Source organism: Homarus americanus, unplaced genomic scaffold, assembly GCF_018991925.1.
Source record: "Homarus americanus isolate GMGI-L3 unplaced genomic scaffold, GMGI_Hamer_2.0 scaffold10188, whole genome shotgun sequence".
Taxonomy (NCBI): domain Eukaryota; kingdom Metazoa; phylum Arthropoda; class Malacostraca; order Decapoda; family Nephropidae; genus Homarus; species Homarus americanus.
The window spans coordinates 1-255,000 of NW_024741309.1; the positions used below are offsets into that span (position 1 = coordinate 1).

The window sequence follows — 255,000 nt, forward strand, 5'->3', positions numbered from 1 at the left end:
CTCTCTCTCTCTCTCTCTCTCTCTCTCTCTCTCCCCCCTCTCTCTCTCTCCCTCTCTCTCTCTCTCTCTCTCTCTCTCTCTCTCTCTCTCTCTCTCTCTCTCTCTCCTCCCTCTCTCTCTCTCTCTCTCTCTCTCTCTCTCTCTCTCTCTCTCTCTCTCTCTCTCTCTCTCTCTCTCTCTCTCTCTCTCTCTCTCTCTCTCTCTCTCTCTCTCTCTCTCTCTCTCTCTCTCTCTCTCTCTCTCCTCTCTCCCTCTCTCTCTCTCTCTCTCTCTCTCTCTCTCTCTCTCTCTCTCTCTCTCTCTCTCTCTCTCTCTCTCTCTCTCTCTCTCTCTCTCTCTCTCTCTCTCTCTCTCTCTCTCTCTCTCTCTCTCTCTCTCTCTCTCTCTCCTCTGCTTGTCTATACGGAGTACAACATTTAACCCTTCAATATATATGAGCAGTAAATAAGTGTTGCTTTCATATTCTTGTAGAAATGTGTGATATGTTTTTCACATGTTGCACTTACATAGAGTGAGTCCTCGTCTCACTTTTTTTACCATTAATGGTTAAGTACTTATATTGTTCCATTTATTAACATTACAGGTACTTCAAACAACCATATTCATTCTTTATTAATTTACTACAGCTAAACTCAGGGTCTTATTTTCTTCAGTTGTTTATATGTAGAATCAATCAGTCACTGGTTTCGTGTAAGCTTTAACATAAACAATGCGGCAACCGTCTTGTCTCCTCTAATATTCCACGTATTATTAATAAATTGCATTGTTAATTTGCACACACACATTAATTAAATAAAACAATTTCAGAAACATTAATTAAAATATATGAACAGTAAATAAGTGTTGCTTTCATATTCTTATGTAAATGTGACGATATGTTTTCCATATGTAGCATCTTGCAACATCTGTGATCTCTCTTTTTTCTTTACCATTATCGTTAGCTACTTCTATTGTTCCATTTATTAACATTAAATAACATTACTTAAAACAACCATATTAATTTTTACTACAGCTACAACCAAGGTCTTATTTCTTCAGTTTTATGTAGAACCAGTCAGTCACTGGCTTTGTAATCACTGAAAACAATGCAATTTCACCGTGTGTTTAATTTTCTCACATATTATTAATGAATTGTATTGCTCATTTGCACACATAAACATTAATTCAATAAAAAGACATTCAGTAATAAACAATAATGAATCTTTTGTACATAAAAATAGCGCTGTTTACGATTATGCACGCCGTCTGCATGTTGGCAGGCACGTTCAAACCCGTCCGAAATTCAAGTTTCCGCCGTCAAAATTTTTTTATTTATTTTTTGTGTGTTCCAATAAAATCGTTAAATTAAAAACTTCATGAAATTTGAGAAGCTACTATCTGACATATTAACCCTTCAATATGTCTTCAAAGAGACCATGATGCAGAGAAAGTGGTGCTAGTGCTTCCAAGCATAAACACATATCACTATCTATCCAGGAAAAGGGTGAATTTCCATGGTCCGGCACCGGTCAGGTCCCGAGGTTGCCGGACTAGAGAGGTACAACCTGTATTACCTCCAGGACCTTAAGCTAAAATGCTGGTCCACCCACTGCTGGGATAAAACACCAGCGTCTTTTTGGTCAAATGTCACATCTCCACCACTAGTGTGGGGGGATGCAATTACAGCTTCAGACATGAAAAATATTTACCATTACTGCCAGTAAACAATGGAAACGGAAAATTTGTACCAATTTGTAATGAAAAGTTGTGCAGTTCCTTCAGCAAATGAAGCTCACCAACTTACAATAAGGCTAAATCAACACAACGTGTTTTCAGTAGTCTATGTTGAAGTTCTTAGCACAGGCTAACTTATCATATCATATACGGTATCACAGTTCTCATTGATCTACAAAAAATACATTAATAAAAACCTTTTCGATATTTCACACTTAATATAATACCCGGTAATCTACTTCAACCTCCTATTGTTTACAACGACACGCAGCGCACCACCAGCTGTTGAGTATCAGCTACGGTACCGCGTGTTTTTGAATCGTTTTCAGTTAAAAACTGTTACATCACATGTATATTTTACCTAAACTGTGCCTGAATGAATATGTTCTCGGAAAATAAATAGTAGTTTTGCTGGCGTGATGTATTTTAATGTAAAATAGGATAAAATACATGACAAAAACAAAAGACTTTACCTAACCTTCCGATGTTCTAGAAGTTACTCGTTTTTATAGTTTTTGGTTAAAATACTGTTATATTACAATAGTATTCTATTCATACTGTGCTTGATATAATGTATTCACGAAATGTAATATTTTTGCTGAAATAGCGTGAGTATTAGTGGAAAGTGGGATAAAATCGTGACGAAAACAATGACTTTCGCTTTCTTTCGTTCAAAAGATGTTTCCGTAATCGCTTTTCGATATGTTTTCAGTTAAAAACTGTTGTATTACAATAATATTCTATCTAATTGACTGAATTAATACTATGATACCGTATTTGAATATTTTCATTAAATTCATCAAATCATTTTCCTTGTCATCGTTTGCAGCACCAAACAGCTTCTCCCAGCCTCTCCTTGAACAGGGCTAGGAGTGCAATCTTTTTCGAATCGTTTTCAGTTAAAAAAGGTTACATCACCGCCGTATATTTTACCTAAACTGTAATGAATATATTCTTGGAAATAAATAGTAGTTTTGCTGAAACGTGATGTATTTCAATGTAAAATAGGATAAAATACATGAAAACAAAAGACTTTACCTAAGCTTCCGATGTTCTTGAGATGTTATTCATTTTTTTAGTAGTTTTCGGTTAAAATACTGTTATATTACAATGGTATTCTATTCATACTGTGCTTGATATAATACATTCCATTAAATGTAATATTTTTGCTGAAATTCGTCGTATTACAGTGATGGGATAAAATCGTGTGAAAACAATGACTGAAATATAATGCAATATTAACCCTAAATCGGTTAATTCGGACAATCGGCTAAAGGACACCTTCCCCTATTAGTCCGTTACCGAGAGTCGACTATAATAGTAATGTAAAACGTAAAATAGTTTATGTTCAGAAGAGTCTCAAGCAAAGCTTCCTCCACTGAGCAGGGACACACACTGACGCCATTTTGGTTGAGTCAAGTGGCTGTTTTCTTTGCTAAAACTAGTTCCTGTACTTCAATTATGTTAAATAATTGTTAAAATGACTAAAAATTTAATATAAGACTTGGAAAATTATTGAATAGTACAACCTTCTTGATATTTACTCAAATGGTAACAAATTTAAGCCTTAAAATCGATTACTATATTGGCGGACTAATACTACAGGTGGTGAGAGCAAACAAGCATGGCGAAAACATATTGGAGAAAATTAAATAGGAATTAGTTAACACGAAATTTTTAAATCTGAAGTGAAGAATCTTATGGAAGGTAATTCGTTAACCGAGGCGTTCGATTCGAGGGATCACTGTGTGTATATATATATATACAGTCATGCCCAGTTAACGTCCTAGATACATTCTTTTTCATGGAGGTAACATCTTGCTTGAGACCCTCTTGAACTAAATGCTTTTTTCTGTGTTTCCAAGCAAATTATTGGTCATTTTGAAATATATTTTACATATTGACAATATATAATGCAGTGCAGTGTTGATTTAAAGAAAATAATCTTGAAATACACCAAGAGAAATAAAATTTTATGGGTGAAATGGTGCCATGGGGTGACTTCTCTTCCACCCCAATGCCTTCTTCTTCCTTCTCCTCCACCCCCATTCTAATTCCCATCATCATCATCCAGGAGCCTTCTACATACACACCACAAAGTAAGTGAACTTTTCTACCATTTTCTTGAATTTAGAAATTTTCGGTGAGCTGGAACCAATTACCAAAACCCATTGATACAATGGTTTGGTTAATGAACTTTTAGAGTTAGCAACGACCTTCTGGACCAGATTGAGTTAGATTAACTGAGAATCTCTATATATATATATATATATATATATATATATATATATATATATATATATATATATATATATATATATATATATATATATATATATATATATATATATATATATATATATATATATATATATATATATATATAAATAAATAAATAAATAAATAAAATAAATAAATAAATAAAATAAATAAAATAAATAAATAAATAAAATAAATAAATAAATAAATAAATAAATAAATAAATAAATAAATAAATAAATAAATAAATAAATAAATAAATAAATAAATAAATAAATAAATAAATAAATAAATAAATAAATAAATAAATAAATAAATAAATAAATAAATATATAATAATAATAATAATATAAATAATAAATAAATAATAAATAATAATATAAATAAAAAAAATAATATATTTTTTTTTATATATATATATATATATATATATATATATATATATATATATATATATATATATATATATATATATATATATATATATATATATATATATATATATATATATATATATATATATATATATATATATATATATATATATATATATATATATAGATTTCACAAGACAACTTTCTCGAAGCCGGAAAACAATCCCTCATCCCTGGAATTTTCTCGGTAACGGAAAAATTTTCTCAGAAGTTCCAGAAAGATGCATTATTTCATCTCTCAAAGCCAGAAAAAATTCCCTCATCCCCGGAATTTTCCAGGTAACTGAGAAATATTCTCTGAAGTTCCAGAAATTGCTCATTACATTATCTCTCGAACCTTAGAAAAATATCCCCCATCCACAGAATTTTCTTGGCACCGTACTGGAAACTTTTTCTCGGAATTTCGTGAAAATGACCCTGATTTTCATCTCTCTAACCCGGAATAATAATCCCCCATCCCCAGAATTTTCCGGGTACTGAGAAAATTTTCTCTGAATTTTCCAAAAAATGTGCCCCTCGGAAAAATTTTCGCATGGCCAGAATTCCCTGGAAAATTCCAGCTTTGGGAATGATTTTCTGAGCAAATTTCAGTTCCGGTTTGAAGGATTCTGGCTCACTGATATATTACTGTATATCATGTAATGTACTGTATGCTATACAGTATACTGTACAGTCGGAAACCATATTCTCTAGCCCACCTGGGTCGGTGCTGGAGGTTAGAACAGTGTCCTTTCTGGACGTGGGCCCACTCTAGCTATGACGAGGCAACACGCGCACGAACACACACACAGTCATAGTACGGCTGTATAGATGATAATGTGTATAAATATTGTATATGGCATTTTATACTCTGCATTATCTTCATTTTACATATAATGAACACGAAGAAAAATTACCATAGGTTGTAGTTATGAAAGTATGAATGGAATGAAAGTATGAATGGAAATACAGTAAACACTTCCAAACCAACCATGTGACTCCACACAACGTTTACAGCGCTTGTGGCCAGACCACGATGATTCCACCACACCCCATCTATATCTTTTATTTCCCATCATTCGGGTAACTATATGAAAAATCGTGTTTAATTTAACTACATATTTCAAAAACCTTAAATTACATGTGGATCAGTCACTCCTCATTTGACACACTTATAGTGTAATACTTTGACCATCCCACCTGGGCACATGGAGGCCCACGGTAACTCTCACGGGGTAACATCCTTGCATTTGTTGAGAAGAGTTAAATATATGTTATAATATAGTTAAATATATGTTATAATATATATATATATATATATACAGTGAACCCTCACTTTACGCGGTCAATTGAACCCACGGCGGCCCTCATAAAGTGAGAAACGCGTTAAGTGAACAACATAACATACGGGATTAATTGAAATAGAGACCAGGCCGACCCCCAAACTCCACTTTTTCAGACACAATACCTACGTAGTAGTAAAAATAACTTCTTAAGAGAAATATCAATAATATTAGGTTTTTTAACACTTACATTAGTAGAAAAGATGGCTGGGCACACGGGGAAGGGGTGTTGGTTCCGAGGCAGAGGGCAGATTATTGGCCCTCACCTGTATCACTTGTATCAATTGTATCACTATCCACCACAGAGGCTCACAGGGCCTCTTTGTCAAACCCCTCAAAGTCCATATAAGTCCATATCCTCACTATCATTATCACTATCACTGACTTGGGCTGGCTGTGGTGGGTGGTGGGTGAAGAACTAGGTAATGTTTTGATGACTGGGGGACCTTGTGCGCACCCTGCTCGCGCCGCTCTCCGCGTAAAAGGGTACACACACCGCGGAAAGTGAGCATTCCGTGTTCGGCAGGGTACCGCGTAAACATGGAAATGCGTAAAGTGGGACCGCGTAAAGCGAGGGTTGACTGTATATATATATATATATATATATATATATATATATATATATATATATATATATATATATATATATATATATATATATATATATATATATACATACACAGTTGTACCCCACTTAACGCGGTCAATAGAACCCAGAGGGTCCCGTGTTAAGTGAAATCCGCGTTAAGTGAACAACAGAACATATGGATTAATTCCAATAGAAACCAGCCCGACCCCCAAACTCCACTTTTTGAAGACGCATAACTATGTTGTAGTAAAAATAACATCTTAATTTTATGATGGTACATGCACACAATTAATACTTAAGAGAAATAGAGAAATACAGTCGCCAAGTTAATGTCCATTCAAATAATGGACTCAACTCCCTCCCCCTCTCACACTACACTCCCTGGCTTTTCCCTCTGAGAAATTTTGGGGGGAAAACCAGGTATAGTAATAAATAATTCCTCAAACTAAAGTTAGGATAATATAATTGACATTGCTGGATTCCTTGTAAGACCAGGAATATTTTGAATACAAATGTCATATATTTTTCACAAAAGATAACATATTTACTCAGAATAAACTTTACATCTAACATTTGTATGTCTAATGCAAAATCTATGATGTTTATATTCAAAATGATCACCAAATTGTAAGAATTCCAGCAATGTAAATTATATTCTGGCCGGATAATTTTTATGAATTTTATGAGCTAAAACAAATATCTTCAGTTCATAAAAAAAAAAAAAATATTCTTCACGACACTATCTGTCAATCAAAGTACCCCACCTTGCCTTCCCCCCCTCTTCCAACCGCGCGGTCAGTCCCAACCCTCCCCCCCCACCCCCCACCAATCCTCCGTTCAAGAGTTTTTAACATTTAGTATTAAATAATACCTCAGATTAAAGTTAGGATAATATAATTGACATTGCTGGATTCCTTGTAAGACCAGGAATATTTTGAATATAAATGTCATATATTTTTCACAAAAGATAACATATTTACTCAGAATAAACTTTACATCTAAAATTTGTATGTCTAATGCAAAATCTATGATGTTTATATTCAAAATGATCACCAAATTATAAGAATTCCAGCAATGTAAATAATATTCTGACCGGGTAATTTGTATGAATTTTATGAGCTAAAACAAATACCTTCAGTTAATAAAAAAAATAAATATTCTTCACTGTAACCGATGGTCGGTAGGTCCCTCCCTCCCCCCCACCCCCCACCAACCGTCTCACCAGATGTGTGGGAAAACCAGAATATTTACCTTTTAGTAATAAATAATACCTCAAACTAAAGTTAGGATAATATAATTGACATTGCTGGATTCCTAGTAAGACCAGGAATATTTTGAATATAAATGTCATATATTTTTCACAAAAGATAACATACTTACTCAGAATAAACTTTACATCTAAAATTTGTATGTCTAATGCAAAATCTATGATGTTTATACTCAAAATGATCACCAAATTATAAGAATTCCAGCAATGTAAATTATATTCTGGCTGGGTAATTTGTATGAATTTTATGAGCTAAAACAGGCAGTCAGGCAGGGTGGCGGGTGGGGGGTGGGGCGAATCTAAAAATAGCTCTCGAGCCGGACACTCACCGCTTATATGTGGAAAAAACCCGCGTTAAGTGAAAGTTCAGCTCTGGCGAGGCACCGCGTATATGGTAAAACGCGCTAAGTGAAACCGCGTTAGGCGGGGTAATACTGTATACACACACACACACACACACTTGCCCCCACCCTAGCAAACTAGTTAGCATAGCATAACCAAACAGCCTCGCAAGGACCAATAGGTCTGTATATAATGCGTGTGCACGCACTAAAGTGACCTAGTATATTTTACTACTGGCTCATTGTCCATGGGTTTTCTCACAGTTTGGCTGTGACTTTTCTATTTTGTCTACCTGCCAGTTCAACAGGACTGCTAACCACCCTCCCAGCAACTCATATGCCATCCCAGACTCACAGCCTGGTTTGAGGCGCACCCGCAGATTATTCTATTGGACTGGCCCCCTAAAGGAGCCGATTGTAATCCAATAGAAAATCTATGGGCGCATATGGTTGTTGAATGGGATGTTGAGGAGGAAACGAGGGAGGCAGTGAGGAGACACGCACATAATGTGTGGGAGGGAATAAGGAGGAGGCCGAACATCTGCAGCAATCTGGTAGATTCCATGCCCACCAGATTGCATGAAGCTATAGCAGCAGATGGAGGTTGGACACGATATTAACCTATGGGCACGAGGTGTCTCAGTGGTAGTAGCCATGCTCCAGGATCCTGTGGTCAAGAATTAAATCTCCGCCCACGACGGTGCCTTGTAGGGGGTAGCGGGGGAGTTAGCTCTCTGGTGGAACCTCGTTGGGGCCACATAGACTTCGTTTCCTAACTCTCGGGAATTTGTCCAGGTATTTTACAATGTGGTTTTACGTCACTTCACATAAATATGCCTATAAAATCTATGCATTAATATGCATAACTCTTGGGAATCTGTCCAGACATTAATTATATGTTATATACTACAATAATCACATAGATATGTTTACAATGTTTATGCATAATAATGTGAAAAATATTTTTTGGGTTTCAATTAACCAATAGTCATGGCTACAAAACAATCTTGATGCTCTAAGTGCATGTATGTGTTAAATAATGAGTAACTGATCCGCATTATTTTGGTAAAAAAAGAAATGAAAAGCAAGCATTTAGCCATATGGATATAGTTACACGGAAGAAGGGAAATAAGGATGAACCATGGTTTTGATGGAAACAATATGTTCTGGGACGATGCTCACAATGACGAATGGGAGAAACCTCTTTATGAAACATCTTACCTACTAAGGATGAAGCTTAATGTTACAGAACACACACACACACACACACACACAGTGTAACTTTATGTGACGCGCTCTCTGACTTGGGGTGGCTTTGAGCGAACCATACACTTGATATTACAATCTATGTATCCTTCCTGTCCATGATTTACAATAACTGTAGGGCAAAAGTTACAATATTATACTAATAACACTCATGTATTGATACTATGACTAGTTACCAAGATACAGAGCACGATGAACATAACATGGTAATGATAGTGAAGCCTGTAAGGGTTCATATCATAACTTGTGTGTTCGTGCGTATGTTGCCCCTTGAGAGTTACTGTGGGCCTCCATGTGCCCAGGTGGGATGGTCAAAGTATTACACTATAAGTGTGTCATAAGAGGAGTGACTGATCCACATGTAATTTAAGGTTTTTGAAATATGTAGTTAAATTAAACACGATTTTTCATATAGTTACGCGAATGATGGGAAATAAAAGATATAGATGGGGTGTGGTGGAATCATCGTGGTCTGGCCACAAGCGCTGTAAACGTTGTGTGGAGTCACTGGGTGGTTTGGAAGTGTTTATTTCCATTCATACTTTCGTAACTACAACCTATGGTAATTTTTCTTCGTGTTCATATATAATGAAGATAATGCAGAGTATAAAATGCCATACACAATATTTATACATAATATCATCTATACAGCCGTACTATGACTGTGTGTGTTCGTGCGTGTGTTGCCTCGTCATAGTTAGAGTGGGCTAGAGAATATGGTTTCCGAGTGTACATATATATATAATAATACCATTATGGTATATATAAATAAATACATGTAGGATGTGAGGAGTATTGTACAACAGAGTGAGAAAGAGAGTGGTCGTTCATCTGTTGACCTCATAGTTGACAGTTTAGCGTTGCAGTCTCTGTCTACCTTTAATGCCACTTTTGACAGCTTTTGGCTTTAAGCCAAGTTATAGTCAACAATTATTCTTTTTTTTATATAATGTCTTACATGTACCGGTATTTCTCCAGATTTTTTTTATGTATTTCGCAATTTTGTAGCAATTCTAGGGATGAATCTAGTGACATTCACGAACAAGTGTTGGCAACACTGGCCGAGCTACGGCAGGCCAGCCAGCTGTTCCCAGGTGCCTGCCTTTCTTTCAACACTACAGAACATTTGTGTAAACGTTTACAAAATCCACGTGCATTACATGAATACAGTAGACCCTTGCCATTTGCGGGTTTGCAATTGATGATTTTGATGATTCGCGGAAGCAGCTGGTGGCTATGGTGGCTAGCTTGTGAGCCTTTTCCTGCAGCACAACGAGTCACCCCACACGCCCACAGCCTCTCCTCTCCCTCTTTTTGCGCTCAACCTTTGCCTGTAATGCACCATCTTGTGTTGTACTCTCAAAACTTTAGTTTTTGTGTGAAATGGCCTCGAAAAGACTGCCAAGTGTCTTTGCAAGTGATGCTAGTGGAGTGAAATGTAAAAGGCAGAAGTCAGTGATGATCCTGACAAAGAAAGTTGAATTATTAGATAAGTTAAAAAAGGGGATGAGTGCTGCCACGACTGGTCGATTGTTTAGTATAGGTATACTGTACAATAGTGCACTAAGGTAGTATAAGCTGCTGTTTGCAGTTTTGCCTATTTGCACCATTCCTTGAAACCTAACTCTTGCATTTTTAGACAATTTAACATCAGATATTACAAGTAACTGCCCTAATAACATTTGTTTGTAAGAAACCGTAGTTAACACCGAAAGATATTTTAACGTTTTGAAAGGTGTCGGTATGACTAGTGTAAACACTGACCTTAGGCCGAGTTCAGTAACAGTCACCCTTCTGGAAAAATGGTACAGTTAAGTAAAACTTGTTTGTGAGTGCAAGAAATTAAGTGACTAAGACCTACCAGTAAGGTAAAATGAAAATCTGATGCTAGTGGTGGAGTTTACCTAGATGTTGACATTGTATACCTGTTGCGTAAGACGACCCCTAGTTTTGAACAAAAAAATTGGAGCTTCAAAAGTCGACTTATTGGCCATAATAGACAGTATTATTATTATTATTATTATTATTATTATTATTATTATTATTATTATTATTATTATTATTATTATTATTATTTGTATTATAAATCTTTTCTTTCATTGCAGTCTACAAATAATAAATTTTTTCCATTTATGTCAAACTTGACAATCCAAAAATATAATAAAAAAGACATAATGTTTAACCTTTACTTTAATACCCATATACAGTACAGTACTCCTTGTCAAGGTGTCTGAGGTGTGGTGGGAGGATGGCTGTTTGTAGAATTGAATAATGTGAATCATGGTGACACAGTCAGTACTGAGGTTCTAAGGGAATAGCCAAACTGTACAGGGAGTGGCCATTATTATGGCTGAGAGCAGCGCATAAAAGTGGGCATTGCTAGTGAGCCAAGACCTTGCCCCTGATTTTTGGCACCACAGTTTGAATTCTTCAAAGATGATGGTTGCTCCCTCAGAGCTTCAGGACTTGAGTTTGTAACTTTGAAGATGCACATACTTATAACCCCCTGGATCACTCCATCCTCCCACACCACATCTAAAGGTAGTAAGGACTATTAACCCTTAAGCCCAGGGTTAGGGTGCTGCTGACAGTACCCCCCACTCGGGGTTAAATTGAGACAAAAAATCAACATTTCCAAAAATAATAAAAAATAAATAAATAAATAAAATGGCAGGAAAACAGGCGGACGTTCTGGAACGTCACCCGGGGCGTGCTAGTCGGACGTTCTGGAATGTCACCCGGGCCTAAGGGTTAAGACAATTTTAGATTGAACTTGATTTTTCCTGGATATCTTTAATTACTACAGTTAAAAACCAAGTACTTGATGAGTGCAAGTGAATATAGAAATATGTGGATGACAGTTATTTACGTGTGTGCATAAAGACACATTGAGACATTGGCTGCTGGCAGCAGACTTGACCTGTGTTTGTTTATGCTGTTGCATTATGATGCAACTGCTATGTATTTCATTGCTGTGTGTGTGTATAGTTACACTTATTTTGCCCTCAATATTGTGCAATGTCTGCATAGTAGCCTTAGAAAGGTCAAAATTCCAGGAAGCTACATTCAGTAGGAATTGAACATGCCAGGTTTATTACCTCACCATACTGATTCCCTTCCCCCCATATGTGGATGGTTAATCGAGGTTTTATTGTATATATGTATATATATATATATATATATATATATATATATATATATATATATATATATATATATATATATATATATATATATATATATATATATATATATATATATATATATATATATATAATTTTTGTTTGTTTTTTGTTTTTACACATGTTTGTTTTATTTGTGCAAGGTGCCATACATGACTTAGAAAAGAGGGTCTCCATATACCCTGTATTGCATTTGCAGACAACTTACAGTTAAGGTGAAAAGTATAGTATATACTGCCAGTATTGTACATAGCTTGCCTGAATGAGTGATGAATTTAGTGCTTAAATTTGGTTCTCGAAATGGGAGTAAAAAATTAAATTGTAAGTGGTATGTGTGCATTAGAATTTTGTGAATGTGGGTGCTTGGAGGCATTCTACCATGTTCTGTGGTGTCACTACCAAGTGCAGCTAAAACAGTAATTGTACAGTAACACTGGTCCTGTTGCTCCTTCCTCCTGCCTTCCCCATCCCTCCTGTGTGGGTCATCAACATCAATAGACTGGAAGTGAGCCCAGCTGAACCCTCCCGTGTTCGAGCCTTCTCTGTGGGGTCACGTGTCAGTCTCAGGCTTGCAGGTGGGAGAGCTGGCCAAGTGACAGGTGGCACCATTGCAGCCACATCTGCCTCTGTCACCGAATTCTCTCCCTCTATTAAGGAGAAGGGCAAACAAGTGAAAAGCAAATCAACAAGGTAGGGATGCTATCACTGCACACCAAAGATTGATTGACATCAGGAAATCTCGGCAGCTTTTAAGGGGATAGGATCAGTGTGGTTATTTAGGATGTATTTTGCAGGATCAGGTAAGGGTTTTGGTGTCATTTTCATCCCTGAAGATTTGTACAGTACAAGGTTTAATGTTTTACTCTATGATGGTGCATATTTTGAGCTGCCCATTTTCCATCCCTAATACCAGCATTAACACTTTTAATTCTTGATTGACCAAAGATATTAAACATAAATTGGTGTAAAAATGTAAACTTCCAAGTAATTATGTTATATACACTTTTATGGGTGTAGTTTTGTTTAGTTTTTAAATTTTGTTTCCAATATTCATACACTAGTTTATGGTTATATCATTATACCTTAAGAGATGTACAGTAGTTTGCCTGCTTTAATAGTAAAACTTTCTAGCTGCATGGGACCATTAATAGCATGAACTATCATATTACACTTTAATTCTCTTTACATCTAACACATACATGTATCTTGTTTTATGTAAAAACTAAAAACAATTGGATTATTTTAAAAACAGTTTTAATAGGTTTTCTCCAGTAAGTTTTCTACTGAGTTTTATGTTATATATCATGAAAGCAGAGTGTGTGTCTGTAATCATTAAAAAGTTAATTACCACTATAGAATTGGATTTTTGCATCATAATATTTTACATCAGTTCAGTTTAAAGTTTATTGGTTTTAAGGAGAGACTTTGTATTCCTAAAGCTGCAAATGGATAGTAATTGAGGTTTTTTGTCGTCAACTCTAAGTTCTGGCTCTGGTCAGGAAATATGATAATTATGGTAGTTCCTACTCGGTATGCCAATGTTTAGTTTATGAAATTGTTAGAAAATATGCATAATCTAGTCTGATCCATACCCTCTGATGTATGGTACTTTAGAAAATGCTCAAAATATTTCCAAAAGTAGTCTTAAACAATATTTACAGGGCTGTTATGACCTCAGTAAAGTTTATTTTTTCATTTTAGTATTATTACCTCAGCAGCTTTGCATCTTGATTTTTGCATAAGAAATGTGTCTTTATTTGTACTGAAAGGTATCTATGCTTCAAGAATACACTACTGTATACTACAGTATATTGCATGAAATTTATTTTTAGTAGGTGATTGGTGAGCAAATAAGGAAATTTTACATTATTACAACTACAGTACAGTATAGGGAAATTTCCAACACTTGAATGCACCATTTTGGCTAATCTTTCTAGAAGACAGATACAGAAGTATGTATGCACTTTGCACATCAAAACATTGTTAGACCAGATTTGAGAATCTTCGATAGTTATTTTCTGGTTAATTTTTCACAGTACACTACACCCTCGTTAATTAAAAAAAAATAGGTCTGGGAAACTTAAATTACTGAAAAGTCCATATTAACCAAGTTCAGAATATTTTGACATTACAGTATTCGACAATTTCCGAACTTTTGCGTTCCATTATTCGTTCATTTTCTGTTAAATTTTTGCACCTTGCTTTAGTTGCCACATAAAATAATTTATTTATAACTATTGTGCAAACATAAATATTTTCTAAATGTACAGTCAATCAAAAAATTATTTTAAATCGTATGACATAACCGACAAAGAACTTTGACAACCCTATCGAGACAACAAGAGTCGAATTGCTACTTCTGAAATTCATTGATCCCCCAGTAAAAATAGTTTTTTTTAGGGTTTTTAGCAACTGTACATACAGTAATAATAAAGGAAATAATACAGTAATAAATAAATGTAACACTGTGAGGTGAGCTGACAATTTAAGGGGTGAGGTAACATGACAAGGCACTTACACAGCAAACACATAACAACACTACTAAAGGTATACAGTATTACCCCGCTTTACACGGTTTCACTTTCCGCGATTTCTCATTTACGCGGTGCCTCGCCAGAACCGGACTTTCACTTTCTGCGGTGCATCTACTCATATACGCGTGAAGTATAATTTTTTTTTTTTTTATTTAGCTCATAAAATTCATACAAATTACCCGGCCAGAATATAATTTACATTGCTGGAATTCTTACAATATGATGATCATTTTGAATATAAACATCATGGATTTTGCATTAGACATACACATTTTAGATCTAATGTAATAATTTGGTTTACACAAAGCAAGTATTTTATCTTTTCTGCAAAATATATGAAGTTTACATTCAAAATATTCCCTGACCTGCATGGAATCCAGAAATGTCAATTATATTATCCTAACTTTAGTCTGAGGTATTATTTATTACTAAAAGTTAAAATCTATTTTTTTCACCCAACATTTCTCTGGTAGGGAGGGAAGGTGGGGGGTGGGGGGGAGGGAGGGAGGGACCGACCCAGCTAGGGCCAGAATATAATTTACATTGCTGGAATTCTTACAATATGATGATCATTTTGAATATAAACATCATGGATTTTGCATTAGACATACACATTTTAGATCTAATGTAATAATTTGGTTTACACAAAGCAAGTATTTTATCTTTTGTGCAAAATATATGAAGTTTACATTCAAAATATTCCCTGACCTGCAAGGAATCCAGAAATGTCAGTTATAGCCTATTATCCTAACTTTAGTCTGAGGTATTATTTATTACTAAAAGTTAAAATCTATTTTTTTCACCCAACATTTCTCTGGTAGGGAGGGAAGGTGGGGGGTGGGGGAGAGCTTTGGGACTGACCGACCATCTGGCACGGTTGGAAGAGGGGGGGAGGCAAGTTGGGGTACTTTGATTGACAGATAGCTGGCACGGTTGGAAGAGGGGGGGAGGCAAGTTGGGGTACTTTGATTGACAGATAGTGTTGTGAAGAATATTTTTTTTTTTATTAACTGAAGATATTTGTTTTAGCTCATAAAATTCATACAAATTACTCGACCAGAATATAATTTACATTGCTGGAATTCTTACAATATGATGATCATTTTGATTATAAACATCATGGATTTTGCATTAGACATACAAATTTTAGATCTAATGTAATAATTTGGTTTACACAATGCAAGTATTTTATCTTTTGTGCAAAATATATGAAGTTTACATTCAAAATATTCCCTGACCTGCAAGGAATCCAGAAATGTCAATTATATTATCCTAACTTTAGTCTGAGGTATTATTTATCACTAAACGTTAAAATCTAGTGTTTCACGCAATCATTTCTCAGAGAGGTAGGGGCCAGTGAGCTGGGAAGAGGGGATTTGAGTCCATTATTTGAATGGACATTAACCTGGTGACTGTATTTCTCTTAAATATTAGTTGTGTGATCATACCATCATAAAATTTAGATGTTATTTTTACTACAACATACGTATTATGTTGGAAAAAGTGGAGTTTGGGGGTCGGGCCAGTCTCTATTGGAATTAATCCCATATGTTCTGTTGTTCACTTTACGCGGTTTTCACTTTCCGCGGTAGCCTGTGGGTTCAATTGACCGCGTAAATCAGGGTACTACTGTAGTAGGTATTACGGAGCTATCAAACAGGGAGGCACTACCGCCTGGGAAGATATTGGAAGCATAATGTATTGTCTAATGGTAGACCCTGCTGCCATATGGCATTGTGAAAATTGTGACCAAGTCCCAGGTTGCTGATCTGACTTTCTGCCTCATTTACACACAATTGCAGGGTCTCAATTGTTTTTCTTAATATTGACAACACAACATACATACAGTATATTGTTTCTTACTTTTGATCTTTTTTCATTTTTGCATTTCTTTATTATTATTATTATTATTATTATTATTATTACTATTATTATTATTATTATTATTATTATTATTATTATTATTATTATTATTATTATTATTAATATTATTATTACATTTTTGCCCCCCAGGCCTCAATGTGGGTTTGTGATCTGTGCCCAGGTGGGCTAATCCCCATAAAAAAAAAAATTGTCTTATAACATTTTGATTTCTAATTTCTATTTTAATATTTTAAAATTAATTGATACTGATGACTCGATTTGACTACTTTTGCACTTAGACAACTGATAAGTGAATAAACCAAGGCATTTGGAGATGCATTATACAGTGGTCCCTCGGTTAACGAACACAATCCGTTCCAGCAGGTTGTTCGTTAACCGAAAAATTCGTTAACCGAAACCATTGTTTCAATGGGTTTTTGGGTAATTGGTTCCAGCTCACCGAAAATTGCCTAAATTCACCAAAAATGGTAGAAAAGTTCACTTACTTTGGGGTGTGTATGTAGAAGGCTCCTGGATGATGATGATGATGGGAATTAGAATGGGGGTGGAGGAGAAGGAAGAAGAGAAGGCATTGGGGTGGAAGAGAAGTCACCCCATGGCACCATTTCACCCATAAAATTTTAGTTCTCTTGGTGTATTTCAAGATTATTTTCTTTAAATCAACACTGCACTGCATTATATATTGTCAATATGTAAAATATATTTCAAAATGGCCAATAATTTGCTTGTAAACACAGAAAAAAGCGTTTAGTTGAAGAGAGTCTTAAGCAAGATGTTACCTCCAGTGAAAACAGAGAGAGACTAACGCCTGTTTGCTGTGTTAAGAGGCTGGATGCCGCGCATTAAACTAGTCACTTTACCTTCAATTATGTTCAGTAATTGTTAAAATGACTAAAAAATTGAATATTAAACTTTTAAAATTATTGAATAGTATAAACTTCTTGATATTTACTAAAATAGTAAGGAATTTAAGCCCTAGAACCGATTAATGTATTGGCGGACTAATACTAAAGCTGGTTGACCGGCCAGTGCAAGCGAAAACATGTTGAGGTCGGTTCGTAAGAAATTTGTTAACCGAATTTAAGAATCTTATGGGAGGCAGTTCGTTAACCGAGGCGTTCGTTAACCGAGGGACCACTGTACACTACAACAATATTTACAGTAATATCTCCTTTAGTTGGAATCCCTCAAACTCTAAGGCCCAAATTCAGAACGGTGGTTTGAGCCTGGGATTTGAGCTCGGCTCAGGCATGCGGATCGGGATTCCTGGATCTGAGATTTCCTGCAGTGGATTACCCATATTCAGAACATCGGCTTGAACCCGGGAACGGGTAATCTGTTTCATTTTCTTCAATTACGAGCAAGGATTCGAACACTGAAATTCCAGCCAATCATGTTTCAGTTACACCATTATGACAACCAATCACTATCGAGAATAATGTTTACAAGATTATGGCAGCAACTGTGACTCAACGAGTTTTTACACAGAATTCTCTCTTTGCACATCATAAGTTACTTTTGATACTATAATTGCAATCAAATTATAATGATTAATGGTACTATGTTACAATGTGGCTGTGTTGTTATATGATAAAAAAAAATTATTGTGGAAGAACAATTACATACAAATTGTAGATGTAATCCAGGACAGGTGTCAATATTCATTACCAAAGCAAGATGAATCAATGCAGGGCGTAATAACCTGGCTAGGTTTGGTTCAGTTAGGTTAGGTTTCTTTCTGTTCTTTTAACCCCCACATTTCCCCTGATTAGTAATATTAAGAAAAGTCTCACCTTTATTAATAAATTAAAGTCAAAATACACTCGGCCTTGATTCAATTATATTGAAAATACATCAAAATAGATTTCCTAAAGAAAAACACTCAAAATAAAGAAGCGTCGGCATTCTTCACATTTACCCGCTTGATCTTCATGGACCCTAAACACGAAATTGTTGTAACACATTACCATAACTCATTCATTAACCAGAATATTTCTTACCTGGAAACTTTTCATTGCGAAGAATCTCAAAGCAATCATCAGCTGATGAATGGAAGGTAGAGGTGAACCATAACCAACAGGTCTGTCAAGTAGATGCTCCATATCACGGAAAATATCAAGGAAATCTCCCTTGCCGAACCTATATCATTGTCTAAATTGTGTGTCATCATAAAAATTGATAGGATTCTGCCTATCTACCATCAGTCTTCTCTACAAAATTTCCAATTTGACGATATCGATGAAAAGCGCGCTCTCTTTTGAAATTTATGTTGACTTACTGTCTTGAATGATGGATCGACCCCCAAACCTGCCTCCAGGCTGGATTAACGCGAGAATCGTCAATTCCAACCTCAAACCCAGTTTGAATCTTTGTGTTGGTTAGCGTTTTGAATAGCAGCAATCTTCAATGTTCCCCCAATCCTTGGTTTAAACCTTGATGCGGTTTCTAACCAGCGTTCTGAATTCGGACCTAAAATATCGGATAACCTGAATTGAAATTTACTCAGAAAATCATTCCCAAAGATGAAATTTTTCAAAAATTTCTGGCTTTAGGAACAAAATTTCCAAGGTTGAAAATAGAGAAATTTTCTGAAAATATCTTGAGTAAAGACGAAAGTTAAAGTATTTTTGGAGGAAACTAAACTGACCTGACCTGACCTGACTCGACTCGACTCGACTCATTGTCAGGTGGGGGATTAGTGATCTTATATTACTGACCTGATGGAATGTTAGGTCACCCTTTTTTGGGTGGGGGATTAGTGGGTCTCATGACCTGAAGATGTCTTGAAAAAACACAAAAGCTAAAGTATTTTTAGGGAGATAGTGATAAGAATAAGTGTAAATGAGCAAAGTTGTATCCCTTCAATATTACATTATATAACATTTTAAAATATGGATGAGATAGCAGAAAGGTGTGGGTGATTAGAGAGATGGAGTGGAAAAGAGTGTAACATGCACCAGTGGTGCCAAGCGATAAGCTACTTAACAGCTGATCTGTTAATTTGCCTCTGTGCAGTCATACAACAAGGCCCTCACTGGATGCTTGTTGTCTTAATTCCCGTGTGTGTGTGTGTGGTGTGTGTGTGTGTTGAGCTTGCCAATCATAATGTAGTATTTGAAGAAGTTGATGAGGAGTTTGTTCAGGAGTCAGTTGGTGAGGTGACATGCCAAGACACTTACACAGCACACACATTAACAGCTCTACTAAACCATTGTCTTATAACATTTTATATTATAATTTCTATTTTAAAATTAATTGATGCATGATGGCTCGACTGTGCTACTTTTGCACTCAGATAACTGATCAGTGAATAAACCAGGACATATGGAGACGCATTATACACTAGTGATGTCCCGATGCTTCGAAACTGCAACCACAACTTCTGAGCAACTATATAAATTATCACAACCTGTGCTTAAATGTATTAGATAACTACTTAAAAAATTTTGTCTAGTGCAAACTATGGGTTGTTTATCCTCAAATTAATTGCTATATTGCAAGAATTTCAGCGAAAAACTTAACTCCCTGCCATTTATAATCCTTGAGTAAGCATTAATCTTCCCTCCTGGCTGTCAACACCCCACCACCCCCTCTCCTCACAGCCAGCGGTAGTGATAATGATTAATGGGATGAATTTTGTTTTAGGCTTAAAGTTTTCTCATATGAAATGTCACAGACTTGATTTAAGAGAATATAACTTGCATTGCTGGAATCCTTGCAAGATAGCAATTAATTTGAGGATAAACATCTCATAGTTTGCACAAGAGATAAAAATTTTAGTCCTTTAGCATAGTGCATTGCATACAAAATGAGTACAGTAATATGCTGCTCAAAATCATGGCTTTTTCACAGGGAAAAGTGACAAGGATATAATGGTAGTGAATGTTATGGAGTACAGTGGTCCCTCGGTTAATTGAGTTCCAGAGGGTCATTCGTTAACCGAATCCTTTGTTTCAATGGTTTCGGTTTACATGTTTGGTCATTTACGCGGCACCTTGCCAGAATGAAATTTTTTAATTCCGCGGTTAATTTCATCATTTACGCGGGTGAAGTATAATTTGTTTATTTACTGAAAATATATATGTTTTTAGCTCATGAAATATATAATTTACATTACTGGAATCCTTACAAGATGGTGATCATTTTAAATATAAACATCTTAAAATTTGCATTAGACATACAAATTTTAGATGTAATTTATGGAGATGATGAAAATTAGCAAACATTTTATCTTTTGCGCAAAATTTATGACGTTTACATTCAAAATATTCCTTGTCCTGCAAGGAATCCAGTAATGTCAATTATATTATCCTAACTTTAGTCTGAGGTATTATTTATTACTAAAGATATAAATATACTGTTTTAACCTGAACATTTCTCTGGTAGGGAGGGAAGGTGGGGGGTAGGGAGGGAGGGAACGTGGGAAGAGGGGGTGGAGCGGGAGGTGGGTATTTTGATTGACAGATAGTGTCTGGGTAAAGTATAATTTGTTTATTTACTGAAGAAATTTGTTTTTGGCTCATAAAATTCATACAAATTACCCGGCGAGAATATTATTTACATTGCTGGAATTCTTACAAGATGGTGATCATTTTAAATATAAAAATCTTAAAATTTGCATTAGACATACAAGTTTTAGATGTAATTAAAGGAGATGATGAAAATTAGCAAAAATTTTATCTTTTGTACAAAATATATGACCTTTACATTCAAAATATTCCCTGTCTTGCAAGGAATCCAGCAATGTCAATTATATTATCCTAACTTTAGTCTGGGGTACAGTAAGTTCTGCTATAACGCGTGTTTTGACAACGCGAATTGGCTCTTAACGCGATTTATGAATAGAGGAACGATATTTGTATAACGCGAACGCTTGTTTGCTGTAACGTGATTTTGGCTTATTATTACTCCAATTTTGTGGTATTAACTGTGAATATGGTAAAGAAGAATATCTCCAAGAAGCGTTCTGGTGATCGAATTCTCGGTGATGATCGTAAAAGAAAGGATATAACAATTGAAGAGAAGCTCGATGTTATCAACCTCAAAATCACCCTTCTCCCCCCATCAAGTTATATTCATATTTTTTCAAGGTAAAGTGTTACATTTACTGTATGATTTCATTATTAGATATGAATGTAACTTTTATTTAGACTGTGCTATCCTTTGTGTTAGGCTAACTACTAAATTTTTTTCGATTTCGAGTAGTAATCTACACCTAACCCTATTTTCTCCAGAAGCCCTGTTATTTCTATTACGCGAATTTCTATAACACGATGTTTTACAAGAACACAACTATCGCGTTATAGCAGAACTGACTGTATTATTTATTACTATACCTTAAAATCTAGTGTTTTCACCCAAACATTTCTCAGAGAGGGCGGAGCCAGCGAGCGTGGGAAGAGGGGGGGGGGGTGGGCGTTGAGTCCATTATTTGAATGGACATTTACCGGGCGACTGTATTTCTCTTAAATATTAATTGTGTGTGCATACCATCATAAAATTAAGATGTTATGTTTTCTACAATGTAGGTATTGTGTCGGAAAAAGTGGAGTTTGGGGGTCGGCCCAGTCTCTATTTCAATTAATCCCATATGTTCTGTTATTTCATTTACGCGTTTCTCATTTTACGCAGGCCTCCACGGGTTCAATTGACTGCGTAAATGCAGACTCAACTGTACAAAAATGCATAAAGTCAGAAACACTCCTAAAATTCCCCTAAATCACCCTTAAATCAATATATATATATATACAGTTTTACCCCGCCTAACGCGGTTTCACTTAACGCGTTTTCGCATATACGCGGTGCCTTGCCAAAGCTGAACTTTCACTTAACGCGGATTTTTTCCACATATACGCGGTGAGTGTCCGAGACGCTATTTTTAGATTTGCCCCACCCGCCACCCTGCCTGACTGCCTGTTTTAGCTCATAAAATTCATACAAATTACCAGGCCAGAATATAATTTACATTGATGGAATTCTTATAATTTGGTGATCATTTTGAATATAAACATCATATATTTTGCTTTAAACTTACAATTTTTAGATAAAAATTTTTCTCTAGGTAACTATGGTATCTTTTGTGCAAAATATATGACATTTATATTCAAAATATTCCTGGTCTTACAAGGAATCCAGCAATGTCAATTATATTATCCTAACTTTAGTTTGAGGTATTATTTATTAAAATTTAGTGGTTATCCCACACATCTCCTTGGGACGGTTGGTGGGGGGTGGGGGGGAGGGAGGGACCGACCGACCATCTGTTACCCTGTGAAGAATTATTATTTTTTTTTATTAACTGAAGATATTTGTTTTAGCTCATAAAATTCATACAAATTACCCGGTCAGAATATAATTTACATTGCTGGAATTCTTATAATTTGGTGATCATTTTGAATATAAACATCATAGATTTTGCTTTAAACTTACAATTTTTAGATAAAAATTTTTCTCTAGGTAACTATGGTATCTTTTGTGCAAAATATATGACATTTATATTCAAAATATTCCTGGTCTTACAAGGAATCCAGCAATGTCAATTATATTATCCTAACTTTAATCTGAGGTATTATTTAATACTAAATGTTAAAAACTCTGGAAGGGAGGATTGGTGGGGGGTGGGGGGGAGGGTTGGGACTGACCGCGCGGTTGGAAGAGGGGGGGAGGCAAGGTGGGGTACTTTGATTGACAGATAGTGTTGTGAAGATTATTTTTTTTTTTATTAACTGAAGATATTTGTTTTAGCTCATAAAATTCATACAAATTACCCGGTCAGAATATAATTTACATTGCTGGAATTCTTATAATTTGGTGATCATTTTGAATATAAACATCATATATTTTGCTTTAAACTTACAATTTTTAGATAAAATTTTTTCTCTAGGTAACTATGTTATCTTTTGTGCAAAATATATGACATTTATATTCAAAATATTCCTGGTCTTACAAGGAATCCAGCAATGTCAATTATATTTTCCTAACTTTAGTTTGAGGTTATCCCACACATCTCCTTGGGACGGTTGGTGGGGGGTGGGGGGGGGAGGGAGGGACCGACCGACCATCTGTTAGCCGGCTGTGTAGTGTGAGAGGGGGAGGGAGTTGAGTCCATTATTTGAATGGACATTAACTTGGCGACTGTATTTCTCTATTTCTCTTAAGTATTAATTGTGTGCATGTACCATCATAAAATTAAGATGTTATTTTTACTACAACATAGGTATGTGCCTTCAAAAAGTGGAGTTTGGGGGTCGGGCCGGTTTCTATTGGAATTAATCCCATATGTTCTGTTGTTCACTTAACGGGATTTCACTTAACGAGACCCTCTGGGTTCAATTGACCGCAAGTGGGCACAATGTGTGTATATATATATATATATATATATATATATATATATATATATATATATATATATATATATATATATATATATATATATATATATATATATATATATATATATATATATATATATATATATATATATATATATATATATATATATATATTTCATAAGCCCAATAAAGCACGCAGACTTCTACATACAATCAACACCTCATCCCGCCAGGATTCAAACCCACGGCCCACAAGCCTATGACTGTGACCGGGGAACGCTAACCACTGGACCACCAGGATACTAGAAGCAGTCCTAGACTTTGTTATATTTCACACGGGTGGTCCCCATTAGAGGTTTACGGTGCCATAAGGTCGTTGAACAGGCTTTGTGTGAAATATAACAAAGTCTAGGACTGCTTTTACTAGCCTAAAAGGCTGAGGTGGGGGGGAGGGACTGACGGAGCCAGCCAGTCAGCGAGGGGTTGGGGTGGTGGGGGGTTGAGGTGATAAGTTTGAGCCGAAGGTCTCTGTGTGTTTATTTAACAGTCCTACTAAGCTTCTCTCATTTTAAAATGCTAGTGATATGACCTAGGAGAATTTAATTAACATTGCTGGGATTCTTGTAAGATACTGATTTATTTGAATATAAACATGTTGTAATTCGCACTACAGTGGTCCCTCGGTTAACGAACGCCTCGGTTAACGAAATTTCGGTTAACGAACTGCTTCCCATAAGATTTTTAAATTCGGTTAACGAACAAAAATTCGGTTAACGAATTTCTTACGAACTGACCTCAACGTGTTTTCGCTTGCACTGGCCGGTCAACCAGCTTTAGTATTAGTCCTCCAATATATTAATCGGTTCTAGGGCTTAAATTCCTTACTATTCTAGTAAATATCAAGAAGTTTATACTATTCAATAATTTTAAAAGTTTAATATTCAATTTTTTAGTCATTTTAACAATTATTGAACATAATTGAAGGTAAAGTGACTAGTTTAATGCGCGGCATCCAGCCTCTTAACACGGCAAACAGGTTGAGATTCTCTTCAACTAAACGCTTTTTTCTGTGTTTCCAAGCAAATTATTGGTCATTTGGAAATATATTTTACATATTGACAATATATAATGCAGTGCAGTGTTGATTTAAAGAAAATAATCTTGAAATACACCAAGAGAACTAAAATTTTATGGGTGAAATGGTGCCATGGGGTGACTTCTCTTCCACCCAATGCCTTCTCTTCTTCGTTCTCCTCCACCCCCATTCTAATTCCCATCATCATCATCATCATCCAGGAGCCTTCTACATACACATCCTCAAAGTAAGTGAACTTTTCTACCATTTTTGGTGAATTTAGGCAATTTTCGGTGAGCTGGAACCAATTACCCAAAAACCCATTGAAACAATGGTTTCGGTTAACGAATTTTTCAGTTAACGAACAACCTGCTGGAACGGATTGTGTTCGTTAACCGAGGGACCACTGTTGACAACAATTTTAGTACCATAATCAAATTAGTACATGTTCACTCCAGCTTTGCACTAAGGTAATTTATTTCTTTTACGTTTCTTTTAGTATGGTGTGTGCATGTAAATGGATGAAAATAAATGAAGAAATATATGTAAATCTACCCAAAAATACAGTTGAAAAACTTTTTATAAAATGTACTACACTATTGTACACTAATGTACTACATTTTTTATATCTTGAGCAAAATATATGATGCTTATATTCAAATTAATCTCTGTCTTGCAAGGATTTCAGCAATGCAAATTATATTATCCTAACTTTAGTCTGAGATATTATATAAAATAAACATAAAGAAATCACCAATCTTTTGTCTGGGAACACAAGGAGGGTGGGAAGGGGGGGGGAGGGGGCAGGAGGTGAGGTGAGGTGACAGAATGTCTAGCGTTTGTTTGTTTATTTATTTGAGATAAGATTTGACAGTTGCCTGCGTGTTTATTTATCATTACTTAAGAGTGACTAAGCTCTTCTCATAATTTGCCACCCAAACGACCTGGGTGAATATAACTTACATTGGAGGGATTCTTGTAAGATAGTAATTTATTTGAATACCTGTATAAACAAGCTGTATTTGCAATAGATATAACAATTTTAGTACCGTAATCATTTAGTACATGTACAATACAGGTTTGCACTAAGGTCCATTGTTACTGTACAATATTGACTGAATTCACTAGATAACGTACGCCTGGCAGCACAATCTATAAGAATACGCGATGCATACGTGACTGTGCCCGCTGTAGGGCCATTTAGGTTCGCTAGGTCCCATTATTTGAATGTTTTTTTTCTATTTAAATTTTAGTTGTTTATTCCTTGATAGAGGAAGCGGGATCCTAGTGCTGTCACTTGGTACCCCTGTATCATAACACCAGAAGCAACTGGCCAGTGTCACAAGTATATACAGTACAGTACAGTCATCCTTGGTTATCGCTCCTAATTGGGACCCCGCCAATAACGAAAGTACAGAACCAATAGGATTTTTTCTAATTGGTTCATTTACCCAAGACCCAACCCCAAGTTTCCCATTTTATGACCATTTAAACCCACTAGATATATATATAATGTTATGGTAAATATCATAAACACACATAGGCATGGCTAGGTTTATTACAAAGTAATGAAAAGGGTACGCTTAATACTGTAGTCCACAAAACATGTACGTGTGCTTTTTTTATTTGGTCCCCCATCATGTGAGTCCGTTTTCTCTCACATCAGGACGCCTGAGTCCTCCGTTTTCTCTCTTAATCTTAGAGTGCATCAGAGACTTCGTTATTCTTAGTAATGCCACAGAATTTGAAATTGCAACCCCAATTGCAACTGGGGTTGCAATTGTAGAGGCAACTAGATATGTCTGATTACAGCAAATGTGTTATTGTCAATTTGTAGGTGAAAGATTTTATCCTCAATAGATGTAGGTTAACATTTCACCTGTAGGCAAATGCTTAAAAAAAGCCTAAGTAAGGAAGCATATTCTTTTAACACATAATATCTGACCAGTATGGGGAGGATCATCGTGTCTCCGTCAGGGGGTCGTGGAGTGCTGGTCCAGCAGGCATACAGTTTATTTTATTTTTTATTTTTTATTTTTGGTGGTGGGGGCAGACGTATATACGATCAGACGTTTTCGGTCAGACGCTAACCGGCTCGTGACATATATATATATATATATATATATATATATATATATATATATATATATATATATATATATATATATATATATATATATATATATATATATATATATATATATATATATATATATATAATATATATATATATATATATATATATATATATATATATATATATATATATATATACATATATATATACACCTAGACCCCGACTTACGACTACGTGGACTTACGACCGTCGGGACTTACGACCGCCTCAGATATAGATAAAAAATAAATAAATAAAATAAAATAAATTTAAATGACACACGCATTTTCTATACCGAAACGTTTCCAGTTAATGTAGTCTCCATGTATAATTAGAAAATTATGGGGGCCCCATGTGCATTCAGCTGACTACATTAAAGGTTAAGTGCTCAGTCATACTGTATCCATTCCTTATTATTTATTACTTTCACTGTACTGTATCCATTCATCATTATTCATTACTTTTACTGTACTGTATTTCATAAAGTGAATAACATAACATATGGGATTAATTGAAATGGAGTCCGGGCCGATCCCCAAACTCCACTTTTTGACGACACACAACTATGTTGTAGTAAAAATATTATCTTAACTTTATGATGGTATGCACACACAATTAATAATTAAGAGAAATATCAATAATATTAGGTTTTTTAACACTTACATTAGTAGAAAAAATGGCTGGGCACACGGGGATGGGCGGTTGGTTCCTAGGCAGAGGGCAGATTATTGGCCCTCACCTGTGTCACTTGTATCACTATCCACCACAGAGGCTTGCAGGGCCTCTTTGTCAAACTCCCCAAAGTCCATATAAGTCCATATCCTCACCATAATTATCACTATCACTATCTCACCATAATTATCACTATCACTGACTTGGGCCGGCTGTGGTGGGTGGCGGGTGAAGAACTGGTAATGTTTTGATGACTGGGCGACCTTGTGCGCACCATGTTCGCGCAGCTTACACAACATGGCGGATGGTGGGAGGTTTGGATCCAAAAATGGCGCGGCTCGCCAGCCGCTCCCGCGTAAAGGGGTACACGCACTGCGGAATGTGAGCATCCTGGGTTCCGGCAGGGCACCGCGTAAACGTGGAAACGCGGAATGTGGGACCGCGTAAAGTGAGGGTTAACTGTATATATATACAGTGACCCCTCCATTAACGAACTCAATCCGTTCCAGAAGGTCGTTCATTAACCGAAAAGTTCGTTAACCGAAACCATTGTTTCAATGGGTTTTTGGGTAATTGGTTCCAGCTCACCGAAAATTTCCTAAATTCAACAAAAATGGTAGAAAAGTTCACTTACTCTGGGGTGTGTATGTAGAAGGCTCCTGGATGATGATGATGATGATGATGGGATTTAGAATGGGGGTGGAGGAGAAGGAAGAAGAGAAGGCATTGGGGTGGAAGAGAATTCACCCCATGGCGCCATTTCACCCATAAAATTTTAGCTCTCTTAGTGTAATTCAAGATTATTTTCTTTAAATCAACACTGCACTGCATTATATATTGTCAATATGTAAAATATATTTCCAAATGACCAATAATTTGCTTGGAAACACAGGGAAAAAGCGTTTAGTTGAAGAGAGTCTCAAGCAAGATGTTACCTCCAGTGAAAACAGAGAGAGACTAACTCCTGTTTGCTGTGTTAAGAGGCAGGATGCCGCGCATTAAACTAGTCACTTTACCTTCAATTATATTCAATAATTGTTAAAATGACTAAAAAATTGAATATTAAACTTTTAAAATTATTGAATAGTATAAACTTCTTGATATTTACTAAAATAGTAAGGAATTTAAGCCCTAGAACCGATTAATGTATTGGCGGACTGATACTAAAGCTGGTTGCCCAGTCAGTGCAAGCGAAAACATGTTGAGGTCGGTTCGTAAGAACGTTATTTTTTTCGTTAACCGAATTGAAGATCCTTATGGAAGGCAGTTCGTTAATCGAAGGCGTTTTCGAGTGTTAGTTAAGCGGTCATAATAATAATATATATATATATATATATATATATATATATATATATATATATATATATATATATATATATATATATATATATATATATATATATATATTACAGTGAGTTCTGCTATAACGCGTGTTTTGATAACACGAATTTGCTCTAACGCGATTTATGAATTAGGTCCGATATTTGTATAACGCGAACGCTTGTTTGATATAACGCGATTTTCTCTTACTATTTCTCCAATTTTCTGGTATTAACTGTGAATATAGTAAAGAAGAATATCAACAAGAAGCGTTCTGGTGATAGAATTCCCGGTGATGATCGTAAAAGAAAGGATATAACACTTGAAGAAAAGCTCGATTTTATCAACCTCAAAATCACCCTTCTCCCCCATCAAGTAAAGTGTTACATTTACTGTATGATTTCATTATTAGATATGAATGTAACATTTATTTAGACTGTGCTATCCTTTGTGTTAGGCTAACTGCTAAATTTTTTCGATTTTGAGTAATCTGCACCTAACCCTATTTTCTCCATAAGCCCTGTTATTTCTATTACGCGATTTTCTATAACACGATATTTTACAAGAACACAATTATCGCGTTATAGCAGAACTACCTGTACTAGGTGCATCACCATCACTCTCAGTTATAGTTGTCAGGGCTTCCCTGACAAATCCCTCAAAGTCACTATCACTGGCTCTGGCTGGCTGTGGTGGGTTGCGGGCGAAGAACTCGGTAATGCTTTTTTGCCAGCTAGTGTTGATGTTGTCTTGATACACCTTGATGTACGGCTCCATAGCCTGCACCAGCCGGATATGGAAGACTTCATTGCGGTCATCGTCATGGTCGTTGGAAAGGAAGAGCTTCAATTTCTCTGCACACTCGATGGCACCCTTAATATTACTATGCGTTAACTTGTGTTCTTCTGAGATTGACGCACCATCTTCCTCTTCAGTGGCGTGATCATCTTCTAACATCTCGTCGGCAGTCATTTCAGGATCTCTGATCACCTCCAGGATGTCTTCGTTGGTGCTTTCGGAGAAGCCTTCAGCTGTAATACTGTGCGCAGCTTCTCTTGCAAGGTCCAATGCCACTGTCACAGACTGAACCTCACCAGTCACAGGTTGACTCCGCCTCTCACCTGGTATGCCATGCAACACATGCCTCCATGCGTGACGAATCGTAGCTATAGACAGCTGATCCCATGCCTCCACCAAGAAGTCTACAGCTTGTTTGACGTTAAATTTCTTCCAAAACTGTTTGACGAGAACTTCTTGAGTCACCACCTCTTGTTCCTTGTCCTCGTCGCTTTTACTCTCGCTGTCGGTGTCACCCAGCTTACGCAACTCATCCTTGGTGTTGGTACAGTCGTTCAGGAGCTTGAATTTCTTTGCCGAGTATTGTATGCAGCTTTAACATTGCAGATCAACTCCTGGTCCATGGGCTTGATTAATGACGTAGTGTTGGGAGGAAGGAAGACCACTTTTACGTTGGGATGACGATCCATAACTAGGGGCGAGTGTCCTGGTGCGTTGTCAAGGAGCAACAAAATCATGAATGGAACATTTTTTTGCTCGCAGAATTTCTTCACGTCTGGAATGAAACAGTCATCAAACCAGGAGAGTGACAGAGCAGAGAACATCCACGCCTTGCGTGCGGTCAGCCAGTAGACATTAATCTTGCTCATGTCCACGTTCTTGTAGGCGTGCGGCTTGCGTGCTGTGTGGATCACCGATAACTTGAGCTTACAGGTACCGGAGGCATTGGTGGTAAACAGGACGGTGATGTGCTCCTTCTGCAAATTCCGGCCTCGAATCTTGCTGCCATTCTTCACAACGAAGGTCTTGGAAGGTAGCTTTTTCCAAAAAAGACCAGATTCGTCCATGTTAAACACCTGGTCGTCGGTGTACTGTCCTTCCTCCATAATCTCACGTAAAAGCATAGGAAATTCCCTAGCCGCAACACGGTCAGCACTAGCTTCTTCACCACCAATGTTCATATTGGTGATCTTGTTCCTCTTCTTAAACCTCTGTAACCACCCAGAGGAAGCATTAAAGGGTTTGGGCTCTGTAATTCCCATCTTTCGTGACACAGCAGCATACAGTTCACGTGCGTACTCCTTAACAGAGCGCGTGTCCACCGCCATGTTTCGTCGCGCCTGACGCACCAAGTAGCTCACAAGTAATTTTTCCGTCTTGAAAAGCACCTGGTTGTGGAAATACTTGATCATAGAAGCATCTGTTGACTTTGTGATGTTCATGTGCTCCTTTATCTTGGCTGCATCCTTCTTTATAGTCCGGATCGTAGATTCGTTCACACCATGCTGGCGCGCCAAATCAACCTGTCTTGTTCCTTTTTCCAACTCTTGGATGATCTTGTACTTCACCTCGTAGCTTAAGGAACGTCGTTTCTTCTTTGGCATAGGGCGGCTGGGTCCAGGTAAGGAAAGGTTTCTCTCTGGGGGCGGTGGTCCGGCGGAAGCCATTTTACAGAACAATGGATGCACGATTACACGGTGTGGCCTGGAGGGATGAAACTGCCGCGGCTAGGTCAAGCGTCGTCTTTCCCCCCTCCCTCCCTCCCCCGGGTGGACACATCATATTACTTTAAACCAATTACAGCTAGCAGCGGAGGGAGGTAGGGATGCATGGCCAATCACAGTCCGATACGTCATATGACGTCACTGATAACGCAACAGAGACATGCACTGCGCAACCTTACCGCGCGGCTTGCCCAGGCGGAGGCAGGAGCAGGCGGGAGGGGCGAATCTAAAAATCTGCGTCGAGCCAGACACTCTCCGCGTAAAGGGGTGCGGAATGTGAGCATCCCGGTTTCGGCAGGGTACCGCGTAAACATGGAAACGCGGAATGTGGGACCGCGTAAAGCGAGGGTTGACTGTATATATATATGTGTGTGTATATATATATATATATATATATATATATATACAGCTAGACCTCGACTTACATCAAGTGGATTTCATTTAATCGCCGGGACTTACGATCACGAGATTTTTATTAAAATTTTTTTTTTTTCAAATGACACGATTTTCTATACCAACGTTTCCAGATAATGTAGCCTCCATGTATAATTAGAAAATTATGCCCCATGTGCATTCAGCTGACTACATTAAAGGTTAAGTGCTCAATCACACTGTATCCATTCCTTATTATTTATTACTTTCACTGTACAGGTAGTTCTTGCTATAACGCGATAATTGTGTTCTTGTAAATTATCGTGTTATAGAAAAATCGCTAATAGAAATAACAGGGCTTATGGAGAAAATAGGGTTAGGAGCGAGGATTGACTGTACTTTTAAATCCTAAAATACTCACACCCGTATATATATCCCCACATTGGGGACTTCATACAGTTGGTAGTTATTGAATTTCGTTATATCATTGTGTTATATCATGTTTTCAAAAGTTCAATTTCTTGAGAAAGATAATTAAAGTAAAGTTCTGATGTATTCTTTATTTTAAATTCATGTGCATATTGTAAATGATGGCTGTCAGCTCAGTTAAAATTAATGAATGCCTTTTGATCTGTATAATCTTGTACAAATAATGAAAAGTATATACTGTACAGGTTTTCAAAATTACCATGGGAGTATTGTAAAATAAACAAATTAAATAGGAAAGGTTCAATATATTCACAAGAGTCCCAGTAAATGCACATGGTGTGCCTCACTATTAGATGCATAAGTTAGAAAAGAACTTACCATTAACACTCATAATACAAAGGCTTTGATATTTCTAAAGTATAAAATGACTGTTTAGCTAATGATATAAAGAGCATACGAGAGAGGAGAGGGCAGCAGCATTCATTGGTTTGCACTAAAAATATCTTACAAGTGGATTCTTCCAATGACCTTGTGTTCACCATTAAAAGGATAAAAATGACCTGCTTCATTGTGGAGATTGGGTTCTTAACCAAGTTATGCTCTTCTACAAGGAGCCAAGCTAGCATCCTGAATGGGATTTGATGCATTAGATTTCTTTTCATCCATGCACCAGAACATTTTTTGTAGTCTATTAATATATTATACTAGTTTCAATCTTTAATTCTCAACTTTCGTAAGTATTTAATACAGAATTCTGCAAAAAGATTCACATTCTTTAAAACATACACTAGCTTTACAATATTCATTTCTGTTCATTTTTTGTGTCTGCTTAGTTCACCTATATTTCCAACGCTTCAAAAGGTGTTACCAAATGCAATGTCTAAAATATTTTGAAAGTTTTTTCACATGGCATTTTTGATTCTGAAGCTAAAAGTAATCACTCAAGACACAATTGCAAATAAGCAAAACATATGCCAGATGTACCGCAGCACTTGAAATGTAGAATTGGAATTAGGAGGGACATGCTACACTGTATGGTCGGGATCACTTGAATTATTTCTTCAATCTTGTGATGTCAATAGACTTAGTACAGTACTGTATGACACTTTGAATACCTGATGAATGGAATAATATTTGTGGTCACTGAATAGCAAATATTAAAGGAGCCATTCACAGAAGCAAACCTTCCTCTGCTGCCCCATGACCCAACAAGTTCTCATTCTGTTAATACACACTACTGCTTTGGATGTTGAAAGAGCACCATAAGAATAGATTTTTACACCTATATTGCATATTTCACTTTACCTATTGGTTACAGGATAAGGAAGAATAGCTTCTTTGCTAGCAAAAAACCTTCACACTTTGGCTTCATTTAAAAGCTCATTTACACTGTACAACCTATAACAGGAATGCAGTTCCTTGATGTACATTTGCATCATGTATATTAAAAATGGAATGACAAATGAATGACGTGATAATACCATCAGTCCCTAACATAAGTATGTAAGATTCTCAACGGGTACACAAACTGCACATACAGTAACTTTTAAATATCCTTTTGGGTATTCTGAAATGGCAAACCTTTCAGCGTCTGCACATCCAAAAGGCACTGGCCCATATAAGAATGTAAGACATAGAAAAAGGTACACTTTAGAAAACCTATAAAAAAAAATAATAAAGATCAAAAAGAGTTTACACTGGGTAGGTTGTAGGAATATTTGCTGGGCAGTTAAGATGTTATTTTGGACCTGCACTTTGAGATATTGGCCCAATAGGCTAAGATGTTGAGGAGACTGTCTTATACAAATAAGCAAATGAAAATTAACACTTATATAAATGGTCAACAGAACACAAAGAAAAGCTCGGGGATAAAAAAAAGTAGAAGCAGAAGAGATATAACCAAATGGTGTATAAATGAATCTGACAATCACCCAGTGTGCTCTAACCAGCTATGATGCTCCATCCTCATTCTCAAAAGCAGCTCCATCAAGCCCAGGCCCGACAATATTTTCCTACACACTTTCATACTGCAGGGAGACATCTGATGATCTTGGTTACTACACTAACAAATCATATGTATATTAGTATCAGTATATCTTGCATGTATTTCCTTAGTTCAGATTCAATTTGCAGTTTAACAGCCCAACAAATTTGGATAGTAATTTTGTGGTGCACTGTTGACAAAGTTTTGTTCCTCATTAAAACCTTATTTATTTCCAATCCTAATTTCAAATTCCTTGTAAACAAATAAAGAATAATTATAGATCTGAATTGAGCAAGTATACTGAGTTGCAAGACCTTGCTATAAAGTTTCAACAATTTCTCCTAAACTTTGTTCAAATCAATCAATAGTTAACATACCCTTATGATTTCCAATCGTCACTATTAAAAAAATTTCACATTATTGAATTGAAATTGTCAAATCAAGTGAAAAGTTCCTTGATACCACAACACACTTTGGCCCAACAGTAAAGCACAGGAAGCTTCACCACCCTAATAACTGAACAATAACAGAAAGAGTGGTTCTGAATGGCTGTGGTGGCTAAGCATTTAGTCTCTGTACACAGCCTTTAACTACAAGTCCAGGGCAGCCTCTCCCATACCAGTCACTTACTAGTGACAATCAGTTGGCAAGGTGTCCATTCTTCTAAATTGTTTAACCTTAGTACAAACAACTTGGTGATGCTGATCAGACAAGAACTCTTTTTCTTAGTACTCCTGTAACAGTTTACCGTGGCAGTTGTTCCTTAGATGTTCAACTACTGAGTAGCCAAGGAAGACTTTCCTTTGGTGATGAGATACCAGATATTAATTGACATTGACATACTGGTCATTTGCTCTACCAGTTTGCCATGCCAGGTTTATTGAGCGTCATAAAGTAGATTTGGCACGAAGATCCGCCTTTAGCCGATGAAAAGAATACCTAGAAGAGAAGATGGTTTTATTAAGAACAATGAAAGACCCAAATTAAGCACATGTGCACTCAATCTACTGTTACTGCAATAAGTTCAAATTACAAAGTCTCAGTATACATTATGTCTTCCACAAGAGTATTTTATTTTTAACACTGTCAGTTTACCTGAGTGAGACAAAACAAATGGTATAGCAGAAGTCAGTGTTGGAAGAAAGCAAATAATAGTTCCTTCACATGGTATGAACATATTGAAAGAATGGTAAAGTGTATATACTGTATATTCCAAGATGGATGGTTAGAAGGAAAGGGGGGAAATAAAAAACAGGATGGAGGGTGTGGTGAATGATGCACTAAAAGTGATGGGTATTGATATCAAGAGAGTATGTCATAATAGTGATTTGTGGGGATGGACATTCTGCTGATGGGTGATGATGGATTGTATGGAACAATTGTTTAAAAAAAATGGAGACTTGCAGAAGGAGAAAACCATAGCAGAACAACTTTTATAGCTGTTAGAATGAATGAATTTCAAGAAATGAAGGGAAAATGTAAGTGTGTATTTACTCTCTATTTCTTACTGCTCAACATTAAGCAGGAAAAAGTTTGAATATACAATGAAGGTCTTTCCAAGAATCATTTGTAATTTGTCAGCTCTATTCAAACCTTTTTAAAGCAGTAGGCACTGGACATACAATGAAATGATGTAGAACCATCAACACTAATGGTGATAAACAGTACAGTAGACATACCTTGTCATTTCGCTCACAGAGAAACTTAAGTTTCTGTGCTTTTTTGTGCATGAATACTCCATCCAAGTGGCCCGTTTCCACTGAACGTATCTCAATAGCCTTGTTGCCCCAACCCATTATCTGCCCTGTGCCTATGAATGCTACAGATGTTGGCATTTCTCCCCACTGCAACATCATATTCTTGGTTACCTGCAATTAAAAGTTGGGTATTATAATCTTCATTAAACAGTTTCAAAATATTGTCTTTTCAAATGAGATTACCTAGCTCAGGTCTAATAAAGACTATAATGTACATGGAATAAGCATTCTCAAGATGGAAGAATTCATGTCCTTAAAATTTTTTTTTTAAGTCTTCAAATATTTCTTACAGATACCTGTACTGTATACCCCGAGGACTAGTAACCCATAAAAAAGTATAAATATATAACAAATTCAATTAAAAACAGATAAAAAGTAAAATTTCTATAACCATTTTACATATTTTGAGTAGGATGAAATCTCCCAACATATGATGGTTAATGCAGGTTCAAGAAACTTGTATATATCCATCTGTATGACTCTTGAGGCAATGACCTCCTCGGCTCAAAATATGAGAACAGTAATTTTCACTGTTTCCTTTTTATACAAAACACACATTACACAACCCTTCACACTGTCACAGGATGCTTCCACTCTTCCACTCACCAAAAATATTTCTCTTGTACAATATTCTGTTTCTTCAACCTCCACACACTCCTCAGAACATACAGTAAACCTTCTTCCGTGTTCTGCACCTTTTAAACATGTCACACACACAAGAAATCTGTGCTGCAAGGCACACTCTTCCCCTTTACATCACTAACAAACTTTCCATCTGATTTCCTAATCAGAAAGTAATCAATCTGTGTTTTTGTTCCATCTGATTCAAATATAATCAACGACTAATCCTTTTCTTAAACAATGTGTTGCATACAACTACGTTTATTGCATCCCTGAACTCAAGTATTCCTTTTCCTTCCACATTTCTTGTGCTGTAACCTCTTCCATCATACACACCTTCATGCATGCCCCAACATGACCATTAAGGTCATCACAAAGTACTACTATGATCTCTCTTTCACCGAGTCCTGACACTACATACAAATTTTTATCCCAGAAATCATCCTTCATTTCTTCATTTAGCCCAACTTAAGAGGCATATAAATGATCGTCATAACAGTTCCTATCCTACTAGCAGTATCAAACCAAAATTCTTGCAATGACCCATTTCACCTCTAGTACTTTCTCCTCTCACTTTTGGTGATCAAGATCCTTACACCACCTGTCCTGGATTCACTCCCTTCCAGAATACATGTATATTGTAGCTATCAATCTTACCAATGATCATCCTTAGTGAGCTACCTTTCCACCCCGTTTCTTGCAGGCAGCAGACATGAGATTTTTACAGCTCACTGTCTCCACAACATACCCTGCTCTGCCATGCATCATACCTACATTTAGACTACTGGCTCTGAGCCTAACCTAACTTTGTTAGGATCCTTCATTTTAATCACACAGTTTCTTGTGTCTTTTATTCATGAAGTGTGTGGGTGGTCTTAGTGTGGCAGGTTTATTCATTCCAGTACATTACATATTATTTGTAATGGGTGGTGTTAAGATTTGGATGACAACCAGAAAAGTACTTCCCCCTACCACTGCAAACCCAGGTACTGGCATGCTTGCAACCCTGATGCCATAGCAAGTGCAGTCCAGTGGACTCAGGGTGAGTCACCACGACCAGCTTCAGGAACACCCTTCCATGTGCAATATGGCAATAAAGCTGCTTGCAACATTATGCACTTGATGATGGAGCAGCCTCACAGGACACTACCCCGTACCCTCAGTGCAGCAGCCCAGAAAATGCAGCAGAGGCTAAGGGACGGCCACAGCTCTGGTTGACCCGGCTACCATCAGGCATGTTGTAGCCGAGTTTTTGGCTGGATGCTCTTCCTAAAGACAACCCACAGGGTGGGAACAGCTGGCTAGGCAGGGTCACAACTCCCTGAGGTAATCTTATTTAATTGTTTTTATTCCTCTTCACAGATAAAATTCAGTATAACGCTCCCTTTCATTACACAGAACCCTGATGTTTTTCTCGCCAGCCTCTCTAACACACAACACCCAAGAAATATTACCTCCCATCGTTTTCTAATACTTGAAGCTCAGCAAGCAACCATTCACCTCACAATTCTGAACATATGCTAAAGAAGATATTATCATTCTAAAACTGATGATTACGATAAGCATTACCTTTCCATATGTGTTGACATAAACACCCTCATTGTCATAGCAGATAAGCAGCTGAAGACCATTGCTATTAGGCAACGTCACTATTGTGTGTGGGGTGATGTTGCCTTGGATCTGAAAATAAAAAGTACACATGAAGCAACAAATCTGTCAGTGTGCATATATGAAGTGAGACACAAGAGGCAGAACAATGAGAAATTCTCCCCCTGTTATCTTTATTCCACTCCCTCTTCTGCATGGAGTGGAGCTGAAGGTACAGATGCCCCACAAAAAAGGGAAAATAATAAGAGGGCCAACAAAATAAGCTAAAATCCTCCAATTACATATGAAGTATAAAAAAATAATCTTAATAACCACTTAAATTCACACTGCATACTGAGTCAGGTTTATTTCGTTTGTTTGATCACCATAATGGAGGAATGGGAGTTGGAGGTTAAACGAATAATGTTTTCCCCGACAATTGATAGCAGTCTTATATCCACTGTATTTGATTAATGTCATCAACCATACACCATTCTTAGGTAGAAAGGATGGTAATGTATACTCATCTAATGTACAGTATACTCACTCATCTTCTGTATACTCACTCATCTTCAGTTTATCTAGAGTGTGACAAAGTGAATAACAATTTCTTCAATGTTTTCTAGTTATTCAGTTCTCTTGAAAAGCTAATTCATCAACGTGACTTTTTCTTTTCTCCATTCACTATTTCAATTTTCCAAAGTTCCTCGCCAGTAAAACTTCCTTCATTCCCCTGCCTCACAACAATGACTCACCCCACCTCAATACACAGCTGTACCTCACCCCACCTCGCTACACAGCTGTACCTCACCCCACCTCACTACACAGCTGTACCTTACTCACCCCACAGATGTACTTCACCCCAATTTCCACTATAATATAAGAACCTTCAAGTTCATTAACTCATCCTTCATTCCCATAAATTACTGGAGAATTATAAAGTATATTCAGTGTGTCTTTCTTCCTACACTCTTTATAGTTTCCCCCTATTGATAAGATTTCTGTTCCTCTTGGTCCAGAACTAATACACCTTATATATAACTAAAAACCTAATCACATATCAATAACATCTTAAAAGTGCTCCAGATACTTGTTTTTCTGTTTGCAGTATTTTTATTTATTTTTTAATGAGTTTATTACACAAAATAGGAACTCAAATTTGTGGGCCTACAATGAAAGTGATAAAACAGAATAACCTGTCTACAGTATCTTAAGTATTACCCAAGAAACCTGTAACAGTGAGGTGAATTTCAATTGATCATACATGAGAAATTAGGTGAATTTCTATTGGTCATGCATGAGAAACTGGAAGTTGAAAGGATCATGAAAAGAATGTGCGTACAGTAGGTCGTAATAGAATAACCTCAATTTTAAACTCTCATCCCAATTTCTTTGACATTACTCACATGTTTCGGAAGGTAAATATCATAGACCTGTCCCGAGTCGACATCTACTGCGTGGAATCCCTGGTTGGAGCCATACACCACCTTAAGGCGTGACCCTTCCTCTACTGTCAGGTCGACCAAACACGGCTTCTGTACTAACTCTCCAAAACTCTGTAACGGTAAACAATAAATACAGAAAATTATGTCATTACTGTATTAAAAAATATAAAGTTTTCTTTTGCCAACTTATAAATACACATTTGAGAGGTGTGGCACAACAAAGACTGGATGTAGGTGTAAGTTTGGCAGGCCAGTTATATGAGCTAAACTCTGACTGTGGTGTAGGAAAGAGACCCAAGTATGAAAGATGTGTTGCCTTCTTCTTACTTTTAACAATTCTTATCAGTTGGGAAAAGAAGGAACACTCCTATGTCAGAAATACGTGTTACAACCACAGTAGAGTACCTACGTCACAGGTATCCCTCCCTCGCTTAACACGGCTTCACTCTACAAAGTGAAGCCGTTCTGGGAGCATTTGTGTAACATATCCCATTGCAATACTCCCTGTTATGTAATTAGGAGTTTGCAATCACATGAGAATTGGAAAAATAATAATAATTGTAGTCCTCTGCTCCTCTCAGCTATGTAAGAGGGTCCATGGCCTGGAATGTACCTCAATCTGCTCCTTCACTTGGTACATCCCAGCAGTCATTCTACATGTTTTATAGAACACATATCATATCAACAGATACAGGAGCAATGTTTCAGTATTACCAGACTGTGTGTAGTACATCATGCTCGCCGTACCTTAAATGCCATAAACTTGTGGTATGGTTTGGGTGCCCAGGCATAGATCTCAATTGAGTCACGCAAGGCAATGACCAGGAACTTAATTCGCTCATACTTCACGATCTTGAAGTGGACCGCCCCATGAAGGTCTCCAACGTTAATCCAACCATTCCGCCGTTCAACTTGTTGCTGCAAAGAATTGATCTTTACAAACACATTAGTTTTCTGAAGCATTGCTAACAATTGTGGATTATTTTTTCATAACACTTTTATATCAATTATGCTCAGTTAATTGTAAATGGTTGTTGTAAAAATAAATAAAATAGAGAAGCTTCCAATCAACTTATTTTTCAATGCAACATAAAACTGAACTTTGATTTTAATGAAACAAAAATAATAATGACCCACTTATCTACCTCAACCAGTCAGTGACCCATCATGCAGGAGTATCTTGATGTTAAGGCACTGACCTAAAAGATCTTCACTCCTAAGCACTGGATTCCTTTTATAAGTGTTCAAAATGTCCACTATATATGATGAGTTGATCCTTACAACCAGCTAAGTCTATAGTGTTATAATCCAGCATTGGAATAATTGTCATAAAATCAAGAGTTACTATTTAAGGTCTTGCTTAAATTCCTCTAACAATACAACTTTAAACATCATGGATAACCTAATTTATAAAACTGAAGTAAATTTGTTAAGTGTGTTCTCCCCAACAGCAAATACTCACAGCATCTGTTCGAAGGATTTTGGACTTGAGCCAAGAGAGATAATAAACCCGAACACGATTCTTCTTGCCAGATATGGTCACCAATATATTTTGGTCAGAGAGCACTTCCATTTGTTGAAATCGTCGCCGAGAGATCAGCTGGTACACCTTCCCCACGCCCGACCGATCCAAGAGCATCAGTCCAGTCTCCGTCCCAATCAAAAGATTAACCCCTGGAAAATATAACGTTTCATCTGTTACACAATAATCCTCAAAATTTTGCGCAATTTCTTCTCATTTACAACAAATTACTGAGATGCACTGAAATTCATTAATCCACTAAGGTATGACAAGAGAAAAAGTGTTTAACAGAACTTCAACAACTGAGAAGGTGAAGCAACAATAGCATGGTCCTGTTGACAGAAGTGCTAAAGTGGGACAAGGTAACTGAGACATACAGGGTACTCTTTAAACATAGGAAACCACTAGGGGACACCTGAATATCAAGAACATCTTAAACTTTACACTACATTTGAGATATGCTTCATTATATCACTCTAAGGCAGGGGTACTCTATTAGTTTTGGCCATTACCTTGAAATATATGACTTGTTAACTGTATATTTCCATAACCCTAAGTCAAGACTCCTCTCTCTCACTCTCTCTCTCTTTCGATTGGATTCCAATTTTTTTTTTATAATCATGGTTTCAAATATGTTTACCCCTGAAAAACATCATATTACCCCTGTGCCCCTAATTGAGCACCTGGGCTCTTAGGTATACTCGTTTGTTTTGCTATTTTTCTGTGAATGTGAGAGGCAGAAAGAAATATGAATGACATCCAATGAGCACCTGGGCTCTTAGGTATACTCGTTTGTTTTGCTATTTCTCTGTGAATGTGAGAGGCAGAAAGAAATATGAATGACATCCAATGAGTGAAAGTCATGTTACTCCTATATCTGAACTTGCTCAGAATTCAAATAAAATTATCAATGTGGTTGGTATCAAGATCAAATTGAAAACTTAGAGAACAGTTTTCTACAATAAGAGAACAAAACTCACCCCATAATGAGGCACAGAGAATTTCTGAGTTGAACCTTTTCTTGTACTTCCTAATTTCTGGTGTATCGTTGACTTCGTGAGATGTCGGTGCAACATTGATGCTGATGTGTGATTCTCGCCGCGGCGGTTCCGTTCCACCAGCGCCAAAGCCGAATGCCATAAACGACCGCTGTTTATTCTGAAGATGAGGAGGGGTACCCTTACCAACTGCTTGTCGGTACTGTGAAAAAGAGATAAATGAGTTATATTCTATTTTTTCATTCTTGAAAGCCCTTTTCTAGCACTGTGTAATGTGACAAGGTTGTTGGGTCAGAGTCCAGAAAAATGTATATTGTACACCATAAATTAATAATAAAAAATAAATATAAATCCTACTTCTATTAAATATCTAACTGCAAAATTAATACAAAAAACAATCCATTTTATCCTGTCTGATATGTATCTATGTAAATGTAATCTTTGTATTGTACCAGTCAAAGTAGGATGACACATGCACAGTCCTCAACAATTATCCCTGTTGTACATCTTCACACTTTAATGAGATGAAAACTCAAGACTGATATTAAATTACAAAATCTTTATAAAATATTACCCTGGTTTGACTTGAGAGATTTTATGCCCAACTCGGATGGTGGTGGAGACATTACTACTGCATAATATATAAATTCTGTAAATTAGTCTTCTAACACAGAGTGAGGATTTCTGTTCAGTATTAAATATAAAAACAGAAACAAGTAAATAAAATGAGGATTGACACAATAATAATAATACACATGGCAAATTGTGACAGCCACAAAGCATAAGTATATACTAGTGTAAGTATAGCAAAATATATACTGTATGGACAGGAAAACAGAAATACAGTATGTAAAAAGAAGAGCTGAAGAACCTGCAGTAAATTACTCCCTGTTTTGTCCAAGTGAGTACTGCACAGGCTTAAAGTTTACACCAACAATGACAGATGTATTTTGTGATCTTTAAGCACCTTATATTGCTATCTACCTGGTGAGTGATAATTAAAGATGAAACCTAACTTTAAATTAAATCACACTCATATGTGAAAAACAAAACATTTCTATCTTAAATAAGTAAGTCTGTCAACTATTGTCTAGGTTCTCAGTTAATTAATCCCAACACAAATGACGTTAAGAAAACTTGAAAACTGGACAATGCCTCGTAAGATTAAAGCACTGAAACAGTTACTGGTATCCATATCTATTTACCTACTATGTACAATATTATTACACTGATACACGAGGTGGGGGTTGTCCTGTAAGGAACACTGTCTGTTGGATAATTTGTTGTCTGATTTCTGGGCCTCCAATATAGTATAAACACCAAGTACTATTCATCTCATACAATAAATGGTGACTGGATCAGACAGTTGAATCATTACTAAAGAGAGTAACTCTGTGAACACATATAAATGGCATGGAGATGCTTTGTCACAAGGACAGTCAGCTTGTCTTTTATATTACTGTACTGAACTGTACTGTCATTAAGATAGAAACTTTTTCCTCCATCATATAATAGCAAACTAATGTACTATCTGCTTCTATCTTCATAAACCACCCTACTTGAAAACGAGATACAGCTTACTATATGCGTCCAGAAACTAAATGGAACAGATGCGTGTGATAGTGGTGTCGGTGACAATGGTAGAATTCTCATGTACAGTCTGCCATTCTCTTTCTAGGACACCAGAGAACCGATGTATTGTACTGTATAAACATTTGATATCATATACTGCACTGTACCGTACTCACTCTCTATCTGAACACGAGAGTAATACATGCAAAATGAATATAAGTTGGAGGAGAATGTTGAATGTTGGCAGATGTGAAGCACAGAGGAAGAACACAAGGAGAATGTTGACTGTACAGAGTCCCAGCAGCTTAGTGGTGACAAGAATTGGAATAGTAACTAGACTGTCCCAAGTCAAATAGGTACAAGAATAATGATGGATTCAATGTCAGTGATGTAATGACCATTAAAATATGGAAGAATAAGTTAACAGCAGGAGACTACTACATAAACATGGTAAAGTTGGTTACTGGAAGTGAAAATCCAAGATGTTGAAGGAGGTACAGTTCTGGTTGAACAAGACCTTAGACAGACAGAGTTGAGAGATAATAGTTGAAATCATAAGTCAGAAAGTTTTTGTCTTAGTTCTAGAGGAGGTTTATCTACAAGCTTTCAAATAAATGTGGAAATAATAAAATTTACATATTTATTCAAATATACTGTACATACATAAATTTCTACACATAAAAAAAAAAGAGGAAATATTGAGATATTATGAAATGAGAGCAACATAGTTCAACATATGACAGCAAATAAGGGAGAGTCTGCATTGCTCTTGACTACAGCCAACCTGCACCAAGGCAGGAAAGGTCTTAAAGAGAGAAGAAAATGTTCAAACAAGCAAGAATAACGTCTTAATTGGAGAGACGTTCACATCTAATTTCTTTTACACGAAGCATCAAATATCAGAACAATGCCGACTCACAAGAACAAAGCAGAAGCATTAATTGGTTACTAAGAAATAATAATTGATACACCAAAAGCAGCATCAAGAGAACAGGCTGGTGTTACACATTACCTTAAGGTTTTACAAAGAACTGTTGTATAGGGTGGACAAGAAATTATGGACACACAGGCAGGTCTCTACAGCCTTGTGAGTGTATCACTTTACTTCTGGCCCACCCTTTACAGCACACTATTATCATAAACTGAATGTCAAGAAGAAGTCAAGACCTTAAAACATTTGGTCTTTTTTAATATAAATTGAAGCAGTTGATGCAAGAACAGTATTAACTTGTTAAACAACCCTGGACAAGAAAAAATGGGAAGACCCTTAACAAGACACAAGCTTCCCTCTCTTGGCTAGGCCACTACAGTACTACAATAGATGTGGTGGCTGTAAGGTAAACCAGGTAAATATAGTTACAAAATACACTACAGTACTATAATAAGGTTTTTTAAAAAGGCAGAAAAACAAAAAACATTAGTTGTTATAGATGATTAATAATAAGCCAAGAGGTATTACATGCTCACCTCCTCAACTCTAGTCCACAGAGGTATACACTTGGCAACCAGATACTTACTTGTTAGTGGCGATGAGACGTCTTCTCGGGTTAGTTACTCAGCACGACATTCAACAGTTAGTCCGCATGCAAGACAAATGGATCACATCACCATGTATCTTACACTTGGCCTTCACTTTATACATTACAAGTATTAACAATATTTATGGATAATCTTACAGTATACATCATCAAAAATAATACAAAATATGATATAAACTACAGAGATTAAAAGTGAAAATAGACTCAAATAGACTCTACAAAAACCTAGGTATCTCAGAGCTCTGCCCTTGATACACACACACACACTTGGTACACTACCTCAACAAATAAAAGATACTTCATACTTAGGTGTACATGCAAAATAAGGTTTGTGGGAGTGCAGACCGAAAGCCTTAAGAAAATCTATTTATATATATTTACAGTGCCCTAGAATTTACTTTGATACAACTAAATATGGAAAATGAGAACAACTGTAAGATCTAATAGTACAAGGGGAGTAAAAGTGAACTATTTAACTCATATCCTAATAAATAGCTGCAAAACTCAGATGATAATACATTACTTGGCAAATGATAGAAATCTGTACACTGACCTACCTAACTTTCCCCCATTAAGTTCCTTTACCTAATGATCTTAAAATCTTGACCAATACTACATGGGTATATATGGTATGTATAGTATATATATTTTGAATACTTGAAGTGTTTGCCGGAATGATTGTTTTTACACAGTAATTATAACATCTCCAATAGTTAGCCTCAACCCATTCTTACTTTAGCATTCATACCACTAAACACTGCCACTGTTCTGTTGTTTTCAGTCAGAATTAGTCAACTAATCTTTAAGTTTTCTCAATTTTTACTTTTCCTCTATTTGTTGTTCTATTTTTCTGGGACCAATGCACATATAACTACAGGGAGTCTTCATAAAAACAAAATGAAAATACATGAAAAAGTTTTTTATCTTTTCACCTTTCATTGCAAATCTCTCTCTCTCTCCATTCACTAAATTATCATTAGTCATGCTCCTTGTGATTTACTCCACTCTAGCCCAATACTATTCCTATTGTGCTCTTAACACTCTACTGTCCGTCACACATCTTGTAAGTCTCCCTTCATTCATACATTATCAAAATTAATTTATCCCCAAAATATATCACTGAACTACAATTCACACAAGTCCAACATTATTCACCCATGCCTCCCCTACCCTACAGTACTACCCTCCCTGCTATCCTTTTATATGTCATCCATCACTACAGTACAGTAATTTTACCCTTTCTTTTGAATCATTGTTTTTCTCCACATTTGGCAGCCTTTTCCTGCCATAACTCACGGCAGCTCCAAACAAGAGTAATCACATCACCCAGCATTCACTCTAACTACTGTATTAGGGATATCTCTGCACTAGTATTCCCTTCCATAACAAGACCCCAAGCTGTCCATTTGGTTCATCCATCACTTTGCACATGCCAGCATCTAAGTAATAAGCTTTACCTAAACCAATCTAAAAGCTCCTAGTCATCTCCTCCTGCTAGTTACATGTTGCTACATATGATCCAACTTTGTGCTCTACTTCACTTTAGTCCCCAAGAGTCTACAATGCCTGATTTAATAGTTGATCCTCCAAATACTACAGTACAGTACTACCATCACTTGGCTTACTATAAATACACAGGGGAACATCTGCCATTGTTCTCTACATACTCCATAAGTAACTAGTCAAATGAACTCCAACTCTAATAGATCCCAACATAACCTAGCCAACTCAACCTACAGGATTGGGGCCCAGTCATAATGGGCCCCAATTCTGATGGTTAGGTGTGACTTGTTTGAATTAGAACCCCTCCCACTGATCTGTAGTCGTCTTCATCACACACTGTATCTCCTAAAGACATTAAATCCTCAGTGTTCACAAATTTTCATCATTAAAAGACAGAACTAGACAGATGTCCTTTAAGCTGCACTGAAGTGTTACTATTAATTGAGTGTTACATGCTTGCTTGTTACTTCACTACTTTACATTACTCACACTACAATGCACAACATTTGGCTTCAGATTATGAAAAAAATTATATAGTAAAAAAAAATTTTCATGAGGGATTACTGTTCCTATACATCAATGCACTTGAAATAATCCTCACTGGGGTGTGTGACCAGGACTCACATCTTGTAATCCTGGCTCTACACTCTAACAAGGAATATTTTGTTTGCAAGGAGTGAAAAATATGAGGCATTCGTTCTTCACTGTAGAGTTGTCATAACAAATGTTATCTCTTCAAGAAACATTCAGATACAATGAAGCAAAGTCAACTGCAAGGATGGCCTAAATTCACTGTCCTTAAGAACCAAATTGTTTAGCCCTTAAAAGGTAAGCAATCACAAGGTAGCATTTTCAAGGCAAGCAATTAACCGTCCTTAATCAGCAAAGCACTGCAAGATAATTTTTTTTCGAGCAGTTTGTATATAAGCACAAAGTAAACAGAACACTGACCTCTTCACTGGTTGATTTGTCGTGGCGGGATCCATTGGGACTGTTGGATGCCTGTCAGATAAAACTTGACTATTATATGTGAAATTCGGAGATTATTATATATATATTTTTTTAAAGATCTGGAACTTGAGAAAGGTACAGTAGGTTAATTCATTTCCTGAGTAATGCATAGCTCAGGAAGACACACCTTCTCATAATGACACAAACTGACTGCAATAAACCGAAGATGTTTGTTTCACACCGTATAGCCTAGACATACAATCCTCACCCATTTAGACACCTACAAATCCAGATTATCACAAGGAAACAAGGCATCAATAGAATATACAGTACAGTGTATATAGTACGTCACCTGATGTAATTAAAAGATCACAGACATATAACAAGGCACTAACAGCAGACCCACATGTTAAAATATGATTAAATAAAATAAAAATAAAATAAATAAATTGTGAATGTGATCAGAGAATGGGCATACAGTATGTAGGTTTTTATATAATTCATTTGCTTAATTTTACTTGTACGGGATATCTCAGAGGTCGTGCACCGAAGGAAAATTATCGCTCTTCTCTTTTTTATTTCCTTTTCAAGTGAGGGAATTATAACAAATCAACGAAGATGACGGAGAAATTAGCACAAGAGGAAAGAGTTGGTTTAATGTTCTTTTCCAGGTGATCAGCAACTAGGTTACCATACATGAATACTAAATTGACTATTCCCTCTAGTATTAATTTCTTTGCCATCTTCCCATCTTTGTTGATTTGTTTGTTATGATTCCCTCACCCGAAAAGAGAGAAAGAGAGCGAGAGAAAAACAATAATCTTCCCTGGTGTATGATCTATGAGACACCCTGTATATCTTTCTTGGCTTCAATTATGTTCCTAACTCAACACAGAACAGTACTTTATTACCCTTTGTGTTCCTTTCTTCGATCGAGTAATATATGTCAGACACAAAGAGAATATACAGTAAAGAACAATAGCTTCACTAACAGGTTAACAATTTGTCAGTCAGTTAGTACTATGAGGTGACACAACCGGTCGACAGCTGCCACGGTAATATTTCACGACAGTCTTTACTAAACCAAACACATTAATTTTGTATAACCTAATGAAATAAAAATAAATTCTAATACAAATAACTCAAACACTTGTAACTATATTCACAATAAAGTGTTATAACCTGCAATGTTATTATCAAAACAATTTAATAAGGTTGTATTACACACCAACATAGGTCCACCTAATGGCTTTTGCCAATGTCCATTTTATATCTAAACCAATAAACGTTCAATGTGTAGATGGTATTATTGTTTTATAACATTATCAATTACCTTCTCAAGTTGTACCAAATATGAGGAAAAAATAATAATGGGCTATGTATAGTGGTAACACACATACAGACAGATAAAGAGCAATCGTATAGCCTCCCTCCAGTTTTACCAACACAATAAGATAAACTACATGTGTGTTGAGTGTCACAAGGAGCTCTGTATCAGGGCATGTAAAGCACTACCACCACATCTGGTTTTCTCCTCCATCCTTTCTCTCTCTCATGTTCCTTCTAGTCCAGTCTCCCTCACACAACCACTCCGTAATGTGCCGAGCGGTGTCAAACTTGCCAATAAAATACCTTAACCCTATTTTCTTCCCACTGTCCTACCCTGAGGCATTTGGATACTGTATTCCCCCCCACCACAATGATGCTGTTTACCTCATGTAACTCAATGAATACATCAAGAAATATCAATGGTACTTTAACCTCCTCAAATACTGTTTATGCAATTGCCTCAACATCAGGAATTATTGATAAAGTGAAGATGTGAGAGAAAGAGAGCGAGTAAAGTTACAGCTTTATCAGAGAAAATAAAAACAAAAGAAGATTGGAAATTTAGCTACACAAGAGGTGCTCCCCTCCCCCCACCCCCGAAGGTCCAAGTTTTGACAACTCTGGTAGTACTCGTTAAAAGTCCCTGCTCAGTGTACTGTACAGTATATTGTAAACAAACCTAACAAAATAAATATAATAAATAATCGTGTGCTGTTAAATCATGTAGTGTAGTGTATATCTTTGTTAATGGCAAAACTGTAAGTAAAGTCAGTGCTGCGCGGATGAGGTCTATTCTCTCATCACCAGGTTCACTCTGACGATGTATTGTGACGCTTTCTTACTCACGTGACGGCATATGATTCACACAGAAACAATAAACAAAGAAACGGTAACACACCCAATAATTAAGCTTTACTATTAACAAGGACAGTTCTAGGTATAATTATCCTACCAGTTTTATATATTGTATAATTATGTCCTGTGAAAAATGAGACAGACTGGAGCAGTTCACAACTCCATGACTCAGGTTCCATCACTGCAATGCTATCTTTAGGTATGTACAGTACAGAATATACCGGTAAGTCTTCTAAACTGGTTATGTCTTTTATCTTAAGAGGAATAACTTGTACAGTACTTCATACAGCACTTGACTGGTCATCTGAAGTACTTCAAAGTTGGTAACTCTGCCAATCTTGCCTTACCAGTAGGAACAATACCAGAAATTTCAGAACAGTTAATTCTGCACCTGGCCTATACATGCTAGTATTCCCCTGGAAAATAAAAGTAGTAACAAATAAACATTGTGAAAAAAATAAAATAATAAACCAACCTGTGGTAGGAGATCAGGAAGAACAGAAGAAGTGCGTGAACCGGGGGTGCTCATCCCTGATGAGGGCTCTGCACCACGAGAACGGTCCTGTTGCTGGAGAGTACCGTACATTGTCACACTCTTAAAGTTCACTTTAAAAATAATTTATCATTGCTATTCGATGTAAGGGGATAGCAAAAACTAACAGTTGAGTTAAAGTCAAAAACTTTATCTTCTCAGCTAAAACTCTCACATTTTGTAATCTGCAAAATAAGAGTCCTCCTCAGCTTTAGCCAAGCTGTGTCTCACACACACAAGAAAAAGGAAATAAATAAAAAAAATTATAACTGAAAAATATTCCCAATCTTAATGATCTTTTATGAATTAAAAAAATAATTTCACTTGGGTTGTGGGAAACATCAGAACATTTCCTTATATTTACTTTAATTATCATTTACTGGAGTGTTATAGCACATCAAACTTTTGTTTTTTCCTTCAAATTTCAGAATGGGTGAGATAAGGTTTAAGGTATTTGTAATGATCTGTAATGAATAATACTGTAATGGGTATGGAGATGCAATATAGCTGACAACATAAACATAAGAAGGAGCTTTAGAGTATGCAGAGAGATGGCTCCTGGCTGGTGAGTAGCAGTGAAGTGACTTACTTGAGAAAATTAACAAGTTTTAAAGGTAACAAAAAGGAGCATGAAGTTAAGAATCCCAGGTCAATAGTCATAGTTTTCATGATATCTAGAGTAGTTACCAAACATACAGTCAGATGTTAAGTTTTGTGTCCGGAAAGTTATAACACAAAGATAAAAACAAGTGCAAGAGGTCATTAGAAGGAAGAATGTACAGGTACCATGTGTATAAAAAAGGCAATTGATATTTAAACAAAAGAGAGCTATGTTTTCTTTTTTACAACATGTGAAGAGTTAAAACTAGGAGTTAGATCTATATCCAGTAAAGGCAATGTAATTTAGCCACATTGTTTATCGTGATTTTTGTGTTCTTCCAATAAGTTCCAGAGTTCACTTCAGTTCTTGGATTAATTTTTCTCCTTTTGTCCTCACATCTGAATAAATCTAATTTGTATCTCGATGGAAATTTTTACGTAGATGTCAAGACAGTGTTAGGAGTAGATAGAAGAGAGTGAGTGATGCCATTAATACCCTCCTGTGATACGCACGCACACACACACACGCACGCACGCACAGCTAACTTGAATTTTCCTCAAGAACAGTTCTGGTCATGTAACAATATTCTATATCATTATGTTTTGTTTAAGAATATAATGGGCAAGGAGCCACTCAACAAAAGATTAAACAAATTCTATATAGACAAAATGAAAAAATAAATAAATAAGTAAAAAATAACCAATAAAATGTACATGAACACTTAGATCAGTGAAGTATCAGTGAAATCACAAATGAAATGTGTTCACTAAGTCATGTAATAAATACTAACACAAATTTACACATATATACAATTCAAAATCTAAAGAAATAGACTTATAAGCAATTTTCTGTACAACCAAATATGTAATGGTGTGTACCTAACATCAATGTACTTATCACATGCCTAAGGTACCTGAACATTCTTAACAAAAAATAATGAATTTGCTACACCAGTAAGACATTTAGTGAGAACAAGTGACAATGATGAGGGGAAATTTTTTATTTTTTTTTCCTCCTGAGTTAGGTCACCCTTGTCCTATACTGAGGTAAGTATTAGACGACACAACAAAACCCAATATAATGATGATGACAATGAAGAAACTGAAGATTATGTGAAGGTAAAAGGATAATAGGGTAATGGGAAGTAAGGATAAGTGTATTAATGTTCTGAGCTTAGTATGTGATGTACTACAGAATGGGGGTACAATGCAGTACAGTGGTATATCACCTCTGGTAGAATACAGTAAGCAGGAGATTAATTTTTTTCCTGGAGTTATTTCATAGATTATCAAACTACTGTACAATTTCTCAAAAGCGCCTAGATACTCTATAAAATAGCTCATAAATACAGTACAGTACACACTTAAAATTAATTTATCATTCGTCAAGCAATCTATTAAAAACCAGCAAAGTAAGTGAAGTTATTTTACAGCAAAAAACACTGATGTAAGCTAAAAGAAATTTACAGTGTTCAGCTTCACAGTTCATGAGGTGAAAATACAGCTGTATGAGAAATATACACTATGTAGTTTTCTGCTGCTTCACTGAAGTTGATATACTCTTTCTGATCATGTAGTTAAAGATCTCAATTTAATATTTCCGTGCACACCATTGCCAAGTGCATAAAGATATGTGTCCAAAGAGAAAACCAAGTCCTCCACTTGAGCCAGGAGATGAACCCAGGATCCTTCACTTACTGAGGATATGCTCTACCACTGAGCTTCTGTGACAAACTCTACAAATTATGGAAGCCACTTCAGAGATAATCAGTGTATGAAGCTCAACAAAGAAACTCTCAGGTCAGAGCAGAAAGTAAATGAGAGCTCCCAGCTTGATTCCCTCTGTACTGCCCTCCACGACACACAGAGTTTGTCAGAGAACCATACGTACATCATTCATCCTCCAGTATCTCATGACCTATTCCTTTTATGGCTGATTCATCAGCTACACTGAGGAGACCAAGCATCAAAGGGAGAGGTGGGGGACACACTGACTTTACTGGGTCAAAGAAGCAAACTGTTAGTCAATTACTGACATTATTTGTTAAAAAGCATGATATACCCAAACCATAAATCAATTTTATTGAAGAAAACAATGAACACTGGTGAGGCATCCAGTAAGACAGATTCAGTCATCAAAATGACACAAAACATGAATTCTGGCCACTTAACTTGAAAGAACATATCAACTTCAGGTAGGTACCATAAAACTGTAGTATTTCCATAAACTTTTGTTGTATCACCTGAGGAATGAACTGTGGCTCACTACTTGGACACAACACACTCATCAGCAACCTCACATAGTGTTTTCTTTATGAGTTTTATTGTGGACTTTATCTGAACTAATAATTTTGCCAGAACACTGCCTACTCTTGGAAGACATTTCAATAATTTTCTTAATGTTCTTAAAAAAAAATCAACATGAAATAAAAATGTAATGGATCATAATTATGAAATAATTGTCACTAAGGATACAGGCCAAGTCCAGATTGGCCAAGTGTTGTTTTATTCCCTTTGTTAGTTTGACTGGTGTGAGAAGCTTCAACATCACACCCACACCACCGAGAATTTTTTAGAGTCTAACCTTCGCTGTTTAAGCTTAATCGAGTTCCGTGAACTATATTATCAAAAGACCCTAAGGTCAACCCTTGGAAACCTAGTTAGCAGCTCTCTAAATTCCTCTATTAGTCTGAGCTCCTCACTCATGTGATGTCCTCACCAAATATTAAAAAGTGTAGAAGTTGATTGATTGCTGAATGCTGTGAGTCACACTGCTGCATTGGTATATTTACTGCTACTTGTATTTCTTTTCTTTGCAACGCTTAAAATTACACCATTTTTTTTTCAAATAAAACTATACAATTGTTTACACATTGGTATGAATTTGCAAATTTGGCAATGCAACACAGTTAATATCCAGCAGCCAGTAATCTGTTATGAATGAAGGTGAGTTGGTGAGGAAGTCACATGTTGATAAAGCTTAGCTGAAACATCAATTACCTGATCTTTGCTAAAGTAATCCAAACCATATTTGTCTGAGCTTAACAATACAAAATGATTATAGTATACAGGCATAAACTTTAAAATCTCATTAAATTAAATCAAATGAATATCTACCTTAGAAAGTTTGTACCGTTTAAAAAAAATAGTTTTTAATGCATGAAAATGCAAAATACTGTACACACCATTATTTTTATGAAATGTTTGAGAAACTGATGAGCATTATATTTATACATAAGCGGCTTTTTTATTTTAAGGTGTATCAATGTACAATTCCATGATGGTCATGCACATGAATTTTCAAAGACAGTAAAGGAAAGAGAAAAGATGCAAACTGAAAAATAACTACATCATGCACAATGTACTAATTCAGTATACTGAAGATTGGTTAGTTGTTTATTATTAGTTTCAAAACCACATCAACATAACTGCGACCCAGGGGTTAAGAATATCCGATAAAGGATATTCGTCGTCTGGATGCTTACATTTCCAGTATGGCTGTTAGTAAGTAACACTCAAGGTCTGACAATTGTTGAAGTTAAAACGCTTAACTATTGTGTCACTGTCTGAGAGAGGCCCATGCTTGTGATCTTGCTAGATGGCAGCAGTTTGTCATGCAGGATGTTTGTGGTGATGTGTGTCCACACCAGCTGACCTGGTGGACTGGCCCTTGCTGCTGACTGGTCACGCTGTCACGGCCACGTCCCACCTGGGGAGCCACGCGCCACTGCTCCAACTCATTACGCAGCTCGGCCCGTCGTAGATCCACATCTGTCTTTTCCCGTCTTTGGTTCCACTCGTGCCTGGCCGGCTCTCGACTGGCACCTCCAGTAGAGCCGACTGCGTGCAGGTCTCCATCCAGAGACACCTGACGACGTAATTCACTACGCCCACTATCACCCAGTGCTCGCTGGTGTTCGTCTCCTATCATTGCCATAAAATCTGTAAGAACGGGCTCACCGGCCACACTGGCCGTCATCTCTGAACGTGGAGTGGGAAAGGATAGCTCCACTTTGCTGCTGCGGTAAACGTCAGATCTACGGGCGAGCGCCACGTCCGTGTGCTGTCTCCGCAACAGTCCCAATCTTGAATCGGATTCATTTCTTCTGTGAGCTCGTTGACTTAAATCACCATCACTAGACTGATGTATAAGCTGATGAGAGTTTCGCTGTGCTGGTTTGGGATCTTGAACTGACCTACTGTCATGGCCATTGGCAATGTCTCTACCTGCTCTGCGCTGTTCATGATTTACATCACTTCGGGACGGACTCTTGTCTTCTTTTTTATCCACATTTTTTAAACCAGTACTCCGTCCAGCACGATTTTCTACATTGGTCTGTGTCTGTTGATAATCATGGTTACTGTTGACATTGTTATCTATGTTCTCCACTTGTGCTGGCTGCACTTGTTCATCTACATCAGCCTGATGCTGAAATTTGCAAGTTGTTGCAGCACTTACACACACAGGGAACAGCATTTAACAATGAAGCATGCAAAAAATATCCTCCACCTTAAATTAAAGTTATCCCATCACCTGTGCAACATGGCTTTAAAACAGTACAGTACATAAAACATACTGAGGGATAATTTCTTAACTATACTAACCAAGTTCGGAACACAATCAAATAATGGCAATCATGAATGACAGAAACATTATCAGTAATACTGTATAATGAACAGCAAAATTCAGACATTCACCTTGGGAAAATAGCTGAACCTATAAAATAGTTTCAAGAACTGATATGCAAGCAGTGCACTACACAAGGGTAGATAAGGTGCCTGTATACATCAAGTAGTTGCTCGAGAGAAATAATTGAGGCATGTGAGCAGCTCCCTCAGGTTTTCTCCACATTCTGGAACTGGTCATCAAGTACTGTACTGTTCCCTCGTCCCTTCCACTTCCATCAGTGTTAGATCATCCACCACTATCTGTCTCTCCTACCTAAAGAGCCATCAACACTCTTCTTTCTTATCAAAATCTAAACAAAATTAATCGTTTTTCAACAATAAAACAAAACAAAAAACCTTTTAATACATGTAACTCATCTTTCAAAAATCTAAATGTCATTCTTCTCCTGAACAATGTGGATTATCCCAAGGGGATTTTACTTTAAGGTTTAACTGATGTTTCGTTTTTAACCAACGTACACATCTGCCACCTAGGACCACTGGACCTACAGGAGTGAGACATTGCAAACAATAAAAAAGAAAAAAGTAAAAAAAATCTACACTAATGAGTATAGCTTAAGCATCCCCTCCAAGAAGAGACACCCAGTGGTTACTTTACCTGGGGTCTGTATCTTAGTACAGTAGTACAGTGCTGGGCTCAACCCATAATATCTGGGGTAGTTTAGATTAAAAATTTATAAAATATGAAGAGTAGTCGGAATAAGTTGAATATGAAGTATAAAATTTATATTCAGTGACTAAATAATACTCAAACCAGCATAAAACTATTAATAATACTGTAGTCAAGTTGCTAAGACTCGGGATAACAGATGCTTGTCTTCAGAGGTATACACCATCAAACCACCAACACCCGTAAGACAGGTAGCAGGACCAGGAGTCTCACTCATTATGGAAACAGTACTATGGAAGGACTGGTCATTTTTTTTTTTTAGATGTAATAAAAGTTACCACCTGGCAGTGTTGACAGTACCAACCTCCTCATCATCCCTCAAGGCTTGCCATTACTGTACAACGTCCCCCACACTCCCTTCTGTGTCTCTTCATGATTGCCATTTTGTCAATTTCACTGTTATGTACACTGGTATAGGTAACACTCATTGTTCTGAGGAATAGTTCCAATCTTCCTAAGACCATAACACCATGAGATGTTTGATATTTCAGAGGTTTCAATATGAATTAGGTGAAAAATAATAAGAAACCAAAAAATACACCAATCTGAAGGCCGACCATGCATCTTCGGTAATACCAATTTGTGATACACCTACTTAACTGACTAATCCATCTAACTGCTACACCAACTTTAGGCAAAATACTAATTCATAGTAAATCATGTACTGATATTATTCGCATTGCTTAACTCCATAAGCTAACAATATCTCAAGTTGTTATGGTAAATAATACTAGGGGAAGGGCAGCTACTATTCACTAGACACCAGTAATATGTATTAATAACACTTATATGTTTTGAATTTACCCAATTATTTTTTCTTACTATATATCACCACCTGACACCTGTAATTCACAAAGGTCAAACAACCTACGAAACTCTACCACAAACTTTACAGCTAACAAAGCAGATCCCTGTTGCTCACTAACTAAACACACATAAAAAAATAAAAGATTTTCTTCTGGGCAGCAACTGTCCCAATTAAGAGTCTGATCTGACTTTTTACCGCATAAAAATTCTAACACAAGTCGTAGATCACCAAAGAGATGACCCACAAATGATAAATACCTCCAGTAATATATTCCAATGAGGTGAACAGAATGAATAACTTACTCTGCGCATGATGAGTGTGCGGTCACCAGACTCATCGTCATCGGGGGTTGGAGGAAGAGGCCGGTTGGGAGGTGGTCCTACGAAACCAAACACCATTTCATCATTTTCCAAATTTTCTTGAAGTGAATAACAAATATAAGACTACTGTAACTGATAGGGGAGAAAAACACCTAAAATGTTTATCTTAAAAATTACATTGCAAAAAGTTATAAAATAGGACTTTGGTTATGTCATTCTCATTATAGATTTTAGTGTGGTAAAAAATTAAGGAGATAAGAATGTGTTAATAAGAGAGGATAAAGACAAGAACTCATTGTGCAGCTTATTAATTCTTTCTGTTTCATATCATTTATTCTTTCTACAACTGTCTCTAAATATTTTCCTCTATCCACATCCTTCTGATCACTGATGCCCTGCCCTGCCCTGCCCTGCCCTGCCCTGCCCTGCCCTGCACTCACTCCAGGCTCACGTGTAGGACTGTGTTAAGACCCTCATATACCACTACATCCTCTCCTCTTAATAGTACTGTACTACACTTATTGAATCATCTCCTTCACACCATTCTCAATCCCTCTCATTCTCTAAATCTTTCAATCAATGTTTTTTAAGTTCCAAATTATTATATTATGTCTTCCTTTCCATTTTCAACATTCACTAACCCTTCAAAATATTGCCTTAGACCTTTGTATTTACCATAAATTAACTTCTTCATTATGGGGATGCCACTTTTAATATTCTATTTGGCCAACCCCAGACAATTTTATTCAGCTTATAGGAGACCAAACACATAAGGGGTTAATGCAATCAGTGAGAAATTAGTCTTATCAAAATATCCCAGAGGAAGATGTCAGGGATTTAGTTAACAACAGAGACACTAGTAGTACAGAAGAGCTGATCACCTATACTTTTTGACACTCAACAGATACCTAGGTACCCCGCCACCTAGTGAAGGGTTGCTCTACCTTCAGCAAGCACACCCAACAGTGAATTCGTTGTTGAGTGAAGAAGAGTTAGTGCACAAAGAGGTATCTAATCCTCCACTCTGTGCAGGAATTGAACTCATGACCAACTGTCTACTGAGGCACCAGTATAGAGCCACACTAACACATTATCTGCTTTCTATATTAACTGCTTTTCATGCCATTTGTAACTCTTACAGTCTACAGTAATTATGTTTTGGGTACTGTATCTACCACGAGTTTCTGGTATATCAACATAACAAAAATGAGTGTAAACCTCAGGACAAAATGTTAGTTTACATATACTCAGCAAAGGAGGAAAGCCAGGCAATCATCTGTGAGACTGAGCTCACCCTTGTATTTCAGGTGATCAAAAGCATACGTTTGCCTGTTATGAATTCAGCATATGAACAACATACCCTTGCCTCAAGATATAATTAGTCTTATAAGTGCAAACAAAGCACTGGCAATAGTTTTTCTATTTAAACAGCTAGTATTTTTTTCCCAGTATTCACCATTCTTGCTTATTCACCCTTTTCTCGGTCCCAATTAGTTAAGATATACAGGTTTTTTCCTATTATGATGTGGGTGCCTTTAAAGGTGCTCATCTCCTGACTTTTAGCATCTAGCTGCTACTGGGTCACCATACACCTAGTGTACTCATTTTACTGCTGACTGCACACACGCTACTGTATATACATAGGGATTACCTCGTCCTCTTCCTCACCTGGGAACTGAGCCTGGGACCCTTTGTGTACATGGTTAATGTTCTAACCCTTGAGCTAATAATGTTTCCCTAGTTGGGGGTAACACTAAATACTTTCAACATATACAGTACAAGTTATTTCTATACAAAACCAAAGCCAAAAGTATCCATCAACTTAGCTGATTTTCTTTGGAGTTGAGCTTCTAGATCAGAAACACTGAATGGTTCGTCTTTAACTCACCTTGTAGTGCGGTGTGTGGAAGGGCGCCCTCTGCAGGCCTGAAAGTGGAATAGTCGAACCTGTTTAGCAGGGGAAGAGTGGAAATTTGGCCCGTTAGTGCGTTAGTGGGTTATTGGCATCCACACCAAACACCAGAGGGCATGCACAGCTACAAGTTAAAGCTACTTTATGCACATTTAAATTCTTATTTAGAATTTAGAATTATCTCCGAAAACTTGTGGATGCTAATAGTAAATAAATAAAATGCATTAACCAATCAGAGTGAAGTAAACAACTTTTAATGACAAGCCAAAATAAGTTAGGGCAGAAACGATCCAAATTATATTATGAAAAATCGAAAGTAATAATAAGAATGAATTTTACAACTGGACCTTTAACATCTAACCTGCTGGCACTTTAAAAGGATCCAATGGAGATGCAAATCATTGCTCTATTCCGTAAGTCACTAACAACAATGCTATGACTCTTAAGATGTATAGTACTAGCTGCCTGTTATTACTCACAATCACAGCTCTTTACCTCAAGAATGATGATCTGGTTTAGAATATCTCCTTATTGTGTGACTTCCTGGCGTACAATCTGTATCTTGGTTGTTGTAAATACACTTCATTACTCCTTTTCTATACTAGTAATTCACAAGATATAGTATCCTAACATGAAGCTCTGTGAATCAATGTTAAGGCTATGATTCACTTCATGTACTGTCCTTGGGGATGTTGGTGAAGGGACACATATGGATACTTGTACTGTGTCTTAGCCCATTACTATCAAGTTATACCCTCGTCTCACAACACTTTCTCCTCTTTAGGGTTGCAGTGTAGTAAACTCCCTTGATCCACCTCAAATAAGAGTGGGAGAGCATTAAAGATAACAGACAAACAATAATCCCACGGCCTCTTTCAGCTCAATGCAATCCATAGATTCTGATACGCTGATACAAAATGCGTTCTTGGCAGCACCACCAACGACAGAAATCGATATCATATTACCAAGACCGATAATTTCATAATTAAACTAGAGCCCACGTGTCAGCACATACTTGAAGTAGTGACACATCTCCAAACACCCAGAGTCCCCGGTTAAAATAATTAGATAAGATTTTGTTTATCATCATTCACATCCAGTTTCCTGAGAGAACTACTGTCCCTCCTCAAGAGTCATCGCGTCCAGACAACAGACAGCAGGGGTATTTGCATAAGGCGGCCTACTACATGTTATTCCATGATATCCTCCAAACTGATGTTCAATATAATTAGCTCCTTTAGTGTTTCTTTCAGTTTTTAAGTGCCTATGCATTATAAGGAAACTAAAAGGACAACAAACGTTTAACTTCTTGCTACAGAACAAAATTTTAAGTTTGCTAAATTCTAAGACCAAAAACAGCAAGACAAGGACAGAAGGTTTCATGCAATATCAAAGCTACAGTTAAAACTTCCTTAAGATGGCTACTGAAAAGACGGTGTGAAGCATTTACGCCCCAAAAAATTATGAAATGGAGTGATGATGCAGGAATGCAGTTTTAGAGTACAGGCCATTGTTTTTCTCTTACACACACAGAAAGCATTTGATGTGACTGAAGCCAACTATGTCTATCCAAACCCAGTTTTATATATATACAGGTACAGGTATCTAATTAAGACAAAAAAATCAGCAGGGAAAACTTACAGAAAGGTCAAGAACACTGGTGCCAAGCATCTATGCATAAGAAAATCCCATTCCCTGCCCACTTAATCCCAACACTGCCCAATAGTTTCATTGTCGAGAAATAAAACAAAGTGACAATACAGGGGTGGCAAGGAGGGTATTATACTTAGGTGCACATGGCTGACCCTGTTTTCTTATGTCTTTTGTTAGTTCCCAAATGTTAAAACACACATAATATGCATTAGTCAGAGCCCAAGCTGCTGGAAGGTATAGTAGATACTAAGTTAACTACAACACTTAGGGATTTAAATACAGAAAGAAATAAGGATCTCTACAATATTAATTACCAATCATAGTTTTAGTTATATTTCAAAGTCTGATATTCCGCAAAAAGCACAAATATTTCAACAATTACACAAAACGATATACGTCAATCTACGTTCCCAAGCTGTATATATTCAAATTAGTAAAATCTAAGACAGATGACTTACAGTGGCTTTGGTGGGTCAGATGCAAGAAGGGTCCCGTCATTTCTCATACGGCCTTCGTCATCCTCGTCACTGGAATCTTCTTCTATGAGTGCTGGCGGAGCTGGCGACTCGTGCTTGCTGCCTCCACCGTTCTGACGACTCTTTTCTTGTTCTCGTCGCTCCCGTTCCCTCTCTCGTTCGCGTTCCCGTTCCCTCTCTCGTTCTCGTTCCCGTTCCCGCTCGCGCTCTCTCTCTCGTTCGCGCTCCCTCTCACGGTCTCTCTCTGCTCTCTCACGCTCCCTGTCTCTCTCGGCTCGGTCTCGGTCTGCTCTCTCCCGATCATTTCTCTCTGCACGCTCTCTTTCGTTTCTTTCTCTTTCTCGTTCTCTTTCTCGTTCTCGTTCTCTTTCTCTTTCTCTTTCTCTGTCTCGATCTCTGTTGTCATTAGCGACTGCCCCAAGCTCATTGAGGTGTTGAGCAAGCATGTCCAAGTCCTGCAGTCCAATTAAAAATTAATTATATACAAAATTTCAGTTGCACAAACAAAATAATATTCAAAATGTATTCAAACTAAACTACAATATATTGTGGAGTATTTTTTCATGCCACAGCTCAATTGTATGAACCAAAAGAATTTCCCTTTATCCCTTAACAGACTATAGTGCAAATAAACGAAGGTAAACTTTTGTAAGTATAGACTGAAGGTCACAAGCATAGGGATGCAAAGTGTGTGCTCGAGTTATCACTAACCTCCAACCTCCGAGGGTGAGGCTGCCCACAACAAAGGACACCAAGCATTATGAAACATAAGAAAAACAAACCAGTTAGTAGCTTCTCATGCATAACTCAACTAAACATAACGAGTAACACACTGAATCAGTTGAAGGTATTAAATACATTCAAAAGCCATGCTCCAAGTTGGCACATCTAACGTCCACCCTGAAGAGAACTTTAAAAATGTATAAAAAAAATTGACGATGCCTTTAGAAGCACGCATAAACAACAGTTAATGTGAAAATTTTATCTATGAAAAAAAAAATAATAATTATAATAATTTTAACAATGCTACCAGTTGTCCCTCCCTCTACAAAATTTTGGGATGACACTTGAGATATTTTGTTAAACTAACTAACAAGAGTCAGGGTAAACTGTGGCATAAAGCCCCCACAGGCATGCGTATAGGGGAAGACTGGTGGGCCACTTACAAACAGTACAGAGATATCACACTGTGGACAAACATGGGGACCTCATCAAAAACTGTACATCATTCATCCCACACATAATATCCTAATGTTTATTTCACACATAATAAAAATATAATGAAAAATGAGATAATCCAATTGAGATGATATGTGTACAGTATAGTATAACAAAACACAGCTTGATTGTATTACACCTTCCACCATTTACACAACTTAACTTAAAACCCCAATAACTGTTGTGGCCTTTAACTAGGAAGATTCACACCAAGTACTACAGTCTTACCTAAGTCTAATGTTTATATCATAACCAGTAATAAGTATTAGTGTGAGTAGCTCTAAAAAGCATAGCAATAGCATTCTAAGTAGCTAACTTCCCCATTAGTTAATTTATTTCCAAAACATTTATTAGTAAGAAAAACTATTCAAATAAAATGGGTAGAGAGGACAATAAGCCGACCACATACCTCAGGTTTTCTGGCTTGTGCTTGGGTTGGCTGTGGCGGCTTTACCATGTGAGGGTTACGCTGCTCCCTCTGGTCTCTATGCTCCCTGCGGTACAGTATGTCAACTAATCAGTAATGCTCAACTACCTACAAACATAATGTGTGAACAAATGGGCAGGATGGTGAAAACAATGATGCCATGACTGGATGTTGTGGTAAAAATCAAAACAGGTACAGCATCTGCCAGGGTCACATAGCCCTCCTGAGTGTCTTCATTTCTTTACAAAACTTTTATCCAATTAAGGCAGGGAGGCTGGAGACATCACACACGCATGCACACACAAAATAGTTACTGATCTGGAAACCCCTCAATCCTACAGTGTATTTATAGGACCTTTGTCAAAGTTCACTTCCACAACTTATTCTGACACACTGAAAAAAAGATTGTCAAGATCTGTAATGAATTTAAACATGTCTGTGAAACTCCCAACTCTGACCATCAACCAACTGCTCAAACTTTCATCCCAACCAAAACACTGATTTAGCCTTTATTCACTGAGTGCACTGACATACCTAAAAAACACACCATAAACTTTTATTCTACATACAGTACCACAATTCACAATGATAAGGTCAAATGCAGCCTATTTTCCTGTGACTCAAACTCTTACAGATATTTACATAAAGAATCCACTCTATTTATTCACCTTATTACAAGTAAAACTACAGTTACCTAATTCTTCTACAGCCTATTCACAATAAACAAACCCTATGCTGTAGTTTGAATACTTCTGTACTGTTGCTGTTAATTACATTATAACAAGAATGAAACTAGCTAGATAAACCAATCTCACAAACTCCAAACTCATAGTCATCTTGAGACAATATATCAGAGTTAACCATACCTTTGAACTCTTATGCCCTTATGCTGTTTGTCCTAATCATCGATGGGAGTGATGGTCTAGCTTGGTTTTATATAAATTTGTTTGCTGAAGGACAACTCACTCTACATTATGTTATGTCTGATTTATAAGACCCCATCAAGACAAAAACCGGCAATGACCTCTGACCTGTGTTCCCGGTGGTCACGATGTTCACGATGGTCCCTAGGATGGTGCTGTGGAGGTGTGGCTGGTTTGTGTGCTGCTGGCTGGTGGTGTTCTCGTGCTTGTGGTGGAGGAGGAAGAGGGCGTTGAGGAGGAGGTTGCTCTTGGCCGAGCAATCGAGATGGAAGAGCCGGTCTTGCCGGAGGACCGGGTTCAGGGATTTCTTCCTTATCCTTCTTTCCGCCGTTTCGCTGGTGTTCCTGATGATGGCGTTAAAAATTCAGTACAGTGACGAATTACACTACTTCTCTACCTATCCATATCCTTATGCAGCTCTATGGTTCATGAACAAACTCCAGTGGTTCAAAAACAATCTCATTCACATCCCATAAGATTCTTCTAGACAAAAACCCAATAGCACTGAGGGTGATTATGTTCTGTTGACATTTGTGAAAGATAACTCAGCACTCACCTAGGGCATCATCCATTAAGGTTTAATTCTGACTACCCCACTGGTTTACTAATTAAATTCCTTGCTAAAACTTCCTGATTCCCTTGAAGTATGCAAGAACAAACCCATACATGCATACATACACACATGAATACATACACATACACACAAGAAGCTTACCTGGATTTGCATGAAATTCCGTCTAAGAGTATCACCCGCAGGAGCCTGAATGATGGAAGAGGGTTCACCAGCTTGTGTTGTCTCTTCTTCCTCATTGTCTGAGCCACTGTAGCTGAAGGTCTCTTGTCTGTCTGCTGTTAGTGGGCAAGTGACATTTTGTGCACATTAATACGAGGGAAACAAAATCTACTATAAAATCACAGCCAAAATACAGTTTCCATTTACGGGGAAAAGTCATGAGCTGCCAACCTCTTGTGATACAGAATACAATCAGATAAAATGACAAGAGTATTTCATAATGACTGTAACATCTGGAGTTCAAAACCAGCCTAACATAGTCTTTTGGAACCTATGATTACTGTGTGGCTATGGTCTTAAACATCAGAGTTGTGCTTACTTAAACCCGTGAACTTGGGTTAGGTTAGGTTAGGTTTCCAAAACATTATTGTGTCAACTTTGACCTTAACACTAGGTATGGACCAAAAAGAAATCACTTTAGGCAAGATCATAATACAGTATAATTTAAAATCTCCAACCACTTTTGATCACCTCAGCAGCTACTACAAATAGCAGCACTTGATTTCTCTTGCTTGTTGTTATCCAAGTCACGATGACCAGAGTGTAAGGAGCTAAGGAGATGTACTGAAGAAGTTATGAAGGATGACCATAAACAGAAGACTAGACAAGACTATTCAATAATATAAATCTTGGTCAGTGTCACTCTGGTTCAAGGGGTTATGTTTAATGACCACTGGTTAATGAAGGATGTGAGGGATGATATGGCAGCTACACCAAAAGATCAACATTACAGTAAGTTAATCCATTATTAAATTGTTTTTTTATTACAATACTTGAATGTGGTCGAGAGGAGAATGATGGTAGTGATAACATATGTTTAAGACTTTGGACACACGAGGTCAAAACGTGGACTTTATTCAAATTCATAAAAAACTTGTTGAGTTACGTATCTCTCTCCTTCACTGGGTGGAATACTATCACCAAATAACCTGATCAAAAAATATGCTAATGATTCTTTTATAAGACTATAATATAATATTTATGATTTTAAAATTACTGTTTTACCTTTTTGCTTGTGCTTCTTGCATCTGTCTATGTGATCCTTTAGTTGAATTCGTACTTGTCGTTCTGTAGGCTGGTCCCGAATAAATGGATGTTTCAAGAGTTGGTCTGTATACGTTCTCTGTGGACCAAAAAACAATGTACTGTATCAGTTATTATTTATGGGACAAACACTCATCAATGTTTTCATATACCCATTTCCCTTTCCATCTTTCCATTTTCACTCAGCTGTAAATCCAAAAATGACTGTACTATCTATGGAAAGTTCTACATCAGTCGTAGAGAAAACAAGCCATCCTAAACAGACAGAGATGGATGGATAAAGTGTTAACTTAATTATGGTGAGGAACGGTTAATATGAAGAGCCATGACCTAGTACACAAACAGAAGTCCTTTACCTGATGATAATCTTTGACCAGGACGCTGTCAATGAAGGAGTGGAACTTCTTACTCCACTTTTTACCATTCTTGAAACGTGGGGGAGGGTTACGAGGGATTAGGAACAGAGCACGCATGGGGTGCATATCACACAGTGGAGGTTGGGATTCTGCCATTTCTAAAGCTGTAATACCTGTAACAGAAGACGAACCGTAAGTTTAAATTTCACCAATGCTTCCTACAGACACACACTCTTTCTAACTGAACACACACACACTCTGCTACTCATTATTAGATCACCATACTGTAATGTGTCCTTAAAACTTTTGGTAAATTACTATCTATGTTCTAAGAAAAATAAAAAAAGAGGATTTAAACTGCAATAAAACTTGGTTCATTTCAAAACAATAAGATATTTTAAAAGAGAAAAAGTTAGCCAATGGATTGTGTTATGTTGTTATTCTACACATAATATTCCAGCACACACTTAGACCACTGCAATTGTAAACATTATAAATTAAGGTAACTTCACAATCTAAAAACATATATCAGCAGGATTGGGTCATTGCAAGTGAGAGTTTGAAATTAAATTACTTTCACAGCGTTTACCGATACTAAGAATCCTTGGCCATGGTTCGTGACAAAAACTTGACCATGCTTCGTGACAGAACATGACGTGCCTTACCTAAACTCCACAGGTCACTACGGTTGTCATACGTAGCTTCAGGGTTTTCATCACAGGCAATAACTTCAGGGGCCATCCAATATGGAGTACCAATAAATGTATTCCGTCTTCCTATAGTCCTGTCCAATTGGGCACTAACACCAAAATCAACTGCAAAGAAACAATAAAATGATGAAGTGTGGACAATGGCAGGAAAACAATGATGATTATGACGATGAAGATAAAGTTTTTATTCTCTCGTTTCACTTAAAAAAAAACGGATACAAAAATCAATTATGCAAGAGACACTAATTCAAGTTACCTAATGTGAACAAATTGAAATTGTAGCAAGAATGTGTGTTTTTAGACTGTGTGGACAGTATTGAAAGCTGCCAAAAGAAGAGTGCAGTCCGTGACCTAACAGTGGCAGGTGGTTGGGGGACATTACTGAAGGTTAAGGTAAAGTCATTAAAGGAGACAGTGAAACTTATATTTAACGGCCTATATGGAGATGAAAGTCTATTATGTCGAGGTTTCACTATATTCCTTCACTACTTGTGTTGAGAGTTTGGTGAATTAAATTTATACCACATGCCTGGGTGAGTTACTTCGTAAAGCAATACAGAAGGTTAATGAATGGTAGGAATGTAAAGGTACAGTATACTTGAGAAGTTACATAAAAGTTGGAGGTACCGTTTTGTAAGTCTGTAAGATAAACTCCGATTCCTAAGTGTGAGTAACAGCTTGGAGGCTCAGGATTCACTGTTAACATACTGCCCATGATTGTACATACTGCCCATGACTGTACATACTGCCCATTACTGTACATACTGCCCATGACTGTACATAATACCCATAACTGTACATACTACCCATGACTGCTGAGGATGTGAATAAAATAGTGTGGATATAATTTTCTACTTCTTGTCTTGCCCCTTTCCCATCACTTTCTACACTCGTCTTTCACTACATTATCCACAATTACTTCCCATCACTGAGATTCCGTACAAAACAAGTGAAAGAGTGACCATCTCCCACGTGTAAATCCCTCGAGTATTCATGCAGGCACAACATCATCTCTTGACAGTTCCTTAATATAGATATATTTTCCAAACAGAACAACAGAACACTGACATAAGAGCCGAGCTGAGCCTCCCTCATGACCTATAGTAACAAGTCACAATTCCATTTATGTCTTGTTGTCCATTATTAGTTTCTTGGTTTTTCAATTGTGTGTGTGATGACAGCTGAAGGGTGAACAACATGAAAAAGAGAAGGGATTATACCAGACAGTGAACTCTCTACAGTAGTGATAAAGACTTTCTACAATCACGAAAAAAAAAAACAGAATTCACAGTTGTTAAAATAAATTAGAAACACGAATTCTAATTACACAAGACACATGTAGGTATATTATGTATTGTGTATATCCTGTATTTGTTACCTGGTCATACACATTACATACATAGAAATGAATATAGTGATTTTAGGAGACTATGGGTGTACATAATACACTCCAATGTTAAGTTGTTGTTCATTCACCTGTGCCAAATTCAAAAATGTTTATTACACTTTTGTAAGATGATATGACACAGATGAACGAATAAAGCTAAGGAATATACTGAACTTTCATTATTATTTAGTGAAGAAAGGGAGTAATTTCTCTACCATATGAGGTTTGTGATTTACATTTCAATACAGACATGCCAGTCAGGTGGTGGAATACAACACTTACCGGGTACTACAGTATTCACGTTAATCCTTACTGTTTATCTTTATGTACATGTAAATATGTTGTTTTATATTTGAGTTATAAGCAATGCAATGGTGCTTTTTTTTTATCACAGTACCATCAGTTTATGTTAAGGACAGATAGAATGACAGCTTACAACTACACTGTGCTGTACAATAATTAAGATCCTCATTTATCATGTTTAATTAAGACCATTTATCATGTAAGTGTTTGATAATTAACATATCTTACACACACACACTAACTACCCGTAAAGTGGAGTCAAGTGGGAGTCTATTTACTTATTTTTTTTTAATCAAGAGAAAACTAACACCTTCAGGAGTTCAAATGACCGTCAGAATTGTACTCATCATCAGCTCTTATGCTTCTATATGACGAACACACAGGGAGAACAGTCTGGCTTCAACACCTACAAATAACAGTACAGTATATTACAGAAGCTGAGGCACCACTACACTACACAACACTACACTACACTACACTATACTACACACTACACTACTGTATCCCTCTCTGTCAACTTTAACTCGTGGACAACTTACCTAATTTAACTTCTGCATTATCTGTGAGGAGTACATTTTGGCCTTTTATGTCCCTATGGATGACTTTACTTGCATGTAGATGAGACAGACCACGAAGGATCTCCCGGGAAATGTATGCAATCCATTCTTCTTTTAAACTCTGGCCCTTGGTGGCTGTGAAAATAATGAGAAATATGATAAAACACAAACCAGGAAATAACACACAAGAGTGGGAAAAAAAGGTGAACACATTATCATTACACATTAAAGATTATATAGCTACTGTAGTAATAAATGTAATACCTGTACAGTACAGTACTATAATAATTACAGCACATAGCAATAAAATTCAAGGACGACAATTATCATATCCACTCTTGTTGTGCTACACTGTACATGGGGTAAACAAGAGACAAATACTATGCACTAAAACACCTCACATCGTCTTGTTGCTAAATACAGAGTGTCTCAGAAAAAAAATGCATACACACCCCACCCCCGCCTTACAGATTTCCATGGGTAGTGCATGACTGCTTACATTACAACAGGAACATTGTCCTCACTTGATGTGCGAGGTCACCCACGAGCGAAGGACAATGTCGCCGTTGTAATACGGGCATTCAAGCGATCGCTACAAATATCTGTAAGGCAGTGAGTATACATTCTTCTTTATTTTTCTATTTCTTTTATTTTTTTGAGACAGTCTGGATAATGGCAAATAAAAACACAAAATACACTGGGGAATATAATACCACCTAGCTCCTGCCTTGAATATAGTACACTAACTTCTATGTTTTGCACCTGACTCCCTTGGGTCATTGCCCCACTTCTATGATGGATATTGTACCCCATGATCCACCTCACATAACAGCAGGAGAGGATTAATGAAACAGAAGATACCAAAAGAGAGAGAAGATAAAAAGAGTTCATGAGAAAAAAAGAAAAGATAAAGGTGTGCATGAGAAAGGAGAGAGAATGAATGCAGTGGTGATGAAAGATGAGGCGAGCAAGTGGCTAAGAACATAAATAACACCGCCAGGGTTAAGCTTACATTTGACGAGGTCGGTGACAGAACCTGCCCCACAATATTCCATCACCAGCCACAGCTGATCATCTTTCCCAGGAGGGGATTTCTTGATGAAGGCACCATAGTATGTAGCGATGTTGCGGTGGTGAGAGAACTGAAACAAAACGGCAATGTGAGTATTATGTCAAGCAACGTGAAATAGAGTAGTGGGGAATATTTGAATAAGACGAGTACTGTAGCCTATATATGTACAATATTTTGAAGATTTTATGATTATATGTAGTACACTCACCAACAAAAGTCCTCTAGTCTCGCCTGTGAAACCTAAACAGGTCTCTCTGGATTCACGAGGATATAAATGAGACGACGGGATTTTTACTAGCAAGTGTACAGTACTGTCATAATTTTTGCGGAGACATGTAGCTAATAACTAGACCAAAATAACATGTCGTGGGAACCAAGCCCTTGTATTGCACCTCAAGTTAAGACAAATTCCATCTTTACTCCAGGTAAATAACAAATCTGATGTAAATTTTTTTTTTTCCAGAAGGCTTCCAATGGCATGTAACAATACTATATATAACAACAAAGTGAGGAATACATATTGGTCTCAGGATGACTTTCATAATATCAACTTGTAAAATATACACAATACCCCTATAAAAGTTTTGGGCTAAACCTGAACTAGACACCGGTTGTGACTGGGCCTCGGGGGCCTGGACTGGGCCACCGGTGGCCTGGGCTGGGTTTCCGGGGGCCTGGGCTGAACCTCTCGAGGGGGCCTGGGCTGGAGCCTCGGTGGCCTGGATTGAGCCTCGGGGGGCCTGGGCTGGGCCGCCGGGGAACTCTGCGCACCCCAGACCTCGAGGGGCCTGCACTTGCCCCCTGACCTCGGGGGCCTGGACGGCTGGGCCAGCGGGGGCCTGGAGGCTGGCCTGGAGCCTCGGGGGCCTGGGCTAGACCTCGGGGGCCTGGGCTAGACCTCGGGGGCCTGGGCTAGACCTCGGGGGCCTGGGCTAGACCGCGGGGGCCTGGGCTAGACCTCGGTGGCCTGAGCTAAATCTCGATGGTCTCAGTCATTGTTTACCCACTCCTCACCTTTTTAAGGACGTTTATCTCCAGTTTGATTTCTTCCTCTTCGTCCTGGAAAGAGAAAATTTAAACCATTAGTGACAAAAGTTTTTAACATTATTGACGGTCATTGGTAATGTTGAACACGTCCATGTTGTGGAAATTATGGCCGAATGAACGATGCATTATTACCATGCACACACACACACACACGACTAAAGCTTTAAAATACTGTTAGTAGTGTTTGAAGCCCCCCCCCCTCTCATTTAACTCCCTTTCCACCCTTGTATACATAATGGACTATTCCCTTGCAGGTGTACCCAGAGAGTCTATGGCAGTCTTTAAAATCCACGTGTCTGTCTGGTTAAATTGAAACATATTGAATAAAAAACAAAAAAGTTAAGATTTACAAGAGAGATCTATGTATATATATATCTCTCTAAACCCCCCCCCCCCCAACACCTAATTTTTTATATATATATATATTTTTATCAGTATTTTAGGGGGTGTAAGGGGCAGGGGATGAGGGGATAAGGGATGAGGGGGTTGGGAGGAGGGTAGGGGGAGGGATGAGGGAGTTATATGTTTTTAAAGTTCAGGGATTGGTAGATTCGCTGCTTCTACCCACCACCACACCCCACCCACCCACCCCACACACCCCACCCACACACACACACGGATATCTGCACTGTCTATCTGTATTGTGAACTTTTAATGAATATCTATCTACCTATCTATCTACAATACCAATAATCTATCCATTTAATCAATCCATCCATCCATCCATCTAAGCCCCCGTCAGCCTCAGCAATCACTCCCACGGTGGACAAGGACGTCGGGTTCCTCACTAACACCAAGACCAGGATCTCTCTCTCTCTCTCTCTCTCTCTCTCTCTCTCTCTCACGACTCAGCATTTTTAAACGGTGGACCGGACCAACACAATGGACCATATTCTACCTGGTGAGGGAGAGAAGAAAAACACCACGATCACGAGACAGCACACACACACCTCAAGTATCCACACACGTACAACGAGATGGTGTTTGGCATTTCCAGGGTCAGTCTCTCTCTCTCTCTCTCTCTCTCTCTCTCTCAATGAATCTTGTATATTATCACCTTTAAATCGCTATTTTTCTTTCGTGTATCTTTTAATCCACACACACACACACACACACACACACACACACACACACACACACACACACACACACACACACACACACACACACACACACACTTCGTCAAAAACAATAATAATAAGATACAGGTGAAGGTGTACAGGTATTATGCAAACTCTCCATTAGTGAGGGCAGGTGAGAGCTGCACACACGCTTGTTATGAATACATCTGTACTGTTATTTCTTCAGGGCCAGCGGCGGGCGAGCTTCCCACGCTCCCACCACGCCTCCGTCAGCACCGCCACCCACACCACCATCGTCAGCGCTGCCACCCACCAACCACCGTCAGCGCCGCCACCCACACCACGCCTCCGTCAGCACCGCCAACCACACCACCACCGTCAGCGCCGCCACACCACCACCGTCAGCGCCGCCACACCACCACCGTCAGCGCCGCCACCCACACCACCACCGTCAGCGCCGCCACCCACCACCACCGTCAGCGCCGCCACCCACACCACCACCGTCAGCGCCGCCTTCATGGACTGTCGGTATATGGGAGTACTCTCTCTCTCTCTCTCTCTCTCTCTCTCTCTCTCTCTCTCTCTCTCTCTCTCTCTCTCTCTCATACTTCAACAATGACATAATAAAGAGAATGATTTAAATGGCAGCAAAAGATCACCGGAAGACGAGAGAGAGAGAGAGAGAGAGATGATGACGTTAGGTTAGGTTAGGTTAGGTTAGGTTAGGTTAGGTTAGGTTGCCTTACCTCTGTGACGTCCATAACCTTGATGGCGGCCAGCTGACCCGTCTTGGTGTGTCGTCCCTGTTGAGAGAAACAAACAAACATATTAGCCTTGTTTACTTGTTTTACTTATCACTATACGAGTAAAAACAAACAAACAAACACATTAGTCATTCCTCGTCTTGTTTACTTGTCACTATGGAACAAAAACAAACAAACAAACAAACACATTAGTCATTCCTCGTCTTGTTTACTTGTCACTATGGAAGAGAAAAACAAACAAACAAACACATTAGTCATTCCTCGTCTTGTTTACTTGTCACTATGGAACAAAAACAAACAAACAAACAAACACATTAGTCATTCCTCGTCTTGTTTACTTGTCACTATGGAAGAGAAAAACAAACAAACATCATTACTCATCTCTTGCCTTGTTTACTTGTTTATCTACCACAACATTTCCCCACCGTCTTCTGGCCCCACACGATGGCACTGTACACACACACACACGCACACACACACACACACGCACACGCACACACACACACACACACACACACACGGGGTCTGGGTGCCAACTGACCTTCCGACCGGCAGTGCCACCTAATATTGGAACTGTTTGACCTTCTGACCCTAACCTAAACACGTTAAGATTAGGCACCCCAGCAAGGAGGAGGGGGGGGGGGCCAAGGAGGGGGTGTGTGGGAGGGGGAGTGGGGGGAAGAGAGGGAGGGTGGGGGTGATAAGGTGTCGTGAGGGCGTGGGCGAAGTCATCTCCCTCCTTCAGGATGTTTGCCATTATCTCCCCTCAATCTCTCCTTACCTCTCTCTCTCTCTCTCTCTCACCCACCCATAGACAACAAACTAAATTGGAAACCACACGTCAGTGAAGTTGTCAAATACTCCAGTTTCCGTCTCCACCTCCTCCGCCGACTCAAGTCCCTCGGAGTTCCTGCACCCGAGCTCCTCAGTGTTTACACAACATTCATACTTCCCAAGCTCACCTATGCCTCCCCCACCTGGTCTTCCTCCCTAAATGCCACACAACGTAAACACCTAGAAAAAGTTCAAAAGAGGGCATGCAAGATTATTCTCTCCCCTTCCTACTCCACATATCAAGAAGCGCTCAACACACTGACCCTTTCGACTCTCACTGACCATCACCACGACCTCATCTGCAAATTTGGTAAGAAGCTTCTACACCATCCTCGACACCGGCTCCTACTACCACCTGAGATCCCTAGCCCGAGAATTGCTGTTCGACACCACAACCGCATCCAGCCCATTGTGCACGAACTGATCGCTATAAGAACAGCCCAGTCCCAACCATTGTAAATATTATCAATAACTTGTAATAAACCAGTGTATTCACTCCCAGTAAATACTACTTCTTGCACTGTCACTATGTTGAAATGCACTGTAGTTTGAGCTTTTCCCCACCTAGTTATTATATATCTTATTTGTATCACTTATGTTACTTGTATATTATTTGTAATTCGAAACCCATTCCCCAAATATGTAATTGTATATTTTCAGCCTTCTGACTGCCAAGCTCTTTCAATAAACAGTTAATTATTATTATTATTATTATTATTATTATTATTATTATTATTATTATTATTACACACACACACCCATACACATGCACGCACACACACACCAACGAGTTACGCATCTGTGGTTCACCTGGGGAAGAGAGAGAGAGAGAGAGCCAACAGGACATTCCAGCATTACCTGCCCTATCTAATGAGGCCCACACCTTCCTAGCACACCACAGTACTATCCCCAACTACTGTCAACAAGAGCAGTGTGTTGTGTTGACTGTGCGAACAAAAACAAAACAATAACAAGAGATTAAAATGACAGTAATAATAATAATAATAATAATAATAATAATAATAATAATAATAATAATAATAATAATAACACATCCTTTTCCTCCCTCTCCTTCTCCCCCTCTTTCTCTCCTCCTCCTGCCGCTAACCCCCCTCTTCCTCCCGCCGCTCCCCCCTCTTCCTCCCGCCGCTCCCCCCTCTTCCTGCACAGCCTCGCGCCACCAAGACAGGCACTGTGTGATAGGGGAACACCGTGGAAGACAAGGTAGATAAAACAAGTGATAAGCTGAAGGCCAGATAACAGCTGATGACGTGCACCGAGAGAGGAGAGAGAGACTGTGAGAAGGAGGGAGAGAGAGACACTGTGAGAAGGAAGGGAGGGAGAGAAGGAGGGAGAGAGAGAGAGACACTGTGAGAAGGAGGGAGAGGGGGAGAGAGAGACTGTGGGGAGAAAAAAAGAAAGGGGGAGGAGAGGGAGACGGGGTGAGGAGGAGACAGAAGGGTCAGGAAATAGGAAATGAAAGTGTAGAGAGAAGTTACCACACGACCGGGAGTCCACTACAACTGACTCACTCGCTCTCAAGGACTGGCCTACACCTGACTGACTGACTGACTCATTCACTCACCTCACCTTACCTCACCATCACCTAATTCATCCACCTAACCTCACCCACCTACATCCACCTAACCTCACCCACTGGTTATTATGATACAGGTACAGGTCACGATTCAGTTACAGGTACAGGTCACGATATAGTTACAGGTACAGGTCAAGGTACAGTTACAGGTCAAGGTACAGTTACAGGTCACGATACAGTTACAGGTAGAGGTCAAGATACAGTTACAGGTAGAGGTCACGATACAGTTACAGGTCACGATACAGTTACAGGTCAGGTCTGGATGCCTCTGCCCCTTCCTATCTTCCGTTCTGGAGTTATGTGAAGGATATGAGGAAACTAATGAAGGCTGTTGTGTGACCTTTGTGATGTAGACGTTTTGTATAAGTTTAAGGCCAATACGCTGTAGTTGTGTGGGAGGGGGTATACAGCACACGTATACATAGTTATTTACGGGCAGGTATACATGGATGCTCTTGAATTATAAACAAACTTCCGAATTACGATAACCATCCGAATTATGAAAATCTTTCTGGATTACGAAAATTTCCACAAGAAATAATGGAAAGCATCGTGTGTAGGTAGTCTCTCTCTCTCTCTCTCTCTCTCTCTCTCTCTCTCTCTCTCTCTCTCTCTCTCTCTCTCTCTCTCAGTGCAGGTTTTCTCGACCTTGATGAGTTAGGGAGGGAGGGAGGGAGGGTCCTGAAGAGCTCTGACCCACAACAAAAGGCTTCATCTAACCTAACCTACCTCCACCTAACTTAACTCCCTTCCCAATAAATCAGAGTTTCTCATCAACCTTAGCTCCGGTACGCGCCAGTTCTAACAGAGCCTGGGTGGGTTAGGTTAGGTATGCCAGTACTGAATAGAACATCAAGTCCCAAGACATCAGTTCAAACACAGCCTTAGTCCTAATGGGTCCTTATGTTAACAGACCCCACTTCTAACAGGCCCTAAATATACAGTATGTACCCTTCTACCGTCTGTACAGCCCTCCATTGTCTGTACACCCGTCTACAGACTGCAGGGCTCCGTACCGACACACCCAGCAGTGCGGGGCTGTGTAAAGTGACTGGACAGGTACCTACCCTGCCAGGGGGCCAGACTCACCTGTGTGTGTGTGTGAACCACCACTCACACGACCCCTTATACTGGTGTAGTGTAGCCGTCTGGCCATCACTGAGAGAGAGAGAGAGAGAGAGAGAGAGAGAGAGAGAGAGAGAAAGAGAGAAAGAAAAGAGAGAGAGAGAAAGAAAGAGAGAGAGAGAGAAAGAGAGAGAGAGAGAGAGAGAGAGAGAGAGAGAGAGAGAGAGAGAGAGAGAGAGAGAGAGAGAGAGAGAGAGAGAGAGAGAGACTCCATAACACCTGTACCAGCAATCACTCAACAACAAAAAGACAAAACAACACCACACACAATACACACGAGGCCCACCACACCTTCCCCGTCCGTCTGTCTATCCATCTATCTGTCCGTCCGTCCGCCGTCCGTCTGTCTGTCTGTCTGTCTGTCTATCCGTCCGTCTGTCTGTCTATCCGTCAATCTATCCATCCGTCTGTCTGTCTGTCTATCCGTCCGTCTGTCTGTCTATCCGTCAATCTATCCATCCGTCTGTTCGTCTGTCTATCCGTCCGTCCGTCTGTCTATCCATCTATCTATCTGTCCGTCCTTCCGTCCGTCTGTCTGTCTGTCTGTCTATCCGTCCGTCCGTCTGTCTATCCGTCCATCTGTCAGTCTATCCGTCAATCTATCCATCCGTCCGTCTGTCTGTCTGTCTATCCGTCCGTCTGTCTGTCTGCCTATCCGTCTATCTCTCCGTCCATCTGTCAGTCTATCCGTCAATCTATCCATCCGTCCGTCTGTCTCTCAGTACACTTCCCACATGTCTCCTGATCCTCCCAGACTCAAGTACAGTAAACCCTCCCAATACCGGACTAATTGCGGCAAGTCCTGTCCATCATTGGGAGGAGTCTGTTAATGAGAATATCCACTATTGAGAAGTCCGCTATTGAGAGGAAAGGGGGGGGGTTTACTGTACTGTATTTATTACTTTATGAGAAGTATAGTGTGTACAAGTGGACAGTTTACGGACACACACACAGACAGACAGACACACACACACACACACACACAGACAGACAGACAGACAGACAGACACACACAGACAGACAGACAGACACACACACACACACACACAGACAGACAGACAGACAGACAGACAGACACACACAGACAGGCAGAGAGACAGACAGAGAGATAGACGGACACACACACAGACAGGCAGAGAGACAGACACACACACAGACAGACAGAGAGATAGACAGACACCAGGGCCACAGGTGGAGGGGAGGAAGAGCCAGCTTTAACCATACGACAACCTGTATTGACCCAAGACGGTGCAGTAAAGGAGGCAGCCTCTTGTATGGTGCTCACCTGGCCTCCTGTAAACCTCCAGACCGGCCTCCACTACCTCCAGCTCTGGTCTACTGTACCTACAGACCGAACCTACTGTATCTCCAACCTCGGCCTCCACTACCTCCAACCCGGTATCCTCTACCTCCAACCCGGCCTCCACTACCTCCAACCCGCCCTCTCCCTCCCTCCAGTCCGGCCTCCACTAGCTCCAACCCGGCCTCCACTACCTCCAACCCGGCCTCCTCCTCCAGTCCGGCCTCCACTCAGCTCCAACCCGCCCTCTCATCCCTCCAGACCGGCCTCCACTACCTCCAGCTCTGGGTCTACTGTACCTACAGACCGACCTACTGCATTCCCTCCAACCCGGCCTCCACTGCCTCCAACTCCGCCCCTCTCCTCCCTCCTCCAGTCCGGCCTCCACTACCTCCAACCCGGTATCCTCTACCTCCAACCCGGCCTCCACTACTCCCTCCAAGAACCCGCCCTCTCCTCCCTCCAGTCCGGCCTCCACTACCTCCAACCCGGTATCCTCTACCTCCAGTCCGGCCTCCACTACCTCCAACCCGGGATCCTCTACCTCCAGTCCGGCCTCCACTACCTCCAACCCGGTATCCTCTACCTCCAGTCCGGCCTCCACTACCTCCAACTCGACCTTCCTCCCTCCAACCCGCTCCTACCCTCCCTCCAACTCGACCTTCCCTCCCTCCAACCCGGCCTCTATTACCTTCAGCCCTCCTCCACCAACTCAATATTCTCACTTGCCCTCCCCCCCCTCTTCCTTACTCACTTGACCTACGACACAGAGATGACCTGATCTGATCTAATACCACCCACCCTCAGTTAAGGTAAAAATAAGCTCGGTGTATGGGTGGTGCTAATCTTCATGTGTCGGTTTAATTAACATGATATACTGTGTAAATATGATGATGATGATGATGATGATGATGATGATGATGATGATGATGACAAAACCAAGTTAGTACGGTATCTATTCATCAAGTCACCACTCCCAATTCATCATCTTTGTCAGTGGACACAGTGTCATAAGTGGCTGGCTGGCTGGCTCACACGCTAGCTATGTCCGGGGCAGTGAGGGTGGGGGAGGGGGGGTTACTCTGTGTGGAGGGGAGGGGGAGGAAGGAACATCCAAGGACCTAGACTACTACCATTACTACTACTACTAACTACTACTACACCCTCCACTACCACCACTACTACTACTACTACTACTACCACCACCACCACCAGTACTACTATCACCATCATTACCTCCACTACTGCTTCTACCACCACTACTACACTACTACCACACAGTACTACATCACCATCATTACCCACTACTGCTTCTACCACCACTACTGCCCACCACCCCAGAGCCCCTGACTCACAGCGACTTATCAGTAACAGATAAACACAATAGGTCGTCTACAGCACAAAACCCTCAGAACCCGGTTAGTAGGATCCCAGAACCCGGCTAGTAGAACCCTCAGAACCCGGTGTAAACCTCAGAACCCGGCTGTAGGATTCCGACCGGCTAGTGATCCCCAGAACTAGTAGGATCCCAGAACCCGGCTAGATCCCCAGAACCGGCTAGTAGGATCCCCAGAACCCGGCTAGTAGGATCCCCAGAACCCGGCTAGTAGAAACTCAGAACCCGTAGGCACCCCAGAACCCGGCTAGTATGATTCTCAGAACCCGCTAGTGATCCCCAGAACCCGTTGATCCCAGAACGGCTAGATCCCCAGAACCCGGTTATAGATCCCAGAACCCTAGAGATCCCAGAACCCGGCATAGAACCCCAGAACCGGTAGTAGCACCTCAGAACCCGGCTAGTATGATTCTCAGAACCCGGCTAGTAGGATCCCCAGAACCCGGTTAGTAGGATCCCCAGAACCCGGTGGATCCCAGAACCCGGCTATAGATCCCAGAACCCGGCTAGTAAAACCTCAGAACCCGGGTAGTAGCACCCTCAGAACCCGGCTATAAAACCTCAGAACCCGGGTAGTAGCACCCCAGAACCCGGCTAGTAGAACCCCAGAACCCGGCTAGTAGGGCCCCTCGCCTCCCTGCTGGTGTACCTGTAACGGCGGGAAGTCATGAGGCTCTGTCAGCTGACGTCATAGGTCATTCGGAGGGAGGGGGGAAGAAGGAAGGAAAAGGGGTGGGGGGGAGGAGAATCAGCTGATAGGTAAACACTGGCATCAGCTGTTGTGATGTTTACCCAACTTCTCTCCAGACTGGGGAGGACGGGTGGAGGTGAAAGGTAGGAAGGGAGGAGGGATGTGGGTGGGGGGTGGGGGAAGATACAACCTCCACCTCTTTCAGTTTGTTGTGTGATTAGGATTGTTAGGTCAGGTCAGGTGAGAATTGAAGACTTGAGTTTAATACAGCTGGACCAATTATAAAACAAAGATTTAATGATGCCAGCAGCTGAACCATACATCACAACAGAGAGAAGAGAAGAACAAATTAACTTACGAAGCTTTAAGTGAGAATCTTGACCCTGAACCCAGAGCCGAGGAGGGGAGGGAGGGGTAGGAGGGGGGGAAGGGGTAGGAGGGGGGGGAAGGGTAGGAGAGAGCAACGAGCTAAACTGGTTCCCTGTTGATACACACACACACACACACACACACACACACACACAAGTATGTATCCCAGGTGCAACGCTTGCATCTGATTGGCTAAATTCCCAAACCAATCAAAAATAAACAAGGACATCAAAACAAACAAAGCAAAATTAAAGAAAAACAAAACAAAAAACAACTTGAGATCCAAACAAAACACCGCCTTTAACTGGTCAAGGAAATCGACCAATCAGACGCCGTGGTTCCACCAATGGGTTCATACCTGTTGTGTTAGCGAGTTGACGACAGCGGGGGACCAGTTTAGAGGTGAGCCAGACAGCGGCAACACCTGGTAGGGTCTAGGCTGGTGTGTGAGGTGAGACCTGCGTCATGCTGCCTCCTAACCTTACTCTATGTATGTATGTATGTATGTATGTATGTATGTATGTATGTATGTATGTATGTATGTATGTATGTATGTATGTATGTGTGTGTGTGTGTGTTAATTATCCCTCCAGCAACGTCCCTGTTATGTGTGTGTACGAGAGAGAGAGAGAGTCAACAAATACCAATTACATTAACAAATTAACTCAAAGTGTGACAGGTATGGTATGTCTCAGCAGGTGTGGAAGGAGTAAACAGGCAGGTGTGATCATTTAACTCCCTCAGCAGCTGTCAGGTCAAGAGTGGCACACCTGTACACACCTACACCTGTGCAATTTTCAACCCACCTGCAGCGCCTATCTATCTATCTATCTATCTATCTATCTATCTATCTATCTACAGTATATGTGAACCCCTTTAAAGTGACTCATAAACACTTGATCCATAGAGGTGAGTCAAATCCCTTTAAAAGACAGACAGACAGACACAACAAACACACAGACAACACACAACAAACACACAGAAGACAGACACAGACAAACACACAGACAGACAGACAAACAAACAAACAGACAGACAGACAGACACAGACAAACACACAGACAGACACACAGACAAACACACAGACAGACAGACAAACAAACAAACAGACAGACAGACAAACAAACACAGACAGACAGACAGACAGACAGACAGACAAACAAACACAGACAAACAGATACAATAACCACTACTACTACAACTACTACACAACTACTACTACTACTACTACTACCAGGACGGCAGCAACCACCAGTAACTGTACCACCACTACCATCATCATCAGTACCACAACTACCACCACTTGTCCTAATACAACCACCCCCTACCAGTACCCCTACCAGTACCACCACCAGTACCACCACCAGTACTAAAACTATGAGAAGACAGGGGGCAGAGTAGGAGATCGATAGGAGGATGTTAGTAGTCCTCTCTCTCTCTCTCTCCTCTCTCTCTCTCTCTCTCTCTACTAATCTAACTATCCATGTATGTAAGTACGTATGTATGTATGTAAGTATGTACGTATGTCAAAACTCACGGCCCGTGTATAATCCGAACAACGTCACACACACAAAACATCCCTACCCAGCATCACACACTGGCAGGGAGGGAAGGTGGAGAGGAAAGATAGGAGGAGGAAGGAAGATGAGGGAGAAGGGACCAAAAGAGATTCAGCCAGCCAATCATTTGGATCTGTGGTCAAGTCCACGGGCGGGGAGCCGGAAGGTCATCGCCGCCTCCAGGCTCTGAACTCTTCAAAGCCGAGTGCCAGGTGGAATAACCAAAGATGAGTGACCCCAGGGGCCGACGGCACTCTCCGGGTGCACTCTCCTGGGTTGGCACTCATCGGGGCTGGCACTCTCACCATCCAGGGCTGGCACTCTCCTGGCTGACACTCTCCGGGGCTGGCACTCTCAAGTGGCACTCTGGGGTATACAGGATGTGTGACGCACCTGACCTTTAATCTGACCTACAGCTGACTACCTAACCCCTACGCTGTTACTTTGCTGTTTTTTTTTTTTTTTTTTTTTTTGAAGACTGCGAACCGGTGGATTCGCTCCATATAAACCTTTCGCCAACACGAGCCATAGAGTGCATGCCTGGGTAGTTTCGTTCACCTCCATCCCGAACCGACATGGTGGTGGGCTACTCACTGCAGAGACTTTGAAAATGCCTCTCTAACTTCACCTGATGAGAGTTGACAGCAGGTAGGTTAGGTTAATACACAGGAGGAGAAGAATGGAGAGGAAGATGGAGAGAAGAATTGAAGAGGGGGAAAGGAAGGGGGAGGAGGAGGAGCGTGTCTGCACCATCATATAAGGGATTTGTCCCACTGACCTCATTGCTAACAGGCATTCTCCTCCTCTTCCTCCGTCTCTGTTCCTTCTCCTCTCTAGTCAGGCCGCACCTCGATTATGCTGTTCAGTTCTGGTGCCCTTATTATAGAGTGGATATCAACACACTGGAGTCGGTGTAGCGAAGAATGACAATGAGTCCGGGTCTTGAAAACCTTCCATATCAAGATAGATTAAATAAACTTAACTTGCATTCCTAGGACGAAGAGTGGGAGATATGATAGAAGTTATTGGGTAGAATCAATAAAGGTGATAGGTAAAGTTCTTATAATATCCGAGCAGGATAGGACCTGTAGCAACGGATTTGTTGCATAAGTTTAGGTTTAGGAGGGAGATAGGAAGGAACTGGTTCACAAACAAGGTGGTGGACGAGTGGAACAAGCTTACCAACTTTGTAGTAAGTGCTGGAACGCTGGAAAGTTTTAAAAGGAGGCTAGATAGATTCATGGATGATAGAGAGTGGTTGTAACTCTCGACAGGAGCTGCCATGCACAGCCCAACCGGCCTATTGCAGACTCCTAATGTTCTTGTGTTCTTCAACTTCCGCATTTCCAAAACAGAAACATCAAACATCATTTCCAACACTTAACTACCTAACAATCAAACTACACATGAGGGCCGACGGGTATTGTAGTGGTTGGCAGCGTCCAGGGGGAAACATTCTTAATCACGCCTGGCTGGTCATTACACAGTCAATGGACGTCCAGTCCAGGTGAGGGCTACGGCAGGTCACCTGAGTACCGTACACACACACACACACCTAGATGATGTTTACAACCATGACGTCGCCAGGGTCTCTCTCTCTCCCTGCCTGTGTGTGTGTGTGTATGTACAGTATATGTGTAAGGGAAGGATGGGAGGAGGCAGAGAGTGGCGTCCTTGTATTAAGTATAGTGGGACGAGGATTCCTACTGTGTGGCGCTGGACGACACCACACACCTGTACACAAGGTCGCTGTACCTCACCTCCTCCTCGTCTTCCTATATTTCCACCCATCTCTCCTCCGCCCCCTCCCGTCTACTTCCCAACTGTCTTCAAACTCCGGCCCTCCCAACCTCCTTCACTTCCTCTTCCGCCTTTTCCTCCTCCTCCAACCATCTTCGTCCCCCAACCTCCCTCCTCCACCTCTTCTTCCGATACTCCTCCTCCTTCTCCACCTCTTCCTCCTCTACTACTAAGAACATAAGAATGGAGGAAACTGCAGCGGGCCTATTGGCCCATACTGACAGTCCTGTTTACACACAACCCTATCGCTCATATATCCACCCAACCTATGTTTGAAGCTATCCGGCGTGTTAGGAGTTAATGGTGATGTTTGGTAACTTGTTTTACTCGTCCACTACTCTATTTCCAAACCAATGTTTACCTATTTCGCGCCTAAATCAAAATTTGTCTAATTTAAAACCATTGTTACGAGTTCGCTCGGCTGGATAGTTTGAGTACCTTTGTTATATCACCTTTGTTTAGCCATGACTTCCATTTATACACCTCTATCATATCGCCCTCACTCTACGCTCTCGAGAGTGCAAATTGAGATGCTTTAACCTGTCTCTGTACTCGGGATTAGTCTTGTCATTCTCCTCTGAATTTTTCTAGGGATTCTATATCCATTCTGTAATACGGTGACCAGAACTGAACTGTGTAATCCAAGTGAGGTCTCACAAGCGCAAGATACAGTTTTAGGATGACCTCACTAGTCTTGTAACTAACTGCCCTTTGTATGAACCCAAGTACCTTATTAGCCTTGTTACGAGCAAATACACATTGTTGTCTTGGTTTAAGATTCCTACTTATTACTCCTAAATCTTTCTCACAGATGGATTTCTCTATACCAACGTTGTTCATCTGCCATTTTTCAGACCATGCGAAGAATTTGTTTAGATCTTCCTGTAGTTTGGCGGCCTCATCCTCCTCCTCTCTTGCTACTCTTCTTTGTCAGCATCTCTCGTCGGGACAGGAGAGGGAGCACACACGCACGCACGCACGCACGCACGCACGCACGCACACACACACACACACACACACACACACACACACACACACACACAATTCTCTTTTATCACTGCAACGATTGATCTACTACTATCTATCTATCTATCTATCTATCTATCTATCTATCTATCACATACAAAATAGTCTCCCTGTCCATGCCTATTCTGATCATGTCTGTCTGTCTCTTTTCCTGTCTGTCGCTCCCCCGAGACAAATGACCGGGCAGGGAAGCTAAGGAGGGGGTAGAGGTGAGACAGAGGGGAGGGCAGTTGGGGGTGAAGGGAGGGGAGGGAGGGGAGGGAGGGAGGGAGGGAAGAAGGACCATAGGGAAGGGGGGAGGGGAGGGAGAAGGTGGCACAATGTCAACATCCGCCCGTGTGAGTCGACAGCTCTGTGTGTGTGTGTGTGTGTGTGTGTAATAATAATAATAATAATAATAATAATTAACGGTTTATTGAAGAGCTTACAGCAGAAGGCTGAAAATATACAGTTACATATTTGGGAATAATACAAATAATATACAAGTAACATAAGTGACACAAATAAGACATATAATAACTAGATGGGGAAAAGCTCAAACTACAGTTCATTTCAACATAGTGACAGTGTAAATGTGTTATCGGAGTGAATACACTGATTTATTACAAGTTATTGATAATTTTACAATGGTTGGACTGGGCTGTTCTTATAGCGATCAGTCAGTGCACGTATGGCTGGATACGGTTGTGGTGTTTGAACAGCAATTCTCGACAAGGGATCTCAGGTGGTAGTAGGAGCCGGTGTCGGGGATGGTGTAGAAGCTTCTTACCAAATTTGCAGATGAGGTCGTGGTGATGGCTCAGTGAGAGACGAAAGGGTCAGTGTGTTGAGCGCTTCTTGATATGTGGAGTAGGGAAGGAGAATAATCTTGTATGCCCTTTGCACTTTTTTCTAGGTGTTTACGTTGTGTGGCATTTAGGAGGAAGACCAGGTGGGGAGGCATAGGTGAGCTTGGGAAGTATGAATGTTGTGTAAACACTGAGGAGCTCTGTGCAGGAACCTGAGGGACTTGAGATCGGAGGAGGTGGAGACGGAAACTGGAGGATTTGACAACCTCACTGACGTGTGGTTTCCAATTTAGTTTGTTGTTAAGGTGACGCCGAGGAGCTTCGTGGAATCTACAACCTGGAGTGTGTTCGGACCTAGGTAATGGAAGGAGGTGGGACAATGTCGGAGGAGATGATGTGCATAACCATTGCTTGGTATGGTTGATGGTGTGTGTGTGTGTGTGTGTGTGTGTGTGTGTGTGTGTGTGTGTGTGTGTGTGTGTCTTAGGTGTTTGTGGTCAGGGCATTACCCCCCCACCTAACATTCTATTCCTGTCAACCAAATTCAATCAACAGGTATTTATTTTATTCTCTCTAAGCCCGACACGACCCTTTATAAGTGTAACAAGAAACAGTTTAGAGGTAAGGGCCACTTGTCAGTCAGTCAGTCAGTCACGTCAGTCAGTCAATCAATCAATCAGTCAATCAGTCAATCAGGTCAGTCAGTCAGTCAGTCAGTCAGTCAGTCAGTCAGTCAATCAATCAATCAGTCAGTCAGCCGTCAGTCAGTCAGTCAGTCAGTCAGTCAGTCAGTCAGTCATCGGCCAGTCAGTCGTCAGTCAGTCAGTCAGTCAGTCAGTCAGGTCAGTCAGTCAGTCAGTCAGTCAGTCAGTCAGTCAGTCAATCAATCAATCAATCAACCAATCACTAATCAGTCAGTCAGTCAGTCAGTCAGTCGTCCTCTGGTATCCGGGCGACCTTGATGCTCACCTGACTAGACCAGGGTACAGGGGTATAGAACCCGCCTGTAACCCAACGCTGTACCCACGATACCTGGGCATAAACCCAAAATATGGGGGGAAAACAGGCGCTGAGAGAGAGGGGGAGGGAGACAGCCAGAAGTTGTTGTTGTTGGGACTATAGGAGAAGAATTGGGATCTACAAAATATACGAACAACGAGAGAGAGAGAGAGAGAAGGAGATACTCTCTCTTCTTCTCTCTCTCTCTCACCTTCGTGCGTCTTAGAAGGATTGACTCCACGACTTTCTCTCTGTGGCAAGACGGAATCACATGTGGGAAGGAGAGGGAGAAGTGAGAGAAAGAGGGGAGGGAAAGAAAGAAAGAAAGAAAGAAAAGAAAAGAAAGAAAGAAAGAAAAGAGAGAGAGAGAGAGGTTAAATCGTCGTAGTCTCAGGGGGTCAATAAAGAACATGTAACTCTTAACAAAAACAAATAATAAAATTTCCTGTTAAATGGTCCGAGAGAAGAGTACCTCACCTCCTAACCTAACCTCATCTGACCTGACCTGACCTGACCTGTCGTGACCTACGATAGTGGTGGTGGTATTATTCTTGTTATTGTATTTTCTTGTTATTATCACTATTCCAATTACTTCAGTGATAAGACAAACGAGGTTGAAATGAGACCCTTAGTTACAAAATTCCCACGATTTGACCTTTGACCTCCAGCTGTAACCTCGGCCTTGGACGCAGAGGGTTGTAGTGTGGTGTCTGGTATGGAACAAGTCGTCTGGCGTTTGATTGTTATGTAAATGAAGGTACATCGGAATAAATAAATAAATCACAAAAAAAATAAAGTAATTTATCAGACAATGAATAGTTTAAACAGACAGACAGACACAGACAGACAGACAGACCCATATCACACACTACTGTACAAGAAAGAAAACAAAAACAATAATGTGAACACTTAAGATAAATGACTTAATTTTCTCTCTAAATATAGTGAGTACTGAGAGAGAGAGAGAGAGAGAGAGAGAGAGAGAGAGAGAGAGAGAGAGAGAGAACCACCCCTTCCATGCAGCTGACGGTCATGATCCAAACACACCATCCCCCCCCCAACCACACCCCTGACCCACCCCCATCACCTTCCCACCACACTACCCAACCACTACCACCACCACCCCAAGCTGATCACAACAGTGAGGAACGCGTGTACCCGACCTCCGTCATCCCTTCTGCAGATTCTCTTAGTCCTTTTTCCTTCCTCCCTCCCCTCCTCCCTCCCCTCTCCACTTCTTCCATCTGTTTCCCATTCCATTTTTCCCATATTTAATTTTCCCACCCTTTTCCCTCCCCTACCTCATCATCCATATTCCCCTCCCTCCTTCCTACATTCCTTCCTTTCTCTTCCTCTTTTCTTTATCTTCATTCTCTCCTTCACCTTCCCTCTCCTCACCGTTTATCCTTCTCCTCTTCCTCTATCCTTCACCTCCTCCCGGTCCTCCCTCCCTCCGCTTTTCCCTTTCCTCTTCACGTCATTTCCTCCTTCCCTCTTCTCCCGGTGGTGGGAAACGTGACCAGAATACTAATTGCCAGCCTCCTGTCTCTCACCCCACTCAGATCTCCACCCACACTTCCCCTCTCCACCACTCACCTCTCCATCTCCACACAACCAGCATCCCGTGCCCATCTCCTTTAAACCCAACCTGACCTGACTTGATTGACCTGACCTAACCAAATCTAACCCAACGTAACCAACACACACACACACACACACACACACACACACACACACACACACACACACACACACACACACACACACACACACACACACACAGGTAGCAGCGTGAGGGGGGTGGTTAAATGCAGTTATCACACGTTAGTCTAATTCGGTACATTATATCAGTCTGAGGACAAGTGGCTGAGCAGATGTCAGTCGTTCTGTCTCTCTTTGTGCTGGTGTGTATATATAGAGGGGTTGCTGGTTAGGGTATGGGGGGAGGGAGAGGGTGCCGGTTAGGCGTATGTGGGGGGAGAGGGGAGGGGTGCGTTAAGTATGTGTGGGGGGAGAGGGGGAGGGTGCTGGTTAGGGTATGTGGGGGAGAGGGGAGGGGTGTTAGGGTATGTGTGGGGGAGAGGGAAGGTGCCGGTTAGGTATGTGGGGGGAGAGGGGGAGGGGTGCCGATTAGGGTATGTATGGGGGAGAGGGGAGGGGGTTAGGGTATGTATGGGGGAGAGGGAAGGTGCCGGTTAGGGTATGTGTGGGGGGTGAGGGGAGGGTGCTCGGTTAGGGTATGTGGGGGGGAGGTTAGGGTATGTGTGGGGAGAGGGGGGGGTGCTGGATAGGGTATGTGTGGGGGGGAGAGGGGAGGTGCTGGTTAGGGGTATGTGGGGGGGGTGAGGGGAGGTGCCAAGTTACGGTATGTGTGGGGGGAGGGGGGAGCCAGTTAGGGCATGTGTGGGAGGAGAAGGGGAGCCAGTTAGGGTATGTGGGGGGGTAGAGGAGAGTTATCTTTGGGAGTGAGGGAGAATGAGGGAGGTGTGTATGGGGAAGGTAGGGAGTGAGAGGTGTTGGGGAGGGGAGTATTGGCTGTGTGTGTGTGTACGTGTGTTCCTCTAGTTCCGACCACACTGACCACAACTCACACGGAAAATTGCTTGAAGGAACGCAACCAAACCACACTATACCGAATACTGTATAAAAACACCCCACCCCAACCCAACCTAACCTAAACCTAATCTAACCAAACTTAACCTAACCAAAGTTTCAGGGTAGGAAGTTCAAGGTCTCGAGTGTACAGTGCATTTATTTATTTATTTATTTATTTATTTATTTATTTACACACACACACACACACACACACCGTCAAAAAAAACTCTGTAAAAAACATTGGAGTGTCGAGGGGTGGGTAAGGGGGGGCAGGCACGCATGCCATGACGCACTTCCGGTCTGACTCCTGGAAGGGTAAACAGCCAGTCAACGCACGTGTTGTTAAGCCACGTCTCCTCAACACGTCACGTTACTTTTCTACTAATTTATCAGTGTGTGTGTGTGTGTGTGTGTGTGTGTGAGGTGTGTGTGTAAGGTAATGGGTCGTCCGGTCGTGAACTACACTGTATGCACAACAGGGTATTTTCATTACGGTCAGACACTGTACTTTCATCACTTTTGTTTAGTAAGTACACACACGATGACTTCACCCTACATATGTACACAGGGTCATCTTAGGTTCAGGAATAGAGATCATTGTATTCAGTGTACTCGTAGGGTTTGAGTCCACGTACTTACAGGGTTGGCAGCGTACTCGAGGTTTAATGTAATGTACTCACTTCACTTCACCTCACCTCACCTCACCCTAGGCAGTGTTGTTTGTTACCTTGCCTTGCCTCGCCCGTTCTACCTCAAGGGGGTGAATCACATTTGCATACGAGGGACGTGGCTCTGAGATCACCCTCGGCCCGTGTGTGTGTATCAGGAAATACCCAGATTCTTCAACAGGTTAAGAAACACGGCCCCGTTCTCTCCGTTAACAGCTGATGGACGACTAAGTGTATATATATATATTGTGTCCTGTCTGTCTGTCTGTCATAGTCGTAGCTAATTCGTGGTTTGTTGTAGAGGCTAGACTTCGTATGTGGCGTGTGTTGTATTGGTGTTTTAGAAGCGGCTATCTGATACACTGCTGGTAAGACGGTGGCAGAGGAAACACCTTTAACAACACAACGATAAGAGTATCCGACACACACACACAGGATGTTCTCTATCAGGATATCATCAGGTCCTGTACAATGATTTAGCCCTTAACCCCTTAAGTACTTCACCCTTTGAGTACCCCTTTGAGTACTACTTAAGCACAAACAGACACTAACCGCTGAGCTGAGACAGAAAGGTCTATATATACCCAGCTGAAATATATGAACAGCTGAGGTCTTCCTCCTCCTCTTCCTTCCCTCCTCCCCCCTTTCCATTCTCCTCCTCCTCTTCCTCCCTCCTCCTTCCTTTCCATCCTCCATCCCCTTCCCTCCTACTTCCCTTCCTCTATCCTCCTCCCCCTCCCTCCTCCTCTTCCCCCTTCTATTACCTACTTCAATATGAACAAAATAAATGAACAAAATGAAGGAAAATACATAAATACATGACCCCTTTTGATGACCATATTGAAACACTTTATCGAGCCAGAAAAAAAAAAACAACACTGGCATTTTTGTTCTTTTCCGTCAGTGGTATTTATTTAATTTTTAAGACACTGTTATCGTCACCAGAATTCGTCATATCGTCATCAGAATTCGTCACAGTTAACTTGTTATATATAAATTAACCACTACAGGGAAAGGGAGTTGTATTCTTAACCCAGGTAGATTTAAGTTAACCCAGGGAGACTAAGTTAACCCAGGGAGACTAAGTTAACCAGGAGACTAAATTAACCCAGGGAGACTAAGTTAACCCAGGAGACTAAGTTAACCCAGGGAGACTAAGTTAACCCAGGGAGACTAAATTAACCCAGGGAGACTAAGTTAACCCAGGGACGCTAAATTAACCCAGGGAGACTAAGTTAACACACATGGCTCGGCAGGGTTTGTTTACTCCGGTAGCAGGCATCCCACACTCACCCTCCCCGGCGCGCCTCACATTCTCAGCTGGCTAATACCACAACCACCAGAGGGCGACAAGTCTCAAGCTCCTCCTTCTTCAGGCAGGCAGTCCTCACCAAGCACATATGATACACACCACCACTACTAACACCAATTACCACTACAACACCACTACTACCACCACTACTAACACCACACCTCTACCACCACCTCTACCACCATCCCTACTACCACCACCTCTACCACCATCTCTACTATCACTACCACACACTTCTATTGGATGGTTGGTGGTAGTAGTGGTGGTGGTGAAGCACATATGATCCATCCACCACTAGTACCACACCCTTCTGCTTGCTAGTCGTGGTGGTGGTTGGTGGTGAAGGAAGGAAGGAAGGAAGGAAGAAAATGAAGTAGAAAGGCAGAAGAGGGGAGAAAGGAAGGAAGAAAGGAGATAAAGAGAGAGAGTAGATGGAATGTGGGTGAGATTAGAGAGGAGGAGGAAAAAAGAAAGAAGGAGGAAAAGAGAGAGGAAAAAGGAAAGATTATGTGGAGGAATGAAGATGGGGGAAGGAGAGTGAGTGTGTGTGTGAGGGAGGAGAAGAACACAAATGCCACACGTACAGTACTTTTAAATTGTTGAACGATACATAACCAACACGGAGCTTCCTGCCTGCCTCCACTCACAACTGCAACACCCAACACGATACACTAGGTGGGGGAGTTGTTATTAGGTGTTACCGGGCGGAGGGGGGGCGATGACGTCATTGAGTAAGAACGAGGAAGGGGGGATGGGAGGGACATACATACACATACATACAAGTGTGATGGTTAAGGCTGTATGTATCACGTTACCTACATGAGTGTTAGTAATAAGTTGTCTACCTGCCCTGTCTCATCTCCACACACCTGTATCACCGGTCAAGATGCTAATTAGGCCGTCTGTCCATCAGTCTGTCTGTTTGTTTATAAAGAGTGTGTGTGTGTGTGTGTGTGTGTTCCATGAGTCACAGCCTGGCCCCCTCACCTCCCCTACAGTATCAACACGTGAGGCTCGTAAGCGGCTCACACACACCCCAGAGAGAGAGAGAGAGAGAGAGAGAGAGAGGAGAGAGAGAGAGGGATACTGTGCTGACTTCGTATAATACCTCTCCACAAACACACATCGATAATCTCTCTCAAACAGAAAAACACGGCTGAAAAAAAACTCCTCTCGTGGTAAAAATGATGCCGACCAGTCAGTCAATCAGTAAAGGCGGATACCAGGTCATGACAGCTCACCCATACACCCGGCAGCGTATAGAGAACAAGAGACACGTGTGGTTGAGCCAATCAGAACTGACCATTACAGTTAAAAGACGAGACAGAATACAGCAGTCGTTATGTACTTACTGACCCTCCTACCTGTAGTTCCCAGTACAGCAGACAGACAGACACACACACACGTACGTACCTGTTGAGGAGAATATTGTATTAGTTTGTGTATAAATTAACTTAAATTTAGTATTATTAACATTTTACTGACTTTATTAACATTATGACCAATCCCATTAATACTACGGTAATGATGACGATAATCATACTACTACTACTACTACTACAACTTATAATAATAATAATAATAATAAACATAATTATCATACACAAGAATTACTATGACAATTAAATCCCGAAAGATAATAAATAATACCCCGCCGAGTGGACCTGGCCATGGCCACATACACGTGAGGGTGACAACTGTGGCCCTGAGTGTGTATTATGGAGGAGGAAGAGGGGTGAGGTGGAGGGGTGAGGTGGAGGGGTGAGGTGGAGGTGGGGTGGAGGGTGGAGGGTGGGTGGAGGGGTGGGAGGTGGGGGGTGGAGGGTGAGGTGGAGGGTGGGGTGGAGGTGAGGTGGAGGTTCGAGAGAGGAGAAGAGGTAGCAATGGGTAGACATGCAATCACCTCCCCTTCTTTCTCTCTTCGTCAAGCCTGCGGTAAAAACATAGGCACTTCTGGCACCATCCACTTTAAAGAGGTTTTCTAACTTTGTAGTACACATGACCAGCAGGTGTGTGTGTGTGTGTGTGTGTGTGTGTGTGTGTGTGTGTGTGTGTGTGTGGTAACAATGATAACACCACCGGAGATATGACATAGAAGATAACCAGTGTTGTGGTGGGTGGCAAGTGATGGTGGCAGAGATGGTGGTGGTGGTGGTGGTAGTGATGGTAATTATAATAGGAGTGGTGGTAGAGATGATGATAGTGATGGCAATTATAGTAATGGTGGTAGTGTTGGTGATGATAACGATGGTTGTGGTGAAACAGTAGCCTCGTAGGGTGAGGTAGGTAGAAGGTCGAGTGAGTGAGTGAGTGAATGGTGTGTGGGGTGCGTGACGGAGGTGTGGCACCATGTCCCCTGTGCCTGGTAGCGAGAACTTTGGCTGGCCATCCAAAGCCACATTCCCAGAGTGCTAGACGAGTCAGGGAGGGAGGGAGGGGGGAGAGTCACGTGTGAGTTGATGCACCCGAGGGCGTGAGAGGCCACTACCCTACCACAATACAGCAAAGAGAGAGAGAGGCTCACACACCATCGTCTCTTAACCTCTATATAGACAGTACAAACTACCTGACGGAGAGATAGGCCCTGGAGACACCACACTGTATACTCAAGCCTTCGGGGTACACGAGGAAGCAGCCTGGCCGGGACTACACTCAACCGCCTTTACCTCCCCTTGAACAGAGGTCCACTACCCATTTACAGCTGGAGTGGACTGGGAGGTCCGGGATCGAATCACGACTCCTTATAGAACATTAAACAAGAACTGTATCCTCAACACCGCACCCCCAGACCCCCGCACTCTAAACACACTTTTTGCCAACATACTGTAGATGAGGACACACACACACACACACACACACACACACACACACACACTAGATAACACCTGACATAATTTATTCTAACATAACCTAATCTAACATAGTCTAATCTAACATAACCTAATCTAACATGATCTAATCTAACATGATCTAATCTAACATAATCTAATCTACCCTACATACCCAATTATCTGATATAAGCTACTGTTATTAATCATTACAGGTGAGTATAAAGGTTGACAGGGCAGACAAAAGATGAGACGGCACACTACCACCCCTACCCCATGTCTACCGCCCGGGGTCTTTGGGCACGGCCACCCACACATACTCCGCCCACCCTGGTCCTGAATCCCCATGTCTAGTTGTGATCAGCCCTATGAATGCCAATCCTCACTGACTGAACTGGTTGACATCATTTGTTTGTCCCCAGTCACCGCCGACCTCCCGCAGCTTTTCATCTATTCCTCATCAATCACCTGTTCCCTCCTCCTCTCCATCCTTTTGCCTTTCTCGTCCTTATTCGCTTTTAATCACCCTTCTTCTCCCTCTCAATTCCTTTCCTTCCTTCCTCCTCTACTACTTCCATGAGGGAGGGAGGGAGGAGGGAGGTCCATGGTGGCCGGATAAGTATTTTTGGTCGTGGGTCACAAACTAAGGCACTCTACCCCCCCACACACACACAGTTTTACAAGTTATTACAGGACATTTTTACGTACGAGCAGGACTCTTTGAACCAATACATCCCCCCCCTCCCCTTCATCCCCCCCTCCCTCACCCCGGCAACTACTATGAATTACTTATGTAAGACAGGTTGGGCCAAGGTGAGTGAAACCTAACCTAACCTAACCTAACTACCTAACCTAACCTGACCTGACCTAAACAAATGTCCCTCCTATTCTAACCTCAACTATGTGATATATTGAGGCAGACGCCGGGCCAAGGTTGGTGAGTGTGTGTGTGTGTGTGTGTGTGTGATAATGTTTAGATCATTGGGTCACAAATTCAATAACAACAACAACAACAACAACAACAACACCAACAACAACAATAATAATAACAACAATAATAATAATAATAATAACAACAATAATAACACGACTTGTAACCCTCTTGAACCCACATAACGCTGTGTACTGTATTCATTACTCGTCTACACCCCTCAGCCCTAATATACCTCAGCCCTACCTCTACCTCCAGCCCTACCTCTACCTCAGCCTACACCTCTACCTCAGCCCTACCTCTACCTCAGCCCCTACCTGCCTCAGCCCTACCTCTACCTCAGCCTACCTCTACCTCAGCCTAGTATACCTCCACCCCTACCTCTACCTCACCCCCTACCTCCTACCTCACCTCTACCTCTACCTCACCTCCCCTCACCCCTACCTCTCTACCTCTCACCTCAACCTCACCCCTACCTACCTCCCTGCCTCTACCTCACCTACCTCCCACACTCCTAGTTCACATCTCAAAGACCATTTACAGTATGCTGGTACAACTGAATACAACACCCTGGATGACGTCGACGAAATAACAAAAACACTGGATGACATCACGAGAACACCAGACTGTCAACAAACCCTGAAAACAAACAAACAAACAAACAAACAAAAACACACACAAACACACACACACAAACACACACACAAACACACACACACGCACACACACACACACACATCAGGCAGGTGGGGAGGGGCGGGGGAAGTTCCGGCCCAGACAGCCCACTAGCACTGGCCAAGAGCGAGAGTTGCCAGGAGTGAGGGGTGTGAGGGTGAGGTGAGAGCCGGTGCCAGGGAGTAACACACAAAGACAACAAAGGCGTCAAGAAACAGAGGGAGAGGAAAAAGAAGAGAGAGAGAGAGAGAGAGAGAGAGAGAGAGAGAGAGGGGGAATGTACACCTAAAGACAACAAAGGCGTTAAAATAAGCGGTGACATGTGTACGGTTCTCTTTTTCCCCTCTCTTCAGTGCCACCCATAGTGTCTCACCGTATATTTAACCTCTCTCTCTCTCTCTCTCTCTCTCTCTCTCTCTCTCTCTCTCTCTCTCTCTCTCTCTCTCTCTCTCTCTCTCTCTCTCTCTCTCTCTCTACGTGTGTGAGGGGGGGGAGCCGGATACTATCAGTAATATATATATATATATATATATATATAATAATATACATGTTGTTGCCGGGCTGCTGTTGCTGCCTCAAGCAGACCACCCTCCTCCTCCATCACCCAGGGCCGCCCTCCTCCTCTACCACCCCATGCCGTCCTCTCCTCCACCCACCCCGTGCCACCCTCCTCCTCTACCCCCGTGCCGTCCTCTCCTCCACCCACCCCGTGCCACCTCCTCCTCCACCCACCCCGTCCGTCCTCTCCTCCACCCCGTGCCGTCCTCCTCCTCCACCCACCCCGTCCACCCCCATCACAGGCCGTCCTCTCCTCCACCCACCCGTGCCACCCCTCCTCCTCCACCCACCCGTGCCACCCTCCTCCTCTACCCACCCCCGTGCCGTCCTCTCCTCCACCCACCCCGTACCCTCCTCCTCCACCCACCCCGTGCCCACCCTCCTCCTCCATCCACCCAGGGCCGCCCTCCCTATACCCACTGCCGTCCTCTCCTCCACCCACCAGTGCCACCTCTCCTCCTACCCACCCCGTGCCACCCTCCTCCTCTACCCCACCCCGTGCCGTCCTCTCCTCCACCCACCTCCTCTACCCACCCGTGCCTTCTCCTCCACCCACCCCTGCACCCTCCTCCTCTACCCACCCGTGCCGTCTCCTCCTCCACCCACCCGTGCCACCCTCCTCCTCCCACCCACCCGTGCCACCTCCTCCTCCACCCACCCCGTGCCGTCCTCTCCTCCACCCACCCCGTGCCGTCTCTCCTCCTACCCCACCCCGTGCCACCCTCCCTACCCACCGTGCCTCCTCTCCTCCACCACCCCGTGCCGTCCTCCTCCCACCCACCCGTGTCCTCTCCTCTACCCACCCCGTGCCACCCTCTCCTCTACCCACCCCGTGCCGTCCTCTCCACCCACCCGTGCCGTCCTCTCCTCCACCCACCCCGTGCCGTCCCTCCTCCACCCACCCCGTGCCGTCCTCTCCACCCACCCCGTGCCGTCCTCTCCTCCACCCACCCCGTGCCGTCTCCTCCTCCACCCACCCCGTGCCGTCCCCTCCTCCACCCACCCCGTGCCGTCCTCTCCTCCACCCACCCCGTTTATCAGCCACTGCTGCCACCCCACTCCTCTTATCACCTACTTAACAATCTTCAAACTCACTCTTCCTCACCCACCTGGCACCTCCTCCTCTCTCTCCCACAACTAGCACCTCCCCTCACTCTCTTCCCCCAACTAGCACCTCCCCTCACTCTCTCTCCACCAATAGCACCTCCCTCACACTCTCCCCAACTAGCACCTTCCTCCCCACTCTCCCCCAACTAGCACCTCCCCTCCTCCTCTCCCACAACCGCACCTCCCTCACTCTCCCACAACCAGCACCTCCCTCCCACTCTCCCTCCCACAACTAGCACCTCCCCTCCTCCTCTCTCCCACAACTCTTCCTCCCCTCCTCTCTCCCACATCTAACACTCCCTCACTCCCACAACTAGCACCTCCTCCTCTCTCTCCACAACTAGCACCTCCCCTCCTCTCTCTCCCACAACTAGCACCTCCCCTCACTCTCTCTTCCACAGCACCTCCCCTCCTCTCTCCCACAACTAGCACCTCCCCTCCTCTCTCCCACCACTAGCACCTCCCCTCACTCTCCCTGATGCACCTCCCTCACTCTCTCCCTTCTCACTCCCTCACTCTCTCCCACAACTCAGCACCTCCCCTCTCTCTCCCCTTCTTCCTCCTCACTCTCTCCCCTAACCCCCAACACCTCCCTCACTCTCTCTTCACAACTAGCACCTCCCCTCACTCTCCCCACACCTAGCACCTCCCCTCACTCTCTCCCACAACTAGCACCTCCCCTCACTCTCTCCCACAACTAGCACCTCCCCTCACTCTCTTCCACAACTAGCACCTCCCCTCACTCTCTCCCACAACTAACAACATGGATTATGCAAATATAAATTAAAAGTCATCTCTCTCTCTCTCTCTCTCTCTCTCTCTCTCTCTCTCTCAGGGTTAACAAGGGTGATATATAATACAGATTTTCTCCCAACTATAAAGTCAATGTTAAGCCAGAGAAACAACAAACAAACAAACAGAGAGAGAGAGAGAGAGAGAGAGAGCATTCTTTAGTTGGTGGGGGAGAGAGAGAGGTAGGGGAGAGAAGGGGGGAAGAGAGGAGGGGAGAAGGAGGGCAGGAGAGAGACCCTGCTCAGCTGACTGGTAATCTGTGTGCCCGTATATCCCCATGGCTTCCCTCACTCCCCCTCTCCCCTCACTCCCTCGTGGGTCAGGCAGTGATGGGAGCTGATGACTCATGCGCGACACTTGATCCTGGCTTCATCCTCCCCCTCACACTCACCCTTTTTCCCCCCACCACCACTACCAAAAGTTGCAATATATATCAACAATCTTCCCAATAGTTTTAAACTTATCATCACTACTACTGCTACTCCGAGTACTTTCCCTGATATTACTATTTTTCCTCCAGCCTCCCCCAATAGCCACTCCTTCGCCGCCATTTTATTACCTTAATATTAAATATCCTAATACATAAGTAGCTATCCTGGCTGTGTTGTTAGTTGAGCCACAGATCTATGGGGCATTCAGTGACTGTTCCCTCATAGTCAATATCTGCAACTGTTGTCTGCTTTGCAGAGCAAAGCAGACCTAAGGAGAGAGAAGGACAGTCGACATCTCAACTTCTGGGCTGCTGCTTCTGTTCGGATATCACTTCCGCGAGTCTGACATCTTGCACTTGGTCCCATCCCACCAAAGGTTGTGAACACTAGAGTGAAGCTGCCTTGATCAACGTTCTGAATTCTCTCCCCGTATGCCTTTATCGTGTCGTTCTCGTTCCTCCTGTGTGCAGCATCGAGAGCTAGGTTACGGTGACATGCGGCCATGGAATAAAAAATCCTGATGTTGAAGAAGGCTCGGGGACCAGAATCCTTGAGCACTGACGTCAACACGGGCTTCGTTGGATGTGTTTGAAGTCCTATGTTGGAAAATCTCACCGTCCAATGGAAGGAGGTTCGGTTCTACCCTGATATTACTACTACTTTCGTCACTACGGTGGAAGATGAAACCACTACTACTACTACTATTTTTTCTTTCGTCGTAGCCTCCCGCCTCCCCCAATAGCCACACCTTCGCCGCCATTTTATTACTACAACTACTATTTTTATTTAAATCTGTAATGGCCTCCAACCACCCCTTACATCTTCATCATCACAACAAACATACACCCCCCCCCCCACGTCACCCCCTCAGCATAATCAATTTATCAGTCACACACACACACACACACACACAGTAGAGGACTTTCACCTTGTTACCACCGCATTAACAACCTTGGTAACGTGATCATCATTCAGTGGTCACGCCCGCATATTAGTTCTGCTCCCCCCCTACCCGGTCCCTCTGCCCCTACTCACCCCCAGCCACAGTCCTCACCCCTAACTGCCTCCACCCACAGAGACGATAGGAACGGACACACAGGCAGACAACCTATCTACCTACCTACTTACCCTATCTACCCTGCAATTCCACCTATCTACCTGCCTATCTACCTATCACCTGCCCTATGGTCATGTGGCAGGCGCAGCCTATCCATTCAATTCTGATTTTCACCAAGCTTATATTTAGCGTATCAGAGAGAGAGAGGGCAGTGAGGCTGAGGAGGTCATTGAACTAGAAGACTTATGTCTTGTGTGTGTGTGTGTGTGTGTGTGTGTGTGTGTGTGTGTGTGTCTTGTAATGATATTATGTGTGTGTTACTAAGGCTTCAAAAGTTTGGACACAAGTACAGCTCCCAGTTAGCTAATCAGATAAGTGAGCCATAGAAAGGAAGGAAGGAAGGAAGGAAGGAAGGAAGAGAAGGAGGGAGGGATAATGATGGATGGGCCCCTTGGCTTATCTGTTACCACTAGTCATATATACATACACTTCCTGCCTTGACTGTCACTCCCTGCACACACATCCATACTCTCTCTCTCTCTCTCTCTCTCTCTCTCTCTCTCTCTCTCTCTCTCTCTCTCTCTCTCTCAGCAGCTACACCACACGCCCAACACATTATACTGTATAACGTTGCTATATCATTCTTGCTATACACTGCTATATCACTCGGACACAACACAACAATTTGCCAAGAGTGTTTGATAGATCTTTATTCTATGAGACTGAAAAATAATGATGATGATGATTTTACTTTCTCCGCATATATATATATAAACAATTTATATAGAGAGATAGCCAAATAGACAGATAGACAGACAGAGATAGACAGATAGATAGATAGACAAATAGAGATAGATAGATTAAAATGCGAAATAGAGTGGTGTGTGTGTGTGTGTGTGTGTGTGTGCCACTGCTTACAATATCAGTGTCTGGAGACGCTTCCCAATACTTCACGTGTTTGACTTGAAGCCAAAACCAATTTAATTATTTCCCTCCGACTGTTTGAGAGAGAGAGAGAGAGAGAGAGAGAGAGAGAGAGAGAGATACATATCGGGTTTCAACAGGTCGTCTGGAGAGCCAGTTAGAGCAGCTCAAATGTGTTTTTGGTGTTTGATCAGCGAGTGACCCTGACCTTGAAGGGTGTGCTGTGGGTGCCAGTAGTGCCAGGAGGGAGGATGCCAAGCTGTTGTAATTAACACACACACACACACAGAGGGATATGTGATGTGTTATACTCGTGTTCCCACCACCACAGCTGACTGACTGACTGCCTGGTGGAGGTGGCGACGACCTTGGCTTCCCCAACAGAAGGGAAAGAGAAGGACAAGTGAGAGAGGGGGAGGAGAGGGGGAGAGAGAGGGGGGAGGAGAGGGAGGTTTAACGTAGGAACATCTTTGAGAACGTGATCCCTGGCTGGTATATTTACTACTAGAGCTGCCATCATCACCTCTGTCTTCTCTACTAGGACGCCGCCACCGCCGCCCCGCCCACCCACCCAGCCAGCCACCCAGTTTCTCTCACCGCCCACCACACCACATACTACCATCCATGACCACCATCACCACTATCACCATCATTATACGTCACAACACCATCACTGTCACATCTCCACCAGCATCTTGAAGGACTCTGGGGGAGGGGGATCTGGCTAAAACTTGGGGGACGGTAAACATGTTGGGAGTCCTAGATAAAGCTTAATGAGGGGGGTGAGTGGTGAGGTGGGGGAGAAGGACTTGGAAGAGGAGGGGGAGGAGATGTCAGGACTGGGAATGCCAGGAACTCCTAGCAGGATGTGTGTGTGTGTGTGTGTGTCCTGCCGACTGACAGGGGCTGGGAAAATCACTTTGAAAGGACAGAGAGAGATACCTGAGTGTAGAGGAGGCACGTATGGTGTGGAGAAGGTAAACAACCCCCCACCCCTCCGATGTTGACTAACTGTCAGGTGCAGCATGATGGTGATGCAATTCCTATCGGCCATTGTGTACATAGTGGTCATAATGCTAAATGTCACTTCTGTAGGGTTTAATGCTGTACTTCATTCATTCACTTCACACTTACTTCATTCGACACTTCCTTCCTCTACCTTCTGCTTCACTCACCCCCCTTCCTTCCTCTACCTTCCTTCCTCTAAACCCTTTTACTTCCTCTACACCCCTTCCTTCCTCTACACCCCTTCCTTCACTTCCACCTTCCCTTCACTCCACCCCCCTCCTTCCTCTACACCCCCTTCTCCTCCCTACACCCCCCCTTCCTTCCTCTACACCCCTTCCTTCCTCTACACCCCTTCCTTCCTCACCTTCCTCACTCTACACCCCCCTTCCTTCCTCTGCCCTTCCTCCACCCCTTCCTTCACTCTACACCCCCTTCCTTCACTCTACACCCCTCTTCCTTCACTCTACACCCCCTTCCTTCACACCTACACCTTCCTTCATCATCCACCAGTAGGCAGGTGTGTGGGCTGACCTCATCATCCCAGGAAGTCGTAACCTCCGACTCTATTTCAACCATCCCGCTAATGGACGCCAGAGGACCTAATGCTTTCTCCTGAGTTGCGAGTCATTTTCTCTCTGTTATATATGAGTCGACTCAAAAGAGGAGAGGGTCTTACTCACAGGGACTCTCAGCTCACAAAGTAACAACGAAGACAAAAATGCAATCATCAACAATAATAATAATAATATGATGATGATGATGAATCCCTTATGACCTATGAATGACCCCAACTTTGACCCCTGACCTACTTTTTGACTCCCGGGAATAAGTCAAAATTAACCCGGTTCAGCATCTCGGGAATGGAGGAGTTTTTTTTAGTTTAACAAATTTATTGGCAGAGCTTGTAGTACAGTTTGCCTATTCTGAGTAATTCAGTCAGGTCTTGACACTGAGGGTGGTATCACTTCTCACTGTCACGCAGGACAGAGGTTCACACACAAAGAAATACATCATATTCATTAACAACTATAAATGTAGAGGTCAGATTCATATGGATAATGTCACTGTTCACTGCCATGCAGGACAGAGGTTCGTACACAAAGAGTTGCATCATATTCATTGACAGTACATATACATATATGTAAACACACACACACACACACACACATATACATACATATACGTATATACATACACATATACATGTACACGTACATATACATGCACACACGCACACATACATACATATACGTCGGTCAGATTCATGTGGGTAATGTCACTGTTCACTGCCACGCAGGACAGAGGTTCGTAAACAAAGAATGCATCATATTCATTGACACTATATATAGGTCAGATTCATGTGGGTAATGCCACTGTTCACTGCCACGCAGGACAGAGGTTCGTACACAAAGAAGGAAATACATCACATTCACCAGCAGCATATATATGTCAGTGGATCACATACATTGGAGTCATATTCTAATTGAAGACTAATCAGTGTGGGCTAGCAAATTTGGGATAAACAGCAAGAATGTCCTCAAGCACACCTGATTCAATGAAGTAATTACAGAATGGAGGAGAGAGGAGAGAGACGGGAGATGAGGAAAGGGAGAGGAAGGTGAGAAGAGAAGGGGAGGAGGGGGAAGGGGGGAAGGGGGGAGAGGGGTTTAAAAATTAGATTCCCTGTCGCAATTTGTCGCCAACCACACCACCGTTCCCGACCATCCTCATGAACACACACACACACACACACACACACACACACACACAAGATAACAGCATCACCTTTGTACCTTCACTAATTACAGGTAGACTCACATTACTATCAAACACCTGTGTCATTTTCATCCTACGAATCACACAACATTAATTGGACTTACCACCAATTACCAACGGCATAATGACGACTTACAAACTTGAGCCTTACCTTGTTAATTACAGCATGGTCATTAATTACACCTGTCTCTCACCTTTCATTCGATAAATTATATATAATTATTTGAGCTTTACCGAGTGTTTAAGAATTATTTAGTGGGAAGTAATGAAGAGGGAGATTAATTAGTTTGAAAAGGTAAAAAGGTGGGTGAGGGGGAAGGGGATAGGGGGGTAGAGATACAACAGGTATGAACTGGCTCTGAATAACTGCGTCTGATTCGTTCGCCCATGTTTTGTTTTTGACTGGGACTCGTCTCTCATTGGTTTGGGAGGGAATCAGCCAGCCAATCAGACGCCATCACCCCTGTCGTTGGAGAACCTGTTTTAATGTCATTCAAATCTCGTAAGTGAACACACACACACACACACAGAGCACTAGGGAACACTCACCTTGTACACCTGGCCGTAGGTTCCATTGCCAACGACCTCAATCAAGTCGAAGATTCCAGCTGGATCCTGTAAAACACAAGACATAACACGTTAATATTATAGTACAACAGGTGTAGGTACTGAATTAATGTACTCAGCGAGAATCAATGTACTCAGCGAGAGAGGGAATTAATGTAATCAGCGGCCTTATCAACACCTCCCCCTCAAGTCCACCTGACCTTTTAACCCACCTGGCCCTTTAGCTCACCCGGCCCTTTAGCTCACCTGGCCTTTTAACCCACCTGGCCCTTTAGCTCACCTGGCCCTTTAACCCACCTGGCCCTAGCTCACCTGGCCTTTAACCCACCTGACCTTTAACCACAGCGCTAACCCACCTGACCTTTAACCCACAGCCCTTTAACCCACCTGACCCTTCTCACGGCCCTAACCCACCTGACCCTTTAACCCACCTGGCCCTTCTAATGGCCCCAACCTGAAGCTGGTCGACTCCCCATCATCTACTAACCTAACCAAGGGATGTGGTTAGGTTAAGATCGAGACAGGTAAACGGCATGACAGGTTAGGTTAGGTCAGGGGACAGAAACGACATGACGGTTAGGTTAGGTCAGGGACGAAAACAACAGATGGGTTAGGTTAGGGTCAGGGACAGAAACATGACAGGTTAGGTTAGGGTCAGGGACAGAAAACGACATGACAGGTTAGGTTAGGGTCAGGGACGAGAAACAGCATATGATTAGGTTAGGGTCAGGGGACGAAACGACATGACGGGTTAGGTTAGGGTCAGGGGACAGAGCAACATGACGGGTTCGGTTAGGGTCAGGGGACAGGGAAACGACATGACGGGTTAGGTTAGGGTCAGGGGACGGAAACGACATGACAGGTTAGGTTAGGGTCAGGGGACGAAACGGCATGGCGGGTTCGGTTAGGGTCAGGGGACGGAAACGACATGACGGGTTAGGTTTGGGGACGGGACGGGAAACGACATGACGGGTTAGGTTAGGGTCAGGGACGGAAACGGCATGGCGGGTTCGGTTAGGGTCAGGGGACGGAAACGACATGACGGGTTAGGTTAGGGTCAGGGGACGGGAAACGACATGACGGGTTAGGTTAGGGTCAGGGGACGGAAACGACATGACAGGTTAGGTTAGGGTCAGGGACGGAAACGGCATGGCGGGTTCGGTTAGGGTCAGGGGACGGAAACGGCATGACGGGTTAGGTTAGGGTCAGGGACGGAAACGACATGACAGGTTAGGTTAGAGGTCAGGGACGAGGAAACGACATGACGGGTTAGGTTAGGGTCAGGGGACGGGAAACGACATGACGGGTTAGGTTAGGGTCAGGGACAGGGAAACGGCATGACGGGTTAGGTTAGGTTGCATACTTATCAGGTGAATTAATATGTGAGTGTCTAAATCATCAAATGCCCGCCATCTTGACCAGTCACCCCCTAGTGGAGACGGCCTTGGATCTCGGCTTTGCGTCCTCCTACTCACACCCTCAACAGACGCCATTCATGAGAGCCACTATCTCCTCCCCCCCTGACGTAATACCACTTAGACACAACCTGCCCCATCACTCCCCTGACGTAATTAACACCACTTAGACACAACTACCCACATCACCTCCCCTGACGTAATTAACACCACTTAAACACAACCTGTACCCCATCACCTCCCCTGACGTAATTAACACCCTTAGACACAACCTACCCCCATCACCTCCCCTGACGTAATTAACACCACTTAGACACAACCTGTACCCCATCACTCCCCTGACGTAATTAACACCACTTAGACACAACCTGTACCCCCATCACCTCCCCTGACGTAATTAACACCACTTAGACACAACCTGTACCCCATCACCTCCCCTGACGTAATTAACACCACTTAGACACAACCTGTACCCCCATCACCTCCCCTGACGTAATTAACACCACTTAGACACAACCTGTACCCCCATCACCTCCTGACGTAATTAACACCACTTAGACACAACCTGTACCCCATCACCTCCCCTGACGTAACTAACACCACTTAGACATCAACAGACACAACCTGTACCCCATCACCCCCTGACGTTAACACCCTTAGACACAACCTGTACCCCATCACCACGTAATTAACGACACAACCTGTGCCCCCATCACCCCTGACGTAATTAACACCACTTAGACACAACCTGTACCCCCATCACCCCCCTGACGTAATTAACACCACTTAGACACAACCTGTACCCCATCACCCCCTGACGTAATTAACACCATAGACCTCACTGTACCCCATCACCTCCCCTGACGTAATTAACACCACTTAGACACAACCTGTACCCCATCACCCCCTGACGTAATTAACACCATGACGTACCCCATCACCTCCCCTGACGTAATTAACACCACTTAGACACAACCTGACGTAATTAACACCACTTAGACACAACCTGTACCCCATCACCTCCCCTGACGTAATTAACACCACTTAGACACAACCTGTACCCCCATCACCCCTGACGTAATTAACACCACTTAGACACAACCTGTACCCCATCACCCCCCTGACGTAATTAACACCACTTAGACACAACCTCCCCCATCACCTCCCCTGACGTAATTAACACCACTTAGACACAACCTGTACCCCCATCACCCCCCCTGACGTAATTAACACCACTTAGACCTCACCTGTACCCCCATCACCCCCCGACCCTCACCAAGTGTATCAAACAGTTGCGGGAGGGGGGAGGGGGGGAGGGGGGCAATTAAATGCTGTCTTTAAAGTGCAGTGTCTGTCTATCTGTCTGTCGGAGTGGGCGGAGCGACGTCGAAGTGGGCGGGGTGACGTCGGAGTGAGTTAGGTTAGGTTAAGGAAGGGGGGGTAGGGTGGGGGTGGCAGAGAGAGTCAAAGCAAAGTTCACAAAAGAGGGAAAAGCCGACACAGACAGACAGAGATTTGGATTGATGACGGACGGATGGACGGACGGACGGATTTGGATGGATTTGACGGAGAGACAGACAGACAGACAGACAGACAGACAGACAGACAGACAGACAAACAGAAACAAGGGGTCGAACCAGGCGGGAGACGGGAAAACACTCTAAAATAGAAAGTTGTAGAGGAAAGGGAGGGGAGAGAGGGGGAGAAAGGGGGGATGGTTTTTAAGGAAAGGGTGGGGAGGTAAGGATTCTCTCCCCTACACACACACACACACACACACACACACACACACATACACACAAGGGGTCGGGTGAAACTCAACAAGTGTTACACAAATCCACATGACGTCACCAAGGCATTTTCGATAGCAGTGGGGAAAATATAACAATCCCCAGACACTGGAGGCCGGATTTAACCTGAGGAGGGGGGGGAGAAGGGGGGGAGGGGGGAGAAGGGGGGAAGTTAAAGTAGGATAGGTTAGGGGAGAGAGGGGAGGGAGGGAGGAAGAGTTAAAGTAGATAGAAGGTTGGGAGAGAGAGAGAGAGAGAGAGAGAGAGGTAGAGAGAGAGAGTTATGTGTGGTGGTGTGGTGGTAGTAGTATATATGACTGTATGTGATTTTGTGGTGTAAGACAGACAGAGCAGACAGACAGACAGACAGACAGACAGACAGACAGACAGACAGACAAACAGACACACGAGCTACAGGATGGTGGGTAATACCGAGCTGGGCCTCAACACCCCACCACTCAGCTACACACCCCACCACCACCACCACCACTCAACAACCAACAACCACAATAACAACCCTCAACCACCACCATCACTACCACCACCACCACTCAACAACCACACAATAATTACACCTCAACCACCACCATCATCACCACCACCACCACTCAACAACCAACAACCACAATAACAACCCTCAACCACCACCATCACTACCACCACCACCACTCAACAACCAACAACCACAATAACACCCCTCAACCACCACCACCACCACTCAACAACCGCAATAACAATAACACCCCTCAACTACCACCATCAATCACAACAACAAACACGTGACCAAAAAGCACAACAAACTAGCTGTACCTTCTATGTAATGAACCCCTAATGGTACAAACAAAAACAATTACATTAAGATACAAAAAGGTCAAAGGTCAATTACGAATTCCCTTTTAACCTCGAGTCTGCAAGTCACATTAAAGGCATATTTTACCTCCTGTGCCAATGATCAACCTAATCCACCCCTCTTAACCCAACCCAACTTAACCTAACCTAACCCAACCTATCCCCCAGGTAGCTAATTTACAGGTGATCCCATATACCCTCGAGACAGGTAACCCCATCTGGCCTGCACGTACAAGCCAGTCAGCAGCCAAGCCAGTCAGCAGCCAAGCCAGTCAGCAGCAAAGCCAATCAGCAGCCAAGCCACCCTATTGAGCGGAGTTTCTATCATATGAATTTATTGAACACAAATTGGGAATATCAATGGCGCTCGGGCTGCTACCAGACTCTAAGGAGTGAGTAGGGAGAGGGGAGGGAGGGAAGGGGGGAGGGGAGGGGAGGGGGAGGGAGGGGAGGGGAGGGGAGGGGAGGGGAAGGGGGAGGAAGGGGAGAAGGGAGAGGGAGGGAGGGGAGGAGGGGAGGGAGGGAGGAGGGAGGGAGGGAAGGGGAGGAAGGGGGGGGATGTGGGGAAGGGGGAGGGAAGGGGGGGGAGGGAAGGAGGGGAGGGAGGAGGGGAGGGAGGGAGGGAGGGAGGGGAGGGAGGGAGGAGGGGAGGAAGGGAAGGGGAGGGAGGGGAGGGGAGGAGGAGGGAGATGAGGGAGAAGAGGACGATGGGCACCTCTGAAGGAGCCAGGTTGGGGGGAGGGGAAGTATGAGGAAGGGAAGGATGGGAGGAGTGTAAGGGGAGCAGAATAAGGAAGGTGTAGGCGGGGGAGGGCCTGTTGGTGGTGAGCACCGGGGAGCGTGGTGGTGGTACTAGGGGAGCGTGGTGGTGGTACTAGGGGAGCGTGGTGGTGGTACTAGGGGAGCGTGGTGGTAGCGTCCGTGGTAACCTTGACAACCATTATTGTTCATCTGAGCCACCACGAGTGAGTCATGAGCCACCGCCGCCGTCCTCCTGTTGTAGTGGTAGTAGTTGTAGTAGTGGTGGTGGTGGTGGCCGCATGTCACCGTAACCTAGCTCTCGATGCTGCACATAGGAGGAACGAGAACGACAAGAGAAGGGCATATGGGGAGAGAATTCAAACGTTGATCAAGGCAGCTTCACTCCTCTAGTGTTCACAACCTCTGGTGGGATGGGACCAAGTGCAAGATGTTTCTACGCCAGACTCGCGGAGTTGATCTCCGAACAGAAGCAGCAGCCCAGAAGTTATGTTACAGCCTGGATGAGATGTCGACTGTCTTTCTCTCTCCTTCGGTCGGCTTTGCTCTGCCTTAGGGGAACGAGAGCTTCTGCCCCAACTCCGACAACTGCTGCAGATATTGACTATGAGGCTACAGTCACTGAATGCCGCATAGATCTGCGGCTCAACTAATTTAACACAGATAGGATAGCTTCTTATGTATTAGGATATTTAATATTGAGGTAAATAAATGGTGGCGAAGGTGTGGCTATTGGGGGAGGATGGAGGCCATTATATTAAAAAAAAAAGTAGTAGTAGTAGTAGCAGTAGTAGTAGTGGTGATGGTGGTTGTAGCCGCTGGGAAACTCATCACCACGCCAATCACCCACCACCATCACCACTACTACCACCATCAAGCAACAACCACCACTACTACTACTACTACTACTACTACTACTACTACTACTACTACTACTACTACTACTACTACCACCACCACCAACCATTCACCACACCACTACCCACACCAACAACCATCACTACTAACAACAAACACTAACAACTACCACCACTACCACCATCACAACAACAACAACAATCATCACCAAGCAATAAACCCCTCAGTTAGTCACCCAGCAGAGCAACAGCTGGATAGGTTCACACTTCTCCCTGACCCCCCAACACAAACACGCCGGCACTGTACTCAACATGGACGTGTTCTCTCCCCAATCACACTTGGAGAATACACACTCCTTTTCTTCTGGGGTAATGAGTGAGTGAGTGAATGAATGTAGCAATCAAGATTGTAACTACACACACACACACACACACACACACACACACACACACACACACACACACACACACACACACACACCACACACACACACACACACACCACACACACACACACACACACACACACACACACACACACACACACACACACACACACACACACACACACACACACACACACACACACACACACACACACACACACACACACACAGGTCACTCTCAAGTCTTTCTCTCAGTCACATGATAACTGTTGCTTGCTCTTCCCTATCTACCCACCCACGTCTTTCCTTCATCAGCTCTCAAGGGTTGTTACTGCTCTCGTTAGTCGGGTTAAAATACGGTAGTTAATCATACGGGTATATACATGTGTTTACTTCACTCATACGGTAGTAGTAGAAATAAAAATAAAGTGGCCTCCAGCCTCCCCCAATAGCCATTCCTTCGCCACCATTTTATTACCTTAAAATTAAATATCCTAATACATAAGTAGCTATCCTATCTGTGTAAATTAGTTGAGCCGCAGATCTATGAGGCATTCAGTGACTGTTGCCTCATAGTCAATATCTGCAACTGTTGTCGGCTTTGGGGCCGATGCTCTCGTTCTCCTGAGGCAGAGCAAAGCCGACCTAAGGAGAGAGAAGGACAGTCGACATTTCATCCAGGCTGTAACATAACTTCTGGGCTGCTGCTTCTGTTCGGAGATCACCTCATAGGTCCAGACAAAACAAACAAAGAAACATCCGGATGTGAAACTAATAATTGCGTTAAGAAACGAATGGTTGGATAATTAGGGAGTGGGTGGGGGAGGGAAGGGAGTGGTGGGGGAGGGAGGGGAGTGGTGGGTGGGGGAGGAAACAGGGGTGGGGGAGGGATGTGGTGGGGAGGGATGTGGGTGGGGAGGGAGGGGAGGGTGTGGGGTGGGGAGGAAGTGGTGGGGGAGGGAGGGAAATGGTGGGGTGGGGGAGGGAGGGAGTGGGTGGGTGGGGAGGGAGGGAGGCGGTGGGGTGGGGAGGGATGTGGTGGGGGGAGGAGGTTGAAGGGGGGAAGGGGGTGTTATGTAGGGGCTGTGTGTGGGGACAGGAAGAGGAAGAGAGTTGTGTATGGGAGGGGGAAGGAGAGGGAAATGGGGTTACGTGTATGTATGGGGAAGGAGATGAGAGGAAGAGGGAGGAGAGGGAGAAGGAGGAAAAGGAAAGAAAGGGAGGAGGAGGCAGGAGAGGAGGATTGTGTACAACCCCCCCACCCCACGCTGGCGACGTCATCAACCAGCCTTGAGGAACACCTGCCACGCCTGACACACGCCCCCCACGGCTCACCATCCCATCCTCCAGATTCCTCCCCATCATCACCACCCTCCTCCTCTTCAACCCAACAACCACACCACAAGCCCTCCATCCCAACCACCATCACCAAACTATTCACTCTGTATAGTACTGAAGTCACCACCACCACAACAAACACACACACACACACTTGTTGGAACGCCGAGAGGACAGCTGAGAGGAGGAGAGTCTGTGGGGAGGGGGGGAGTAAGGGGAGGGGGAGTAAGGGGAGGGGGAGCAAGGGGGGAGGGGGAGTAAGGGGAGGGGAGTAAGGGGGAGTAAGGGGAGGGGAGTAAGGGGGGAGGGGGGGAGGGGGGAGGTGGCGGCCAACAGACTATGAGAGGAAGAGAGAAGAGGAGGAAGCCAACATACTATGGAGAGTGTGAGAGGGGGGGCAGGGGAGGAGGTCAACACACAGACTCATAAGGTAATAAGAACACTTCATCACACTCACTCACCACCACACACTCACACACTCACTCACTACTCACTACTCACACACACACACACACACACACACACACACACACGATTGTAAATTCCCCAAAAGGTTAGCACGTTTCCCCCTACCCTCTCCTCACCCTCTGCCCAATATAATATAGATTAGGTTAGGTTAGTGTCTCGTTATGTTAGAATAGGAAGCCTAATCTTCAGGTGACATAAGGTGCAGGGGTGTGTAATCTTCAGGTGACATAAGGTGTAGGGGTGTGTAATCTTCAGGTGAGATAAGGTGTAGGGGTGTGTAATCTTCAGGTGACCCCAGACTGGACCGTAACAAGAAGAGTCTCTCACTTAACCAATTCCAGGAAGTATATTGAAGTGAATGTCTTTGAACACCCTGACTCAGATGGCCTCCACCTGGCCCTCGCGTGTGTGTGTGTGTGTGTGTGTGTGTGTGCGTGTGGCGGGATGACCAGTGGTGAGGAGAGTGAGTAAAGATGAAGATATGGGAGGTGAGGTAAAAACAGAGAGAGAGAGAGAGAGAGAGAGAGAGAGAGAGAGAGAGAGAGAGAGGGCGTCGTCATAGGGGTTCGAGGAGTGTGGGAGGGTGTTTCCAGGAAGGTAGCGAACGTACCCTAACCAGACGACCAACATGATGTGGTGATAGTGGTGTGGTGTTAGTGTGGTGATGTGGTGTGGTGTGGAGCATCAACCTACCTAACTAAACTAACCTAACCCTCCCTCCATTGTAGATATTGAAGGGGAATGTCTCACCACCAGGAAATGTATCACACAACTTTCTCACTCACACACACAGCTGAGAGAGAGAGAGAGAGAGACCCAGCCATGTTTACAGTCCACTAATAAAAGCCAAGGTCTACATTATAGAGACCTTGGTAAGTAGGAGCCGCGATACACCCCAACCTGCTGCTGCTGGAAGGACGCTGGCGGGACACGAGAGAAGCAAGCAGCTGGACAGATAAAAGATAACAACATATCGGGGTTCAAGCTGCTGCTGAACGAGGATAAGATAAGGGGGGGGGGAGGAACGCGTGAGGGACAGAGGCGTTACCTTATCGTAACTTAAGCTCCCCCTCACCTGACGGAACCAAACTTAATCTAAAGATATCGAAGCCTAGTTAATTTTAAGCTTGATCTATTTCAAGCTTAATTAATTTTAAGCTTGATCTATTTCAAGCTTAATTAATTTTAAGCTTGATCTATTTAAGCTTAATTAATTTTAAGTTTAATTTTATTTTAAGCTTGATGTATTTAAAGCTTAATAACTCGAACCACCTGTATAACATTGAACCTAACCTAACCTTAACTAACATCCCTTTCAACACAACAACAGGTCTGTACCAAAACAAATAGAGACTTAAACACGAGATAAGCAAACAAAACATCAAACAAACAAACACAAAAACTCGATGAATATACACACACATAAATATAGCCAAGACATATAGTATAGATATACCAGAAATATATCACATGTACTGAATATACCCGGGTTGAGAGGCAATACACCCACCCCACCCCACCCCCTCCACCCACACCATTATGCAACCTGGAGTTAGTCAGGAAATAACGCGTTACATTCCGAGAAACATGTTAAAGACACGATTTAAAACACAACTGGTTCTTTTAAAGCCTCTTAACTACGGGAAGTTGTTGACACCTAAACTAGATACCCAATTACGTTGGAAGAGTAGAGGGGGAGGAGGTAGGGGGGGTAGGGGGTTCGGTATACTGGTGGAATATTTCAAAGCTATAAGGGTTCAAATCTGGGTTCAAATGTGTTCAGGTCATGTCAGGTCAAATCAGGGGTTCAACACACATCCTCTGCCCCCCCCCCATTATATAACATTAGCTAAGGTACCACTCACAGCTGGGTGAGCTAGGAGACACTGCACCCAAGAAACGAAATCATCAACAGCCCTTAAAAGCCCCCAACAGCCTTTAACAGACCCAACAGCCCTTAGCGTAGGTAGGAAGCATGTAATGAGCGGTGTTATCTCTGGGTCTCAGCTGTCCCCAACAACCTAGCTGATAATACCGTATGACGTCACTCGTTATCAGGTGTAGCTCGAATTAAAACCCCTCTGACACACACACACAGTTTCGTCACCGTGTACATCTATACTAAGAACGTGGAATGTTAGGTTAGATTATCAAACTAGCCAACCCAACATAAGAACATAAGAACATAAGAAAGTGGGATACTGCAGGAGGCCGACTGGCCCATACAGGGCAGATCCCTTTCACACCCATCCCAGCACTTCCATGTGCCTATCCAACTTCGTCTTGAAGCTCCCCAGCGTCCCCGATCCTACTATAGCACTCGGTAGCCTATTCCACATATCCACAACTCTATTACCAAACCAGTGCTTGCCTATATCCCTTCTGAATCGGAATTTATCTAATTTAAAGCCATTTGTTCTAGTTATTTCGTTATTACTGAGCTTCAGAACATCTTCCATTTTACCCTTGTTAATCCCACTTACCCACTTGAACACCTCTATCATATCTCCCCTAACTCTACGCCTCTCTAATGAATGTAAGCCTAAGCTTTTCAGTCTTTCTTCATATGGAAGGTTTCTAATATTATGGATCATTTTGTCATTCTTCTTTGTACTCTCTCCAAAGAATCTATGTCCATTCTATAATAAGGACACCAGAATTGAACCGCATAATCCATGTGTGGCCTCACTAATGCTAGGTAAAGTTTCAAGATAACGTCAGCAGTTCTGTTACTCACAGACCTAGATATGAACCCAAGAATCCTGTTTGCCTTGTTGCGAACGCTAATACATTGTTTCCTAGGTTTCAAGTCGTTGCTAACAAATACACCTAGATCTTTTTCACAAACTGAGTTTTCTATTTCCGTGTTACCTAGTTTATACTTAACGTTTGTATTCGTCTTCCCTATCTGTAGTACCTTGCATTTATCAGTATTAAAATTCATTTGCAAAATGAGCTGTTCTTATCCCCTGTCACAGCAGAGGGATTACTGGCCATCATAAAAATATCCAAAGATGCAGCAGCAGGCGAAGACAATATACCAATGAGCATCATTAAGAAAGTAGCCCACTTATCACTACCTGTTCTCCTACATATTTGTAACTCTTCCTTCACGTTCCGGATAAACTGAAAATTGCTAAAGTTCACCCGGCATATAAAAAAATCTGGGGACAAAGGTCTCTACAAGAATTACCGCCCCATATCAGTCCTCCCAGCCTTGAGTAAGATACTGGAGAAGCTAGCATGTAGTAGACTAAATTCCTTCTGCAGTGCCAATAACATCTTTACAGACTCCCAGTTTGGATTTAGAGCTAGAAGGTCGACTGAGAGTGCTCTACTATCCTTTACTAATGACATCTTAAATTCTTCCTTGAGATAAATGTATAGTATATATCAGGTGCCTAAAAGAGAGCTCAGGTTCTCAACTGGTTCAGCCATGTTAATATTGTTATTATTATCCACTCTGTATCTGTGTTTTTCTGGCTAAATAAACTGTTTCAATTCAGACTAGTACATAGCCGTACAGGAAACAAAAGCCAACGGGGAAGCGCAGTGCGAGAGTGGAGATAAAAGCGATGTGAGGTAAGAATGATGACAACTGACCCAAGTATAAAGGTACAACAATCCCAACACACTCTTAGGTTAGGTTGGGTTATGGACAGAGAGTGTGTGGCGGCAGCAACAATTAACACCTGGGTCAGCTTCAGGGAGGGCAGGGGGGTGGGGGAAGAAGAAGAGGAGAAGGAGGAGGAGGATGACAGAGGACCACCCCGAGTTGAGTTAGTGAAGGGATGGGATGGGGGGGTGAGGAAGATGTGGCACGCTATTGATTGTACCTGGTATTGGCGTTATCACTGATGCCTGGAGTCTGAGTCACCTACCACACAGCCACCCCTACCCTGTCATTACCACTACCACCCCTCCTGTCATTACCACTACCACCCCCTGTCGTACCTACCACCCCCCTGTCATTACCACTACCACCCCTCCCTGTCATTACCACTACCACCCCCTGTCATTACCACTACCACCCCCCTCCCATAATAAATTACCACTACCACCCCTGTCATTACCACTACCACCCCTCCTGTCCACATTACACTACCACCCCCTCTATCATTACCACACAACCCTAGTCATTACCAAAATCATTACTATCCCCTACCCACTATCACCACCTACCCACCTCCTGCTATTACCAATAAGCAACACCCCCCCATCACCACTCCATAAACCCTACCACTAACACCACCACTACTACTACTACCACCACCACTACCACCACCCCCCTACCACTGCCACTACTAGGATTACTCAACACTGTCAAGCATGAGTCAGAAGGCCGAGAGAGAGAACTTAACTAACCTAACCCAAGTCACCGACCCTCCTTACCCATACAGACACCCCGCCCCCCCCCCACCTCTTTCAACAGTAAACAATTTATAGCGACACACACACACACACACACACTATACAAGACTGATAATATTGACGCGGTCGAGTGCTTCAAGTATCTCACCAAAGGGTCTCTGATTAAAGGTCCTTACAAATCACCAAAATAACAACACAATACTAAGGTAGAATGAGGGGCGACCTGATAGGGGTGTATAAGTGGAAGTCAGGGCTAAACAAAGGGGACATTACAAAGGTACTCAAACTATCCAACCAGGAGCGAACTCGTAACAATGGTTTTAAATTAGACACATTTAGATTTAGGCGTGAAATAGGTAAACACTGGTTTGGAAACAGAGTAAATGGATGAATGGAACAAGTTACCAAATATCATCATTAACTCGAATACGCTGAATAGCTTCAAACATAGGTTGGATGCTTATATGAGCAATAGGGGTTGGGTGTAAACGGGACTGCCCAGTATGAACCAATAGGCCCGCTGCAGTTTCCTCCATTCTTGTTCTTATGGTAAGAATATCATGGCGTTAACGACCTATATACCGAGTAGTTAGTTAATTACTTAGATAGTTAGGACACTTTAACAGCAGCGGGACAGACAGACAGACAGACGGTAGAGCACATTGACATAATAAAGGGGGCATTTATTATGAGATTTTAGCCATTAGGAAAACAAAAAAAAGGTGTTTACAATAAAGATATAATTATTTACTCATTTATTTCTACTTCTGGCTTTTTTTTCTTCATTATCTTGAAAGGTTTGGGACGTATAAATAAGGTGAAGAAAAATGAAGAAAAAATTAAGACACATTCATTAATTACTAACAGGTGAGATATAGGTAAGGTTGTGAGGCGAAGTGAGTCGTGTGTGATTTTCATGGCCAACTTTTCAGTATTTTTGGTTTAGAGGAAATATAGTGACTCAAGTTCATGGCCACCTCTTCTCTCACTGCTAAACGGCGAATGATTAACTGTAATCCTAATAGACCCGACCCTAACCTAATCCACCCGGACCTACCTTAACCCGCCCCCCCCCCTCCAACTAGCGTCAGGGGTGGTTAAATCGATAGGTAAAAGAAGCTGGGAGATAGTTTGTTCTTCAGATGATCCGGAATATGTGAGCAGAGACAGGACGGGAGCCAGGGGCAGAATTGAGGGCAGGGCAGGGGGTAGGGGCAGGGGGTGGGGAGTAGGGGCTGGGGTAGAGGTGAGAACTTAAAAGTATAAACAGGGTAGAGAGGCAGGGGTAGAAACAGGAGTGGGGTGGGGTGAGGCAGGTGGGGGCAGGGGTAGAGCAGGGGTGAGGGGCAGGGCAGGCCTTCCACCTCCTCCAGTGACCACCACACCATATACCCCACCCAGACGGTGTGGCCTTGCCTTCCTCACTGCTAGGATCAAGTGGAAGATGTGTGAGAGGTGAGGGAGGAAATTAAGACAAGGAGAGGGGGGGCATACCAACTAGTGAGGGTGGTGTGAGAGGTGAGGCAGCCAACCACACACGAGATGAAGGGTGAGAGGGGAGGAATGGAGAGTGAGGTAGGGATAGCCAGCACGTGTGAGGGAGGCGCATGCGTCACCACCTCCTCCTCCTCCCGCTTGTTGAGTCAGTCGGGGATAACCCATCACACGAGTCATCTTCTCTCTCTCTACCACCACACCACACCACACCACACCTCACCTCACCACACCACACCTTACCGCACCACACTACACTATACCACATCACACCTCACCACACCGCACCACACTACACCACACCTAACCGCACTACACCACATCACACCTCACCACACCTTACCGCACTACACCACATCACACCTCACCACTATACCACACCTCACCACACCTTACCGCACTACACCACATCACACCTCACCCACACCACTATACCACACCTCACACACCTTACCCTTTCACCACATCACCCTCACCACACCGCACCACACTACACCCACACCTCACCACACAGTCATCCTTAGGTTGGGTTATGGTGTAGTGGGACTAGACAAATAATCTCAAAAATTCAGACAGTTAAGACTCACACAAGCAGGACACACACACACACACACACACACACGCACGCACGCACGCACGCACACACCAAAATCGACAACGAGTGAGGCAGGCGCTCTCAAACACACACCCAGGCCCCAACACAAAAGCCCCACAACTACGTCAACAAACAAACAAACAAACAAACAAAACATAAAAGTTCATTGTTCCATTGAGTGTGTTGACCACTTTGTATAATAAGGCAAATTAATAATAATACTTCCCACACTGACGGGCAATGAGAGAGAGGAGAGGGGGAGGGGGGTGTGGCAGGCAGACAGGTGACAATGGCCCAGTTATGATAGTGGTATGAATTACACGTTGGCACTCTAGTTTAAACCACCCGCTGTTAAGGGGGAGGGGAAGTCAGGAGGGGTGTGGTATGCAAATCGACCGTGTGCCTAGGCCTACCCGGATATATATACATACATACATACATACATACATACATACATACATACATACATACATACATACATACATACATACGGTACATTATGAAACAACTTTAAATAAACAAATAAATATAATCCTTCATTGAGTTAGTAATAATTAAATAGAATTACCTGTCTAGATGTACGTTGGTCGTATACCTGTACTGTCTGTATGTGCGTTACCCCCAGCTTAAAATTAATCCATCCTAAAGCTGTTTAGTCCACCACACTAATCCACTGGAGTTAATTAATCCCTGTTAAGGGGGAGGGGAAGTCAGGAGGGGTGTGGTATGCAAATCGACCGTGTGCCTAGGCCTACCCGGATATATATACATACATACATACATACATACATACATACATACATACATACATACATACATACATACATACATACGGTACATTATGAAACAACTTTAAATAAACAAATAAATATAATCCTTCATTGAGTTAGTAATAATTAAATAGAATTACCTGTCTAGATGTACGTTGGTCGTATACCTGTACTGTCTGTATGTGCGTTACCCCCAGCTTAAAATTAATCCATCCTAAAGCTGTTTAGTCCACCACACTAATCCACTGGAGTTAATTAATCCCTAAAAAAAACGCCCATGTAATCCAGCTAGAGCCATATAATCCACCCGAGCTATATAATCCACCCCAGAGCCATATAATCCACCCGAGCCAATTAATCCACCCGAGACAATTAATCCACCCCAGAGCCAATTAATCCACCCCAGTCAATTAATCCACACCAGAGCCAATTAATCCACACCAGTCAATTAATCCACCCCAGTCAATTAATCCACCCCAGTCAATTAATTCACACCAGTCAATTAATCCACACCAGAGCCAATTAATCCACCCCAGTCAATTAATCCACACCAGAGCCAATTAATCCACACCAGTCAATTAATCCACCCCAGAGACAATTAATCCATCCCAGAGCAAATTAATCCACCCAATCCAATTCATCCACCCGAGCCAATTAATCCACCCAATCCAATTAATCCACCACAGTTATTAGTCAAAACAGATACAAAAAAAATCCGCGGGGGGGAGGGAAATGTTCCAAGGTACACGATGACGTCACTATGACAAACCTTGTGACGTCATCGTAGCAGCAGCCACTCACACGCCTCCACCAGCCTAGGTATATTATTTACAGTTCAGTGTAAGTCGTGGACGAGCACCGCCCCTTTAACTTATTCTTTTATTTGTAATTACTGTAGCCTTGCTGTATCGCTGTTACTAGTGACTGAATTTGTTGGGGGGAGGTTAAATTGACCGGATCACCTGAAGATTAGACACCCTAATTTATCTCACCTGACAGTATAAGCACCTATAACAATTAGCGTCCACAGGTGATTCGAGGTCAGGACATGTACCGTACCTAAATGATGCCCGAATGAACGAACACACACACGGGGAAGGTAAAGAGGAGAGGAGTGGGGTGGAGAGGAGTGGAGTGGAATTGAAATGTTCTTCAACCAGACCCTACAAAAAAAAAAAAAAAATCCCTTGTTTTTGACCTGGAAGCAACAGGTGACCGAAACCTAAAAAAGCCAAGACAGCCATCGGATTCTCAAGGACTGGAGGTTATTGCGTCCTCACCTCACCTCCACCCAAACCTGCCTGCCTGTGCTAATTCGTCCCAACACACACACAAAAAAAAAACATGAAAAAAACACGAATGTTAGATGAAACACTAAAACAAATATAAACACATGAATACTGTATAGGCACACACGCACACACACGCACACGCACGCACGCACACACACACACACACACAGTAGTTTTAAAGGGGATATATTTCATCAGTTAACTCTACCAGGTGTTACTTGGTGCCGTGTGTAGCCTCCTGTTATGTCTGTTACCTGTTGATTAAATACTCTAATGTTACTTAGGTGAGCATTGGGGTGTTTTATCATCAGGTGAAACAGACTGGGGTGGTTAATCTTCATGTGGTACAGCTCCCCCAGTCTAGTCAGAGGCCGTTCTACAGTCTCCAATTACGAGGACAAAATATAACGTAAGATTCTTTTGAGAATCCGCGAACCGAGTTGTCAGACAGGGGCTTGCAGTGGGGTGGAAGGTAATGAGGGTAAGAGCGTAGGAGGTGGTGGATGGGGGGTTGTGGAGGTGGAGTGGGGTGTGGGAGGTGGTGGGGTGAAGTGAAGGTGAGTAGGTGTGGAAGTGTGTAGTGGGGATGGTGGGAGAATGGTATGGGGATGAGGGAGGGAAGAAGATGTGAATGGGGGGAGAGGGAAGAGTGGTATGAAGAGGGAGGTGTGGGGATGTGAGGGTAGTGGGGAGGAAGAGGAGGAGGAGCCCCAGGGACCCTCCAGCCAGTAAACTCAACAGGTAAACTACACGTGTAAATAACTTGCCCCAACATGAGTTGTTGTTTTTGAGGGGGAGGATGGGGCGTTGTGGGGTCAAGCAGGCTGAACACAACTAGTGACCCCCAAACTAACCTAACCATACACGAGATGATACAGACAGACAAGAAGACGTCAGGGAGGGATGGAGGGATGGATGGATGGATGGATGGATGGAGGATGGAGGAAGGGGAGGCTTCTTCCTGTTTACGGGGATCAATATCATCACAGGTCATATACCTCGTCCGTGACCTTCACCACAGTATAAACATAAAAAAAATTGACCCTCAAGGCTGATGACCTTCTGATCTTTTAAGAGAATTCTGTCTGACCTTTTGTCCCCTGGGAGCCCAAAAAAAAAAAAAAGTCGTGACCTGCTGCGTACCTGTCCTGCTAAACAACACGGCAATAATAATAACAACAATAAAGTAATAATAATAATAATAATAATAATAATAATAATAATAATAATAATGTAATAACAATAAAGTAATAATAATAATAATAATGTAATAACAATAAAGTAATAATAATAATAATGATAATAATAAAGTAATAATAGTATAATAATGATAATAATAATGATAAAGAAGAAGAATAAAAGAAGAAGAGAAGAAGAAACTAAACCATCAATCACCATCATCATCAACCTACATCAATCACCAACATTAAATCACCAACCCACAACATCAATAACCAACCCAACACATCAATCACCAACCAACATCAAATCACCAACCCACAACATCAATAACCAACCCACAACATCAATCACCAACCCACAACATCAATCACCAACCCACCACATCAATCACCAACCCACAACATCAATCACCAACCCACAACATCAATCACCAACCCACAACATCAATAACCAACCCACCACATCAATAACCAACCCACCACATCAATCACCACTCCATCGCGTCAGCTGAACAGTACAGTCTCAGTCTTAGGTTAGGTTAGGTTTGGTTAGATTAGGTTAGGTTAGATTTGGTTAGGTTAGGTTAGGTTAGATTTGGTTAGGTTAGGTTTGGTTAGATTAGGTTAGGTTTGGTTAGGTTAGGTTAGGTTTGGTTAGATTAGGTTAGGTTTGGTTTGGTTAGGTTTGGTTAGGTTAGGTTAGGTTTGGTTAGATTAGGTTAGGTTAGATTTGGTTAGGTTAGGGTTTTTTCCGTGCCGTTTTTTGTGACTTTTTTACCTGGATTCTCAGTAATACACCTTCCTCTCCCTGAAGTATTGTCACACATACACACACACTATTCATACACTATTTTATACATCATACAATACCTATTTCATCATACAACATCTTTTAATACATCATCCAATGCCTCTATACACCATACAACACACTAATACACGATACAACACTCCTATATTATAATACAACACAACAAAATACACGATGATACAACACAAGGTCACGCATGTAGGTAACACACACACACACACACACACACACACACACACACACACACACACACACACACACACACACACACACACACACCTAAAAACTTTTCATAATCTTGAACTCAACAAATTCTAAGACGTACAGTCACCCAAAAAAAAGTCCTGTCGCGAACCATGAACCCCGAGATTCAGACTCTTGAATCCGAAGCATTTATGGACAGAATAATGTATCAATGTCTACTGCTTCGGGTTCACGAATCTGAATCTCGGGGTTCATGGTTCGCTACAGGACTTTTTTGGGTGACTGTACCTACAATCAATAAATAAATAAATAAAGGTCGACCCCACAGACGCCACAGGTAGTTCCGCCCATTCCAGAAGGTTGAACAGACGCTCATGTTCAACGAGACGCCAACTAATTGAACTCACTTAACTCAATGCTGTGGAAATGTCAAAGCGTGTGACCTACTTTACCCGTATATACTGTACACTGTAGAAAATGAAGGCGGTGTGACCTAGTTCCTTTCAACACGTTATATACCTGATGATTGACCTGCCATGGGTGGTGAGGTGGGAGGGGTGAGAGGGGAGGTGGGGGGGAGGGGGAGGTGGGGAACCTTGCTAAAATGTTCCAATCTCTCGACGGACGGAGAGATGTGAACTGAAGATGTCTAGACTACCAGATAGACGCAGACAGACAGACAGGTAGGTAGGTAGGAGGGACAGGTTCATATCAATATAACCGGCGCGCGCACACACACACATATACAGTATCGATGACGCTATTAGGAAGTGATGAAACGAGAAAGGAAGGTTGAGATAGTGGAAAGAGGGAGGAAAAAGTAAGGAAACGAGGAAGAGATGAGGAGAACGTGGAAGGTATATAGTGAGCGAACGAGAGAAAGAGAGAGAGAGAGAGGAGAAAATACGGAAACAGATATGTAACAAGATGGGGGAGTGAGTGAATCACCTTGGTGAGGCCAGCCAGACGCGAGGAGGAGGAGGAGGCAGCGACGACGACGGCGGTGATGGTGGTGGGAGTAACTAAAGAGGCACAGTGCCACAACACCCCGGGAAGGTCAAGGGTGCCTGTGTCTCCTCCCACACGACTCTGGCACCAGCTGAGGGGGGGGGGACAGGGGTATTCTACACTCCTTCTCACGTGGTTCAACACAACACCACACCTTCTTTACACCCTGGGGTTATTTCTTCCATCACCCCCGGGGAGAGTGCCAACCCAGCCAGCCAGTGTCACCCCACCTGGCACGTCATGACCCCTTGGTGACCTTTGGCTGTCCACCCACACGCTATAACCCACCCATACCTGATACACACACAGTCACACAATTTATAATGACACCTGGCCCATACCTCTTATGTCAAGCCACCCACGCCTTCTGTCAAGCCACCCACGCCCACCCACGCCTGGCCCACATCTCTGTCAAGCCACCCACGCCTGTACATCTCTGTCAAGCCACCCACGCCTGGCCCACATCTCTGTCAAGTCGCACACATCTCTGTCAAGTCACCCACGCCTGGCCCACATCTCTGTCAAGTCACCACACCTGGCCCACATCTCTGTCAAGTCACCCCTGGCCCACATCTCTGTCAAGCCACCCACGCCTGGCCACATCTCTGTCAAGTCACCCACGCCTGGCCCACATCTCTGTCAAGCCACCCACGGCCCACATCTGTCAAGCCACCACTCCCACATCTCTCTGTCAAGCCACCCACGCCTGGCCCACATCTGTCAAGTCACCCACGCCTGGCACACATGTCAAGCCACCCACGCCTGGCCCACTCTCTGTCAAGTCACCCACGCCTGGCCCACATCTCTGTCAAGTCACCCACGCCTGGCCCACATCTGTCAAGTCACCCACGCCTGGCACACATCTGTCAAGCCACCTGGCCCACATCTCTGTCAAGTCACCCACGCCTGGCCCACATCTCTGTCAAGTCACCCACCCACATCTCTGTCCACCCACGCCCACACACACACACCAATGATCCACTTGTAGCATTCATAACGACACACACACACACCACACACACACACACACACACACACACACACACAGAGAGAGAGCCTCTCCCTGACCACAAACGAAACTGAACATCTCTTGAGAACTTCGGTAGGAGGTCCATATTCAGTTAGTCAGGCAGTTGGTAAGTCAGTCGGTCAGTCACTCAGTCTTTATGCACACCTGTTACAGTCAAATCAGTCTCTCCTTGTGGATATTACAGTCAGACGCCATGTCCACCGTGTACTGTACGTCCAAACAGTCACACTCCACTCACAGTCGACAAAAAACAGTCAATGGTGGCGGGGTAACCACTAAAGAAATCAAATGGCACGCACATACATATACATACATACATACATACATACATACACACACGGAAATAATGACACCTCTCAACCCCTAATTCCCCTTCACATTACAATACTTTCTCCTCACGTCTCAAGAGAGGAAACCAGGAAGTCCCTCTCCTCCTCTACACTCTCCAGGGCATCACCTTCTACCGTAGGTCTCCGTCGGTACACACAAACACAACGGGCGAAGAAATCTAAATTAATCCCGGGGTTTTCATTCATAAATACAATAAATCAAATCACTAAAAAAAAATAAAATAATCCATTTCTCGCCGCCGAAATCCATCAATTAATGTATGTCGATTTTTTTTTTATTTCATTTGACAAACGTGATTGGATTTCTGCCTTGTTGTTTACTTATTTATTTATCAATATATTTACTTCACGACCCCCCCCCCCCAAGATACAATGGAAGCCTAAATAAAGAACTGAGAGAGAGACTCAATATCTATACAACACCACAATAACCTAACCTAACCCAAATTAGCATTAACCCCCAATTAAAGGTCAATATAACCTCTTTATCTAACCTTCTAACAAAAAGAAAGCGAAATAAATTGTAGGTATTGAATATTTCTATTTTTAGCCCAGTGCTATTTTACAGCTCGGTCTACTGCTATTTATTTCCTTTGTGCTGTAATAATAATAATAATAATAATAATAATAATAATAATAATAATAATAATAATAATAATAATAATAATAATAATACAGTAACAATAATCTAGTTGTTAAGCTGATTGCATTATAATAAGCACTGTTTTTTGCTGTGGGTATTGTGTAATGGTAGGTGGAGGGGTGATAGTGGGTGGGGGTGAAGGTGGTACTAGTCGTGGGTGGTGGTGGTGGTGAGGTTGGTACTAGTAATGGGTGGAGGTGGTGGTGCGGGTGGTAGTACTAGCAGTGGGTGGAGGAAGTGGTGGTGGTGAGATATGGAAGGGGATACAGTACAGCTGTTGCAAGCGAAGACTGTTGGTGGCTGCATGGAATTACCTGTGGAAAGGTGTGTGTGGTATTAGCAGTGGGATGGAAAGGGTGGTGGTGTGGGTGGTAATATGGGGGGCGAGGGAAGGAGGAGGGTGTGTGCAGACGGGCGGGAGGAGGATGAGGAGAGAGAGGAGGGAGGGAGGGAGGGAAGGAGGGAGAGAGGGCGTGGGAGGCTGGCCAGGCAGGGAGGAAGGATCGATGGCCCTCACACGTGAACAAGCCGGGGACGTGGGTCCACCTACCCTCCCCGCTACCTCGCTCACTGTACAACACCCAAGTCTTCCCTTGTCTAGGCTAAGTTGTTTTACTTCACTTTCCTTCCCCCCTCTTTCCTCTCCCATTCCTTTTTCTCTGTCTCTCTCTTACCTCTCTCCATGAAGTTAGGTAAATTCCTCTACTGTATACCGGGTATATATATTTATCAAAAGTCGACCCTCCCACAAATCCCTACATAATTGAAGACCACTTGATATACTGTACAGTACAGCACTGTATATACTGGATGCTGCTGTTGCTTTAGCTGCATCAACTGCCAGGGTTATGAAGCATCAAATCTTAGTTCTCAACCGCACAAAACCCTTTTGTAAATAAGCACTAATGACTGTTGGCTGCCCCTGGTTTACTACCGTTTGTACACCTGCATTGTTTATGTACACCGGTACCTGAACAGTCTATGTCGCTACACTGTATACCTGCATTGTCTAAACACATGCTGAACTGTATACCTGTAAACTTGTATGAAAATATATATATCATTATTATAATAAGCTGACAGTATGACCAGCAAAGGAGCAATGGGCCTCATAACATCATTACATACAGTATATTTCTCCAATAATAAAATAATAGTCTTATTAACACAGTCCTATATTTTTTTTTCTCGGGGAGGCACCCAGACTGACTGGGTGGAGAGCCCCTGAATTGGTTGGTGTATGACCATCATCCTCTCCATACGCCCCACAGTAGCTGCTAACTTACCTGTACTGTACTGTGATGGCTGACCAGTTTGTTAGGCTCTTCCCCCACCCACTATAAACACCACAACCACATTGACTGATATTAAATTAACTCTCAAGAAAACACCCACTTCAGCACCATCATAATACTGAACAACGATGTCACAAGTAGTGAGGAATGAAAAAACATCTGAACTACACTACAGTGAAAAAATACAACTACTGTATAAAAAAAAATCTGAAGGAAAACAAAAACTGCACCACACACAACATAACCATCGTATCAGTGACCAACGATAAACAATACATCCTGGGTGTAGATTCACAAAGGTTCCAGTGATAAATAATCCTTGCACTTGAAGATGTAGGAATCTGCCTACCTGACCGACTCTGACATAAAACACAAAGAATATCATTCCAAAATAACACATAACACTTTATGAGCTCTCAACACTTTCACTTAACACCAAGCAAAACTAAAATGGACTACAGGATCATTTGGGAAAGATTTTGTACCTTAATTGGTGTTAGGTGAACATATCCACTTCATGGTCAAGGTCTTCTCAGTGTAATGCTAATGCAACTTTAAAATTAATCTTATTTTAGCATGAATAAGTTAGCTGCATTTAAACATCTTTAGTTGGGAGGAATATTCATCGTTAGAACTTCCACATCCTAAGCGGCGCACGATGAAATCAAAATAACCTAGTTGGTAAATAAGTGGAGGTGGTCGCTGGAGACATGTAGCTGTCACTGCCATCGGTGTATCAACTTACACAAAACAATGGGATATGTTAAGAGGCTCAAAAGATACACAACACTAACATGTATCACTAACAGAGGGTGAATCAAGTGCTGCCAACAGTATGAATACCAATGTTTTCTGATACCTTCATGGTTTACTAACAATTAAGACTCGTGGACGTGTTACTAAGGAAGGCCGAGCATCGTGAATAATATATGCTAGAAGAGTGCAAGAGACCTACTAGAAGTAAAGTTGGTCTGATTAGGAGTCCAGTCGGTGGAGGAGACAAGAGGTGGTAGTGCAGAGTGGCCAAGGTGATGTGGTGGGTGGCACAAGAGGTGAGATAAAGACAAATGCCCTGAATTGTGTTACTGTATTTTATTTATCATATTTTTCACACTTTAGTTTCCACAATATTTGTCAACATTTCAAAATTGCAACACCGTTTATTTTAGATGGTACAATGTTAGGCCTACTCAGACAAGTATTGTAATACAGTACAGTACAATATTCCTTAGTAATTTGTACAAAAGAGAAATTTTTCATAAAGAGAAGCTTTCCAAGAAATTTACTAAAGAGATTTTCCAGTTTTATAAAATGTTCTTCATAAATGGTTTTACAAGACTTTCCTTGATCCCCGTGCAACACAAACTCTCCCAATAGACACTATCCTACATCCAGCAGGAACAACCGAGGTGGCACACAGCTGCTGTTTCAATCATGACAAAATGTCACATGTTCAAAAATAAATAAATAAATAAATAAAAAAAGAAAAGGTGCCACAACTGAAAAACTGCTAACTGAATAATCACATGTAAACTCAATTCCTTTTCCATCAACAAGCACCATTATGTTTATCTGCATGACAAGATACATGGTTATTTCCAGGGAGCTGGTAATCTGCCCCATAAACTGGGTCCTTAAACTGGGTCCTTAAACTGGGTCCTTGAACTGGGTCCTTGAACAAGAAAGACTGTCTTAATTATTTTCTGAAGAACAAGGTTGGTGGTGGAGGTGCTCACATGTACAGAGGCTGATCACAAAGGTACACTGGTTGACAGAAAGATTTATACAGTAATTGTATAATACAGTTTGGGCTACAATCATCTGAAGAAGACTGTATATCCCCTCACCCTAGTAAGTGGGTGATGGACTGTACTGTACACAACACACACATCCCTCATCTATATACTGTACTGTACATCACTTTACCAAGAGGCAAGACATTCCATTTAAACCTGGCAGCCAAATAAAATTTTACAAGCTTATCCCTAAAGATGGACAGACAATTGTTAAGACATCCCTTAATGGCTAGGAAATATAAAATACTGTACTGGATAGTGTGCAGGATGATACAGATAAGTGATATTTAAATTTAACCCACACTTTGTGGCAAAAATGGAACAAGTCAATGGTGATCTATTGCCACAAAATTAGGTGTTGTAGTAGAGTGCAGATAAATACTGTACAGTTTAAAGGAAATGGACCTTTGTAAGCATACAGTATATACTGTATGGTATACTGTACAGTATACAGTAATGAAAAAAAATACTGTACTGTACATAAATTTTAGTACTGTATATAGTAATTTCAAAGACCATAGTTGTACAGTACAGTATATACAGTAGTATATAAATACAGTATATTAAACTGAACCTAATAAAGGCCTACAGTACTGTACAATATATGTATTTTGTACAAAAAAGATACAGTAACAATAGTAATGAACTGTGTCAACCAAAATTTTACTTTACAAAATAATTACCGTTAATTTTACAAAATCAAAAATATTAAAATAACCTGCCTTTTCCAGGTTTTTATATAGTTTATAGCTACTGTACACACAAAATATATGAAAACATGTCAAGGGAAACTGTACCCATTTTACAGTTCTGTACTGTAGTTACGATACTGTAATCTACCAAATTTACAGGTTTAATAACCATTTACAGTTGGCCTCTTAATGAAAGCAGATTAAAAAACAGAAAACTGATTCCGTTTTCTAGGTAAGCCCACAGCCAGGTGTGTCTCATTACTGTACAGCATGTATCTAAGGTGGGAGAGTTGGTCGACCATGCCTCATCCCCAGAGGTAGCTGGGGATGATCTTATCATCACCCATCCTTCCTTGTCACTCCCACTGGCCATAAAAAGAGAAGCAAAGGTGCCCTCTTAGAGACTGGAGGTTTAATTAGTGTTCATGCCCATTTAGTTAATACAGTACAAACCAGTCGCCAGTTAAAAGGTTGCCATCATGTCAAATTCCTGGGTATCCAGGTTGAGCTAGAGGTAGAAAACAGGAGTTCATGACCAATTCCCCCATTTCTAGCTAGATGCCCTCACCCACATGACTCGCATTACAGAATGTCTGCTAGAAAAGTGAGAGGGTGTGTTATTACAGTACCATCACTTAACACTAGGCAGTAAATGATGACCCGCCATGTGACAGAAAGGGAATGAATCAATCGACCTACAATTCTCCTGAACTGTGCACTTCCTGAGACAACTGGTAGATACTTATCTGCTAGTACAGTTCCCAAAGAAATCCCTTACAGCAATGGACAGCTTGGTCTAATGAAGACCATTAAAATGATTAAAAGAGCCAAGCACCCTAAATAGAGCTAACGAACCTAACTTAAACATGGGTGAAGAAGGAAATGAAAGAGCAAGACTCAAGGAAGGTTATTATAAACATTAGTCACTGATTAAAAGTTAGTAAGCCACAGACTCTTCTCAACCTAAAGTACGGAATGGATGGAAGATCATAATAATTAAAAAAAAAATCTGAGTCATAAGCAAAAGATATCCATGACAAATTTCTCGGAGAAGCACAGCTTTCCAGTGAATGTGGGAACAACAAAACCTCTCCTGTCACACTCCTGTGAAACAGGTGACAGGATTCCTGAGGAGTTGGCGATAATCAATATCACCTGAGCACAAACAACTCCCAAGAAATCCAAGAGAAAACATCTGGACCCCATAAAGAAACTATTAACTGTCTTCAACACAGCAACTACCATGTAAAAGTGGCCAACAAAATGGGTGTACTGTATACATGAAGGAATGCACAGCAACCTCCAGAGCAGACATAAAAGACCCATCACAGGACAAAAACATGCCTTAACACTCAGACCCAACCAATGCCAACAATTTAAATACACAAGGGTCCAGTATCACTAAGCTGGGCTCCAAGATACAGAAATAGCTAATCCTAGAATCACCCATCAATGTAGGCCACGTAAAATTAGCTTTATTTGCAAACCATCAAGTCTCCTATTGCTGTTCCTCTCCTCTGCTTCACTTTATACTTCATCTGCTGCACCAACCAATATCTCGTTCATTATATTCCACCCTCGCTGCTCCCTGGAACTTTAAGGTATGCCTACTGCAAATGGAACTAGAGAACAAATACCACGAGAGTTACTGGTACAATACCTGCAAAGGCCATGTTTCAGTGGTAGCTCTCTGGACTTTCAACCCAAGAGAGACAAACTCAAATCTCATGGCCAGGCAGGGTTAGTGAGGTGTTACTTGCTGTAATGTACGTTGAGCGAGCCATCCACCACAACAGACCATGTATATGAAGGATGTCAAACATGCTTTTTAATTTCATTTTGAAATACTGGATCGTGCATTGGATCGTGAATACAGAACTGCATCTTTAAAGTTGGTCAAATACACTAGTAACTAACAATCACAGGAAACTAAAATCACTACTTAAGTCTCTGCTCAGTCTTAATTGGTGGCTGCCTTCAAAAATTGTGGGAAACAGTGTAAAGTGGAGAACCTTTAGCACAATCTATTTTTTTCATGCAATGTAATGTACCGGTACAGTACAGTATTATGCTAAACAAGCTCTCTAGAATTCTGGAGACGTTCACCCAGGGAAGGAGAGAGCAGGTTACATCACAGTGACATCAATAAGCCTGTTGACATTTTATTTTTTATGATATTGTGTAATTCCACAACATAAGGATGTCTAAATGCTTATATACCTATTTCAATTCAACTTCCTGTTCAAAAGGAAGTAATTAAGATAGTCCAGCATCATAGCAATATACTGTACGATACATTACAGGATGATAAAGAAAAACTATAAACAGCAAACAGACTCTGATAGTATAGCATGAGTCTAGTGTATTGTGCTCAGAGTTTTGTGGTACAGTACATACCAATACATAATATATACCCTGACATGACAACTCTTCTCACAGGAACACAGCACAAAGGAATCCATCTTTTCAAATACAAAAAAAAAAAAAAAAATTGAAATTATATATACCCCCAATACAGGTACTACTTCTTTATGAGCTAAGAAACACAGAATTGTAGCATTTACATAACTATCCCAGAAGAAGATATATATTAACCCTGGTATAAATCAAGTTAGACACACACATATAGGACCAGAGATAATAGTATATAACTGTGGTATATTAAACCTAATTTACCTTGTAGCAAATCAAACTGAGATGTTAAACTTCAGGTCCTTCAAACTTGCGGCAATAAAAGTTAGCTAAACCCGGCATAGATCGCTATCCCCACAGTTCAGTCTGCAACAGTGCCTCCCCCAGAAACACTCTCACCGACCGACAGGGATGTTGTTGTCGACAGATCCCAAATATACTGAAGAATCTTATCACACTATTTCTTGACAACATTCAGAAGTTTCCCCACAAGACTCACTGAATTCGATAACAATTGGATTTCTTTCATCACACTGTGCCCCTCACTCTAGGAAATCACCATTTTTCCAGCCACAGACCAAACCTAAGGAGTATTGTCCATGCATACAACAAGACCTGCCTTTCACATCCCAGGGAATAGTTACAGTCAAGGTGCCTTCAAGTCTTCCCAGCAGTTGGTATATTTGCCTGCATAAATGACAGGTGAATGTTCTTTGTACTTTTCCAGTTCATATTGGCTTTAAAATGGGATGTTAGTACAGTAGACAGCAATATGCCACGTGAGAGTACCATAGGCAGGTGTGGTAACTGGGATAGCTATCGGTACCAGGCAGGGAAAGATGGGTTTGGTGGTATGGATACAGTAGTTAGGTGGAAAGGTGGGCGTGGTTATGTGGGTAACTGGTGGGCATGATGTTGTGGGTGGCAGGTGGGAGTGGTGTGGGTGGCAGGTGGGAGTGGTGTGGGTGGCAGGCAAGTGTGGTAGTGTGGGCGGCAGGTAGGTGTGGTAGTGTTGGTGGTAAGTGGCTGGTAGGTGTGGTAGTATGCATGGTGGGTAGGTGGCAGGTGAATGTAGTAGGTGGGTGGAAGGCGGATGTGGTATTGAGGGTTGCAGGTGGGTGTGGTCCAATGTGTGAGGGCTGGGAGAAAGGTCACCATTAAGACATTCAATAATTACAAACTAAACTTTAATCAATATATTGGGTAATGCATGTTACTGTATGATACATAAGGTTGGCAGGAAACTACTTTGTGTACAAGTAGTTAATTTAATAAGTGACCTTATACCCAACAGTTAATGTATGAGGTAGAAAAAATGGGGGATTGGATGAATGTAGCAATAACATAAGAATAACCAGTTAAAATTAACTGGGAGAGTTTCAATACAAGTTTTATTCTCCCATAACCCAATCAAACCTCACCTAGTCTTACATTACCACCACGCACTGGTGTACTGTACATTATAATGTATTGTAAAAGTTCAGACTTTAACTAAACAACACCTCATTATACTCATACAAACTTAATTATTAGTGAGTACTGTACCTGTACTGGTACATTTAATAGTGTACAGTACAGTACAGGTAATGTTTGATATAATTTATCTCCTCACTTTTCAACCTCAAAGCCCAGACCACTTACTGTATGATGAGTGGCTTGATATCATCTCACATTATATAACACATAAAAGAAAATATTTTGCAGTATTTTAGGAAGTTAGTTCAGCCAGTGTTTGGTTCATTTCTATTAAAATTTTCACACACCTTTATTCTTTAAAAAAAACATTCACAAAACTTACATCATCTACCAGAGCTCAAACTGTGTTTATGTTAAGGCTTGATTTTTCGTCTTTGGTATTAAACTTTATTTTCTTTAATTTTCACAAGGTGATAAATGAAGTTTGGGGTTTGTTGCATTAATAGCCAATATATTTTGTTGATTTATTAAATAGTTTTTCTGAAATCATTCTGTTACTTCATTATCAGACATTTAATAGTTCAATACCGAACAGTACTTTCCACACTACAGCATACTATCATAAAACATTAATTAACCAGAAAAGGAGATCCAGCAGAACTATTGTTGACTGGTTAAACCATTAAAGACCACAGGCAAACAAAGCAGCCACCAACCAAAACAAACACATGTAAAACACACGACCTTTAGTTTCCTGTGATGGACATACGGTAGTTTTAATTGTTAGCCACTTGGAGATATTAACAGAAATATTAGAATAAACTGTATATATCAAATCCACATTCAAGGACAAAAACTTATATCAAAACAAAGTAGGTTTATTGCCCACCGAGTGACAGCCTCAGCTACAATGAATATAAAAGTACTTCCCTAGCACCTGTACTTTATAAAACACATAGCTTCATCCCCTGTACTGTACTCGCAACTGAAAGAGGGTGTCAATGAATACATAAACTGTAAGCTACTGTTTAAATAGCAGGATTAATATTTCCGATTCATCAGTTATTCATTATATCCATTAACTGAGTCTACAGAGGAAGAAGGTTATTGAGAAGCTGTCAAGAGGCTGGGGGGGAACCAAGTCAGACATAAAAAGTAAGACCAAACTAATGAGGCTTTATTCCAGTTCATTATTACTGTAGTGTTGAACAAGTAACCACACAATGACACGTAATTATGACAGAAGGTGAAGGGTGGGAGATATTGCATGACTATTATAAAAGAAAGATCCAATCACACTAACATACTCAGTGTAAATTTTTCCGATTCATAATTTACTCAAAAGTATTTAATTAACGGATCGAATATAAATTATCAAGTGACAGGTAGGTGAGATGAAGGTTGTCAAGTGTCGCTGAGATGGTTGACAGGTAGTCTCTATGACAGGTAGACTCACTAATTCATCATTTATTCATATTTATCTATTCAACACGTACAAAAATGGTTATATTGGATGAGAGGATGAAGGATGTTAAGGTGCGGTGGTGGGTGGTGGTGGAGGAAGCGTGTGTCCATTATGAGAGACGCTGCCCACACTCACATCTCTAACACCCTCACCTCACTTTATTCTCACTGGTATATACTCCAAAAAAAACCAACTTGACAGATTCACTCAAGACACAGATGAGAAATAAAAAAAGTCCCTTACCTTTAATGCATTGAGGTCGATGTCATCCAAGCTACAGTTCACAGATTGAGCCATTTTGATCTAGACAAAAACTTAAAAAAATGCTCTTAGATTTAGATGCTTTTACACATAACTTGCATCTCTACACACAATATATACTCTCCTTCATCATTGGGTACACATTAAGCACCTTTTTATCACTTCAAATAGCAAATAAATCCTGTAATTGCACGTAAGCTCCACTCACACCCAGCACAAATGGCGATCTGTCTGTCCCTTACACCCCTGACTACTGCCATCCTGGATATTACCTCCATATTTTTCTTTTAAAACTAATAATCCTCCATTTATTATCTCATTTTTTTATTTAATCTTAAGTAAATAATATAGTTAGAGTATAAGTTCTTAGATATAGAAGGTAATATATGGATGTTAATACAATTTAACCAGGGAAGCCAACCTTATCAGGGTGAAGTTTGATACAAGTTTTTGATCATTAAATAAGATTCGTCTTTATATAATGATATTATTAAAATTATTATGTTATTTTCCTTTATTATATTAGTTAAAATTGATTATAAATTAATCAAAACCAATATTATGGTGTGGAAACATGTACTGTTGGTAACACTGTAGGGTGCGGTGAGAAAACAATTATGACAAGAAAAAAAATAACATATGAATTTCGGAACACAAATTAAAAAGTATAATTCCATGGTATAATTAATCTCTGTTTAGATAGATTATTCAATTATTCCTCACGAGAAACATTAAATTGGTACACCGATGGTAAAGCGCACTTGTAAACATTTGATCATCCTGACAACACTAAACAAACTAAACTAATACAAGGAGCCTCAACTAACATCAACCTCTATATTATGTGGGAAAACTTCCTTAATTTGTGTGTAATTTAAAGTTCCATATTAACATATTTTTTGCTTTATTTCCATTGTTGGTAAATCTTGATAGAAACAACATTAACTGTACCTTGTATTTATATTAAATATTGTATGTATCTTCATACTTGTATAATAAAGATATATAGTTTTGATATTAAACTTCAAATTACACACATAAGTAAGATACGCAAAAATATTAATATCAATGGTAATTTTGGTTATTAGTTTACCTTGTTTTCGATGTAGGATTTAAATGACAATTAAAATACCTGCCCAGGAAACGTTTGCAACCTCTGGGGGAGGAAACCATCATACATACCATACTATTGGTAAGAGAAGTTGTATATATGTTGGTATTAATAAGTTTTTAATTTATTTGGTTTGACGCCGCCAGTCTGGACTTTAGACCCAGTACATGCCAAGTACTTGCCAACAGTGTGTGATAAAAGACCTTACCGACCATCCAAGTGGCCAACGAGCTGATCATATACATTGTAAGTAACTGTTAAATAGGAGGAATAATTTAGGACCCAAGACACTGCCTTTAATGCCTCATCGGTCACCACTTGCCATTTATCCACTTGGTAGTAGGTAGTAGGCAGCTATCAAACAGGGAGGTACTACCGCCTGGGAAGATATTGGAAGCATAATGTGTTGTCTAATGGTAGTGTAGGGTTATGAGATATTGGTTCACACTCAGGATGGGTTGGAGAAAGGAAACTCACAATGTGCTCACTGTATACATATTGTATTGGATTTGCAATGCAGCTTGTTGCTGGGTATGCAGCATGGTAACAAGCGTTGAGTAGGGAGAGTTGGTTGGTGAGGGTGCCCAGAGGAGCTTGCGGCTTGAGGGACGCCAAGGTCGCCGGCGGGAGCGGGAGCCACCAGGCTGGCGCGGAGGAGGAGGTGTTGCTTGCTGGTGGCACTGGGTAGAAAGAGACTGGTCACAGCGGTGTCAGGTCTTATAAGGCGGGGGTAGGCGTGGGTAGATAGTTGACCCCCGCTCCGACAGGCGGCACTGGAGGCGTAGGCTGGGGAATTCGAGAAGGTTCGGCTACTCACCGACAAACGGCGCCTGTAGGGGAGGAATCCACTACAGTAGACCCTGCTGCCATATGGCATCACAAAAATTGTGACCAAGTCCCAGGTTGCTGATCTGACTTTCTGCCTCATTTACACACAATTGCAAGGTCTTAATTGTTTCTCTTACTATTGACAACACAACATACATATATCATTTCTCACTAATGATCTCTTTTTTTAAATTTCTTTATGGTTCCATATTATTATTATTATTATTATTATTATTATTATTGCAATGTTTTCAGTCTTATTATTGTTATCATTATTATTTTATTTTTATTTTTGTATTTTTTTTATAAATTTTACTTATCTGAATTATTATTATTATTACTACTACTACTACTACTACTACTACTACTACTACGACTACTACTACTACTACTATTACTACTACTACTACTACTACTACATTTTCGCCCCCCAGGCCCTGAAGTGGGTCAGTGACCTGTGTCCGGGTGGGCTAACACCCGCAAAAAAAACAAAAAAAAACACCCTTATCGCCATTCCCACTACACACACTATACAGTCCGTAAGTATATTGTCACAAATTGAGAAATAACACCACAATACAGTAATATATTGTTCAAAACACATCAAAAACCATTGGAAGAAGTCTGGATATCTAACCAAACCTAATGTAACCTGAATAATTTGTGACGGAAAAGCTATATTAGTGCTTAGAATTGGCTAAACTACTAATACCAATAGGTAAAATCGTAATATTTCCCGGATGATCGTAACTAAAATAATACCATATATCCCACATATTGCAGGAGTCATACTTGCATTATGGAAGTACTGTATGCATGTAGACATAATATATAGTTATACATTTACAGTACAGTACAGTGGGGTATATGCTATAACGAATCTAATTGGTTCTAGAACCTTGTTCGTTATAGCATTCGTTCGTTATAGGATTAATCCATTCCAGGCCCCCAAATACAACCACTTAACACTGAAAAATATAATATAAAATTGTAAAAATTGTAAAAAAGTGCATAAATATGCATCTAAACCCCTGAAATAAAGAATATCATTAATATTTGTAATAAAAAAACAATAAATTAGAAAAAAAAAATTTAAATAATGTTCGTTGTAGGAGTTTCGTTCGTTATAGCATTCTCAATTTTATAGGTAAAACCGTTCGTTATAGGAATATTCGTAGTAGGATCCGTTCGTTATAGCATACCCCACTGTATATGGGTTCAGTAATATATATGGTAAAATTTTAGGGAACAGACCTGAAGTTATTGTTAGCTATTTTGTAATTTATTTTGCCATTTATAATGAAAAAATCAATATCTATAAACTACACTAGTATCTGTATTCTTGGATATATAGTGTACAGTATACACTTAATATATAATGTACAGTATGTGTTTGATGGGTTTATATTTATCTGTCAGTATTACCGAACTCACCAGTTGGCCTGGCCTGAAGTGGGAATATGTAGAATTTACATCTCTTTCAGCTTGTGTGTGTGTCAGTCATGAGGATCAACAGTAGAATCAGACTTACTGGTGATAAAGTCATTCTTGTGCCATATAAGAAATTACATGTGGAGAAATACCACCAATGGATGCTCTCACCTCACCTGCAGGAGCTGACTGCCTCTGAACCACTCACCTTACAAGAGGAGTACCGGATGCAGCAGTCTTGGTTGAAAGATGATGACAAATGTACTTTCATAGTGCTTGATAAAGGATTGATGACGAAGAAAAATGATGAAGTTGAAGCTATGATTGGAGACACTAATCTCTTTTTAGTTGATCAAGAGGACAGGTTGCTTGCTGAAGGAGAGATCATGATAGCTGAACCCACGTTTCGAAAACAAAAACGTGGCTGGGAGGCAATGTTACTCATGTTCCGTTATGGAGTGGAAGCTCTAGGAATTGCAAGATATCAAGTTAAGATAGGAGTTAGCAATACCCCAAGTATAAACATGTTCAAAAAGCTACATTTCATTGAGGTAGCCAGATCAGAAGTTTTTCAGGAAGTGACTTTGGAGGTGCAGGTTGATGAGAAGTGGAAGGCATGGTTGCTGGAGAATACCAAATACTATAGTGTAATCCCAGATGAAAATGCAGAATAGGTTTTAAGTGTAATAATACTGTAATATAGTTGAATTGTTAAAGTCTTTCACAGGGGTATCTTTTAATCTTACTGGAGAACTTATACTGTATTCATCTAAAGCATATGAAGTATAATATAGTTACCATCCAGTGTAATACTGCATTATTAAATCACAAATATTTTAATGACTTTTTAATATTATCCCTAAATGGTAGTTATTTTTATTGTATCATGTAAATCAATTGGCCCAGGCTTGCTCTACCCTCCCTAGTCAGGGGTGTGAGGCTAAAATGAAGAGAAATCGGTAAATAAGAAAAGAATCTTTGAATGTACGTAGATGTGATGAGAATCTTAAGAAATAAGAAAGGGGAGAGTGAAATAAAACCAAATGTGTGTTTATTATGGGAGTTAAAGGTGGGATAAGCTGGGTACTTCAAAAATATTCAAGGAATTTTGAGAATTTAGTTATTACCAAATACCTGGACACTATGTCTGTTTCAGTCTCACAGCTCTTATAACCAGTGACCCAGCCATCAAAGGCCCTCAATATGTTAAAACAAAGATGAAGTTGGTGTAAAAGTTTTTAATTAAGTACAATAGAATGGTATGATAAATATATCTCAAGCCACTGTGGTAGTTCTCTTGTTCTCACCTGAAGCATCTCAAATATTCATTTACCTCTCATGAGGACAAATTATCGAGTACAGTACTGGATGTAGATGTTAAATACTGTATTAGGACTCGATAACCAACATATTGAGACAAACCTTGTACTGTATTTATTACTCTTATATAAGTGTGGGGTTTTCAAATTGAATAAAGTCAAACAGGTGTTTATTATTATGAAGACTTATTTTTTTTCAGTCATTCGACAAATTGAAGCCATGTGTGAGGTGACTATAAGAGAGGGAAGAAGGTGTGACAGTGAGGCGATGCTGCAGTTGATCCAAAAATCAGCAAAACATCAGAATCTTCCTCCTGATGCAGTCATCAGTGCCTCAGGTAGAGAGTGGTGTCTTGTTTATGAGGTAAATGTATTAGTTCTATTTCATCTCTCAGTTGACCTCTTCATCTTGGGTCTACTTGCAGTTGGCAACCTTATCAGCCATCACAGTACAGTACAGTATTTAGTACTGTAGCTCATTGGTTGATGGTTGGCAAGTTATGTTACTGTATCAACAAATGCCTCAAGAAGGTTGAACAATTAAAGAGGAAAATGTGAGACATACAGTGAGAAAAGCATTTTAGATAAACAGATGTGGCACGAGTTGCTGACGAGTACAGCAGTCAAATATACACTTCAATATTACTGAACTTCAGAACATGAGATGAGAAGCAAAACTTATCTAACACCTGATGAGGCTAACAAATTACAGTATAGTGTTAGCTTGTGGAATTGTTTTACTGGAAGACTTCAAATTATAAGATGAGAAAAATCAAACTTCTGTATGTAAAAAGCATTTAACATTTTCGAAATTTATTCATTATATTTACATACCTCATTAATTTCAGCTTTTGAAGAAGATGGGTGGGGAAGCTTTACTGCTTTCAGATCATTTGTTGCTGAAATGAAAGATGGCTCTATAGTGGGCTATGTGCTCTACTACTATACCTACTCTACCTGGAAAGGACGTTGTGTTTGCATGGGAGACCTTTATGTCTTTCCAACTCATAGACACAAAGGCATTGGCTCCAGACTGTGGAAGAAGGTAGCGAAGGTACTGTACTCTGTTAGGATTGTAAAATTTGATAATTCTGTTGTCACAGAGTAAACATTAATACTAATAAATTTTTGGGGACTCTTTTTTCCGTTATGGCACGGAGGGCGTGGAATCAGGAGGAACATTGAGGCTCCCTTTTTTTAATATAATTTGTTCATTCTATCTGTAGTTACAGTACAGATGTGTTCTGCCATAGTGGTTCCCCAAAACACAGACCCATAATTCCTATCAGGAATATATTTGTAACATGTTTTATAAAATTAAGTACAGTACAGTATTCCTTTTATCTTGCACAAACTTGGACTTGCAGTGAGAGCTGGGGCCCACCGTTAGGGCACAGTTGGCATCCAGTGATGCAATTCATGTGTACTTCATGACATTAAACTATCATCTGTGGGTCAGGAGTTGTCTTGGAACACTTTGCCTCCTCAACTCGTTGCAGAAAAAATCATTAGAACAATAAACAGTAATGATTAGATAAGAAAATTCAAGCATTGTACTTTTACAGGGGTATATCAACAATTACCTATTCTATAGATACCAGATACTCTCTCACCAAAATCTTCTCAAATGCTATAAGCACTATCAATCTGTAAAATGAGCGAAGAATATGAAACCATTCCGAGATGACACGCCCCATTCTGCTCATTCTCAACATCCATGATGCCCAGGTGTTGGAGAAGTTTTTGTTAAGAGTGTACAGGCACCAACAAAAGTTCACTACCTCCCTGGGCCTCCCAAACTGAAACAATATCAGCCCCAAATGTGATAAAACAACAAACCAGACAAGTCAGGGTAAGTCAGTTTGGAGACTCGCTCTTCTGACTCGTCCTTCTACTGGAGGTGAAGTTTTGTTTACGTCTGTACTGTACAGTACCATACCTCCACAGTCAGTGTTCTGATGAGCTACACTTTGTACTGTCATCACCATGCCTAATCCATTGGCCTATGAGAGCATCTGACAGGGCCCATGCCTTTTCTGTTGAAATTCCATTTTGCAGAACTGTGGATTACCCTCTTAGAGATTGCATTTGTATGGGGATCCAAGATCAACTTCTTGAATAGAAATAACCCTGTATTTTTTTCACACTTCAGACTGCTCTTGATGCAGGTTGCTGTCACTTAAATATTACATTACTGAAAGACAATGCTCAAGCTGTAGCCTATTGTGAAAGTCAAGGTGCAATGAACATCAGTGCAGCTGTAGACTGGTGTTTTTTTAGAATGAATCGTGATGCAATGGAAGCATTTCTCAAAACGTAAGCAATAACCAATGTTCTATGTTTAATAATGAATGAAACTTACCACTACATTTTACAATACAGTATGTTATTTGAATATTTTCTTATGCAGGAACTGTACAGGGAATTTATTTTCATCCATTTTTAGGGACAAGACTGCCAGTGAAGTAGTTGTCCGTGAAGCAACTGGGAAGGACTGTGTTGGTATTAAGAAACTTATCCAGGACTTGGCAGACTACGAGAACATGCCTGAAGGACCAAAAATTGGTGCTAAAGGTATTTTTCCTTACTGCTTCATGATTTTTATAACTTTCTTGTTCACTATGAACATACCAAACTGTTTTTATTTTTATATGATTACAGAATACAAGACTTAATAACTCATGGTAAAAACAGAATTTGGATAATTCACCTGATATTGTTAGGACAGATTTTTTTTGTCATATTATGCAGGACTCCTGTATATGAAATACTCCTGGTAAATACTGTATATTTTTTTTTTATATATTCTGTAAAATACAAATATGGCAAACCTTCTCCATCCTGTATAGTTTTTGTTCCCTCTTAAATGGAGCCATGTCTTACCCTCAGGGGCAGCACCAGGCATGTTACTTTTTTATATTTTTATTTAAAGACAAAACATTACTGGTGTTATTTTTGAGAAACTCTAGAAAACTATTTTTTTTTCATACAGAACTACAAGAAGATTCTTCTGGTGAGATACTTTTTTATAAGGCATATGTGGCCGAGGAAGTTGACACCTTAGTGGGTTATGTCTTGTTCTTCTACACTTATTCTTTGGAAGGACCAGGTGTGTACATGGAGGATCTGTATGTCAGTCCTCCTTACCGTAATCAGGGGATTGGTTCAGCTCTTTGGAGAAAGGCCATTCAGGTTGGTGAATTTTGGTTTAACGAAAGTTTGATTTATATGAATATGTCAATAAAGGATGACTACTTGTACAGTACAATCATTGTTTATAAGCAGTTCAATCTTCAGAAAACTGGGAAATGAGTGAAAACATACCTTATACCAGATTATGCTTGTCAGACTGTGCCACCATGGACAGTAACCCCTAAAGTGATGTATTTAAGGATTGACATCACAGCACATCATGAGATGGCATGGCTGTATTATTAAAGGAACACCATTTACTGTTATTAGTAGCATATAATCTGAAGTCCTGAATAGATGTCTACATGCAAGTTGATATTTTCAGTGTGATCTACAGTACTGTATTGCCTCCCATTTAGGTCATTATTATTCCAGGCCAGTATTGATGTTGGAGGAAAAAGGTGCGACTTTGCTGTATTAAGCTGGAATACTCCAAGTATTGAATTCTACAAGTTAAAGGGAGCTGCCAATCTAACAAAGGAGAAAGGTTATCAGTTTTACAGAATGAAAGAAGACGAGATGAAGAACTATGCTAATGAGTAATATGTAACATACAACCATATTGATCCATATGTGTTGTCTTCTCTGTGGTGGTGCTAGTGTAAGTACAGTACAACATATGAGTCCGTATGGTACAGTTTCATAAACCAGTGTTTCAGATTGGATAAAAGATTGTGGCTGAATATTTCTTCATAAATACGTGAAGCATTTTTTTTTCTCTTTTAGGACTATAATTTCCCTCATAACTAATCTAGCTGTTTTGTAATATTCACATGTACAGCCTTATGCTATTGTCCTCCTGTATATTAATGCTCTATTTTGTATTTTGGAATACCTTAATAGATTGAGGAATATTAGATCTTTTTTTGTATTACCCTTCTGTATGGCTATATCTGGTATATTCTTGTTGATTCTGCTACAGAATTTAAAGCACAAATGTTTTCCTGGTTGAGGACAACAGTATTCATTGCCACGTTTTAATCTTCCTGAATTGGTTCTGATAAATCTCGAGTTGATCCTCTTTCCGTTTTTTTTTATTATTTTGGTTACCTTCCTTTCCTACAGGCAGCCCCCAGACAAAACAGTAATATGAATCCTCACACAATTCCTGGAGGTTCTACTCTGTTTCTTTTAAGCCCTGACACACCTGGCTTGCACCTGTGGCAAGTTACCAGATGAATAGAAATTTCAAAAGATTTTGTTTCCGTAACTATAAATCACCTCCAAAAGGCTGCTCCTCAATTCCAGTCATGGGCGTTTGAAACACCTCACTTCATCTATTCAAAGTAACGTGTACTTTTTTTGTTTTTTTACTGATTTTCTATAACTTTAATTCACATTTACTCTTAACGTTTTCAGAGTACATACTCTTCCAAACTCCCTAACAATTCCAACTTTTCTGAATTTCCAACTTGAGCAGCAGCAGGATCTGCAAATGACACTTTGACTACCCTCCCATATCCCTATTTCCTAAACTTAGAGAGATGAAAAAAAAATCTACACACTGACAAATGCATTCATTATACTGTACAGCCAGCTTTGGGGATGATCCACCACCCAGAGCTCCAATCCACTGGTGCTTTCACAGGCCTAACTAAATTGTATATGGACCTGCCTCTTACTACCCCATCCAGGTAAATATGTAACAGCCATAGACACATTGCTGAGAATAAGTTTCCCACTTCCTGCCACTGTACATCACTCTTTCATCTTGAGAGATAAAAATCATGCCAGCACTAGGACACAATTTAGAAATAATTCAATCACATACAAACAAAAATTTCACAATGAGGTGGATCAAAACCCAAGTTATATAAAAATTTATATTTGAACAGGTATGAAACAACTCATGGATGGAGATGAAAATCAAAACATGTTGAGGAATACACAAGGAAGTGGAAACAACAGGTTTACCAAGAAAGTTGGCAACTAATCACATAAACTAGTTCCTGCTTAATTTAAATGCAGCTGTTCAATGTTCAGCAACACTTACCCAAAATGAGCCTCCCTTAAAACTATATGTACAACTCAAATAATTTTGGGATATTTCATATCTAATAATGAACAGTTCCATTCAAATAAACTAAGAAAGGGTAAAGAGATGAAAAAAGATACATTAAGGAATTTCCAAGGAATGAGTTGGTAAGCAGATCAATGGTACAGGTACCAGCTGCCAGCCTCTGCTAGGCTATGACAACATGATAAACAAGGAGAGTTATCAGAACATCAGGTTTATTCCTCCTCATCTTCCTCATCCATTTTTGGCGGTGGTGTGGTAATGGGTCGTCGAAACAGCAATATATGTGGTTCTGGCAAGAACATTATTTTTAGTTATTAACACCTCAAATAATTCTAACTTATCTGTGTACAGTATTCTAAGAAGCAAATTTCAACCTTTACCTTAGAAAAATGAACCCCCCCAAAATGGAACTTCCCCATGAACTATCAACAAGCCAAACACTCATGAGCAAAGACCTATTATAATACTCTCACACCAAAAATAAAAATAAAATGACTGATTCATCAAGTAGAAACCAAAACTGAAGATAGGCAGATATATACACTGTAGTTGTGACACTCTTTATATATCGCCTTAATTCTCCAGTAGGAGGTTCTAAGATTCAGATATCATGGAATCCGCTTGCTAGCAGCCCCAGCCTTCCATAAAGATTAAAGCTGAGAATATTTTTAATATACAGTGGTCCCTTGGTTAACGAACGGTTCGGTTAACGAATTACCTTCCATAAGAATCTTAAATTCGGTTAACGAACAAAAATTCAATTAATGAAATCCTTACGAAAATCACGTTTTGTTGTGAGCATCAGCTGATGGGGTACTCTGCCAATTCAGTAATCTGTTCTATGTTTACATTCGTTTACACTGGAGTAAATATCAATAAAGTTTGTGCTCTTTAATATTTTTGCATGTTTTATATTAAAATTATTAGTCATTTTAACATTTATTTAACATATTGATAATATATGCAGTACAGGGAACTAGTTTGTTGTGCGCCCATCAGATGCGTGAGTCGGTCACAAGGCGTCATTTGAGTTTTGAAACCAGGGAGAGAGCATCTATTTTGTTGGTGTCTTGAATATTTTTGCATTTTTCATTGAAATTATTGGTCATTCTGAACTTTAGTTAACATATTGATAATATAGAGCACAGTGCAGTGTTGATTTAAAGAAAATAATTTTGAATTACACCCAGTGAACTTAAAATTTTATTGGTGAAATGACTGCATTAAACATGTTTCCCTGAAAGGTGATTTCTCCTCTATCCCCACTTCCTTCTCTTCTCCCTTTTCCTCCACCCCCACTTCTAATTCCCATCATCATCATCAACCAGGAGCCTTCTACATACACACCTCAAAGTAAGTGTACTTTACTGCAGTTTTGTTTTTGCTTTGTATGTACTTTTTGGTGAGCTGGAACCAATTACCCAATATCCCATTGAAACAATGGATTCGGTTAACGAACGACCTTCTGGAACGAATTGTGTTCTTTAACCGAGGGACCACTGTATTCTTTTACTGTACAGTACTGTACGTATAGTGTATGTAAAAAGTTTGCACATGCAGTAAATAATTTATTCAGCCAAATCAAATAACTGCCTGCCGCTCTTTGTATAAACTTATCAGAATACAAAAATTTATCAGTTCCAATGAAAATGAACACACACACAGTACCTCAGCATTCAGCAGAAACCGATTTCTTCTTCACTTCAGAAAGCAATTGAGTACAAAACATGGTTTGTTTAACTACTTTATTTTTCAATTATGGATTTTGATGGACGAAAGTGCTATAAATGTACAAACCATTATTTTTATTTTTTTACCAAATAGTATTAACTGTAACTTTATTAACAGTCACCTGTGGTCAGTAAAGAAATACCCTGTATATAAAAAACATTAAACTAGTACAGATTGCCCTCATTTCTGCTGGTGGTTACACCCCTAAACAATACTCATTTCTGTCGTGTATCTAATAAGCAAAACCAGTAATGATGGTTACATGTTAGAGCAAGAGTATGTGTGACAAATATTAATAAATTGTATGGCACTGTATGGCCAAGTTCAGTTTTATTTATAGTATTTTTGGGGGGGCTGTACAGTACAGTGCATACTGTATGAGCAAAGCTGATGGATCATTAGCCCCCTTCACAATTCGGGCCAACATAGGAGTCTATGATACACTACTGTACTGTACCTGTATTTTAAAAATGTTCTTGCTCTCAATTCCTCGCTGTTCTATGTTTATTCAGTTCCTCATTAACCTATTTTACTTCAAGATAGACAGTACTGTACCTGGTTCATGAATCATGTAGTGGACCCAGCCTTGGCTCTGCTGTACTCCAAGACTTCGCCATTCAGATTCTGACATCAGATGTGTCTTGGGAACGAGCTTGGACAAATCCTTGGGTAACATAACATGTCTGAAAAACATGACAATTGAATGAGTTTCAATGTACACTTAAAAAAAAAAAAAATAACAGTTATGGGGATCTGAAGAACATATTTATTTCATAGGAATACAATAATACTGTAATGTATCTGACAATAAATCATAATGGGAATGTGTTCTCTAGTTTTTCTAATAAACAAGATGCTGCTGCCACCTGCCCACGTGAGGGGAGGACGCTATCTTTGCGTACAGGAGTAGGAGGAGGAGTTTCACACACAAATAATAAAGCTACTATATTCAGTTTCATACTCATTCTATATAAGATGATGATATATTTAGATTAGAATGAACACAGTAATAACATCCCCCAAAACGGACAATTATTAATAATTCTGTAGTAGGATTTGCAAATTTTGTAATAGATTAATACAGAGGAATGCAGCGGTGGCTTCCAAGCAGAAGTAACAGTACCATCATCTTTCTCAAATACACCAACACTTGCAGCGAGTGTTATTACTGTACAGAATTATTATTAAAATTTATCGAAAACATAGACTAGCTTAGGATGGAAATATATTACTGTATTCTTAATAATATTGCTATTGCCATATTTTTATTTTATGTTAAGTTAAACAGGAAAGATTTTAATCAATAGGTTTGTATGGGAAGGAAGGAAGGTCAGTCGGTCATTTGCTGGCTTGGAAGCATTTGGGGTCAGTCTCTGTGTAGTATTTGTCAATATATGCACAAGCATGGCACCATTATCGGGAAAGCAAGTGGGAGCAGTCTCTTTACGGGAATTTGGGAAAACCTAAATACAACAAGGGTTATTTCTCGACCTAATTTGTTTTACACTTGAGGTAAGAAATAAGTTTTCTTTTACAGAGATTTTTCATTAGGTGGCTGGATAACCTGGAGCATTTTGTCCTTAAATATTACCATGATAAATGTTCTTACAAACAAAATCCCAATCACTGCTAGTTTAATGATGTCTTTCTAAAAACATTAACCCAAATATAAATTAACTGCCCATCACCCAATTATGTCTAAACACCAAAATAAATAATCATGGAAATTTTTATATCAACTTAACATAACATGTCTACATATACCTGAAAAATATACCCAACTAGACAAAGAACATTACAATAGAGCAACAACGAACAGACAAACAAACTCAACCGTTACTGAGCAAGAAAAGTGATAAATATGATCAATTAAATAAATATAACTATACGAAGGAAAGAAACAATAAGTATCCCAATTTCTTCACATTGGTTGGTGTGCAGGTGAGGGTACAGTAGAGGTGTGAGCTGACCAGCCACTTAACGTACACTCACCGGCACTTATTTCCTCCTCTAAACCTTCACTCACCTGTATTCAAACTTCTCGTCGTAGTATTTATCCGAGTAATAGATCCTGTGAGGCATAGTGGAGGCTGTAGCAGGTGGGGGTGCGAGGAGAGGATCTACGCTGTTCACCACGACTTTTAAACTTCATGTGGCGGTGTTGTGGACGTTTAAATTACCGTTCTGTGTTCTCATTGGTCCAGCCCGTGGCGGGACCTTTGAAATACTAAGATGTGATTGGCTAGCTAGAGTGTAACAGTAATGGCCAGGCAACATGACCAATGTTTAATAAATTTTACGGATGAAATAAATGACTATACTATTTTTTTAAAACAAGATGATTCAAACATGAATTACCCCAGTGTCATGTAACTATGCAAGAATAATTTTGAGTCAGCTTAGGTTTGATTCCTTTTCTAACAAAAACTGATATGCTAGTGATCGATCGTGGTACATAATATTGTTTTAACAGGAATTTTTGTCATATTTCTAACCTTAAACGGTGATGGAATTTAATAAGTAATAAAAATTAAATTACGTATCAAAATGATGAACATAAGTAAGGGATATACATTGGGAGGAAAGACTAATGAGAAGACACGGTTATCAATGCTTAGGTATAACCGATGACGTCATTTTACCTCTATGACTCATACAATATATATATATATATATATATGTACTCACCTCTGAAGATAATATATATTATCATATATATATATATATATATATATATATATATATATATATATATATATATATATATATATATATATATATATATATATATATATATATATTGATATATAGATAGATAGATATATATATATATATATATATATATATATATATATATATATATATATATATATATATATATATATATATATATATATATATATATATATATATATCGCCCTTTCGGACATACGTATTGTACAGTACATTACATACCAACAAGTACACTTTTCATGCTAACAAGTTAACATTACATTGTTTAATAATCAGATGAAAAAAGTTGGGGTGCTATTGTTCATATGATTCTTCTTTTCTACTACAGTACAGTGGTTATTTCCTTCAGTGGTGGCATTAAGGGACTGCAACTGCTGGGGAGCCTCAAGATATGAGGGACACCCAAGCAACCAATGTATCCCTTCCACAGTTACAATGAGCATAGCTTGTTGTATGTCATCTCAATGAGCAGAATCTGGTTTTCTGAGGCTACACAATGAAGTTACTAGATTCACACACTGGAAACTTTCTTGATCTGATTCAACTACTCACCCAGTTCAACCTCTTATGGATGAACAGCTGAGAAAGGTTTAGAGACAGGAATTATCTGAGCATTACCTGAGTTGGTGCATCCACACACATGCACTTTGTTGGCTTTCTGCTCATGGAGGACACCACAGGTAATAGCTTGTGTGAAAACCTTTTAAGCCATTGTGAAAAAGTAATCTCAACCTTACATACTGCAGGGAGTAGTCTTATAACAATGAAAGCAACATGATAGGATACAAGTAAGTAGCAAAGACAATATTGGAAATTAATGAGACTATTTTATACACACCTTGTGGTAGTCACAGCCCCAACCTGGCAATTGCTGATGCTGCAAAGTCAATAGTGTTCTCAGCGAGTCTTTTTTGGGCATTTTACAGCATTTATATGCTCTTTGCAGTTCCTTTGTACAGTGCTGGTCTATCCTGAAGAAATAATTACTAATCTAACCATCAAAGAAATATCCACAACTAGATGAGAATGTCAAGTTAACAGTGTCAACGTGCTCCATTATCAAATGAGGAAGTAGTATATGTTGCTCTAAATGCTCTTACTAAATATGTAGTTAAAGAAAGAGATATTGAGACAGTACAGTATCTACATTACCAAGAATATGCTTCAGGTGTACCAGTCCCTATTGCATCTGGAGAGCTTAGCTTTTCTTATCTGAAAGGACTACTAAAGATCCATTAAGACACAGGACTGGTACAGATTCACTTTGCCTTTCTCTGGATTATGATGACATTATCTCAACATTTGTGACTGCCAAAACAAGACAGGTGCACTTCTTCTTACTGCAGCATGGGTAAACCCAAAGGTACAGCATGTTGCAATAACAGATTTCAGTACACCAGAATTTGTTGTAAATCTGAGACACTGATAAGGGAAATGCTCGTCATTATTCTATTTGCCATATGTATAAAAGTACTGTATGCTGTTAGAGAGGCCTCAAATTACTAATGCCACCCCTTGTCTGCTTGTCTCTACAGTATTCTTACATCTGTTGGATGACACCAATATTTAGTTGAGGGTTCAGAGCCTCCCATCACCACACAAAACAACTAATAACTATCCAGGGTCTTTCATTGCGAAGGACAAAATATATAATAAATAAACAACATTCAGGAAAAATACTGATTATTGATATTTCTAAAAATTTTGCTGTACACATCCACATATCACATTTCAACACAATCCATGTCCATCTATCATATTCACAATATGTCCAGAAAGATGGACAGTCAGATACAATACTTCCTTTCCCTGCCACTTGTCTTCAGTACGGCAGGTGGCATCAACATATGAACTAACGGTGTGAATGCATAATATGAATAAAGGTGAATGAGAAAATACATCAAAACACATTTACTGGATGCTTAAGATAGGTATGGAACTGACAAACAACACATTCTTCTAGTTACAGTACAGTGGTCCCTCGGTTAACGAACGCCTCGGTTAATGAAATTTTGGTTAACGAATTACCTTCCATAAGAATCTTCACTTCGGTTAACGAATTCCTTACGAATTTTTCCCAACATGTTTTTGTCTGCTTTCGGCTGCTCACCAGCTGTAGTATTAGTCCTCCAATACAGTAATCAGTTTTAGGGCTTAAATTCGTTACCATTTGAGTAAATATAAAGAAGGTTGTACTATTCAATAATTTTCCAAGTCTCATATTAAAATTTTTAGTCATTTTAACAATTATTTAACATAATTGAAGTACAGGGAACTAGTTTTTAGCGTGCCAAACAGCCACTTGACTCACCCAGAATGGCGTCAGTTTGTGTCCCTGCTCAGAAATCCCATTGAAAAGATGGTTTCGTGTTAACGAACGACCTTCTGGAACGAATTGTGTTCGTTAACCGAGGGACCACTGTACTGGTGGTACAGTACATGGTTGAACTTCAGTACAGTATATCAACACAAATTCTAAGCAATATTGATCAACAGTGTTTATTTTTCGTTTTTTAATGAGGTGTTATAGTCCATATATAATTGGCATTGCTTACAGTCAATAAAAAAAGTATCAAACACCCCAACCATCCTGCCATGGGTAAGAATATGATACATCGTGCAAAAACTGTAAACGTACACCTGTATACACTAGCGTCAATTGGTTGTTACCGCACATTTTCTATTCCATGGACTTTAGGGTCATTGATACATATTTTACTGCTGTACATTATACATTACCCTTGTTCATATAGAGTAAACAACATATCAATTTAGGATGATTTTTATCTTGCATCAACATACTGTATTCATTCACATATTGTAATTAGTCAAGAAACTGCATATTTTTCCTTCATCTTACATTTATCGAAATTTTACCATTGTACTGTCACAAAATTTCCTAAACTAAGGAAAATTATTATTTTTTTTTTTATGATTCTTCTTTCTTAGAAGTGAATACATTTTATTTTTAACATATGAAAATTTTAATTATGGAGATGTTTGTATAATAACTTCTTAGTGTCTATGAACTTTGTACATTGAATGATGACAAAAGTGTTAAAGTATCATTGCACCTTTTCATTTAACCAGTTCTACATCCATTAGCTAAACAGGATATAAATGAAATTCTCTTGACCACAACTTCTTTTTAAGTCAGTACAGTACATTGTGCACAAAATACAGTAATTTTTATGTATGTAGCCCTCAAGAATGTTTGTGTGTACGCATGTTTGTGTAATGATTTTTAATTTATCTCTCAGGTACTTTGTCTTTATAACAGGTTTGTAGCTTATACCAGTGTTAATCTCTTATGTCTTATACTCTTCACTTCAAAGGGAATAATCCTCAATCACTCAGTCCAGAAATATTCCAGCACTTTCAATGGCAAGTTTTCTCCTCTTAATGTGTGGCCTCCATCCCATCCACCTGTTCTTAATCGTATAAATCAAAGACGTCATGCACTAGATCAAACTCTTCTCACTAAAAATTCCTCCATCTTTTCCATGACCACATTTCAGAAATCCCCAAACATCTCATCTTCCTCCACAATTCTACTCTACACAATACCACACATCATACCTGACTCTATCTTGTATACACAATAACAGATAAAGGTTTGGAGTATCAACTTGAAATATGGTCTGATCAGCAAGGTTTAATGAGTTCTCCCACCTTTTGGTAAATGCCTTCTTTCTTAACACAATCCTTCTCTTGACTTCCATGTCTAAGTAGGTACAGTATATAAGTGTAGTGTAGGTATGTATGTGTGTGTTTATGTGCTTGTGTATGTGTGTGCAGTTACATATACAGGAGCATGAATATGATTGTCCATGTATGTATACACACAGGCTTGTACATGTGGATGATGTGTTTTTGTATAACCATGCAAATGTTTATGTACAGATGAGTATACATAGTGTGAGTGAAAGTATGAGAATGTATGTATGTATAAAGGTAAGTACTGTATATGCAAATACATGAAAGTACAATAATATTTATGCAATTTTATGTAGCTGTCTTTGTCAATGAGGAAATTATATATACGTACAGTATGTATATACAGTGGTCCCTCGGTTAACGAACGGTTCGATTGACGAAATTTCGGTTAACGAATTACCTCCCATAAGGATCTTCAATTCAGTTAACGAACAAAACTTCGATTAACTTGTTGATGTTATCACTAATATCTGCACCACCTCATATGTTACGAAAGAAGATGAGTAGATATAAATACACATCTAATTATTTTTCTCAAATATATGATAAAATAAAATATGTAATATACCTGGTAGTTTAATGTAAAACTAACATAACCATATTATTGTAAAATCCAGACATAATTGTATACTCTTCCAAACTAGGAAGATGCTTTACTTACACTTAGGAAAGCCACATTTTACTTACAAACAGAATACCCAATAAATGTCAAGTGCACATACGTACTGTACATAGATGCACGTTTCCAAATACTGTATATAAAAACTCCATTTAAGGAAATGTCTTTTCTTATGGCATTTTAATATATATATGAAATAATAATTTTGTCACCAGGTATTATAAGGTGTAGCTAGTGAAATGGGCTCTAATTATGATGAGCATTATCTTAACCTAACTACAGGTTGTTGGGTTGCAGTGGATTTCTCCCCTACAAACGCTGTTTGTCGCTGCGTAGCCGACCCCGCGAATTCCCCAGTGTATGCCTCGTGGTCTAGGTCAACCAGCGCCGCCCACGGAGCGGGGGTCAACTACTAAGCCATGCCTACCCCCCGCTATTTAAGACATGACCTCGTGGTGATCTCTCTCTTTCTACCTACACCAACCAGCCAGCAACACCTCCTCCTCCTCCTCCTCCGCCTGCCTGGTGGTCCTCGCTCCCGCCGGCGAGCATGGCAACCCACAAGCTGTCCTCCTCTGAGCACCCTCACCAACCAGCTCTCTCTACATCACGCTTGTAACCATGCTGCCTTCCCAGCACCAAGCTGCATTGTACATCCAATACAACATGTATACAGAGAGCACATTGTGAGTTTCTTTTCTCCAACCCATCCTGAGTGTGAACACAAACCCATACCTCCACAGGATGGTCTTTGATTACCGGAACCTCAGGGTGTTGTGACCCTGCCTTGCCAGCTGTTCCCACCTTGTGGGTTGGTGCTAGGAAGGGCATCCAGCCATAAAACTTTGCTACAACATGCCTGATGCCAACCGGGTCACCAGTGTTATGCTCATCCCCTGGTCTTTGCTGCCACCCTGGGTTTATAATGGTAAGTGTGAGGGGGTGAACATCTCATTCTAGTTTTACCCAACAACTGCCAACAGGTAACTGTGGCTAAACCATTTAAGTGTAGAAAATGGCCTTAAAATGATGATTTTTGAACTATTAAAATTAGGTTAGGCTAGGGCCTATTAGGATTGGAGTCCATTTAACTTGTAACCAGTCATGTTTTCTTAGAAAAGTTGACTTTAGCTTTGAGATCTAACCTCTTTCTGGGAGTATGTTGAGGTCTTTCAGAAATTTGAAAGGATCTATAATGTCCTTCAAAACTGCTAGTGGCTGGCTAAACATCACTGACCCTGTTAAGTGAAATACTTTGCTACACTTGAAGCAAACATGTTACTCTGTAGTGAAATACCATGATCATGAAGTAACTGTTGAGATGAGGTATAAATATGGAATAATACTTAGACAATTACATATCTAATTTATACACTAAAAATACAGCTCTACCTAAAAAAAAGAAGAGCTTTCAGAAATATAAGTACTTCCTTTGACTTATACTACACTGGAGTAAACCAACAAACAAAAGTGTCTACACTATGTGTGCCATTTACCATCATAAAAAAAGGGGTAAAACACTTTAAAAAATCTCCCTTAAAACAAATTAAAATACCTAGGCACTCCCGTGCCTACAATAACAACATTTGGCTTATCCTTTTAACCCCTTTAGTGCCATTTCTGTACTTTATAATTTCATTCTGGTTACTGTCGTTAAATTTTATTCAGCTGAGGAAATATCTCTAGCAGCCAAAGGGCTAAGAGGTAAATATAATGGATATAACCATTAAATGAAACCGTTGACTGCTTAAACTGTCAAAAAGAATACTGTGGGGTGGGGAAGAGACAGGAAGATGGAAGGGGACATAAATATGAACAGAATACATATGGTAATAATTCTTGAGGTCATGTGGATACAGATTCCCAAAGCAGAAATCATCTGCTATTCAAGTGATGAGGTATGAATGAGGGTGAATAATGGGACAGTCTATGTTGCTCTCGTTCCTATCCACTCATACAATACTATACAATGATGGGAAATGGCTTAGAGACAAAGAAAAAATCTCCATTTTTTAAAATGCCAGGAACCATTTAATGGTCTTGTAGCAGAATGAGAGCTGGGAAGAGTATGAATGGTAGAAAATATAAGTGGAGAAACATAAAAGCACCTTAATTTTCTCCAGTCAGTTTCCAAAGGATGAGTGATTCATTCCAAACTCCACACTAGATTAAAGCAAACACAGTCTTAGAGACACTTGCAGTCTTATATGCGGTTTTACAATGAGGAAAATTTACAAAGGGAAAATCATGATATATGGCTTATTTTCACACTACAATTCCTTAGCAACTGGCTTTCCATCCAGTATGGCTTTGATGTCATCAGCATCTAGAGTTTCATACTTCATAAGTGCATCAGCCAGAGCCTTGTGTTCCCTGGCATGAGATTTCAAGATTGCCTTTGCTCGCTCATACGATTCCTGCAAATAAAGATAACAGACAATTAACTCGGCTTATGAGACAAAAGTCCACAAAGAACTCATATTTCTGTAGATTTAATCTACTGCACTGTTCTTGAGTGCACATGCAAATGAGTTGGCATAAATTGTCCAGTAACAAATCAAGTCATACTGTATATACAGTGTGTGTGTGTGTGTAAACAAAAGCCTTACTTGTAACAATCTCTTGATCTCTGTATCAATGCATTCTTTTGTTGACTGCCCAAGTGAGTCACCAGTGCTGATGAGCTGGCTAGAGTTGTCTTCAAATGTGCGAAGTCCCACACGCTCACTCATACCCAAGTCCTTCACCATGTGAGTGGCAATGTTGGTTGCTTGCTGATAGAACAAAAATATTACTTCATTACTGCCCAAAGAAGAAAGTTGTTCTCAAACTTTCACACTAAGAGTATCTTTTTTAAAGTAAGTGCTAGAGAATAAGGCTACACTGCTCCTCTTCTAAATAAATAAGAACAATGATAGAAACAAAATTAATAAATAATACCTTGAGATCAGAGGATGACCCAGAAGTGACGAGGTCATTACCAAAAATTAGTTCCTCTGCTGCTCTTCCACCCATAAGGGAGTCCATGGTGGCCAACATCTGACTTCTGGTCATGTGGTACTGCTCCTTGGCTGGGATGTAGGCAGTCTGTTCAGTGATCACGAAAAAAATTATTCTCAGGATTAAGTTTTGTGTAAATATTGGAAGAAAAAACAAATTGTGTAGAACAGAGGGTGAAATAACCTGCATCACACTGTAGTTTATACCAGCAGGAGTCTCAGTGTGAAGCAAGTGTATAATTACTCAACTATCGTATGTTTCTATAGCGCATTCATCCCCGTATAGCAGAATTTCTAAATTTTTGGGGGTATTTTTGTTCCTTGGGTAAAAAAATTTGCAAACTTCATGGCTTGTGAGCCTTAAGAACTATCAACTAACCTGTAACACGTCAGGATGTAAAGTTGCCCCTCTAACTACATAGTATACACGAGCCATTAAGTACTGTAGACCTGGGAGACTAAAGCTATCACTGAACTTAATTCAATAAAATACCATGCATACCTGATTACAAAAAATTAATAGATAAACACTGATTACAAAAATAAATAGATAAACAAAGTAATAGACAGGAACAAAACCAACAGTAATCTTCATCTCAAATTCTTATGGTGCAGTTAATCACAAATTGTTGAAGCCTCTTACATGTCCCAGAGATGGTCCTCGAGGGATGATGGTGACCTTGTGCAGAGGGTGAGAGTCCTTGGTATAAAAAGCCACCAGTGTATGGCCACCTTCATGGTAAGACGTCACCAGGTTTGCCTCCTCGTCTGGGATGCGAGATTTTCTTTCCGGTCCTGAAAACAGTACAGTACAGTACTATACATGAATGACAAAGGGAGGCCATAAATGTACAAAAACATCTTATTGAATGTGATAACACTGATGAAGTATCAAACTGGTTGTCATTTATTCTCCAAGGTAGGAGCACCCAGTACAGTTGTGAACAAGAATTTCCATAATGAAGAGACACCAAGGAAAAGACTTTAGAATTTAGGATGAACAAAGGAAGGATAAGGAACTGAGTGAAAAAATTACAGTGTTCAGTGACAGATAACCAACAGAAAAAAAATGGACCTCATAATATGATGACATACAGGACAAACAAAACTAAAGCAGCTTAAATTTTTATGGGGGAAGCAAAAAGTATGTGTTGAAAGAGGTGGAAGACTGAGTTGAGGTCAGTTCTGAATACCACTACTAAAGCTCAGATGAAATACCCAAGTCATATATAACACCTTTAATATAATGCTAACCACTTTAGTATAATTAGCTAGCCCACAGAATAATGAAATTATCCTCCAAGCACGGTGGGTTGTCATCGTACTCATGGGGTCAAAAGCAAAACCTGAATTTTCTAACACTTCAAAATATTTCCTTGATGTCTGCTCCTGAATGATAATGCCTACTGTTTTAATGCATCTTTTAACCCATTCTTGTTTCTCTCTCTTATTCTTCCTTTTTTCATGTGTGGTACAAAGACACTGCTGTCTGAGATGTCTAATGATGGTGTATTTTACTGAGATTAAGGCAAGAATTATGGGCCGAGGAGATGACAGAGAGTGGGGAGTAAACACTGACACTCCCTGAGGATGAAAAGTATGTAATTTATCTAAAATATTCAAAATGATCAGTACAACAGACCATATTCAACCTACCCATAAGGACCTTATCTCTTGCTGCCTCGAGATGCTTCATGGAGACCGAGTCAACCTGATCAGCGGCTGCTCTCAGTGCTGCCTGGTTGGTTACATTCTTTATATCCGCACCTGAAAACAAAAATAATTTACTCATACACACACAGCAAATCAATTCACTTCTACGTTAACTTGACTCGTTTCCGACTATGAGAGAGGATGATCGACGGATATGGAAACCTCAAGAAAGGGGATGTAGAATTGTAGTGACATGCAAGACACGCATTGAAAGACAAAGGAAAGAGGTACAAGGACATACTGTATAGTTTTGCCCTACAGACAAACAGACTTTGTCATCCAGTCACTGAGGGAGTTCCCAGGTCGTGATAGCAGTATTGTGTGTGAGAAGAGAAAGATGTTTTTGTCAACACTAAGTAGCTGGAAGGAAGAATACGATATTAATAAGAACTAAGCTTACCCAAAGACAAGAACTAAGCTTACCCAAAGACAACATCATTTTACTGTCACTTATCAATTCACTTTTTGGGGGTAAGTGGATTGACACCTATTCAGTCATCCTGGACCATAGTAAGTAAAGGCTTGTATGCATGAAACAAATTAGAGTAAAATGCTTGTAAAATATACTCCCCCACCTCTGGAAACCTGTAACTGGAACAAAGAATGGATGGATGGATGGATGGATGGATGGATGGATGGATGGATGGATGGATAGATAGATAGATAGATGGATGGATGGATGGATGGATGGATGGATGGATGGATGGATGGATGGATGGATGGATGGATGGATGGATAGATGGATGGATGGATGGATGAATGGATGGATGAATGGATGGATGGATGGATGGAAAGGATAAAGACTTAAGTTACAGGTGGTGGGAACATCAAAACTGAGATACGTACCAGTGAACCCCGTGGTACCTCGGGAGAGAACATTTTTGTCTACGTCGTGTCCAACCTTCACTTTACCCAAGTAGTATTCAAAAATCTCTTTCCTCCCAGCAAGGTCTGGAACAGGAACCTGTAACAAACAACAGTGGCTTATGAATGAATACTTGATAATAAGGGGGAAATATATGCTACCATACTGCTGAAGGTGGTGTATCTCTCCCCAACTCGCACCCTCCACTGTGTAAGCGTTTTAAAAGTGTTAATTTGTTTATCTTTTATATTTCATTTATTCAAACTTTTAACCGTCACATGTAAACTGCACAATACTGCCCCTCTGTGCATACAATATACCGTATGTCTCAGCTATATGTAAAAGTGATGGAAAGTACTTATAGGTGGTTATATGTTTATTTTACAATACTGTATTTCAATTACCTAACACAAAGATGCATTATTGTACTATGTTACACTCCAGTATGTTGTAATATGGTTTAATGTGAAAGAACAACCAATTGTGTAGAATGAAGTTAGTTTCATAAAAAAAAAAAAAATCTGGTTGCCAAATTTATCCAAAGAAAATATACAGCGCAGCTCTTCTGTTAATAAGGCGGTGCATGAGTGTGTTAAGAACAGAAGCATTTCATAGACAGCTGCAGAGACATGGATATAGGTGATGATGGCACAAAAATAAATATTATTCAGAGTAATGATGTTCGTACTAAACCAAACTATAGTCTTACCAAACAGCTCTAGTTATCTAGCCTTCAACAGGTCTTACTCCTTCTTGAACAGTAATGTTGTCTTTCAAAGATATTTTCTTTATATTAATATACAATTGTATCATTCACAGACATATATCTTCCTGCACAAGGCTAATCAATGCTCATAAACAACAAACTTGAAACACACAATACTCATATAACAGTCTTACCTGCATAATAACACCTGGAACCATGACACTTATCTCTGGAGTGTCACATAAGAGATCTGACACTTAGCTTTTAGGAGACATGTTGGAGCCAGTCTGAGGTTTTACTCTCTATGAATATTGTCTTGTAACTGAATTTAAAATATCAGATTGACTTTGTACAGTATTACAACAAGAGACATAAGTGTTAGTAATGTGACCTCCTGCTGCCTCCAGAGAGCAACTTCCACATGTGATCTCCCTCACTCCAGGATGATGGGCTGGCTAACAGTTTCATTTACAAACACACTAATAAATCAACCCCAGCTGTCATAACCGAGTGTAAGTCAATGGATCAAAATAGTAAAACAAACAGCGTAATATAAGCTGCCAGGCGAACAGGAAAATACTGAAGTTATCTCCTTGTTTTTTCCGAGTCTCATTCACAATACAGTATATATAGTATACTGTAGTATCTCAAAAACTAAAAATAATCTATAATGACCAATGTTTTCTAATATGTTACCAGAAACACAATCACTTTTTGTGAAGCCAAGCTCATGTGCAATCTTTCCCATTGTGTCATTTGCTGTTCATTTTATATTTTTGGGTAAGTAAGTAATATAAAATTGTGCAGTACCAAACTGTTCCAATTTTACTCATCCCATATAGTAACTGCTGAAACAATATCAACAACACTAAATGGTCCTCTATGAAAAAATTTTCAAGCACTAAACAATAAAACATAAACTGACCTGGACTTCCACATCAAATCTTCCAGGTCGCAGGAGAGCTCTGTCAAGATCATCCCTTCGGTTGGTGGCCCCTAAGACAATAACACCCTCATTCTTATGGAAACCATCCATCTCTGCTAACAACTGGTTGATTGTCTGATTGGCATATGGATGTAATACAGAGTTGGAACGTTTAGCTCCAACCGAGTCAATTTCATCAATAAAGATCACACAGGGAGCCCGTATCTTGGCTGCTCCTGTAACATCAATAATGACATGTTAAAGTGTCAACAAACCAGGATGAAATTATCATAATATTAATTTTACATAGCAATATCCCTTTAACCCCTTCTGAATGGGGTTGCCTCTGAGCTGAATAAAATCATCTGGCATTAGCCAAATAAAATGGTAAAAGTGGCATCTCTGTAGTGAAGGGATTAAATCAATCAACACAATGTTTAGAGTGAACATATCTTGCAAAAAACAAAAGAAAAGGATCTATTTATCCCTCTGTGAACTATCCCCCCTTTTTTATATTGATTACCATATGAATTACAACTTCATCATCATTCAGTTTTCAGCAAAATGTATCTTGATTCACATCTGAGACTCCTTATTCATTGGAAGCTTAGATCCAATGGTGTATGAACAAATTCTTGGATATAAATATTTACTTGAACAGGTAATAGGAAGGGCATCCAGTCATATAACTTTCTTAAAATTTGCCAAATGACAACCAGGACACCATGCCATTAGGTAGGCATGTCTAATCCAAACAAGCGTGGAATATGGCCATAAACAGTGATAATGATGATGACTAAAATGGGTACAGAAAGAACTAACATTATTACCCCTTATGGGTCTGAAGGGACAGTTACATGTTACCTAGATGGTTTAACATCAAGGTAAATGAAATTCAATACTTCCTTGTGGTGAGAGACAGAATGAGTGTAATGAATGAGGATAAACAACACGATATACAGCATTTCAGAGGTAAATTTTATGCCACAAAAGAAAAAATATACCACATATAAGGAAGACTTACGGAAGAGGTCACGCACTCTACGGGCGCCTTGTCCAACCAAGATCTCATCAAACTCTGGGCCAGCAGCATGGAAGAAGGGCACACCAGCTTCTCCAGCCACAGCTCGTGCAAGAAGAGTTTTGCCAGTACCCGGTGGACCCACTAACAGCACACCTTTTGGCAGTTCAGCTCCCAAGGAGGTAAATTTTTCAGGGTTTCTTAAGAATTCAACAATTTCTTGCAGTTCTTGCTTGGCTTCCTCCACCTGTTAAACACTCACATTATTACTATGGCATAACAGTATTTTGCAATAAATATATGAAAGGCTTGTTATAAAGAATGAAAAAAAGCTAAATAACACAGAAATCAAGAAAAACTAACATACCCCTTTTACATCCTCAAATGAAACAGTAATTTCTTCAGGATGGACTTCATTACCATTTCCAACATGCATCCTGAATACAGACCCTCCCATGCCACCTGTAGAGAAGGAAAATATATGTTAATTTATATATTTAATTAGTTTAAATGGAAATGATCTTGTGTATGCAGAAAACTGGGGCAATAGAGTCAATTGTGTGTGTGTGTCTGTACCATGTAGTAGGTTTCAGACACCGCACTCATTCTAACTTTCCACACTACTATTGGTTTTAGAATGACGTTCTTCTGCTCACCTTTATACCACATTCTTAAAGCAGAGAACACCATGAAATAAGCAGCTACACCTGGTTCTAGTCTCATAAAACTTTAGCATTGCTTACACTAGATAGATAGATAAAGATAAGTAGATAAAGATGGATAGATAGAAAGTAATTAGTAAAACCATCATACATGTTTACACGGCTAAAAGTATGTCTGTAACAGAACAACAAGGCTGACCTACATTACCACAGCAATGAGAAGACAACAAACATAATCGGGTCCTCACCCATCAGAGAGATGAGTATGGCTATGAACACCACAACGGCTAAAACCTGCTGGAAGTTACGTATCCACCTCATGGCCCGGGACTGTTGTTTCTGTGGGTCAGCTGCCAGGTAACCTTCAGCAAAAGCCACTTTGAGAGATTTGCGACCTCCTTCTGTCGCCTCCTCCGACATCAGACCTGTGAAAATAGGTTACAAAATAGGGATCACACTACTGTCAAAATTAAAAGAATTAATCTACAGTATATGCATCTCTAAAAGCAACTCCCCCTTACAGAGTTAAGAGACAGACAATGTTATACCATTACAGTATGTGTTCTGCAGGGTGAGCTTATAAAATAGCAATTTGAGTAACTTCTTTACTAGTTTACTAAATACACCAATGAGTTATGAGTTATAAATATACCCAAACCATGATTAAAACACACATACACACCTCAATATTTGTACCATGATTAAAGAATTACATTTCTAAGCTAATTGATCTGTCCACCAAAGGATGCTTTAACTTCAAGTAATTAAATGGCACTTAGACCAGGTCATAAGATATTGGCTCATATTGAATTTTCAGGAGGCCCAGGACATGAATACAGGTATACTACAAACACTTTCTATCACATCTGTAAAGCTTCACCTTATGTAAAAATATTTACCTTTTAGTTTAGTGTTGTGTTCTGTTTCCTGTTGCAAAGTTCTATTGGTTACAGAGCGCTGTCTGGACTTCAAACCATCACGTAACCTGTTCGTCACAGATGATTGCCGAAGAGCTTCTCGTTCAATAGACTGCTGTGTCTTGAAACCACAATACTGCACAACATCTGAAAATTAAAGAAACAAGAACACATGTACTTTCTCCTTTCAATCTCATAACCAACCTCTTGAGCCCTTCATCTGTCTGCCTGCATTCTTCTCCCTTCCACTTCTGTTATGGCAGTTCATCTCTTAAGTAGCTACCTACAGTCTTTCCTATTTTTTAACATTTCTCATAACTGCCTTTTATCACTGTTGAAAGTCACTTAGAGGAAAAAAGCTCCTTAAAATATAGGTAACTCAATAGTGTTTAACTCAAAGTAAACTTATTAGCGTTTATTCCATAATTCAAGTCTGATAATCACTTTTGTTTAGCAGGGAGAGGTTGGTGCACTCTAGCCTCCTGTTCAATAGCTTCACTGTGTTGGTGAATAAGTGGATAACTTTCTTTCGACAAAAACACCTATGTTATACTCTATTTGTTCTGAATCCTAATACTATCATTCATGTTCAGAACCACAGAAAAGCACTAACAGAGATCTCATAGTACAGATGGTGGGCCTTATAATAGCAATTCTTTTGTTTTTCATGATATGTGACCTGGTGCCCCTTATAACTAAACAAAAGATGCACATGGCTCATACTCACTTGGCGAGAGGGTGTGTGATGACAGAAGTTTCTTAGTAATATTGAAGAGAGGTTGAAGTCGTACGTCTCCAGAAAAAGATGGTGCGATGGAACCCATATGTTTATTTTCTAGGAAGGTGTTCGCTGATTTATGAGAAACATGCCATCTTTGTTTTCTATCTGTAAAACATAACGACATGATTATCTATTTAAGATAATTCAATTAACATGTCATCATAAACTGAGTCTAAGGATCTCCCTACATGACGTGGGAACAGTCACTGCCCTCATCACACAGCTCTTTCTCCCACAGTCACAGTCACAAGTGGGAGTTATTGTAACTCTTAAATTCTGTACACTTACATCTTGATTCATCATGAACTACCACTTTAACATAACAATTGAGTCAAGATATACAGTATATCTAGTTAATGTCCGGTACTGGTTGACTTCGGACTATCATACTGTAAGTCCAATAAGTCCGGTAGAAGGTCTGTTACTTATCGGTCTATCTGAGAAATTGCTTTATTGGCTCTACCTTCACCTCAATTACTCCTATACAGTATGAAGTCTCCACTGTATATCACTTCATTACTATGACAGAGATACAACAAACATCAAATCTTCAAGAGACAACAGAACACTAACCAAGAAGGTGTGATGACTGCAGGCATTCCTTGGTCAAGTCCACCACACAGGGCAGGTTCACCTTAGGTCCATGAAGAGCAAGGTGATGTAATAACTGAGGCGTCACCAGTTTACTCACTTCCTCAAGTCCCGACTCACCCAACAGCTGTACGGTCTAAGGGTACGAACAGAAATTCATATAAGTATCATCTATATACCTGTATAGATATTTTCAATATATCAATAAGTATCCTATTACCCCCATCTCACTACACAGCCCAGTAGATCACTCAGACTCTCTTTAACACAAATTAATCCTAATACAGTAAATATCTCGACTTTCTTCCAGTGTTACCAATTTTCCCATACACACTCATACCATTACCAGTGTTACCAGCCCTCCCACACACACACACACACTATTACAGTACATATTCCATCTGTGGTATATATCTAATTGTTTTCACTTCACTCTTAATCACTCTCCTAATACCTGCAACACCTATTTCATTTTTAGATCGATATTCATCAAGAAACCCACTAACACTATTTTGTATCCCTCTCTAGTATATAACTGTATTATGGTATTGTATCACATAATTAATACTGTACCTCAGCCAAGTGGTCAGAGCACATAATGTCAACAGTGTTTGGTGCGTGATTTCCATTTTGTTTCGAAGCGTTGGCCTTGTTGTGACCTCTTCTCACACCCGGGTACTGTGACACAATGTAGGACAACGGCAACACAACCTGCAGAACAAGAAGCCATATAATGATATAATGTATTGCATGTGATGACCTTGCTAAAATTTAAAATAATTACATTTGTCTATTATACAATTTTACAGCAATTATGTTTAACTCTTGTTATTTTTTGGCCTAAAATGTCTCAAAAAACATAAAAAATATTAAATACATGTTATTTTTATCCATTTGTTTAATATCAAAGTGTAGATGATAAGCCAAACTAAATTACATGAAATAAAATGCTGTAATGTTAATATGATGGAAGAAAAGGAGATGGAAAGGACTTTTGCTTAAAAAAAATAGATATACAGTACTGGAATTGATATGGGAGTGAATTACTTGTGTGCAGTACTGTACAGGCAGTCCCCGCGTTATAAACAGGTTTCATTCCTGTTTGTAAGTCGGATCAGTGTTACTTCCATAGGTTAGGTTAGGTTAAAACACAAGCCTGCCCATACAAATAACAATGACAACATAACAAATGATGTAAATATGTGATGTTAAAGGTAATACCAACAAGACTATTGGCAGTCAGTACAGTGTGTCACATCAGTGTTCTCAGTGACGTTCTCAGACAACATCCACCAAAGCTAAAAGTAAATTCAGTTGCTACACCAAGAAGCTTATTACTTGTTAATAAATTATATATGAGAATTTTTAATCATCTACATAAAAATGTTCTAAAGTCGCTGCAGGTTTTTGTGATTATGAAACAGAAGCGTTAATGACTATGAAACAGCTGCCTCTTGGCGCTCACATCAACAACTCACGGAAATAATGGAGATGCAAAATTAAGAAGGTTGTTATTCCTCCGATTTATTTATTTTTTGACCAAGGAACAAGACATTGTTTCTCTAGGGATGTATGTTATACTCTATGTACAAGTTATAACTGTTTTATGAGGAAATTCTTCAGTGTTTTATGACCCATTTCTCCTTTCGCAGAGCTTTTATGATTTGGTTACCACCAGCGGATAGAAAATAAAAAACACCTCAGTAATAACCATGTCTCGGTGTAGAGTCGAGGAGTTGGTTTTTACTATATAATAATCTTTTTTATCTTAGAGATACAAAAAAAGAAAAATTAGTATAAATTGTTTTCCTACAGTTGCTCCTTCTTACGATTGTGTACATTATTACCTTCTGGTGAATGAAAATGAACTATCGGCAGCCTATGTCTTACCTCAGCAGGAACAGGCCTCTGAGAGTGGCCAAAATCTGCTCCACCTATAACCAGACATAATTCACTAATGGATTGTTTTAATTATCTCAAGACGTACAAACTCCCTGGAGGCCAGTAGTTTGGGCCTACTTGCTACTGTAGTGAAGAATTGCCCAATATAATTCTCATCATAATTAATAACGAACTACTATGGTTAACAATCATAGAAGTGGTGTTTCAAAAGTGGCACTCTGGCACCACCTCCCCACTGGTACAAGTTACATAACTATAAATACAATAGGATTCCCTCTTACCTGGTTGTGAAGGAAGCTGCTGGATGTACTGAACATTGTGACTGGTATAAAGGGTACAGGTGAGGGGTGGTGGTGTCACAGCTGCAATAATACTTTACACGACCAAAAAAATGCAGGTCCCTCCGTTTGCACTCACGGTAAACAATCTTAAGATAATACCACGAACCTGTAGAATTCATCATCTATTTTTTTTTCCTATTTTGATGACAGCCAAGTTCAAATATGTTTTAATCAGACAAAATTGAATAAAAAGACCCAATTTATCCGAATGATCTTAAATATATATATTTCTATTAAGTTGGTTAAAGTTAAGTGTTTTGTTAGAGAAGGTTGTTCATTTCATTATATAATGCCAAAATTTCCATTATGGTAAATACCTGTGATAATATTTGTTTTATATTACCCCAAAAAAAACTATGCAAGCTTTTAGTTATGATTATCTTATCTAGAAGGAAAATGGCTAGTTCCGTTTTGATCGTGGTATTACCGTAACATTATTCATCTTGCGCACCGCAGTGTTGTAAACATTAGAATAAGTGAAGGTCAAGATGCGGATTAACATGTTATATCATTCACTAACATTACTATACATATTAATACATAGATAACCTTTTTTTGTGGGAACTACTTTTTTTTTCATTAATTAGTGGAGTTAAATAATCTACTGTAGCTGTGATCCAAAACTTTAATGGTGAAAGGATGACAATGCATTTATCATTCATGGTAACTATTATATCACCCTCTACAGTGTGTGAGTCATAATTATATGTAATGTTTCCTCTATTGATAGCACATACATTGATTTTATATTCCAGTCTACTTTAGATTATACATAACAATAACCATTTAATCTCGAAAAAGAAATGTATAATCATGTCAAGAAAATGGGGGAGAGGGTGTAGTGAGGGTGACTACTTTTGGGTATACTGAACATATGTAAGTATTGCCTGATGATAGTTAGCTAATAGACTGAAAATATCATAAAATAAATTGTATTTTAGTTAGTGTGATTAATTCGTGATATTGATAACAATAAGATTATATCCATGATATTTACTTGAAAACATTATCGTTTTGTAAAGCAACTAAGAAAAAAAAATCTAATTGTTATGAAATCCGCCAGATGTCATCACGTGATTGACCAATAATGACGCACCCACCTCACCAATCTAGCCATAACTACCACAGGATCGTAAAGTATGTGCAGTGGATTTCTCCCCTACAAACGCTGTTTGTCGCTGAGTAGCCGACCCCACCAATTCCACAGTGTATGCCTGTGGTCTGGGTCAACCAGCGCCGCCATACATCACGGAGCGGGGGTCAACTACTAAGCCATGCCTACTCCCCGCTATTTAAGACCTGACCTCGTGGTGACCTGCCTCTTTCTACCTACACCAACCAGCCAGCAACACCTCCTCCTCCGCCTGCCTGGCGGTCCTCTCCCGCGGGCGAGCATGGCGACCCACAAGCTGTCCTTCTCTGAGCATCCTCACCAACCAGCTCTCTCTACATCATGCTTGTAACCATGCTGCCTTCCCAGCACCAAGCTGCATTGTACAACCAATACAACATGTATACAGAGAGCACATAGTGAGTTTCCTTTCTCCATCCCATCCTGAGTGTGAACCAAACATCCAAAAACCCCACATATGTTATCATCTAATTTATTTTACAGTAAATAAAAAGATACAACATAAATCTTGGTGTTGGCTTGTAAGCTTTTTTTTTTATTATTGTGTAAATATTGACATATGATGCAATCCTCAAATACAACACCAAACCAAAAATAAACTAACCAAACCTACCTGGTTGGCTCATTAGCCGCTTGGGCGATCGCTCATGTCTCTGTTACGCACTGTTGGCAAGTACTGGGCATGCACCGGCTCCTGAATGTACCTGAACCTGCTCCAGTGTTGGTCAAGTCTGGTCTTGAAAGAGCTCACACTCGATGCCATCACAACACTTTCTGGTAGATTGTTCCAACAGTTCACAACTCTCACTCCGAAAAAGTTTGCCCTCACAGTTTTCTGGACCTGCGGCTTCTTCAGCTGTGACCCCTTGTGGGGTGAGCGTCCGCCAGCTCCAAGTAAGGACACTCGACTGAGTAGTGCCCCTTGAGATGCTTATACACCTCAATTAGGTCGCCCCTTGCCCGTCTGTAGTATAAGCAAGGCAAGTTCAGGCCCTGTTGGCAAGTACTGATTCCAGAATGTATCGGTACCTGCTACAGTGTTGGTCAAGTCTGGTCTTAAATGAGCTCACGCTCGGTGCCGTCACAACTCTCTCTGGCAGATTGTTCCAACAGTTCACAACCTCACTCCAAAAAAGGTTACCTTGAGAGTTTTCTGAACTTGTGGCTTATTCAACCTTAAGGTTGAAAGTGGTATATTTAACCGATATAACATAAATATTAAACACGTGAGCATCTTCGGTTAGTGGCCATCAAATAGGCACACAATATGTCTGAACATGGACCAGTCTTTAAATACCTGAAATTTAAAAAGTGACACATCAGAAAGTATGTGAATTTTCAGTGGGTGACCCATGATGTGCAATGTTTTATTACATTCTGTTGAAAACAACAAGACAGGATTAGGGGCAGAAGTTTTCTGCACTAACAGATGAAGGGTATTTCTATATTCTCTGTTCCAGGCAGCAGCAGGGTGTACCTAGCAGGTGGGGAAAGGAGGGTCATGTGTTAAGGTGCATCCACTACCCACACACATTATATTTTGTTGAGTACTAATCAACGCCATCATCATCACTGGCACAGGTTAACTATGATTATCTGATGTCCAGTAGTAACAAGACTTGGTGCTGCTTTTATTTTACCACTTACTTTTTATTCCAATACAGTCACTGTCATATTTGGTCACAGATACAGAATGTAACTTGCATCAGGATACTTTCATTAGATAAAAACTATTTATTACAGCAATTTGTTTATTTAAAAAAATATGCAAAGAATCAGGTACATATGTACAGGTATAACTATTACAGTACATAGTTTTTGCTAAATGTCATTTAACAATGCAATATTTTTATGTGAAATTTTGGAGCAAAACCTTTAAGATTTTTAAGTGTACCTATTAGTCTTTACACACAAGTTTATTAATTTATAATATGTCTGGTTAGAAGGCCCAGGGTGTAGGGAAAATTGTGAAAATATCTTCATTCCACAATATGTGACCCAGTACAATAAAGTGGTAAAAATAATAAAATAAGCCACACACTGTAAGGGCTATATTGACTCATCTCTCATTTCCAGCATAACATGTAAATATAAACACAAGGACTCTTAGATATTAACAAACTAATATAGTACAATAAATTTTTTCATCCTTAATTTCATAATGCCATGACTAGTATTTTACTGTGGTAGTACTCAACCAGGCCAGAGAAACAGGTTCGTAAGTGCAAATGTGTTTAAACATCTTTCCATCCAAGTTGAATATCATAGCAGACCATACATCCAACACTCTAATGAGAAGACATTGTCCAGTGAGGATAAAGGATACTTTTTTATGTTTGGTTGTAATCCACAGTTTTAAGATCCAGTGACAGTGAGAGGTTTGGTTGATGATATATTTGTTCATTTGATTATAAAATATACTACCAACCTAAAGTACTACGGTAAACATTGTCTTCATACGATCAACTATATCTTCCACCAAACCTTTCTTTGTCTTAGTATCCTGTGCACTGATTATCCTGTCCTTACTTGGAAAAGAAACATTATCATTCAGCTGGCATCAACAATGTCATCCTTTAGCTTTACTTATTAAACCTAAAGTCATAGTAGGATGAGTCACACATCATCTACAACATCTTAATATAACACTTATTTTTACTCTGATCTAAATTTACAAAGCAAGATGTAAATTCTTAAAGGCTACAACAGTCGTGCTTTACCTGACTGCCCCCAAATTCCTAAATGTAATGATGTGCTTATTATCAAAATACATACTATACTAATACATAGGTGTAGGAACATAATGCCACTGAGTGGACACATTTCTTACATTGATTAGTCCTTCTGTGGGTGTCTGACTTTGCAAGTTTGCTGTCCCTTAATACAGGGGTACCCATGCCCCCAGTGCCCCCTAGTTCTAATGCCTATGCAAAAACAATTATAAACCTTATATATTAGTTTATTTCAACAGGGATGTACAAAAGAAAAAAACTCACACAAAAGAATAAAGACCTTGATAATTTGTTTAATAAATACTGATGCACAGTAAAGAAAAAGGAATGTATGAGGGTACAGGGATAATTACTGCTATGGTATACCTGTTTTAAATATGTACATATACTGTACTGTATTGTACATTACACAGTACTGTACATGGGCTAACAGAAAAATACTGCAGGTAGCAGATTTTGTAAAAGAAGAAAAATTAAATACCAAGAGGAAGTGTGTGAGAGAAGGGTGGTCAGCATGGGTCGCTTTCTCTAGCGGCTAAAATTTTTACAGCAAAACAAATTTTATCTCATCTTAATTATATTTAGTATTTACCATCACTATAAGAAAATATAAGCCATGTAACCTTAAGAGATGAAGACTACTGAAGGGGTCATATGTAATCAATAAAAGAACTTCATAATAAAATACAAAATTTCTATTAAAAAAACATGAACAATTTAATTAAAAAAAAAAATTACTGTCACCCTGATGGTATAAAACACTTGAACACTCAGTTATAGATTTACTTCCTCCTTAAGTACTGTATAGTAATGCAACAATTTAAAATGGATGCCGATGTTAAGCCCCTAATAACATAAAACTTTAAACTCACTGCATACTAAATCTTGTGATGGTATCTAAAATATCAACAACATTCAGATAATTACTGCACCTGGCTGAGCTAAATCAAATCCATCAAAATTGCGGTAAAAACTTCAAGGTCATATAAGAAGGTAGAAGCACAATAATGGGTGGGTGACTTTAAGAAACTAATACTGCACACAACCACTTGCTGCCACTGGACGGACAACTGGATATCTAATTCTATTTTAATACTGTAGAGCAAAGAAACAGCAGAATGTGCCATCCCCAAATTTGAACATACTTTTATGTCAATAAAGCTTACCATCCCATTCCTTTATTGGGGATGGTGAGCCTTTGTGCTGTTGTGAAGCACAATGGTGGCAGTGCTAAGTCACAAATCTCGGTGGCAGCTTAGTGATCCATTATTTTTATGCATCTCTTTCAAGCATTCTTTAAAACCTAAAGTCCAATGTACAGCACTGTACTGTAATGTACAGTACTTCATTTATTTGATAAGTAATCAAATTACTGTACCTTGACAATAAAAACAAATACACCTTTTACTGGAAAATTACTGTCAGTTCCAATGTTAATGAGATCTGATTTTTCCAACACATTATTTAGAACACTTACTTTCTAAGAACATAATCAACATTAAACAAAGTGAATTCACATAAAACACAACACACTATAAAACCTAAAGATACAATTAGGAATCCACTCCATTTAAAACTAGATAATTTGTGCAGCCAAAACTTAACTCCAACAGCCACACAAATCAACACATTTCAGTTGATTTACCAACTTCTTGACATTAGAGGATTAGTTTTACTTCTTATGCAGTTCACAGACTGAAAGTAATATTCTGAGTAAATATCACAATTCTTCTCTCTCAACTAGTACAATATTACACCAAATAAAACTTCATTTTCTGTCAAATAAAACTGTGATTTTTTTTCCTATTCTATAAGTTTCGTTAATTTACTGAGTAAAATGCTTTATCACATATTTCCTTATAGCTACTGATATTAAAACCTTTAGCATAGCCAACATCAGACATTATTGCACAAACGTTTCTTATCTGTCCAACCATAGTCAAGCAAATACTAGGTACTGCACTTGACTCATCAGCAAATGAAACAAAACATGGATTCTGAAAAAAAATTTACATTACAAGACAGCCACTCAAGATAGAGAGGTCATCCTCCACACCACAAAAAAATTCAAGAAATCACTACTTTGGACAATAATAACAGAAAATACTTTTTTTTCACACTTCTTTGAGATCTTGTTATGTTAAATTCATATACTACTGTACAGCCACTGTCAGAAGTTCACCCCCATCCAAAATGAAGCAGCATCGGCCCCAAATGAGATAAAACAGCACACCAGCACCAGATGACACTCAGGGTAGGTCAGTTCAGAGACTCAGTCCCGTCACTCAATTTCACCGTGGGAGCAAACTTTTGTCCGCAACTGTACTAAGTTCGGACAGTATTCAATGTTGTGGGTAAAGAGAGAGTATTTCTACATCCCTTACCCCCTACCACCTCCACCAGCTTACCATCATGAATAACAGGGTGTTGTCGTAATGAATAACAACTCATCATGATAAGGGATTAACATGATGAATAATAAAGGATTACCAGGACGAATAATAAGGGCTTAATATGATGAATAATAAGGGATTAATATGATGAATAATAAGGGATTAATGTGATGAATAATAAAGGATTAATATGATGAATAATAAGGGATTAATATGATGAATAATAAAGGATTACCAGGACGAATAATAAGGGCTTAATATGATGAATAATAAGGGATTAATATGATGAATAATAAGGGATTAATATGATGAATAATGAGGGATTAATATGATGAATAATAAGGGATTAATGTGATGAATAATAAAGGATTAATATGATGAATAATAAGGGATTAATATGATGAATAATAAGGGATTAACAGGATGAATAATAAGGACTTAACATGATGAATAATATGGGATTAAAATGATGAACACTAAAGGGTCATCTGCATACATAAAAAGCAGTCACCAAGATCAACACGAGAATCACAACTCACCGAGATGCTCAACAACCCTACAGGCAGAATCAAAAATGACAATAGAATATTGAAATTCAAGCCATTAGAAATTATTAGAGCTGTGACTACCCATACATCATGCTAACTACTAACTACTGGTACATCTACACCCTACCGAAACATGTGGTGTCTTTTATCTATGCTGTAGGAAAACTTAAGGTCGAAAGTACTGAAGTGTATACTCCGATTTCGTTACAACTTCAGCACTTCCAGCATTACAAAAGGCACTTATAAGCTAAGGGAATGGAGATACAAGGCTAAGGAATGAGCAAGTGATGCCATGATCCTCAGTCTAAATCATGATCAAACTGGTGGCTATTTATACACACTTCTAGATATCACCACATGCGTACACACATACAGACATACTAACAGCGCAGTAACTTAACCAGATTTGTAAATAAAAAACTTTGTCTTATTTTTACAAATTTAAGGTCTTTCATTGCAGTAAAAAAAAAATTATAATAAAAATATAAAATAAAATTAATAAAATTTTGACAAACTGCCTGAAAGATACAAGTACGTATCACAACTCACTTTCCCTAACGTACACAGCACAGTATAAAACAGGTATCATTAATATTACTGTACTCATCATCAAACACTCATTGTACTTTTAGTCTTTGTAAATACCCAGTACAGGTATTTACAGTATCACATATACACCTTTTTACAGCCTATTACTCTTCATTACACATTAACGCCACTTAATATTGATGGTCTATCACATTTACACATCTACTGCCTTGTACTACTTTTAACACCAGCTTTTATTGCTCTCTAATCCAATCTCTCTAAACAAGTAACGTATTAGAGCACACATAACATTTTAGAAAACCACGTTTCCAATAATAGACACCAAACCTAGTTGTTATTATGGTACACTCCTATCTCATGCCTTGATCCTCTAGTGCAGTGTACAATACAGAGCTAGTTAATAGTACTGTATCTGTACATGGCCTACATCATTCACCACAAAAGTTTGTTCACTTTTACAACATTATGGCCATTCTTTCTTACAGTAAGATCATCTGAGGATTAACTCCCCCAGCTTATCTCACCTTAATCCTAATGCTAACCTATCCTAACTTAATTTAATCTTACCCCTCCAGGTAGCATTAAGGTGCTTTAGTCATTAGGTGAAATAAGTTCAGGGGGTGATATAAACTTCAGCTGATCAATATCTTTTAGATTAAATATATATCTCCAGTATCTCGTATTCTTCCCGAGATATTTGTAACTTTAAACCTGAAGTCATAAACATATACACACAACACATAAAACAATCTTATGCATACTAATGTTTAACCAAAAAAACTTGTAGGTAATAAACAAAACTATACTGGTAAAGGAGCTCTCAGCCTCTCAATACTGTACTTGCCATAATATTTACCAAGGTTGACACTCTTATTACTTCACGAATGGTCTTAAGTATAAATGTTTAAGCCAATCACCTCAATAGTGTGGGAAGACACTGCGGGTCAAGGTAGGGAAATGCGACACCATAATTACTGTACAAACACAACAAACTACGGCAACTCAAAATGATAAAATGGCTATAAATACATATAAAGGTTAAGGTATTTAACCCTTAAGCCCCGGGTTAGGGTGCTGCTGGCAGTAACCCTTCCCCAGGGATAAATCGAGAAAAAAAATCTACCAAAAAAAAAAAAAAAGGCGGGAAAATAGGCGGAACGTCACCCGGGGCCTAAGGGTTAAAACTGACTTCCTAAGTTTTATAAAACCAGGTAAATAAAGGATTCTGTGTGAAGAATGTGAACCACCAGCCTAACCATCGCCGATTCAGACAATTTAGTCAGCAGTGGCAGAGTGAAAATGAAAATCTTACATAACAAACATTAATTTCACTACAGCAATTCTAAATGATAAGCTTTCTTGCTGACATTTAGATATTTTTAAACTCGCTGAAAGTGACTGAGCAAAATACCTAATACAACTAAATTTTCTCTTATAGTACAGTAATTACTTTGGTGAGCTGTTTGTGTAAAATAAGGTAAGATTAATAATGTACATACTGTAATTAGGGTCAATGCTACATTAAATACATTTCAAGAGACAAAATGGCTGTACACTACAATAATACCCCGTTGATAGCTGATTGACTGTTAAATTCTTGGATTTTTTCTCTGTTAACCCCTTCACTACAGGGATGCCACTTTTCATATTTGATTTGGCTAACATCAAACGATTTTATTCATCACAAAGAAGACACTGTACAGCAGAGTAAGTAAAGTGTCTGTCTATCTGTCTTAAATTTGTTCAATGAGTTATAAATGAACAGGATGAAGATTGTAAGAAACTTATCCGTTCACTAACTTGACTCCTCTTCCAATTGTGTATGAAGTGGATCAAAAGGGATACATACGGTAAACCTCAATAAAAAAAGAATATGCAGCGGTGGGGGAGGGGGAGGGGGGGGGAAACAATAAAGAGTGATACAAGTGTAAAAAGTAACAGGGAATAAGTCACGACATGGAGTAGAAACACCCAATCACACTCTTGCTCACATCCTCACACAATATACAAAGTGAATCACGAGGCTTCACTACACTGTACATACAAAGTTGGCTCACTACGCTAAAAAAGACTCGTATAAGAGAAAACCACGACAGAGATCTCTTACATAACACATTCTCTGCCACCAATGACAGCTGTGTATGAAGTTTATGTAGAGTTACCATACATATTCAAGTAAAAACCTTAGGACTGAGACACACTGCTTAATAAACATGTACTGTATGTATAAAACTGTAAGTTTCTGAAAACACGTATTTGATGAATCGCCTTAAATTTTACAAATAATCCTTAAAAAAGTTTATGCTTATTAAATTGGAAGGGAAATGTTGACTGTCCATTTGTACATGAAGATACATATATACTGTTAGAAAAATACAACACTTACTTGTTTTCTTTGTACTTGTATGTACTTGTTAGTATATCTTGACCTGCACTGTCTTCAGCCACTGCCTCACCCACCTCCTTGTTATCACACTAAAGTGGACAGCTGACTACACCCATCAATTACCTGATGTAACCACCATATTACTCAAAAATTTTTAGCTTATATACTGTACAATATACAAAATACATATTATCATTGTAATTTTATAGGACTACACATATTTTAAGCAGAAAAGCCATATGAACATTGTCAAAATAAGTTCTAATATTTAAAAATAATTATTTACGATAACCCGTTACCCAGTTTTGGGCAAGTTGTTGATCTTTGATGTTGTACAGTAATCATGTAAAACTGCACTTTGTCTCTGAATGATAATGATGCCCAACAAGTCACCACGATCCATCCAATATCATAATAAAAGCTGTGCAGACAAGTTTCAGGTTGACACAGCTGATGACAACACCTCTTAGCCTACATCTTGGGTATAATATGTGAAGCAGACAGCCAACCACTCCAGTGATCACCAGGAGTTGATGAAGACAATGCTGGAAAATACTGCAGTTTGCCAAGTTTACAATGCCAATATGATTATCAATGATTGCCACTTAAATTCTTTACTCTGCAATCATATACAGTACTTTGTATATGAGTTGGGATTGAAACACTTTCCTTCCTTATAAATATAGTCTCAGATATTGCCTACATAACTACATCAGCATTTCGATGAAATTCTTATCATAAAAGTTATAAATTATTGTGCTACACTGCAGTCTCACCTGCAGAGACTTAGTTCTATACTGTACTTCACTATACAGTACAAGTACAGTATACTATTCACAATACAAATCTAATACAATAATGACATGGACACAACTATCTTCTACTCTGCCTCTCCCTGGATGTCAGTTTGTACCAGGCGGGGTTCTGATGGTCCTGCAGAGCTTCTCGTATAAGCTCATCCGGGGAGGGACAATCAAACCTAAAAATGCGGAACGGAACAGTTATGGTTTTTTCAGTCAGCCGCTTTACTCTAGGAGTGGGGGGTATTCTTGCCATTACCTGACCAAAAGATGAAGGACAAGGTTTACACAAAGATGAATCGCTCTCAAACTGGCCGCATTCTATGATCATTGCTAGATCTCTCGATGCCTCATTCTTAACAACTGGGTCAATCTTCTCTGGAGGCTTCATGAGAGCAGCTTGCAAATCAATATCAGGAACTATGTCATCAATTGCCTCATCCATCTGCAACACCAGTTCTAGATTTTCCTTTTCAGGATGATCGTTGTCAGGAGAAAACGGCTGATGAAGCTTTGGGTGACGATGGCTGTCAAGGGAGAATTCTGAGACTGATAAATCTTGCATTGTTGATGGTGAATGTTGGTAAGGAACTAGACCAGATTGAGGAAGAAATCTAGGGTGGGGGAGCATACCAGGTGGTGGAGGTAAACCAGGTGGTGGAGATAAACCAGGTGGTGGAGGCAAACCAGGTGGTGGAGGCAAACCAGGTGGTGGAAATAAACCAGGTGGTGGAGGCAAACCAGGAGGGAGTGATAGGCCAGGTGGGAGTGTGAGTCCAGGAAGTGGTTGTATGACCTGGGGATTCTGTATAGAAGACAGAGGCTTAATGAGACCTGGCAACTCCTTTCCAAAAGAATTCATGCTACCAGCTGATGACAGGCAAGTGACATCAGCCATGGGTGAATCTGAGGACACAGACAGAGAGACACCTTCTGAACCAGACATATTGAGAGAAGTAGGTGAGTTGCGAACAGGATCCAAATTTTCAAGAGACTTGTCCTTTCCTATATTGCTTAGTGTCACTGGAAAGGGCAGAGCACCACCAAAACTCAAACTTGCAAAATCACAACCAGAAGAATCAAGTGCACTTCTGTCTTTTGGTGAAACAACTAGTTTTGGGATACTCAAACCAGAGGATGGTGGTTGCATAGATTCAGAAAGTATCAAGCTTTGCTGATGGGACAATGGATTCAAATTTGTTGATTCTGCGGGACAAATTTTTTTTTCAAGGAGTTTTATTGCATCTCCAGAGGGCAGAGAAGCTGTTGGTTTCCAGTTTGGACTTGAACTAAGAAAGGGTGGGGTATTGTACCCAAAACTGCCTACACAGGAATTTGCAAGAGTTGACAAACTGGATTCTGTGTTACCCATGTATACTGCTGCAAGTGATGACAAGCTGGGTCCAGAGTTCTTATTGCCTGTTAATGACAAGACAGGCTCAGGATTTTTTGTCTGAGTTGATGTGACTAACTGTAAACTGGGTCCAGAGTTTTTAATTCCTGTTGAAGGTAGGAATGATGAACTGGACACAACATCCATAGTGTGTGCTGCTGCAAGAGATGACAAACTGGGTCCAGCATTTTTAATTCCTGTTGTTGGTAGAGAAAATGAACTGGACTCAACATCCATAGTGTGTGCTGCTGCAAGAGATGACAAACTGGGTCCAGCATTTTTAATTCCTGTTGTTGGTAGAGAAAAAGATGCAAGAGATGACAAACTGGTCCAGCATTTTTAATTCCTGTTGTTGGTAGAGAAAATGAACTGGACTCAACATCCATAGTGTGTGCTGCTGCAAGAGATGACAAACTGGGTCCAGCATTTTTAATTCCTGTTGTTGGTAGAGAAGATGAACTGGACTCAACATCCATAGTGTGTGCTGCTGCAAGAGATGACAAACTGGATCCAGCATTTTTAATTCCTGTTGTTGGTAGAGAAGATGCTGCAAGTGATGACAAACTAGGTCCAGCATTTTTAATTCCTGTTGTTGGTAGAGAAGATGCTGCAAGTGATGACAAACTGGGTCCAGCATTTTTAATTCCTGTTGTTGGTAGAGAAGATGCTGCAAGTGATGACAAACTAGGTCTATCTTGCTCTGGATCAGATGTTGAGGATGACACACGATGAGCTGGGTCCTCCTGGTGCAGTACTCCAAGAGGTGTTGTTATTACTGTAGTTCCACCGAGTCCAAAATTTGATTGGGTTGAATATGATAAACCTGAGAAAGAGTTTGTTGACTGTGAAGAAGATAGAATTGTTAATCTGGGAACAGAAATTTTCAGTTGTGATTTAGCAAGAAATGACAAACTGGAGTCTGAGTTCTGGTGCAAAGATGCTGTAGTTGATCTTGGGTCCAGAACTGTAGAGGATGAACTCACATGGGAATCACTCACATTTGCTGGGGAGGATGATGACATGTTGCCACTTTGAAGAGGAACTTCATCCATAGGTATTACGTCTTCAGGGGTTTTCTCCAGTTCTAACTCAAATGAGTCTGCAAGTAAATCTTGACTATCTTCACTTGCGTCCTGACCAGAATCCACTGTTAGCTCCTGACTCTCCCCACTGACAGTGAAAGAGTCTACACTACACTGACTTTCATTCCTTGTCCGAGTCAGAGCGATGGCTTCTTCATTCTTTTTCTTTTTTGTCATTCTCTTCTGAAGAATATCTGTGTGCCACTCTTTCACCATTTTGTGTAATGAGGGTCTCTCAATAGTATTCTTGTCAAAAAATATTGCAGACTCAAAACAATATGAATCTGGCAGCCGGTACTGAACTGTGATGATCTCCTCTGATGTCCAATCAGCAACCAATTAGCGTCAAATTATCCAAATATACCATACAGAAGTGATCCAATTTTCACGTTGTTATTCCAATATGCCGGGACAGGTTCATGAAAAAAAGGGAAAAGTGCATTTTGTTAGTAAACATGCAAATGCAGTACAGCACATTACCAGTGTACTGTACAGTATAGAATTTTCTTTTCCCATTCTTATGAGTCTTTTCTCACAATTGGGTACTGTACTGTAATGTCACTGGAATCAATCAACACAGACTCTACCTATACTCACTGTCATATATTACCTCTTAACTCCCTGGCCAGATGAGATCTTCTACCACTGTTGTTAAATATAAAACAGCACAGCACATAAACATTACATCTATCCCCATAAATCATTTAACATCATGGTTTCTGGTCACTCACACACACACACACACACACACACAGAAATTTCCTCAATGTCCATTACCCCTCTCTACAATCCATTTTCTCCTTCACTCTATCCATCCTCCTCCTTGGTCTTCCCCTCCCTTTCCTAACATCCATTTCTAAATCATATTTTTTACTGTGTTAATTTTTCATTTTTGTCCTCCCATAATTTTTATCAATCTTTACCCTTCTGTACAGGCAGTAACTGATTTACAAAGCTTCAGGCACTATTACCTGATGGCAGCTCTCCATGATGTGTGGGCTCTTGCGGTGTCTTTCATCAGGTTCTTATCTCTGATATTTCTTACAACCTTTCCCCCTCTTATAATTTCATATTATTCTTTGCATCTTTTTCACCTCTGTTAAAATGCACATCATTTCCTCTAATACCAAATTACTTATTCTTCTTGGATCCAGAGCCCATGTTTACCTACATCAGGGATTCTCAAGCTGGTGTTCATGAGTGATGCTTTTGGTCATGATTGAGAGCACTTTATACAAGTCACAAGAGCATCATTGTACAGCATTGTGGTTATGAGCACCATGGTGAGAAGCCCTGCCTCAGGTAAACAAAGTCAACAGAATATGGATGGCATTGTAGTGTATTACTGGATTATAATATACTGTACATTATTAAAACAATATGTTAGTCTCACCCATTCCTAATGTTGAATGGTCACCATCTTCACTTGAGACACAGTAAGTTTTGTCATCTGGAAAACAAGACAAGACATACAGTATTAAAATATGATGATGGAAATATTTTCATCTTAGAAGATCAACTGATTAGTTCTATCATGCATCATTCTTTGAAAAAATAGTCAATGGACCACTCGAACCTTCTTCACCCAAATATTAATCATCCTAACACTAAAGCCCAGGTAGTACACCTTGTTCTATGAGTCTGTGACCTTCAGGGAAGAAAACAACTTAACTTATTATAGTGTTCCCACTATAAACTGCTTACAGTATTTCCGATCACTTTCACAACAAGAAATTACACCCATCACATTGTCTCTCCCTCAACGATAGGTAAGAGACAATGTGGTGAAATTTGTCCATACCATTAGCCTTGGTCAAATACATTTTGAGATCATGAGGATAGATAAGGATTGATTGGGGAGTTTTGCCTGTATTGAGTAATTCTTAACACAGTCCGCCTCTCTAAACGTCCACAGGTAATAAGTAAAAACAAGGGTCCAGGTTAGGTAAGGTTAGTTTGAATATCTAAATACAGGGACGACCGAAACTATCATTTTACCCTGTTGTAAATTACTACCTATTTAACGTCACACAGGCAGTGTACAGGTTCACACAGTATATAAAATCACACAACACACTAGTTCGCGTATGACATCACATCACACAGGGAGTATACAGGTTCAGAATAGGCACATCACACAGTTCAATACGTAATTTCACACAACATCTTCCACTTAGCGGCTGAACAATAATTTTAAGATGAGGTAATCACCTTTAGGATCAGGCTGCTTGATTTCAGACTTTATCTGAGACATATTTGCACTATTTATTATAAAACTACATCAAGTCGTATTGTTTTCCTCTTAGTGTTTACCCTTCCTTCGCAGTATGACACGTTCGAATTCTCTTTCTAAGCAATACTAAAAAATAAATACAACTAAGACAATAATTTTATTTATATAACTTAAATTAATTTATAATTACATTATTAACATTCTTTTTATACAAATATTCATAAATTTGTATATAATATGACATAGTTTCTAATATAACGATGTTGAGGTTTGTGTCACTTTTAGAGGCCGAACACATGGCGGTCAAAGGGAACAAGTAATCTCGCGGGAACTGATTTTTCAAATTAGCGTGTATACAAATTATTTTATGAGTTTCAAATACAAATGATAATTACACCAGTAATAATGAAAATAGTTAAGCTAAATTAAATAAAGAAATGCCTCTATACATGCAACTGGTCAAAATATGGTTAGAAAAGGGGTTGATTTATGCAAATGCATTTTTTTCTTTTATCCTCTTCACCACTGATTGGCTCGTATGCTGTAAGAATAGTGTCTGGTTATTATCAGACAATATTTTGAGAATGGTATAAGTAGATAACACTTATCAAAGTCATGGTAGACCAGCACTGGAACAAACCAGGGTCTTTTTCACTGATGCCAGTAATGAATAAACTCCCCTGCAGAGGTAGACCTGGGCTCAGGGACTGGCGGCTGATACAATCATGGCTCCCTGACTTTTTTTTTCTCGAGAATATAGCCCACCCGGGCACAGGACATTGACTCACATCGGGGCCTGGGGGGGGGGGGCGAAAAAATAAGAATACAAATAAATTTAATATTGAAAAGGAAAAGATTATATTAATCTCCACCACGAAGATGCTGGAAAACCAGCTTTTTAAAACGAGACATTGTATGAGTGTGGAAATACAGAAGAAGGCAGAGCATTCCACAGTTTGGCTGTGTGAGGAAAGAAAGATGTACTATAACGGGTTATTCTAGTGTGACCGGTAAGGGGAGGACTCAGAACACAACTAACTTAAATGTATACTACGCAAACAGTAGAAGTATGAGAAACAAAATGGATGATATTAGGACCTTGGTATGTACCGAAAAAATCGATATAATTGCATTCACTGAAACATGGATCAACCTAGACACACGTGAGTTACCAGTCGAATACCAAATTGCGGGTTACAAACTGTTCCATACCGATAGGCAGACCAGGAAAGGAGGCGGAGTAGCAATCTATGTTAGGGATAATCTGAAGTGTGAAATAAATAAGGAAATAAAAACTGAGCGGAATACAGAAACAATTTGGATAGAATTAATCGACGGTAGAGAAAAATTAATCACAGGAGTAATATATAGACCTCCCAATCTTGATAGAGTCAAAGAGCGACTTATCTGGGATGAAATGCGCAGGGCTTCCATACACAACAAAGTCTGTATAGTAAGCGACTTTAACCTTGGCCAAATAGGTTGGACTGACCTTACGGGTAACTCAGAATCAGAGGATTTTCTCGAGACTATCCAGGACTGTTTTCTAAGTCAACATATAACTGAACCCACACGGGGTAATAATATACTCGATTTAGTTCTGTCAAACAGAGAAAACCTCATTAGCAGGGTCGAGGTAGGGAACGAATTTGCAAACAGCGATCACAAAGAAATTAGATTCCAGTTAGACTTTCAGGGCAGACGTAAGGAAAATTCCACTAAAGTACCAGATTTCAGAAGGGCGAACTTTGACAGTTTAAAGAGGCAGCTGAGAGAGGGGGTGTCGCGCTTGGCCGTGAACCTGTCAGATGACACAGACCTGATAACGAGATCTGAGATTGCCGAGTTCCACGACAATTTAAATAGTGAGTTACTTAATGCACAAAGGCAGAACATACCATACAAAAAACTCAGATCAGACAACAATGACCCTAAATGGATTAATAATTATTTAAGGAACATCATTGGCCAAAGGAAGGCTATAGGTAGAAGGATAAATCGTGGCGAAATTCACCTCCGGGACTATTATAGGGTATTGGCGAGTAGGGTTAAAACCGAGATAAGGAAAGCAAAGAGGAATAATGAGGTAAGGATAGCAAGGGAGGCGAAGACAAACCCCAAAGGATTCTACCAAATGTATCAAACTAAAACACGAGAAAAGATTGGACCAATACGGTCAGACACCGGCGAGCTCACTGATAACGACAGAGAAATGAGCAATAATTTGAATAAATATTTTTCAACAGTTTTCACCACCGAAAATTTAAACATGATACCCGAGGCACCGACTCTATTCAGAGATAGTGAAGAAAATAAATTAAGTGAGATAGTAGTGACTAGTAACGATGTTAGTAAGCAAATAGACAAACTAAAGCCTAATAAGTCACCTGGTCCCGATGAGATATTTGCCAGAGTATTAAAGGAATGTAAGGAAGAGCTTAGTATGCCCTTAGCAAAGTTGTTTAACATGTCCTTAAAAACAGGTGTAGTACCAGAATCCTGGAGGATAGCGAATGTAATACCGATTTTCAAGAAGGGGGATAGATCACTATCCTCTAACTACCGCCCAATCAGTCTAACATCAATAGTAGGCAAATTACTGGAAGCAATCATCTCAAACTCTATTCGAAATCACCTGGAGAAGCACAGATTGATCAATGATTCCCAGCATGGCTTCACAAGCGGACGCTCTTGCCTAACTAATCTATTAACATTCTTTTCATCAGTTTTCGAATCTGTGGACGAGGGGCACAATTATGATGTGGTATATCTCGACTTTAGCAAAGCCTTCGACAGAGTCCCCCACGAAAGACTAATTAGAAAGGTAGAAGCACATGGCATCAAAGGTGACATCCTTAAATGGATTAGGGCGTGGTTACAGGACAGGAAACAGAGAGTGAGCATTAACGCACTAAGTCCCATTGGAGCAACGTCACAAGTGGTGTTCCCCAAGGCTCAGTACTTGGACCATTATTATTTATTATATACATAAACGACATAGATATCGGCATAGACAGCAACATAAGTAAATTTCCTGATGACACTAAAATAGGACGTGTTATTAAATCTGACGAGGACTCGGCAAAACTACAGGAAGATCTAAACAAATTTTTCGAATGGTCTGAAAAATGGCAGATGAAATTCAACGTCGACAAATGTAAAGTACTCAGTATAGGAGATGTAAACAGGGAAACCAGATACCAGATGGACAACGATGCCATAGAGAAATCCGACTGCAAGAGAGATTTAGGAGTAATGATAAGTAGGAACCTTAAACCAAGTAAACAATGTGTTTGTGCTCGTAACAAGGCTAATAAAGTACTTGGGTTCATACAAAGGAGTGTTAGTTACAAGACTAGCGAGGTCATCCAAAAACTGTATCTTGCTCTTGTCAGACCACACCTGGACTACGCAGTTCAGTTCTGGTCACCGTATTACAGAATGGATATAGAATCCTTGGAAAGAATTCAGAGGAGAATGACAAGACTAATCCCGGGCATTAAGAATCTTGAATATAGAGACAGGCTATAGCATCTTAATTTGCACTCCCTCGAAAGACGTAGAGCGAGGGGCGACCTGATAGAGGTGTATAAGTGGAAGGCAGGGCTAAACAAAGGGGACATTACAAAGGTACTCAAACTATCCAACCAGGAGCGAACTCGTAACAATGGTTTTAAATTAGATAAATTTAGATTTAGGCGTGAAATCGGTAAACACTGGTTTGGAAACAGAGTAGTGGATGAATGGAACAAGTTACCAAATATCATCATTAACTCGAATACGCTGAATAGCTTCAAACATAGGTTGGATGCTTATATGAGCAATAGGGGTTGGGTGTAAACGGGACTGCCCAGTATGGGCCAATAGGCCCGCTGCAGTTTCCTCCATTCTTATGTTCTTATGTTCACAGAAAAATGGTGGGCACCGTGGGCAAGACGTGTGTTACGAACCCACGGCCTTGCCGACGGTACGCAGGATGCCAAATCCACTGAACATTGCCCGTTAAAGTAGTACCTGTAAAAGAGAGAGTGAAGCAACATTGCAGGGAAGAGAAAGAGAAGAAAGACTGTCAACTAAAGGAGGAGAGTTAATAAGACGGAATGCCTTTGATTCCACCCTATCTAACGGCTGGACAGAAGAAAAGCCACCCCAGATATGAGAACAGTACTCCAAGTTAGGACGAATGAATTCCTTATATACTTGAAGCAACTGCTCATGAGTAAAGTAGCTACGGCATCTGTGCAGTATTTCCAGCTTTCGGGAGGCAGCTTTAGCAATGTTGAGGATGTGTGGCTTCCATGACATATTAGAGAAAATGGTGAGGCCTAGCAAGTCTATTTTAGAATTTGGCAGAATGATATCGTCCTGAAAATGTGTGTGGTGTACAGAAAACGCAAGAGGAATAACAGAAACCGACATTTAATTTCTTCCCGAACGATAGACAAAGGTAAGGCGATGCACGAAAAAGGACTTTATGTGACCTTTGTTATGTATAACCTTTTTTTTTGTGCTATCTTTTACTTTTACTTTTACTTTACTTTACTTTTATCTTCTTCACCAATGATCGGCTCGTTAGTCGCTTGGGCGATCGGTCACATCTCTGTTACCCATTGTTGGCAAATACTGGGAATGTACTGGTTCCTGAATGTATCAACCTGCTCCAGTGTTGGTCAAGTCTAGTCTTGTAACAGCTCACACTCGGTGCCGTCAGCTCCAGGTAAGGACACTTGACCGAGTAGTGTCCTTTGAGATGTTTATACACCTCAGTTAGGTCCCCCTTGTCCGTCTGTAGTATAAGCTAGGCAATTGCAGGCGCTCTAAACTCTCTGAGTAGCTGAGGTGCCGAAGTGCAGGCACCAATCTGGTGGCCTTCGTTTGGACATTTTCAATCAATTGTCAGTCCCTAGCTAATATTTCGGGGACCAGACGGAGTGACAGTACTCCAGGCGGGAAAGCACTCCACCCTTGAAGATCGTTACGAACTTAAAAGGCATAATTTAGTTGCCTGATTCACCTTAATTACAATCATTATTTTTTTTACATAAACTTGTGTGATGAATTTATTATTTATCTATCTGGGTGTCTCTATATAATAATACAGTATATCTTATCTATATACCTATGTAGTGGACGTCTCCCCTACAAACTGCGTAGCTGCACACCACCTGCTACCGTCTTCCCTAGCAACCAAGCGTATCCGCATTCCAATGCCGCCGTATCCTAGCAACCGAGCCAAAAGACCGGCGACTTCTCGGGTTTTCCCAACATGACTCATAGCGGCTGCTGGGTATATAAGCTCTGTCTCTCCATTGAGATTCATTCTGACCATTCTTCTTGAACAAGCAACACCTCCTCCTCCGCCGCTGCCTGGCTGCCTTAGCTCTCCTCGCCTGCCTGGCGGTCCTCGCTCCCGCCAGCGAGCATGGCGACCCACCAGCTGTCCTTCTGAGCTTCCTCACCAACCAACTCTCATTCTGCCCATTTTCCTGAACAAGCAACACCTCCTCCAGCAAGCTCCTAGCTGTTACATTTATTCAACCAGGAGGCCAGCAACAGGCAACATCTTCTCTAACGAAGCTCCTGCACATCTACCTCCTTCAACACGCTACTCACCGAACGTCTTCTACTGAGCAGCTCCCCACCACACAGCATCTCCAGCACCAGACTGTCTTCATATAACTTATATATTATACAAGAAAACCACATTAGTGTTTCCTTCCATCCTGAGTGCTAGACAACATTAATATCTCGATACCCCTACAATGGTGACTCCCGGAGATTGGCACTCACACAGGATGGAGGAGACACTGATCACGCTCCCAGTCTTCAAGCAGACACCGGCTCCTCTTCCTGCCCCACGCACCACATTCTACGACCCCAGCACACCCGTCCTGCCTCAGACGCTGACCCAGGCCCACACACACCCCAGCAGGCGCATCTGACGACCCAGTACCTGCCGTGAGGGAAGCACACAACATCCATCGCCTCCACACCCCCTCTTTTCTCCCTCAGGTACTCCCTGCTAATGTCCTGCACCCTGCTGCTGTCGTGGACCCAGCTGCTGTCATGAGCCCTAATCCGCTTCTGCTGACACAGCCCCTGCTCCTGACCCAGGCCCACACACACCCCAGCAGGCGCATCTGACGACCCTGTACCTGTCGTGAGGGAAGCACACCAATCATCGCCTCCACACACCCTTTTTCTCCCTTCTCCCACAGATAGTGTGTATCTAGACAGTTGTATTTCAGCGATCGGCTCATCACGCCATCGCCGTTGTCTCACATGAGGCATGCACCGCCCGGTCTGCCTCACATGTGCTAAGCAACTCTACAAACAACAAGTCTCCTACACCGCCTGGAGGGAAGGGGGAGTATTGTAGTGGACGTCTCCCCTACAACTGCTTACAACTGCGTAGCCACGCCACCACCTGTTACCGTCTTCCCTAGCAACCAAGCGTATCCGCATTCCAATGCCGCCGTATCCTAGCAACCGAGCCAAAAGACCGGCGACTTCTCGGGTTTTCCCAACATGACTCATAGCGGCTGCTGGGTATATAAGCTCTGTCTCTCCATTGAGATTCATTCTGACCATTCTTCTTGAACAAGCAACACCTCCTCCTCCGCCGCTGCCTGGCTGCCCCTAGCATCTCCTCGCCTGCCTGGCGGTCCTCGCTCCCGCCAGCGAGCATGGCGACCCACCAGCCGTCCTCTGAGCTTCCTCACCAACCAACTCTCATTCTGCCCATTTTCCTGAACACGCAACACCTCCTCCAACAATCTCCACGCTGTCCAGCTTTCATTCAACCAGGAGGCCAGCAACAGGCAACATCTTCTCTAACGAAGCTCCTGCACATCTACCTCCTTCAACACGCTACTCACTGAACGTCTTCTACTGAGCAGCTCCCCACCACACGGCACCTCCAGCACCAGACTGTCTTCATATAACTTATATATTATACAAGAAAACCACATTAGTTTCCTTCCATCCTGAGTGCTAGACAACATTAATATCTCGATACCCCTACACCTATCTATCTGTCTGTGTCTAAGAGATATTCTTGTCCTTGTAAAGACAGAACTTCAGCAATAATTACTATATACAGTATATGGAATTTAAATCATCTTTGTACGTGTGTTTTTATTATTAAGGAAACAGCAGCATTTGGATAATAAAACAAAAGACGTAATTGAGTGTTACTTTTATTCTCTTCACCACTGATCGGCTCGTTAGCCGCTTGGACGATCGGTCACGTCTCTGATACGCACTGTTGGCAAGTACTGGGCATGCACCGGCTCCTGATTGTACCTGAACCTGCTCCAGTGTTGGTCAAGTTTTGTCTTGAAAGAGTTCACACTCGGTGCCGTCACAACACTTTCTGGTAGTTTGTTCCAACAGTTCACAACTCTCACTCTAAAAAAGTTTGCCCTCACAGTTTACTGGACCTGCAGCTTCTCCAACCTTGAGCTGTGACCCCTTGTGGGGCGAGCGTCCGCCAGCTCCAAGTATGGACACTCGACTGAGTAGTGCCCCTTGAGATGCTTATACACCTCTATTAGGTCACCCCTTGCCCGTCTGTAATATAAGCGCAGCAAGTTCAGGCGCTCCAATCTCTCAGGGTAGCTGAGGTGCCAAAGAGCAGGCACCAGTCTGGTGGCCCTCCTTTGAACATTTTCAACCAACTGACAATCCCTAGCATATCTCGGGGACCAGACGGGGTGACATTACTCCAGATGACTTCACTCTTGAAGATCGTTACGAGGGACGGACCGTCTAGGTATCTGAACGACCTTCTTATAAGATCCAATAATTTATTTGCCTGATTTACCTTCTTCTCGCAATGGCCCAAGAACTTCAGCTCATTGTCAACATACACACCTAGGTCCTTCACATATTCAGTCTCAAATAGTGCAGTTTCTTCATCCCGCTGGGACATATGATACGCCTCCTTACCGTTGGTACACCCCAGGTGCACCCTCTTACACTTCGTGACATTGAATCTCAGCAGCCATTTCTTCGACCATTCTTGGAGCCCACAGAGGTCCCTCTGCAGCTCTTCACAGTCCGCTTGGTTCTTTATTTCCCGAAATAACTTGGCGTCATCAGCAAACATGTGTATGGAGGAATGTACAACGTCAGGCATGTCATTTATGAAACAAACAAACAGCAGGAGGCCCAATACACTGCCCTGTGGTACCCCGCTTGTGACAGGTACGGATGATGATTTCGTGCCATTAATCACCACATAATGCTTGCGGTCATGTAGAAAGTCTTATATCCACGCTAGGACATTTCCCCGAATTCCGTACCCTTCCAGTTTGATTTTCAGCCTTTCGTGGGGCACACTGTAGAAAGCCTCGGCAAAATCTAGGTAAATATTGTCGATATTACCACCCCGTTCTAGAATATGGGTCCAAATATCCAATACCTTGTTGTAATGATTCTTTAATGAATTACTGTACACGTTTTATTAAGTATATCATTTTATTTATTTATTAATAGCCTTTAGTAGTACAGTACAGTATTATAATATTGATAATGGCAGTATTTTTATCATTATTAACCATCATTGTTAAAAGTTGGTAGTTTATAATACTTTAGGCTGGTAGGTCATTAATACAACGTCAAATTATTATTTTTTTAACTGAGAATCATTACATTTACAGTAAAAGAATATTATGGGTATGAATTATAGATAACACAATTTGCATTGTAATGTTTTCGCTGTTTTGTGGTGGTGATGATGGAGGGGGTTGTGGTGGTGGTGATGGGGGGTGTGGTAGTGGTGGCAGGGGCACACCCAAAAATTGGGAAGGGGAAGGGTGGTTTCAAATATTTGAGCAAGGTGAGGAGCTAACATGGTAAACTACAGAGCACTACCAATAGAGAAACAATTCTTACTAGAAGGGTTTCAGGGGCATATTTAATTTGCACTAACATAAAATATACATTAATTTATTGAGCCGGTGTAGTTGGAAGGCTGGTGGGGCCCTGTTCTTTGGCCTTTTTTTCCCACCTGACACGCCAGGTGTGTACCTCACTCTTGATATTACCAGGAGATGGCAGGTCCTCCCAGTAGAGATCAACCAGCTCTCGTATTCTTCTGCTGCCCTCTGCTGGTGTCAGGGTTACTAAGATGGATGGGATGATGCCGAGTCACTGGAAGGCCTTATGGTGCAGGGGGGTGGTGAACCTCATCTCCAGTTCTGCCAGGAGATGGTCTAGGAGTGGAATGGTCATCGTTTTCCTATAGTATTCAGCTGGTCCATCAGCTGACGTGTTGTCTCGGAGTCGTTGGCGTTTGCAGAGTCTGGGCATGGGAGGTGACACCTACAGCCCCACACAGTTGTTCTGCCTGACAAAACCATGTTGTTTTGGACGTCTTGCAGTGCTGCTTTAACACAGTTAACTTCTCTGCTATCCTCAACTATGTCCTTGGCCTGTGCTTGAAGGCTAGTGGTCACACCTTTCAGGTAGCCTAGTGCATTGTTGGTGATCACCAGGGACACAATGTAGTCTGTGATGGTGAGCAGCAGGGTCAGGGCATCAGTCAGTGAGTCTGTAGACCAGATGCCAGGACCACCCTCCACAATGTCCTCCATGCAGGCCACCACCGAGGGATAGTAACTCCACAAAGGCATTGCACCCAACGTGCATGGCACAGATTTTTCAGCTTGTTTCCTTAATTCAGGTTGGGTCTCCAGGACAGCTGCCTCCAAGGTATATGCATATTTGGGATGCTCTTCCATGAAAGTTGAGATTCTGTCCAGGGTGCCCATCATGTTCTTGATGCTGGTTATCTGGGTGAACTTAACAACAGCCAGGTTGAAGGCATGTGATGAGCAGTGCTGGCAGAGGGCCAAGGGGTTGGTCTCCTTTATGATAGCTGCTGCCCCCCTTGGAGTTGCCAGCTCGATCATAGGCCTGACCTCTAAGGTTATTAATGTCAAGTCCATACCCTGTGATGCTGGTTGTCACCTTATCTGCTACAATTCTGCTATAATGTGTACAGAGTATTCTTGGCAGCTGTGCCTAAGTGCATATCCAGAACCCTGTCTCCAACCTCCACACGGAAATCAAGGAGGGCCAGAAGTTGCCATGATTGGCAGTCCCATCACTGGCAACGTCCTTGGTATAGTGTCTGTGACCTCGCAGAGAAATGTTTTGATGGCCACAGAGGATAATAGTGTTGATGATGGCCCAAGGGGACTTTCTGGGCAACCAGGAAATCCCCCTGGGTGGTGATGGTGATGTGTGGTGATAATGGTGATTGGGAGGGGTGGTGGTGGTTGTGGTGGGGGGGGGGTCGAGTTATTGGTTTACTAGTAGTACCTGTATCACTAATACATATATACCCTGAACGGTATATATAATCCACATTGCCTGTAATTGTCTATATGAAAAATTAAAACACACTTTTCTTCACTATAAGTTTTTATTCCCCTCCTTTGGACCCTATACACGATATGATATAGTTATAATGACAATGTCGTACACATAGTGGTATCCTCATACAGTACTCAACAAAATGTGTTAACCTGACTAGTACTCCACTTGGTTGCAACTACCTGCTTATTGACAAATAAAGGTTAGTAATTATTCCCCTATAACATCTCTGGACTTATATCCTACAATTAAATAAAACTTAATACAAAACTTATAACTTATTACCCAACAAAAAGTTTCCTTTGGTTTTACACAGTATTAGATCTGGAGAAATGCCCGACCTCTTGTCTCTCATTAAACTAATTTTTTTTATAAATTTTCCTTCACACAGTTTTGGAGCACATCAGGTATCAATAAATTAATGTTAATATTTAATGTTCCAGGAAAAAAAAAATAATAATCTGGATGAACTGCCAGAGACTTGAAATGCAACATCACAGAATTGATATTTTAGTTCCAAGTACGTATAATGTACAAAATAATTCAGGCCGAGATTCATAACTTACAAAAGATAACCACCTAAATACCAACTTCGAAGAACCATACAAGGGGCAGTTAGCAACCGGTCTCTTTCCATAGAGCGTTCTTTCTCACTGAGGTAACGTGGACAGCAAACTAGGGCAGGTTTTGACCAAATTTTACTTTTCTGAACATGGAATTTGCCTCTGATCTGCTGTATGAGATTCTTTTTATACAAATTTAAACCTTAACAATTAAGAATAGACTGATTTACACTGCCAGGGGGGTTTTCTACAGCCTAGTCTGCTGCTAGAATAACATTGCCAACACAAGCCCACTGGTGTGTTTGGGTACAGGACAGTCTAGGCTGGGCTGCAGGCTACCAAACCAACTAACCAATATTATTGCTAGGTATCTGATTTAAGAAAAGTTTATCAAACAAATACTTGAATAAGAAAATAACACAAAGAAAGGGACATCTTCTTGACCATTACAAAATTAAAAAACACATTATGCTAATTTAAAGAGTAACTCACTGTACAGTATTGCCACAGATAATCTTACCTTATAGCTCATGAATATGCGCTAAGGTTGTGCCAGCAACCTAGTCTAGGTATCCTTGCTTGAGATGGTAGACATGTACTGGCAAAGTGTTCAATTTAAAGGTCACTTGTCTCTACAACACACTTAGTAGGCAATAATATAGGGAAAATGACATAATGCAGCAAAGCTACTGACCTTCATATCAAAATAAAAATAGAATGTAATCTTACAAAAAATAAAAAGCTATAGCAAGCCTGTAACTTTTGTTCACTGGGGAAAGGAATGTAAGCACAGCAATAGAAATGAACCTTATCAATGCTTTAAAAGTATTAACTTTACTGAAACACAAACATTGTCCAGAACATTACATGGAAAACGACAGCTAGTAACCTTCAAAACCAATGGATTGTTCTGTAATCTGTAGAAACTACTAACAGAATATTCCTTAGAAAATGGCTTCGTTATCTTGTTGTAAGGCATAGATTGTTGGACAATTCTAGAAAGGGCACTTAATTAATTATGCAATAAGTATAACTTTAACCTAGGAAAGGAATGGTTGTCCACTGGTTTTGTCACATGTGGTTCTTTACATAACCATCAAATGGAATATGTAAACAAGGGCCCTCTAGAAAAGCCGACTGGCCAGAGTTTCAGATGAGAAGAATCCATAATCTAGAACTTTTGTTTTTTGTAAAAACAAGGAAAAAAAGACAATTAGTGGTTATGAACTACAGCACAAAGGGTCCTAATCGTAAACACTACTGAATGGTTCATCCAACTATAGACACCATAGCAACACCTTCTCACCTGAAATCTACTTGCCTACTGATATGTACTAAAAGAACATCACCTGTTGAGCTTATAACAGCTACAGTTTTCAAAATGGACGGAGAAGTATCAAGCTGAGAGTTTCAAAGTCTAAACTGAGGATCATATACATAGGTGCAGAAGGTGGGCATTTTCTCACAAGGCAGCAGAAGGGACATCAAGTTACCTGTAAGATCACAGTGATACTGAGCACAAGAGTCAGGGCTGCCTTACTCATTTTTTTTTTATCTTGTCTTTCTTTCATTATCTTGAGCAGAGACCTCCTGTCTTCTACCAAAAAGAAGTGCCTGCCCAGGGAAGAGGAAACCCAACTTTAATATTATTTTTCCATTTACATTATGGCAAATTGGTCATGAAGTAGATGAACATGCAAACTCCAAAATGTTACAATGTATTATAATTTAGAAGAGTGAGACAGACTCCTGGACAGGCTACTTGTTTCTGCAGTGGTGATACCAACAACTATTCTGCATCTCCTCAGATTAGACTTGAAAATGACCCACCAAGCTTGATGGTAACCACTGGGGTTTATTCAGCAGGCGGAACAAGGGGCATTCAAAAGCAACAGCTTTTTGTTTGCTGTTCCCCAGCCTACATGCAGGGGCACACAGGTTCATCACTTAAAGCTTAACACTCATCCTAATTATTCTTAAAATCCAAAATCCCGTAGCAGGATATCAAAAACTCAATTAAGATAAAGTTAATGAGAAACGTGTATGCCTCCTAACAAACACTGATGAATACATACTACAATATGACAAAACAGATATGTATATTATATACCACATTCAGCAACTGAGACAGTAATGTGGACTTGCCCTACATTACCAGCAAGAATGTTCACAAGCTACATTGAAAAATTCTCTAAATTTGAGTGTGGGGCTTATCATATGGTCTGCGTAGGTTTATACTGGAAATATCCTACAATGAACACAGAAAGGGAGATTTTGAACATTAAAATATAAAGTATTTCTCCAATTCTAACCTGAGTGTAGCAGGGCAAGTCCTAGTCAAACAGTCAGCCTCCACTGGCTAATATGTACCTCATACATATTATGGTTCAACATCAACAACTAAGACTGGAATAGTGGAACGGAATAGAGGCAAAAAATATGGACAATCAATATTTTCTAACACTAGCAGAATAGTGTTAATATTTACAAACAACAACATGGATGTATGCCACAGGTACTTAACATGAGACTTGTAGCTCTGATGCATGGTCAGGGATATAACCATCCAGTTACATTGAAGGTCATCCTTGTGTAGCACACATCAATGTGTCTATGTCATTTCATTAATTAAAGGTTTATTGCTATCAATAAACATAGCTTCATATCAACTGACACACCAAAGATTTTTTTTTTAGGATATGCAAATTAAAACTATACATTTCAAACACTGGTAAACATAAAAATTCAAGGTGCAGCTGAATATATATATATCAGCACCTTGTTTTCATGTTAAAGTGAAAAGCTCCATTATCATCTGCACTCCCAAATGCTTGCCAGGACTTACTACAGAAGCACATCTTGTATCTGGCATATCATACACTCAAAAAATATTTTCTTCTATTCTACTGCATACCCATGCTTGCTGTTACCCCTTCGTATGAGCTGCGACTGCTTACCTTTGGTATGGGTTCCTAGATGAACTAGAATTCTTTGGTACATTCAAGGAACAATGAATAAATAATCTAGATTCACCTTGACTTGCCTGAGATTCCTTCTCATCAAGGAGAACACTGTCAATGCCCTAGGATTAAGTATACACAAAAACCTGGAGCTCTTCTGGTGTTATGACAGACATATGTGCTTTGAGGTTACAGCAAGCATGTGGCATGATAAGCTTATTAAATCTTCTAAGTATTTCTATGTAAACTGGGTTTGTTCTGAAAGAGCAGTGTTGATAAGGTGAGACTGGAAATGTCTTCAACCTTATTCCAACTTTGTTTTTGAAAAAGTAAGAGGTTCATAGCAAACCTTTTCCCCCTTAAAACTTAAAAATGAAGCAAAGAAAAATTGATTATTCATCAATTTTTCATTGCGTGTAGCAAATCTTTAAATTTAGCCATGAAACAGGCTTTTATCTTCAATGACCACAACACCGAAAGTCCTTCAATATTTATATGCAAGTAAGGATAATTGTAACAGCAGTTTTATTTATATATATATATATATATATATATATATATATATATATATATATATATATATATATATATATATATATATATATATATATATATATATATATATATATATATATATATATATATATATATATATATATATATATATATATATATATATATATACATATATATATATATATATATATATATATATATATATATATATATATATATATATATATACATATATATATATATATATATATATATATATATATATATATATATATATATATATATATATATACACATATATATATACACATATATATATATATATATATATATATATATATATATATATATATATATATATATATATATATATATATATATATATATATATATATATACACACACACAACTGGAAATCAAAATTTTCCAAACTCCGTTTCATTTATATTTAACAAATACACTTGCAGTTGGTAATAGAAATTTTAACCTTGACTGAATCATCATTAAGAAACAGTTTGCTTTGTCTGATCTTTGATAAACTATGTCTTTAGTTTAAATTCAATCTTGTAGACAATTTTTCCTCCTGAAAATTTTCATTATCATCTTGACCCTGCAATGATGGCTATATGATGTATAGAACCAGGAGGAAAGATTCCTAGGCTAGCACAGTTATGATGCCAGGCGCTCCATGTGGGCTGCAGGTCGTGGCTCCATCAGTTTCAGTCTTGTGTCCCTGAAATATTGAAATGGACAACTTTTAGAGAGATAAAAACGATACATAAACATGTATAAATAATTTGTTCAACAGACATTTAAAATGGTTAAGAAGTCTTAAAATAAAGAGGAGCATATATTTTGACTAGGATGAAACAGCTTTAAACCAGTCAATCTTTACTCCCAGTCCACCCTGCTGTAATGAATACCAAACTTTTACAAGTTGGAGAAGTGAAGGTGGTTAAGTGCAGTGCTGGCCACACTGTTTCAACTGTTTAATGTGTAGTCATGCCTCTGGTACCCACCTATTCCTTTATATTTCTTTCTATGGTTGACCAGCATACAAAAATGTTCTAAAGAACTTGCTTTAACTACTTGTACTCTAAACAACAATTGCAAAAAATGCATCCAATGTGAATTTAATGAGGAAGAGGAACATTTATATTCCATGACAGTCAGTCAGTCATCTACAATAAAAGAAACAAATTTTTTTTTTTTAAATCTATTTTTATGCTTGTACATTAAAATGGTGGTGGTAATGACCTAGACACCTACCCTGTACAGTACAGCCATACCTCTTACAACAAAATTTTTTTCTTAAGCTACAAAACAGTTCAAAACTTCTCCAGGAGACCACACAGCACTCCCCACCTATTTTGAGCTATATGCGAAATCAAAAAGTAATGTGATGATGATGACTGCTCACAGTGCTCAGCCAATCAACTCTCACCTCTGTTAGTTTTAAACACTTCCTGCAGGCATGTGGTTAGTACACATGCATTTTTAACTAAATTTTAATCCAGCTTATTTCATGTAAGGATTAAACACCCAATCACTAACCTAACCCCTCAAGGTAGAGTCTTTAATCAACAGGTGCAATGAGCTGGGATGTCTAATCTTCAGGTGGTCCAGCTAATATCATAAAATAACTATACTGTATATACTGTACACTGGGCAATAAAGAAAAATTTAATTAACATATAACACTGTACAGTCTTGAGAATGTGGAACCTTCAGTTATATGGAAGACTCCAGTTATCTCGGACATCAAGAAAATGTTAAAAAATTCATAGGAAGGGGGGTGTGTAGTGTTACCATAGTTCACACACACACCACTCACATGGCATGTGTCAGCTGAAGGCCAGTGATAAATAGATTTAAGCCAAAAGTGAGTCTACTGAAAATTACATTGCTGATTTTCAAGATAGTGAAGGATGAAGGACATGTGTATAGTCTTGAAGAATTAAATAATGCAAACAAGACACGTTTCTTTTTAGGTGTTTGCCTCGTAACACTTGGTGGCACAGAGGTGGCGGCGTACGATATCAATATCTAAGGAGAGGCTTACTATTCCAACGTGTGCAAATGCTGCCGGCACACACAAAAGTAAACTATTTGTAATAGCAAAGAATGCCAAGCCTCATGATCTGAAAGGCATGAAAATTATACTGTATATGTACTATACTTTACAAGGCTAATGGACAGGCCAGGATCACCTGAGGCTTGTATGAAGTACTGTACTACAGTATACGGTGAGGCTGTCAGTGGACTGTAAACGGTCTTTCATTAAACTGCTCAGTTCAGCATAGGGTGTTTTTCGGTAAAAAAAAACTCGTCCAATACCAAACTTTGTTCGGTATATAAGAAAAATTTATTTACTTTTAGTCCAGATGAATTGTCACAGTGCCAGATTTTTCTGTTACTGTATATAAAATATAATTTTGTAACAAGTCTTTAAAAAATACTAAATACAGGTATTGTACATAATACATAAAGGAATACAGTAACACAGATATTGTACAATAAGTAGTTCTATATTACATAAACAGCTCCTTCCCTGGCTGGCTGGTCACCTGTTAGTACTATGTAAACAGAACACCAGAAATAATTTAATACAGTACAACACAATAACTCATCTGGGGTCGAGTGTGGGATCTTTTTATTGGAGGGGGGGCTGATAGTGGTTTTACAATAAAGTTTTATTAGTTGAGCATCAAATAAAGCTAAATAATAATTTAGTAATTATGGTAAAATTATATACTGTCATTCTAAAGGAGTTGTGGGACCAGATTGGGAGGGGTTCCCTCCGTTACAGCCGCCCTACCTCCCATCTATCCCACACAAAATTTACTTCCCACTTTATAGTTTCATATTATATTGTCTTTATTTCTAAGTCACATTACAGCATTGTATTACTGTACAGCAGGCATGGGCAACATTTCCTCAGTCATGGGCTCCATTATGATTGAGGTATTTTTTTGCGGGCCAACCCACCAAAAGTTGTATCCTGCCTATCCCAAAAGCAATGTTAATATTCAAGTAAAATGTTTACATTGTTGACTGTTTATACTTATTTCTCGGTTACGTTTTCGTAGTTACTTACTCTTAGGTTATGAAACAGGAATGAATTGTGTGACGATAATTCTTTTAATAAATATTGCTTTATTCACCGTAAGCTGGTGGCATCTACCTGAACCACGGGCCACATTAAATAGAATTTCTTGTATTCTACAATCACTCCACGGGCCACAAAAAGACATGGTTCGGGCCGCGGGTAGCTCATGCCTGCTGTACAATATTATATTTGAATATTTAAGGAGGGGTTCAGTAGAAGGTTTGGTATACAGTATAAAGAATTCATTCAGTATACAGCATACAGTATAGGTAATACAGGAATCTGAGGAGTGGTTTGGTATAGAGAGGTAGTACTGTACTGTAACATGACAAAGTACTGTAAATTAAACCATAATTTCCATTTCTGTGCTGCTCACTTCACTATGCTGATGATGATGCTGGGAGTCATGTATGTAGGTGAAAAACATAATCTGGACTCGGTACAGTACTGTATTTTAATTTATCCGGAAAAAATTCCCCCTACCACAAGTGATATTTTTGAAAATTTAAATACAGTATTGTAATGTATAAATTACAAAAACTTTTTTATACCATAGAGAAAAAGATGTAAAAAGTAACAAATTTATTGATAACTATGCAAGTTCCTCTCACTGCTCTTAAACACATCTGTCGGGCATTAGTATCCCCGTGTTTCCCGGCTTCTGTTTACAAGATGGCACTCTATCTTTCATCTCGCAACTTCACCATTAATATTTAATACAATGGCCCAAACGGTGTAAAAACGTTAAGATATCCTCTACACCTTCCCCTGGTACAAAATATAAAATAAAAACAGTGAAGGGCCTAAACTATTGCCAAGAGAATGAAATTCCCCTAAGACCAAGGGTGGGACCACAGGTGGCTCACTAACATGTAATCAATGAATCCGCTACTTGCCAAATGAAGAAGCAATGGATTAGATGAATGTTAGTTGTAAAACATACTTTACTTTAGGAGCACGGCGGTGGAGTGGATACAGCGATCGCCTCCTGTTCCAGGGGTTGGTAGTTCGAATCCCGGGTGCTCCCAGTTCACCCAGCTGTAAATGGGTACCTAAGTTTACAACTTGGGGAAGTGAATGCAGTCGAGTGCACTACCAGCCATGCTGCCTCCTTGTGCATCAAAAGCTTAGTAAACAATGTGCTGCATCCACACTGTTCCTAACAGGCAGTTATGCCTATGGGACCCACTTTATACAGTACTTTACATTTATCCTTTTTCCACTGATTGACTCATTAGCTGCTTGGATGGTTGGTCATGTCTCTGTTACCCACTGTTGGCAAGTACTGGCTCCACAATTTATTTGTACCTACGGCAATGTTGGTCAAGTCTGGTCTTTGAATGAGCTCACACTCGATGCCATCGCAATGCTCTCTGGTATATTGTTGCAAACATTTACAAACCTCGCTCAAAAAAGTTTGCCTCGACAGTTTTCTGTACTTGTGGCTTCTTCGACCTTAATCTGTGACCCCTAGTGGGGCGAGCATTTGCCAGCTCCAGGTATGAACACTTGACTGAGTAATGTCCTCTGAGGTGTTTATAAACTTCTATTGAAGTCACTCCTTGCCCACCTATAGTGTAAGCTAGGCATTGTAGGTGGTCTAATCTTTCTGGGTACCTGAGGTGCCGTAGTGCAGGCACCAGCTTATGTCTTTAGCATATCTCAGACACAAGACAGTACTCAACACTGGAAGCACCTCATTTTTGAAGAGCGTTACGAGGGACGGACTATCTAGGTATCTGAATGCCCTTCTTATAAGACCCACTAGCTTAATTGTTTGATTCACCTTCTCACATTTGTCCAGGAACTTCTGTTCATTATCAACATACACACCCAGGCCCTTTTCACATCTGGTCTCCATTACTGCTGTTTCTTTGTCCTGCCGAGACATGAGATAAGCTTCCTTACTGTTGGTGGCGATGAATCTCATCAGCCATTCCTTTGGCCACTCCTGAAGCTGACAGACAAATTTCTGCAGTTCTTCACAGTCCATTGTTTCTTAATTTCCCTAAATAACTTGCAATCATCGGGGAACATTTGTATGGAGGAGTGTATAGCTTCTGGCATGTCATTTATGAAACGACCAACAATAAACCCAGTACACTGCCCTGCAGTACCCCACTTGTCATGGGTATGCATGAAAATTTTGTGCCATTAATCACCCTAGATTGCTTGTAGCCCTAAAGTCTCTGATCTGCTCCAGAACACCCCCGCTCCCCACAAATTCTGCACCCTTCCAGTTCAATTTTCAGCCTTTCATGGGGGTATGTTGTTGAAAGCTGTATGTATCATTATACTGTACTGTAAGTTTATTTTATATTTGAATAAATTTGGAATTAAATCCCTACTTTTAGAGGGGTAGATAGAAGGTTTTTATATTAATAAGTTTTGTGGGCTGGAGGGTAGAAATTCAGAATACATCCTGTTTTTTCCCAGTTATTAAATTTAATTCCCCCAGTGTTCTCCAGTATTGCACCATGTTTTGTAATTGGCATCTGGTTTTATGTAAGCAATATAAACTGAAGACTAAATACTGTACAGAAAAAACTGTAATAAGGTCTGTAACTAGATTTCCTTACAACTTGAGAGGTATAGTATGAAATCCCTCGCCTCCACACAGACAAGGGCCAATCAGTAGCTTTGGCCGAGTTTTACTGCCTGGTTCAGTCAACTATTATGTGTGAGATCCCACCACCGAAAATGATTCTCAATAAACTTAAATTTTGTTTTCCCAATTTATGCATTTAAATATTTTTCTTCTAATATCATGTGGTACAATTATTTCTACAAATTAAATTGACAGTACTATACTATATTATGCTTTTCACCAATAACTCCTGACGTCATAAGCAGCAATGTTGTTGTAAATTGTGTGGTAAAGAAATGAAGGACTAAACTGGTTCATCATCATGTATAAAAAACTCAAACCTGGTGGCTATGGAAATCAAAAGTTAACTGTTTGTACCACATATTGACCTCAAACTCTTAACTAAATTTAAAACTTTTCTAACATATAATTATAACAAGCCAGAATATACAAGAAATAGCTTCAATTCAAGTTAAAATTGCCTCTGCATTATATGTTAAGAAAATAAACCAATCTGCATCCACAAACCAATGAAATAAAGATAAGATTTCCTCATAGACGGCTGGCCTCTCTGGACGAGTAAACTCCAACATACTGTACTCATCTCTGGCCAGGCCGAGAAGTAAACATTACATTCATCAGTGTACGGTCCCCTTCACTAGTGCACTTACAGGGCTCATCAGGTTTTGTGCAGTGTGGTTGTTTACATTCAACAGAAGGAACTCGCAATAGTAAACACATTATAGACTAGAATTAAAATGATAATGAAACAAATACATCAAAGATACGGTAACAATTTGTGGAATGTTTATATGATGAGCCCCTGTAAATGCACTAGTGAAGGGGACTGTACATGCAGCCAAGCCTCTCGCCATGTTACCGAGTGCTGGTAGGGCCAATGATAACACAAACATCGATAACTTTAGTATGTGAAACCTATTTGGCATATAACCAATACAAACACTTAAATACTAAATTTGGTTGTCTTTTGATACTTTAATTATCAGTAGTGAGTCTAACTAACCAGATTTGGGCAATGATGACCATTATATCTTAGCTAGACAATTTTTCATGTATATTTAAATAAGGTTTTATCTAGTAAATACAGTACTTTTCATAATAGCTCTCCTCCACCCATGTTAAACTGGTGAAATATCCTTATGTTTCTCCTGGCCAGTACTGTACACGGAGTGAAGTGTGCCTAAATTCTCAAAGGCTCTACACTATATTTTTTGTTATAACTAAAGATGTAAGAATGCACTCTCAACTGGCTCATTTTAGCTATTATGCAAACTGCTAAGTGGTCTCTATTGCATGGAGATTACTGTAACTACTACTGTATATATGAATCATCATAATCCTGGTTAAGGGAACAACTTTAACATATCAATCTTTGAAAATAAGGACTGTAGACACAAATGAACTCAAGTATTTTGAACTACAAACAGCAGATGGAGTATTAATTGTCTTTTCATACTTTGATTGAAACGGTTTTAACAATATTCCATAACTACTCTAATTTTTCATCACTAAACCTTGCATGTACCCTGGTAAGGACCTACCTCGTGCATCAACAGCTTTGTGATCTACTTACTAAATAACAGTCTACATCCATTTTTAAATTCACTCCCTCTATGTCCACACACACACAGCTGTCCTACCAATCAGCAGAGTGGTTCAAGAGCAATCTCCACCATGCCATACTATTATTACACACTGCAACACCTCTGTCACTTTTCTCTAGGTCTTGCACTACCTCACTAACTATCTTGCTGTTCTTTAAATAAATTCTTCCCATTTATAATACACTGGAAAAATTTTAAGTGGTTCCCATAGGCATGAAAGTCCAACAGGTACAGTCCATTTAGTACAGTACACAGAGAGGCAGTGTGCCCGGCACTGCATTTGATGGCCTTCATTTCCCCAACTGTGAAGTTTGGTCCCATTTACAGCTGGGTGAACTGGGGATGCCTCGGAAATGACCCAGCAACCCAGGAAAGAGTGGAAAATGGCCCTAAAACATTTATGATGATGAACAAACATTAGGACAGAAGACAAGCTTTGAACCCAATCAGCTGACTCACCCTTGTATCGTATTCGACTATTATTCAAAGATCACGTGAGGTGCTCAGGGAGCAGTGAAGAATACGCCAAAATAACTTTTTTGAGATAATCGCGTTTAAACTTGGTGTAACATATTTTCCTTGTATCGCTGTAACCCACCACACAATCATGATGAAATTCGCGACAAAAAATTGGATATTTAGCCACGATTATCCCAAAAATAAATTTTGTCTCAGTGTATTTGTCAGTGTTCCCCAAGTGTTTCACGTGTGGTGCAGTAAAACAATAAAGAACATTACAGCCACTCTCCAAAGTCTGGTCATGTACTGCACTCATATCAGTCTTTTTCTCAATGCCACTAAATGACCTAAATCCTTTCCCTTCATACACTTATCACCAGCAACTCTCCATCATAAGTAAATAGGATCTGATCACTGATGCTCTCATTCAAGTACTGTAACTCCTAAACACTCGCATTTTGTCACCTCAGTAATAACAGATAATCACTAGTACAAGTTACAGGGTAATTTCATCATTGTTTCAGTCATGTATTATGATTCATACAAAAGAAATGACTTTATAAATTTAATTGCAATTAATTTCTTTCTTGTACTCTTAGATGTTGTAAGCAAGTTTGATTGCTTCAAAACACAAACAAGCAGACTATGCTTTTGAAGTCTCAGGGAGTGACAAGATTACTAGCTGTAATTTGAACCATTTTTGACAAGCAGTGCAAGTTTTTCATGGATTCACATCATAAGGAAGGAGGACACCCACTTTAAACATGTTGCTTTACCCTGTAACTTAGTCTATAGCAAAAAAATAAATAAAATAACAGCAGAGGCTATTTTTGACTGGAAACCAAATACCGTAATTATGTGATACCCCCATTCAGACTAACTTCCCGCAAACACCACCATCAATCCTCTCCCTTTACATATACTGTATAAGAATGATTTTATTATGTGGTTATATTTAAATATTCAGATTTTTTCATAGGGTTCAATAACTGGTACATTAGTAGTTACAGAGAAGGGATGATCCTGTACTGTTACAACACCTGAACAAGTTCCCGACAAACCTAAACTAAAACACTGAAAAACCCTCTTTTAAAATTTGCTACCGTATTCATATTCAACATCTAAGCAAAATGAAAGTACTTTAATATTTACAGGACAGCTGCTAATGTTTTATTTGAATATATTCTTAAGGGAAGTTTGTTTAAAGATTTCTTTGTAATTGAAAAGTTCATCTTGGTCTGGTAGAGGACATCTGCACCATGAATACTGTACACACAACTTTAAGAAGCTAACTGTCTACAACAACACTCACAAGATGATGCATGTAGCCAAATATGAACACTCTAGGATATATTTTCCTGAACAAAACTAATTTTTTTTTTTTTGGATACCGAGGTGTGTGGGGCTGCGGGCTGTGCACTCCTGAGAGACCATGTGTAATCTGTGCCATACTGTAGGTGTTGCTCATCATGTAATACTTTTTAAGCATTAAAAAGATGAATATTATTTTTTATTAGTAAACAATAAGTTAGCACAAGATGGAAGTACTGTACAGTACAACATAAGAATAATGGAGCAGCTACACTTTACATTTTATCTGCTGCTGATTGAAACTTTGTTTACAAGAGCGGGGGCGGCAGAGTGGTTATTACTCTGTAATACATCAAGTTTGATTAAATGCTCTGCATTAAGTTGACGTGTGCTTGTAAATTTCAGAAATTAATTTGGTGACAGTTTAATATTAATTGAAAAGCTGCAAACAACTCTCTCTACCTGTTACAGCAGTCTACTGTACTTTGTAGCAATACTTTTACACAGCTTCAATGTCAACCCTTCAGCTATCATAAAAACACAACCATACACAAGCCATATTTTCCACCTCTGGTTTATTTTACAAATTACAAACATAAGGAGTATTTTCATAATTCTGAATGTTGCCTTGCTACATTAGTACAGTGTTTTGAAAGTGTATGAGAAGTCTTTAAGATATGCAAGACATTATGACATGACTCAATGAAAGTGGCAACCCACAAGCAAGTTAACAATTGGGGTTAATAACTGGGAGTTAATGTGTCTAAAAACTTTTGTCGACCTCAGACTGATAAAAATTAATTTTTATATGAATTGCATCACTACAGCACTTGTGTACTAAAGAGGTTAAAGATGAGCAAAGCTTATCAGGTGGTACAGATTTACCTACAGTGTGTATATCACTCAATTTTCCGTGGAATATAACATTTCTCAATTAACCTATTTTTGTTCAATCCAGAATGCAATTATTTTATACCTAGGTATGTAAATGCCTAGCATTAACTCGCCAGGCCAACATACAGGCAATTAAAACATCTAATAATTACTTAAATACGTAATATTAGGAGGACAGGACACGTCGCTACCTGGCATTTAATTGCAATATAACGGAGTACAAGGATGATGAATTGTATCTTACACTACTACAGATTACGAATCCAAAATAGAACCGTCAGAATGAGTACTTTGTTCAGGAAAATGAATAAGCTAGTTCATAAAATGTACTGCATAATTGATTTTGAAGACCAGAGGAACAATTCTTAAACAAATAAAGTCTGGCCCCTTTAATTACACATTTACGCTAGTTTCTTCCACAGAATAAAACAAAATAATACAGTAAATAAAAATAAAGATGCGAGATTATTATGGGTAGGATTTCATGCTGGACTAAATTATTGCATGCAGTATCTCGCCCTATTGACCATAAGGGAGGATGGCCCAGTTTAACAAAGGAATCAAGATGGAGTACAGTACAGGTACAGGCAAGTTATAACACTGGGGAGGATACCACTTTAATAAATCCATAATGTGCAACATACTGAATGAAAACAAATGTAGTACAGTAGGAGGAAGTTCTCTTACATTTACTATGTTCATGAACACTTCCCAAGTCTCATATGCTGTACTGAATAAATATGTGACAACTATTATTCCCATTTTGGGGCCACTTGCACCATCTTATATTAATACCTAAAAGGTACGTACCAACCTCGCCCATTTTATTCTTGGATGACTGCAGTGGATTCCCCGATCCCGAGGACACTAGACAAAGCCCTGCAGGTTAGAGCCAGAGAGGCTAACATCACCTCAGAAACTGGACAAAGGCAACAGGGTGCCTCCTTAGCAGAGTATGAAGCAGGAGCGGACATAGCCAGGAAGACCAAAGCAGGCAGGGTGTGAGGTAGGTGTGACTAGCCATGGTACTGTGTCCAAGACAGAGAGGAGGGAACCCAGAAAAAAAAATATCCCAGGATGAAAGGTCTCTTGTATGTAGCAAGAAGACATTAACAGAAGAAAGGTCTAGTGCAGAAATAAGGCTACTAATGAAAAATACTAGACAGAGGAAATATGCCATCAATATAAGTGGATATGTTAAAAGGTAATATTGGGGAATAGGGAGAAAAAGGGAGTGTGAGACAGGCAACTGGACAGAGACCAACAGGCAGTGGGAGGGAATGGCATAGCAACAAGTTAACACCACTGATTAAACCAAGACGACAGCTTAACTAAATTAGTAGATTTGAAAACTATATAGAACCCAAAGAAATTGCAAGTACAATTAATTTTGTGAGTTAGTAACCATCTAAGAGAGAGTCAATAGAAAGAAAGAAAAAATCTTTGTTTGAAGTGTACTTGTGTACTGATTATAAATAATTAATCAGGACACATGGAGGAATGTGTCAAATTTGAAAGTGTTGCTTGATATGAAGAAGCAGAGGTTCTGAATTTACTTGAGTAATAACTTTGGTATTGACCTGATCATTAGCATGGTTTGAGGATGCTAGGGCTGTGCACTCACAGGACTATTTTACTTAACACATATCCAATTATTCTGAGGAGAATTTTTAGATGATCCATTAACAAGATCAATTGAGGGATGTTAGGGATGGTCAAGACTGTGCAGGTTCATGGAAGTTAAGGACAAGGGGAAGAAACCTGGAAACAGTGTTGAGAAGTGATCAACCTCGAGTCATGGGAAGTGAGCATCCAACACCAAGAGTGGTCACTGACAGCCTTGAGCCAGTGTGTGCACTTTATATTATACTTCTCATGGCCACCACACCACCTTGCATAGGAAATGTTACTAAGTGAACTGGGAGATGGGGTGCAACCAACAAGGCACAGTCAAACTGAGGCTACACATTTAACTATGGTGAAACTGGGCTACTGCTGTGCACGTTTCAGTGTAATTACAGAAGTAAAGTAAACCTCCCCACTACTGATACCCATACTGTAAGAGATTTCTACTAACATTTTCTATAAATAGCTACAGTTATATTTACAACCAGCAACAATACTCTACTATGTAAGTTAAAAATAAAGGAGTTTACTGCTATGGAAACCATTAGTTGCAAGTCAACTCTATTTCTTAGGCAAATGGCAACACAATCTATAATGTCACATACAGTAGATATGATTACCATACTACAGTACTTCATCACCAGCTGACTGTCATGGAGGGATATTGCTCAACCTGGCTAAAGATTTTTATTGTATATTCCCTGAGTTTCCTCTTGTGATGTATGAGAGTGAAGGGCACAGTCATAATTATAATTCTTCAAGGTTACAGTTAGGTCTGGCCAAGAGTGATGCTGGTACTGTACTGTACAGGTGTCTTGTAATAGTGGTGAATTTTAAAAAGTAAGTTAAGTTAAACTATCATTTGAGTGCTCTGCCATGCAAGTTTAAGGCACTTATATTTCTGATTAATAATGCTTCCTCTCTTCGTACTTAAAAAATTTATGTACAATTTTATGACAAGCCTTATGCAAGCACCAAGTCCCTAGTATAATTAGTTACCACCAAAGTCACCAATATCACCATCATAAGCACCATCACCAACAGTTTCATTCCATTAGAGATTCCATATAAAACACGGAGTAGGTCCTACCTGGAGAAGATATCCTTGAGTTCATGCTCGGCGACATTTGGGCCAAGGTTTGCGATGAAAAGTGTAGAGCAGGGAGGATTGTGGGGTGCGGCGGGATGTTGAGGGGCTGCCGGGTGGGCCGAATGGGGCGAGCCAGCAGGTGAGGCGAGGGCGGGCGAAGGCATCACCACCCCTGCTGCATGAGACACCATGGGTGCGTAAGGCAGCGCTAGTGGAGGCTGTAAAAGACCACCACTGTTACCACTACATTGTAGACTACCATAAACTGCATTATCAACAGCACTGGGGAACAAGTACTGCAACTTGTACTCAAAGATAAGATATTTCAAATTTTCATTAAACTTGAGACAGTCATCTGCTTTATTTACTCTGTATTGCATTTGTTGTGTTTCTGAAAAGTTGCAACAAGAGCTCCTGTTAAAGTTCAAACATCTGGAGTTTTCAACATTTTATGGTGAGTATTGATTAAAGGAAAAACATTAATTATTGGCAAAAATAATAAGTTATTAACATCAAACTACACAAACTATGTGCAAAAATAATGAAAACTACCACAAAATCCAACAGTGTAAAATATCTAATGCAGAATAAATGTGATTTATGGTGTTAATGTGTAAGAAGCATAAGATACAATCATGATTTACTGAAATATTTATATATATATCAGAGGCACTAAAAAGAACTATAATGCTGGTGTACTCAGTGTATGCTGTACACACAATTAATTAATAATATAAATGAATGACAACATTACAAGCCAGGCAAATATTAATGGAAGATGAATGCACTGTATACAAAAATACTGTATGATGGTGGTGTTCATGTTCTTCTATTAACAAGTTAACACCAGCAGCACTAACATTTCATACCATTTGGTCTTCCTCAGTGACCAAAGTGAAATAAAACGTGTGGCAGCAACAAGTGGCTGACAGTTGTGACTTAAAACTGAGATTCATGATTGTAACTTTACTCTTCATTCACTACTAAACAAGCAAAGGACACAGGTAATGTACTTCAACTATTGCCTCACTTCTGTGTACACTACAAGGGATGGGATAAACATCTCTCACCACACTTACACAAATACTATACAGTACTGTACTGTACTGTACACTAAAACCTGAAACACTTTCGTGCCTTTATTACCAATTCACAATAACTTATATTAATGTATGGTACATAAAACTACACTGCTATAGTTAAAGTTAATACTGAAGAGTATCTCAAGAGATACTGAACAAGGTCATCCTTGTGTGACGTTACTGCACCATGCGTTAGTTGTTTCACAAGTGAGGACAGCGCTCATTATATTTTTATCATTATAACTACTGTACACCTCACTTGGGAACATATTGTTAACAATGTTCCATATCAATTTTAATATTTTTTTCCTTTAGTATGAACACTGTTTACAGTAATATACTGAAGTGGAATTTGCAAATAAGTTCTCTTGTGATGTACTGTATATATCACAACCACTAAATTATCTATTTTAAAACCAGGTATAATGACAAATATCTTTTTGTATAAAACTCCCATAATTATTTAAAAAAATCAACCATGAATATTTTACCCAATATGCAATAATGATAAAACTTCAAAACTAACAATTAAATATGTCAAGTAGTTGTCGGTCGTCAACGCCACAGTCTTGTTCGATTGGCAGCTGTTCTCTATAATATGCACCAACACTTGACACAACCTGCTGACAATTGTGTAAAAAAACACACTGTACTGCACTGTACTGCACTGTAGTTTAAGATAATGTTCTGACTTTCATCATAACAGATAATCATTACTATAACCACAGAAGTGGTAACAGTTGAAAGCTTTGGTGAAGGTTTAATTAAGGCTTTGGAACATCAAGAGAGGTCTCTTGACTAGACAGAGAACTGCATAAAAAGCAAATTATATGGTGTTAGTTTCAATGCTAATCCCTCATTGTTGACAAAGGAAAAAATACAAGTATTAAGTCAACAGAAATTTGTAGTCTTAGTGGTGCTTCAACAAAAAAATTTGCAGGTTAGAAGAATTGAACATAATGTACTAACACTTAGTTATATACTGTGACAAATGGTGGTGTGTGTGCATCTACAGCTGCAGGTGATGGTGTTGTATGAAGGGTCATGGCTGAAGGTAGTCAGTGTGTCAACAGATGATAAAATAAGATTTACAAGGTGTTGACGTGAGAGCAAGTTTCTGTTGACACAAGTGTACACATCATGAAATAAAAGTTCAATTGACAACATTAATACAGAAGACTGACATAGTGTATGTATTGTAAGGGAAATGAAATCGTCCAACCATTATGAAAACAAGCTAATGCAGGTTTGAAATAATGGCTGCAATATGTGTATCACTTACAGCATCAGAGATACATGTCAAACATAGTAAACAACCATGAAACAAATATGAATATTTTAGTCAACAGTTAATGACATTAAATAAACAAATTTAGGTAAACTTTAGACCAATGGAAGGCCTTGGGAGCCAACACAACCGAGGACCAACGAACACTAAGTATTTTCCTTGAAGATGCAGGTTGGAAAATTTTGAGTTGGGGAGTGTCAAGTGAGGCGGAGACTGGTGGCGTGTGGGGGGCGAGAAGCACTGAGCCACATCACACCAGGTGAAGTGGACAACACACATACAGGAAATATAGCCTGAAGAATGTGAGAGTGAGAAGCCAGAACAGAGACACAAGACAAGAGACCACAGGAGCAAGACCAACTGATGCTGACTTGTGGGAGAGCTTCCTTTAAGGCACTATATATCTCAGGTGCTACAAATTCTATGAGGAAGGAAATGACATGAGAAGTGGAAGGTGACTCACAAGGATAGAGAAGAATACTTGAGAACAGAGGATACGACATGAAAAGAAACAGTAAAGAGAGAGGAGGGAACTCACGACGGGGAGAGACGACTTATGAGAGAGAGAAAGAGAGCGCAGACGGCCCTTACACAGAAAGGAGGACAGATAAAAAAAAAGCCAATGTATAGAAAATAGGAGGTAGCTACAAGGCCAGACAACCTTACACTCACAGGGGAACAGTACTCATATAAGGGAACCTCATACACACAAGACATGTAAGATGGATGACGATGATGATTGCACGTGTTTATGTGGTGGAAAGAATATCAAAATAAACTGAAGCAGTGCGTGGACGGAGATATTTGTGGGGCATGGGGGAATTTGGCTTAAGCAGCTGTCGTGTGTGTGTTAACTACAATGCCAGAAAAAAAACCATACAACAGGTGTTAAAAATTATGTTATATAAATATTTTTTAATTTGCAAACAGCGTCCTCAGATCAGGGGTTTAGGCACTATGTGGGCTGTAAACATATCACTAAATTTACTGTGACGGAACTACTGAGTGATGTACGGTACTCCGGAGTGTGGACAGTGTGACTAATAATGTAAGACTTGTGTTGTGGCAAAATAAGAGGTGCAGAGATAAAGATTAAGAGATAGAGACTCAGAGTGAGGTAGGGAGAGATAAAGATGAAGAGACAAAGAGGGAGAGACGGGAATAAAAACGGAGACTGAGGAATACAGATAGAGTGAGAGAGAAATTAAGTGTACTGTAAGCGTGAGAAATAGCGGTTATAATTAAGAGGAAAAGTGATGTAAAGTAGATTAATAGTGAAAGACAGATAGATAAAGAAGAAGAGAGAGAGAGAGAGAGAGAGAGAGATACTGTTTACAACTGTGTGTGTGTGTGTGTGTGTGTGCACGTGTTGCACTGTGATGATGTGTGTGGATGTGCAACTGTGTAAGTTGGGAGTAACAGTGAGTGTGTGTGTACAGATAAAGACAGAACAGGAGAGATAGAGAGAGAAGCTAGGGGGTGGTACTTGTGGTACAGTAGTAGTTAACAGTGTCGGCAGTGATGGTGGTGCAGCGGCAGCAGCACAATGAGTGGGAGCAGTGCCGGGCGGGTGGTGGTAGTGAATGGTGGTGGTAGTATTGGCGACACACAAACAAGCTAACTGGACTGGCTCACTGCTGCCAGAGTAGTTGGAGAACTAACATGGACGTTGGTATGCGGTAGTGGCGGCCCCCCCTCGGCCGGTGGTAGATGATGTTGTTGTTGTTGTTGTTGTTGTTGTTGTAGTTTGTCTGGAGTTAGTCAGAGATAGGAACGTACTGGGACTTGAGCGTGGAGGGCTGGGAACAGAGCTGGGTGGTGCTGGAGGCCCGCCGCTGCAGCTGAGCCCGGCAGCTCGGCGGTGTAGGCCAGGGGGTGAGGGGCCAAACGTCGGGTGCACCAGGGAAGAATGCAGGGTTGAGCTTCACTGAAACACAAACACACACCATCACCACACTACTCCTATAACACACACACACACACACACACACACACACACACACACACACACATACACACACACACTACATCTGTACCTGATACACACAAACTATATGCATACACACACACACAAACAAGCAAACACACACTACAAATTGCGTTCTCATTCTACAAAAGCACAACACAACACAACACTCATCACCACATAAGAAACACCCTGTTCTCACACCTCTATCCTCGCCAACACAAGCATGACCCACATACTGTACAGTGTATATACTAAGCAAATACATCCGCCCAATCATGCACAGTTTGATGGCCCGATGTAGTTTATGTGGCCTTGATTGATGGCCCTATGTTTATGTGGCCTTGATTGATGGCCCTATGTAGTTTATGGCCTTGATTTGATGGCCCTATGTAGTTTATGTGGCCTTGATTGATGGCCTCTAGTTTATGTGGCCTTGATTGATGGCCCTATGTAGTTTATGTGGCCTTGATTGATGGCCCTATGTAGTTTATGTGGCCTTGATTGATGGCCCTATGTAGTTTATGTGGCCTTGATTGATGGGCTCTATGTAGTTTATGTGGCCTTGATTGATGGCCCTATGTAGTTTATGTGGCCTTGATTGATGGCCCTATGTAGTTTATGTGGCCTTGATTGATGGCCCTATGTAGTTTATGTGGCCTTGATTGATGGCCCTGTAGTTTATGTGGCCTTGATTGATGGCCCTATGTAGTTTATGTGGCCTTGATTGATGGCCCTCCTGGAACAAGTACACATAACCAATATCCACTATGTAAACAACCTCCCCTTTCCTCCCACAAAACAAAAAACAAACAAACAAAAATAAACAAAATGGGTGTTTATCTACAGTACTGTAAGTGATTGTGTATGTTGAGTATGAAGACTATGGTAATGTAAACAAGGGGTGGTCATGGTAGTGGGGTTCATGGACATCAGTAGTGGGCGTCATGGTAGTGGGCGTCATGGTAGAACAAGTGGAGGTTCGGGGGGATAATGGTAGTGGACAGGTGGTAGTCTCAGGTGGAGCCGAGGCAGACTTCACCACCTGCCCTGCTCTATCAGTGAACCATCCTGCTTCGCTTTGTTATTCCTTCCTACCAGTCCACTCTCCCACATTCGAGAAGGGGGGAGGGGAGGGGGGAGGGGGGAGGGAGGGGTGGGGAGGGGAGGAGGGGTGGGGGAGGGGGAGAGAGGGGGAGGAGGGGGAGGGGAGGGGGGAGGGGGAGGGAGGGGGGAGGGAGGAGGGGGGAGGAGGAGGGGGAGGAGGGGGAGGGGGAGTGAGAGGGGGAGGGGGAGGAGAGGTGGGAGGGAGGGGGAGGGAGAGGTGGAGGAGGGGGGAGGAGAGGGGAGGAGGGGGAGGAGAGAGGTGGAGGAGGGGGGAGGAGAGGGGGAGGAGGGGGAGGAGAGGTGGAGGAGGGGGAGGAGAGGTGGAGGGAGGGGAGTGGGGAGGGGGAGGGGAGGAGAGGTGGGAGGAGGGGAGGGAGGGGAGGAGGGGGAGGAGGGGAGTGGAGGGGGAGGAGGGGAGGAGGGGGAGGAGGGGAGGAGGGGAGGAGGGGAGGAGGGGAGGAGGGGAGGAGGGGTGGGGAGAGAGGTGAGGGGAGGGGAGGTGGGTAAGAGAGGTGGGGGAGGGAGTGAGAGGTGGAGGAGAGGGGAGGAGGGAGGAGAGGGAGGTGAGAGGTGGAGGAGAGGGAGGAGAGGTGGAGGAGAGGGAGGAGAGGTGGGGGAGAGGAGTGATAAGGTGCAAGAAACAAAGATCTATAGCACAAATATTTTCACATCTATCACCCACCATCTCCCCATCACCCACCATTTCCACCCCCATCACCCACCATCTCCCCATCACCACCATTTCCCATCACCCATCATCTCCCCATCACCCGCCATCCCATCACCCATCATTCCCCATCACCCACCATTTCCGTATCACCCACCATCTCCCCCATCACACCACTCCCCCATCACCACCATCTCCCCCCATCACCCACCATCTCCTCCCCCATCACCCACCATTCCATCACCCACCATCTCCCCATTACCATCGTCTCCCCATCAACACCATCTCACCCATCATTCCCCCATCACCCATCACCAATCATCTCATCACCCATCACCCATCATCTCTCATCACCCATCCATCACCCATCATCCCCATCACCCACCATTTCCCATCACCCACCATCTCATCAGATCAGTGATATACATTCAGTCACAGGATTGAATAATAATTTATCTCAAAACGACCTTTATCATGTCTAGTGAGTGTGTGTGTGTGTGTGTGTGTGTGTGTGTGTGTGTGTGTGTGTGTGTGTGTGTGTGCATGCGTGAGTGTATGTCTGTATGCACATGCATTTACTTCCGTATACCTGTATGCTTTTCTTTATGTTGGCACGTGCAAGTATGTTATAGAGTGTGTGTGTGTGTGTGTGTGTGTGTGTGTGAATGGAATCGTTCAGTAAGTATGCTTGTCTAGGGTGGCCAAGGTGTTGGTTGCAGAATGGTAGGGTGTGTATGGCAGGTGCAGGCAGGGGTGTGTGGTGGTGCAGGCAGGGGTGGTGGTGCAGCAGGCAGGGGTGTGTGGGGGGATGGGTGGTGGTAGAGGAGGAGGCTATGTAGTGGACGTGGTGTGTGTGTGTAGAGCGTGCAAGGTGAGAGAGGGACAGGAAACAGCAAGTGTGGACTGTGCAGATACTGACGGTGGCCGATGCACTGCTGCAGCTGGGCCAAGAGGAAGGGAGGAGGAGGAGGTGGACCCAGGTACTCGTCACCACGCCCCACACGTCTCCCACCCACCATCCCACCGAGGTCTGAGGGTCGGATAAGCCAGTTCAAGCATAACATGTTTCAGGGGGCGCCGCAACAGCCAGCATATGCATAACCTTCACTACTCTAGGGGGCAGGCGGAGGAGGAGGAAGAAGAGGAAGAGGAGATGGAAGAAGAGGAGATAAAGGAGGAGGAAGAGAAAGAAGAGGTGGATGAAGAAGAGGAGATAGAGGACGAGGAGAAAGAGGAAGACGAGGAGATAGAGTAAGAAGAGAAAGAAGAGGCGGAGGAGGAGGAGAAAGAAGAAAAAAGAAGGGGAGGTGGAGGAAAAACAAGAGGAAGAAAAACAAGATCCCCACCACTACAAATACAGTACAAACACACATAAGGCAGGTAGGACCGGGAGGCCAAACCAACATCTGATTATTATTAAGTACAATATAATACCATTAATGACCGGCGTTGCCCTTCCCGTGTGTGTGTGTGTGTGTGTGTGTGTGTGTGTGTGCGCGCCCATCAACACCTCCCACCCCCTATAATTGTTTTGTTCACACCTGCCCTTCCCCATTCCAGCAAGAAGACTGCTGCGTGCCGCGCCGCCCCTGCCCCACTGCCCTGCCCCGCCACCCCGACCCAACACCCATCATCCCCAGGTCACACTCCTGTGCTAGGAAACAGTAACGGCCTGTTCTGTGTGTGTGTGTGTGTGTGTGTGACAGCGTCCCTTAGCCCCCCAGTAACTCACATGTCACTCACTGTCTCAATATCACTGTCCCGTCACTCACAGCCTCATTCACCAATCACTCTTTCCTCTCTCGTCACTACTGCCTACAAGTTAAAAGGCTACCTGTTCCAACAATACAGAAAAACACACACAACACTCATTTTAATATATATATATATATATATATATATATATATATATATATATATATATATATATATATATATAACCACACACCCACCCACACATACATACAACACAAACTTCTCCCTACACGCACGCACAAACACACACACACACATCCATCCATCCACCCAACACACTCACATAATCATACACAAACAACCCCCCCCCACACACACAATACATCCTTTATCATGAACAAGTCCAGCACCAAGAAGTGCCTGCCCGCTCGTCGCCATCACCACATGTAAACAAACATCAGCTAATTATGGAGAGATGAGACACGGACCTAAAATAAATAAACAAATGCACTACCTTCACGCCCTCTGGTTAAATATATATATAAATAAATATAAGCTGTAAAAAACAAACAAACAAACACACAAAGTTATACATAATTTATAAAATACACAAAAAGCACACCTGAGTGAAGGTAAATAAGTCATTAGCATATATAAATATTACTCAGGTGTCTAAGACTAATAATATCAAAGGTATATTATCATTAGATACTAGAAACAATTATAACTTCAACAGATGGAAGCCCTAACAAGCTGACAAGAACAGAAAAATGTTTACTAATATTTCTAAACCAACACCAAAAGTAAAATAAGCCAATTAAAGCAAAAATTATATCAATACCAAGCAGTAAACTTAATTGTAATAGTAATTAGTAAAAAAAAAAATAACGTTGACATGCCATTTAACCTAAGAGAACTATTAGATAATGAACCAAGTCTCACCGATAACGTTCACTAACAAATAATATTTACTTTATATAATACGACTGGAATCACTGCATACAACACTTAAGATTTACCAAATTAAAATAAAAAATAAATTAAAAATATTAGTTTTGTTATTCACTCCAGTAATAATAATAATGGTAATAACAATAATAGTAGTAGTAGTAGTAGTAGTAGTAGTAGTAGTAGTAGTAGTAGTAGTAATAATAATAATAATAATAATAATGGTAATAATAATAATAATAATAATAATAATAATAATAATGGTAATAATAATAATAATAATAATAATAATAATAATAATAATAATAATAATAATAATAATAATAATAATAGTAGCAGTAGCAGTAGTAATAATAATAATAATAATAGTAATAATAATAATGATGATAATAATAATAATAATAATAATAATAATAATAATAATAACAGTAATAATAATAATAATAACTAATAATAATATAAAAATCATAAATAAAAGATAAAAATAATAATAATAAAAGTAACAAGATGGTGGTTGTTACAGGCAGCCAGAACAAAGTGGATGAAGAAAAAGGACGAGAATTAACAAAAGAAGGTGAACAGAGGAACAAGAAGACGAAACAAGAAATAACACACAAGAAAAAAAAATAAGTGGGAAAATAGTGAAGAAGAAAAAAACAGGTTAAAAACAACGGAAGCAAAATATGATAAATAATAATAATATAAAATTCAATTGGGGGGAAAAAGTATAGAATGAAAAATCAATAATAACAACAATAAAAGTAATAATAATATTAATAACAATAATAATAATAATAACAACAATAATAATAACACCAACACGCACACACATACCTATAATCACAAACACATTCTATAATTACTAAAACGATGATAACTAGACCATCAACAAGAAAATAAAGCATTAAATATAACAATAAAAATAATAACCAAGTCAATAACAACAGCAGCAGCAAACAGCCTTTTAAACAGGTATAGTAAGCAATTAACAGGTATCTCTCTAAAGCACTTAGGGAACAAACCTCATCCAATGAGCACTTAGCCTAACCTGGAGAGTCTGAAAGGAAGATAATCTGCCACACCTGATCATAATGTGAACAATGACACAGTAAGCTAATATATTAAGTAGACATGAACAAGTAGTTAACAAAACCAGGTTCCCCAGTAGCCTGTGAAGGGAGGAGAGAGAGAGAGAGAGAGGATGGGATAGGGAGGAAAAGAGGGAAGGGGTCACAAATGGAAACAAGGTCACTTAGCAATTTTGTGTCGTGTGTGGTTCCTTGTGTCGTGTGTGGTTCCTTGTGTCGTGTGTGGTTCCTTGTGTCGTGTGTGGTTCCTTGTGTCGTGTGTGGTTCCTTGTGTCGTGTGTGGCCTGCATGTGTGTGGCCTGTGTGCTGTGTGTGGGCTCTGTGTGTCGTGGCTCCGTGTGTCGTGTGTGGCCCTTGTGTCGTGTGTGGCCCTTGTGTCGTGTGTGTGGCCCAGTCGTGTGTGGCCTGTGTCGTGTGTGGCCCGTGTGTCGTGGTTCCGTGTGTCGTGTGTGGCCTCAGGTGTGTGTGGCCCTGTGTGTCGTGTGGTTCCTGTGTCGTGTGTCCTGTGTGTGGCCCTTGTGTCGTGTGTCCTTGTGTCGTGTGTGGCCTCTGTGTCGTGTGGCCTCAGGTCGTGTGGCTCCGTGTGTCGTGTGTGGCCCTGTGTCGTGTGGCCCTTGTGTCGTGTGTGGCTCCTTGTGTCGTGTGTGTGGCTCCTTGTGTCGTGTGTGGCCTCTGGTGTGTGTGGCTCCGTGTGTCGTGTGGTTCCGTGTGTCGTGTGTGGTTCCGTGTGTCGTGTGTGGCTCCTTGTGTCGTGGCTCCGTGTGTCGTGTGGCCTGTGTGTCGTGTGTGGCTCCTGTGTGTCGTGTGGCCTTCCTTGTGTCGGTGTGTGGTTCCGTTCGTGTGGCTCTGTGTCGTGTGGCTCCTTGTGTCGTGTGTGGTTCCTTGTGTCGTGTGTGGTTCCGTGTGTGCCCTTGTGTCGGTGTGTTGTTCCTTGTGTCGTGTGGTTCCTTGTGTCGTGTGTCGATCCTTGTGTCGTGTGTCGATCCTTGTGTCGTGGTTCCGTGTGTCGTGTGTGGTTCCCTTGTGTCGCGTGTTGATCCTTGTGTCGTGTGTGGTTCCTTGTGTCGTGTGTGGTTCCTTGTGTCGTGTGGTTCCTTGTGTCGTGTCGATCCTTGTGTCGGGTTCCTGTGTCGTGTGGTTCCTTGTGTCGTGTGTGGTTCCTTGTGTCGTGGTTCCTTGTGTCGTGTGTGGTTCCTGTGCGTGGTTCCTTGTCGTGTGGTTGATCCTTGTGTCGTGTGTGATCCTTGTGTCGTGTGTGGTTCCTGTGTCGTGTGTGGTTCCTGTGTCGTGTGTCGATCCTGTGTCGTGTGTCGTTCCTGTGTCGTGTCGTTCCTTGTGTCGTGTGTCGATCCTTGTGTCGTGTCGATCCTTGTGTCGTGTGTCGATCCTGTGTCGTGTGGTTCCTGTGTCGTGTGTGGTTCCTTGTGTCGTGTGTGGTTCCTTGTGTCGTGTGTGGATCCTGTGTCGTGTGTTGATCCTGTGTCGTGTGTTGTCCTTGTGTCGTGTTGATCCTGTGTCGTGTGTTGTTCCTTGTGTCGTGTGTTGATCCTGTGTCGTGTGTTGATCCTGTGTCGTGTGTTGTTCCTTGTGTCGTGTGTTGTTCCTTGTGTCGTGTGTTGCCTTGTGTCGTGTGTTGTTCTTGTGTCGTGTGTTGATCCCTGTGTCGGTGTGTTGATCCTTGTGTCGTGTGTTGTTCCTTGTGTCGTGTGTTGTTCCTTGTGTCGTGTGTTGTTCCTTGTGTCGTGTGTTGTTCCTTGTGTCGTGTTGTTCCTTGTGTCGTGTGTGTGGTTCCTGTGTCGTGTGTGGTTCCTTGTGTCGTGTGTGGTTCCTTGTGTCGTGTGTTGATCCTTGTGTCGTTCGTTCCTGTGTCGTGTGTTGTTCCTTGTGTCGTGTGGTTCCTTGTGTCGTGTGTGGTTCCTTGTGTCGTGTGTTGCCTTGTGTCGTGTGTTGTTCCTTGTGTCGTGTGTTGTTCCTTGTCGTGTGTTGTTCCTTGTGTCGTGTGTTGTTCCTTGTGTCGTGTGTTGTTCCTTGTGTCGTGTGTTGTTCCTTGTGTCGTGTGTGGTTCCTTGTGTCGTGTGTGGTTCCTTGTGTCGTGTGTGATCCTTGTGTCGTGTGTTGATCCTGTGTCGTGTTGATCCTGTGTCGTGTTGTTACTTGTGTCGTGTGTGGTTCCTTGTGTCGTGTGTGGTTCCTTGTGTCGTGTGGTTCCTTGTGTCGTGTGTTGATCCTTGTGTCGTGTGTCGCCTTGTGTCGTGTGTGGTTCCATGTGTCGTGTGGTTCCATGTGTGGTTCCATGTGTCGTGTGTGGTTCCATGTGTGGTTCCATGTGTCGTGTGTGTGGTTCCATGTGTCGTGTGTGGTTCCATGTGTTGTTCCTTGTGTCGTGTGTGGTTCCATGTGTGGTTCCTTGGTCGTGTGTGGCTCCGTGTGTGGTTCTGTACTGGTGAGATGGAGGGAAGGGTAGAAGGTGGAGAGCATCAAGAGACGGAAGGAAAATTAAGAGTGAGCCGTTTTACGACACCCTGAGGAGGGGCAGCAGGAGACCAGCCCGGAGAGAGAGAGAGAGAGAGAGAGAGAGAGAGAGAGAGAGAGAGAGAGAGAGACAGAGAGAGAGAGAGAGAGACAGAGACAGAGACAGAGACAGAGACAGAGACAGAGACAGAGACAGAGACAGAGACAGAGACAGACAGAGAGAGAGAGAGAGAGAGAGAGAGAGAGAGAGAGAGAGAGAGAGAGAGAGAGAGAGAGAGAGAGAGAGAGAGAGAGACAGAGACAGAGAGAGAGAGAGAGACAGAGACAGAGAGAGAGAGAGAGAGAGAGAGAGAGAGAGAGAGAGAGATATATATATATATCCCTTTAACACGTAGATGTCACAGGTGCAGCAGTGGGTGCATCACACGTGAACGAAAACATGGAGAGAGAGGAAGAGACAGGTGGGGATCTGTCCTTCCTGACGGTGGACTGAAGGAACCAGGAGGCTGACGGAGGAGGAGGGAGGGGGGGTGTTTACTAGAGGGCAGAGAGAGATCATCCACAACAACCCGCTACCACGCCCACAACACGCCCACACCATCACCAAGAGCCAACACATTGGATACTTACTGCTTGACGGAGCTACCTGGTGGTGGAGACTGTGTGTGTGTGTGGGTGTGGGGTAGCGGGTGTTGTAGGCCAAGGGCGATTACACAAATAGTAGTAGTAGTAGTAGTAGTAGTAGTAGTACAGGCAGCCCGCGTACCGTCAACGTCACGCCATCCACTTATTTATTAAATGCTTTTTTGAGGGGCAGCTAACTGAGGTGGGTCTCAAATTTGAGAGGTGGCAAAAAAGGAGAGAGAAAGATAGAGAGGGGGGAGAGAAAGATAGAGAGAGAGAAAAGAATGGGCAAGGGAGGGTAAGGGCGAGGCAGGGTTGGCGTGAGGCAGCGGCGCGGGCTGAGGGGAGGGGCGGCAGGTGAGCATGCAGTGTTACTTACGTCCGGTGAAGGCAACAAGAGTGGGGTGGGGAGCGGCCGCGGGGGGAGACTGCTGCTTGGGCTTGCTAACTTTGGTGTTACTTTTAGCAAACTCGAGTCGGATGGTCTGCGGCATGTCCGGGTCAAACCGCACGCCTTGCTGCAAGAGACCCGGAGACCGTGCCAGTTAACACAAGGTGGCGTGGTGGAGGTGGTGGAAGAGTGGTGGAAGAGTGGTGGACAGGTGTTGGTTGGTTGAGTGGTGTCGATGGTGGTGGAAAGGTGTCGATGGTGGTTGACAAGTGTCGATGGTGGTTGATGGTATGGAAGGTGCTTGACAAGTATGGATGGTGGTTGACGAGTGTGGATGGTGATCGACAGGTGTGGATGGTGGTTGACAAGTGTGGATGGTGGTTGACAGGTATGGATGGTGGTTGATAAGTATGGATGGTGGTTGACAGGTATGGATGGTGGTTGATAAGTATGGATGGTGGTTGACAAGTATGGATGGTGGTTGACAGATGGGATGGTGGTTGACAAGTATGGATGGTGGTTGACAGATGTGGATGGTGGTTGGGATGGCGATGGTGGGATAAGTATGGATGGTTGACGAGTATGGATGGTGGTTGACAGATGTGGATGGTGGTGATGTGGATGCTGGTTGACAGATGTGGATGCTGGTTGACAGGTATGGATGGTGGTTGACAGATGTAGAAAGTACTAATGACAGGTGTGTGGAATGATGATAATGAGAGGCGTGGAGAGGTGAAGGAGAGGCGTGGAGAGGTGAAGGAGAGGCGGAGAGGTGAAGGAGAGGCGTGGGAGAGGAAGGAGAGGCGGGAGAGGTGAAGGAGAGGCGGGAGAGGTGAAGGAGAGGCGGAGAGAGGTGAAGGAGAGGCGTGGGAGAGGAAGGAGAGGGGAGAGGTGAAGGAGGTGTGGGAGAGGTGAAGGAGTTGGTGTGGGAGAGGTGAAGGAGTGCGTGGAGAGGTGAAGGGAGAGGCGTGGGAGAGGCGTGGAGAGGTGAGGGAGAGGGGAGAGGTGAAGGAGAGGCGTGGGAGAGGTGAAGGAGAGGCGTGGGGAGAGGTGAAGGAGAGGCGTGGGAGAGGTGAAGGAGGAGGCGGGGAGAGTGAAGGAGAGGCGTGGAGAGGTGGAAGGAGAGGCGTGGGAGAGGTGGAAGGAGAGGCGTGGGAGAGGGGTGGAAGGAGAGGCGGAGAGGTGAAGGAGAGGGCGTGGGAGAGGTGGGGAGAGGTAGGGAGAGTGGAGAGGCGTGGAGAGGGCAGGGAGAGGCGAGGGAGAGGCGAGGGAGGAGGCGTGGAGAGGTGAAGGAGAGGCGTGGAGAGGTGAAGGAGAGGCGGGAGAGGTGAAGGAGAGGCGTGGGAGAGGTGAAGGGAGCGTGGGAGAGGTGAAGGAGAGGCGTGGGAGAGGTGAAGGAGAGTGGAGAGGTGAAGGAGAGGCGGGGAGAGGAAGGAGAGGCGTGGGAGAGGTGAAGGAGGAGGCGTGGGAGAGGGGTGAAGGAGAGGCGTGGAGAGGTGAAGGAGAGGCGTGGAGAGGTGAAGAGAGGCGTGGGGAGAGGTGAAGGAGAGGCGTGGGAGAGGTGAAGGAGAGGCGTGGGAGAGGTGAAGGAGAGAGGGCGTGGAGAGGTGAGGAGAGGCGGGAGAGGTGAAGGAGAGGCGGGAGAGGTGAAGGAGAGGCGAGGTGAAGGAGAGGCGTGGGAGAGGGTGAAGGAGAGGCGGGAGAGGGGGAAGAGAGGCGTGGGAGAGGTGAAGGAGTGGCGTGGAGAGGGTGAAGGAGAGGCGGGAGAGGTGGAAGGAGAGGCGTGGGAGAGGAAGGAGAAGGTGGGCGAGGTGAAGGAGAGGCGTGGAGAGGTGAAGAGAGGCGGGAGAGGTGAAGGAGAGGCGTGGGAGAGGTGAAGGAGAGGCGTGGGAGAGGTGAAGGAGAGGCGGGAGAGGTGGAAGGAGAGGCGTGGAGAGGTGAAGGAGAGGCGTGGAGAGGTGAAGGAGAGGCGTGGAGAGGTGAAGGAGAGGCGTGGGAGAGGAAGGAGAGGCGGGAGAGGTGAAGGAGCTGGTGTGGGAGAGGTGAAGGAGTTGCGTGGGAGAGAGGGAGAGGCGTGGGAGAGGCGTGGGAGAGGTGAGGGAGAGGCGTGGGAGAGGTGAAGGAGAGGCGTGGAGAGGTGAAGGAGAGGCGTGGGAGAGGTGAAGGAGAGGCGTGAGAGGTGAAGGAGTGGCGTGGGAGAGGTGAAGGAGAGGTGGGCGAGGTGAAGGAGAGGCGTGGGGAGAGGGGAAGGAGAGGCGTGGGAGAGGTGAAGGAGAGGCGTGGGAGAGGTGATGGAGAGGAGGAGAGGTGAAGGAGTTGGTGGAGCAGGTGAAGGAGAGGCGTGGAGAGGTGAAGGAGGAGGCGTGGAGAGTGAAGAGAGGCGTGGGAGAGGTGAAGGAGAGGTGGGAGAGGTGAAGGAGTTGGTGTGGGAGAGTAGGGAGAGGTGGAGAGGCGTGGAGAGGCGTGGGAGAGGTGAAGGAGAGGCGTGAGAGGGGAAGGAGAGGCGTGGGAGAGGGGTGAAGGAGAGGCGTGGAGAGGGGTGAAGGAGAGGCGTGGGAGAGGTGGGAGGGAGGCGTGGAGAGGTGAAGGAGAGGCGGGAGAGGTGGAAGAGAGGCGTGGGAGAGGTGAAGGAGAGGCGGGGAGAGGAAGGAGTTGGTGGGAGAGGTGAGGGAGAGTGGGAGAGGCGTGGGAGAGGTGAGGAGAGGCGTGGATAGGTGATGGCGAGGCGTAAGGTGGGGAACAGGCGAGGAATTCTGTGAAAGTGGTATTGGGAGAGAGAGAGAGTTGGATGGATGTATGGAAGGAATATGATGAAAGAGAGGAGGAGAAGGATGGGGTAGGAGAAGGATAGTGGTGGTGGTGAGGGGTAGAGAAATATCAAGGGTAAACAACAGTTGGTGCGCCTGTTGCAGCAAGAATGTACCCAGAAGGGAGGCTGTAGCATCCTACCGAGAGACCTGCACGGACTGCGGCAAAAAGCTGGGCTGAGGCCAGAGAGAGAGGGGCGGGAGGTCATGCTCGGCACGTGAAGGGGGGCGGGCACAGCTCCAGTGCCACACTAGTACACGGCGTCGGTACTGGGCCGTGGGTGCTGATAAGGGGATGAGAAGACTAGGGTTTGTGACTCAACTAACACTATTTGGTGACTAACAGCTAGAGAGAGTAGATGAGGAGGGGAGGGGTTAAAGGGGGAAGGGAGGCTCGCGACGATGGTGTGGAGCAACATGTGGCCGTGCAGCTCTCTGTGGTGGGCCCGGCTCCTCCCACAGGTATACAGTACCCGTGGTCTTCATCACAACATCCCGTCTCCTCCACCACACCACACACACTATCTCACCCACCACCAGGTGTGTGAAGGTGTGGTGGAGGGGGCTGGAGAAGGGTGCCACCATTCTTGTGTATCAGTACCTGGCACCCACACACAATGTCAGTGCATCTCCCATAATGCCCACCACCTCCTTTATTAAGCACAACCCAACACTGTGGCACACCTTAGTCAAGCACTTAATATTACACCTGGCTAATGAATAACCTACACACCACAGGGAGACATACACAACTCTCACTTTAAACTAAACGTCAGCAGAGAACTTGCTATTAGAACAAATATAGTACACCTGCGGGTGGCCACAATATACAGTACACCCCAAGTTTGGTCATAACGACAGGTGAGTGAGGCAGGTGAAGGCACCAGCAGGTAGATGAGAGCCACAGTCAATGCAACTCTCCACTACGCCAGTGCCACACCCCGACGCCCACCAGTCCTACAGGAACAGCCGCACCAATAAAATGGCTTAATGCTCACAGGAGACCACCTTAACCGCAATCTATCCCATCCGGGTCCTCCCTAACCACACTTACCGAGCAGGTGAGTGTGGGGTAAGAGTGAGTGGTGGTGGCAGGGAGCCATAACCCAGAGGGATGGTAGTGCCGGCCAGCCTCACTCTCTCCCACCACACACACACACACACACACACACACACACACACACACACACACACACACACACACACACACACACACACACACTCTCACCTCTCCTCACTATCAGGACAAGTTAGTGAGTGTGTCAGTACTGGTGACACACGGACTCCTGCCCCACCCCCCTGGCATAACGACCTGTGTGCCGCCCAAGACGTCACTCCGCACTAAACCTTGACCCATCACTCCTATAGCGGACCTCACACGTGGTGGTAGACTCCGTACCCATACAACCCCTTCAGGAGCTACCTACAACAGCCACCAACACAATACACACCAGGACTCCTACAAACACACACACACACACACACCTCCTCTACCATCTACCTAGAGCGCCAAACCTTCCCTTAAAATTACCTCAGCTAAAACACATCACCAAAAATATTAGACAAAGTTAAACCTGGATAATAACCGATTAGAACACAAGCTATATAGAGCTGAGGTCATGACAAGAGGCTGACCTGACCTGACCACACCAGTCTGAGGTTACCAGCTGTACCTGAGTGTCCCGGGAAAGGCGTGACGGTGGGAACAAAATGTGGGCGTGGGGGCGTGGCGACTTACCTGCAGGTCCTGCTTGGCCGCCTCAGCACCAGCCTGCGTGCTGAAGGTCACGAACCCCACCGGCTGTAACACACACAACACAGGCGTTATAACACTGTAGTATTGTAACACGACCAGCTGTAACCACACACTGTACCAGCTGTAACACTACATACCAAACCTAAATACATTAAAGACAAAGGAATAATCCCCCTCACACTACCTCACTTATGTACCCCCAACCTTCCTAATACTGGAATAAATGTTACCTAATTAACTCCACCAAAACAAAATTACCTGAAATAAATCAAAACAGAAGTTAAATATATATATACAGTACAATAAAATGACACACACGAACACTACATGAAGGAGAGTTATTCTTACACACACACACACACACACACACACACACACACACACACACACACACACACACACACACTCTTCCTCAGCTGGGTGGACTCGAGTCTTTGACGTGAACTATTGGGGACTCCTATTTTAAGTACAGAAGGCGAGTCATGTTCTCCACTCAGCCACCGCACAGTATTAATAGTCCAACCATTCATCATCACGTGTACCAGTCCCTGCGTCACCTACTTGTCAATATAATGATTTTTCACAACACCTCACACCTGCAGTACCGTCGTTCACGTGTTACACCACCTGACGTAAGTATGTAATTAGCATGTGGTGGTAGTGATGATACACCCCTCCCTCCTCCCTCCTCCCTCTGTTGAACCCCCGTCACGTTGAACCCCTGTCACATGTTGAACCCCGTCACGTGTCTAGTTAAGGTCAAGTTTAAGGGTTAATTCTGATAATGTATGTACACCTGTTGTCTTGTAAGTGACACCCAAACGTCCATCACTTACGAGGAACTATGTATCATATGAACTTTTTTGTGAACCCGGAGGCTGGCTGGACAGGGGTTCGGTTCGGTATCTATCCTTGGCCATTCATCCATCTTTTAATCCTGAGGAGAGGTCGGTTAGCTCGCGGATTCACTGACACAGTTATACCAACACATCACATCGTGTCTGAACCTTTGTGAATCCGGCAACTGAACCTTTGTGAATCCGGCAACTGAACCTTTGTGAATCCGGCAACTGAACCTTTGTGAATCCGGCAACTGAACCTTTGTGAATCCGGCAACTGAACCTTTGTGAATCCGGCAACTGAACCTTTTTGAGTCCAGGCCCTGAAGCTCTATGAATCCGAAGCCACGAGGAAAAAGACGTATTGGTGAGGCAGACAGCGTGAAGGACTTGGCTCCATGTACCTACCACTACCACCTACCTTTACTCCCACCATCCATCACTACTACCAACCACCACCTAACAACACCAACCACCACCACCACTACTACCACCTTCACCACTACCAACCACCACCTACCACTACTACCACCTTCACCACTACCAACCACCACCTACCACTACTACCACTTTCACCACACTACCAACCACCACCTACCACTACTACCACCTTCACCACTACCACCACCCACCACCACTACCACCTCACCACCAACCACTACTACCACCTTCACCACTACCAACCACCACTACCACCTACCACTACTACCACCTTCACCACTACCAACCACCACCTACCACTACTACCACCTTCACCACTACCAACCACCACCTACCACTACTACCACCTTCACCACTACCAACCACCACCTACCACTACTACCACCTCACCACTACCAACCACCACCTACCACTACTACCACCTCACCACTCACCTTCATCACTACCAACCACCACCTACCACTACTACCACCTTCATCACTACCAACCACCACCTACCACTACTACCACCTTCACCACTACCAACCACCACCTACCACTACACCTTCACCACTACCAGCCACCACCCACCACTACTACCACCTTCACCACTACCAACCACCACCTACCACTACTACCACCTTCACCACTACCAACCACCACCTACCACCCCATGCTTCTTGTTTTCCTTCTCAGTGATCAATAGTGTGGCGGGCACCAGGCCTCGAGGAGGGTCCTGTTGGTAAGGTGGGCGGTGGGCTGACCGGGCTAACTCATGAATGTGCCCCCCCTCCTCCTGAAGGTGGGTTCCATTTCCTGACGGTGGGGTCCCCCTCCTGAGGGTGGGGTCCCCGGCTGCCAACAGTGGGCCGTCCAACACCCCGCCACAAGGCCCACACTCAACACCACCACAGAGGGGAAAAACCAGGTGTTCCCTCCGTCCTCCCCTCAACCCCAGCCCAGGTAACGGCCTACCTGCACGCGATGCTCACCCACCACCACACTCCCTCCTTCCCTCACCACCACACCTCACTCCTTCCCTCACCACCACACTCACTCCTTCACCACCACCTCACCACTCACTCCCTCCTCCCTCCTCCTCCTTCACCACACACTCCCTCCCTCCTTCACCACCACCTCCCTCCTTCCCTCACCACCACACTCACTCCTTCCCTCACCACCACCCTCTTCCCTCCCACCCCTCCTTCCCTCACCACCACACTCTCCTCCCTCACCACCAACATACACTATTTAGAGATAAAGTGACAGAGGAAAGCCGTGTCCTGGCCCTCCACGTCACCAGCCTCACCACATCAACCCTCACCACGTCACCAGCCCTCACCACGTCACCAGCCCTCACCACGTCACCAGCCCTCACCACGTCACCACTCACCACGTCACCAGCCCTCACCACGTCACCAGCCCTCACCACGTCACCAGCCCTCACCACGTCACCAGCCCTCACCACGTCACCAGCCTCACCACGTCACCAGGGGAGATGGGGAGGAGGGATGGAGGGTGGGAGATGGATGGGGAGGGGAGGAGTAAGACAGCCAGGGTATATCATAAGCGTGAAGAAGAGACGTGAAGAAAACCCGATAGGTGCGGAGGAGATCAGGGGTGGCGGACGGAGGACGGAAGACGGAAGTAGGTGGGACGTACGGGAGGAGACGGTGGTGGGACGGGGACGGGATGGGGGGGAGGCAGGACGGGAGGAAACGGGAGGGAGGAGGCAGGACGGAGGAAACAGACGGAGGAAACGGGATGGGTCTGAGAGATGACAGGGAGATTAAGATGAACACTAAACGACAATCAAGTTATTACGAGAGAGAGAGAGAGAGAGAGAGAGAGAGAGAGAGAGAGAGAGGTTTGTGTGTAAGACAGAAAGAAGGAAGGAAGGAAGGAAGGAAGGAAGGAAGGAGAAGAGAGAAAACACCACCAATTCCAATAAGTCATCTCATTATAATTGCAGGTGAGGGAGGGAGAGGAGGGAAAAGAGGGAGAGAGGGAGGGAGAAGTAGGGGGAGGAGGAGGAAGAGGAAGGAGAAAGAAAACGATTAAATTGGAGGAGGGAAGAAGAGGATGATGTTGAAAGGAAGAGAAGGAAAATAGAGGAAAGACGAGGGTGGTAAGATGAAGAAATGAGGAGAAGGAAGAGGAAAGGAAGGAGGAGGAGGAGGAGAGGAAGAGAGGAGAAGAGGAGTATCGTGTCTCAGTGTGCCATAATTAACAGCTAGGATCGTGTTCAAGTGGCGACACACACAACACACCCCCACCTTACACCATACAGGTGGTGACAAGGGTATGAATAATACACGGGGGCAGGGGTGGTGGTGGTGGAGAGGGTAGGTACAGGCTGCTTTTGAGGCCAATGTTACACTCTGGCACTACGGTACACCTGGCACTACGGTACACCTGGCACTACGGTACACTCTGGCACTACGGTACACTCTGGCACTACGGTACACTCTGGCACTACGGTACACTCTGGCACTACGGTACACTCTGGCACTGTGGTATTATCCCTATTCTCTCCACAATAAAGCACAACAAGTCGATAATTATGACAAAACAACATTATGAGTCAATACGATCGATGTACCCCAAGAAACAAAAGACTAAGGGAGCCAATACCCCGAGTTGATTAAAAATGTACTATAGTGTGTACCCAAGAACCAGTCAACCAGTTATCCACCCAGTCATTGTCAACCAGTTATCCACCCAGTCATTGTCAACCAGTTATCCACCCAGTCATTGTCAACCAGTTATCCACCCAGTCATTGTCAACCAGTTATCCACCCAGTCATTGTCAACCAGTTATCCACCAGTCATTGTCAACCAGTTATCCACCCAGTCATTGTCAACCAGTTATCCACCCAGTCATTGTCAACCAGTTATCCACCCAGTCATTGTCAACCAGTCATTGTCAACCAGTTATCCAACCAAGAACCAGTCAACCAGTTATCCACCCAGTCATTGTCAACCAGTTATCCACCCAGTCATTGTCAACCAGTTATCCACCCAGTCATTGTCAACCAGTTATCCACCCAGTCATTGTCAACCAGTTACAACCAAAGATCAATCACGAGTCAAAAGGAACCAACAGTGAACTAGGACCAACTGCGATGAATCAAACCCCCCAACCAAATACGAACCGGTTACATCCACACCTTGTACCAGTTTAAGCTACAGTGAACCAGTTAAAATAGTTGTTGGACAGTCAAAACGAGCAGTGAATCAGTCTGAGCTAACGGTGAACCAGTCTGGGCTAACAGTGAACCAGTCTGGGCTAACAGTGAACCAGTCTGAGCTAACAGTGGACCAGTTTCAATCAATAGCAGACAAAACCTCACGACTCAAAATTACAGGTGATATGACACGATTCCTGGCCAGGTGACCTACTTGACCTCTGACCTCTATCGTCCTCCTACAAAATGTAACGGGACATTCCTAGACCAACCTAAGCCCGGCCCACCACACCGGCCCACCACACCCGGCCCACCACACCCCACCACCACACCCGCCCACCCCCCGCCCATCACCACACCGCCCAACCCAGCCCATATCACTGTTTGTTGAGATGGGGTTGTCTTGTTCACTCTCTCACACACACATATGTCTGTCTGTCTGTCTGTCTGTCTGTCTCATAACTGTTTCTTATTTGTCTGTCTCACGCAAACACAAATATTTTAAAACATACAGAGAGAGAGAGAGAGAGAGAGAGAGAGAGAGAGAGAGAGAGAGAGAGAACAGCTGACAGTTTCACAGGCTTCAGATCACACACACACACACACACACACACACACACATATGTACTTACTGATGCGGTCTTGCCATTCTTGCTGGTCACCTTCAGTAGCGACCCCTCATAGCCCTGGGGAGAGAGAAGGGTAAATTAATGTACATATACATACATACATACATACATACATACAGTACACAAGTCGAACTATGTATGTATGTATGTATGTACAGATGGGATGAACAGGTATGTATACATTATAAACACTCAAACAACAATATATTGATAGCCTCTTGGTATTTATTTACTAGTATTTAATATGAATGTAATGTAGTTTTGAATAATAAAAAAATAATAATAATAATAATAATAATAATAATAATGATAATAATAATAATAATAATAATAATAGTAATAATAAAAATAATAAAAACAATAACAATAATAACAATAATAATAATAACTACAATAACAATAAAAATATTTAATAAAAAATGAGAACAATAATAATAACAAAAATAAGTTACTTTCACAACAAATAACTCACTGTTTATCAGACCACTTTTCGCTTTTAGCTCAATTACTAAAAATTACAGAACAGAGGAGGTAATTTTCGGGAAACAAATTAAGAAATATTTTACCCAGGACGAACACACACACACACGGCCATTAATGTTGGCGGTCACAGTAGGTACCAAGGATTAATAACTCTCTCTCTCTCTCTCTCTCTCTCAGGTAATTGGGGCTGAACTAATACAGGTGTTGAGAGAGAGAGAGAGAGAGAGAGAGAGAGAGAGAGAGAGAGAGACGCCCTCACGTATTTGCTTTCCTCCTTTATCACACTTTCTTCTTTATTAACGTATTTCTTTTCCTGGTAATACAACCCTCTCCCCACAGCCTGCGTCGTAATATCTCTAAGCGAAGCTCCCCCCCTCATCCCCCCCAGCAGGTATAAAGACTCGTATGAATATAATAAAGAGGAGGGAGGGAGGGGAAGGAGGAGGGGGGAGGGAAGAGGGGAGGGAGAGGCTGTTCCTGGGGAGGGGGGAAGTGAGCTGGGTGAGGAGGATGGGGCTGGTTCCTAGAGAGGTGAGGGAGGGAGGGGGGCAGCGTCGACGCCTCAATGAACCATCTACACCCAAGGACTGATAGCGGCCAACTTCCGGATCTGCCATCACTTTAATCTAGATATAAACTCTAATCAATCAACCAATCAATGAACAAGTAAGTTTTTCTTTTTTATAAGACGACACCTTAATGTTCGAGTTTATTAATTTATTGATCTATTATAATGTTTCGTCGATGAAATAAAAAAGGGTGTACAGTTGTGGCCCATAATGCCCTGGACACAAGGAGAGAGAGAGAGAGAGAGAGAGAGAGAGAGAGAGAGCAAAATAATCATCTCCTCTCTCTCACTCACCAAGACACAAAACCTGACCTCACCTTATTGCCACACACACACACACACACACACACACACACACACACACCATAAATAAACTCCGCCCTTGCAGTTCGCGCGGCCAAAAACCTCTCAAGGAACCACTTCTGGGTAAGCTATGGCTGCCGGGGTCATTTACACCAAAGGTTTTTCCAGCCATGAATAATCCTCAGTAGTGAAGATGGAAGAATTAACCTAACCTAACCTAACCAAACCTGAGCTGAGCTAACCTAACCTAACCAGACCTAACCTAACCTAACCCACCTCGCCTGACTCGGAGAATTGGGGGCGGGGGAAGGGCGGTAATGATGCTTGGTCAGGTGGGCGTGGAAGTGTGTCAGATAATAGTCAACAGAAGAACGCTAGCCGACGATGTTATGGTGGGTACGGACCAATCAGCAAACGACGTTAACGTGAGTACGGACCAACATCAACGACGTTAAGGTGAGTACGGACCAATCAACAACGACGTTAAGGTGGTACGACCAATCAGCAACGACGTTAAGGTGAGTACGGACCAATCAACGACGTTAAGGTGAGTACGGACCAATCAGCAAAGACGCTAAGGTGAGTACGGACCAATCAACAACGACGCAAGGTGAGTACGGACCAATCAGCAACGACGTTAAGGTGGGTACGGACCAATCAACAACGACGTTAAGGTGGGTACGGACCAATCAGCAACGACGTTAAGGTGAGTACGGACCAATCAGCACGCAATATACCCGGAAAAGTGTGTTTTGCTACAGGTTTTGACTGGATCCATCTATACACACACACCTGAACGACTGTCTGTCACTATCTCAATGGTGACAGGCGTTGAGATCATTATTCTTCATTTCTCATCCCCACTGTCACTGGGGTTTACGAGATGGAAGTGTAGTTTATAGTGCATTGTGTATAGTGAAGTGTAGTGTATAGTGTGGTGCATGGTGTAGTGTAGTGTATATTGTGTAGTGTATTAGTGTGTAGTTGTAGTATAGTGTATAATATGTAGTTGTAGTGTAATGTCGTGAAGTGTAGTGTCGTGTAATGTATAGTGACTTACATAACTTACTAAAACCATCAGTATTCCCTCGTGTGTTTAGGCCCAATTTAGACTACATGACTCACTATGGCTGATGGCGTTTAACACATTCAACATCAAAAAAAAAAAATGTAACTTTAATGTGTTGTTATTATACATGATAGTGTTGAGGGAGAGTTATATACCATTATTATTATTATACAGTGGGCCATTCCTCTCCTCTTCCTTCATTGTATAAATTCATTCTCGCTTTGTTTTTGTATTATCATGATGTTATTGTATTATGTGTATTACCACCACTACCACCGCCAGCACTACCTCCGCCACTACCACTACACACCACCCACCGCCAGCACTACCGCCACCACTACCACCACCACCTCCGCCACTACCACCACCACCACCACCGCCAGCACTACCACCACCGCCACCACTACCCGGCAAACACCACCAACAACACCACCACCACTACCACCGCCAGCACTACCACCACCACTCCACCACCACCACACCACTACTACCACCACCACCTCCGCCACTACCACTACCACCACTACCACCGCCAGCACTACCCGCCACTACCACCACCTACCTCCTCACCACCACCAGCACTACCTCCGCCACTCACCAGCACTACCTCCGCCACCACCACCACCGCCACTACCACCACCACCACCGCCAGCACCACACCGCCAGCACTACCACCACCACCACTGCCACCACCACCACCACCAGCACTATCTCCGCCACTACCACCACCTCACCTCCGCCACTACCACCACCACCTGCCACTACCATCACCACCACCTCACCACCACCTCCGCCACTACCCACCACCACACCACTACCACCACCCTCCGCCACTACCACCACCACCTCCGCCACTACCACTACCACCACCACCACCCCACTACCACCGCCAGCACTACCCGCCACTCACCACCACACCACTACCTCCGCCAGCACTACCCGCCACTACCACTACCACCACCACCGCCGCCAGCACCACCCACCACTACCACCCACCACCTCCGCCACTACCACACCACCACCGCCAGCACTACCTCCGCCACTACCACTACCACCACTACCTCCGCCAGCACTACCTCCACCACTCCCACCACCACCTCCGCCACTACCACTACCACCACTACCTCCGCCAGCACTACCTCCGCCACTACCACCACTACCACCGCCAGCACCACCACCACTACCACCACCACCACCTCCGCCACTACCACTACCACCACTACCACCGCCAGCACTACCTCGCCACTACCACTACCACCACTACCACCGCCAGCACTACCTCCGCCACTACCACTACCACCACTACCTCCGCCAGCACTACCTCCGCCACTACCACCACTACCACCGCCAGCACTACCTCCACCCACCACCACCACCACCACCACTTCCACCACCACCACCACTCACACCCGCCACTCACCACCAACCACCACCACCACCACCAATACCACCACCACCACCACTACCACCACCACCTCCGCCACTACCACTCACCACCACCACCACCACTACCTCCGCCACCACCACCACCAATACCACCACCACCACCACACGCTGTGTATATTTTCCAGTGTAATAAATAGCAGCAGCAAGTAGTAATATTCCAAGGGAAGTAGGGGCGGCGCCATTCTCGCCCCAAACTGCCTCGCCAGGTGTACCTTCCCACGCCCACCGCCTGCCTGCCTGCTGCCCACCCACCACCTGCCCCACCCCACCACCGCCTGCCTACCTGCTGCCCCACCCCACCCACCATCTGCCTGCTGCCCCACCCCACCACCGCCTGCCTACCTGCGCCCCACCCCACCCACCTGCTGCCCCACCCCACCACCGCCTGCCTACCTGCTGCCCCACCCCACCCACCACCGCCTGCCTACCTGCTGCCCCACCCCACCCACCACCGCCTGCCTACCTGCCGCCCCACCCACCCACCACCTGCCTGCTGCCCCACCCCACCCCCCACCACCTGCCTGCTGCCCCACCCCACCCATCACCACCTACCTGCTGCCCAACCCCACCCATCACCACCTGCCTGCCCCCACCCCACCCATCACCACCTACCTGCTGCCCCACCCCACCACCACCTGCCTGCTGCCCCACCCCACCCACCACCTGCCTGCTGCCCCACCCCACCCACCACCTGCCTGCTGCCCCACCCCACCCACCACCTGCCTGCTGCCCCACCCCACCCACCACCACCTGCCTGCTGCCCCACCCCACCCACAACCACCTGCCTGCTGCCCCACCCCTCACCCATCACCACCTGCCTGCTGCCCCACCCCACCCATCACCACCTACCTGCTGCCCCACCCCCACCCATCACCACCTGCCTGCTGCCCCACCCACCCATCACCACCTGCCTGCTGCCCCACCCCACCCATCACCACCTGCCTGCTGCCCCACCCCACCACCACCTGCCTGCTGCCCCACCCCACCCACCACCTGCCTGCTGCCCCACCCCACCACCACCTACCTGCTGCCCCACCCCACCCACCCACCTGCCTGCTGCCCCACCCCACCCATCACCACCTGCCTGCTGCCCCACCCACCCCACCACCTGCCTGCTGCCCCACCCCACCACCACCTGCCTGCTGCCCCACCCCACCACCACCTGCCTGCTGCCCCCACCCCACCCCCACCACCTGCCTGCTGCCCCACCCCACCACCACCTGCCTGCTGCCCCACCCCACCACCACCGCCCCACCCACCACCTGCCTGCTGCCCCACCCCACCCCCCACCACCTGCCTGCTGCCCCACCCCACCACCACCTACCTGCTGCCCCACCCCACCCACCACCTGCCTGCTGCCCCACCCCACCCACCACCTGCCTGCTGCCCCACCCCACCCCCACCACCTGCCTGCTGCCCCACCCACCACCTGCCCCACCCCACCCACCACCTGCCCCACCCTACCCCACCCCCACCACCTGCCTGCTGCCCCACCCCACCACCTGCCCCACCCTACCCCACCTCATATATATCCCATCACTGCATCATTACTTTACCAACACCTTCCCTTAACACCTGCCTCCACACACACACCTGCCCCCACACACCTGCCCCCACACACCTGCCTTACCTGAATCACATAATTAATAATATCTGCTGGTGTCTTCATCTGCCCTCAACCCTGTCAGTTGACCTCATGGCCTTGCGGCTACATTAAAGTTGACCTCCCTTGACCTTGAAATCAATATGTCTGCTTGACCTGACTTTCGCAAAATCGATATTATCTACTTTGACGTACGTGTGTGTGTGTGTGTGTGTGTGTGTGTGTGAGGGGGTAATATCTTGTGTGGGGTGTGTGTGGGGTGTAGTGTTGTGTGGGGTGCAGTGTTGTGGGTGTTAGTTCAGGTGGCAGGCTACAGATGGCGCGCACTACGAGGCTATATAGAGAGGCAGGCGAGGGCGGGCTGTCCCAGATGAATTAAAAATGAGGCAATCGCAGGATGGAGACTTCGCCCGGGTGCGCCTCCCTCCCAAGGCACCGACGAGGCCACCTGAGCTGTGTTATTGCAGGTCCACACTGACGCCCATATACCACCTGGCCACACCTACGACCGCTCTTACTCCGCCTGGCCACACCATAAACCACCTGGCCACACCTACGACCGCTCTTACTCCGCCTGGCCACACCATAAACCACCTGGCCACACCTACGACCGCTCTTACTCCGCCTGGCCACACCTACGACCGCTCTTACTCCGCCTGGCCACACCATAAACCACCTGGCCACAACGACGACCGGTTTGCTCCGTCTGGGCACACCGGCCATACCCCACCAGGCCACACTGATAACCACACTAAACCTAAAACAACTGGCATCACTTGGCCACATCAACTGGTCCCTATATTATTATAGTACACCATAAGGCCAAAGACAGTGGCCATGATCTAACCACATGGCCACACTTGCCTCTCTAGACCACAGCGACGGCCATATCTAAGTAGTTATCCCACAATATGGCAGCAGTGGAGGAGTGGTTATCGCTCTAAAAAGACAATTTACGATCCAAGATTCGAATCTCTGTGGTGTAGGCAGTGTGGCATCCTATCCGGGGTGTGTGTGTGTGTGTGTGTGTGTGTTTATATTAGCAGGATATAACGAGAGAGATATAATCTACCCTCTCTCTCGCCCTCTGTGACGTAGGGCCCACGCAAAGGACACACGGGGCTGAACCAAACCATCGTCTAACACAACAAACACCAGAGGGAGGGAGGGAGGGAGGGAGGGAGTTGAGGGAGGGGAGGGAGGGAGGGAGTTGGAGGGAGGGAGGAGGAGGGAGGAGTTGAGGGAGGGAGGGAGGGAGGGAGTTGAGGGAGGGAGGGAGGAGGGAGTTGAGGGAGAGGAGGGAGTGAGGGAGGGAGGGAGGGAGGAGGGAGGGAGTTGAGGAGTGAGGAGGGAGGAGGAGGAGGGAGGGAGGGAGGGGAGGGAGGGAGGAGGGAGGAGGGAGTTGAGGGAGGGAGTGAGTTGAGGAGGGAGAGAGTGAGGGAGTGAGGGAGGGCCAGGAACCACCAACACCACACTACACTACAAGGAGTAATGGTTCTGTCTTACAAGCTGAGGGGAACACCACACACAGACTGAAGGTAAGTGTTTAGAGTATGTGTCCCTCGATACACACACACATGTACACTAAATAACGTCATGTACACAGGTAAGAACGTGCGACGAGGCAATAAAGCCAGTTCTCCATTAAGTAATTCGTGTAGTCTTCCTCCCTCACACCTCCCTCCCTCCCCTCACACCTCCACCCCTCCCCTCACACCTCCACCTCTCTCCCTCACCCCTCACACCTCCCTCCCCCCACACCTCCCTCACACCTCCTCCCCCCTCCCTCACACTCCCTCCCCTCACACCTCCACCTCCCTCCCTCACACCTCCCTCCCTCACACCTCCTCACACACCTCCTCCACCTCTCTCCCTCACACCTCCCCCTCCCTCACACCTCCTCCCCCCTCACACCTCCCTCCCTCACACCTCCCCTCCCCCTCACACCTCCCTCCCTCACACCTCCCCCCACCTCCCTCCCTCACACCTCCCTCCCCTCACACCTCCCCTCCCCCTCACACCTCCCCCTCCCTCACACTCCCTCCCTCACACCTCCCTCCCTCACACCTCCCTCCCTCACACCTCCCTCCCTCACACCTCCCTCCCCTCACACCTCCCCCTCCCCCTCACACCTCCCTCCCCTCATTCAGATCATGACACACACACAAGTACATTTTCCTCATTATTGTTGTATTTATTATTATGCTCTCTCTCTCTCTCTCTCTCTCTCTCTCTCTCTCTCTCTCTCTCTCTCTCTCTCTCTCTCTCTCTCTCTCTCTCTCTCACCCAAGTCTATAGGCCTACTGTATATATAAAAATATGAAAATAAAATATTAAAAATAATAATGACGATGATAACAATAACAACTTTAAAACGTTCTCAAAAGGATTATGTTATTGAAGAACAACATAGACAACGCTTATGGCGCATGAGAGACCTTGAAGAACAGACGCATTGATCACTCGAGTACTATGACGTCATACTCCAGGGGTTAAGACATCACACTCCAGGGGTTAAGACATCATACTCCTGGGGTTAAGACATCACACTCCAGGGGTTAAGACATCATACTCAGGGGTTTAGAACTATCACACTCCTGGGGTTATGACATCACACTCAGGGGTTAAGACATCATACTCCTGGGGTTAAAACATCACACTCCAGGGGTTAAGACATCACACTCCTGGGGTTAAGACATCACACTCCAGGGGTTAAGACATCACACTCCAGGGGTTAAGACATCATACTCCAGGGGTTAAGACATCATACTCCTGGGGTTAAGACATCATACTCCTGGGGTTAAGACATCACACTCCTGGGGTTAAGACATCACACTCCTGGGGTTAAGACATCACACTCCTGGGGTTATGACATCACACTCCTGGGGTTATGACATCACACTCCAGGGGTTAAGACATCATACTCCAGGGGTTAAGACATCATACTCCAGGGGTTAAGACATCACACTCCAGGGGTTAATACATCACACTCCTGGGGTTAAGGAACAAGACATCAGCCGGTACTTACCTCATAGGCTCTGAACAGAAGGTACAGCTCGCGGGGCTTAGCATCCATAGGGAGTCCACTGACGAACAGCGTCCGCACCTGTCGACGAATAATTAAGATATAAACACCTGTACAACCACACACCTGTATGCCACACACGTGGCAAGTGTTTACCCGACTACAAACCTTATACCCGTAAAAACACACACACACACACACACAATACAATAAATGTCAAGCTGAACACCTGTACACACACACCCACACACTACTCTACACCAGTATACCCGAACCAACACCTCACTACACCTCGACTACACCAGCCAATACACTCTACACTTCTTGACCGACGGCCATACACCCATATTTGACCAATGACCTCTAGCTGTGACCTTGACATGAGAGATCAACCTGTTGAACTGATCGTGTGTGTGTGTGTGTGTGTGTGTGTGTATGTGTGTGTGCTAATGTGTGTGTGTGCGTGCGTGTTGTCTTGGTTCCTCACCTCTCATCACTTTTCCTCCACCACATAATAATAATAATAATAATAATAATAATAATAATAATAATAATAATACAACTACCAACAACAATAACAACAACAAATAACCACAATAAAAACACCAACTACAAAAAAATTAACAAATCAAGTCAACAACCCAATCCTTTGCCAAAAAAAACCTAACCTAACCACACCTAACCTTGCTAATGACAGTGACCAGTCAATAGTGGCGCACAGGTACACAACACGTCAATAGTGGCGCACAGGTACACAACACGTCAATAGTGGCGCACAGGTACCACAACACGTCAATGGTGGCGCACAGGTACACAACACGTCAATAGTGGCACTTTTAGGTACACAACACGTCAATAGTGGCGCACGGGTACACAACACGTCAATGGTGGCGCACGAATTTACACAACACGTCAATGGTGGCGCACGGTGCACAACACGCGTCAATGGTGGCGCACAGGTACACAACACGTCAATGGTTGCTGGGTACACAACACGTCAATAGTGGCGCACAGGTACACAACACGTCAATAGTTGCGCACAGGTACACAACACGTCAATAGTGGCGCACAGGTACACAACACGTCAATAGTGGCGCACAGGTACACAACACGTCAATAGTGGCGCACAGGTACACAACACGATCAATGGTCAAGAATGTGTCCTGTTAACTCACCCTACTGTGTCCTGGTGACCCTGTCTACTGAAACTTGTTATCATCTACTGAAACTTAACATATTTAACGGAGAAAAGAGTAACCTTGGCCACTTAGCTAATGGCCAGTAACCAGTGGACAGTACCTTTTGAGGCCATGGGGTGGGTGGGTGGATAGTTCTCTTTCCAGTGGCTACATCTCAATACTAGCTCGACCCTCCCCCTACATTAGGTGATTCGAACCCAACTTTTGAGTACCGGAGTCGGATTCGAAACATACAGAAAGGAGTGATATGATTGGCTAATGGTACCTGTCCCTCCCTGTTCAGATGTCGGGTTCGAATCCTTTATATATGATTATGAACTTTAAGATACTTGTCGTTGAAACAATATTGGAATCTGTTCAAAGTCGGGTTCGGAATTTTGTGAACCAATAATAGGAATGAAATGACGAAAGAAGTAAAAAAAATGTATAAAAATGGGAAACGGTGATAAATAAAATGAAAAAGAGAAAATAATAATAATAATAATAATAATAATAATAATAATACAAGGTGGAAAGAGAGAAATGATGGAATGTGGAAATGGAAAAAAAGACGAAATGATAAGAATTGATGAAAATAATTAATAATTGAGATAGAAAATAAAGATTACAAACACAGACAGACAGAGACAGGATCCATATCCCCCCCCACCCCGTGCTATCAGTAGAGGGGGGGGGGGAGGGGGTTAATAAAGACAAGATAAATGGGACATAGAGACGAGTAATAACTAAGGTGTTTGATACAATCTTCAAGAAGGTCCACTGGGCTGGTGAGGCAGAGTTACCATGATACCAGAGGAACAGTAACACGATGAGGCAGTGTTACCATGATACCAGAGGAACAGTAACACGATGAAGCAGTGTTACCATGATACCAGAGGAACAGTAACACGATGAAGCAGTGTTACCATGATACCAGAGGAACAGTAACACGATGAAGCAGTGTTACCATGATACTAGAGGAACAGTAACACGATGAAGCAGTGTTACCATGATAACAGAGGAACAGTAACACGATGAAGCAGTGTTACCATGATACCAGAGGAACAGTAACACGATGAAGCAGTGTTACCATGATACCAGAGGAACAGTAACACGATGAGGCAGTGTTACCATGATACCAGAGGAACAGCAACACGATGAAGCAGTGTTACCATGATACCAGAGGAACAGTAACACGATGAGGCAGAGTTACCATGATACCAGAGGAACAGTAACACGATGAGGCAGTGTTACCATGTTACCAGAGGAACAGTAACACGATGAAGCAGTGTTACCAATGGCAAAAGACTGCTGGTAAAGTGTTGCCACGAACAGAATGTTGAGTCAGTGTTGCTAATGACAGCGGCGGTGACTCACTGTTAACTAGAAGGGCCGGTAACGTGGAAACACAGTGTTGCCAGCGACAGGAGAGAGGCAAGTCAGTGTTACCAACAGCGGTAGCAGCGACGGCGGGGCCAACTGTTACCAATGACGTGGTGGTGAATCAGCGTTACCAATGGCAGCAAATAGCAAGGAGGAGGGGCGAGGAGGGCGAGAGGGGCGAGGAGGGGGCGTGTGACTAATGTTACAGTGTGGGGAAGTGTATATGTAGGTGGGGTGTATTGTAGGGAGGACAAGTTATTATAGTTAAGGAGCGGCGCTAGCCTACCACCTGCTGCTACACCTACACTCACCACCACACCCCTACAGCATACTGAACACACCCAACAGTACACCTACACACCCCCTACAGTACACGAACACACCCCTACAGTACACCACACCTATGCACACCACCACACCCCTACAGTACACCACCACACCCCTACAGTACACCACCACACCCTACAGCATACCAACACACCCCTACAGCACACCACCACACCCCCTACAGTACACCAAACACACCTACAGTACACCACCACACCCCCTACAGTACACCAACACACCCCTACAGTACACCACCACCACACCCTACAGTACACCACCACACCCCTACAGTACACCACCACACCCCTACAGTACACCACCACACCCCCACAGCACACCACCACACCCCTACAGTACACCACCACATTCCCCTACAGTACACCACCACACCCCTACAGTACACCACCACACCCCTACAGTACACCACCACACCCCTACAGTACACCACCACACCCCTACAGTACACCACCACACCCCTACAGTACACCTACACAGTGCGTATATGTAAGCAACACCAGAAATTCGACATAATTATTTTAAAGCAACACAAACTCACTCAAAGGCGTATTGGGGGGGGAGGGGTGTAGGGTGTGTTGTGGGGGTGTAGGGTGTGTTGTGGTTGTTAGTGTCGTTAATTAAGGCGGTGTACAACTATTATTATTACCGTACTCCTGTTGGCGTGTAAAGTCTACGGTAACGTCACGCCTGAGTTGACTTACTTACTCACAAGTTTTAACACCCCATATCTGTCCCACCTCTATACCCCTTTCGTCCTTCCCACAAATAAAGGGGAGGGAGGGGGGCGAAATGTGGAGGGTGGGGGGGGAGGAAGGGCAGGGGGCTAAGGAGAGGGGGCATCAGTGCACCGGGGCCCTGATAATTTCCTGGTGGTGATCCAGCTGGTAGAGATCTTATCTGACCTGAGCTGACCTCTCCCTCTCCCCCACCACTCGCCTGTCTCCTCCTTCACCACTCGCCTCCCTCCCTTCCTCACCACTCAGCTCCATCCCTTCCTCACTCTGCCTCCTCTCACCACTCGCCTCCCTCCCTTCCTCACCACACTGCCTCCTCACCACTCGCCTCCCTCCTCCTCACCACTCGCCTCCCTCACGACTCGCCTCCTGCCTCCCTCCCTCACCACTGCCTCCCTCCCTCCTCACCACTGCCTGCCTTCCTCACCACACCCCACCATTTGCCCTCTCACTCCTGGCTCTCCTGACCTACGGCTCCTGGATCCCAAGTCTCCATGGTTTCTGGACCAATGGCTCCTCCTCACCTCCAGCCCCCCAGAACACCACCTTTACTCAACCACCACCACACTCTCTCTCTAGCCTCTCTCTCTCTCTGCCTCCGTCTGTCTCTAGCCTCTCCATTTCACCATCTTTCTCCATTTCTTCGTCTGTTTCTCTGTCTTCACACCATTTTCTCATCTGTCTCTCACACGCACCAGAGTGAGAGGCGTAATCCCCAGGTGAGTATGCAACACTGACATTTCTTGCCAATACAGCATCGCCAACACAGCATCGCCAACACAGCATCGCCAACACAGCATCCCCAACACAACATCGCCAACACAACATCGCCAACACACCATCGCCAACACACCATCGCCAACACAGTATCCCCCCAACACAACATCGCCAACACAACATCGCCAACACAACATCGCCAACACACCATCACAACACAGCATCGCCAACACACCATCGCCAACACACCATCGCCAACACAGTATCCCCAACACAACATCGCCAACACAACATCGCCAACACACCATCGCCAACACAACATCGCCAACAGATATAAACAAACCGATCAGCCAAGCATTAATCTTCTACACAATCCTCTACAGAAATCCTAACCCTTTGATATTCCGACCTGGTAATTAATACAGCCAGGTGGACGAATAATTCAAGTGTACACAGAACTAATTAAATGATAACCACAAGTATTATTATTTCAGGGTTTGATTTTTTTTCCGTTGTTGAGAGAGAGAGAGAGAGAGAGAGAGAGAGAGAGAGAGTGGTGCTCACCTCTCACACCACAATAGCCACAAAAACACACCTGCGACAAACTCAAGTACAGACATGAATGTAAAATGACGTCATCTACACATACATATACTGTGTGTGTGTGTGTGTGTCTGTGTGTGTCTGTGTGTGTGTGTGCGCGCGCAAGAAAGCACATAAGCTATACCTACATACCAGAAGATACACATACAAAAAATACACACACACACACACACACACACACGCACGTCACTTCCCTCCCGCCACAGCCTACAGGTGGGGCTGGGAGTGGCGTAGTTGGGTGAGGAGGGGTAAGGTGAGGTGGAACTGGGTGAGGCGGGGCTAGGCCTAGTGGGGCGTGGCAGGGTGAGGCTGGTGGGGGCAAAGGCGGGGCGGGGCAATAGAACAATATAACAAGAACCAGATAATGCGGACCCCGTCACCTGCACTCTAGCCGCCACCCCAAGCACTTAACTGGAGAACGTTCGCCGGGCGTAGTGTTACTGTTGGCAGAGCTAAAGAAAGTTCGCCCCAGCGTAGTTACAGTAATGTAGTGAGCGAGGTTCAAAATTAATTCTCTCTCTCTCTCTCTCTCTCTCTCTCTCTCTCTCTCTCTCTCTCTCTCTCTCTCTCTCTCTCTCTCTCTCTCTCCCTCTCTCTCTCTCCATTCGGTAAGTGTTTGGTAAGCTGCTTGAAAATAGAGCCACGCCATTGGTGGAGTGGCTGGCCAATCAAAAGCCAACTTGATAATCTATTTCCAATAACACGCGTCATGCCGGCGGTACAATAAAGTGATATATACAGTAGTCTTGCCTGGTCACCTGAGGAATAGACACCCCCACCTTAGTCCACCTGGCAGATTAACCACCCTCACCTAACCTAACCTAACCCAGCACTTCCCCCAGGTAGTGTTAGTAATCATCAGGTGAAATAAACTAGGGTGGCTAAACTTCAGGTGATTCTTCTCGTGTGCTTCTGGACCCATCTGACGTCACAAGGGCCGACACACGCCGCAAAAAACACGTCTAAATCTGCCAGTTGACGGACGACTGCGGCAGGGCGGCGGTTACATGCCAACGGTCAACTTCGGTTTGAATTCCATCAGTCGGTTTGATTTGAATTCCTAGGACGAGTATGGTTTGAAATCCAACGGTCATATTGGTTTGAATCCCAACCGTCAGTCCTAACGGTCAGCTCAATTAAATGCCCCCCACACCACCTCACCTAGGCAGCCCCTCCACCACACCTTTTACCTCTTCCAGCCCCTCCCCCCCCCGCACACTTACCTCTCCCAGGCAACCCCCCCGCCCCCCACACTCGTCAGGTAAGTGCACACAGGTGGCGGAGGTGAGAGCCAGCTGGGAGGGGAGGTGACCAACGGGTACGCACCACGGGGCCACCTGAGGGCGGGGCCGGTTAAACACCTGGCCACTCCCACACGCCCTGGCTGACGGGGGCCACAGCAGGGCACACCCACTGGCCACACCCACCGCCTTCAAGGCTCCTCGAAGCCTACAAGGCCCCGTAGGCCTATACATCCATTTGACCCGTCCACGTGCACCAAAACCGTTCACCCCTATCAAGATCACCCACGCCCACCAGAGGCCTACACGCCCACCAGAGGTCCACACACCTAAGAGGCCACCCATGCCCAACAGAGGCCTAGGCGCCCACGCCCACCTGGTCTACCTGGCGGCCTGCTGGAGGAGGTGTATGAAGCCGGTGTGGATCAATGAATTCCCAGTGAATATTTCATCAGTGCTGGTACAGGCGCGCCTGCTGCCTCCCTCCACGCCACACCTGTACACTCCCACGCCCACCTGTACACCCCCACCCATTCACCCCACGCCCACCTGTACACTCCCACGCCCACTTGTGCACCCCACGCCCACTTGTGCACTCCCACACCCACTTGTGCACTCCCACGCCCACTTGTGCATTCCCACGCTCACCTGTACACTCCCACGCCCACTTGTACAGTCCCACGCCCACTTGCACACTCGCTCCCTGGTGTCGGAGTGTAGGCGTGCAGGTAGCGTGGGGGTGCAGGTGTGAAATGTGGGTGTGGGGATGTAGAGGGTGTGGGTGTAAAGGTGTGTGGGTGTAAAGGTGTGTGGGTGTCGAGGGTGTGGGTGTCGAGGGTGTGGGTAAAGGTGGGGTAAGCCGAGGGTGGATGTCGAGGGTGTGGGGTGTCGGAGGGTGTGGGTGTAAAGAGGTGGGTGTAAAGGTGTGGGTGTAAAGGTGTGTGGGTGTCGAGGGTGTGGGTGTCGAGGGTGGGTAAGCCGAGGGTGTGGGTGTCGAGGTGTGCGGGTGCTCGAGGGTGTGGGGTGTCGAGGGTGGGTGTCGAGGGTGGGTGAAGGGTGTGGGTGGGAAGGGTGTGGGTGTAAAGGGTGGGTGTAAAGGTGTGTGGGGTGTTTGAGGTGTGGGGTGCCGAGGGTGTGGGGCACGAGGGTGTGGGTGTCGAGGGTGTGGGTGTCGAGGGTGTGGGTGTCGAGGGTGTGGGTGCCGAAGGTGTGGGTGTAAAGGGTGTGGGTGTAAAGGGTGTGGGTGTAAAGGGTGTGGGTGTCGAGGGTGTGGGTGATGTGGACGGACACTTATGCTCTCTCCCTGAGGGGCCGCTGGTGCAGTTAAGTCCAACACATAAACTGTCTGATGTCTCCCTCTTCTCCCCTTCATCCCCTCTTTTTCCTTCTTCCCTTCCTTTCTCTCCCCCCTCCCATTCTCTCCCTCCTCCTCTTCTCCCTTTCCTTCCTCTCCCGCCTCCTCTTCTCCCCTTCCCTCCTCTCCCGCCTCCTCCCCTTCCTTCCTTCCTCTCCTTTCCCTCATCATCTCCCCTCCTCTTCTCCCTTCTTTCACACCCATCTTCTCCCTGTTATAGCTCTCTCTCTCTCTCTCTCTCTCTCTCTCTTGGTCAACATAAAGTAAGGAACCCTAGCACTAGGAGAAACAGGCGGGGAGGTGGTGCAGCGACAACAACAACAACAATAATAACAACAATAATAATAGTAATAATAACAGCCCTAGAATATTTGTTACAACCTTTTAATTATTTGCTAACTATCAAATACGAACCGATAATAATAACAAAACGTAACCTACCTTTAATATAACGTTTTTAAACCTAACCTAACCTAACCTAACCAAACCAAACCTAACCAAACCAAACCTAACCTAACCAAACCAAACCAAACCTAACCAAACCTAACCAAACCTAACCTAACCAAACCTAACCAAACCAAACCAAACCAAACCTAACCTAACCTAACCAAACCTAACCAAACCAAACCAAACCTAACCTAACCAAACCAAACCAAACCAAACCAAACCCAACCTAACCAAACCCAACCAAACCCAACCAAACCCAACCCAACCAAACCAAACTTAACCAAACTTAACCTAACTTAACCTAACCAAACTTAACCTAACCTAACCAAACCAAACCAAACCAAACTTAACCAAACTTAACCTAACTTAACCTAACCAAACTTAACCTAACCCAACCAAACCAAACCAAACTTAACCAAACTTAACCTAACTTAACCTAACCAAACTTAACCTAACCTAACCAAACCTAACCTCACCTAACCAAACCTAACCTAACCTTTCGTATTTCTCTCACCTACCTTCCTTCCTCCTCTCATCACCCCTCCCTCTCTCCCCTCCCTCATTCATACCTTTGCTCTCTCCCCCCCTTAGTCCCTTTCCCTCACTCCTACTCCTTATTACCCCCTCCTCCTCACTCCCCTTCCCCTTACTCCCCTCAGTAGTCCCAAGGGCTCAGGTGGAGGTGGAGTGATATGCTAATGTAATCTGAGGGGACACCCGCCGCTACCACCACACGCTCTTTCCCCTCACCACGCCCTCTCTCTCTCCCCCACTCTACAGCTCCCCCTCTCCCACTTCTACAAGCTCCCCACTCTATATGTCCCCTCTCACACACACACACAGAGAGAGAGAGAGAGAGAGAGAGAGAGAGAGAGAGAGAGAGACAGCACTCCCAGGTAGCGTCGTCCACTTCACCATTATGAACCAACTGCTCGAACTGAAACCTGATAAGAGGTCAAGAGGTCGATCCTTTTGTCTTGGTGTCTTCCTCTTCCTTAGTGTCCTCTTCTCCTTGTGTCTTCTTTTTCCTCCTCCTCTTCTTCTCCCTCTTCCTTGGCGTCCACTTCTTCCTCCTACTCCTCTTCCTCAATGTCCTCTTTTTTCCTCTTCATTGACGTCTTCCTCTTCCTCGGTATCCCCCTGTCTCATCTTCCTCTTAGTGGGCTTGGTGTACTTCTCTTAGCCACGCCCGCATTTAGGTAGCAAGGTTCAACACCCATGAGACGGCCGTAGGGTAGGGTAGGGTAGGTTAGGGTAGGTTAGGGTAGGGTAGGTTAGGTTAGGTTAGGTTAGGTTAGGGTAGGTTAGGTTAGGTTAGGTTAGGGTAGGTTAGGGTAGGGTAGGGTAGGGTAGGTTAGGTTAGGTTAGGTTGGGTAGGGTAGGTTAGGGTAGGGTAGGGTAGGGTAGGGTAGGTTAGATGAGATCTGTGTTCCATTCAGGTATAATAAGGGCCCCAAACCTATACCCTAGTGTTGGGGGCCCATTAGGACTGAATGGTGGGTTGAGGGGCCTATGAGAACTGGGGCCCACGTAACATTAATGAAATAAATAAAATACCTGTATGGAATTCACCACTGCACCCACCTGTTTATATTAATAATTATCTGTCGAAACTGTAGACCCATGACAGTGGAGCATGACCTTGGAGCATGGCCCTGGAGCATGACCTTGAAGGGTGAGTCTCAGGTGCCGGCCAAGACAAGAGTAAGTGGACAAAGTGTTCTTCAGATCCTGTGTACTTATCTATCTTCATCCTCTCCTCTCCTTCCCTCTCTCACTCCCTCCCTTCATCTCATTCCCTTCCTCCTCCTTCTCCTCTCATTACCACATCCTCCTCCATCCCCTCTCACTCCCCTCCACCTACCCCACACCCTCTTCCATCCCTCTCTCTCTCTCTTCTTTCCCTCCCTCCCTCTCATTCCTGTGACCTGACACGACCTGTGACCTGACCATGACCTGTGAGGATAAACTAACAGGTAAGGTGACGAGACATAGTGGAGACGCCCCTGAAACCCAGCGGACAGGTGTAACCCAGTATGGCTGCTGGCTTAATTAGGTGAGAGAATAATAACACCTTTGGGAGGGAGGGAAGGGGAGAGGGGAGATGACTAAGGTGTGTAGGGGGAGTAGAAGGGTGAGGGAGGGAAGGGGGAGATGACTAAGGTGTGTGGGGGGTGTAGAGAGGGAGGGAGGGAAGGGGAGAGGGAGATGACTATGTGTGTAGGGGAGTAGAGGCGTGTGAGGAGGGCGGGGAGATGACTAAGGTGTGTGGGGGAGTAGAGAGGAGGGGGGGAAGGGGGAGAGGGAGATTACTGTGTGTAGGGGAGTAGAGAGGTGAGGAGTGGAAGGAGATGACTATGTGTGTGGGGGGTGTAAGGGGTGGAGAGGGAGATTACTAAGGTGTGTGGTGTGTGGTGGAGAGGGGAGAGACAAAGAGGGAGGGGCACCAATCTCCAACCTTTTTTTTTCAATGCTCCAACATCACTACAATCACCACCAATCCTCTCCACCAATCACCACCATCACCCCTTACGTCCCCCGAATCACCCCTTACGTCCACACCATCACCCCCTAAGTTCCCCCCGCCCCTAATCAAGTCAGATTGGCGAATTTTGAATAGTGTTGCCGTAGAGTGATCACCTAATTATGCTAGTAGAGAGAGAGAGAGGAACCCCCTTAACTATTTATCAGCCTCCCCTCCCCTCCCCTCGCCCCCCTCACGGAACACAACCTCCCTCATATCCCTCCTCCATCACAGCTTTTCCTCACGACTCCTCCCCTCCCTCCCCGGTCTTCCTTCAAGATTCCCACCCCTCCCGACCCCTCTCCCCTCACGGCCGCCCCCCAGCACTCAGGAGGAAGGTAGAGAGGGGAGTACTTGAGCACGTACACGGCCGTGTCCGTGGCCTGAGGTCCTTCCTCTACCAGCACCACACAACACGAGAGAGAGAGAGAGAGAGAGAGAGAGAGAGAGAGAGTAGAGAGAGAGAGAGAGAATACGTGTACATGATGCTGATGTGTTGACAGTGTGACGACAAGCGGGGAGAGGTAGAGGGGGGGAGGGAAGCAGCAAGAGAGTAAATCAACAGATGGGAGGAAGGAGAGGAGATGAGGGGTGAGCAACAGATGGGGGTGGGGAGAGGAGAGGGGAGATGAGTGTGGGGAGGGATGGGATGGGAGGTGCACAGAGTACAATTCAAGACAAGAATCTCTCAAAAATTTTTTTTAGTGAGTTAAATGTTTTTGTCGTTCTTTCACACACACACACACACACACACACACACACACCTTACGCTACGAGGACGGGAGGTCAACATGGCGTCGAAAGTACACCAGAGACTCGACCGTAACTAGACGTAGGTAAATCTATCTCTCTCTCTCTCTCTCTAGATGGCATGCATAAACCTCTCTCAAAGACCAGAAGCTTACACCCTACTGAGAGAGAGAGAGAGAGAGAGAGAGAGAGAGAGAGAGAGTGTGTGTGTGTGTGTGTGTGTGTGTTAGTTCCCCCCGACACATCTCTAATCATGTACAGGTTCACAATGTTACGTCACGAGTGAGGGGAGAAGAAGAAGAGGGGAACAGGAGGACAAGGGAGTGAGGGGAAACAGGATATGAGAGAAGAATGAGGGAAGGCGGCGAGTGAGGGGAATAAAGAACAGTAGATGACAAGTAACAGGAAGAAGAGGGGAACAGACGACGAGAGCAGGTGAGGGGAGAGGTTCCGGTGAGGTGAGGCTTGGCAAGTGAGGGGAGAGGGAGGCCCGGTAAAGTGAGGGGAGAGGCCCGGCAAGGTGAGGGGAGATCATTATCGACACAGGTGGAGATACAACATCAACTTCCGATATCGTTAGCGGGATCGAACCTCCAACAGTCTTAGCTCAAGGTTAATTGGCGCCCGGGAGAGCCTACCCCCCTCACGGAGCCTACTACCCCTCCCCCTCACGGAGCCTACCCCCTCCCCCACTCCAGGAACCCACTCATGAGCCTACCCTACAACTCACCGGAGCCTACTACCCCCTCCCCCCACTCACGGAGCCTACTACCCCCCTCCCCCCCTCACAGAGCCTACTACCCCCTCCCCCCCCACTCCGGAGCCTATTACCTCAAGACTGCCTACCTCCCCCACTCACGGAGCCTACTACCCCCCCTCCCCACTCCGGAGCCTACTACCCCCCCTCCCCACTCACGGAGCCTACTACCCTACCACTCACAGGGCCTACTACCCCCCCCACCCCACTCACGGAGCCTACCCCTCCCACTCACAGAGCCTCACTCCCCTCCCCCACTCACGGAGCCTACTACCCCCACTCTGGGCCTACTACCCCTCCCCCACTCCACGGAGCCTACTACCCCTCCCCCCTCACAGGAGCCTACTACCTCCACTCCGGAGCCTACCCCCCACCCCCACTCCACGGAGCCTACTCCCTACCACTCCACGGAGCCTACTACCCCCCCACCCCCCACTCACGGAGCCTACTACCCCCCACTCCAATGAGCCTACTACCCCCCTCCCCCCACTCACGGAGCCTACCCCTAACTAGTACTATGGCCAAGCATGAAATTAACCTTAATGCCAAATCAATAAGTAGATTAAGTCCCCCCGATCTACCGGTAGATGACCTTACTCAACTCTACTATTATGTTGTTTATCTTGGGACGAACACCGCCTTATGTTTTGTCTCCCAGGACGAACCCACCTTCTGTTTTGTCTCCCAGGACGAACACCACCCACTGTTTTGTCTCCAGGACAACACCACCTTATGTTTGTCTCCCGGACGACCGTGTTTTTTCTCCCAGGACGAACACACCTTATGTTTTGTCTCCCGGACGAACACCACCTTCTGTTTTGTTTCCCAGGACGAACACCACCTTATGTTTCGTCTCCCAGGACGAACACCACCTTATGTTTTGTCTCCCAGGACGAACACCACCTTATGTTTCGTCTCCCAGGACTTTCTTCATGCTCAAGCTTTAACAAATCTAACTCAATTTAACCAAACTCGAACCTTGAGCTAAATTGCGTCTGAGTTATATTTAAAATGTTCTTAACTTTAGCAAATTACTTGTAAACAAAATTGTGTTGGGAGTAATACCGGACCACTGATGTACGTGTGTGTGTGTGTGTGTGTGTGTGTGTGTGTGTGTGTGTGTGTGCGCGTGTAATAATAATAATAACAATAATAATAATAATAATAATAATTAACGGTTTATTAAAAGAGCATGGCAGTCAGAAGGCTGAAAATATACAGTTACATAATTGGGGAATGGGTTTCGATTTACAAATAATATACAAGTAACATGAGTGACACAAATAAGACATATAATAACTAGATGGGGAAAAGCTCAAACTACAGTTCATTTCAACATAGTGACAGTGTAAGGAGTAGGATTTACTGGGAGTGAATACACTGGTTTATTACAAGTTATTGATAATTTTACAATGGTTGGGACTGGGCTGTTCTTATAGCGATCAGTTCGTGCACGTATGGGCTGGATGCGGTTGTGGTGTCGAACAGCAATTCTCGGGCTAGGGATCTCAGGTGGTAGTAGGAGCCGGTGTCGAGGATGGTGCAGAAGTGTGTGTGTGTAGGAGGACGGAGTCGGTCACTAACAAACAAACAAGTCAAACACGATAACTAGCCAATTAACCTATCAAATAGCAAACAAACTCGCTAACTTATTAACTAACTAAGCAACCAATAGTAGTAATAATAAAAACCCAACTAATAAATAATAAATAAC

General features: G+C 42.0%; 7 protein-coding genes across 23 annotated transcripts in view; 2 read left to right on the forward strand and 5 right to left on the reverse strand.

The window, feature by feature from the left end:
• Window positions 1-32,744: 32,744 nt before the first annotated feature.
• Window positions 32,745-135,545, reverse strand: LOC121875834 (serine/threonine-protein kinase mig-15-like). Of its 14 annotated transcripts, none has more exons than XM_042380543.1 (26): window positions 135,277-135,545; window positions 104,329-104,394; window positions 73,616-73,672; window positions 71,755-71,799; window positions 70,681-70,810; window positions 69,651-69,803; window positions 67,377-67,526; window positions 66,712-66,884; window positions 66,317-66,434; window positions 65,234-65,367; window positions 64,627-64,862; window positions 63,578-63,662; window positions 62,662-62,682; window positions 61,933-62,405; window positions 59,798-59,835; window positions 57,892-57,968; window positions 55,078-55,764; window positions 50,766-50,858; window positions 48,107-48,157; window positions 42,525-42,744; window positions 41,485-41,696; window positions 40,770-40,955; window positions 39,984-40,133; window positions 38,560-38,670; window positions 36,292-36,480; window positions 32,745-35,551 (listed from the first exon to the last, which is right to left on the reverse strand). In XM_042380543.1, the coding sequence occupies exons 1-26, from the start codon at window positions 135,328-135,330 to the stop codon at window positions 35,468-35,470; spliced, it is 3,993 nt and encodes a 1,330-aa protein (XP_042236477.1). In that variant the 5' UTR covers window positions 135,331-135,545; the 3' UTR covers window positions 32,745-35,467. The 14 variants fall into 14 exon arrangements, with proteins under 14 accessions (XP_042236477.1, XP_042236474.1, XP_042236469.1 ...); XM_042380540.1 differs by having other exon boundaries at window positions 55,078-55,851; XM_042380535.1 differs by having other exon boundaries at window positions 55,078-55,851; window positions 57,892-58,007.
• Window positions 135,546-136,039: 494 nt separating this feature from the next.
• LOC121875828 lies at window positions 136,040-144,196 on the forward strand. Of its 4 annotated transcripts, XM_042380523.1 has the most exons (8): window positions 136,040-136,138; window positions 136,552-136,651; window positions 140,184-140,321; window positions 140,832-141,037; window positions 142,136-142,299; window positions 142,430-142,557; window positions 142,976-143,175; window positions 143,551-144,196. In XM_042380523.1, the coding sequence occupies exons 2-8, from the start codon at window positions 136,573-136,575 to the stop codon at window positions 143,716-143,718; spliced, it is 1,083 nt and encodes a 360-aa protein (XP_042236457.1). In that variant the 5' UTR covers window positions 136,040-136,138; window positions 136,552-136,572; the 3' UTR covers window positions 143,719-144,196. The 4 variants fall into 4 exon arrangements, with proteins under 4 accessions (XP_042236457.1, XP_042236460.1, XP_042236458.1 ...); XM_042380526.1 differs by lacking the exon at window positions 136,552-136,651 and having other exon boundaries at window positions 136,058-136,138; XM_042380524.1 differs by lacking the exons at window positions 136,040-136,138; window positions 136,552-136,651 and adding an exon at window positions 136,320-136,486.
• Window positions 137,733-139,501, forward strand: LOC121875829 (N-acetyltransferase 9-like). Its single transcript, XM_042380527.1, has 2 exons — window positions 137,733-137,772; window positions 138,718-139,501. The coding sequence occupies exon 2, from the start codon at window positions 138,736-138,738 to the stop codon at window positions 139,336-139,338; it is 603 nt and encodes a 200-aa protein (XP_042236461.1). The 5' UTR covers window positions 137,733-137,772; window positions 138,718-138,735; the 3' UTR covers window positions 139,339-139,501.
• Window positions 144,197-144,984: 788 nt separating the features above from the next.
• Window positions 144,985-149,103, reverse strand: LOC121875830 (cyclin-dependent kinases regulatory subunit 1-like). Its single transcript, XM_042380528.1, has 3 exons — window positions 148,953-149,103; window positions 147,482-147,609; window positions 144,985-145,484 (listed from the first exon to the last, which is right to left on the reverse strand). Exons 1-3 carry the CDS (start codon window positions 149,006-149,008, stop codon window positions 145,408-145,410), a joined length of 261 nt encoding a protein of 86 aa, XP_042236462.1. The 5' UTR covers window positions 149,009-149,103; the 3' UTR covers window positions 144,985-145,407.
• A 6,245-nt stretch (window positions 149,104-155,348) lies between these two features.
• Window positions 155,349-167,494, reverse strand: LOC121875831 (ATP-dependent zinc metalloprotease YME1L-like). The gene is made up of 15 exons (XM_042380529.1): window positions 167,359-167,494; window positions 165,749-165,886; window positions 165,158-165,311; window positions 164,531-164,689; window positions 163,786-163,950; window positions 163,135-163,311; window positions 162,592-162,686; window positions 162,228-162,471; window positions 161,204-161,439; window positions 159,554-159,671; window positions 158,651-158,761; window positions 157,638-157,789; window positions 156,936-157,082; window positions 156,605-156,769; window positions 155,349-156,412 (listed from the first exon to the last, which is right to left on the reverse strand). The coding sequence occupies exons 1-15, from the start codon at window positions 167,392-167,394 to the stop codon at window positions 156,266-156,268; spliced, it is 2,244 nt and encodes a 747-aa protein (XP_042236463.1). The 5' UTR covers window positions 167,395-167,494; the 3' UTR covers window positions 155,349-156,265.
• Window positions 167,495-170,283: 2,789 nt separating this feature from the next.
• On the reverse strand, window positions 170,284-182,757 carry LOC121875832 (chitinase-like protein PB1E7.04c). The gene is made up of 4 exons (XM_042380530.1): window positions 182,645-182,757; window positions 181,827-181,883; window positions 177,159-180,750; window positions 170,284-173,279 (listed from the first exon to the last, which is right to left on the reverse strand). The coding sequence occupies exons 1-3, from the start codon at window positions 182,685-182,687 to the stop codon at window positions 179,426-179,428; spliced, it is 1,425 nt and encodes a 474-aa protein (XP_042236464.1). The 5' UTR covers window positions 182,688-182,757; the 3' UTR covers window positions 170,284-173,279; window positions 177,159-179,425.
• A 14,703-nt stretch (window positions 182,758-197,460) lies between these two features.
• The window catches only part of LOC121875833 (protein couch potato-like), a 153,835-nt gene continuing 96,295 nt past the window's right edge, over window positions 197,461-255,000 (reverse strand). The window contains 10 exon segments of the mRNA XM_042380531.1: window positions 197,461-197,821; window positions 201,141-201,235; window positions 209,790-210,007; window positions 213,939-214,040; window positions 214,043-214,083; window positions 216,819-216,929; window positions 223,106-223,244; window positions 227,663-227,725; window positions 232,760-232,813; window positions 241,257-241,334. Of these exon segments, the coding sequence (XP_042236465.1) occupies window positions 201,142-201,235; window positions 209,790-210,007; window positions 213,939-214,040; window positions 214,043-214,083; window positions 216,819-216,929; window positions 223,106-223,244; window positions 227,663-227,725; window positions 232,760-232,813; window positions 241,257-241,334 (900 nt within the window). The 3' untranslated portion in view covers window positions 197,461-197,821; window position 201,141.

What these genes read in the sequence shown, in the direction of transcription:
- LOC121875834 (XM_042380532.1), bottom strand. Translation starts at nt 135,330, where the DNA reads ATGGCTCAATCTGTGAACTGTAGCTTGGATGACATCGACCTCAATGCA. An exon ending in TCCACACACCGCACTACAAG is followed by an intron (nt 58,008 to 59,797) that starts GTGAGTTAAAGA and finishes ATTCACTTCAAG; the next exon opens with AAAATTTGGAAAATGATGAA. An exon ending in TCTCTGTGCCTCATTATGGG is followed by an intron (nt 41,697 to 42,524) that starts GTGAGTTTTGTT and finishes TATATTTTCCAG; the next exon opens with GGGTTAATCTTTTGATTGGG.
- LOC121875828 (XM_042380523.1), top strand. Translation starts at nt 136,573, where the DNA reads ATGCCAAGTACTTGCCAACAGTGTGTGATAAAAGACCTTACCGACCAT. An exon ending in TGCAGTCATCAGTGCCTCAG is followed by an intron (nt 140,322 to 140,831) that starts GTAGAGAGTGGT and finishes CATTAATTTCAG; the next exon opens with CTTTTGAAGAAGATGGGTGG. An exon ending in ATGGAAGCATTTCTCAAAAC is followed by an intron (nt 142,300 to 142,429) that starts GTAAGCAATAAC and finishes ATCCATTTTTAG; the next exon opens with GGACAAGACTGCCAGTGAAG.
- LOC121875829 (XM_042380527.1), top strand. Translation starts at nt 138,736, where the DNA reads ATGAGGATCAACAGTAGAATCAGACTTACTGGTGATAAAGTCATTCTT.
- LOC121875830 (XM_042380528.1), bottom strand. Translation starts at nt 149,008, where the DNA reads ATGCCTCACAGGATCTATTACTCGGATAAATACTACGACGAGAAGTTT. An exon ending in GACGAGAAGTTTGAATACAG is followed by an intron (nt 147,610 to 148,952) that starts GTGAGTGAAGGT and finishes CATGTTTTTCAG; the next exon opens with ACATGTTATGTTACCCAAGG. An exon ending in CTACATGATTCATGAACCAG is followed by an intron (nt 145,485 to 147,481) that starts GTACAGTACTGT and finishes TGTTCTTGCCAG; the next exon opens with AACCACATATATTGCTGTTT.
- LOC121875831 (XM_042380529.1), bottom strand. Translation starts at nt 167,394, where the DNA reads ATGTTCAGTACATCCAGCAGCTTCCTTCACAACCAG. An exon ending in CATTTGAGGATGTAAAAGGG is followed by an intron (nt 162,472 to 162,591) that starts GTATGTTAGTTT and finishes AGTGTTTAACAG; the next exon opens with GTGGAGGAAGCCAAGCAAGA. An exon ending in AGGTACCACGGGGTTCACTG is followed by an intron (nt 158,762 to 159,553) that starts GTACGTATCTCA and finishes TTTTGTTTTCAG; the next exon opens with GTGCGGATATAAAGAATGTA.
- LOC121875832 (XM_042380530.1), bottom strand. Translation starts at nt 182,687, where the DNA reads ATGTCTCAGATAAAGTCTGAAATCAAGCAGCCTGATCCTAAAG. An exon ending in CAAGCAGCCTGATCCTAAAG is followed by an intron (nt 181,884 to 182,644) that starts GTGATTACCTCA and finishes CTTGTTTTCCAG; the next exon opens with ATGACAAAACTTACTGTGTC. An exon ending in CCATTCAACATTAGGAATGG is followed by an intron (nt 180,751 to 181,826) that starts GTGAGACTAACA and finishes ATTGGACATCAG; the next exon opens with AGGAGATCATCACAGTTCAG.